Raw genomic sequence first — 281,989 nt, forward strand, 5'->3', positions numbered from 1 at the left:
CCAAAAGACCACTAGGATGGCTGGGTAGTAGATAGGAGAGCTTTACTAGTGGTATCAGTTTGCAAACCAGGAAGAGATAGTTTCGCACATGGACCAAAGGTGCTGTCTCTTCTCTTCAAAGAGGGAAATGGCAGGTTGAGTCTTATGCCTCACAGGGTCTAATATTACACAAGAGTCATACATATTTGGCAGGTTTGGAGAAAAAAACATATGGATTTATGAGAGGAGCCAAATACATGCACAATGGGCAAACATATATAAAAAATGCATCCCATGTTCACTTTGGGGCAGGTTTTAGCATTAAAATGAGGTGGAATTTGGCTCTTTACATCAAAGGTGAACTACAGAACACAAAGATAGTTTGTATGTAGCCTCTATAAACTGGCTGAAACTGGTTTAAGGTCTACAGTTGCTTATCAGAAAAGAATGGTTCATGCCTGTAATCCCAGCGCTTTGGGAGGCCAAGGTGTGTGGATCACTTGAGCTCAGGAGTTTGAGACAATCCTGGGCAACATGGGGCGCTCCCATCTCAATTATAAAAAATAAAATAAGTTTTAAAAAGTAAGAAAAGAGGCCAGGCACAGTGGCTCACACCTGTAATCCCAGCACTTTGGGAGGCCGAGGCAGGTGGATCACGAGGTCAAGAGATCGAGACCATCCTGGTCAACATGGTGAAACCCCATCTGTACTAAAAATACAAAAAATTAGCTGGGCATGGTAGCGTGTGCCTGTAGTCCCAGCTACTCAGGAGGCTGAGGCAGGAGAATTGCCTGAATCCAGGAGGCGGAGGTTGTGGTGAGCCAAGATTGCGCCATTGCACTCCAGCCTGGGTGCCAAGAGCAAAACTCCATCTCAAAAAATAAATAAATAAATAAAGTCAGAAAAGAATGTTTGTAAGGCCAGTCCTCTGTCCAGTCGGAGTTGTAGTTGTCTGGCTTGTAAATTAGTTAGGAGAGGTCTGATCATTTGCCTGATACCTCCTGTTGTTAGAGAGTTTAACCAGAACGCGGTTTTTCTTGTAGCCATAGGAATTTAGGGAGTTGCCACGCCAGCTGCATTGAACCCTGTAATTAACGTTTGTTTCCTTAATCTTAAGCTTTGTCTTAGTGATAAAGGGTATGTATTTTGGTCTCTCAGACCATATTAGCAACTCTGTTTAAACATTACTTTTAATGGCTGCATAATATTCCAGAAGGAGGATACAGCATAATTTACCTAAGCATTTCTCTGTTGTTGGACAATTATCTTCAGTTATTTGTTGGTTTAAATAACACTGCAAGGCCAAGTGTGGTGGCTCACACCTGTAATCCCAGGACTTTGGGAGGCTTAGGTGGGCAAATCACGAGGTCAGGAGTTTGAGACCAGATTGGCCCACATAGTGAAAACCCATCTCTACTAAAAATGCAAAAAATTAGCTGGGTGTAGAGGCGGGCGCCTGTAATCCCAGCTACTCAGGAGGCTGAGGCAGGAGAATCGCTTGAACCCTGGAGGCGGAGGTTGCAGTGAGCTGAGATGGTGCCATTGCACTCCAGCCTGGTGGACAGAGTGAAACTCTTTCTCAAAAAACAAAAAATAATAATAATAATAAAATAAAAATAAATAAAAAATACTGCAATGAGCATTTTTGTGTACAAAGTCTTTTCTGTATTTAGGATTCTTCAAGACAGACTATCCAAAGTAGAATTCTGGGTTCTAAATAATAAATATAGAGATAGATATTTATCAGCTACATTATATTAAATTCCATATGTTCTTAATATAAAAATGAAATGAGGTGAAAAATAGAATAACTTATAACTTAAAAATTACAGGTGCGGTGACTCATGCCTGTAATCCCAGCACTTTGGGAGATGGAGGTGGGTGGATCACTTGAGGTCAGGAGTTTGAGACCAGCCTTGTCAACATGACAAAACTCCATCTCTATTAAATATACAAAAATTAGCCAGGCATGGTGGCAGGCGCCCATAATCTCAGCTTCTTGGGAGGCTGAGGCGGAAGAATTGCTTGAACCCGGGAGGTAGAGGTTGCAATGAGCCAAGGTTGCACCACTGTACTCCAACCTGAGTGAGAGAGCAAGGCTCTGTCTCAAAAAAAAAATAAATAAATAATTTTTAAAAATTACAATTTATACATTTAGAAAGGAGAATTTCTCATTAAGGGTTGCAGCCTGCAAGATGCCAATTTTGACAGGCTGGGAGCATAGCCTCCAGCTGAAGCCACTAGCAGGTACTTGAAAGGAGAAGGGCCTGGGACAGGAGCTTTATGCTGAACAAGTTGGCTAAACATACATATTCAACAGGTTATAGGAGGATCTATGAATATTCATGAAGGGGATACTAACATTTGCATACTGAATAAGCATGGATGTTACATATGACCCATGCTCACCTTGGGGCAGAGACAACATTTAAATGTTGGCTAGGCATGATGGCTCAGGCCTGTAACCCCAGGACTTTCGGAGGCCAAAGTGGGCAAAAGCCTGGGCTCAGGAGTTTGAGACCAGCCTGGGCAACATAGTGAGACCCTATCTCTAAAAAACAAAAAAACAAAAAACAAAAAATTAAATGTATTACAATTAGGCCCTATAAGTCAAAAGGTGAAGCAGGGGCAGGAAGGCATTCAAGTGCTCAGCCTCTGTAAACAGAATCAATGGTCCATGGTCAGTGGTCTTCTTCTCAGGAAAAAGTTAATGAAATCAGACTCTTGCCTAGTCAAAGCTGTAGTTATGGCTTGTGGAATGGGGATCAATTAGTCAGTGTCTGGCGGTGGATGGGCTGTAGTTGTTTTTAATATTACTTATCTCCAGCCCAGTGCTTGTTTATCTGTTAGAGAAAAAGAAAAACTTTGTGGCAGTTAGAACATAGTTCTTTTCTTTTCATATATATATATATATATATTTTTTTTTTTTAGAGACAGTTTCACCATGTTGCCCAGGATGATCTCGAACTCCTGAGCTCAGGCAATCTGCTGGCCTCAGCCTCCCAAAGTGCTGGGATAACGGGCATGAGCCACCTCGCCCAGGCTTTCTTTTCTTTCCTTTTCTTTTTTTTTAAGAGACAGGGTCTCACTATGTTGCGCAGGCTGGTCTCCAACTCCTGCACTCAAGCAATCTGCCTGCCTTGGCCTCTGAAAGTGTTGGGATTATGGGCATGAGCCACCATGCCTGCAGAAAACATACTTTATATTGTTTAAGTGTAGGAGTGTGTGACAACCCTTCCCTGCCACGACCGTAGGTCCTGATTATAATTTGGTATCTTATTGCCACAAAGAGTGCATTCTGTTAGTCTTTTTTTTCTTTGAGACAGAGTCTTGCTCTTGTTGCCCAGGCTGGAGTGCAATGGCACGATCTCGGCTCACTGCAACCTCCGCCTCCTGGGTTCAAGCGATTCTCCTGTCTCAGACTCCCGAGTAGCTAGGATTACAGGCATGTGCCACCTCACCCAGCTAATTTTGTATTTTTAGCAGAGTCAGAGTTTCTCCATGTTGGTTAGGTTGTCTTGAACTCCCGACCTCAGGTGTGATCCACCCACCTGGGCCACCCAAAGTGCTAGGATTCCCTGTGTGAGCCACCGTGCCTGGCCTATGATCTCTATTTTAACATTAATGCTGGTCAGATGCTGTGTCTATACTGCAAAAGGGAGGGAGTATAACCAGGCTTGTCTGACCTCCTGAACTGTCATGTCTGGAAACTCAATTATGAAGTTTTTTCTGGAGTCCCCTTGGCCAAGACGGGTCCGTTTAGTTAGGGGGCTTAGGATTTTGATTTTAGTTTACAAGAGACATAAGCCTGTTAGGGGCAGACAGGTTTTCAAAGCATGAGTGTTGACAGGAACTTAAGCAACAAAGAGATAAGTTTAAAGTGTCTCTTTCTCTTTCTGCCTGGAAAGCCAGAGGAATTTGTGTTTCCTCCAGTGAGGGTGGGACAGAGGAGAGAATGGTGGGCGGGAAGGAGAGGTGGTGATTCTGGAGGAGGCTAACCGGTGCAGGGCCAGTTAGAAAACCTCAGCTAGGGGTGTGAAAAGGACTTTTAAAAACTTCTGACCAGGAGCAGTGGCTCACGCCTATAATCCCAGCACTCTGAGAGGCAGATCACCTGAGATTTGCAGTTCACCTGAGACATGGAGAAACCCTGTCTCTACTAAAAATACAAAATTAGCTGGGTGTGGTGTCGGGTGCCTGTAATCCCAGCTACTTGGGAGGCTGAGTCAGGAGAATCGCTTGAACCCGGGAGGCGAAGGTTGCAGTGAGCCGAGATTGCGCCATTGCACTCCAGCCTGGGCAACAAGAGCAAAACTCTGTCTCAAAAAATAAAAAAGGGAAGAAAAACTTCTGATGGGTAAGTTTAAACTGTTTGCTATCTATCATATAACCTGCCCCAGGGCCCAGAGGACCCTAATGTCTTTGTACTCATGAATATTTTGTGTGGGAAGAGGTGCAGGCAGTCCTCAGGGAGAGCTGAGTTTCCTTTCCAGGCTTGTGAACCGTGGTACAGCAACAGCCTGGCAAAAGCAGAAACAGAGACAGAAATAATTAAGAGAATATAAACCCCCAGATAGTTGCAAAAATGTTAAGAGAGGGTCTTTGATTTCCACAGTCCATTTTGACCTCAATCTCAGAAGGCAAGGAGGTTGACATCTAAGTTAGAACTATAATGCACAATCATTTCAAAAAGTAGGGGAAAAAAAGAAAAAGAGAGAAGCAGACAGAATGAAAAAAAAAAATCATTCATCCCTCCGAGGCATGGTGGCTCACATCTGTAATCCCAGCACTTTGGGAGGCTAAGGTGGGAGGATAACTTGAGTTCAGGAGTTAAGACCAGCCTGGGCAACATGGCGAAAACCAGTCTCTACTAAAAATACAAAAAATTAGCCGGTTGTCGTGGTGCACCCCTGTAGTCCCAGCTACTCAAGAGGTTGAGGTGGGAGGATCACTCGAGGGAGGTAGAGGCTACAGTGATCGTGCCAGTGCACGCCAGCCTGGGCAACAGAGAGCCAACCGGTCTCAACAACAACAACAACAACAATTCACATCCAGACTGGGTGAGGTGGCTCACTTTGGGAGGCTGAGGCCGGCGGTTCACGTGAGGTCAGGAGTTCAAGACCAGCCTGGCTGACAGGGCGAAACTCTGTCTCTACTAAAAATACAAAAATTAGCTGGGTGTATGGTGGCGGGTGCCTGTAATCCCAGCTACTTGGAAAGCTGAGGCAGGAGAATCGCTTGAATCCCGGAGACGGAGGTTGCAGTGAGCTGATTGCACAATTGCAGGCAGGCAGGGGCAACAGAGTGAAATTGTGTCTCAAGAAAAAAATCACACATCCAGATAGCTAGGGTGTGGCCTGAGGAGCTTGTGGCCTACAGAAGGTGTCCCCAAAGGGGAGGGGCGGGGTAAGCTTTAATGATGATGGAAAGGAGGCATTGGTCATATACCTGAGTCAAGTTTTGTTCATCGCCAGATGAAAGCCAACTTCTTCCACCAGATTGCCTCCCAGCTGCTAGGTAGCATTTTGTGGTACATCTCAAGCGCCAGGTTGGGATAATAGGTCCCTTTCAGGTCTTGAAGACCTGGGTTAAGAAGTGAGGACAGAATTGTCTACAACAATAGAGAAGATGTTACCTATTTTAGGTGAATAAGCGTATTACGTAAGCACATGGGAAGAAAGGTTAAGAAGTCTAAGACCGTTAAGTTTCCAGTTGTAAAAGCCTCTTGAAAGCGGAAAGCCCTTTTTTGAAAAGTACAGGCGGTATGATCTCCTCTAGTGGACCTAGCACTGGGTTAAGAGTCCCTCCAGACTCGTCACCGCAAGTCACGTATCTTTTCTAGGACTGTTTCTTCAATGGGAGATGAGGAGGTTGCACTAGATGACCTCGAAATTCCCTTCCAGCTTTCAATTTCGTCTTGTGACACTTGCTGGACTCGTTTTACTGGCCCTGGCGCTCCTCGGCTCCTCCCTTCCCTGCTGTGCCCGCATCCCGCACCAGAGGGCGCCGCAGGAGGGCCCGGGACAGGGTGAGGTGGGCGGAGAGGCAGAATCAGAGGAGCCTCCAGGAGGCGCGGTGATTGGCCGCCGCCGGGCGGAAGGGGGCGTGGGGAGGGAAGGGCCGAGCTGCCCGGTGACGTCGCGCCGGCGGGGGCGGGGCCGGGCCGCAGAGCTTGTGACCCTGCGGCCGCCGCTGAGCTGGGGATTAATGGGAAAAGTTTTGGCAGGAGCGGGAGGATTCTGCGGAGCCTGCGAGACGGCGGCAGTGGCGCCTTAGGCAGCCGGGACAGGTCAGTCCGAGTCGGGGGAAGCGGGTAGGCAAGCGGTGGCGGGAAGCGGCGGGCCCGGACCGAGGCAGCCCCCAGGACTGGGGCGCAAGGCCCGGCGGCGGGGAGCGGGGTGCGGGGTGCGGGGAGCGGCCGGGGTCCGCGAGCAGCGTCGCGGCGGCTTCCAGATGCTCCGGCGCGGTCCGATCAGCGGTCGTGCGTTGCAGTGCAGGCGCCCCGCCGCCTCTGTGCCCCCTGCCCTTGGACCCCCATAGCTGCTTGAGTGAGTACGAAACACTGGCCTCCGTCCACTCGACTCTGTGCCCCCTCTTGGACCTCGTGGCCCCGTCTCCTCCTACTTATGAGAACCCCGTCAGGCCCGGGGGGGCCACTCCCATTTTTCTCCCCTGTCTCTGACCTCTTTCTTCACCCCTTTCTGGTGTTCCCTAATCTGTTGCCCTATCTAGGGTCTTCTCGGGGATCTTTTCCTCTGTACCCCTTGTCTCTTGCCTTCATCCTCCCATCCTTGCTCTCCTTCCGCATCCCTGTCCCCTTCTTATTCTGTGTCCTAGTCCCTCCAATATTATGGATCCCCATCCTCTTCCCCAGGGTGTTACTAGACTTTTTCCAACTCCGTGCCTGCAGTCCCTGTCTCCCTAAGCCTCTCTTACCTTGGCTCCCTGAGAGGGCCTGTTTTTGCTCCTCTTTCCGATTTCCTTCCTAACAGCCCTGCCCCCTGCATTTCTGTCGTCCACCTTCTTTTCCCTCCCTGTTCCTTTCCCCTGCTTCTGGGAGAAGCGTTAGCTTTCACTTGACTCTGCTTTCACTTGACCTGAGGTTGACATACCCATGGGGTGGGGTGGAGGTGTTCAGACCTTGATCGAATTAAGAGGCTGACTGACTCAAGGAAATAACAGATATATCTGTGTGGGAGAATTGACTTGGGTATTGCGTCAGAGATGATGTCCAGTTTGTGGGCCATTCTTCTCATCTCAGCTTTAATACTTCCCCTTTATGGGCCTGTTGACTTCCAGGGACCCTTGGGGAGAGACGGCGCTGAGTTGGATGTGTGCCACGGGAAGCTGGAGGCTTTGTCCAGTTCTTCTCCCCTTCCAGGAATCAGGGTTTTGTGTCTTTCCACTCTGGATGTATGGAATACGTTTATACCACGATACCCCAGCCTCTCTCTGCCCTCACTCCCACCCTCCACCCTGAGCTCCATCCCAAAGGGCTAAGAGCATTCTTCATAGCTGTGCTCCAGAAAATGTTTGTAGTCCTCAACCTTTTTCCTCTGTGCTGGCTCCAGAACTTTTTTTTCCCTGTTTGAGTTTTGAAATAGATTGCCGGCCTGATAGCCCTGGGGCTGGCGGGCATCTGTCCCTTTTATTATTGGTGGCTTGAAACGGCTGCTGATTTTCTCTCCTATCTCTTTGACAATCTTTGACCAACTGAATGTGCCTCTGACGTTGGTCACTGAACATGTTTTCTCGGAGTCTCTTCTCCCTCTTTTTCTTTATTCTTTTCTGAATCTAGGGAATCCAAATTCTCCCTATTTTTTTCCCCTGGGAGCTTAATTTCCTCTGCATGCAAGAGGAAGGGCAACCCCAAAGTTCTGTTCCCTTTGTCCAGGCATAGTGTGAGGTATCAAATTGAGAACTACTTGGGAAGGATGTGGGACTGCAGTAGTTAGACCTTGTCAGGAACCTGACCAGGCATATCTGCTTCCGGTCATGTAGATCATCTTCTCTGAGGCTCGAGAGCCCACCACCTTCCTGGTGTGTCTGGACGTTAAACTTACCAAGCAGAAAATTCTCTTCATATCCTTCAGTTTGAGCTCCTTTATTTGGTGTTGGTTCTCTAAAGAAATCTCTGAGAAATAATATATCCTTTGTTAAGTCTTCAAGAAATAACATATCCTTTGTTTCACTGGGTAACCTATCTTCTGGAGAGATTCCCCCTATCCTATAGGAAGGTGATTAAGGAGGCACCAGTCAGCCAGCCAGCCTTTTCTTCTGTTGCAGTGTGGAGATCAAGGGGGAGGTGATCCTAGATGCCCGAGTCTCCTTCCTCACCACAGCTGCTGCGATTTTCCTAGCTGGTTTCAGCATGATTACATTGACCTCTCTCTTCCTCGGTCTCCTTACCACCTCCTCAGTGTTCAACTTCTATATTCCTTTCCAACTGCAGCCTCAGCACTCACCTGGTCATAGCCATAATTGTGATTTTCTTTGTGTGAAATAAAGTCAGTCCTAAAATGAGATAAGTAAAAAAAAAGATTTTATAGAAAAAGAATTTTTAACATTTTTATTGGTTGTCTAAGCTATAGTAGTTAGGAATTGTATTTAACCTGACATAACAGTGGTTTAAACAAGACCTTTATTAAGTAAAATAAACCAGTAGTAGGCCAGTCTAGTGCTAGTGGAAAGAGTCCTTAGTCATCAGTGACCCAGACTCATTCTGTCTTGGATCACCGTATTACTCTGTATGACTTCTTCCCTCATGTCACCTCATAGCCAAGATAGCTGCAGTTATTCTGACTCCACCTGTCATTTGTAATCCCAGCACCAGACCTGGGGAGAGAGTAGAGGATAAAAAGGCCCCTTTCCAGGTTAGCAAATACCCTTTTCCCACACAGCTTTCCCCAATCCCATTCTAATATTTCTATTTAGATCTTCTTAGCCAGATTGGCCACCTGGCCACGTCTTGCTTCAAGGGAGAAGCTAGGAAATGCAGTCTTTTAGCTTGAGCCTATTGCTGGCCCAAGTGAAATCAGAATTGTTATAATGGAAGAAAATAAATCAATATTGTGTGGCACCTAACAGTATCTGCCACAGCTGCTAATCAATAAAATCTCCCTTGAAGACATGGGGAGATTCACTCCGGATAAACTCCACTGTATCACCAATGCCAGTTGCCTTGCCTTGTGTATGCCATCACCTCTCAGCTTTCTGTGGGTTCTACATCCCTGGATTCAACCAATGATGGATTGAAAATACTTGGGAGGCTGGGCACGGTGGCTCACATCTGTTATCCCAGCACTTTGGGAGGCCAAGGCGATCATGTCACCTCAGGTCAGAAGTTTGAGACCCGCCTGGTCAACATGGTGAAACCCCATCTCAACTAAAAAGCCAGGGGTGGCAGTTGCCTGTAATCCCAGTTACTAGGGAGGATGAGGCAGGAGGATCATTTGTACCTGGAGGGCAGAGGTTGCAGTGAGACAAGATCACGCCACTGCACTGAGGCCTGGGCAACATGGTGAAATCCCATGTTTACTAAAAATACAGAAATCAGCCAGGTGTAGTGGTGGGTGACTAATTCCAGCTACTGGGGAGGCTGAGGCAGGATAATCACTTGAACCTGGGAGGCAGAGGTTGTAGTGAGCCAAGATCACAGCACTGTGCTCCAGCCTGGGTGACAGAGGGAGCCTCCATCTTAAAAACAAAAACTCCAAAAAGTAAAACTTGAATTTGCCGCATGCCGGATACTACTGTTGAACCCACATGAAGTAATGTGTAGCCATTGTATTAAGTATTGTAAGTAATCTAGACAGAATTTAAGGTTTATGGGAGGATGTGTGTAGCTTCTTTGCAAATACTACACCATTTTATATTGGGCATCGAAGGATTTTGGTATCTGAGGGGGATCCTGTAAACAATCTCCCATGGATACTAAGGGATGACTGTCGTAATGGCTCCATAAATAACTGGTGAATGATTGAATGATCAGAATGTTTTGAATTCATCATGTCTGCTATTTTTCACATTACAGGTAAATAGAAAATACATTAGCACTTAGTTATTAGCCAGCAGCAGGGAAATGGCCACACCCCAAGCACCCCATATGGACTCAAAAGTTATCTTGAATTTTGACACTGTGTATCCTTGCTGCTTAAAGTGGCAGGAGCTAGCTATAAAGGCAGAATTTGAGGCTCCACTCCAGATCTGTCAAGTTAAAGAATCTTTTTTTTTTTTTTTAATATGGAGTCTCACCTTGTTGCCAGGCTGGAGTGCAGTGGCGTGATCTCAGCTCACTGCAACCTCCGCGTCCTGGTTTCAAGCTGTTCTCCTGCCTTGGCCTCCTGAGTAGTTGAGACTACAAGTGTGGGCCACCACGCCTGGCTAATTTTTTTATTTTATTTTATTTTATTTTTTAGTGGAGATGGGGTTTCACCATGTTAGCCAGGATAGTCTCGATCTCACTTCATGATCTGTCCGCCTCAGCTTCCCAAAGTGTTGGGATTACTGATGTGAGCCACTGTGCCAGCCTAAAGAACCTACATTTTAAACAAGTCTAGGTCATTTGTATGCACGTTAAATTTTGGGAAGCTTTATCATGCGTTTTTAAAACATACTGAACCAGAGAAATATTTCTTTAAAATTGTATCCTGTACTCTCATTAATGTAGGGTGTAAGAGAGAGAAAAGGAAGAGAGACAGGAGGGAAGGGAGCAAAGGAAGGCTTTCTTCGCTGCCTCTTAATTTTTCAGCTAGTTTGGATTATGCTTTCAATAATTATGCTTTTAATCCCTGCATGGGATTAAAAAAAATAAAAAAGCATAGTTAGTTCCAATAGTTATTCTCAGAATGATAACTGAGGAGAGAAATGTATTTGTCTTAAGGTTTTGTTATTAAAGATTTCTCTCTTGTTATGATAAGGGATGCAGTGGAGACTGTCTTTCATTGTCCACGGACACATCTTCCCCTTCTGTCCCTCCTTGGGGTTCTGCTGGCTCCCCCAGGCCTGACAGTTGGGAGAGAGGGCCGGAAGGTGGAAGCCAGAGGAACAGGTGGCAGAATTTTTCCCAGGTGCCTTAGTGCACCCCCCCCACACACACACCTTTGCCCTGTTGTCAGGAAAGTCAAGCAATTAATTGCCTAGCAGGAATTGCCACTAAATGTAATTATCTCAGGTAGTTGCGAGACTTACCTGTCGGGGTTGAGAGGTTTTAGCCCACAGGCCAGAATTTTTGATGCAGGAATAAAAACCGGATTCTGCTCTCTTTTTGTAAGGTTTCTGGATAAATGGCAGAACAGGAGAATTTTGCAGGTTTTGGCATAGCTCAACACAATAACTATTACAGCTACTGGCAAAGGTGAGCAGTTTTCTCCTTTGAAGGAAAAAGAAAGCTGTTACTGTTCTATTTGCTACATAACTGTTGGTAACTTACAAACAATGGCTTTGAACATAGGTGTTCAACTTACTGCAAACTTCCTGGAAAGAAGTCGGGGGGTTTGTGAATGATTCTGTGTTGGTTGGTGATGGTTGTCATTGCTGTGCTCTCCCCTCTGCTATTAGAGTGAAGCAGGAGTTCCAGCCCATCCAGGGTTACCACTGTGGCAACTGGTACGTGCAACAGCCCAGCTCTTACCTTCTTTCTGGCTACAGCTACAGCTGTGCAGTGGATGGAAATGGACAGAACTGTTTTTCTGCATGTGAGACCCCTCAACACACAGCTGGAACTTTGGTTATGCCTAAGGTATCCCTTGCTTGAATGAATCGTGTTTCATTCATGTGCCTGATAATAGTAAACATCACTTTCCTATCTTCACACATTATTATCCTCTCATCCAAATTCCCACAGCCACGGCTTTTGCTGCCTGTTTTAAAACTAGAGAGTAAAGCTGATGATAGCCTCAGACAAACGTTTGTTCAGCTTTACTGCGGTGTACACTTGATACCCAGAAAGTCTCCTGTACACGTTTAATTTTTATGATTTGCTGAGTTTGGACATGTATAACCTGTAAGTTCTCACTTGCAGATAATTTCTCATTCTCTTCCAGAAACAAAAGGCTGATGAAGTCTTTGTCTAAATTCTTGCTACTAAATTTTAGATGATCATAATTCAATAAATTTTACTCTTTAATACTTAATATAGGACAAAAAGTAGTTTTGGGGTTTGTTTTATAGCAATTAGATATAAACACACTTTAAAAAGATGTTGTAATACTTTGAATTACTAAAGCGACATATTTCTCAAATCACACAAAGATGTATTGAAGTCAGGGAAAAGCTCCCCCCACACCCCTCCTCCTTCCCCACTCCCTTTCCACTTAGAAGAAAGTACTGTTGGAGCGGATGTCTTCTAGATCTTTCCCCTGTATTCTTGCTAAAACAGCACGGTTTGTCTTTCTGTTTTGGTGGTTAGGGGATGATTTAGGCAAGAGTGAACTATGTAGTACATACTGTTTTGCTCTTTGCTTGCTTCTGCATAAGGAGACCTTTCTTTAAAAGTTGCCCATTTATGGTCTGGGCAAAATGGCTCACACATATAGTCCCAGCTACTTGGGAGACTGAGGCGGGATGATCACTTGAGCCCGGGAGTTTGAGGCTGCAGTGAGCCATGATTGTGCCGTTGTACTCAAGCGTGAGCAACAGAGTGAGCTCATTTAGATACATTGTGATTTTTAGCTCATCCCTTATCTGACATTTTAAATATTTTCCAGACTTTAACAAACTTACTTATCTTCAAGCATTTTTCTGAGTGTTGATTTTTTCCCCAAGAATTTATTTCTGGATGTGGAAGGGCTGGATTAAAGGATGTAACATAAAAATGTTTAAATAGCAAATTACTTAAAGTCTGCAAGAATTTGTACTTTTCATTACTGTGGTGGGTGTTCTTGCTACTCTACATTCCTCTCTGTATATGATTGGCCAATCTGATAGGCCAGGGAGGCATTTATCTATTACCGAGGGCAAATACCTCTTGAAGTGTTTATTGGTATCTGTGTTCTGTGACTTTGATACCATCTTTCTAGTTTTTCTGTTGAGTTGTGTCCCTCTTGCTTGACTGCATAAGATATTCACAGGTTAGAGAAATTAACAATTTTTGCTCTAAATGTTATGGACATCCCCCACCCTAGCTTTTCTCCTAATATGCATAGTGACACCGTTTGTGTGATGATCTTTGCCTTAAAACCAAAGTTGAATTTCACATCTAGACCCTTGACTTTTAAAACTTACATTTGCGAGATTGAATGATCCAAGATGGCCGATCGCTAACATCCCGGGATTGTAGCTCTCAGGGAAGGCGCAGAGAACTAGAGGACGCCACACTTTCAGACAAAGTCTGGTCACTCACGGAGCAGAAGATCCCCCAGTGGTGGAAACACACGAGTCGCCAGTGCGACTCTCGTGGTGGGCGCAGCGGTTCCGCCGGCACCTCGAGGCGGCAGCGCTGGGCGCAGAGTAAACTACTACGGAAACAAGAAGGAAGCCAGACAGGAGAATCCTGGGCAGAAAAGCACCATCAGTTTTAACGCCGCTGCTCTGGCCCTGGGAACTAACAACCTGGACGTCCACTCAAGAGACCTAATCTGAAAGTTGGTAATTTCAAAGACGACAGGAGGATAAATTTACAATGACGGGAAGAAACCAGCGTAAAAAAGCTGAGAATACTCAAAGTCAGAACGCCTCTCCCTCTAAAGATGATCACAGTTCCACATCAACAATGGAACAAGGCTTGATGGAGAACGAGCGCCTCCTGATGACAGAATCACTCTTCAAGGAATGGATAATAACAAACTTCGGTGAGTTAAAAGAACATGTTGTAGCCCAACGTAAAGAAACTAGGAACTTTGAAAAAAGGTGTGATGAAATCCTATTGAGAATAGACAACTTAGAGAGGAGTATGAGTGAATTAATGGAACTGAAGAATACAATACAGGAACTCCGAGAAGTATGCACAGGTTTAAACACTCGAATTGTTCAAGCAGAAGAAGGGATATCAGAGGTCAAAGTCCAACTTAATGAAATAAAACGTGAAGAAAAGATTAGAGAAAAAAGGATAAAAAGGAATGAGCAAAGTCTCCAAGAAATGTGGGACTATGTGAAAAGACCAAATTTACGTTTGATAGGTGTACCTGAATGCGACGGAGAGAATGAATCCAAGCTGGAAAATACCCTTCAGGATATTATTCAGGAAAATTTTCCTAAACTAGCAAAGCAGGTCAATATTCAACCCCAGGTAATACAGAGAACACCACAAAGATATCCCTCAAGAAGAGCAACCCCAAGGCACATAATCGTTAGATTCACCAGGGTTGAAACGAAGGAGAGGATACTAAGGGCAGCCAGAGAGAAAGGTCGGATAACCCACAAAGGCAAGCCTATCAGACTTACAGCAGATCTCTCGGCAGAAACTCTACAGGCCAGAAGAGAGTAGGGGCCAATCAATATTCAACATCCTCAAAGAACAGAACCTTCAGCCCAGAATTTCATATCCAGCCAAACTAAGCTTCACAACTGAAGGAAAAATAAAATCTTTTATGAACAAGCAAGAACTCAGAGATTTTATTACCACCAGGCCTGCTTTACAAGAGCTTCTGAAAGAAGCATTACACACAGAAAGAAACAACCAGTATTAGCCTTTCTAAAAATATACCAAAAAGTAAAGAGCACCAACATAAAGAAGAATTTACGCCAACAAATGGATAAAACAGCCAGTCAACATCAAATGGCAGTAACCCTAAATTTAAATTGACGGAATTCCCAATCAAAAGACACAGCCAAAACCCAACGGCATGTTACATCCAGACCTGTTTCACATGCAAGGATACACAAAGACTCAAAACAAAGGGATGGAAAAAGATTTACCAACCAAATGGAGAGCAAAAATAAATAATAAATAAATAAAAAGCAGGAGTTGCAATTCTTGTATCGGATAAAATAGATTTTAAAGCAACAAAGATATAGTGGTAAAAGGATCAATGCAACAACAAGAGATAACGATCCTAACACCCAGATAGGAGACTTAGATTCAATGAGACAGAAAATTAATAAGGATATCAAGGACTCGAACTCAGATCCAGAACAAGTAAACTTAATAAATATTTATAGAGCTCTCCACTTCAAATACACAAAATATACATTCTTGTCAATACCACATCACACCTACTCATAGGTTTAAATGAAACACTGATTGGCCATTATTAATACCCAATTTTTTTCAAAATAAAGCAATATTTCCATTTACTCTCCCTCTTTCTCTTCCTCTTTCTTCCTCTCCTTTACTTATTATTATTTTTTTTTTTTCTTTTTCTTTCCTTCTCTCAAAAAAAAAAAGAAATCAACTTGTAAACCTCTAGATCCAGGTCGGCAATGTCTCTTTCATTGCTTGATTTCCTTTCTTCCCTTCCCTCCCTCCCTCCCTCCCTCCCTCCCCCCCCCCCGCTTCCTCCCTTCCTTCCTTCCTTCATCCCTTCCTTCCTCCCTACCATCCTTCTTCCCTTCCTTCCTGCCTTCCTCCCCCCCCCAAAAAAAAAACAAAAAACTTACATTTGCTATATATTATGGTATTTTACTGCCCAAACTTTCATTTTCAATTTTTCTCAGGTCTGTTCTAGGTGTGCCTCTTGTATAAAATATGTTAGATTTCTTGTCATTTATTCCCCCCTTTTGGCCCAATACGGGTTTTTCCCTTTTAACAGATGTTTGATATTGAAGCACTTAAAAAAATATATTTCACCACATTGCCTGAGGTTTTGTCACTCTTTTTTTTTTCTTTTGCCTCTTCCCTTTTTGTTCTTTTTTGGGAGATGTTCTGTTTTTGGTGGTTATCCTTCTGTCTTTAAATGGAGAAGTATAAGAATGAGTATATTACCAACTTCAGAAGTGAAAGTATTTGTTGATTTTTTATCACTCATGAGAAAAGAACATCCTTTTTTTCTCACCTGGCTACTCCTTCTCTCCATTCCTCTGTCCATTTTTGTGGGCACATCCTGAGATTTTTATCTCACCCTCCAGCGAAATTATTACTGTAACATGCATTTTTTTGTACAAGAATTATATAAATATATTTTGTGGTTGTGGTGACCCCACTGTGCCTTCTGCCTGCCATCCTGCTGGGTGTTCCCTGTTGGGAAGCTGCTGAGCAAAACTAAAGATGGGAAGGCTCTGTGGTAGCGCTCTTTCACTCATCCATCCCCATTTTGTTCTCTAATAAAACGTGTATTGCTGAGATGTCCTAGCTTTATTCCCTGCTTCCCCCAATGTGCTATGCCTCTTTCCATAACCTTTATCTCCCCAAGTTAACGGGTTACCCCTCTGCAGCCCTCTTCTTTACATTTTGGCATTGTGGAGGTGGGTGTCCAACATGATTCTCAGGTCTTTGTGGCCCATCAGCACACTTTCCTAGACTATCTCTAGCTGAGGAAAGACTTATAAACGTGCTTTTCTTCTTTTTTTTCTTGAGATGGAGTTTCGCTCTTGTTACCTAGGCTGGAGTGCAATGGCGCAATCTCGGCTCACCGCAACCTCCGCGTCCTGGGTTCAGGCAATTCTCCTGCCTCAGCCTCCTGAGTAACTGGGATTACAGGCACGCACCACCGTGCCCAGCTAATTTTTTATATTTTTAGTAGAGATGGGGTTTCACCATGTTGACCAGGATGGTCTCGATCTCTTGACCTCGTTATTCACCCACCTCGGCCTCCCAAAGTGCTGGGATTACAGGCTTGAGCCACCTCACCCAGCCTATAAACGTGCTTCTTTTTAAAGGCAGTCAGCTGCATACACAGTGCCAGTGACCCTCAGACTAGAAAGATTTGGAGACTATCTGTCTCCAAATAGTTGCTGCTTCCCTCACCCTGGTTATTTAGCATCCACATTTGCCAGAACGCATATTGAAAGGAGGAAAATGTGAGGTTACTTAGTCTTGTATTATTGGAAAGGACTTGTGGAGGCATGGATTCTGGGTGTCTTAGCCATTTCTTTCTTCCCTTATATAGAATTAGTTTTTAGAGATGATGTCTTGCTCTTTTGTCCAGGCTGGAATGCAGTGGTACTATCATAACTCACTGCAGCCTTATCTCCTGGGTCTCCTGCCCCAGCCTTCCAAGTAGCTGAGACTATGGGCTGCATGCCACCACGGCTGGTGTCTTAGCCATATCTAAATACAAAAATGACACAGATTGTCTTTTGAAATTTATGGTAACCTATTTTCCAAACCTGTACATATTTCAGAGTGAAGGGGAGACATACTTTCAGATAGACCGAAAAGGAAAGATAGTGGATCTTTGACTCTCAGTACCTTCTCATTCTTATTAGCAAGGGAAGCTTAATTAAGTGCCAGGAGCTAGATCAGCCCTTCCTTGATAGAGTGATTCCTTGGAAGAGCTAGCCATACTTAAAAAGACAGGTTCCCAGCAAGTCTATAGCGGAATCGTAAAAATGTATGCTGCCCCCGTAGATCCAACAGAGTCTGGGTTAACCAACCAAGAGTTACTTTGCGAGTGCCTCTGCAGTTCACTTTTCTCATTATGTAAGAATATGATTGGTTTGCTTTGCTGTAGCCTCTCATTTTCTTGAGCACCTCATATCCTGGTTCTTAGCTGAGCCATGGGTTTTGGGGATATGATTAGAGGGCCATGAGGAAAATGTGCTTATGGAGACTTTATAGATTGTATTCTGGAAGGAGGAGCAGAACTCCAGGTAGAGTCAGGCATGAGTACAGGAAATAAGGAGCCTGATACCAGGGACCCTGGTGTCTGGTTCCTAGCTCAGGCTCTAGTTAGGTCCCAAAAAATCCAAAGGCCAGAGGCCCCTGTTAGGCTTGCTGCTCTTTTGTAACAATTCTTCTGTGACTCGGTTTACCTCTTTCATAATTGTACCATGTCACCTAAAGATTCTTTCCATCAAATTCAGAATCTGATTTTAAGGGATTAATTTTCAATATTATTTTTATTTTAGATAGTATTTTTAGAAGCTAGAGTTTTTCCCAATAAAGTATGTATTGATATTTAACCTTTAAGTAAAATTATTTTCTCATGAGATCCTTTTTTGCAGGAAACCACAGCTCTAGCTGAAAACCAAGATGAAGACCCACTAGAAGGTAACATAAACCTTGTGCTCAAGTGGTTGAAAACAAAACCCCATTTCCTGGTTTCTCATTCCCTCTGCTTGCTGGAAACCGGGAGGTTCAACTGGAAAATTCCCATGTAGGTTGCCTAAGCCATATTCTTCAGTAATTTCTCCTGTTTTTGGAAACTGGTTCTATGGGAACAACTTTAGCCAAACTACTTCTTTGGGCCCTTCAGAAGGACTGAGAAAGGGGGATGTTCCCAAACAGGAAGAAGATAATACGTTGCTTTTAAGCACAATTTCCTCTGTAAGTTTAGACTTTGAGGTAAATTATGCTTTAATTCTGATTTTCAAGGGAGAAGAGCACCGAGAGGATTGCTGTGGCCTCAGGGTTATTGGTTCCTGGGGTGCTTGTCAGGACAGCTCCTTAGTATCAGGCTGGTGGTGCTTCCTGTAGTTCTGAATCTGTTCTGAAAAGAACAAAGTTTGTCTGCCTGGAGACAAACACTCTGAATGTGTCTTATTTGAGGAAGGGAAGAAAATGTTTTGCCACTTTTAAGTAATAAGAAAGAAAAATAGAGGAGAAATTCGGAGAACGCTATTGTCTTTTTCTTATCACATGCCTGTCTTATCACATGTTCTTTTTATCTCTCTCTTGATCAAACCCCTTCCCCTACCAGACAAACCCACCCACTGTCTTTGTGACTTTATCAAGAAGGGAGCATGTTGTTATTAGCCTTTGTAGCCCCTGTGACTAATTCAGAGTTCACATATTGGTAGGTGCTCAGTGTTTAAATTAAATCAAATTGATGTTGAAATCTTTAGATACTGGTGAGCAGTTCTAGTTTTTAGTACTTTGATTTGAGTATGACTAAAGGGTGCTTATTTCAGCTTTCTGGGATTTTTTTCAGGTTAAGTGTGAATCTCTCTTCCTGTCTTTATCAGTTATGCAGTTTATTTATTATTATTATTATTATTATTTTTTGAGACGGAGTTTCGCTCTTGTTACCCAGGCTGGAGTGCAATGGCGCGATCTCGGCTCACTGCCACCTCCGCCTGCTGGGTTCAGGCAATTCTCTTCCCTCAGCCTCCTGAGTATCTGGGACTACAGGCATGCGCCACCATGCCCAGCTAATTGTTTGTATTTTTAGTAGAGACGGGGTTTCACCGTGTTGACCAGGATGATCTCGATCTCTTGACCTCGCGATCCAGCGGCCTCGGCCTCCCAAAGTGCTGGGATTACAGGCGTGAGCCACTGCGCCCGGCCACAATTTATTAAAATTGATGCAGGATTTCTTGCTCCTTAGTTCAGCTAAATCTCTAGGTTCTTGTCTTATGACCAGGAAAAATTAGGCATGCGGACACATTGAAGGGTGAGGAGGAGGGAATTTATTAAGTGAAAGGAAAGCTCTCAAGAAAAAGAGGGATCCTGAATGCAGGTTTCTACCTCACAAATTGAATACCCGGCCACTACACACAAGTTGAAAAGGCCAGGCTCCTCCCCTGCATAAGGCATGAATTCCTGGTGGTTCCACCCCATTCTTCCAGTGTGCATGTGGGCCCTTAGTCTGAGCCACTCCACATTGATTTATTTCCCTTACTGTGCATGTGTTAAGCGACGGAATTTTTCACCATGGGCATGTTTAGGCAAATCCCCTGTGCACAATGACTTGGGCAGGTTGGAGGTTCTCCATGGACCCTTCCCTATTTGCCTAGGCATTTGGGTCTTTTCTGCCTCTATCAGAATAATGGAGGTAAAAGTTTTCTTTTAGGATGCAGACTGCCAGGGGATTCAGATCCCACCTACTAGCTCTGTAGTTCTAGACAAATTAATCTCTAGTGTGTCTGCTTCACTTTCTGTAAAGTGGGGACGTTGATACCTATCTCATAGGAAGTGTGGGCATGCCAGGTCTAAAGTACTTTTAGGTGGTTTAACAGTTTCTGCCATATGATAACCACTCACGTGTTGGCTGGTCATAAATCGGGCACAGTACTGGTCAGTATAAATGTGAACTTCTTAATTAGGTCTTGGTAAATCTGTTTAAATCTGTTGGCATTTCTCAACGTGACATACGTTCTTGGTGGCAGGATATAGCTCAGAAGCTTGAGGCAGGAGGGAGACATGTTACCGCAGATAATCCTTCGTGGATCAATGAGTGGTGTTAATAATAGCAGTGTGGGAATTTACTTATGTTCTTTTCCTGGGTTTTTATGTAATTGATAGGAGATGGCTCCTAAATTCTTTCTAGGGGCAAGAATAATTTTATAACACATTATTATCTGAACAAATGAAATCAACTTATGGCAAATACTTTTTTCATAATTAAAAAATAAAGTGTAAGTTCTTTTAGGCTAACTGATGGAGCCATGGTGCACACGTACACCTCTGGAGGGCCTTCTGGAATTAGAAAAGATGAGGGAATTTGGAGACCATGAAAAGTGGAAGGCAATCAACCCTTTTGGTGCCTAACTAACCTTAGACATTCTTCTATTGTTTCTTATTCCGGCCTTAATTGACAAGGTCATTGGACTTTGTAACCAATCTTGGTCAACTTTGTAACCAACTTTGGTCAACTTTGTGACTCCAGACCCTAAGACCCCCTCCCAGCTTGCAAAAGACCACTCTAAACTGTAACTTCTGTAACTTTCCACTGCCTACTGCAAACATATAAAACTAGCTTCTATCCCACTGCCCTCCACTGACTCAGCCTGCCCGCACCCGGGTCAATAAACAGCCATGTTGCTCACGCGAAGCCTATTTGGGTGGTCTTTTCATTCAGAGCGTGCGTTTTAACATAAAGTAAGTATGTTTTAAATAAGGCATCCTGATCAGGATGTAAAATAGGTACAGTGCTCCTGAGCATGTGTTTGAACTTTGTGGATCCATTTATTTGCAGATTTTTTCCAGGAAATATATTGGAAATGTTTTTTGAGATTTGCAATCATTTGAAAAAACTCAGCAAACACAGCCTAGAAATATTGGAAACATTAAGAAATTGTAAGGTATGTCACGAATTCAGAAAATATATGTAGATACTAGTCTGTTTTGTAATTTACCACCATAAAATATACACAAATTTATTATAAAAAGTTAAAATTCATCAAAACTTGTGCATACACTTATAGGCTGTATATGATGCCATTTGTAGTCGATAGAAATATATAAACAAATGTAGAAATGCAGTATTGAATTATAACTGCATAAAATTAACTGTAGTAACGCCATACTACTGCAATAATTTCTTAGCCATTTCCTGTTGCTATCGCCGTGAGCTTAAGTGTTGCAAGTATTCTCTTAAAATGCTGCATGCAGCATTTTGGGAGGCCAAGGTTTGTGTACCGCTTGAGGCCAGGAGTTCGAAAGCAGCGTGGCCAAAATGGCGAAACCCCATCTCCTCTAAAAATACAAAAATTACCTGAGCATCGTGGTGCATACCTGTAATCCCAGCTACTTGGGAGGCATAGCTTAAACCCAGGAGGCAGCGGTTGCAGTGATGGAGATAAAGCCACTGCACTCTAGCCTGGGTGACAGAGCGAGACTTCATCTAAAAATAATAGTAATAATAAAATATGAAGTGTGATGCTAATCATTTCCCTGTGAGCAGTTTCTCTCCCTGGTCAATTTTCTATCACACTAAAAGGTGATCTCTTGAAGTTCTTGTGTATTTTCATCATGTTTGGTGCAATACCGTAAACCCTTCCTAACCCAATGGAATGCATATGAAATATCACTAGTGATGCTGGATGTGCTCCCAAAAAGCAGAGGGAAGTCATGTCATTACAAGAAAAAGTTGAATTGCTTGATCTGTACCATAGACTGAGGTCTGAACTGCAGTCATCGCCCTTTCAACAGATGATTCATCTTGTAAACAGACCACAACAAACTTGTATTACTGATAAATACAGCATAGTACTGTAAATGTATCTTCTCTTCCTTATGAGTTTCTTAATAACATTTTCTCTTCTCTGGCTTACTTTGTTGTAAGAATACAGTATACAACGCATGTAACATACAAGTACTTGTCAATTGACTGTTTATGTCATCAGTAAGGCTTCCAGTCAACAGTAGGCTACTAGTAGTTACGTTTTTGAGTTGCTGGAGGGAGGCCAGGGAGGCAGCTGACGCTTCGATAGCCACACAAAGCTTGTCCTCTAGTTGAGTGGCTGAGGTGACACTGTAGCCTAGGGCGCCGTTACCCAGCTCGGCTGCCACCAGAGAGGATGCTAGAGAGAGACCAACGACCTGTGGGAGGAAGACTGCTCATCTGTCTTGGTGATTAGGGGAGGGTGGAAGGAGGGATAGAAGTTCGGCCTGTCCATATACCTCTAACTGCAGGACCAAGGTGACAGGCACGCAAGGGAAAGGGAAGGAGGCATTAATAATTTTAGATAAGGTTCCATTACACCAGAAATATCCTCTTGGTGGTGCGTAGAGGGAGGATTTTACCTTTACTTTGGTGTTATAGCTGGGACTGGAGCTGCTGGCTGTCTCATGGCAGAGAGAAATTTTGAGGGTGTACTTGGAACAAGGGGATATCTGTTAAGATGGTGCCGGGTCCCATAGGTGATTGTGACAGATTGAACCCGGACCTGAGGGGAACTGCAGCTAAGGGGGGGTTGCTGAGAGAGGCACATAAAAAGCAGTTGGTGAAATTCATATCTTTAGTTAAATTTAACATGTTGGCTCCCTGCTGTACGAGAGTCAACCAAGAGAAAGACTGAGAGGTGTTATCTGAGGGTTTGAATTGGTTAGTTAGGATGGCTTCATTTTACAGGATTGTATGGCTTACAGAACTGAGCTGTTCTATTGCTTCAGAGACAATGCGGGTATAGGACCGAAATATTAGCCATGTTCCCTGAGGGTGGCTCGAGGTATAATCTTCACAGACTTTACCAGACACTCCTGTATCCTAACGGATGTGCCAGGGTCACAGATGTTGAGGGCTAAGGAACCATTGCTGAAGTGAGCGAGCTTGTGGTTGGGACAGCTTGGAGGCTGTGGCTTGTGAATAACACAAGAGCTGTATGGGCATCCCCCCATAGGTGGTGTGTCCCACCAATGACAGTAGTCCTTGGTTTGGTCATATAGAAAACACAGCTGAAAGTGAAACCCATGATTGCGACCGAGTATGATGCTTTTACCATGTGGGATGAGGATGGAGACAGTAGACTGACAGCTGCCTGTTTGGCAGTTTGCCTGTGCAAGATTATGAGTCCTGGTCGTGGGGCCCTCAGTCCAGGATACCTGGGTTGCAAGGATCCTGGTTTGAGCTCTTGGAGGAGAACGCTGTCACCCGGCTGGAGAGGTGCTGCTGGGTGGAGGTCCTCTGGTCCTGGAATGACAGGGAGAGTGCAATTGGCGTGCTCCCTGAGTGCTTGGCGGAGGAGAGAGAGAAACGAAAGGTAGGAGGCCAGTGGTGGTGGTCGCGCAGGGAGATTATAGGAAACCAGGAAAGGCCGGCCGTACAGCAATTCGAAGGGGCTCAGGCCCGTTGGCCCCCATGGGGTGGTCCGGATATGGGCCAGGGCAAGAGGTAGGAGTGTGGGCCAAGAGAGTTTTACCTCAATAGCAAGTTTGGCCAAATGGTCTTTGAGGATGCCGTTGGCCTGTTCAACTTTACCCGATGACTGAGGATGGTAAGGGATGTGTAGTATCTAGATGTTGAGGGACTCGGCAACGAGCTGGACTACTTGGGCAGTAAATGCTGGACCATTGTCCAACTGGATGGTGGCAGGTAGGCCGAAGCGAGGGATGATTTCTTGTGTAAGAAATATCCCTAGCAAATAATTGCCACTGTGAAGGCTAATACCATATTCTTTGGTTACTTAAAACCTAAAGTCTTGTTATCTTTAGGCTTAAAAGAAATTTGTACTTGTAGTTTTTGGAGCAGATTTCTCCCCAACAAAGGAACAGGGCAGCTGGGAAGATATAAGAACTTGTGCCACACCTCTTGCCTTCCAGTGACATATTTTGATTGGCAAAAGGATTTGTTTTTGTTCATTTTTACCTGATACTCCTATAGCCACAATAGTAGTAGTGTAAGACAGTGACCCACCAGTTTGGATCATATGCCACCACTAGGTATTGCATGGGGGTAAACCGCATGATCTTTATAGACCGTTCTCCAGTCTGGGCCAGGTTTTAGACTCTGGTTTAGCTCTATCTTTTTCTTGCTCTCTTGCACGTCCTCCTCCATCCTTTCATTATCCCCGCTTTTCTTTCAACTAAGGCAGGTGCTAGTAAATCTGCCTTTTCCTTTGCCTCACGCCTTGCCTTCTCTTAGCCCCGGTCCTGTGCAGGGAGGGCACAAAGCAGCAGAGTGTCTGCAACCCACGTGCCACCTTTCCAGTGCTACTACAAAATTTGCAAGAAGCAAGAAATGGTCATTTATCAGAATGATACATTTATTTTTATATTTTTTTAATATAAAGTGCTGCAGGCTCCAACGTTGCTCCTGGGCGTCTCAGGTTTCGGGCCTTCGTCCTCTCCAATCTAAATGCAGAGACGTTTGACATGAACATGTTTTGCAAAATGCGATACGTTCTTATTGACTCTGGTCACCCTGCTGTGCACTAGAGTCAAAACCTCTTCCTCCTGTCTAGACTTTGGTCCTTTGACCAATACCCCCCCATTCCCTCCCTCTGCCACTCTCCGGCCCCGGAGATTTGCCAATTAAAACAATACTAATCAAGACAGAATAAATATAGTAAAATGCAAGAAGTGCGGCTTCACCGCCCACCTACTTACTTTTTCTCTTGGGTGGGCCCTCTTACTCTGCCTCTTGGGTGGACAGAGGCAGCAACAGCATCTCCTTATTATGGCAATGCACCTTCGGGCAGCCCTGCGGCAGCTCCAGCCTCTTGTTGGCTGGGTCAACACAGCCTCGGGCTGCCCAGCTTGGAGGACGCTGCCTTCGTGTCCTGGTTGTTGAGCCACGGTGCTCTGGGTGGTGATCTGGGTGGAGGCGGCCGTGAGGTTATGCGGGAGGGCTGGTTGAGCCAAAGTTTCTAAATTTTCACTGCCGGTGGAGCACTTGGTGGAGGCTGCAGACACGAGGTCACGCTGGGGGGCTTGCTCTGCCAAGGTTTCTAAAGCACCACCACCGCCTATGGCGCTTACAGTGGAGGAGGCCACATGGTCACACTGGAGGGCTTGCCGTGCCAAGTTTTCTACATCTCCACAATTGCGCTCGATGGTCAGGGAGGCCGTGGGGGCATGCTGGGGGTCTGACTTCCTGTGAAGGCCGGCAGGTGAACTGGAAATCTCAGTGACTAAATATGTAGGATCCCCAGGAGCAAGAGACTGTGGAGTAGTAATGGATGGCTTTTTTTCTCCATCTAAAATACGGTAGGTGGCCATGGGATAATTAAAGACGTTGTCTTCGATTGCCTTTACGATGTTTTCTGGCTTCAATCCCATGGCCACCGAGAGCCTTATGGTCTCACAGTTCGGGTGGTCTTCAATCGGCTCTTCATACGTCGCTGGAGGCAAGTCCTGGCCGTTGTTCACCCACGGGTCCCTCAAGACTTTGTCTACTGTCGGCCGCTCATTGGGATTAGATATTAAAAGGTTTTTAATTAGGCTTTTTAGGCCTTCTGAAAAATAGTGCCGAATAACATACTGGCCAGATAGAATGAGGGATATCAGTTGGAAACGACTCACTGCGAAGAAGGGCAGACTGTTGGACACCATCTGGTATAACGTGACGCCTAGGCTCCATATGTCCATGGCGGGACATTCATAGCCCTGGGCCCCAAAGAGTTCTGGGGCCATGTAGGGGAGGGTCCCATGACCTGCTCTCAGCCTCTGCCCCTCATGGTAAATCGTGGCTGATCCAAAATCGGAAATTTTGATATGTCCTTTACTGTCTAACAGCATGTTGTCAGGTTTTAGATCTCGGTGAGCGATTTTTCTTTTGTGGAGGTACCTCACGGCAGACAGCATTTGTTGGAACATGCCTCGGGCCTCCTCCTCCTCCATGATGTTTTTTTCGAGCCAGTCGGCCAGGCTTCCTCCTTCTGCGTATTCTAATACCAGCTGGCACGCCTCTCTGGTATTAATGATCTGGTAAAGCCGAATGATGTTACTGTGGCTCACCGACTTTAAAATAGTCGTCTCTCTGTGGCTAGAGAGGAAGCCGGTTTTGTTGATTGTTTTCACCGCCACCCGGGTGCCAGTTATTAAATGCCGGGCCAGCGTGACCTCGCCAAAGGCACCACGGCCTATGAATTTCAGTATTTGATAGTAAGGTGGCCGCAGGGCAGGTGAGGTGGAGGCCACTCCCTGCTTCATGGTATCTCTAGACACACTATCCAAATAACTACTCTAACTCTACAGTAAACAACACTACTTACTATCCCAAATACACTAAAACACTAAGCAATACTAACTATATTAACTATGCTAACAACGCTACCCAGAAAAAACAACGCCCCTCCCACAAAAACTCCCCCCACCACCCCAAACAACTCGTAATCGCTAAGCTGGTCTGAGTCCACAGGTCACCAAAAAAGCTTCCAGGGATTTCTCAGACCAAAAACCATGACCCAGCCAGGGCCTTATATAGGCCTGTCTGTTATGACATCACAAAGGCTTTTCATGAGCTCAGAGCAAAGCAGGGGCCAATCATGGCTGGGGATCTTTCACAGAGGTGTTCTCTCTTTTGGTCCCCAAAACATCTTCCTCTTTTAAAAAGTAAGTGCTTTTGTCTAGATGGATTATAGAGATTGATATTTCGTTTCCCAGCTATTTAAACTGGTACAACGCTTCAACAGCATTTTCATTTGTAGTTTCTTTTTCTATATTTATTGTACTCTTAAGTTCTGGGGTACATGTGTAGATTGTGCAGGTTTGTTACATAGGTTTAACGTGCCATGGTGGTTTTCAATCATTTGTAATTTCAAAATCTGAAATAGCTTTTGGATTTTGAAGATCTCCTAATGTCTACATGCAAAATATTCAATTCCTTTTCTTTCATCTCTCAATGGTTGATGTCAACCATTGAGAAGGGAGAGAATATTTTCCTTTCCTTGTAGGGTTTTTCCTTCCTCATGTGGTTGAGATTATGTAATGGACACAGAGGAAACAGACATACCTTACCCTCCATGAGCCCATAGCCTCTTCAGGAAGGCCCCCCAGCCATGAAGCTCCTTCAGCGTGAGAAGCATCAGGTGAAGTGGGGCCAGAGAACAGTGGCCTGGGCCTCAGGTCAGCGCTGGTGAGGGAAGAAGTGGGGCTTTCTGGAGGCCAGTGTGCTGAGCCCTGCGGTGTGAGGAGGGGTCGCCTAAGTGAGTAGGGACAAGGGCAGGAGGGTAGCCTCTGTGAAGGCCCAGGATGATCGAGGGTGGCTCTCTGGAGGGATGCACTAGTCTGAACGAGTGACAGGGGCCAGGTTGGGAGGGATTGAGTCCCGCTGCTCACAGCACCCCCCAACCAGTCTACATCTCTGCAGCTCTCTCACCACCCTCCCTACTTCATTGATCTCCATTGCACTTAGCAACATCTGACATTTGCATATTTCACTTGCATATTTCTTTGTCAGACTCTTGCATATAAACTTCAGAAAGCAAGTGTTTTACATGTTTTATTTACAGTGGTATCCACAGTACCTAGACAATGGATAGATACATAGAGGACACTCGACTAATATTTCTAATATTTCAATGAATAAATGAATGTTTGAATGAGAAGAAAACTCAGTATCAGAGTGAAACAAACAAGAAATTACTAAAGTGAATTGATGAGAGCTTTTTGGGGGAAATTTCCTCGTTCCTGGGACGTGGCGTGTGCACGTACACACAGCCAAGTAAATGCTATGGTGAAATTAGACTTACTTTCTTACATCTTCAGGCTGTCTCATAAAGTATTTGAGACTCTAGGTTTTTAGCAATAAACTTGCTGATGCAGCTGAGTTATAATATGGCAGAATGGATTTGGGCACTAGTGTTATGCTTGAAATGTAACAATGCGGTTGGTTTCTAAAGGAGTAGTTGGTGACATGGTGAAATCACTGGTTGCCCCGATAGGATAAGGCCACCAGCCCCTGTGATCTAGCCATGTTGATAAGGATAAGGATTCCACCCAGCTGTTTTCTTTAGGGAAAACCTGGCTATCTCCCTATAAGAGCCTAAAGAAACAGTACAAGCAGCCACCATTGCACCAGCCAGGACTGCTCCTGGAAATGCCATCTCCCACTGGGCAATAAAGGACTCCACTTTTCTCAGGATCTGCCTGTGCCCAACCCTTATCTAGAACAGAAAGAAACCATAACCCATAATTTCCCCCGAGGATTCCAACACCTCCCCACTCACTCCCCTATGAGTCTCAGGAAGACAGGTTTGTTTTCCTGTGAGAATCCGTGTCTCTTTGCAAAAGGTCTGTTTTCCCAAAAGAAAAGGAATTTGCTTCAGTTCTGCTTCTGGAACTAGAAAGCCAGGTCTTCACCAAACTAATGTACAAAGGGATAAAGTCACAGTTGCCATGACCTCAAACTGACATCAACAGATACTTACTGGGTATAGGACGTTGTGCTAGCTGCCGTGAGGGAAGAAGAATGGATATCTTTCCAAAGATCTTAAAAGATACACACTCATTTTCCATTAAAAACTAATTACTTGGCCAAGCATGGTGGTTCATGCCTGTAATCCCAGCACTTTGAGAGGCCGAGACAGGAAGATCCCTTGAGCCCAGTTCAAGACCAGCCTGGGCAACATGGTGAAACCCCATCTTTACAAAAAATACAAAATTTAGCCAGACTTGGTGACTTGTGCCTGTGGTCCCAGCTACTTCAGATGCTGGGATGGATGGATCACTTGATCCAGGGAGCTAGAGGTTGTAGTGAGCTGAGATTGTGCCACTGCACTCTATCCTGGATGACAGAACAAGGCCCTATCTCAAAAAACAAAATATACTAAGCACTGAGCTCTGTGAGGTTGTCAGTATCATCAAGAGGCTTAGCTTTGTATGAGCTCCATTCTGAGAACCTGGGAGGGTTGAGTCTGTGCCAATATCCTGCTGTGCCGCGGGATGGAGCCAAGCCTTGACCTTTTGGGTTGCCACCAGAATAAAGCTGCAGATAGAAAATGGGGGGAAGGGGGGAGTGGAAGAAGGAATCTCAGAGGGGAAGAAAGGACCTCCAGCTTCAAATTGAGACAATTTTACAAGAAACGTAATGAAGGCTATGCACCACATTCAGGTGTATTCCAGATCAGGGGTTGGCAAACCGTGACCCACCCCAGCTTTTGTATGTACCGTTTGATGGGAAGGCAGCCACAATTCATTTTTTTCTTGTTATCTATGATGCTTTTGTGCTTCAGAAGTAGAGCTGAGCAGTTATGATACATACTGTATGGCCCAAAAGTTAAAACTATTTACCATCTGGTCCTTCACAGAAAACGTTTACCAACCTTTGGTTTCGAACATGAACAAGAGTTCTGCCAGTCTGACGTGTACTTTTGATCAGACGAGTAAGGTTACTCCTGGGATTTCCAGCTGTTTCCTTCCTACCTATTCCCCCTCATTGAAATTGCCTGTAATTCCCCCAGCTCCACTGTCCTGTAACATTAGGCCGAGAGATGGAAGGCTGTGTGCACTTGGAGCTACACACATCTGTGCAGTGGGTTACATGAAGGGGAGATTAATACCAGCTTCCTCTTTTTAAGACAGGGTCTTGCTCTGTCACCCAGGCTGGAGTGCAACGGCATAATCATGGCTCATTATAGCCTCAAACTCCTGGGCTCAAGCAATCCTCCCACCTCAATCTCCCGAGTAGCTAGGACTACAGGCATGCACCACCATACTGGGATAATTTTTAAATTTTTTTCTAGAGACAAGGTCTCACTGTGTTGCTCAGGCTGGTCTGGAACTCCTGAGCTCAAACAATCCTTCTGCCTTGGCCTCCCAAAGTGCAGGTATACAGGTATGGGCCACCGTGCCTGGCCAACACCAGCTTCTTTAGAAATGAAAGACCATGTGAATACATGTTAAGAAAAGCAGTTTCCTGTATTCTTCTGTAAACATTGAGAATTTATTTTATTTTTCCTCCAATGGCCTATGTGTTTGATCAATAATCACAGTAATTTTCATAACATTGTATGGTTTGGCATGACATAAGTAAAAATAAACCCAGAAGCCATCATTCTCAGCAAATTAACACAGGCACAGAAAACCAAACACCGTATGTTCTCACTTAGAAGTGGAAGTTGAACGAAGAGAACAGATGGACACAGAGAGGGGACCAACACACACCGGGGCCTGTCGGAGGTAGGGGGCGAGGGGAGGGAGAGCATTGGGACAAATAGTATTGTAACCGAGGTTTAAAACCTAGATGATGGGTTGACAGGTACACCACACCACCACGGCACACATGTATCTATGTAACAAACCTACACATTCTGCACTTGTATTCCAGAACTTAAAATAAAAATAGCTAACATGTATTGAGCTCTTACTAAATGTCAGTCCCCATTCTAAGAGTTTTATGTGAGCTGTCCTATTGAATCCTCATTATTGCCGCAAGAGATAAGGACTCTCATCACCGTCATTTTACAGATGAGCAAACTGGGGAGGAGAGGGGTTAAGTAATTTGCCCATGGTCAGACACACAGTAAGTAGAGAAGCAGGGTTTCAAACCGCTCCTGCGCCATGACCTTGGCCACTACATTCTGTACCGCTTGCCTCAAGAAATGTGAAAATAAACAACTAAAAAATCTAATTGGGAAGTAAATTCTCATCAGACATTCAACATTTAAGTATTTGTCAAGTGCTAATACCAAATGCTAATATGGAAGGACAATGTTAATTTTTATCTACATTGATCTATGATTTTTCAGATAAATATCTTGAAACTACATTTTTAAAACCTGTAACTTTTAGTAATTTCTATTCTCTTCTGGGTCTTTATTGGACTTTGATTTCTTTCTTTTTTATTGGGAAGCGTTTCTACGTCATTCTTATCAAACTCAACTATATAAGATTATCATAAACTAGTGATTTTCTTCTCATTACATCTGAAACGCAGACAGTGAGAAGAAGCAAGACAACTACAATCTTTGTTTTTATATTTTATTTAACTATATTTGCCAAGATACTTGCAAAGCCTGTGGAGGTCTAGGAACAGCATCTCCAGTCAACAATGTTTCTTTTCTTGCGCTTCAATCTCTAGTGATTGATCAGGGGCCTCCAAGTAGCAAGTTCTTCTTTGTTTGGGGAAGGGATCAGTGAACAATGTAACTCATTCCTGACATTTCAGTTAACAACTTTGAAAGAAAAGGTTTTTAAAATCCAATGAAACTCCTAAAAAATAATTGACTTTGCTTCTGCCCCCATGTTCTCCTCCAAAGAATCACACCTGAAAGTTTCCAATGATTCCACCAGCGAATTTCCCTCCTGTTTTAATTAACATTGTAGGGTGGAGGTCCTATATGCTGGAGACTTTTATATCTGTGTTTGATGTTACAACAAATAGAATTTGAAAATATATATATATTTTTTTTGAGACGGAGTCTTGCTCTGTTACCAGGCTGGAGCACAGTGGCACAGTCTTGGCTCACTGCAACCTCCGCTTCCTGGGTTCAAGCAATTCTTCTGCCTCAGCCTCTCAAATAGCGGGGACTACAGGCGGGTGCCAAATGCCTGGCTAATTTTTGTATTTTTAGTAGAGCTAGGGCTTCTCCATGTTGACCAGGCTGGTCTTGAACTCCTGACCTCAGGTGATCCATCTGCTTTGGCCTCCCAAAGTGCTGGGATTACAGGCATGAGCCACTTTGCCCAGCCAGATTCAATGCACTCTCTATTAACATACCATTGGCATTCTTCATGCAAATAGCAAAAAATGACCGGGTGCATGGTGGCTCATGTCTGTAATCCCAGCACTTTGGGAGGCCGAGGTGGATGGATCACTTGAGGTCAGGAGTTCAAGAGCAGCCTGGCCAACATGGTGAAACCCTGTCTCTACTAAAAATACAGAAATTAGCCAGGCATGATGGCGTGCCTGCTTGTAGTCCCAGCTACTTGGGAAGCTGAGGTGGGAGAATCACTTGAACCCAGGAGGTGGAGGTTGCAGTGAGCTGAGATTGTGCCACTGCACTCCAGCCTGGGCAACAGGGTGAGACTCCAGTTGCCCCCCCCACCAACCCCCCGTCAAAGAAAAAAGAGAAAGATATATTGTTCAGCATGGTGACTATAATTAATGAAGAAATATATTGAAAAATACAGACTAGTTCGAAGGTAGTGAGTTATCGCAACTGGTTGTTGAGTCAATTGTGAATTGAATTTTTTGTTCTACTCTTTCCCTGCTTCTTACTGCTGCATTTGACTAGTCTTAAAGAGAAGGAAAAAGGAAAAATAAAGAAAAATACATAGAGGACATTCAGTGTTTCCACTACAAAAATGAAAAATAACTGTGAAGTAGTGCTTTTGATGATTCACCAATGAATGTATACTTGAAATGTTATGTTTCAAAAAGCAAAAACACAAAAAAGAAATGTTGTACATGATAAATACATATAGTTTTTTTCTGTCAGTTTGAAACATTTAGAAATTAAAGAATAGATAATGTGAAACACAAAGCTATTTATTTAGGTAGTTTAAAATTTTTTAGTAGCCAAATTAAAGAACCAACTCAAGAGACTGGTGAAATTAATAATCTATCTTTCTTTCTTTCTTTCTTTCTTTCTTTCTTTCTTTCTTTCTTTCGAGTTTCTTTCTTTCTTTCGGAGTTTCTTTCTTGTTACCCAGGTTGGAGTGCAATGGCATGATCTCGGCTCACCGCAACCTCCACCTCCTGGATTCAGGCAATTCTCCTGCCTCATCCTCCTGAGTAGCTGGTATTACAGGCACACACCACCATGCCCAGCTAATTTTTTGTATTTTTAGTAGAGACAGGGTTTCACCATGTTGACCAGGATGGTCTTGATCTCTTGACCTAGTGATCTACCCGCCTCGGCCTCCCAAAGTGCTGGGATTACAGGCATGAGCCACCGTGCCTGGCCCAATAATGTTTCTTACTTAACCTAATATCTGTGATGGACTGAATTTGCATTCTTTTCCCTTGCCAAATTCATATGTTGAAACCCTCACACCCAATGCGATAGTTTTAGGATGTGGGTCTTTAGAGAGGTGATTAGGATTAGGTGAGGTCATCAGGGTAGAGTCCTTATGAATGGAATTGGTAACCTTACAAGAGTCACAAGGGAGCTTGATTCCTCTCTCTGCCCTCTCCCATGTGAAGATATGACTTCTGGGCAGTGTGCAGCCCAGAAGAGGGTCCTCACCAGAACCCAACCATGCTGACATCTTGATCTTGGACTTCTGGCTTCTAAAACTGTGAGAAATAACTGTGTGTTGTTATAAACTACTCAGTCTCTGATATGTTGTTAGCAGCCCAATCTAAGACAATATCCAAGGCATTATTCCAACATGTAATCAATATAAAAATTAATCACTTTCATTTTACATCAAGTCTTTGAAATACAGTGTGTATTTTTTCTATTTTTTTTTTCTTTTATGGCTGCCCCCTCACCTGCAGATTGTGGGGGATCCTTATTTTGAGGGCTATTCAGATTGTACCTTAAAGCAGATTTAAAATTTTTTTTAATTGTGGTGAAATATGCATAACATAAAATTTATCATCTTGACTTGTCAATGTATCACATTTGGTCTTAGCCAAAAGGCTGAGAAGCAATAGACTTTTAAATGTATCAGTGGTATTAAGTTCATTCATAGTTTTGTGTAACCATCATTATTCATCTCCAGAACTCTTCATTTTATAACCTCAAACTCCGTACCCATTAAATAACAGTAACTCCTCACTCTCCCTTCCCTCAGGCAACCACCATTCTGCTTTCAATGTGGTGTGTATTTTATCCTTACATCACATCTTAGTCAAGGCTAGCAATGCTCACTCAATAGCCGCATGTGGCTAGTGTTGGACAGCGTTGGTCTAAAAGATGCACAGGTTTAGGGAAGACATAATTAGTTTGTCCTGTATAGGCTTCTTCTATTATAGTTTTGGTCAACGTCACTGGAAGGGCAGAAATCATATCATCCAGGGTTTGGACCTAACCACACCTTATCTGTTCTCTTGGCTGCAGGTTAAGTAGAGAGCATGCTCATAAGCACATGATTCTGACACCTCTCTCCCCACTAGGGGCATTCGGTCAGGGACCCTTTAGCAAACAACTGCCTGTAACAATGGTGAAGGAAAGGAACTGGGGGCAGAAGTGTATTAAGAAAATTTCAGAATGTTCAAACGGGGGAAAAACGGGAAACTTCTACTTTTATGATCAGAAATCCTCAAGGGAAAGATGGTTCAGAAAGGTTGGGAAGCTCTAAAGTGTAAGAATCAGACAACACAGTCACCAGTGATTCCAGTGAAGAAAATGAGAAGTAGCTCATGAAATTTATATGATGCCTAAGGCTGATTTGACCATTTTGGTTCCAAAATGATAAATATAGAAGGGTACTGCATTAGTCTTCTGGGGCTACTGTAGCAAAATACCACAGAATGTGTGGTTTAAACAGAAATTTATTTTCTTGCAGTTCTGGAGGATGGAAATCCAATATCCAGGCTAGTTTGATTTCTGGTGAGGGCTCTCTTCTTGGCTTGCAGACAGCAGCCTTCTTCCTGTTTCCACATTTGACCTCTTTTTGCATGCCTTGTAGAAGAGAATGTGAGCACGTTCTCTGCTTTATCTTCTTTTAAAATTTATTTTTATATTTTGTGATGATGGGGTCTCAGTATGTTGCCCAGGCTGATCTCAAACTCCAAGACATAAGTGATCCGCTGGCCTTAGCTTCCCAAAGTGTTGGGGTTACAGGTGTGAACTGCTGTGCTCAGCCTGCTGTCTCTTTTTATAGGGGCACTACTTTTATCATACCAGCAACGAACCCATATGACCTCATCTGACCTCCCGGTCCTCATCTCCAAATGCCTTCACATTGTGGGGTTTAGGCTTTTAACAGAAGAATTTTGTGGGGCCAAGATTTAGTCCCATTGCACTACAGATGAATAGCGTGAACCCATATGAGTGTTAGGAAGCAAATTATGATCCTCAAGGAACTGAGGCTTGGAAAAATTACAAAGGAAAACACAAAAGGCTTCTTCCTTTACATTCAGTACAAGGAGAGGACAAAAACAGGTTGCATTAAAAAAATTAATGACCTTGAAAGCCTTGGCAAGCTCTGGAAGCCTGGCAACTTGGGCTGAAAATCCAGGTCTAATACCTTTGCTATAACATAATACCACCTCCTCATAGGGTTCCATGTTTCAGAGATAGAAGGCTAAGTCATCCTGTGTTTCTGAATTAGTTGCTATGTAAAATTTATTCACTAACATGAGTCTGTTAACTGAGAAGTTAAAGTAGCATGTTTATTTTTATAAACTCCTGTCCTCGGGGCCCTTGGCTTGGCTCACTGTTTAGCATTGTATCTACCTGGCTCATGCCAGGAACATGGCAGTGGTTCTTGATTTTCCTTTTCTTCTTTCCTCCTAAGTTGAATCCATCTCTGAAGCATCTCAAATCTGTCCATTATTTTTTCACCATCTCTTCTGTCGAGGTCAGATGCTCGTTAAGTCTGTTGATTCTACTACTTTTTTAAATTTTTTTTTTTTTTTTTTTGATACAGAGTCTCACTTTGTCTCCAGGCTGGAGTGCAGTGGTGCAATCTCAGCTCACTGCAACATTTGACTCCCTGGTTCAATCTGTTCTCCTGCCTCAGCCTCCTGAGTAGCTGGGATTACAGCCATCTGCCACCATGCCCAGCTAATTTTTGTATTTTTAGTAGAGACCATGTTGGCCAGGCTGATCTTGAACTCCTGACTTCCAGTGATCCACCCACCTCTGCCTCCCAAAGTGCTGGGATTACATGTGAGCCACCATGCCTGGCCAACACTACTACTTTTATAGCTTAAATTTCTATTTTCAAGTCTTATTGAAAGGAAATATGCAATTTAAGAATTTTAACATCTACTATCTGCAGTACTTCCTGCAAATGCTTTCTAAAACCTTTCTAATATGTGTTCTGTAAAACTCTTTCTTTCATATCCATTATTGACTTCTGCAGATCCACATCTTCATTTGAATATTGAGGAATCAAACCAAGAGTTTATGGTGAAAAGTGAAGAACTCTGCGACTCCCTCATGAATTGCCACTGGCAGCCGCTGGATACAGTTGACTCAGAAATTCCAGATGACACCCCAAAGTGAAGCAAGATGTTCATTAAGCTCCCCAGTTATCATATTAATTGTGTCTTCTTTTGTTTAGGGAAAAAAGTAGTTCTCCCAGGAAGGTACTGGATTCTGTATATGAAAACTAGCATCCAGGGCTTCCGTGTGATTGACATAAGAGAACATTAATGTAAATAAACTTCACCAGCACATCTGTTCCTGGAAGTGTGTTATATTAGTTAAGTTTCAGAAGAGCTCATGTGGTGATCATGGTAGAACAAGCTGTGCTACAAAACCCTCGGAAAATAGGTTTAATATGAGGTGGGTTTGAGCTAAACTGATTATGGCATTGCCTACTATGATATGATTTGCTGCTTTCTGTAACTTCAAACTCTCTTAGAAATTATATCCATAGGCAATGTAAGGTTCCTTGCTTCTGTCTTGTCTAGAAAATGTTAGTTAGAACTGGATGCTTGATCTCCATTTCCTGGCCCCATGAGAGAGAGCTAGAGGTGGTGGTAAAGACTCAATTGAACAGAAAGATTCCTAAGCATCAGGCTGGGCGTGGTGGCTCACACCTGTAATTCCAGCACTTTGGGAGGCTGAGGTGGGAGGATCAGCTGAGGTTGGGAGATCGATATCAGCCTGACCGACATGGAAAAACCCTGTCTTTACTAAAAATACAAAAATTAGCTGGGTATGGTGGCACATGCCTATAATCCCAACTACTCAGGGGGCTGGGGCAGGAGAATCGCTTGAACCCAGGAGGTAGAGGTTGAAATGAGCTGAGATTGTACCATGGCACACCAGCTTGGGCAACAAAGTGAAATTCTGTCTCAAAAACAACAAAAACAAATCAACAACAAAAAAGCATGGAAAAGGTTTGCTTGATCCAAACAACCTGTCAACTTTTTAAGATAGAGGAATTAGGCCCTCACAAAAGCCAGCCAATGTGTATATTGACTGTGTTCCTTATAAGATTTTTTTTTTTTTTTTGTCCTGAAATAATCATTGTGTCCTGATACTTAAGTGACCCCAGGGACTGATCTGACTGAGTTGACCACTAGAAGGCTGATTGCTTAGAAGGAAGTTGATCAGACTGTGGGCAAAGGCAATCTGACATCTCTTCTGCTCTGAAGGTGCTTGACAGATGCTAATCCTTGCGTTAACCAGGTTCAAAGACCTGAAACCTGGGTGGAGAGCCAGGTGGGCTGAAGCCACTGTAAAGAAGCTTCTTCTGCCCCGTGGTTTCTCAACCTTGGCACTATTGCCATTTGGGGCTGGACGCATCTTTGCTGTGGGAGACTGTCTTGCACGTTGTCCTGACCTCTACTGCTAGATGCCAGAGGCACCCTGCCCTCCAGTGGTGACAACCAAAATGTCTCTAGACATTGCCAAATGTTCCCTAGGGACAAAATTGTCCCCCCCCCCCCCACACACACACACACAATTGAAAACCACTGGAATAGGGCAATGTTTTCAAACTAGGGTGTATCAGAATCTCCTAGAAGGCTTGTTGAAACACAGATTCTTGTGCACCATCCTGAGTTTGATTCAATAAGTTTTGGGTGGAACCTGACGATTTTCAACTCTCTAAAAAGTTTCTGGATAACAACACTCTGAAAACCACTGGCACAGGGATATTCTCAACTAGTTCAGCTTACTTCTACCTAGAACAGAGGGTGAAGTTCTGCTTTCACTCTTCCCTCCTTAATACAAGCTGTGCAAGTCCCTACTTTCCTGCAAGGCCTGGCTTCATCAGCCTTCCTCCTCTAGCCATATGTTTTGGGGACCAGCACTATATTCGGCTCCAGGGAATGGCTCTCATAGCATCTGAGTCATGTGTAGTAATCCCATTCTTGTTGCCAGTGATCAGTGAAGACATCTGATAAAATTCTGGCTAACAAGATGTGAGGTGATGTTTTATCTCATTTTTAAAAGGAGGAACAAAAAAAGAGACAGCTGCGGTCTCGTACGGAGCATTAGTTTTAGATGTGATGCCTGGTACTGTGGCAGACATATTGTGACTATCAGGAAAACAATCTTAGGGTAGTGCTGATGCACCTGGGATGGCAGTGAAGCATGATGGAAAGACCCTGGGTCCATGATAATGGCTTTGAAGCTGTTGAATTAGCCAACCCTGGATTCTCTCTTATCTGGACTTAGGTGTAATCCACTCTGAATTTTTGTTATTTCTAGCAAAGTATCCTGACTATAGCATGGATAGATACAGATAGCATGTGTGTAGAGCTGTGCTGTCTGATATCACAGCCACTAGCCACATATGGCTATTGAATTTCTATTTAAGCAAAATTAAAACTTTGCTTTTCCTTTTGCACTAGGTAAGTTGCAAGCGTTCAGTAGCCACACGTTGCTAGGGGCTACCGTATTGCGTAGCACTGGTCTTACCTATAAGACCTGTAAGACCAGTGCTACGCAATACGGTAGCCCCTAGCAACATGGTAGCCCTGAGATTAGGTTAGGTGGATTCTCAATTTTTCTTCACACTCTTTTTTTAATTGTTCCCCCTCTATAAGATTTTAATTCCATATTTATTATATATGCTCTATGCCTGTTCCTTACACATTGGAAAAAGTAAGACTTATCCCCTCTCTATTCCTCCAGAACCAATTTTCACCTCCTTGGAGGTTGATACTGTTTCCTGTTGCAAATACATGGCTAGTGTGGTAGTCATAAGTAAGTTTAGGCAGGGATTTTAGGTCACTGTAAAGAATTTGGATTTTATTAAAATTAGGAGACAATGAAAGAATTTTAAGCATAGGATTGGCATGGTCAGTTTTGCCTTTAGAAAGTTACTTGAAAGGCAGAGGGGCCAAGATAGCTGATTAGAAGCAGCTGCAGTGCTCATGGAGAGGAATGAAAGTGGCGAGTGAATTTAGCACCTTCAACTTAAATATCCAGGTTCTTGCATTGGGACTGATTAGGAAAACAACTTGACCCACAGAGAACAAAGAAAAGGGTGGGGTGATGACCCAATTGGGAACATCTGCTCCCAGCCAAGGGAAGTGGTGAGTGTGAGTGGTGCAACCCCACTCATGAAACCACACTTCCCCCATGGATCTTTGCAACCTGCAGATCAGGAGATCCCCTTGTGAGCTCATACCACCAGGAGCCTTTTAAACATATGAATGTATGCTGATGCTTTCATTTTGTCCTGAGCTCCCTCATCACACCCTAAATCCAGATCTTCTTAATCAAGCTTCATCAAGTTCTGCATGCCATGTTATATGCTGCCCTACCAAACTGAGTTTAACAATGCTGCCCCAAACCTTAGAATCATTATCTAACTGCTAACTTCTATTCATTCTCGTCAAGCCTTATTGTGTGATGCTATGCCCCTTACGGACATACACACTGTATGTCATTCATTCTAAAATTCTACTAAATGTAAGTTCCATAATTTCTTGTACCACTAAGAAATATAAAACCTTGCCAATTAAACTATGACAATACTTTGTTTAACCACTTATAATTTTTATTTTAAAAATTTATAGGGGCCCTTTTAGACCAGGGATTTGCAAACTATAGCTCATGGTCCAAATCCAACCACCTTGGATTTAAATAATGCTTAATGAGAGGTAGCCAAGCTCACTGGTTTCCCTTTTGGCTGCTTTTGCACTACAATGGGAGAGGCGAATTGCTGGGACAAAGATAGGATGGCCTTCAGAGGCAGAACTATTTATCTGGCCAACCCCTGCTCTTGCTTCATTTAGACACTTTTTAAAAAAAATCACACTGACCAGGCCAAATGGTTCACACCTGTCATCCCAGCACTTTGGGTGGCCAAGGTAGGCAGACTGCCTGAGCTCAGGAGTTCAAAACCAGCCTGGGCAACATGGCAAAACCCTGTCTTTGCTAAAAATACAAAAAATTAGCTGGGTGTGGTGGCAGTGCCTGTAGTCCCAGCTACTCGGGAGGAGAGGCAGGAGAATCACTTGAACCCAGGAGGCGGAGGTTGCAGTGAGCCGAGATTACACCACTGCACTCCAGCCTGGGTGACAGAGCAAGACTCTGTCTCAAAAATAATAAATGAAAATTAAAAATCAAATTTATTTTATTTACACACAAGATTGTTATAAATGAAATAAACTGGTCATTTCTTTACAATGAATATGCAAGAAAATACGGATTTGTGGTCATTTCTCTAAAAACAAATATGGGCTCCACTAAACTCAAATTTTGGCTCTGCTGATTTGTTTTCTGTACCCTTTTCACTGCCAAATCATCATGTCATCTTTTTGAAAATATTTTAAATAGGATCAGCAATAAAGACTGGGCTTCTCATTTGGGATCACTGCTAGGGCTGAATCCTCTGACAGTTCTGTAGGTTAGAAAAAAACATTTTTTCCTATACCCTTCGGAGTTTTTAGTGCCCTCCCCCACCATAATGGAAAACATTAACGAGAGAAAAGCTGACATTTATTAACATGTGTACATACCCAGACCCAGAAGATACCCAGGGAAAAATGAGTGACTCTCATAGAGGTGGCTTAGAACTCAGGCTTTAACACCTGTGACCTTCATCTCAAAGGAGATTGAGGGAGGCAAGTTATGGAGAGGTGACTAGGAAAAGCACAGTAAACACGGGTAAGGTTTATCACGCAAATTTAAAAATCAGTCCCTTCTCTATTGATGAGCATCTTTATTGATTTAATGGACAGTTCAGTGGCATTAAGTATATTCATGTTGTTGGCTACCATCACCACCATCCATCTCCAGAACTTTTCATCTTTCCAAACTGAAACTTTGTACCCATTGAATAATAACTCCCCATTCCCCTTCTCCTCCCATCTTCTCGCAGCCACCATTCTGTCTCTATAGATTTGTTTATTCTGGACATTTCATATAAATGGAACCATATAATATGTGATCTTTAATGTCTGGCTTATTGCACGTAACAATGTTTTCAAGGTTCATCCATGTCGTGGCATGTGTCAGAATTCTTTTTCAGGATGGATCATATTCTATCGAATGTATGTGCACCACCTTCTGTTTATCCATTTGTCCGTTTGGGTTGCTTCCACCTTTTGGCTATTGTGAATAATGCTGCTATAAATACATTAGGTTTTCAAAGCAAGTTAGGTTTTTAAGGCAAAGTAATGGCTGAGGGTTACATTCTGTTAGCAGATCATCTTTTATAAACAGGCTCAAGCCCCAGGAAGACAGTGTTCCACTGGCTGCTTCTTGGAGGCCAATTCTTCCATTAAGAGGTGAGACTAATTTTCACAAAGCTCTCAAAATTCAAAGAGCTTGGTTAAACCTTTTCCCCAGAATACTAAGGCTCGTGGCTCTATACTTACATAAGTGTTCAATCATTTAGTGGTTCTTGGCACAGCAAGAAAGAACTATTCTGCTTTAAGGTGACTTTCTGTTCTTACTTACATATCAAACAGCTGACAGCCTAGCTAGGCAACATGGCGAGACCCCATCTCTACAAAAAAGTACAAAAAAAATTAGCAGGGCATGATGGCATGCACCTGTAGTTCCAGCTACTTGGGGACTGAGGTGGGAGGATGGCTTGAGCCCAGGAGGTCAAGGTTGCAGTGAGCTGAGGTCATGCCACTGCACTGTAGCCTGGGTGACAAAGTGAGCCCCTGCCTTAAAAACAAACAAACAAAAAAGCTGGATCCCTCTTTCAATAAGGAAGACTGGGAAAACCACTAATTTCTGAAGGAACACTCCTTAATTAGGGCATTTTACAATACACATAACGTAATATTTAAGACTGATTAGAATGGGTTAGAGTAGGAGTTACATGAGGAGTTAAGAAACAGCCACTCATGGCTAAGGTGCCAACTGCAGTCAGTTGAACTTTCACGCCTTCCATGTTCACAGTGACCTGGGATGTTCTTCCCGCAGGCTCACAGGTGGTCCCCAGGTCTGCCACGTGTCCCAGGCAAGACCCCTGAGGAAAGTAGGACACATATTCCAAAATAAGAGTTATTAGTTTTTTTTATTGTTGATATTTTATATTTTCTTTGAAGTAGCTTTTACTCTTGAAGCAAATACCAGTCTGGTTCCACAGGGACTTCACTCTGGTTCAGAGTTTTCTCTCAAATCCTCAGTTCTAGGCATTCCACAGTAAGTGGGTAGGTCTCCAACTTTAACTTGTTAGCGAACATGCTAGAAGATTTATACAGCCACTTTAAATCCCCAGGGCCATAGACGCACATATCTCGCCAATAGTGGCCTGTAAGTCAACAAGAAGACAAAGTAAAACAATCACCAAAACTAAGACATCTTGCATCCTGAAGAGAGAGAGCATTCTGGATTCGTTCACCTCTGAGATAAGTGTTTATTGTGTAAGATACGCTGCTTCATTTGCAAATGATTCTGTCAGCTGCATTTATTTGCAAAAGCAGCAAGGATGAGTCTGAAATAGGATTTTGTGGGTGAATGCAAGTTTCAAGCTGAAAAGTTGTAGGAATATGTAGCACTAATTCATTCAATAAATAAGACAATGGCTATTCCTACTACCAGGTGACACTTCCTGGTGTCATCTTGATTTGCAAGGTCACTCAGGCATCTGATCACATCTGGAGAGGCATATGTAAGGAGGAGAATTTCCCTAAATACTAAAGTACAGAATAAAACATGTTATACGCCCCAGAAACCCGTGGAGTACTGTGGAAGTTAGGTCAAGAAGTAGAAATAAAGGCCTACATGAGGTAGTACGTTCTTTTTTTTGAGACGGAGTCTTGCTCTGTCACCTAGGCTGGATTGCAGTGGTGTGATCTCTGCTCACCACAACCTCTGCCTCCTAGGTTCAAGCAATTCTCCTGTCTCAGCCACCAGAGTAGCTGGAGTTACAGGCGCACACTACCATGCCTGACTAGTTTTTTTGTATTTTTAGTAGAGATGGGGTTTCACCACCTTGGCCGGGCTGGTCTTGAACTCCTGACCTCATGATGCACCCGCTTCAGTCTCCCAAAGTGCTGGGATTACAGGTGTCAGCCACCACGCCCTGCCATATTTATTTTTTATTAAGCTATACTTAGATATGATAAAATGCACAGCTTTTAGATATACAGTTCTCTGTGTTTTGAGGAATTTATACACCAAGTAACTACCATCCTAATCAACACCTAATTAACACATGAAACATTTCCATCACCTTGATAAAATATTTTTGTGCCACTTTAAGTTTTTTACATGGGCAGCCACTAATCTTTTTGTCATGACAGATTAGTTTTTCCTGCTCCAGGAATTCATGTAATGAAATTACATAGTATGTAGCCTTTTGTGTCTTTTTTCTTTTGTGCCACACAATGTTTTTGAAATTCATCCATGTTGTACATACAACATGTATGTCTGTGTATCTCGTTTGTTCCTTATTGCTGAAAAGTGTTCCCTTGTAGGAAATCATTACACACATTACAATATGTGACCTTCTGTGTCTAGTACCTCTCCCTACTGTGTAGAGGTGAACAGTCAAAAGAATTAGAATGGAAGCATGGAGAATAAACTCAGGATTCCAAAAATGGAATAGAAGAAGAAGCAGTATATTCTAGGACCTTGGCAGCAGCCAAAATGAACTATTTTGTGGACAACAAAGTCATCTGTAGGGACCTTAACACTGGGATATAAGCTGAGTCACAACCTGAGTGCCCAGTGATCTGTATAAACTAGAGCTATAGGATAGGCATCATTAGGAGATTTGGCTGGTGTATCTGTTTCCCTGGGAAGGACGGAACTTAAGCAACAAAGAGATAGGTTAAAGTGTCTCTCTTTCTGCCTGAAAAGCCAGAGGAATTTGTGTTTCCTCCAGTGAGGGTGGGACAGAGGACAGAATGGTGGGCGGGAAGGAGAAGTGGTGATTCTGGAGGAGGCCAGCGGGTCCAGGGCCAGTTAGAAAACCTCAGCTAGGGGTGTGAAAAGGACTTTTAAAAACTTCTGACCAGGAGCAGTGGCTCACGCCTATAATCCCAGCACTCTGAGAGGCAGATCACCTGAGATTTGCAGTTCACCTGAGACATGGAGAAACCCTGTCTCTACTAAAAATACAAAATTAGCTGGGTGTGGTGTCGGGTGCCTGTAATCCCAGCTACTTGGGAGGCTGAGTCAGGAGAATCGCTTGAACCCGGGAGGCGGAGGTTGCAGTGAGCCGAGATTGCGCCATTGCACTCCAGCCTGGGCAACAAGAACAAAACTCTGTCTCAAAAAATAAAAAAGGGAAGAAAAACTTCTGACGGGTAAGTTTAAACTGTTTGCTATCTATCATATGACCTGCCCCAGGGCCCAGAGGACCCTAATGTCTTTGTACTCATGAGTATTTTGTGTGGGAAGAGGTGCAGGCAGTCCTCAGGGAGAGCTGAGTTTCCTTTCCAGGCTTGTGAACCGTGGTACAGCAACAGCCTGGCAAAAGCAGAAACAGAGACAGAAATAATTAAGAGAATATAAACCCCCAGATAGTTGCAAAAATGTTAAGAGAGGGTCTTTGATTTCCACAGTCCATTTTGACCTCAATCTCAGAAGGCAAGGAGGTTGACATCTAAGTTAGAACTATAATGCACAATCATTTCAAAAAGTAGGGGAAAAAAAGAAAAAGAGAGAAGCAGACAGAATGAAAAAAAAAAATCATTCATCCCTCCGAGGCATGGTGGCTCACATCTGTAATCCCAGCACTTTGGGAGGCTAAGGTGGGAGGATAACTTGAGTTCAGGAGTTAAGACCAGCCTGGGCAACATGGCGAAAACCAGTCTCTACTAAAAATACAAAAAATTAGCCGGTTGTCGTGGTGCACCCCTGTAGTCCCAGCTACTCAAGAGGTTGAGGTGGGAGGATCACTCGAGGGAGGTAGAGGCTACAGTGATCGTGCCAGTGCACGCCAGCCGGGGCAACAGAGAGCCAACCGGTCTCAACAACAACAACAACAACAACAATTCACATCCAGACTGGGTGAGGTGGCTCACTTTGGGAGGCTGAGGCCGGCGATTCACGTGAGGTCAGGAGTTCAAGACCAGCCTGGCTGATATGGCGAAACTCTGTCTCTACTAAAAATACAAAAATTAGCTGGGTATGGTGGCGGGTGCCTGTAATCCCAGCTACTTGGAAAGCTGAGGCAGGAGAATCGCTTGAATCCCGGAGACGGAGGTTGCAGTGAGCTGATTGCACAATTGCAGGCAGGCAGGGGCAACAGAGTGAAATTGTGTCTCAAGAAAAAAATCACACATCCAAATAGCTAGGGTGTGGCCTGAGGAGCTTGTGGCCTACAGAAGGTGTCCCCAAAGGGGAGGGGCGGGGTAAGTTTTAATGATGATGGAGAGGAGGCATTGATCATATGCCTGAGTCAAGTTTTGTTCATCGCCAGATGAAAGCCAACTTCTTCCACCAGATTGCCTCCCAGCTGCTAGGTAGCATTTTGTGGTACATCTCAAGCGCCAGGTTGGGATAATAGGTCCCTTTCAGGTCTTAAAGACCTGGGTTAACAAGTGAGGACAGAATTGTCTACAACAATAGAGAAGATGTTACCTATTTTAGGTGAATAAGCGTATTACGTAAGCACATGGGAAGAAAGGTTAAGAAGTCTAAGACCGTTAAGTTTCCAGTTGTAGAAGCCTCTTGAAAGCGGAATACCCTTTTTTGAAAAGTACAGGCGGTATGATCTCCTCTAGTGGACCTAGCACTGGGTTAAGAGTCCCTCCAGACTCGTCACCGCAAGTCACGTATCTTTTCTAGGACTAAGTTTCTTCAATGGGAGATGAGGAGGTTGCACTAGATGACCTCGAAATTCCCTTCCAGCTTTAAATTCCGTCTTGTGACACTTGCTGGACTCGTTTTACTGGCCCTGGCGCTCCCCGGCTCCTCCCTTCCCTGCTGTGCCCGCATCCCGCACCAGAGGGCGCCGCAGGAGGGCCCGGGACAGCGTGCGGTGGGCGGAGAGGCAGAATCAGAGGAGCCTCCAGGAGGCGCGGTGATTGGCCGCCGCCGGGCGGAAGGGGGCGTGGGGAGGGAAGGGCCGAGCTGCGCGGTGACGTCGCGCCGGCGGGGGCGGGGCCGGGCCGCAGAGCGTGTGACGCTGCAGCCGCCGCGGAGCTGGGGATTAATGGGAAAAGTTTTGGCAGGAGCGGGAGGATTCTGCGGAGCCTGCGAGACGGCGGCAGTGGCGCCTTAGGCAGCCGGGACAGGTCAGTCCGAGTCGGGGGAAGCGGGTAGGCAAGCGGTGGCGGGAAGCGGCGGGCCCGGACCGAGGCAGCCCCCAGGACTGGGGCGCAAGGCCCGGCGGCGGGGAGCGGGGTGCGGGGTGCGGGGAGCGGCCGGGGTCCGCGAGCAGCGTCGCGGCGGCTTCCAGATGCTCCGGCGCGGTCCGATCAGCGGTCGTGCGTTGCAGTGCAGGCGCCCCGCCGCCTCTGTGCCCCCTGCCCTTGGACCCCCATAGCTGCTTGAGTGAGTACGAAACACTGGCCTCCGTCCACTCGACTCTGTGCCCCCTCTTGGACCTCGTGGCCCCGTCTCCTCCTACTTATGAGAACCCCGTCAGGCCCGGGGGGGCCACTCCCATTTTTCTCCCCTGTCTCTGACCTCTTTCTTCACCCCTTTCTGGTGTTCCCTAATCTGTTGCCCTATCTAGGGTCTTCTCGGGGATCTTTTCCTCTGTACCCCTTGTCTCTTGCCTTCATCCTCCCATCCTTGCTCTCCTTCCGCATCCCTGTCCCCTTCTTATTCTGTGTCCTAGTCCCTCCAATATTATGGATCCCCATCCTCTTCCCCAGGGTGTTACTAGACTTTTTCCAACTCCGTGCCTGCAGTCCCTGTCTCCCTAAGCCTCTCTTACCTTGGCTCCCTGAGAGGGCCTGTTTTTGCTCCTCTTTCCGATTTCCTTCCTAACAGCCCTGTCCCCTGCATTTCTGTCGTCCACCTTCTTTTCCCTCTCTGTTCCTTTCCTCTACTTCTGGGAGAAGCGTTAGCTTTCACTTGACTCTGCTTTCACTTGACCTGAGGTTGACATACCCATGGGGTGGGGTGGAGGTGTTCAGACCTTGATCGAATTAAGAGGCTGACTGACTCAAGGAAATAACAGATATATCTGTGTGGGAGAATTGACTTGGGTATTGCGTCAGAGATGATGTCCAGTTTGTGGGCCATTCTTCTCATCTCAGTTTTAATACTTCCCCTTTATGGGCCTGTTGACTTCCAGGAACCCTTGGGAAGAGACGGCGCTGAGTTGGATGTGTGCCACGGGAAGCTGGAGGCTTTGTCCAGTTCTTCTCCCCTTCCAGGAATCAGGGTTTTGTGTCTTTCCACTCTGGATGTATGGAATACGTTTATACCACGATACCCCAGCCTCTCTCTGCCCTCACTCCCACCCTCCACCCTGAGCTCCATCCCAAAGGGCTAAGAGCATTCTTCATAGCTGTGCTCCAGAAAATGTTTGTATTCCTCAACCTTTTTCCTCTGTGCTGGCTCCAGAACTTTTTTTTCCCTGTTTGAGTTTTGAAATAGATTGCCGGCCTGATAGCCCTGGGGCTGGCGGGCATCTGTCCCTTTTATTATTGGTGGCTTGAAACGGCTGCTGATTTTCTCTCCTATCTCTTTGACAATCTTTGACCAACTGAATGTGCCTCTGACGTTGGTCACTGAACATGTTCTCTCGGAGTCTCTTCTCCCTCTTTTTCTTTATTCTTTTCTGAATCTAGGGAATCCAAATTCTCCCTATTTTTTTCCCCTGGGAGCTTAATTTCCTCTGCATGCAAGAGGAAGGGCAACCCCAAAGTTCTGTTCCCTTTGCCCAGGCATAGTGTGAGGTATCAAATTGAGAACTACTTGGGAAGGATGTGGGACTGCAGTAGTTAGACCTTGTCAGGAACCTGACCAGGCATATCTGCTTCCGGTCATGTAGATCATCTTCTCTGAGGCTCGAGAGCCCACCACCTTCCTGGTGTGTCTGGACGTTTAAACTTACCAAGCAGAAAATTCTCTTCATATCCTTCAGTTTGAGCTCCTTTATTTGGTGTTGGTTCTCTAAAGAAATCTTTGAGAAATAATATATCCTTTGTTAAGTCTTCAAGAAATAACATATCCTTTGTTTCACTGGGCAACATACCCAATCTGATCTTGGAGGATTCTGAAAGTGTGACCCAGTCTCAAGTTTAGAAATGAAGGCTTGTCGTTTCACCTGGCTCCAGGTTTCTAGGACTTCCCTTTTGAGGATTGTGCTGTCTATCTTTGAGCCCAGATTGGACACAGGAGTTGACAACCTTCAGGAGCTGTGATGGAGAGCCAAAGGAACCAGCCTGACCAGACTTTAACGTTTTGTAATCCTCTTGTGCGCTGTTTTCTGTGAAAGCAATAGGATTGTGGATGGCCTGTCGTTGAGCCAGTCGCCTCTTCACTGATCCCTTTGCAGCACTTGCAGGGATTTGGGCAGACTGGACAGGAAGGTTTCCTTGTTCCTGTGAATAGCATCTCTCCGGGGTTTTAGTGGATCATTCTAAAGAGGTTGAGGTAAAGTGTTGGGGGCAGATTTTTAGTCTAGTCTCTGGCTCCCAAGAAGGACCCTTTCTTACTCTTCTGAGAAGTTTGTTACTCCTGTCTGCACTTACCCCTTAGTAGGGCTCTCTGCTGTGGTGGCAGGTGAGAGGTTTGAGATCAGGTCAAGGCCAGTCCTTGTGGAGCAGCTTGGGCACCAGCAGCCTAGCTGGAAAGCTTCTTGCAGTTTGTTCACTCTGTCGTTTTCTGAGAAGGTAGTCGTGATTGTCAGTTACCAAATTCCTTCCAGTCAGTGATTTTTGCAGAGCCTGGGTCTGGATTGTTTTTCTTTATTTTCTGACACAACGTTTTGTTCTGTTGCCCAGGCTGGAGTGCAGTGGCAGTATCATAGCACACTGTAACCTCGAACTCCTGGACTCAAGGGATCTTCTTACCTCAGCCTCCAGAGAAGCTGGGACTACAGGTGCATACCACCACACTCACTAAATTAAAAGAAGCTTTTTTTTGTAAAGACAGGCTCTCACAATATCTGGAACTCCTAGCTTCCAGCAGTCCTCCCCACCTTGGCGTCGCAGAGCACTGAGATGACACTGATTGCCAGTTTGGCTGCCTTTCTCCTTGCCTCTTTGCCACTGCCTGCTTGTATAACATGCCTCAACACATTCAGGAAGAATTGTTCCTACTTAGTCTTTCAACCCCACCTGTGGTCCCTTCAACCCCTTCCCTTAAGGCCTGGTAAGAGGATAGCCAGTGTAGGGCAGTGGCCTGGAAGCCATTAGGCCTCTGCTTTGGGCCTACAGCTGTCCTGACCAGCTGTGCAAGCTGTCTTCAGGGCCTGCGGATCCTGGCACATCCTGGGGTAGTGCAGCTTCTCTCTCTCAGGAGTTGGACCTGTCACGTCTAAGGGCTTCAGCTGTATTCTGTCTCTGAGGCCCACCTCTCTGGGTGCCCCCTACAGGCTGGGAAGCTGAACAGTGGTGCCTTCCTCCCGTGCCTCTGGAGGGCCTGGAAATTGCGGGACCCAGCTCCACTGCCCAGCTTGGAAACATCCTCTTCTTCCTCCCTACCCAGGTCTCTGCGGGCTTTGTCCGTTCTGCCAGGCCCTTGCCTAAATGATGTCAGAAGCCCTGTGCCTGATGCCATTGTCTATGCCATGTGGTCCCAGATTACCTAATGGCTGCTTCTTGGAGACAGTTTGACATCCCTGAGCATTTTTCTCTGCCTTTGGAGCCAGGGGGAGGAGCTGCTTGCAACAGCTGAATTCCAGGGTGTCAGAGGAGAGCTTGGAGCTTACCTTGAGCCCGGCAGGGAGAACATGGCACCTTGTATCCGGTTTCAGACATGTGGGTCTTCTTCCTTGACACATGGCTCCTAGCCTTCATAACTCAGCAGGCTGGTGACTAGGATGTGACTCCAGTTCAGTCTCCAGCGGCTTTGGTGAAGGAATCAACCATGACTCAGGACATCTTCATTTATGAGCTGCTACCCATGGGGGGTATTGGGCACCAGCTCCTTTCTTACCTTGCCTGCTCCTTCTGCCTAACCTGACAAAATCAGCAAAGCCAGTGTCTGCTTACTTGGGAGTGAGCAGACTCCTTCCAGGATTGGGGAAATATTTGCTGACTCAGGCTCAGAATCATCTCAGGGTGGTGTGTAAGGGACAGACAAGGAGCCAGATTACCTTGGGAGCACTCTGTGAGTTACAGTGTTTATAACTTATTAGAGTTGCTTTTAGGGCCCCTGGCACCTCTCAGCTAAAGCCGATTTTTTTTTTCTGTCTTGCAGTGTTGTACAGTGTTTTGGGCATGCACATGATGCTCACACAGTGGCTTCTGCTCACCAACAGATGAAGACAGATGCACCGATGAGGTAATCCCATTTTCTTTACTCAGGGGTCTCTGACCATCCACTAACACGTGGTACAGATTTAAGATCCTGACCTTGTAGATGAAATAATTTCACTAGGGCTAAGTCCCAGATTGCAGGTTCCTATCACAGCATCTGGTACCAGTTGCTTATGCATAGTCTAGGAGTTGATTAAGTAATTATCAAATGTCTATGGCTTACATAGTTTTTTCAGGAGCATGGAGATTCCCACCTTTGTGCCCATTAAAAGATAAACTCCACAGGGCAGGGACTTATTCTGCTGCCTTTGTGTCTAGGGTAGTGCCTGGCACAGAGGAGATACTGAATAAATATTTGTTGAATGAGTAAATGAACGGCCTTTTGTCTTTGCCTATATGTGTACCTAGGGTGCCAAGCCACTAAGATGGTGTCCATCATTCTCTCTTATTTAGGGAACAAATACATATACATACATGTGTGTGTGTGTGTGTAAGGATGGTTTAAATTAGATGTCTTTTTTTTTTTTTTTGAGATGGAGTTTTGCTCTTATCCAGGCTGGAGTGCAGTGGCACAATCTTGGCTCACTGCAACCTCTGCCTTCCAGTTCAAGTGATTCTCCTGCCTCAGCCTCCCGAGTAGCTGGATTACAGGCATGCGCCACCACACCCGGCTAATTTTTGTATTTTTAGTAGAGATGGGATTTCACCACGTTAGCCAGACTGGTCTCAAACTCCTGATATCAGGTAATCCATCGGCCTCTGCCTCCCAGAGTGCTGGGATTATACTGTGAGCCACTGCACACGGCGGGAACAAATATTTTTGAGTACCAATTATGTGCCAGGCACTTTGGGAAATGATAATAGTAAAAAACAGATCCAGTCTCTGTTCTGCCTTATGGGTCTGTGGTTTGCTGGTATATATGAGAGCTGGCCATAGTACACAGAATTGTTTCTTCCATCTCTGCAGGAGTAGGGAGTTCTCACCAAGAGTCTGAACAATGCTCTGAGTTTCCCATTGCTGTTTCCATGTTCTCAGGATGCCTGGCAGATTTATAAACTCTCGGAAGTGGAGCTCCAGGGAATACAATGTTCATTGTTCTATTTGGAAGGCAGAGTTGTTGTGGGTCCCTGCTGGGGGCCGGGGGAAATGTGGGCCTTCTGTCTGATTTGTTCAGTGGTTCCAGTAGCTGTCCGTGGGCTTCACTTCCCCTTTTCTGCCTTTAACACCCTGCATGTTTTCCTGTTGTCAAACAGGGTGGTGAGTCCCCGTGTCTCTCTGTCCGTGTGGGTCAGGTTGTTTGTGGATCTTTCAGGAAGATCCTGGGGTTGCAGGGGGGCCCTCCTGCTCTCAAACCCATACCAAGTGCTTTCCTCTGAAGGGAATGTGAGGGAGGAAGAAGGGAGAAGTTTCAGAGGCTTCTGAGGTTCCCCAAAAGGGAAGAGGTTGAATTACCCCCTGAGTAGGGAGAGCTACTGAGTTGAACTGATTTGCTTTGTCATTTGATTTAGCAGTAGCTAGGCCCAGTGGCAGCAATTGTATATGCGTTTCTGGGGGTCATTTGTCCAGTTCATCCCTGAGCCTTGATCTCCCAGGTGCAGGTAGGAGCATCTTGTCTCCCCTCCCCGCCCTTCCCTCCGCTTTTCTCTTCTTTTCTGTTCTCTTCTCTTTATTTTCTTTCTTTCTTTCTTGATGGGGTATTGCTATTATATTCTTGCCGTTTCTGGGCCACATTGGAAGAAGAATTATTGTCTCGGGCTACACATAAAATACGCTAACAATAGCTGATGAGCTAAAAATAAAAATCACAAAATAATCTCATGTTTTAAGAAAGTTTACATATTTGTGTTGGGCTGCATTCAAAGCTGTCCTGGGCTGCATGTGGTCCATGGGTTGTGGGTTGGATAAGCTTGGCCTAGGCAGTCCTCTCACCACAGCCTCCTAGGTAGCTGGGACTGCAGGTGAACACCACCATGCCTGGCTATTTGTTTGTTTTTTTTTATTTAATGGGTACATAGTAGTACCCATTATATATTTATGAGGTACATGAGATGGTTTTGTTCTTTGTTGTTTTTTGTTTGTTTTTTTTTTGACACAGATTCACTCTGTTACCCAGGCTGGAGTGCAGTGGCATGATCTCAGCTCACTGCAACCTCCGCCTCCTGGGTTCAAGTGATTGTCATGCCTTAGCCTCCGGAGTAGCTGGGATTACAGGTGCGTGCCACTACGCCTGGCTAATTTTTGTATTATTTAGAGATGGGGTTTCACCATGTTGTCCAGACTGGTCTCGAACTCCTGATCTTAGGTGATCCATCCACCTTGGCCTCCCAGAGTGCTGGGATTACAGGCGTGAGCCACTGTGCCCAGTCAAGATGTTTTGATATAGGCATGCAGTGTGAAATAAGCACATTCTAAAGAATGGTGTCTCCATCCCCTCAAGCATTTATCCATTGACTTGCAAACAATCCACTTATAGTCTTTAGGTTATTTAAAAATATATAGTTGTTACTGACTCTAGTCATCCTGTTGTGCTATCAAATAGTAGGTCTTATTCTTTCTATATATTTTTTGTACCCATTAACCATTTGTACCTCACCCTGAAATTCCTCACTACCCTTCCCAGCCTTTGGTAACCATCCTTCTACCGTCTATGTCCATGAGTTCTATTGTTTTGATTTTCATATCCCATAAATAAGTGAGAACATGCGATTTGTCTTTCTGTTCCTGCCTTATTTCATTTAGCATAATGACCTTCAGTTTCATCCATGTTGTTGCAGATGACTGGATCTCATCCTTTTTTATGGCTGAATAGTACTCCATTGTGTATATGTACTATATATTCATCTGTTGACTCAGGTCACTTCCAAATCTTAGCTATTGTAAACAGTGCTGCAACAAACATAGGAGTGCAGATATCTCTACAGTACACCGATTCCCTTTCTTCTGAGTATGTTCTCAGCAATGGGATTGCTGGATCATATGGTAGCTCAATTTTTAGTTATTTTGTGGAACCTCCAAACTGTTCTCCATAGTGGTTGTACTAATTTATATTCCCATCAACAGTGTGCAAAGGGTTCCCTTTTCTCCACATTGTTACTAGAATTTATTGCCTGTGTTTTGCATATAAGCCATTTAAAATGTATTTCTTTAGAGATAGCATCTTGCTCTGTCACCCAGGTTGGAGTGCAGTGGCGCGATCTTGGCTCACTGCAACCTCTGCCTCCTGGGTTCAAGTGATTCTTGTGCCCCAGCCTCCCGAGTAGCTGGGATTATAGGCATGTGCCCCCACACCCAGCTAATTTTTGTATTTTTAGTAGAGCTGGGGTTTCACCATGTTAGCCAGGCTGGCCTCAAACTCATGATCTGCCTGCCTTGGCCTTCCAAAGTGCTGGGATTACAGGTATGAGCCACTGCACCGTGCCTGGCTTATTTATTTATTTATTTATTTTATAATGGAACTCTGTTTTTTCTAATGTTGCAGATGAGTTACAACAAACAGAATGACAAACATCAAGGAAAACTGTCACTCGGCTCCTTTTTCACCATAGCAGCTATGTGGAAGCTGCTGCAGCTTCAATAAGGGCCACTGATATAAGCTATTTTAACTGGGGTGAGATGATATCTCATTGTAGTGTTTTTTTGAGCTGGAGTCTTGCTTTGTTGTGCAGGCTGGAGTGCAGTGGCATGATCTCGGCTCACTGGAACCTCTGCCTACCAGATTCAAGCAATTCTCCTGCCTCAGCCTCCCAAGTAGCTGGGACTACAGGTGCCTGCCACCATGCCTGGCTAATTTTTGCATTTTTAGTAGAGACAGGGTTTTCCCATGTTGGCCAGGCTGGTCTCGAACTCCTGACCTCATGATCCACCTACCTCGGCCTCCCAAAGTGCTGAGATTACAGGCATGAGCTGCAGCACCTGCCCTGTATGTCTTCTTTTGAGAAATGTCTTATTACAATCTTTTGCCCATCCTTTGATCAGATTATTAGATTTTTTTTTCCTATAGAGTTGTTTGAACTCCTTGTATATTCTTGTTATTAATATCTTGTCATATGGGTAGTTTGCAAATATTTTCTCCCATCCTGTGGGTTGTCTCTTCACTATACGTTGATTGTTTCCTTTGCTGTGCAGAAGCTGTTTAACATGATGTGATCGCATTTGGCCATTTTTGCTTTGGTTGCCTGTGTTTGTGGGGTATTGCTCAAGAAATTTTTGCCCAGACGAGTGTCCTGGAGATTTTCTCCTATGTTTTCTTATAGTAGTTTCACAGTTTAAAGCCTTAGATTTAAGTCTTTAGTTTATTTTGATTTGGTTTTTGTATATGGCAAGAGATAAGGGTCTAGTTTCATTCTTCTTCCTATGAATATCCAGTTTTCCGAGCACCATTTATTGAAGAGACCGTCTTTTCCTCAGTGTATATTCTTGGCACCTTTGTCAAAAGTGAGTTCACTGTAGGCATGTGGATTTGTTTCTGGGTTCTCTATTCCATCGGTCTATGCGTCTGTTTTTTGTTTTTCTGTTTTGAGATAGAGTTTCACTCTTGTTGCCCAGGCTGGAGTGAAATGGTGCAATCTCGACTCACCGAAACCTCCACCTCCTGGGTTCAAGCAGTTCTCCTGCCTCAGCCTCCCAAGTAGCTGGGATTATAGGCACTTGCCACCATGCCCAGCTAATTTTTTTGTATTTTTAGTAGAGATAGGGTTTCACCATGTTGGTTAGGCTGGTCTCAAACTCCTGAGCTCAGGTGATCCACCCACCTCAACCTCCCAAAGTGCTGGGATTACAGGCATGAGCCACCACACCCAGCCTATGTGTCTTGTTTTCATGCCTGTATGATTCTCTTTTGGTTACTGTAGCTTTGTAGTATAATTTGAAGTCAAGTAATGTGATTCCTCCAGTTTTGTTCTTTTTGCTTAGGATAGCTTTAGCTATTGGCCTTTTGTGGTTCCATATAAATTTTAGGATTTTTTTTTCTATTTCTACGAAGAATTTCATTGGTATTTTGATAGGGACTTCATCCAATTTTTAGATTGCTTTGGGTAGTATGTACATTTTAAAAATATTGATTCTTCTAGTGCATGAACATGGAATATCTTTCCATTTTTTGATGTCCTCTTTAATTTTTTTCATCAGTGTTTTATAGTTTTCATTACAGAGATCTTTCACTTCTGTGGTTAATTTCTTTCTTTTTTTTTTTGTTCTTTGCTGCATCTATACCACGTTAAGTTAATTTCTAGGTAATCAATTTTGTGTGGCTATTGTAAATGGGATTAATTTAAAAATTTTCACATTGTTCACTGTTGGCATGTAAAAATGCTACTGATTTTATTATTGTTGTTGAGACAGAGATGTTAGATGGTATCTGGTTCTATCTCCCAGGCTGGAGTACAGTGGCGCAATCATAGCTTGGCAACCTCTGCCTCCTCGGTTCAGGCGATTCTCATGCCTCAGCCTCCCCAGGAGCTGGCACTACAGGTGTGCACCACCATGCCTGGCTAGTTTCTTTTTAGTTTTTAGTAGAGGAGTTTTGCCATGTTGGCCAGGCTGTTCTTGAACTCCTGGCCTCAAGCAGTCTGCCTGCTTCGGCCTCCCAAAGTGCTGGGGTTATAGGCATGAGGCACTACGCCCAGCCTTGCTACTAATGTTTGTATGTTGATTTTGTATCCTGCAACTTTACTGATTCTGTTTATTAGTTCTAATAGTTTTCTTGTGGAGTCTTTAGTTTATTCTTTTTTTAAGACGGAGTATCACAGTGTCACCCAGGCTGGAGTACGGTGGCGCGATCTCTGTTCACTGCAGCCTCTGCCTCTCAGGGTCAAGCATTTGTCCTGCCTCAGCCTCCTGAGTAGCTGGGATTACAGACGCCAGCCACCATGCCTGACTAATTTTTTGTATTTTTAGTAGAGACGGAGTTTCACTGTATTGGCCAGGCTGGTCTTGAACTCCTGACCTCCTGATCCACCCACCTCAGCCTCCCAAAGTGCTGGGATTACAGGTGTGAGCCACCACACCCAGCCAGCTTTTTCCAAATATAATGTATTATCTGCAAACAAGGATAATTTGACTTCTTCCTTTCCAATTTGGGTGCCCTTAATGTCTTTCTCTTATCTGATTCCTCTAGCTAGGACTTCCTGCCTGGCTCATTAAAATAATTTTTTATTTCTTTTTTAGAGATAAGACCTTGCTCTGTTGCCCAGGCTGGTCTCCAACTCCAGCCTCAAGCCATCTTCCTGCCTCAGCCTCCTGAGTAGCTGGAGAAGTTTTCTTTCTTAGTTTCTGGCAAAGGTGAGCTTGTAACTTTATCATATTTTTTAGTGTTAATCTCAAAAAACTATGGTTGTTGACATTTTAGTCTTTCTCACCTGAGGCACTTAACTTTATTTTATTTTGTTTTTTTTGAGACAGAGTCTCACTCTGTCGCCCAGGCTGGAGTGCAGTGGCATGATCTCAGCTCACTGCAACCTCCACCTCCCGGGTTCAAGTGATTCTCCTTCCTCAGCCTCCTGTGTAGCTGGGATTATAAGCATCTGCCTTGGCTAATTTTTTGTATTTTTAGTAGAGACAGGGTTTCCCCATGTTAGCTAGGATGGTTTCGATCTCCTGATCTTGTGATCTGCCTGTCTCAGCCTCCCAAGGTGCTGGGATTACAGGCATGAGCCACCGAGTCCAGCCCTCCTGAGGCGCTTCTATGGACCACATCTTGTTATAGGTGTTTCAGACATTCAGGCGTGATCCTTGGCTGCCCCCACCCCCAGGGGTGGGGAACCTAACTGAAAAAGGAATATGCACAAAAAATATTTTTTAAATGTTAGAGAACTGGCGAATACTAAGCACATGGTGCTGTATAAGGACACACATTTAGAGGAGTAAGTCATCACTGAAGGCTGGCTTTGTCCCTGAAAAAACTGGGTCTGAGGTTGGGCTTGGAAAGAAAGGTGGCTTAATTTGAAGTCAACTTTAGAATATTGTAAAACAGCATTCTCAAACTTTTTGGCCTCAAGATCCCTTTAGATTCTTAAAAGTTATTGGAGACCCCAAGGGCCTATGTTTACCATGTTAGAAATTAAAACAGGCTGGGCGTGGTGGCTCACACCTATAATCCCAGCACTTTGGGAGACCGAGGCTGGTGGATCACTTGAGTTCAGGAGTTCGAGATCAGCCTGGGCAACATGGTGAGATCCGCCTGTACAAAAAATGCACAAATTTGCTTGATGTGGTGGCACACACCTGTAATCCCAGCTACTCAGGAACCTGAAGTGGGAGGATTGCTGGAACCTAGGAGGCAGAGGCTGCATTGAGCCAAGATCGCACCACTGCACTTAGCCTGGGCAACAGAGTGAGACCCTGTCTCAAAAAGGAAAAAAAGGAAGAAATTAAAAAAGAGGAATTTTTTAAAGTTACTAATTTTTTCTTTTCTGTTGAAATCAGTGTCATAAGTAAAAAGGTTACTGATTTTTAAGAATTATTTAATATAATAAATGCACTACATGCCATCATAAATGACTTTTTAATGAAAAAGAACTGTTTTTCAAAACAAAACAATTATTGAGGGGAGTGATGTTGTTTTACATTTTTGCCAGTCTTTTTTTTTTTTTGTGCCTGGTTTAATAAAAGACAGCTGAATTCTTACATCTGCTTCTAGATTCAATCTCTTGTGGTATGTTGTTTTGTTTGAAAGATATGACAAAAAATCTGGCCTCACATAGATATGTGGTTGAGGAAGGGAGGAGTATTTTAATAGCCTTTGCAGATCATGTGGGTATTCTTCTGTTCTTCTTTGATTACTATACTATACTATGCTATACTCAACAAAGGTTAGTTGCAATATGGAGTTTGAAACTTTACTAACAGACTTTTCATACTTTCTGCCATTAAAATCCATTGGTCTGTCTTGCACTTTGAATGGATCTTTTACTTTGAATTGGTTATTGGGAAATATTGTTTCATTGAGTTATGTAGATCTTCCGAATGTTGACACATTTTATTTTACATTATCAAAAAACCATATTCATTAGTATCACCACTGATCTCATTTTAAAAAGTCTTTAAGTATTGAGAAGCTGTTAGGCTCGCAGTGGCCAATGCATGTTTTCTAAATTTGAGTTTTCTCTTGAAAGCTTGATTTTTACCATTGGTAACATACTGTTGCTTCTTTTGTTCTATTTTATTTGAGATAGGGTCTCCCTTAGTCACCCAGGCTGGAGTACAGTGGTGCAATCATAGCTCACTTGCATCCTTCAACTTCTGGGCTCAAGCAGTCCTCCTTCCTCAGCCTCCAGAGTAGCTGAGACCACAGGTATGTGCCAGCATGCCCAGCTTTTTAAAAAATTTTTTGTAAAGTTGGGGTCTTGTGATCTTGCTACATTGACCAGGCTGATCTTGAATTCCTGGCCTCAAGTGATCCATCTGCCTCAGCTTCCCAAAGGCTGAAATTACAGGCATGAGCTGCCACACCCAGCCTTTCTTCCACGCCCCCTAGACTGGGTCTCACTCTGCTGCCCAGACTGGAATGCAGTGGTGAATTCTTGGCTCACTGTAGCCTTGACTTCTGGGCTCAAGTGATCCTCCCACCTCAGCCTTCCAAGTAGGTAGGACTACATGCATGCACCATCATGCCCACCTCATTTTTTAACTTTTTGTAGAGATCAGATCTCCCTGTGTTGCCCAGGCTGGTCTCAAACTCCTGAGCTCGAGCCATTCTCCTGCCTTGTCCTCCCAAAGTGCTGGGATTAAAGGCATGAGCCACTGTGCCTGGCCAGTTCTTTTTTTTTTTTTTCAAGACAGAGTCTCACTCTGTTGCCCAGGCTGGAGTGCAGTGGTGTGATCTCAGCTCACTGCAACCTCCACCTCCCAGGTTCAAGCAAATCTCCTGCCTCGGCCTCCTGAATAGCTAGGATTATAGGTGTGTACCACCACACCTAGATAATTTTGTATTTTTTAAATTAGAGATGAGGTTTCATCACGTTGGCTAGGCTGATCTTGAACTCCTGACCTCAAGTGATCTGCTCACTTTGGCTTCCCAAAGTGCTGGGATTACAGATGTGAGCCACTGTGCCTGCCAACTAGTTTTTTTTGAATTAACAATCTCACTTCATCCATTTTCAAGAACAGGTCTGTCAGATAGTAAAGTCTAAATAATTATCATTTGCCTGTTAATCTTTCTAGTAAAAATGGTGTTTCATGAAACAAGTGTCTAGTTTAGCTTGCAACTCATTCACACAGTGCTTTTGCTATTTATTTATTTTATTTAAAAACATTTTTATTTTTTTTAGACAGTGACTCACACTGTAACCTGGGCTAGAATGCAGTGGTGCAATCTCACCTCACTACAACCTCTGCCTCCCAGGTTCAAGCAATTCTCCTGCCTCAGCCTCCCAAGTAGCTGAGATTACAGGTGCCCACCATCACTCCTGACATTCTTTGTATTTTTAGTAGAGACAGGGTTTCACTATGTTGGCCAGGCTGGTCTCGAACGCCTGACCTCATGATCCACCTGCCTCGGCCTCCCGAAGCTGGGATTATAGGTGTGAGCCACCACGCCCAGCTATTTACTTTTTTTTTTTTTAAGAGACAGGGTCTCATTCTGTCACCCAGGCTGGAGTGCAGTGGGGCAATCTCGGTGCACTGCAGGCTCAAACTCTTGGGCTCAAGGGATCCTCCTACTTCTCCCAAGTAGCAGGGACTACAGATGCACACCACCAGGCCGGCTAATTTTTAAAATTTTTGTAGAGATGGGCCTTACGATGTTGAGGCTGGTCTCAAATTCCTGACCTCAAGTGATCTTGAGGAGAATCACTCATGCCCAGGAGGTTGAGGCCGCAGTGAGCCATGTTTGCACCACTGTACTCCAGCCTGGGTGACAGAGTAAGACCCTGTCTCTAAAAGAAAAAGAAAAAAAGAAAAAAAAGTCCTGTCTTTCTTTTTTTTTCTTATATAATTTTATTTTAATCGGGCAGCCCTCAGAATCATAGCAGATTCAGAGACTCCCCCAAAAAGTTCTGTCTTTCACGCCTAACTTCTGCTCAGCCTCATCGTCACCTCAGCTACTCCCCTGAGAACATTACTAAGTTCTCCACAGCTAATGGCAACTGAGCTTGGAAAGAGTTCTCTTCTAGGAGGATGCTGAAGGGAGGTGCTCCAAGTAGTGTGGGAAAACCGCTTCATGCTTAAGTTCACTTCCATATCATGATACTAAAAGATACCTAACAGCTGATTTTTTTTTTTTTTGAGATGGAGTCTTACTCTGTCTCCCAGGCTGGAGTGCAGTGGCGCGATCTTGGCTCACTACAGCTTCCGCCTCCCGAGTTGAAGCGATTCTCCTGCTTCAGCCTCCTGAGTGGCTGGGTTAACAAGGCATGTGCCACTATGCCCAGCTAGTTTTTGTATTTTTAGTCCCGGACTTCTGACCTTGTGATCCGCCTGCCTTGGCCTCCCAAAGTGCTGGGGTTATAGGCGTGAGCCACCTCGCAGAGTTCCTTGCCACCACTCCAGTGGAAGTACAAGCCAACTTTGCTCTCCAACCGGCAGCACTAGCCAAGCAGGCCACCCTGTACTGTCTCCTCACAAACACATTGTTCTAGAGTTTGTCAGAACCCAGAGCTCTACTCATTACCTCCTTTTCCAGACAATTAAGGAAGGCATGCTCTTTGTTTCCCTTAATTGCCTAAAACATCTTCATGTTTGTAGAGGTTGACTTTCTTTGCCTCCTAGTTCCTGTTTCTCTAGTATAGGACTTCTCAGGCCTAGCACTGTAAACATACTGGACTGGATAATCATCTCTTGTGTGGGCTGTTTGTGCATTTTAGGATGTTGAGCAGCATCCCTAGCTTCTACACACCAAGTGCCAGTGGCACTCTCCCCTCCCCTACCGTAAAACTCAAGAATGTCTGCAAACATTGCCAAATGTCCTCTAGGGGGCAAAATCTCCCCTGACTGTCACTGCTGTATCATTTCTTCACTAAATCCTGCTGTTCAGCTGGGTCCACTGGTGAACCTCACATCAATAAACCTGGTAAGAGAAGTGTATTATTCTTACATTAGAAGTTTACCCCCCTCAGTTACATCACTGGCCCTTGAGGGCTTTGGGGAGAAGTGATGGGAAATGGTTCAGAATTAGCAGCATATTCCAAAGAAGTAAGAAAGCATCTGATGTTCACACAACAGAGGAGAGTGTCCACGGTGTACAGTTATCTTCTGGAGCGGTTTCTCTTCATGTTTCTCAGGGTGTGCTTCTCCAAGTCACTTTTGGTCTGGATAGAAGCCACCTTCCTATAGCATCGAAAGGTGCCATGTAGACCAGGTCACAGCGTGCAGATTGCCATTGACCTGCCCATTCCTAGTGTTTGATGTGGTGCTCATGGCACTCTGACCACATCAGCTTTCCTCTCCAAGCCCAGATGGATTCAGAATCCTCCACCCCAAGCAGCACTCATGAGAGGCAGAACTTATCTGCCATCCTGGGGCTTGTTCTGGGGCTTGTTCATATGGTTCAGACCATTTCTTTGCAGCCCGCTCTCCTGTGTGAAAGCCTTTAGGAAAGTTCGGAGGTCCTGATGGATTCCCCTCAACCCTCAGCACACACATCCTGGAATATACACCTCAGCCGTCCGTTGGGGGCTTTAGGCTGGAGAAGAGAAAACTGCTTTTCCCTTTCAAGGTGGTCCTCCAAGGACCAGAATGCTCAGTTCCATAAAATGAACTCTCCTTTGCCTACTTTTTTTTAAATTTTGAGACGTAGTCTCATTCTGTCCCCCAGGCTGGAGTGTAGTGGTGCAATCTCGGCTCACTGCAACCTCCACCTCCCAGATTCAAGCGATTCTCCTGCCTCAGCCTTCTGAGTAGCTGGGATTACAGGTGCGTGCCACTTCACCTGGCTGATTTTTGTGTTTTTAATAGAGATGAGGTTTCACTATGTTGGCCAGGCTGGTCTCTAACTCCTGACCTCCGGTGATCCACTCGCCTTGGCCTCCCACAGTGCTAGGATTACAGGTGTGAGCCACTGTACCTGGCCTGCTGCCTACTTAAATACAAATAGTTACAGTGAAAGAAAGACCCTGGCCTGGGATGCTGCCAAGGCTCCCAATCTGACACTTATTTTATGTGGACCAGGGATCTGAACTGTGTTTCTTCCAGACTTTTGGAGCTTGCTTCCTTGGTGGTAAGCTAAATAGTGGCCCCCAAAATAAACCCCTTTATAACTTCTGCAACATGTGAATATCAGGTGACAAAATGGACTTTGCACATGTGATTAAGTTAAGGATCTTGAGACGAGGGGATTATCCTGAATTATCTGCGTGGACCCCTAAATGCAATCTCAAATGTCTTTATAAGGGGGAACCAGAGAGAGAGATTGGACACAGGAGAAGGAGGCAATGTAACTACCTCAGCAAGATACTACACTGCTGGCTTTGGAGGTTGAAGAGAAGGCCAAAAACGCAACGAATATAGCTTTGGAAGCTGGAAAAGGCAAGGAAACTGTTTTCCCCTAGAACCTCTGGAGGAAATGTGGCCTTACCAACACATTCATTTTAGCCCAGTGAAACTAATTTTGGATTTCTGACCTCCAGAACTGTAAGAGAATAAATGTTTTGTTCTAAGTCACTAAGTTTGTGGTAATTTGTTACAGTATAATAGGAAACTAATACAGTGCTCATCTGCCTCCAGGTACAGGTGGTGGCTTGGCTGATCCCCGTGTTCTTATTTTAAGGCATCCCTCTCATGGCACAAGGAGAGCATAGGCCCAGCCTTTTTCTGAACCAAATATTTGAAACAATCTGCACTTTGGGGGAATCTGTTGAGGAGTTCTTGGGCGCAAGAGAGGAAGCCTCAGATGGTATCTGATCCTTGCTTTGGAACTCTCCCAGCACCTTCAGTGATGTCAGTAACAGTTGTTTCAGACCAGTGAGGATCTAGGATTATTAAAATGTGATTCTAATTCCATCTTCCCCTTTCCTACTCCATTTATTCAACAGATGTTTTTTGGGTACCTCTTATGTGCTTGGCACTAAGGATGAAGGGATAAATAAAGCAGATAAAAAATCTTCTGCTCTTGCTGGGTGCAGTGGCTCATGCCTGTAATCCTAGCACTTTGGGAGGCCGAGGCGGGTGGATCACAAGGTCAAGAGATCGAGACCATCCTGGTCAACAAGGTGAAACTCCGTCCCTACTGAAAATACAAAAATTAGTGGGCATGATGGTGCGCACCTGTAGTCCCAGCTACTCGGGAGGCTGAGGCAGGAGAATTGCTTGAACCCAGGAGGCGGAGGTTGCGGTGAGCCGAGATCGCGCCATTGAACTCCAGTCTGGGTAACAACAGTGAAACTCCATCTCAAAAAAAAAAAAAAAATTCTTCTGCTCTTATGGTAACTGAGGTGGGGGAAAGGGAAGGAGCCAGAGTTGACTAACAGCACGTGAGATGGCTTTAGATGCACTGTAGAAAACTAAGCAGAAAGGGGGTAGTGGCAGTTTCACATGGACGGCCAGGGAAGGCCTGACCACGAAGGTGACATTTTAGCGGAAGGAGGGAGGGTGAGCCATTGTGGGAAGAATCCCACAGGCAGAGGGAAAGCAAGTTCCAAGGCCCTGCGGTAGAACACAGCTGAGGTGTTCAAGGCATAGAGAGGGGCCAGTGTGGCTGGACAGAGGGAGAGAGGAGACTAGTAGATGAAGTCAGAGATGCGATTGGTGGCGCCGAAGCACCATCACATCTTTTACTGTGCTTGGCCCTTTGCCCCTTCCCTCTCCTCTCCTCCCCCTCACACCACCTCACGGGTTTTAGGCCCGTGTTCCTTGGTTCCTTTCCATGGGATATTTATCACGTCATACTTAGGGACTATCAGCAGGCAAACACAGTCATTTAAAAGTGTTAGAAGAGGGGAAAAGCAATCTCCTCTTTCTGATTGAAGGAAGCAGTTCCACATCAGTGTTGGCATGGCACTGTGTACCTAGTAGTGCAGGCTGGCCACTCACCACACAGTTCTTGGTGGTTTCTGGCATGCTCCCCTCCATGGCCTTCCTCAGCCCACGAGGAAGTCCAGGCTTCTGGGCCCCCTGTTTCTTTCCATTCCACCCTTCTTGATCTCCCTAGTGCGGCTCCCACAGCTGACTTCTGTCCCCATCTGTGTCTAATACCCTTTCCATGGCAGAGCCGGTAGATAACCCAGTAACATGCTGAGTAGACTATGGCTCCCACACATTGAATGCAATGTGCCAGTCACTCCGTATATCACTTTGTTTTATGCACACAGTAACCCTAAGAGGTAGGAATCATTGTACCCCTTTTAGAGATGAGGATACTGAGGCTCAGACTGGTTAGGAAAATTGCCTAAGTTGCACAGCTAATGAATGGGAGAGCTGGGATTTGAACCCAAGTGATTAAAGCCCATGTCTTTGATCACTACATAGCAGGGCTTTCTAGAAAGGATGGCTGGCTGGATCTAATTGTTCCAGTTTGGAAAGTACCTGCTTGACTGGCCAGACTGATGTTGGCTTCAGAGAATAGCAGTCTCTTGCTGGTCCCTGAGTGGAAGCAAAATTTTGGCAGGCCTTGGGGCCTCCTGCAGAGTCTCATTCTAGGTCAGTGGACAGAGCAGGCCCTGAGAATGGTGGTGCATACTGGCTCCCTGGATCTGCTCCAAGATAGTGAGCAGCCCCTAGAACCACAAGACACTGACCAGCCAAGCTGTGGGCCTGGCATGTAGGGTGGGAGGAACTCTTAGGAGAAAAAAACAATCTCTGCTGTAAGTGATTGATTAATCAGCGGCTTCAGTCTGGCAAAGTAAAAAGGGAAAGAGATTTTGGCCCAGACGTGCACATAGGGAGAGAAATAAGGGAGGGAAATTGCCTTTATTCAGGTTCTTCCTTAGGCCAGTTGTTACCCACAGATAAACTCCCCTTCTTCCACATCAGCCTGCAAGAGGTGGGTATTGATGTTCCCATTTTACAGACACAGCGTACCATCAGAGAGGTTAAACAACTCGCCCAAGTTACACAGCCAACAAGTGGTGGAATTGGAATTTGAGCCCTGTTCTTCTCAGTTCAGTAGCTCTGCTGTTCTTGCTGATGTCACCTCAGCCCGGGCTCTCCAGGTATGTGCAAGTAGTTATGCAAGTGTGCATCCACAGGCTTGTGAGCAGAGGCTGAAAAAAAATCAGGGCTCTTGGTACTTGCCTTCTCAACATGGGCACTGCCCAAGCTAGCAGGACTCACTATGCCCGAACCAGCAGTGGCATCATCTTTTTCTCTTTCTTGCACCTTGCCATCCCTGATTTATTCTTAGAGAGCCTTTTCTATTTCTGTTCCCATTTCTTGGCTTGGATGCAGAGACTGGGGTGCAGGGATGGCATTGGGAATCAGAAGAGGCAGGCATAGAAGGCATCTCACTGGTGGCTTTGGCTGGTCTCTGAGAACTGTGCCCATCTGCCTGCCCTGCTGGCTCCTCCTCAGGCCAGCTGTAGGCCCCAGGGATCTTAGAGCTCAGGTAGCTAGAGGCTGTGAGGGCAGCCGAGACAGAAACAGCCACACTTCTCATTTCTTTGGCTTCTCAGAGGGGAATGAGCTTCCTCCTGGAACAGAGCAGGGAGTAGCATGTGGCACTCTTTATGACTCTAGCTCACTGCCTGTTTTCTCAGGCTTACAAACTTCTAGGGAATATGGGGTAGTGCTTAAGAGCCAGACTCTGTGGGGCATGGGGGTGATAACTGTAGACCATCCACCCCAGGGATTAAATGAGCTCATACATGTAAAGGCACAGAGGAGGTACTCACTGAATGTTGATTGTTTTATTAATGTCATTAGACTCTCGGCACCGAGCACCATAGGTGGATGCTAGTCGTTATTGGTTGGACCAAACAGAACTTCAAGGCAGCTGAGCATGGTGCCTCATACCTGTAACACTGGCACTTTGGGAGGCCAAGGTAGGAAGGTCATTTGAGGCCAGGCATTTGAGATCAGCCTGGGCAACATAGTGAGACCCTGTGTCTATTTATTTAAAAAATTAAAATAATATTTAAAAAAGAAAAAGAACTTCAGTGTTATTTGTCTTTCTCTTTACATCTGAACATTGGCTTGAGTAGGTATTAACCTGAGTCCAGTGATTATCTGTGGAGCCCCACAGGGTACTTCTGAGTGTCAGCAGCCTAGAGTATGCTCCTGCCAACCCCTGCCTGGGCCCTGGAAAAGGCAGGGAGATGCAGCGAGCACTCTTCTGGCCTGAGGATATCTGTAACCCCCAGACCTTATGTTTAGTTTTACACCTTGCTGAGGTTCTGGCTTTTGGATATGAACTCTGGAGTGGTAGGGGTCTGTGTCCCATGGCGGCAGGTGGTTCTGGGTGTTGGGCGTGAGATGATGGAGGAAGGGCTTGCTGCTTGCAAGCTGTTTATCTAACTAGTGACAAACAGTAGATGACATCTTTAGAAAACTGTGTTTGGGAGTTTTGAAATTAATCAGATGCCACCAATGGCTAGGATCATAGGAATTGGGGAACTGTCTTTTTTTGGGATGTGGGAGCATAAGTTTTTATGCACGTGGTTTATAATTTAGTTAAAAATATTTTAGTTATATAAATAATGCTCATTTGTTACAGATTATTAGAAAATACAAGTAAGCACTGAGAAGAAAAAATATATAACCACACATAAGTGGCTGCTTTGATCTATGGGTTTTTTTTTTTTTTGGACCTATGTTATTTTCAAATTGTGTATACCTAGTTACTTTAACATTTAGTTTTGTGACTTGTCTTTCCCATTTTTCAGGTGGTTTCCTGGTGTCTGCTTGTCTTCCAGCCTCCCCTCATGCTTGTGGGAAAGGCATTTGGCCTAGAAGGAGGCACTTGGAAAGAGCTGTCTGGTTATTCCTTGATGTTATTGCCAAATGGGCAGAGGGTCGAGAGGTGCACAAAGTCTTACTCGGCCTCTCCCCATCTGTGTCTCTCCCTGTCTCTGTCCAGTGCCCCATCTGCTCTGCCTGCTCACCACTCCTGCCTTTTTTTTTCCTTCTGTACAAATCCAGAAACGGATACCACCTCCAGTCTGAAGGTTTCCTTCTATGGCTTTTACGGATGACTCTCTGAGGAGCTCAGAAAAAAAAGGTGCACAGAGAGTAGATGGGAAGGATAATGCCAGGGCTGGGGGTGGGGGTCTTGGGAAGAACAACTCAGAGGAGGGCCTGGGTCCCTGGCTCTGTCTTAAGTCAGTGCAAAGAAGCTTCATGGGTGATGGGTTGGGGCAGGGCAGGCAGCAAGTGGCTGCAAGGACTTCTCTCTGAAACAGCAACCAAGCTGGCCAGGAAGAGGCCTGGAGAATAATGGTCCCAGATAGGGGCCAGACGTAGGGGAGAAAAAAATGTGTCTCAATAGCACCCACTCCTCCACCCTGTCCCCACTCTTTCTATGATCTTTCCGGAGATTCTCTCTTTCTACCTGATCTGCTTCCCTCACCTGACAGTGTCCAGGTACAGTAGTTTGACAATCTGGTTTATCTGGCTACTGTGCTCTACTGACAACTGTGTGGCAGCAGCTGCACAGCTTCTTGGCACCTCCCTGGGCAGTAGGCAGGGATATAGCATAGAGAAAGATGTTCCATGCCTCAGGAGCTCAGATTCTGTTCCAGAAAAACATCTCAAAGCCAGGGAGAAAACTGAAGAAGAGGTATTTTGTGGAGAACAAGCTATGCCTCCCTGTCACTTCTTAAAGAATAAAATGGGGTCTCTGGCAGTAGGCAAGGAGAAGACCTCTCTGAGCTCTGAGGGTGAGTGGGAGTTGCCTTCTCAGGTCTTTTCAGGCGAGCTACTTTGGCCTGCACACAGGTTGGGCCAGGAATTCATGCTTAAGTGCAGGCTGATTTCCATAAATAAGCTTTGTGTTCCTGTGGGCTTGCCTGGATTGTGCCTGTTCTCCTGTGATCCCAGGCCTGGTGAGACCCGCTAGCAGGGCAGGATAGCTTCCTGTACGTCCCCTCAAAGCCTGCACCACCCCCTCTCCCTTCACCACTCCAGAGCTATAATTAAGTTCCCATGTGAAACCGTATCCCTCAGCTGACACATGCTTGTAACCACAGCCCTGGCCATTGGACAGCTCATCTGGGGTGACTGATGGGGCTGGTGCCGGGGCCTCTAGACGCTCTCCAGTAGGTCTGAGTAGGTGGTGTGGACCCACCAGGAAAGGGTGGATCCAGTGAGGGGAGGGGTAGGCCTTGCCCAAGAGTCAGAAAGTAGGAAGTCGTGGGGGAGATGAAAGGCCTGCGAGCAGCTAGAAAGTGCCAGGGAACACAAAGATAAGGGAGACAGACAGGCAGCCTTTCATGGCTGGAGGGCATGGACAGGGGGAAACTTTCAAATCACTGAGCCACAGACAGAATGTGAGCAGTTTATTTCATATTCTATGTATTTTTATAGCATAAAATTAAGATATATTTTAAATAACTAAATTCACCATTTTAAAGTATGCATTTTGATGGTTTTTATATATTATATTAACTGTGTTATACAGCCTTCACCACTAATTCCAGGACACTCCGTCACCTAAAAACTCGGTACCTATCAGCAGTTGCTCCATCCCTTATCCATCCCCTGGTTACTAATCTACTTCCCCTCTCTATGGCTTTCCCTATCCTGGACATTTCATATGAATGGAATCATATCATATGTACCCTTTTGTGTCCGAATCATTTCACTTAGCATGTTTTCGAGGTTCATCCATGTTGCAGCATGTAATAGTACTTTATTCCCTTCTGTGGCTGAGTATTCCATTGTGTATATATATTTTGTTTATTTAGAAGTTGATGGACATCAGGGTTGTTTCCATTTTTTGACTGCTATGAACATTCATGTACAAGCTCTTGTGGGACATATGCTTTAAGTTCTCTTGGGAATATACCTAGTGAAATTGCTGGGTCATGTGGTAATTCCGTGTTTAACTTTTTTTTTTTGAGACGGACTCTTGCTCTGTCTCCCAGGCTGGAGTGCAGTGGCACGATCTCAGCTCACTGCAACCTCCACCTCCTGGATTCAAGTGATTCTCCTGCTTCAGCCTCCTAAGTGGCTGGGATTACAGGAGCCCACCACCACACCTGGCTAATTTTTGTATTTTTAATAGAGACAGGGGCTCTTTGAGGAAGATGAGGTCATAGCTATGGTGGATTGTTAGTCCGCACGCTCCTGCTCCTGACTCACCGCTGTTCGGTCTTGCCTAGGAGCAAGTTGGTCAGGAAGCCGTGCATCAGCCATGGCTTTTAAGGATACCAGAAAAACACCCGTGGAGCTGGAGGTGGCAATTCACCGAATTCGAATTACTCTATCTAACAAGCTGCAATGTAAAATCTCGCTGGAGAAGGTGTGTGCTGACTTGATCACAGGAGCAAAGGAAAAGAATCTGAAAGTGAAAGGACCAGTTCGAATGCCTACAAAGACTTTGAGAATCACCACAAGAAAAACACCTTGTGGTGAAAGTTCTAAAACATGGGATCGTTTCCAGATGAGAATCCACAAGCGACTCATTGACTTGCAGAGTCCTTCTGAGATTGTTAAGCAGATTACTTTCATCAATATTGAGCCAGGAGTTAAGGTGGAAGGCACCATTGCAGATGCTTAAGTCAGTTATTTTAATAAATTGATTACCAGTTGTTTAAATTAAAAAAAAAAAGAGGCTGAGCATGGTGGCTCACGCCTATAATCCCAGCACTTTGGGAGGCCGAGGTGGGTGGATCATGAGGTCAAGAGATCGAGACCATCCTGGTCAACAAGGTGAAACCCCATCTCTACTAAAAATACAAAAAAAAAAAAAAAAAATACAAAATTTAGCTGGGCATGGTGGTGCGTACCTGTAGTCCCAGCTACTCGGGAGGCTGAGGCAGGAGAATTGCCTGAACCCAGGAGGCAGAGGTTGTGGTGAGCCGAGATCGCGACATTGCACTTCAGCCTGGGTAACGAGCGAAACTCTGTCTCAAAAAAAAAAAAAAAAAAAGACAGGGTCTCATTCTGTCATCTCGGCTGGAATGCAGTGGAATGATCCTAGCCCACTGCAGCCTTGAACTCCTGGGCCCAAGCAATCCTTACACCTCAGCCTTCCAAATAGCTAAGACTACAATCCTCCTGCCTCAGCCTCCCAAAGTGTTGAGGTTACAAACGTGAGCCATGGCACCCAGCCAATAATTTTTGAAAATCCAGAAGGTATTCCCACTTTCCCTCCTCAGGCTCTCAACTATCCAGTTTCTTCCTCTTAGTGCCCTGTTAACCAGGTTGGTTTGTGAGTGTGCATCTATGCATTCTCTATTATTACATTGTTACTCTTCAGGCAGATGCCTGATGCTATACTCACTGGTCTGCGCCTTGCTTCACTTATTTTATATTGGCTATCTTTGCATACCAGACATGTAGAGCTTCCTCATTCTTTTTTTACAGTTGCCTCATCCATTGTATGGATGTGCCATTCTCTTTTCCTCTTTTTCTTTTTAAGACAGATTCTTACTCTTTCACCCAGGCTGGAGTACAGTGGCATGATCTCAGCTCACTACAACCTCCGCCTCCAGGGTTCAAGTGATTTTCTTTCCTCAGCCTCCTGAATAGCTGGGATTACATGTGCATGCCACCATGTCTGGCTGATTTTTGTATTTTCGATAGAGATAGGGTTTCACTTTGTTGGCCAGGCTGGTCTTGAACTCCTGACCTCAAATGATTCCCCTATCTTGGCCTCCCAAAGTGCTGGGATTACAAGCATGAGTCACCATGCCCAGCTTGGATGTACCATTCTCCTATTCATTGATGAATGTGCAGGTGGTTTCCAGTCTTTTTTTTTTCCCCGTGATTTCAGAGGTGTTTTTATTTTTTTTATATATATATTTTTAATTGCATTTTAGGTTTTGGGGTACATGTGAAGAACATGCAAGATAGTTGCATAGGTACACACATGGCAGTGTGATTTGCTGCCTTCCTCCCCTTCACCTATATCTGGCATTTCTCCCCATGCTATCTCTCCCCAACTCCCCACCCACCGCTGTCCCTCCCCTATTCCCCCCAACAAACCCCAGTGTGTAGTGCACCCCTCCCTGTGTCCATGTGTTCTCATTGTTCAGCACCCACCTATGAGTGAGAACATGCGGTATTTCATTTTCTGTTCTTGTGTCAGTTTGCTGAAAATGATGTTCTCCAGGTTCATCCATTTCCCTACAAAGGATACAAACTCATCATTTTTTATTGCTGCATAATATTCCATGGTGTATATGTGCCACATTTTCCCAGTCCAGTCTATCATCAATGGGCATTTGGGTTGGTTCCAGGTCTTTGCTATTGTAAACAGTGCTGCAGTGAACATTCATGTGCATGTGTCCTTATAGTAGAACGATTTATAGTCCTTTGGATATATACCCAGTAATGGGATTGCTGGGTCAAATGGAATTTCTATTTCTAAGGCCTTGAGGAATCGCCACACTGTCTTCCACAATGGTTGAACTAATTTACACTCCCACCAGCAGTGTAAAAGTGTTCCTATTTCTGCACATCCTCTCCAGCATCTGTTGTCTCCAGATTTTTTAATGATCGCCATTCTAACTGGCGTGAGATGGTATCTCAATGTGGTTTTGATTTGCATTTCTCTAATGACCAGTGATGATGAGCATTTTTTCATATGTTTGTTGGCCTCATGTATGTCTTCTTTTGTAAAGTGTCTGTTCATATCCTTTGCCCATTTTTTAATGGGCTTGTTTGTTTTTTTCTTGTAAATCTGTTTGAGTTCTTTGTACATTCTGGATATCAGCCCTTTGTCAGATGGGTAAACTGCAAAAATTTTTTCTCATTCTTTTGGTTGCCGATTCACTCTACTGACTGTTTCTTTTGCCGTGCAGAAGCTGTGGAGTTTGATTAGGTCCCATTTGTCCATTTTGGCTTTTGTTGCCAATGCTTTTGGTGTTCTGTTCATGAAGTCCTTGCCTACTCCTTTGTCCTGGATGGTTTTGCCTAGATTTTCTTTTGGGGTTTTTATGGTGTTAGGTCTTATGTTTAAGTCTTTAATCCATCTGGAGTTAATTTTAGTGTAAGGTGTCAGGAAGGGGTCCAGTTTCTGCTTTCTGCACATGGCTAGCCAGTTTTCCCAACACCATTTATTAAACAGGGAATCCTTTCCTCACTGCTTGTTTTTGACAGGTTTATCAAAGATTGTATGGTTGTAGATATGTTGTGTTGCCTCCGATGCCTCTGTTCTGTTCCATTGGTCTATATCTCTGTTTTGGTACCAGTACCATGCTGTTTTGGTTACTGTAGCCTTGTAGTATAGTTTGAAGTCTGGTAGTGTGATGCCTCCCGCTGTGTTCTTTTTGCTTAGAATTGACTTGGCTATGTGGGCTCTCTTTTGGTTCCATATGAAGTTCATGGTGGTTTTTTCCAGTTCTGTGAAGAAGGTCATTGGTAGCTTGATGGGGATAGCGTTGATTCTGTAAATTACTTTGGGCAGTATAGCCATTTTCACAATATTGATTCTTCCTAACCATGAACATGGAATGTTTCTCCATCTGTTTGTGTCCTCTCTTATTTCATTGAGCAGTGGTTTGTAGTTTTCCTTGAAGAAGTTCCTTACATTGCTTGTAAGTTGTATTCCTAGGTATTTTATTCTTTTTGTAGCAATTGTGAATGGCAGTTTGTCCTTGATTTGGCTCTCTTTAAGTCTTTTATTGGTGTATAGGAATGCTTGTGATTTTTGCACATTGATTTTATATCCTGAGACTTTGCTGATGTTGCTTATCAGTTTCAGGAGTTTTTGGGCTGAGATGATGAGGTCTTCTAGGTATACTATCATGTCGTCTGCAAATAGAGACAATTTGGCTTCCACCTTTCCTATTTGAATACCCTTTATTTCTTTTTCTTGCCTGATTGCTCTGGCTAGAACTTCCAGCACTATATTGAATAGGAGTGGTAAAAGAGGGCATTCTTGTCTAGTGCCAGATTTCAAAGGGAATGCTTTCAGTTTTTGCCCATTCAGTATGATATTGGCTGTTGGTTTGTCGTAAATAGCTTTTATTACTTTGAGATACGTTCCATCAATACCGAGTTTATTGAGGGTTTTTAGCATAAAGGGCTGTTGAATTTTGTCAAATGCCTTCTCTGCATCAATTGAGATAATCATGTGGTTTTTGTTTTTGGTTCTGTTTATGTGGTGAATTACGTTTATAGACTTGCGTATGTTGAACCATCCTTGCATCCCCGGGATGAATCCTACTTGATCGTGATGGATAAGTTTTTTGATGTGCTGTTGCAGTCAGTTTGTCAGTATTTTATTGAAGATTTTCGCATCTATGTTCATCGTGGATATTGACCTGAAGTTTTCTTTTCTTGTTGAGTCTCTGCCGGGTTTTGGTATCAGGATGATGTTGGTCTCATAAAATGATTTGGGAAGGATTCCCTCTTTTTGGATTATTTGGAATAGTTTCAGAAGGAATGGTACCAGCTCCTCTTTGTGTGTCTGGTAGAATTCGGCTGTGAACCCATCTGGACCTGTGCTTTTTTTGAGTGGTAGGCTCTTAATTGCTTTCTCAACTTCAGACCTTGTTATTGGTCTATTCATAGTTTCTGCTTCCTCCTGGTTTAGGCTTGGGAGGACACAGGTGTCCAGGAATTTATCCATTTCTTCCAGGTTTACTAGTTTATGTGCATAGCGTTGTTTGTAATATTCTCCAATGATGGTTTGAATTTCTGTGGAATCTGTGGTGATTTCCCCTTTATCGTTTATTATTGCATCTATTTGGTTGTTCTCTCTTTTCTTTTTTATCAGTCTGGCTAGTGGTCTATTTTGTTGATCTTTTCAAAAAACCAGCTCTTGGATTTATTGATTTGTTTGAAGGGTTTTTTGTGTCTCTATCTCCTTCAGTTCTGCTCTGATCTTAGTTATTTCTTGTCTTCTGCTAGGTTTTGAGTTTTTTTTATCTTGCTCCTCTAGCTCTTTCAATTTTGACAATAGGGTGTCAATTTTGGATCTCTCCACTCTTCTCATATGGGCACTTATTGCTATATATTTTCCTCTAGAGACTGGTTTAAATGTGTCCCAGAGATTCTGGTACGTTGTGTCTTTGTTCTCGTTGTTTTCGAAGAACTTCTTTATTTCCGCCTTCATTTCATTGTTTATCCAGTCAACATTCAAGAGCCAGTTGTTCAGTTTCCATGAAGCTGTGTGGTTCTGAGTTAGTTTCTGAATTCTGAGTTCTAGTTTGATTGCATTATGGTCTGCGAGACTGTTTGTTATGATTTCAGTTGTTTTGCATTTGCTGAGGAGTGTTTTACTTCCAATTATGTGGTCAGTTTTAAAGTCGGGGTGATGTGGCACTGAGAATTATGTCTATTCTGTGGATTTGGGGTGGAGAGCTCTGTAAATGTCTATCAGGTTTGCTTGTTCCAGGTCTGAGTTCAAGCCCTGGTTATCCTTGTTGATTTTCTGTCTGGTTGATCTGTCTAATATTGACAGTGGAGTGTTAAAGTCTCCCACTATTATTGTGTGGGAGTCTAAGTCTTTTTGTAAGTCGTTAAGAACTTGCCTTATATATCTGGGTGCTCCTGTATTGGGTCCATATATTTTTAGGATAGTTAGCTCTTCTTGTTGTATCAATCCTTTTACCATTATGTAATGACCTTCTTTGTCTCTTTTGATCTTTGTTGCTTTAAAGTCTATTTTATCAGAGATGAGAATTGCAACTCCTGCTTTTTTTTGCTGTCCATTTGCTTGGTAAATCTTCCTCCATCCCTTTATTTTGAGCCTTTGTGTATCCTTGCCTGTGAGATGGGTTTCCTGGATACAGCACACCGATGGGTTTTGGTTTTTTATCCAATTTGCCAGTCTGTGTCTTTTGATTGGTGCATTTAGTCCATTTACATTTAGGGTTAATATTGTTATGTGTGAATTTGATACTGCCATTTTGATGCTAGCTGGCTGTTTTGCCCATTAGTTGATGCAGATTCTTCATTTTGTTGATGCTCTTTAGCATTTGGTATGCTTTTGGAATGGCTGGTACTGGTTGTTCCTTTGTATGTGTAGTGCCTCTTTCAGGAGCTCTTGTAAGGCAGGCCTGGTGGTGACAAAATCTCTGAGTACTTGCTTGTTCACAAAGGATTTTATTTTTCCTTCACTTATGAAGCTCAGTTTGGCTGGATATGAAATTCTGGGTTGAAAGTTCTTTTCTTTAAGGATGTTGAATATTGGCCCCCACTCTCTTCTGGCTTGTAGCGTTTCTGTCGAGAGATCTGCTGTGAGTCTGATGGGCTTCCCTTTGTGGGTGACCCAACCTTTCTCTCTGGCTGCCCTTAGTATTTTCTCCTTCATTTCAACCCTGGTGAATCTGACAATTATGGGCCTTAGGGTTGCTCTTCTTGTGGAATATCTTTGTGGTGTTCTCTGTATTTCCTGGACTTGACTATTGGCCTGCCTTGCTAGGTTGGGGAAATTTTCCTGAATAATATCCTGAAGAGTATTTTCCAGCTTGGATTCATTCTCTTCGTCACATTCTGGTACACCTATCAAATGTAGGTTAGGTCTCTTCATATAGTCCCACATTTCTTGGAGACTTTGTTCATTCCTTTTTGTGCTTTTTTCTCTAATCTTGGTTTCTCGTTTTATTTCATTGAGTGTATCTTCGACTTCTGATATTCTTTCTTCTGCTTCGTCGATTCGGCTGTTGAAACTTGTGCATGCTTCGCGACAAAAAACATGTTGTGTTTTTCAGCCCCTTCAATTCATTCATATTCCTCTCTAAGTTATCCATTCTTGTTATCATTTCCTCAAATCTTTTTTCAAGGTTCTTAGTTTCTTTGCATTGATTTAGAACATGTTCTTTTAGCTCACGGAAGTTTCTCATTACCCACCTTCTGAAGTCTGATTCTGTCATTTCATCACACTCATTCTCTGTCCAGTTTTGTTCCCTTGCTGGTGAGGAGTTTTGGTCCTTTGTAGGAGGCGAGGTGTTTTGGTTTCGGGTATTTTCCTCCTTTTTGCGCTGGTTTCTTCCCATCTTTGCGGGTTTATCCACCTGTCGTCTGAGTAGTTGCTGACTTTTCGATTGGGTCTCCGAGTGGGTGCCCAGATTGTTGATGATGAAGTATTTCTGTTACTTAGTTTTCCTTCTAACAGTCTAGCCCCTCTGCTGTAGGACTGCTGAGGTCCACTCCAGGCCCTGCTTGTCTGGGGTACACCTGTAGCAGCTGCAGAACAGTGAGGGGTGCTTCCGGTTTCTTCTTCTGCTATCTTTGTCCCAGAATGATGCCCACCAAATGGCAGTCTGATTAGTCCTTTTTGAGGTGACTATTTGGATATACAGGGGTCAGGGAGCTGCTTGAGGAGGCAGTCTGTACTTTATAGGAGCTCAAGTGCTGAGCTATGAGCTCCGTTGATCATTCAGGGCGGTTAGGCCAGTACGTTTAAGTCTGCTGCAGCAGAACTCATAAAACCCCTTTTTTTCCTCAGATGCTCTGTCTCGGGGAGTTAAGGCTTTCTTTGTGAGTATCCGTTGCACCTTCCTGCCCAGCTAGGAGGTGCCATCTAGTCACTATTTGCCTGTCGAGGCTCCACCCTGCTGCCACGGGCTCCGCCTTGTTGGCGGAGTCTCTCTGTTATGGCTGGTTGCCTCGGCAACGGCAGGCTGTGTCAGCAATGGGAGTGTACCTCAGTAGGGGCTGTATGCCTCGGTAATGGCGGACGCCCCTCCCCCACCGAGCTGCACCGTCCCGAGCTGCACCGTCCTGGGTTCAGCTGTGCCCGCAGTGAAACTGTCAACCCCGAGCATTTTGAATCACCGTTTTGTTTGTCCCTGTGGGGGTGGGACCCACCGAGCCTAATCACCTGGCTCCCTGCCTCAGAGCCCTTTTTTTTTTTTAAGTAGAACTGTTGACTCTCTCCCAGGTGTTTCAGTCGGCTGCTGATACAGCACTGGGATCTGTGTGATTTCCCATGCAGCGACCCACCCAGCCGGCTCAAACGTCTCTTCCCGGTAATCTCCTGGTCTGGCTCGCTGTCCAAGTCCCGTTTAATCAGATGGATATGCTAATCTGCCCTCCCACATCTCAGATTGCTGGTTTAACAGGGCATCCAGACCAGTGCCTTCTGTGCGGAGTGCCACTGTGCTGCAGCGCCGGCCAAAGCGGCCGCACGAGCCTTAGTAGCTGCGCTGGCGTCCCGTGTCTCTTCTACACCTGGGAATTTCCCCGTTCTGTGGGCAATAAAGATCCGTCTGGAAATGCGGATTGAACTCACCCTCAGCGTCTTCACTGAGAGCTGCAATCCTGATATGCTCCTACCATGCCATCTTGGCAGTCCCCTCTATGGTGTTAGGTCTTATGTTTACGTCTTTAATCCATCTGGAGTTAATTTTAGTGTAAGGTGTCAGGAAGGGGTCCAGTTTCTGCTATCTGCACATAGCTAACCAGTTTTCCCAACACCATTTATTAAACAGGGAATCCTTTCCCCATTGCTTGTTTTTGTCAGGTTTATCAAAGATTGTATGGTTGTAGATATGTTGTGTTGCCTCCGATGCCTCTGTTCTGTTCCATTGGTCTATATCTCTGTTTTGGTACCAGCACTATGCTGTTTTGATTACTGTAGCCTTGTAGTATAGTTTGAAGTCTGGTAGTGTGATGCCTCCCACTGTGTACTTTTTACTTAGGATTGACTTGGCTCTGCGGGCTCTCTTTTGGTTCCATATGAAGTTTAAGGTGGTTTTTTCCAGTTCTGTGAAGAAGGTCATTGGTAGCTTGATGGGGATAGCATTGAATCTGTAAATTACTTTGGGCAGTATGGCCATTTTCACGATATTGATTCTTCCTAACCATGAACATGGAATGTTTCTCCATCTGTTTGTGTCCTCTTTTATTTCGTTGAGCAGTGGTTTGTAGTTCTCCTTGAAGGGGTCCTTTACGTTCCTTGTTAGTTGTATTCCTAGGTATTTTATTCTCTTTGTAGCAATTGTGAATGGCAGTTCATTCTTGATTTGGCTTTCTTTAAGTCTGTTATTGGTGTATAGGAATGCTTGTGATTTTTGCACATTGATTTTGTATCCTGAGACTTTGCTTAAGTTGCTTATCAGTTTCAGGAGTTCTTGGGCTGAGACGATTGGGTCTTCTAGATATACTATCATGTTGTCTGCAAATAGAGACAATTGGGCTTCCTCCTTTCCTATTTGAATACCCTTTATTTCTTTTTCTTGCCTGATTGCTCTGGCTAGAACTTCCAGCACTATATTGAATAGGAGTGGTAAAAGAGGGCATCCTTGTCTAGTGCCAGATTTCAAAGGGAATGCTTCCAGTTTTTGCCCATTCAGTATGATATTGGCTGTTTATTGAGGGTTTTTAGCATAAAGCGCTGTTGAATTTTGTCAAATGCCTTCTCTGCATCAATTGAGATAATCATGTGGTTTTTGTTTTTGGTTCTGTTTATGTGGTGAATTACGTTTGGTTTCCAGTCTTTTTTGGCAATGAATAACCTTGCCATTTTGCACAGAGATAAACAGATTGGTGCAGTGATGGTGACAGACACTGGGGAAATAGGAAAGGCTTCCAGAGGATGCTTATGAAAGACTCAGGGTAAGTGAGCACTGGTATCTGAGTGGGCCTTGCAGGCCTGGCAGAATTTTAGCAGGCTGAGATGTTGTAGGAAGGGCAAATATTACTAAAGAAAAGAACAACAGCTCAGGTGTGACTCGGGAAATGAGTATTAGTTATCTATTCCTACTTAACAAATTACCCCAATATTTAGTGGCTTAAAACTATACTTACTATCTTGCAGTTTCTATGGGTTAGGAGAGATTTACAAAAGGATGTGAATACCCGAAGGTGAGGATTGTTGTCAGTCATTTTAGAAGGCTGACTCTAATAGCAAGTTGCTGTAAGGATAGGATTGGCCAAGGCAGCAGGTGGAGCCATGATTATAGACAGTCTTACATGCTTAGCTGAGAGGTTCTCAGAGATTGATCTGAGAACAGTGGGAGCCATGAAAGGTCTTTGATCAGGAGAATAATGTGATAGCTGCCATCCAGGACAATTAATCTGTTAGCATATATACTACAGAGTTCAAAATGGAGAGAGATACACAGGCAGAGGCCTAGATTAGGAGATGGCTATAGTAATGTAGGTGAGAAATTCCTGGCCTGTAGCACTAAATGCTTTTTCCTTTTTTTAAGACAGTCTCGCTCTGTCACCCAGGCTGGGGTGCAGTCACATGATCATGGCACGCTGCAACCTCCTCCTCCCAGGTTCAAGCAATTCTAGTGCCTCAGCCTCCTGAGTGGCTGAGATTACATGCGTGCACCACCACGCTGGGCCAATTTTTGTATTTTTAGTAGAGATGGGGTTTTTCCATGGTGGCCAGGCTGGTCTTAAACTCCTGACCTCAAGTGATCCACCCACCTTGTCTTCCCAAAGTGTTGGGATTATGGGTGTGAGCCACTGTGCCCAGCCTCTGTGCTAAATACTTTAGCTGCATATTCTCTCTGTCTTTGAAATGACCACAGAAAGAAAGTATTACTGATTTATAATATGCATATGGTCTTGCGTATGGTCACATTTATGACTCGTATATGGTCATACAGGTATAGGTTGCAGAGCAGCACTCAGGCCTTTCTGGCTTTGATGACCGTGCCTTTGGTGGCACTGGAAGTGGAAAGGTGGGGGTAACTTTGTCCATTCCCTCGATGCTAAAAGGAAATGGAGGAGTCTAAGAAGTTGACATTTTGAACCTGGGTGGCTGGGACAAAGATGACGCTGTGACGGGAAGAGAGGCCAGAGGAAACACTGGTGTGGTGGGAGAAGGTGAGTTATTCTGGAACGTGGGGTGTTTGTTGGCAGGGTCCTTCCCAATGATAAGGGGTGTGTAAATAGTTCCTGTACTTTGTATATGAAGTTATACCCTCGGCCCAAAAAGACTCTAAATGTAGAGAAAGGATATGGTGCTGTGGTGGCGGTTTGAATATTGGGTTTGTGCAGATAGTGAGTAACTAACTGGTGCTGGGTTGTGCTTTAGATTTTCACAACCCATTTACTTCTTTCGAGACTCACACAACCTAACTGAGGTTATCATCATTCCCTATCTGATGGATGAGGAAACCAAGGCTCAGAAAAATCGATTTGCTCAAGGAGAGAAGTGTTTCAATTACTTACTGCTGTGGTAGCAAATCACCTAGGAAACTCAGTAGTTTAAAACAACAGCCATGTATCCTTTCTCTTGATTGTGTGAGTTGGGCCCAGCAGCATGGTTCTGCCCCACATGATGTTGGCCGGCCTTGCCCATTTTTCTGTGTTTAGCTGCACTGTAATGTCTAACGGGGCGTCTCTGTGCATGACTTCTAATCCTTCATGAGTCTATCCTGGACTTCTTGCAGTATGGCATCTGAGGGCCAAGACGGTGGAAGCCAGTCCTACTGAGGCCTGGGTTCACATCCCAGAACATCACCTCAGTCCCATTCTGTCGGTCAGAGCTGTCACTGGGGCAGCCCAGATTCTAGGATGCTAACTAGACTCCTCTACTTCTTGATGGAAAGAGTGGCAAAAGGTTTGTAGCCATCTTTAAAACACAAACAGTCAATAGTGGATACCTGGATATGAACCCAGGTCTGTGTGATTCAGACTCAGGGTTCTTTCTGCCACACCACATTGTATCCCTTTCTGCTTCTGGCTCCTTGGGAGTTTCAAAGCTTGCTGGATCTTTCCTGTGATTGGAGAGGGCTAATTTTTCTTGCGGTATCCCAAAGTGGAAGTTGCACCAGTCATCCACCTTTTCATAGATTAGTATCCAAGATCACTGTGTCTTAGGGAACCTTCCAAAATAGACTTGCTCTAGGGATTTGCTAGCTTCTCCCAGGCTTCAGCAGTGATAGCCAGACATGCATGGAATTTCCCTTTGGGGTTTCCCTTTTTGCACTTAGTAGCCTTTTGATCCATAGTGCTTGCTGGGTGGGATTCCTGCTACATTGTAGCCAGATGTGGAGGCTAGCTCTGTTTTGAATTATCCCAGAAAGTATCCAAGTCCAGTGTGTCCCATACTTGGCTCAACTGGCATATTCACCGGGGAGTTTTGGGGAAAAGGTAGATTCCTGGGCCTTCCTCATGCCTATTGAATTAGAAGTCCCAGGGATGGTGTCCAGGAACCTGCATTTAAAGCTCCCTGTTGATTTGGGGGTGCAGCTTGGTTGGGAAACCACTTACTTCCAGTTGCTGGCACTCTCCCTCAACCCAGTCATTTCAGAAAGATGCCTCTGAAGTCACTGATCAGAGGAGGCCACATGGGAGAGAATGATTTGTCCAGAGGGCCTCATACTTCATAACCAGGAAGTGACTCCTGAAAGTGTCCAGGAAGTTTCTGTCTGAATCTGCTCAAATCTTTGATGTTGTTTTGCAGGCTTTGGTAGTAGCTGAGCTTTATGGTGGCTGCTGGGTTTTTTCTTTTAAAGTGTTTGCAGAGAGGAGCAAGCTCTTCTCTTTGTGACTTTTTAGCAGTTTTGTTGAGATGTAAGTCATAAGCAGTCAGCAGATGCTCCCTAACCAGGAGCTCCTTGGTCTGATTTATTTGGAATAGGAAATTCCTTTGCTTGGCTGTCTGGTTGGTATCTTTGGTATGAAGACTATGACAACCCTAGAGATATCTAAATTAGCACAATGGTTGGACCTTTCTATTGGATGTACTTAAGGTACACTTGGAAAGGTAGATTTTAAAACCCTGGATAATTTGGTTTGCCAGTTAAATAAACTTCTATATTTTAGAATATTTGGAAAATAAAGATAGATATAAAGAAGACCATAAAAATTACCTAGAACCTTCCTCTCAGAGAATTTCCATGGTTAATGTTTTGATGGCTATTCACCCTTGGCCCCCCCCCATGACCCTTCACAGCCCCTCTTTTTGAAAACCACATTGAAGTCATATTGAATGTGACTTTTTTTTTTTTTTTTTGAAAAAGAGAAAAAGAAGGGGAAAAAAAGAAAAAGAGGGAAAAAGGAATATTACTTCATTCCTAAAATGGGTTTCAATAATGGCCGATCAATATTTTGAGTGTTTAAAGTGGCTAATGCATATTTTATGTGTTTAAAATGGGGACCTCTATTGTGTTTATTTGTTCTGGCTCTGAGTTCAAGTCCTGGATATCGTTATCAATTTGTTGTCGCGTTGAATCTAAATCTCATTATGTGTCTTATGTATCTGGGTGTTAAGATCTCTTATTATTACATTAATCCTTTTACCCTTGCATCCTTGTAGCTTTGAAATCTATTTTATTAAGTGTGAGAATTGCAACTCCTGCTTTTTATTTATTTATTTTTGCTCTCCATTTGGTTGGTGAGTTTTTTTCCATCCCCTTGTTTTGAGTCTTTGTATATCTTCAGATATATCGTTAGATTTTGTGGATAATATATATTTTGTGTGTTTAACATGGAGAGCTCTATTGAGTTTATGTGTTCTGGATCTTAGTTCCAGTCCCGGGTATCGTTATCAATTTGTTGTCTCATTGAATCTAAATCTCATTATGGGTCTTATGTATCTGGGTGTTAAGATCTCTTATTATTACATTAATCCTTTTACCCTTGTATCCTTGTAGCTTTGAAATCTATTTTGTCAAATGTGAAAATTGCAACTCCTGCTTCTTAATTTATTTTTGCTCTCCATTTGGTTGGTACGTTTTTGTTTTTTTTTTTCCAACCCTTTATTTTCAGTCTATGTATATCTTTGGATTGAATGTGACTTTTTAGCAGTTTTGTTGAGATAGGTCATAAAGTCCAACTGTTTCCAGTGTAAAATTTGGTGATTTTTAGTATTTACAAAGTTGTGCAACCATCACCACAATCTAGTTTTAGAACATTTTCTTAGTCCCAAAAATACATCTTTTTTTTTGTGATGGAGTCTGGGTCTGTTGCCTAGGCTGGAGTGCAGTGGCGTGGTCTCGGCTCACCACAATCTTCTCCTGCCTCAGCCTGCCCAGTAACTGGGACTACAGGCACGTGCCACCATGCCCAGCTAATTTTTTTTTTTTTAAGCCAGTCAAATTTAGCAGTGGGGGGTTGTATATCAACTTTAGTGACACTAATGTTAGTAAGTTCTGATAACCCACTACCATTGGACCAGCCTTTTTTTTTTTTTTTGTATTTTTAGTAGAGACAGGATTTCACTGTGTTAGCCAGGATGGTCTTGATCTTCTGACCTCATGATCCCCCTACTTTGGCCTCCCAAAGTGCTGGGATTACAGGCATGGGTCACTGCACGCAGCCCCAAAAAGACATCTTGCAGTCCATTTGCATGTACTCCCCCTTCAAAGCCCCCGGCCACACTCCAGCCCAAGATTTCACTCATCTGCTTTACCTACAGATTTGCCTATTCTGGATGTGTCACATAAATGGGAATATGTGGTCTTTTGTGATTGGCTTCTGTCACTGGACATTATCATGGTACTGTTTTGAAACCTGCTTTAAACATTTATATCACTAGCAATTTGAATACAGTTTTCAAGAATGTGTTTTTAATAGCAGAGCAATATTCGTTCTTATGAGAATATCTGATCTTATTTAATCAGTCCTGCTGACAGACATTTAGGTTATTTCTCGTCTTTTGCCATTATAACCAATGTTCCCTGCACACAGAAATTATTTTGTTGATTTATTGGTTAATTATCTGAATCTGTGACTACATCAAAAGCCCTTTGAGGGCAGTCACCTTGTCTGTCTCCCCTACTACTTGGCATGGTTCCTGTCACTTGGTAGATATTCAGTTTTTAAAGTGTGTGTGTGTGTGTGTATGTGCGTGTGTGTGTGTGTGTGTGTGTGTGTGAGAGAGAGAGAGAGGGAACACGAGCACTCGTGAATTTTGAATGAATCAAAATGTAATATTGATAAATGTTGCCATATTGCCAAGTTATAGAAAGTTACACTAATTTACCCTCTCACTGCGGTATAAGAGTACCTGATTCCCTGTTCCTTTGAATCTGGGTTAATTTATACAGAAAGTCCTGTGATCTTTTGAATGATGATATTCTCCAACCTGTCCACCAGTTAGTTTGGGAACTCATGCGTATCCCTGTCTGTGTGCCAGGAAGGGTCTGGCTGTTGGGAAAGATGGTGGCGTATGGGAGCTCTGGCCTCCCAGTCCTCACTGTGGCTCTGTGGTATTGTATCGTTTCCTGTTGCCCTTAGAAAGTCTGTATCGTGTTCTCTGGCTACTTCCTCTGTTATGTGTAGGCATGTTGGGGAGTGAGTGGAGTTGGGTGGGTAGAGTATGTATAAGAAGATACTGGTTCTGGCTGCTGATTGGAGTGCCTTTTGAAGTCGTCAGGAGAAATGTCACTCTGGAAGTTCAGTGTCTTCAAAAATAGAAATGAAGAAATGCTTCCAGGAAATCTGATGCAACTGGCCCAGTCTGCCCCCTCTGAGGGTGGTGGGCACCCACATGGCTGGTAAACGCGTCATGAGTCACCTCACCCACTGGCCACAGTCCCTGCTCCTCTCTACATACTTCCTGTCTGGAAAAGCCTGCTACCCGCCCATGATGAAGAGTCACCCCAGAGAGCTTGCCAGGCATGTGGGGCAGGTCTTTCCAGGTCACAGCAGCCTCCTGCTCATGGGTTTCACAGCAGTTCTTCTCCCCAAAGATGAATCATGGCAACTATTTTTTAGATAAATATGTGAAATGTATGGTTGAGATTGAAAAAAAAAAAGAGCAGCTGGATGGCAAGGTAGCTCTTGTGTATAGAAGGAAGCTCACACGGACTCCATGGTGGGACAGTTAAGGCCTCAGAAGCTATCTTCTCCAAGAGCTGGCTGTTCATTCTTTTCTTCTTCTCATGGTTTTCCTGTCATATTTCCCTTGAGGTTTCCTCCAGGCCTTCCCCTGCTCACCCCACACCCTCTCAGAAGATGCTGCCTCATGTAACTTTGACAAGCTCTCAAGCATTATAGGTGCCTTAACCTTCTTTTTTTTTTTTGCATCTTAGAAATCACTCATATGTTGTTCTCTCTCACATAATTGTTCTTTATTATTACTTCAGTGTTGCCAAGTACCTACTATATGCCTAGTAGCTTGTTAGACTCCTGGTTCCTCTTCCTCTTTCCACTGCCTGAGTGTGAACATTCTTCAGGCTTCTGCCCTCTCTTCTCTTCTCTTACCTTCTCCCTCCACACACTTGTCCCTTCCTGTGGCTGTGACCATCTGCTCTTATAGCTACCAAATACTAAGCTTCTTTTCTGCTGAACACCCAGGTCCCCGTGTCCACCTGCCTACTGGAGTACGCAGCCTTAAAGGCAGAGCCCACCTTTGTCTCTGCTCTTTGCAGATCCCCTTTCTGTTAATAATCCGTCATTCTCTCAGTTTCCGGGAGCCTTACTGACAGCTTTAAATTTCGTTCCTTTACCATGCATAATTCATTCCTCCTGTTCTTTTGAGTGTTTCTCCCCATTGATTTTACTTCCTGTGGTGAGTTGGATGGTTACCCCTTTAAAAGATACATCCAGGTCCTAACCCCTAGAACCTGTGGACATGACCACCGTGTTTAGAACAAGACTCACTGCAGAGATTCTTCCCTGTGCTGCAGGTCTACATGAACTGTGCTCACTGGATTCCTCTCTCGGCCTGGCCTGAAATAGTGACCGTATTTCCAGTACACACAGTGATTACATATTTATTACTCTGTTTGAGCTCCCCAAGTTTAAAGGCAAGGTTCACTGCCTGCCCTCTCCACTAACTCTGAGGTCAGGAGACATGCTAGGTTGTGTGCACAGCAGCTACAAGTGTGGTTTTTGAAGTGGGTCTTGGTTTTGAATCCTGGTTTTGTCATTTATTAGCCAAGGGTCTTTGACAGATTGTAACCTTTCTCGGCTTCAATTTCTTCTGTAAAACGGGGCTAATGGATTGTTGTGAGGATTAGATTGCATAGTATCTAGCACCGTGCCTGACACTCTGAGCTTTACGACCAGAGAGATTCAGTGGCTAGCCTAATCACTCAGCCTACACTTGGAGAATCCCAAGCTTGGATGAGTGTAGGAGCTCTGACTTAAATCTGGCCTACTTGTATGTCATTCTGCCACAGTTGTCTTCGTCTCTCCACAGTTTGTCCTGGAGCTGGGCATGGTGGGGGCTAAGAAAATGGATTACAGAGCTACAGGTCTAGGGGGACATGTAGAATATGTGCCTATATGAGGTGGATGACAAAGAGGGTAAGAGCATGAGCTCTGGATTTAGACCTGGGTTCAGATTCAGGCTCTCTGACCCTATCTCAGTGACTTTGGGATACTTTTCTTTGCCTCTCTGAGCCTCAGTTTCCTTGCCTCTCTGAGCCTCAGTTTCCTCATCTGTAAATTGGGAATAACAATGGTACATAGGCTGGGTGCGGTGGTTCATGCCTGTACTCTCCCAGCACTTTGGGAGGCTGAGACGGGTGGATCATGAGGTCAGGCGTTTACCAGCCTGACCTACCAGCCTGACCAAGATTTTGATGGTGAAACTGTCTCTGCTAAAAATACAAAAATTATCTGGGTGTGGTGGTGCATACCTGTAATCCCAGCTACTCAGGAGGCTGAGACAGAAGAAGCATTTGAATCTGGGAGGCAGAGGTTGCAGTGAGCTGAGATTGCACCACTGCACTTCAGCCTGGGTGACAGAGTGAGACTGTCTCAAAAAACAAACAAACAATGGTACATACCTGTCTTAGTCTGTGTTGCTGTAACAAAATACCTGAGATGGTAATTTATAAACAAGAGAAATTGATTTCTCACAGTTCTGGAGGCTGGGAAGTTCAAGATCAAGGCATTAGCAGGTGTGGTATCTGGTGAAGGCTGATGTTTACTTCCAAGATGGCACCTTGTTGCTGTGTCCTCCAGAGGGGATGAATGCTGTTTCTTACATGGCAGAAGGATGAAAGTGGCCCAGCTAGTTCCCTAAGAGCACTAATCCATTCATGAGGGCAGAGCCCTCATCATCTCACCACCTCCCAAAGGCCACACCTCTTAAATTGTTGCACTGGGGATTCAGTTTCTTTTCTTTTTTCTTTTTTTTTTGAGATGGAGTTTGGCTCTTGTTGCCCAGGCTAGACTGTGATGGTGCTATCTTGGCTAACCACAACCTCTGCCTCCTGGGTTCAAGCGATTTTCCTGCCTCAGCCTCCCAAGTCACTGGGATTACAGGCATGCGCCACCACGCCTGGCTAATTTTGTATTTTTAGTAGAGATGGGGTTTCTCCATGTTTGTCAGGCTGGTCTCGAACTCCCAACCTCAGGTGATCTGTCCACCTTGGCCTCCTAAAGTGTTGGGATTACAGGTGTAAGCTGCCGGGCCCAGCTGGGGATTAAGTTTCAACATAAATTTTATAGGGGATGTAACAGCCAAACCATAGCAATACCTTATAGAGTAATCAGGATAATTAAATGAAAGAATCCTCATAAAACAATGAACACATGCCTGACTCTTTGTGAACAATAAACATTAGGTATCACTATTATAGAGACCAGCTTCTGCTGTAGAGAGTAGTAAGTGCCTTGATGCCACAAGCCACTTACAAACAATGGTACATACCTGTCTTAGTCTGTGTTGCTGTAACAAAATACCTGAGATGGTAATTTATAAACAAGAGAAATTGATTTCTCACAGTTCTGGAGGCTGGGAAGTTCAAGGATCATGGTACCCCTGTAATTATGTAACAAGAGGACATGGAGGGAAAAAAAAACATTTTCAATGTTGCCTCCTCTATGACTTGATTCTACCCCTAAGCTGCACAGAGGAGCCTTCTCTGTGCTGGTTAGGGGTAGAATCAAGTCATAGAGGAGAATCAACTCCATAGCTGCTGGTACTTCTCTTGTGGGGGTTTGTCATAGTCTTTCTTGTATTATGACTATTCTTTAGTCCTTTCATCCCTCCCCTGCTCCCCCCTCCCCACCCCATCTTGTGTCGCCCATGCTGGAGTGTGGTAGTGTAATCTCGACCCACTGCAGCCCTGACCTACTGGACTCAAGCGATCCTCCCACCTCAGCTTCCCAAGTAGCTGGGACTGCTGGTGTGTGCCACCACACCTGGCTAATTCTTTTGTACTTTTTGTAGAGATGGGATTTCACCATGTTTCCCAGGCTTGTCTCGAACTCCTGACCTCGTGATTCGCCCACCTCAGCCTCCCAAAGTGCTGGGATTACAGACATGAGCCACCATGCCCGGCCTAAACTGAAATTTATTAACATTCCACTCTCACATTTCTTATTGACAAACAGAAATATATGCTTTTGTTTAGAATCATTTGAAATTAAGCGTGGATTTGTTTTCAGTTTTCTTACTCAGAATTTGGTGTGCTGCTTCTATCTGAGGAATCATTTGTAAAAGAAAAAACAAAAGAAAGAAAAAGCCTTTTTACTTTAGAATGATTGTAGATAAACTTAGATTTACAAAGAGTTTCTATCTTCCTTCACCCAGCTTCCCCTACTGTTAATCTCTTACATTTAATTGTTTCTTAAATTCTGGAAAATTTTAGCCGTTGCCTCTTTGGTTCTTACTTTCTCTACAGCGGCCTCTGGAATGCCTCTTACACATATTGTTGATCATCTACCACCAGAGTCTCTATATTTGTTCTTTCTGTGCTCTTTTATCTGTTTAATCATCTAAGTTTTCTTACTGTGTAGTTTCTTTGGGACTGTCTTATTTCTGATTCTTGGGATGCTACTTCTCTTTTTGTGTCTCATGCTCGTGCCACTTAGTGGTTTATTTCCTTGTGTGGTTTGTAACTTTGGATTGTGAGTTCATCTCCAGGAGGGATTCTCTTTCCTGGGTGACACTTGTGTCCTGAATTATGAAAGTATACCTCAGAGCAGCTTGTTTGCTTCTGCAGGGGCCATGAGTGTTTCATTGGTCCTGGCTGAGTTTTTAGGTTCATTGCTTAGTGTGACACACCTTCACCACTCTAGTAGTGTAAATTCCATTTTATTTTATATCCATGGGCAGGACTAGCTTAGTGATTTAAGAAAGGGTGACGTCCCACCCATACCTAACCCACAGAGCCTTGGAGAAATGGTCAGCTTCTTGTTGCTTTCCCATATTGGGCAGCCCTTTGAGGCTCTCTTGATACTGGGGCTCAAAGCCACAGGCAGGCTTTAAACCACTTCATAGGTGGTTGCCGAAGTCCACAGGCCATTGTGATGTCAGTTCCACTCACTGTTTATGTTTCATTTCTTCTCATCACTTCTTATACATAGGGCATTTTTCTTTCTTTCCAGTTTGGCTGCACGTCTAAGGAGGTCATTTGTTTTATTTTATCTGGTATTTCTCTGTGTTAGTGGTGGAAAGGGGAGGCTCTTTCACATTAACTTAGTCCAGTATCCATGTCATATGCAGCCTTCTGTGATCTAGCCCATTCTGCTTCTCCTGCATAAACTTAGTTCTTAACTTTTACACCTCAGCGAATTGAACTATTTGCATACCATGCACTGTAATGTTTAAAAGTGCAGGTTTGGACCGGGCGCGATGGTTCACGCCTGTAATCCCAGCACTTTGGGAGGCCGAGGCGGGTGGATAACGAGGTCAAGAGATCGAGACCATCCTGGTCAACATGGCGAAACCCCGTCTCTACTAAAAAGACAAAAAATTAGCTGGGCATGGTGGCATGTGCCTGTAATCCCAGCTACTCAGGAGGCTGAGGCAGGAGAATTGTCTGAACCCAGGTTGCGGTGAGCCGAGATCGCGCCATTGCACTCCAGCCTGGGTAACAAGAGCGAAACTCCGTCTCAAAATAAATAAATAACTAAAAGTGCAGGTTTTAGAGTCCAGCTGTTTGGCTTGGAACCTGTCCTTTCACAACATATAATTTTGGACAAATTACTTATCCTTCCGTAACTCAGCTTTCTCATCTGTAAAATGGAGCCCTGATCCCTGTCGGCTCCTTCCGTGGTTGCTGCTTCAGCAGTTCATGCTGCCAGGCCGCCAGGCAATTGCACTGCTTCTTCCTTCCCTGGAAGTGCCTGTCTCTCCTCCTCTCCTTGATCCCTCCCAGGAGAGCAACCTTTACTCCTTCAGGGCTTGGGGTCATGTTTCTAGTAATTATCACGCTCATGCCCCTGGGTTGCTGCTTGTTTACCTATCTCTCTCTCTCTTTTTTTTTTTTTTTTTTTTTTGAGACAAAGTCTCACTCTGTCGCCAGGCTGGAGTGTAGTGGTAAGATCTCTGCTCACTGCAACCTCTGCCTTCATGGTTCGAGCGATTCTCTTGCCTCAGCCTCCCGAGTAGCTGGGATTACAGGTGCCCACCACTATGCCCAGCTAATTTTGTATTTTTAGTAGAGGTGGGGTTTCACCATGTTGGCCAGGATGGTCTTGATCTCTTGACCTTGTGATCTGCCTGCCTCGGCCTCCCAAAGTGCTGGGATTACAGGCGTGAGCCGCTGCGCCGGGCTACATAGCTCCTTTTTTTTTTTTTTTAAAGCCGATTCTGACCCCCTTGAGAGCAGGGTCTTGTTTCTCTTGGTATTTGAAACTCCTCGCATTCTACCTGACATTTGGTGGGCATTGAGTGTTGCTAGTTGAATTGAATTGCACTGAATTTCTCTGGCTGAGTAGAGGCAAGTGCTGGGAGTGGTATGAGATGCAGATGCAGGGAGTGACAGCAGGAAAGCTTGTTTCTTTGGCACATTTTGTGCCAAGTTGATGGAAATGTGAATCATTATGGCTGGGACACAAGATAACAATTCTTAGTCTAGCTGAGGGTGCCAGAAGCTTAAAACAAAACAGTGGCCAGAAAAAGCCACTAAATCTTGCAAATTAAAGTGGTTTCCAGCCTTCAGAATGCATGCCCCACATTCCCTCCCCAAACTCGGCTTCTCTGAGTGCCAGGTGGTGGAATACAAACTAATTATATTCCCAGTGGGCCCTGAGAATCTTTAATTTTAGAATAAGGCTGCACTTCTGAAAGTCACAGTTGCCCAGGGGCCTCCAAGGAGACCAGGATGTGAAAACACAGTACATGGCATTTAGTGCTGTGTCACCCATCACTTCTGACCTCGTTAAGCTTTCTATCCCACTGAGTCTTAACAACTAAAAAGGGCAGATTAGATAGGTCTGGGGCAGAGCTTAGTGGCCTGTGTTATCCTCCTTGGCTTTGCCCGGGTTCTCTAGACTCTTGGGACTCTATCATAGGAATAATCTCAGAAGAAAAGGCAATTGAACCTTTAAAGATCCCCAGGTTGTCCATAAGATAACAGTCTCATGAGAGTGATGAACAGTGACAGCAACTCTCAGTTCCCTTGCTGGAATTTCAGGAATCAGCTTGAACTCAGAGGTGGGCACAGGGTTAGGGCTGGAGTCGGCATCTTTGCCCAACACCCATGAACTCCATTAGTTTTTTCCTGACAGCTCTCAGTCTGTGGTCATGTATTAAGCAACTATGTGTTCAGTACTATACTGGGTGCTATTGCTTAAGGTACTGAAATAGTAATGCCACAGTCCCTCTTCTCAGAGAGGAGAGCTTGCAGTCTAGTTGGAGAGAGTTCCTACCACACAGAAAGCTGCAACCAACAGAGCCCAATGGTAATGCTGTCTGATGTCACTAGGTGCAAGTGTGTCCCTTTGACAGCTTGATGCTTTTGCTCAAAAGGAGCTGTTCTTTTTCTGAGACTTGGACAATTGGTTTGTTTTTTCTCAAATGACTTGCTAGCATTGTTACAGACTGGTCTGAATGAACTAAGACTACCTTTTATCTGTTTCTGAGGAGTAGCCCCAAATGTACTCTCTCGGTCTTTATAAACTTTTCCTTTCTTTCATTTCACCCAATAATGATAGATTAACTTTACAGTGTCATCTGCTGATCTCCAAGTTCTTCTAGGGGCCCGTCATCAGCCGTTGCTGCTTTTGTGGTATTAAGGTTTGTTCTGTGGACTCTCAGATAATTTCCTTACCTGTTCAGTGAATCTGACTTTCCATTTTTCTAGAAGAGAGTATCTCAAAGTGATTGCTGAATCAGAATGTCTGGGAGTGTGACTTGGAATCTATTACTGAAGATTAGAGGAAAATGTGGCAACTTATGATCTGAAGCAGTTATGGATGGATTTGTGGATGGAGATTCCAACTGAGTTAGGTAGTCTGTAGTCTCAAGCAGTTGTGGAAGCTCCATTAGTCATGAGCAACTCAGCCTCCTTCCAGTTCCCTGCTCTGCCATTGTTAGAGTGTGGCTGCTGTCCTCATGGTCCAAAATAGTTGCCATGGCTCCACATCTCATACCACATTCCAGACAGTGAGAGAAAAAGACAGAAGAATAATGTCTCACCTCTCTTCAAAGGAGACTTCAACAAAGCCTGCCTCGACCAGTTTCTGTGAATGAGGGAGTTATTTCATATCTTAGAGCCAGTTACCTCTTTTTTCTTTTCTTTTTTTTTTTTTTTTTGAGACAAGGTCTTGGTTTGTCACCCAGGCTGGAGTGCAGTAGCAGCACGATCGTGGCTCACTGCAGCCTCAACCTTTCAGGCTCAAGCAGTTCTCCCTGCTCAGCCTCCCAAGTAGCTGGGACTATTACTGGAAGAAAATCTAGGCACATGCACCACACCTGGCTAATTTTTTAATTTTTTCGTAGAGACGGGGGTTCTTGTTATCTTGCCCAGTTGGTCTCGAACTCCTGGGCTCAAATGATCCTCCTGCCTTGGCCTCCCAAAGTGCTGGAATTATAGGAGTGAGCCACTGCACCTGACCAGTTACCTCATTTGTAAAACAGGCTTGGTAATGCTTAGTGCAGGAGCGAGATGATCAGGGAGTGCACATACGGCATGCTTGGTGTTTATTGCCCAGCCTGCAGCATGTCTTCTCTAAATCACAGCAGCAGTTGCTTCTGCAGCACACTGTTCTCTTTCTCCTCTCTCTGCCACTCCATCTCTCCAGGGTCTCTGCCCTGCCTGTGAGGCTCCCCTTTCCTTTACTCTAGCCCTTTGCATCTGTTCCTCTCTACATTCTCCCCTCATCTCCTCTCTTCCTTGAGCCTCATTTTCCTGCTCTCCTCTTGCCTCTGTCCCTCATCTTGTTTTCAGTTTCTCCTCTTCCTTGAACTACCTCTTCTTTCTAGTGCTTCTGTCCTTCCCTCCTCCTGACCTCTAGTGAACAGTAGTTCTTTGTAACGTAATAAAAAATTATCCTTACATTACAAAGACCAGAAGTTAGGCATGGTGATTGGCCTTGCGAACTATAGGTCAGCAATGAGTAATTTAAGCTAAATTTAATTGGTTTATTCATGAATCAGTTAGGAATTCTGTTAAGCAGCTGGAAGAGAAATAGCCATGGCTTAAACCAGTAGAAATTTTTTACTATTATGAAAAGAAATCTAGAGGGGACAGTCTAGGGCTGATCTTTCTGCTCTGCCATCCTTAGTGCAGGGCTTCCAACCCCAAGGTTGTATCATGGCCTGAGATGACTGTGGGAGCCCCAGCCATCATGTCAGGTTCTGGGAAGAGAGCAGGAAGGGAGAGGAAAGGCAAAAAAACCACATGCTCCATCTTGAACTTTCCTGCAAGTCCCACCAGATAGCTTGAGCTTCTCCTCATTGGCCTACCTTAGTTGCAAGGGAGGCTGAGACATCTTTTAGCTGGGCACATTGCCACCTGAAGTAGAACTGGAATTCTGTCGCCGAGAAAGAAGGGGAGAATGGATGTTGTGTAAACAATTAGCAAGGTCTACCACCATTCATTCAGCATTAGTTTAGTACCTACAGTCAAGTAGTTATGAGGCACAGTCAAGGTGTCCCGTTTCAGAGGGAAGACATAGATAAGTAAGCAAGTACAGTACAGAGGAAGGGTGAGGAAGAGGGGAGAGTGGAGAAAGGCACAAAGTGGGTATACCCTCCAGGGCGCATTCTGGAGTTCGTCACGCAGACATTCTTGTCTGTGGTTTACTTCCTCTATGTCCCCTCCTCTGCTTTCTCCCTTTTGTCATTGTCACCATTGTTGTTGTTGGGGTTTGTTTTTGCCGGTCCATCCTGATGTCAGCAGTAGTCCCTAGAACCTTAGGAAGCAGAAACAGTTGGTGGCTTAGTGGGCAGCTCTGGGATGTGAGCCATGTGTGTGAAGAACCAAGTCCCAGGCCCATACGGCAATTAGAGGCCAGTGGCAGGAGAGCATTTGTTCCTGGACATGCCGTGGCACTGCCAGGAGACTTTACTCCAGGAACAGGGTCGTCATCAGGAGGCGTGTTCTAACTAGGCACCTGGCATCACCCCTGCTGTGCTTGCCATAAAATGAAATTTTGGAGCAGTAAAATTCTTCTCCAGTTCCTGTGAAATGGGTATAGTTGTTTCATCCACATTAATTTAACCAGAGATTTTCATATGCTATAGTGTTAATTATGTGTAAAAGTACTTCTACTTACTAGAAAATTTATAGACAATGAGACATTGATATTCCTTCTTAGAACTCAAAAATCTAGGAATAATTTGGGAGACCTGCATTATCTTTCATTTTGCTCTCAAGAACATCCATTGCTGTTTCCTTTGGGAAATTAGAGAGGCAGTGGGAAGCCTGCCGCAGAGATTTTCTAAGCAGGCATTTCCCAGTCCCTAAGGAGTTTGAAGGTTTCAGGGAAGACTAAAGGATTAAAAGACCGTTCGTTCTGGCACAGTGCAGTCCTTATGAGGTTGGACTGTGACCCTGGTCAAGTTACCCTCCTGTCCTCAGTTTCCTCATCTGTCAAATTTTGATCCTGTGGCCCCTCCCCACCAGGGCTGTGATGGAGATGAAGAGACACATGGGAATCATTCAGTATGTGTTATTATCATTATTATTATTAGTGCTGCTGGTAGTGCTAACCCACTAGCCCACTGGGTCGTGATTGCACCCATATGTTGGGGCCACAGTGTAGAAAGCATTGGATACCACATTAAGGGGTTGGATTTTGTGGGCAAGGATGTGACAGAACATGGCTGGGCTTAGAAATGTCACTGACAGGAGTGGAGAGGTAGATCTAGGTGAGGAGAGGCTAAGGCTTGAACCTGGCCAGTCAAGGAAAGAGGAGAATGGATAAGTTAGTGGTGAGGGGAGGACCCAGTGGTGCTGGAGTTCAGCCTGTGTGCCTGAGGGATGGTGTCCCATTGACTTGGGTGGGAAGCACTAGAGGTGGAGCAGTTGGAGTGGCATGAGGAGAAAGAAGCATATGGTGATCAGTTCAGCAAACAAACAGAGCACCTGCTGCCTGTCAGGCACTTGGCACGAGAGTCAGGGACACCTGTGGCCCAGCATGAAGATAATTGATTGTGTTTTGAACACATTATGAGGCCCCTGTGAGGCCTCCATGTGGTATTTAGGCATTCAGCAGGAGAGAGGCCCAGGACAGTGGTATGGGATACAGTCACAGTGTGTGAAATTGCCAGTGGATGGATTGAGCAGGGAAGCCAGCCAAGAACAGAATGGGGAGGGGAGGGCATTGGGGGTAGGAAAGGAAGGATCATATCTCAAGAGCGGGTGAAGGAAGAGCAAGCAGCAGTGCAGAGCCCCCAGAGGAGAGGGCTTCAGGGAAGTGCTTGACAGAACCATTGCAGCAGTGAGACGGAAGCAGGACCAGGGCAGCAGCAGCAAAGGGCCTCTTAGATGGAAGGGCAAGAGGAGGTCATCTGGGACCTCCGAGAGAGCTGTTTCAAATGGGAGGAGAAAGCAGTGTTCTCCTGGTGGTGGTTCTAATCTTTTGTATTTGTAGTTCTTAGTCGTTGTCAAGGCCCTTCGCACTTTTTTGGGACAGTCTTGCTCTGTCACCAGGTGCCAGGCTGGAGTGCAGTGGTGCTATCTTGGCTCACTGCAACATCTGCTTCCCGGGTTCAAGCAATTCTCCTGCTTCAGCCTCCCGAACTGGGACTACAGGCATGCGCCACCACACCCAGTTAATTTTTGTATTTTAGTAGAGATGAGGTTTCATCATGTTGGCCAGGTTGGTCTCGATCTCCTGACCTTGTGATCCGCCCGCCTCAGCCTCCCAAAGTGCTGGGATTACAGGCATAAGCCATCGCGCCCCACTGGTCCTTCACACCCTGCATCATGCTCTCTCACCAGCCTGTTAGGCAGTGGGGGTGGCCCCATCATACAGCTGGGAAACTGAGGCAGAGCCTAGACAGCCTACCTAACCCATGCAGGGCAGGGAAGACTTGCTTCCTAAAGGAGAGTCTTCCTCAAGGGCAGAACAGACCTAGCCAGGTGAGGAAGGAGGCCAGCTGGAAGGGAATGGCCAAGACTTGGGGCACATGTTGAGAGCAAAGTACCTTTGACCTGGGGGAGCGGTGGGAGAGCAAGCTAGAGAGGGAAGCAAGCCTGGATCAAGATGACCTTGTACCAACAGGAGTTGGGACTTTTTCCAACAGTAGCAGGGAGTTTTAAAGATTTCTAACCATGGGATTAGGTATCAGGTTTGTAATCTAGAAAGATCAGTCTTGCTACAGACAGGGAAGGGGGCAAAGAGTGAAGCAAGGGACGCTCTTTAGAGACTGTTGCAATAATTCAGATGAGAAATGATGAGAGTTGCCAGGCTTGGTGGCTCACACCTGTAATCCTAGCACTTTGGAAGCCAAAATGGGAGGATCGCTTGAGGCCAGAAGTTTGAGACCAGCCTGGTCAACATAGCAAGATTCCCATCTCTTAAAAAAAAAGAGAGAGAGAGAGAGAATTGATGATAATGAATTAGGGAGATACTTAGGACTCAGATGGACAATACTTGCTTGCCAAACATGGTGGCTCAGACCTGTAATCCCAAAACTTTGAGAGGCTGAGGCAGAAGGATTGCTTGAGACAAGCCTAGGCAACATGGTGAGACCCCAGCTCTACAAAATTTTTTTTTTAGTGAGCCAGGTGTGGCGGTACACACCTCTAATCCCAGCTGCTTGGGAAGCTGATGTGGAAGGGTCACTTGAGCACAGGAGGTCGGGCTGCAGTGAGCTGTGATCATGCCACCGTATGCTGACCTGGGTGACAGAGCAAGACCCCATCTTAAAAACAAACAAATAAAAAAATACTTGGTTCATTTTGTACTTGGCTTATTTGGATCTTGGGGAATATTGAAGATGAAGGGATAACATCGGTGAGACTTAACTTCAAGGTCAAGACTCCTGTCCAGAGTCCACCCAGCCATAAGACAGGAAAGTGATAATAGAATCTGCCTCACTGTTGGCCTGGCAATGGGAGTTTGTTGATTAACCCTGAAGATGAACTCCTCCAGGTCAAGATCAAGGTTTCGGAATGAGCTGCTCTATAGATGTGAGAAACAGAGACAGACCTGGCCTTGCAGAAAGATTGCTGCAGCCTTTCTCCTACCATCTCCAGCACAAAGTGGTTTCTGGTTGCAGGAAGCCCTGGCTTGGCCTGTGTGGGACCCTTAGTGCTGTGAAGACTAGCAGCACCCTGGAGGTCTTTGTTCCTTCCACCCTTTCCTTAGTTTGCATCTCCCCACCTTGGGGAAAGCCTCCTGACAAATATATAAAATTGATCCAGTCCTGGATCAGTTTGGGTCATACAAGAGGGTGGTCAGTGTTGGCCCACGAGGACCCTGGGCCCTTTACTCGCCCTTTCGTCTTAGGCTCTGAGCTCCCAGGTTTTGGCTGCCAAGCAAAAGGTGTAGTGCATCAGTTGTTGCTCTTCACCAGGGACCCAGAGCTTGCTCGGGGTGAGCTCACGGGCTATTTTCTTCTCTCTGCTTTGACTTGTGCTGATTTCTGCCCCCAGACCTGTTGCAGCATCTGCTTGGCTTCTGGGGCCAGAGCCTAGGTTTCAGCAGGCTGCTCATGGTTTACCCTCAGGATGAATGCTAGGAAGTTGGGGAGCACTGTGGTGGTGGTACAAGGTCAGCCCCTCATTTTAGTTTATTTTTATGTTAAAATGTTTGCTAATATAAAATAACACGTAGATCAGCGTTGTATGACAGAAAGGGACTGACTGGACTCAGGATCTTCTGTCCCAGCCCCAGGGGTGAAGGTGAAGGTGATTGTTTCCTGGATATCCTTCCTTCCACAGTTTTTCCTTGCACACTCTCATGTGCATGTGCTTTTTATCCTCTTCTCTTACCCGTGGCAGTGGGGAGCACGCTAAATCACTAAATTGCTTTGACACCTAGCTTTCTTTACTCTAGCATATCTTGGGAATCTTTCCACGTCAGCATATACAGATACATTGCATTCTGCTTTTTTTTAATTTTTGTTTTTTTGAGATGGAGTCTTGCTCTGTCTCCTAGGCTGGAGTGGAGTGGCATGATTTCTGCTCACTGCAACCTCCGCCTCCCAGGTTCAAGCGATTCTCCTGCCTCAGCCTCCTGAGCAGCTGGAATTACAGGTACCCACTACCACGCCTGGCTCATTTTTGTACTTTTGGTAGAGACAGGATTTCACCATGTTGGCCAGGCTAGTTTCAAACTCCTGACCTCAAATGATCCACCCACCTCAGCCTCCCAGAATGCTGAGATTACAGGCATGAGTCACTGTGCCCAGCTATTCTTTTTTTTTTTTTTTTTTTTTTTTGAGATGGAGTTTTGCTGTCGTTATCCAGGCTGGAGTGCAATGGTGTGATCTCAGCTCACCTCAACCTCTGCCTCCTGGGTTCAGGCAATTCTCCTGCCTCAGCCTCCTGAGTAGCTGGGATTACAGGCACGCGCCACCATGCCCAGCTAATTTTTTGTATTTTTAGTAGAGACGGGGTTTCACCATGTTGACCAAGATGGTCTCGATCTCTTGACCTCGTGATCCACCCGCCTTGGCCTCCCAAAGTGCTGGGATTACAGGCGTGAGCCACTTTTTGTTATATATATGATATATGTTAAGTGGACTGTGGCTTACAAAACTTCTTCACAGCTGTTTTCCAGTGTGATCCTTCTAGCCATGTGAAGAAGACAGACCAGAAGAAATTTTTTGCAGCTCAGGATACTCTGCAAACAAGGAATAAGTGAGAGGAGTTGGGGCTCGTTTAATGCAGACTAAAACAGGATCTTTCCTTTGAGAGACTGAGACAGAACTGGGAGCAGGCTGTAGATGTGCACACATATCTACCCAGAGGGAACATGCGAGGCAGCATCTGCAGAGGAGTGTGGTGGGCAGCACATGCCACAGGGGTGGGAATGGGAGAGCTTCCGGGAAGGGATGGAACTTGAGCCAAACCTTTTTTTTAGAAAAGAGGGGAGGCCGGGTGCAGTGGCTCACACCTGTAATCCCAGCACTTTGGAAGGCCAAGGTGTGCAGATCACTTGAGGTCCGGAGTTCAAGACCAACCTGGGCAACATAGCAAAACCCTGTCTCTATTAAAATTACAAAAATTAGCTGGGCGTGATGGCACACACTTGTAATCCTAGCTACTCAGGAAGCTGAGGTGGGACAATCACTTGAACCTGGGATGTGGAGGTTGCAGGGAGCCAAGATCGCACCACTGCATTCCAGCCTGGGTGACTCTGTCTCAAAAAAAATAAGACTCCATCTCAAAATAAATAAATAAATAAAAGAGGAGAAGGTAGGAATGAGACGAAGGAAAAGGAGAGGAAGGCATTTCAGGCAGGAGAGGAACATGGGCAGAAGGTGTAAACACAGGGCAGGGGTCGGTGTCCTTGGACATGCTTCTACCACCCTGGCCTAAATTGACTTAGCAGACATCTAAATGCCTGCTCCGTGTCCAGCACTGTACAGGGCCACAAGGCAGCAGGAGCCTCTCTCCTGCCCTCTGTGGGCTCTTGATTCCAACCAGGAGAAACTAGATGGACAACAGCAGGCAAAACTAGTTGATGGTGATAGAGTTCAGAAGAGTGGTACAGCCTGGCACAGTGGCTCACACCTGTAATCCCAGCACTTGGGGAGGCTGAGGTGGGAGGATAGCTTGAGCCCAGGAGGCTGAGGCTGCAGTGAGTGGTAATCGGGCCACCACTTCATTCCAGCCTGGCCTGGGCAATAGAACATGACTCTGTCTCAAAACAAAACAAAACAAAACAAAATGCAGAATAGTTACTTATTGTGGGGATTGGCTGGGCAGGGGCACAAGGAACTTTCTGGGGTTCTGGAAATGTTTGCTGTCTTGACCTGGGTGATTGTTTTATTTTGGTTTTGGTTTTGGTTTTGGTTTTTTTTGAGATGGAGTTATCCCCCCAGCTAGATTGCAATGGAGTGATCTCAGCTCACTGCAACCTCCACCTCCCTGCTTCAAGCGATTCTCCTGCCTCAGTCTCCTGAGTAGCTGGGACTACATACAAGTGCCCGCTACCACACCCAGCTAACTTTTGTATTTTTAGTAGAGCTGGGGTTTCACCAGTTGGCCAGGCTGGTCTCAAACCCGTGACCCCAGGTGATCTGCCCGCCTTGGCCTCCCAAAGTGCTGGATTACAGTTATGAGCCACTGCACCTGGCTTGGTTGATGGTTTTATTTACTGTGAATATGTTTTTTATTAGTCATTTGGTTTACAATTGAAACTCTGGGAATTCAAAATTAACATCCTTGCCCATGAGCTTCTTATAGACACCAGAAAAAGTTTCAACCTTGTGTTCCACATTGTTCTGCTGTGCTTTGTCTAAATGAACCTTTATGAGCCGGCTGCCATCCAGTTTCATGCGGATTCTCTTGCTCACAATTTCACTTGGGAAGACCAGGTTCTCAAGGATTGCATCATGCACAGCTGTCAGTGTACAGCTCCTGGGATGCTTTTGTTTATTTTTTGTATGGCTTTTTCGAGTTGGCTTAAGCAGAATTCTCCTCTGAGGGATAAAGACAACATGCTTCCCACTGAACTTTTTCTCCAATTCGTGTACTAGCTGGACTTGGATTTTCTGGAAAGATTTCAGTTGAGGAACAGGAACAAAGATTATGATAGCTTTCTGGCCACCACCAACTTCAGTTTCCTTGGCTGCCGTAATATTCAGCTCCCTGAGCTGAGCCTTGAGGTCCGAGTTCATCTCCAGCTCCAGAAGAGCCTGGGAGATGCCGGACTCGAACTCGTCTGGCTTCTCGCCTTTGGGCTTCACGATCTTGGCACTCGAACTGAAAATGGCTTTCTCCTTGGTGAGCACCGACTTAGGAAAAGACCCAAATCTCGCGAGAGCATGTCAAAATCCCGGTTGATGGTTTTATGGTGGTATATAAATGTAAGAATTCATGGAGCTTATTATACTTAAGATAAATGCAGACTGCATACTCTAATCATGAGTATGTTATGCCCCACTTATAAATCCAGCAGGCAAATAATTAGCACATCCCCAAAATGAAGAAGTAAAATGCAATAGCAAGAAAATGTCCAAAGAGCTATGCCTGGGAAATAAAGAGACTCTAGGAGCACATTATAGGGAGGCTTATCTGAGACAGTGATTCTTTTTTTTTTTTTGAGATGAAGTCTCACTCTGTTGCCCAAGCTGGAGTGCAGTGGCACAATCTCTGCTCATGGCAACCTCCACCTCCCGGGTTCAAGTGATTCTCCTGACTCAGCCTCCTGAGCAGCTGGGACTACAAGCACGTGCCACCATGCCCAGCTAATTTTTGTATTTTTGGTAGAGACGGGGTTTCACTATGATGGCCAGGCTGGTCTTAAACTCCTGTCCACCCACCTCAGCCTCCCAAAGTGCTGAAATTATAGGCATGAGCCACCGTGCCTGGCCTGAGGCAGTGATATTTAAGCTGAGATTTGAAGGATGAGATAGGTGAAGTCAGGTTAAGAAGAGGGTGAGGTGTCCCAGTTGGAAGGAATGTCTTATGCTGAGACCCAAAGGTGGAGAGTGCCTGGTGTACTGGAAATGTCAGGGTGCGCAGAGCATGGAGTTTTAAAGGAGTGAGAGATGAGATTTCAGATCCTCACCCTCTTGCTGTGTTGTTTCTGAAGGCCCCTGGTGCCTTTCTTTGCTCTTCTCCACCCTTATAGTCATTTGAACCAGAGGGCAGAATCCTGGGCTTCAGAATTAAGTCCACGCACCTTAGTAACTAGGAATTCAAGGCTAGCCAGGTCCTGGCCCTTTATCTGTCCATCAGAGAGTGGGGTGCCCCAGCCAAGGGAGACAGCTCACCATTCCTAGATGTACCTTGCGTTCTCGGCTGCCTTGCCTGACTCACCTTGGCCTTCCCTGGGAGTGTCTTTTCTAGTTTTTGGCCCAGCTAGAAGAAGGGCCATAACACCTACTCTAGAATCATCCCCGCTGCTCCCAAGTTGGAATATTTCTTCCTCCACAGTGGCCACTCTTATGTGGCCTCCAACACGCAGTTTGTATACTGACCTCTTCAAGGGCAGGCTGTGTTTTACTCCTTTTGTCATTTCTCCCCATAGGGGTCTAGGTCAGTGCTTTTGTACATGGTGCCTAAAACAGTTCCATAAATGGTATTTTATTTGAGTGAGGGCTCTCTGGCCAGAGCTAGGTGGAAGGTTGCCATGTGGGGGCAGGGGTCATAACAAAGGCTGACCATCAAGATGCTGCTGCTTCCAAATTCCCAACAGTTATTAACTTGCAGGATTCAGGAACAATGAATAGAAATTCCCTGGAATTCCCAAAATCATAAGTTATTCTATGTCTTTCCTAACACTCTATGAGGTTTGTTTTGTCATGTTTTTATTTTGGGATGGAGTCTTGCTCTGTCACCCAGGAGTGCTATGGTGGGATCTCAGCTCACTGCCACCTCTGCCTCCCAGGTTCAAGCGATTCTCCTGCCTCAGCCTCCAAAGTACCTGGGATTATAGGCATACGTCACTATGCCCAGCTGATTTTTGTATTTTTATTAGAGGCGGGGTTTTACCATGTTGTCCAGGCTGGTCTCGAACTCCTGACCTCAGGTAATCCACTTGCCTCGGCCTTCCAAAATGCTGGGATTACAGACATGAGCCACTATACCTGGCCCACTTTATGAGGTGTTTTTTGTTTGGTTGGTTTGGTTTTTTTTAAGACAGAGTCTTGCTTTGTGGCCCAGGCTAGAGTGCAATTGCGCAGTCTCGGCACGCTGCAACTTCTGCGTCCCAGGTTCAAGTGTTTCTCCTGCCTCAGACTACCAAGTAGCTGGGATTACAGGTGCCCTCCACCAGGCCTGGCTAATTTTTGTATTTTTAGTAGAGACGGGGTTTCACCATGTTGGCCAGGCTGGTCTCAAACTCCTGACCTCATGATCTGCCCACCTCGACCTTCCAAAGTGCTGGGATTACAGGCAAGAGCCACTGCGCCTAGTCCTTTATGAGTTTTTAAATAAGGAGTGGTCATAATAATAAATGGAATTACTTTTTTGTGATAAAATTTCAGAGGTGTTTCTGTTAAAAAAAAAAAAAGATATAACATTAAATGTGTGGTTTGGTGGTTTGGTTGGGCACAGTGGCACACACCTGTAATCCCAGCACTTTGGGAGGCCAAGGCAAGAGGATGGCTTGAGCCCAGGAGTTTGAGACCACCCTGATAACAGAGAAAGATTTTGTCTCTACTACAAATCAAAAAAATTGGCCAGCATGGTGGCATGTGCCTGCAGTCCCAGTTACTCAGGAGGCTGAGGCAGGAGGATCCCTAGAGCCCAGTAGTTCCAGGCTGCAGTGAGCTATGATAGCACCATTGCATTCCAGTCTGGGTGACAAAGCAAGACCCCCATCTCAAAAATTAAAATAATAAAAATAAAATAAATGCCTAGTTTATTGTTATTATGGACAAATGTATTGTGATAAGATTGTATATCTTTTGTTAGAATGTAAAAATGATCTCTACCTGATACAGACATTTGATAATAGAAAATGTGGAAGAGGAAGAAGCAGCTTCTCCGCTCCTTCTGGAATCTCTCCCTAGTTCAGCTCGCCTGCTTCCACTCCTGCCTCCACCATGTCCACCAGGGTGACCCATAAGTCCTACAAGGTGTCCACCTCTGGCCCCGGGGCCTTCAGCAGCCGCTCCTTAACGAGTGGGCCTAGTGCCCGCTTGAGCTTCTCCCGAGTGAGCAGTAGTGGCTTCCGGGGTGGCCTGGGTGCAGGCTATTTTGGGGCCAGCGGCATAGGCATGGGAGGCATCACCGCCATCACCATCAACCAGAGCCTGCTGAACCCCATTAAGGTGGATGTGGACCCCAACATCCAGGCCATGCGTACCCAGGAGAAGGAGCAGATCAAGACTCTCAACAACAAGTTTGCTTCCTTCATCGACAAGGTGCGGTTCCTGGAGCAGCAGAACAAGATGCTGGAGACCAAGTGGAGCCTCCTGCAGCAGCAGAAAACGGCTAGGAGCAACATGGACAACATGTTTGAGAACTACATCAACAACCTGAGGCGGCAGCTGGAGACTCTGGGCCAGGAGAAGCTGAAGCTGGAGGCGGAGCTTGGCAACATGCAGGGGCTGGTGGAGGACTTCAAGAACAAGTATGAGGAAGAGATCAATAAGCGTACAGAGATGGAGAATGAATTTGTCCTCATCAAGAAGGATGTGGATGAAGCTTACATGAACAAGGTAGAGCTGGAGTCTCGCCTGGAAGGACTGACTGACGAGATCAACTTCCTCAGGCAGCTGTATGAAGAGGAGATCCGGGAGCTGCAGTCCCAGATCTCCGACACGTCTGTGGTGCTGTCCATGGACAACAGCCGCTCTCTGGACATGGATGGCATCATTGCCGAGGTCAAGGCGCAGTACGAGGAGATCGCCAACCGCAGCCGGGCTGAGGCGGAGAGCATATACCAGATCAAGTATGAGGAGTTGCAGATGCTGGCTGGGAAGCACGGGGATGACCTGCGGCGTACGAAGACTGAGATCTCCGAGATGAACCGGAACATCAGCCGGCTCCAGGCTGAGATCGAGGGCCTCAAAGGCCAGAGGGCTTCCCTGGAGGCTGCCATTAGAGATGCTGAGGATCGCGGGGAGCGGGCACTCAAGGATGCTCATGACAAGCAGAAGGAGCCGGAGGCCGCCCTGCAGCGGGCCAAGCAGGACATGGCAAAGCAGCTGCGTGAGTACCAGGAGCTGATGAATGTCAAACTGGCCCTGGACATCGAGATCGCCACCTACCGCAAGCTACTGGAGGGCGAGGAGAGCCGGCTGGAGTCCGGGATGCAGAACATGAGTATCCACACGAAGACCACCAGCGGCTATGCAGGTGGTCTGAGCTCTGCCTATGGGGGCCTCACAAGCCCCGGCCTCAGCTATGGCCTGGGCTCCAGCTTTGGCTCTGTCGCGGGCTCCAGCTCCATCAGCCGCACCAGCTCCACCAAGGCTGTGGTTGTGAAGAAGATTGAGACCCGCGATGGGAGGCTGGTGTCTGAGTCCTCTGACATCCTACCCAAGTGAACAGCTGCAACAGCCCCTCCCAGCCTGCCCCTCCTGAGGCTGCCCCAGAGCCCAGGAGGGAGGTTGCTGTGCAGGGGAGCGCAGGGAACAGGAGACCCACCTGACGCTCAGCCCGAGCCCTCAGCCCACCGGCGCTCAGCCCTAGCCCTCAGCCCACCGGCGGGGAGTTTACTGCCTGGGGACCCCCCTTACTCATGCCTCCAGTTGCAAAACAATTCAATTGCTTTTTTTTTTTTTGGTCCAAAATAAAATCTCAGCTAGCTCGGAAAAAAAAAAAAAAAAAGAAAATGTGGAAGAGGCTGGCCGCAGTAGCTCACACTGTAATCCCAACACTTTGATTTGCCAATTTCAAGGTCAGGCGTTCAAGACCATCCAGTCTGATCGACATGGTGAAACCCCGTCTCTACTAAAATTACAAAAATTAGCCAGATGTGGTGGCTCATGCCTGTAATCCCAGCTACTTCAGAGGCTGAGGCAAGAGAATTTGTTTGAACCCAGGAGGTGGAGGTTAGCCGAGATTGCATCATTGCACTCCAGCCTGGGCAATAAGAGCATAACTCTATCTTTAAAAAAAAAAATCATTGTCTTCAGGATGGGATTTGAAAAAGAAAATGTGGAAGAGAACATTAACACAAAATAAATGCCAAATAAAAATCACTTAATGATTTAAGAGTAATATTAACACATAGTTAATATTTAAGTTACTCTTGGCCTGGCGCAATGGCTCATGCCTGTAATCCCAGCACTTTGGGAGACTGTGGCAGGCAAATCACCTGAGGTCAGGAGTTTTGAGACCAGCTTGGGCAACATGGTAAAACCCCATTTCTACTAAAAATACAAAATTAGCCAGGTGTGGTGGCACACGCCTGTGATCCCAGCTACTCAGGAGGCTGAGGCAGGAGAATCACTTGAACCCAGGAGGTGGAGGTTGCGGTGAGCCAAAATCGTGCCATTGCACTCCAGCCTAGGCAACAAGAGCAAAACTCCTTCTCAAAAAAAAAAAAAAGTTACTCTTAAAGATTAAAACTAGAGAAAAGTTAATAATACAATGAAATTCTGTACTTCCTTCACCAAGATTCGCCAGTTGCTAACGGTTTGGTACATTTGCTTAATGTCATGTCATAGATTATCCGCATTCCATATTTGTTGGATCGTTTCCTTGTGATTAGACTTGGGTTTATGTTGTTGGCGGGAACCCACATAGATGATGTGTGCTTCCTGTTGTGTACATCAGGAGGCACAGTGTTGCCAGTTGGCCCTAGTAAAGGTGATGCTAACTTGAGTCACCTGGTTAAGTTGGCATCTGTGAAGGCTACTTTTGTATTAAAGCAGTGAATTTCGGAAGGAACTTTTCACTGACTTTGGGAATTGCTGACAGCCATTTAGGAAAAGAGACCACTGTTTCTCTGTCACACGTACGTAGCTGCGGTTAAGAAACATCCTAGTACAGTCAGACGAGCTCTGGAGGCTGGTATGCCAGGGCCTGGGACCAAGCTCTATAGCCATCTCTCCCTGTGACCATAGCCAAGTTATCTCTGAGCTACGTGAGACTGTACATATAAGGAAATAGACACTCAGAGAAGGGAAGCAGTTTGCCCAAAGCTACTCAGCTAATGCATGGCAGGGCTAGGATTCAAACCCAAGCAAAAATGGGTTTGAATCCTAGCTCTGCCCTTGTCCTTATGCCAAGCCACCTCCTTTGTGAGGTGGCTGGTCGTTATTACTGTGGCACCGAGTACTCGGAAGTAGTGCTCAGAACAAAGCAGAAGAGCACCAAGCCTTATAGGCCCTGACCGGTGAGAGGGAAAAGAGAGGTGCCTTCCTTCATCCATCTGGGCTGCGCTTGGAATTCCTGGGCCAATTTGGGGATCCCAGGTATCAACCCTAACATGGGCTAGTGCCAGTGCCAGGTACATGTAGCCCGTGCTTCCGGGTCTGGGCAGGCGGAGGCTGGAATGGTGCCAGCAGCTCACCTCTGTAACACAGCATGGAAGCATTTATTTCAAGGGTGGCTCAGAGAAGTGAAGCAGTTTGCCCAAAGCAAACTGGTTCCTCCCCTGCATGTGGCAGGCTGTCCTGCAAGCTGGGAGGCGGGCTGTTGCACGTTCCCCAGCCACCCTTTAAATAAATGCTTCCATGCTGTGTTACAGAGGTGAGCTGCTGGCACTGTTACAGCCTCCGCCTGCCCAGACCGGGAAGTACAAGCTGCACATACCTGGCACTAGCCCATTTTAGGGTTGGTGCCTGGGATCCCCAGATTGGCACAGGAATTCTAAGGGCAGTCCAGACAGATGAACGAAAGTATTGCCTCAGCCTGCCTGGGTTCCTGGGGGGAGAGAGGGAGGCAGGAAGCATTAATGGGGGAAAGGTGTGCCAAGCCTTGCCAAGCAGGTCATTGTGGGTGGGGAGACACCGCCTACTTGCTCGGGACGCCCTAGGATTTGGGTGGAGGTTCTTGAGGAGGCACGAGAAAGGAGGGCTGTGACAGAGATTCTGGAGCACCCTAGTGGACTTCCGCTCTGGTGACCCACCAGCAGCCCACCTACCTCTCATCTTCCCAGTTAGCAGCCATCCCCAGGGCCAGTAGCACCTGAGCACTTGGTAAGTAGAAAGACCCAGTGTCTGTTGCCTGGTGTCCTTCCCCAGAGCAGCCGTTTTGGGAGAAACAATGGCTCTGGGTGAAGCAGGAAATGGTATTCCTTGTCAAGATTGTGTTGTCCTGTTGCTGGAGAACTGAGAGACCCTGAGGATCAGCCCTCTTAAGTTCTAGTTGTTGCTTCTCCTTGCATTATTCATCCTCATAGGCCTCCAGGAAGGGGACCAAATTCAGGGCCAGGGCCAGTGGCTTGGTGAGGCATAGGCTGTGCTGTATGGGCCCTGGGGGGAGCTCTGGGGAGTTCTTATTCACCTAGCTTATGGCCACCTTCAACCCTGCATCTTGGAGAGACCCCCGGGGCTCTGGCAGCCAAGTGGGCAGGAGCAGAGGGAGAGGCACCTTGGGAGGGAGAGCCCCAGAAGGAAACAAGGTTTATAGACAGACTCCTGATCACTGCTTGTAATGCTCGCTCAGTGAACAGTGGAAGTGCTTTACCTGATTCTTTCAAGAGAGCCCCTTCTCTCTCCTGCTGAATGAGGCTGAGATCCAGACTGGTTAGAAGCCTGACATGATCTGACATGTGAGACCTTACGCACCCTATATGAATTCCCCAAGTGTCATCAATAAATCACTCCAATTCTGGCATTTCCCCATCTTATCCCGCACACCCCTCCTTCTAGACTGAATCCTGAGGAGTGAGATTGCAGTTTTGACCCATGTTCTTTCTGAGAGGGAGCTGTAAAGCAGGTATAAAATCCAGAAGCTGCTGTCAGAATTATGTGAGAATTGGGAGGTGACATGGATCTTGAGGTAGGCTTCTTCAGCTTTTTCTGCTTCATCTTATTCTCTACAATCATTTGTATCATGCTTGTGAAACCTTTTTTTAAAAAAACTTGCTTACTAACACAGCACATGTTCATTTTAGAAAATGTAGAAAAATCAGATAAGCAGCCGGGTATGGTGGCTTATGCCTGTAATCTCAGCACTTTGGGAGGCTGAGGAGGGCAGATCACCTGAGGTCAGGAGTTCGAGACCAAACTGGCCAACATGGCAAAACCCCATCTCTACTAAAAATACAAAAGTTAGCAGGCGTGCTGGTGCGTACCTGTAGTCCCAGCTACCTGGGAGGCTGAGGTGAGAGAATATCTTGAACCCAGGAGGCAGTAGTTCCAGTGAGCCGAGATCTTGCCACTGCACTCAACCTGGGTGACAGAGCGAGACCCTGTCCCAGAAAAAAGAAAAAAAATCAGATAAGCAATAAAAAAAGAAATAGAAATGACCCCTAAGAGGTAACATTTTGGTATAATACAAGTCTTTTACATTTGCTCCCTCATCTGAGCATTTTCACTGCCATTAAGGAAGGCACATGGTTATTAGTCCCATCTCACAGATAGAAAGCCTGAGCCACAGAGACAGTAGCAGGTTGCCCAGGGGAACACAGCATAGCAAAGACAGAGCTGGGGCATACCTATCATATAATTTAGTACTAATGCTCTCTCCACTATAGCCCAGTCACTATCTTTGCACTCCCAAATTGGATTTCAGATTTTTTCTGCTTCATCTTATTCATTTGTATTATGCTTGTAAAACCTTTTTTTAAAAACTTGCTTACTAAAGTAAGCTGCCTTATCCAAAGGTTTAATAGACAGTTGGAAAGCTCCTGACTGACTTAGGAAAAGAGGTAGAAAACACACTCTTCAGGTTTACAGATGATATAAGGAATTGTTTGCACTTTAGAGTACAGGATAGGGCTTAGAAAACTGTCCAAGAGCTCCAACGACAGGTCAGGAACAACAGGATAACCTTTGGAAGGGGTGGGTGTGAAGGGGCCCCCTCCTATTTCCAGAGCACAGGAAGGCCTGATTCGATGTTTGAGCAGTGGCGACTGGTCTGCCTGGGAATCCTAGTGGACTATAAGCAGTAGGACATGTCGTTTTAACACTTGGGCTTCATCTTACTTCCTGGGAGTGTTAGGAGCTATACATCAAGAGGACGTGATGAACTAAGGAAGAGGGTTTGGGATCCTGTCAATTGCCAAATGCGGTGACTGAGAGATTTCACCTAGAGAAGATAGGTTTGGGGAGGAAAAGGTGCAGACCGAGACTTGGTGACCAGGGGCCAGGCAGGACGGGACCAGGAATGGCAGTTAGTTGAAGGGAGAGTCTAATTGGTCAGGATGCAGAACAGCTTTTTGGCATTAGAGTTCAGGAATGGCAGTGAGAGGCAGTACAGTGGAGTGGTGGAGAGCTCTTCCTCTCATGGCTCACTGGCTCCTGACTCCTGGCTCCTAGAGTCTTGAAGTTAGCTCACTCTTCCACACTCCAATTTTCTCATCTGTAAATGGGGATGATAATGATACCTGCCTTATAGTCCACTTGTAAAACCTAAAGGAGTGATCCATGAAATCAGCTTAGAACAATGCCTGGCACATGGAGGTGCTATGCCCTGTTTGATTCACACAGAAGCTGGGTACGCTCCATGTAAGAAGAGTTGTAGCAGGTCTTCTGCATGCATTTGGTGTGGCCTGCTTCCCCAGCATTTGCCATTCCCTGCCTCCCTGTCTCCTTGTTTCTTTCTCTATCTTCCTCTCCTGGGCCTATGATCCTATATTTCCCCTACCTAGAATACCCTACCCCTCAATCTTTATTTTCTTCTTTGAAACTCTTAAGTGTTTTATTTCTTTTTCTTTAAATTTGTTTTTTTACTGAAAAATGAGACGGGGTCTTGCTGTGTTGCCCAGGCTGGTCTGGAACTACTGGGCTCAAGCAGTCCTCCCATCTCAACCTCCCTGCCCAGCTGCTATGCCCAGCAGTATTTTCTGTAATTAGCATAGTGTACTTTTCAGATTATTTTGGTGACTTAACTCTTGACCTTGAACCTTCCCTGAGGCCTCCAGAGGCAATTTCCTCCTTCTTAGGACTCAGCTGCCCTTCACTCTTCCCTCAGTATAGGCAGTTTTAAAGGCACCCAGGGATTTGTCATCATCTCCCCACCCCACCCTGGGTCTGACCTAGGACTCTGAATCAGGGAGACCTCTCTCCATTGAGTAATAATAGTAGCCTTGGGGTCTTCTCAGTGAGAAGATTGTAGAGTTTAAGGGAGGAAGAAGCACCAGTGCTGCCTCCTCATGGGAAAAATGAAGCCCCCACACCACCACCACAGGACCACCAACCCCAAGGTCACTTGGCAGATTAGCAAAAGGACTAGCCAGACCACAGCCAGGCACCTCAGCCAGCTGCTTCTACATTCGCCCTCTACCACATTTCTACCAATTTATGCTCATCTGATGAGCTCCTCCTTTGAAGGGTCTGGAATGATCTGGAGGGGTCTGGAAAGCGGGGTCAGATGCCCCTGGAAAACTGAAGCCCGTGGGCAATTATCTCTACAGGACTGCCTCAAGTTGCATGGTGAACAGACATCTGTTTTCCAATTATGCCAGTTGTTCCTCTAATACTTGATTATGTGAATCTAACAACAGTCAAAATCTCTGCCTCTTAGGGCTATATTCTTTGGGAAGAGACAAGCACTAAACAAACGAGAAAATATGCGTATACTCTGCCAGAGAACAGTAAGACGAATGGAGAAAGTTGAAGCAGGGAAGGGAGATGGAAGTACCTGAGGGAGGACTGTGCTGGTTTGACATAGGGAAGCCAGGGAGGGCCTCACTGAGATGGCCCATTTGAGAAAAGACCTGAAGGAGGTGAAGCAGTGAGCTGTGGAGATGGGTAACTGGGGAAAGAACTTCAGCTAGGGAGAATAGCAGCCGCAAAGGCCCATCCAAGGCAGGATATGCCCCCTGTGTTTAGACCAGAAGGAGGCCTTGTGCCTGGTGCTTAATGTACCAGAAGGAGTGGAGCAGGCAGGGGTACCAGTTCCAGAAGACCTGCTGGCAGGTATCAAGATGGGCTTTTTCTCTGAGGTAGGAAGCTCCAGGAAGGATTTGATAGACCCAGATGGTATTGTCTGGAACCAGGGTCATAGCAGTAGAGGTGGTGAGAAGTGATGAGATTCTATATATTTATTAAAGGCAAATGGGAGGCTGAGGTGGGTAGATCACGAGGTCAAGAGATCAAGTCCTGGCCAACATGGTGAAACCCCATCTCTACTAAAAATACAAAAATTAGCTGGGCGTGGTGGCATGCACCTGTGGTCCCAGCTACTCGGGAGGCTGAGGCGGAAGAGTCACTTGAACCCAGGAGGTAGAGATTGCAGTGAGCCAAGATTGCGCCACTGTACTCCAGCCTGGTGACAGAGCAAGACTCTGTCTTTTTTTTTTTTTTGAGACGGAGTTTTGCTCTTGTTACCCAGGCTGAAGTGCAATGGCGTGATCTTGGCTCACCGCAACCTCTGTCTCCTGGATTCAGGCAATTCTCCCTCAGCCTCCTGAGTAGCTGGGACTACTATGACCTACAAATTTTTAGCTATTTTACAAATAGCCCAGCTAATTTTTTGTATTTTTAGTAGAGATGGGGTTTCATCATGTTGACCAGGATGGTCTCGATCTCTTGACCTCATGATCCACCTGCCTTGGCCTCCCAAAGTGCTGGGATTACAGGCTTGAGCCACCACGCCCGGTGACTCTGTCTTTAAAAAAAAAAAAAAAAAAAAAAAAAAAAGGCAAAGCCATCAAGATTCATTGACTCTAACTGGAAGGTTGGAGTTTTCATTAACTGAGTTGAGAGAGACCATGCTGGGAAGGTCCAGGGCTCAGTTTGGGATGTGTTAGGCTTGTGCCGCCTTTGGACATCCATGTGGAGATGTCAGAGAAGCTGGCCTAGAGAAATAAATTTGGGAATCATCAGCATACAGAAGGCATTGGAAGGCACAAGCTGACATAAGATCATAAAGAGAGGAAGCGTAGATGGAGAATGAAACAGACCTTTAGAGATTAGGAAGAAAATTGCTAACAGGGACCAACAAAGGAGATTGATAAGACTAGCCAGTGATAACAGGAAAACCTGGGAGGGAGCCAAGTGAAGAGAAGGTGTGGAGGAGGAGTAATCGAGCAGTCATATCACATGCTGTCCTGGGTCAAGTAAAATAAATATCATAAGTGTTTGCTACCAAAAGTTTAAAAGTACAGTGACATTAGCCGGGCATGGTGGCCCACCCTGTAATCCCAGTACGTTGGGAGGCCAAGGTGGGCAAATCACTTGAGGTCATGAGTTGAAAATCAGCCTGGCCAACATGGTGAAACCCTGACTATACCAAAAATACAAAAATTAGCCAGGCGTGGTGACACATGTTTGTAGTCCCAGCTATGGGAGTCTGAGGTGGGAGAATTGCTCAAATCCGGGAGGCAGAGGTTGCAGTGAGCCAGTATCGAGCCATTGCACTCCAACCTGGACAACAAAGTGAGACCCAGTCTCAAAAAAAAAAAAAAGCCCAGGCATGATGGCTCACACCTGTAATTCTGACACTTTGGAAAGCCAAGGTAAGTGGATCACTTGAGGTGAGGTGTTCAAGACTGTCCTGGGGCTAAGATGGTGAAACCCATCTCTACTAAAAATACAAAAATTAGCTGGGTGTGGTGGCAGGTGCCTGTAATCCCAGCTACTTGGGAGGCTGAGGCAGAAGAATCACCTGAACCCAGGGGACAGAGGTTGCAGTGAGCTGAAATCGCACCTCTATACCTAGCCTGGGTGACAGAGTGAAACTGTCTCAAAAAAAAAAGCCAGGCACAGTGGCTCATGCCTGTAATTCCAGCACTTTAAGATGCCAAGGAGGGAGGATCATTTGAGGAGTTCAGTTCAAGACCAGCCTGGCCAACGTGATGAAAACCCATCTCTACTAAAAATAACAAAATTACCTGGGCATGGTGGCATGGATCTGTAGTCCCAGCTACTCTGGAGGCTGTGGTTGGAGGATGGCTTGAGCCTAGTAAGCAGAGGCTGCAGTGAACCAAGGTCATACCACTGCACTCCAGCCTAATGACAGAGCAAGACTTCGTCTCAAAAAAAAAAAAAAAAGTACAATGACATTTAAAAAAAAACCCAAATCACCTCTACCCTATTCATACAGGGGAACGTTCTTCTAGTCTTCTTCCAGTTATTTTCATGGGACTCATGATCTTTATGTAAATAACATTGCAGTAAACAACCCAGTATGTTTTCCTGTGAGGGGAATTTTAGGGTCAAAGAACATGAATGTTTTTAGGTGAGACTCGAACTTGAGATCCATGGGTTCTCCTGACCAATCACGGCTTAGCCATGGGATTTTTCTGTGTCTCCTCTCTCCCTGGGAAGGTTCAGAATCACTCAGCCCTGCAGATCCCTATTCCTGCCTCCCTGCTGTAATTGTACATCCCATTTCTCCTGGGCCAGTCAGAGTTTCATTGTCTCTCATGGGGCCTGCTGGCCACTCACTCAGTGGCTGCCCTTCTTACCACCAGCCTTGGTCCCCTTATCTAAAGCATTCACAGGCCAGCAAGAGCCAGCCAGAGCTTCCCTCAGAGTGGGTGGTGTAGTGATAAATGAAATGGCCCTGCCTTCCCTCATCTCACTGGGTCGATTAAATGAGCGGTGATGTACCTGAAAGCACTTCAGGAACTTGAGTGTCATGCTCTACCAACCGAGCTAGCCAGGTGCTCTTAAAGGCTGTCCTAGTTTTCATTGTTTGAAAAGAAAACAGTAGCTGGGTACGGTGGCTCACACCTGTAATCCCAGCATTTTGGGAGGCCAAGGCGGGCAGATCACTTGAGCCCAGGAGTTCAAGACTAGCCTGGGCAACATGGTGAAAACCCAGATAAAATTTGTAAAACTTAGATAAAAGTTGTATTTTATCTACAAAAATACAGAAGTTAGTCGGGCGTGGTGGTGCGCACCTGTGGTCCCAGCTGCTCTGAGATGGGAGAATCACCTGAGCCCAGGAAATTGAGGCTGCGGTGAGCTATGATTGTGCCATGCACTCTAGCCTGGGTGATAGGGAGATCTTGTCTCAAAAAAAAAAAAAAAGGTATAAATGGTGGTGTCTGTTGTGTCCACACTCTGTAACCACAGATGCCATAGAGCAGGAGAGCAGGGCTGTTGACCTGTAGTTGGCATTCTGGTCACAAGAGCTCTGTGTCAGAGGTGTGAGGGGCTTGGGTGGAGTTGTCAAGCCTGGGAGTGTGGTTGTTAGTGTCAATTGCCCTCATGCTAAGCAGTGACAAGTGCCACATCTGCTCCCCAGATACCTGTGTGTGTCATAGTCGGGAATCACTGAGACAAGGACCTATGGGAGGCTGGAGCCCGGGAGGGCAGAGCGGGAATGAGCCTTGGAGATGATCTAATATGACATTTTACTCAGTGAGGACACAGGTGGGGCAGCCAGAGAGGTACTCAGCTATGAGTCAGGGCCGCATCCCTCAACTCCTCAGCCTGGGTCTTCCCGGGAACAGAACAGACAGCTGCTTCCCAGACCTTGCAGGGCTCTGGGAGGTGGCCTTCCCCTCCCGCTGACTCCCTTGCCAAGTTTGCTGTAACTCTTGCTCCTCCGAGCCTGGCTGAAATTGTCTCCAGTCTGCCCTTTACAGCAGCCTGAAAGATCTTTGTAAAAATGCAGCTCTGTTCCTTCCCATCCTCTCATAACCCTCCTAGGCTCTCTGTTGCCCCTAGAATAAACACCCACATCCTCAGCTTACCCCTTAAAGACCCTGAGTGACCTCTGGCCACGGCCAGCCCAGTTTCTCCTTCCTTGGGCCTCTTGATATCTCTGTTTCTATCACCTTGGGATCCCACTCAGCCCACCTGGGTCAAAGGCTATGTAAGGTCCTCAGGAAAGCTTCTCTTGACCACCGCACCAGACTCACGTGCTCTGAGTGCTGTGCGGTGCTTGGCATTTGTCCTTCAGAGCCCTGGTTACTGCTGGCTAATGTAGCCTGGCACATGGTGGTAGGTACTTGACAAATATTTGTTGAACGAGTGAATGAAAGCAGCTGGCAGGGACCAGAAGAAGGGCAAAGGGGCAGGGACAATGTCCAACCATAGCCCCTGTCATCTTAGCTGTGAAGGGCTCTGGATTGGTCCCCGGCGTGTCTCTCTGCCTACTGGCAGAACCACCCTACTCGGAAGCCCTGTCCAAGCAGCGTGGGGAGCCTCAGGCCCATTAAAGCTTCAGGAGGAGAGAGCTAGTCTCTTCTGGGACCTAGGCAGGCCTTTCCTTTACCTCATTGTCATCTCTCAGCATTTTATTTGGTTTTTAAAATGTCTCTCCCTTCCCTCAACCAACCCCGGATTATGAAACTATCCCACACTACTGTGAAGAAACTGGATAAGATAGGAAAATATAATTAAGAAAATTAAAATCACCTACAGCTTCACCCCTCAGAGAAGAGTACCGTTAACATTTCTGGCCACGTCTTTTCAGTTTTGTTTCTATGCATGTGTATGTGCTTTGACATTGCTGAGCTTCTCTTATTTGTGAAAACCACAGATTTTTAGCATTTTTGCAGTCTTCAGTGGCTACAGTCGGAGGCAGTCAGCACATTGTGTTCCCAGCGGTGAGCTGATGCAGGGATCTGGGTGCCTCTCTCTCCCTACTGTGGGTGGGCGGGTGGCCACATCCAAGGCCCCCTTCTGTGGCAACATTCCTATCCCTGGTGAAGAGTACCCTCTTGTCTCTGGTCTCTTCTCCAGGACATTCTCCAGCCCTGGAGGCTGGGTTGTTCCTAGGGGCTGCATCTTGGGGCAATGGGAAGAACTGTAGCATGGGTGGGTGGCCTTTTCTCTTGTTCCAGCACTCTCCGAACAAAACCAGCCCCAGGCCACTCCTGGGGTTTGGCCTCAGGTGACTCTCTGGGGTGACTCTGGCCAGCTAGAAGGCCACATGGCCTTCTCCTATGTCCTTAAGAGGGTGGAGTGACCTGAATTGGCAAATAGTAAGCAGAGAACATGGCAAGTTGCTGCCCTAGAAAACCAGGGCACTAGGTCAGCACTTAGATTAATGATTGATAGGAAAGGTTGGGAGATAATCAGCCAGACCCATTCTCCCATGGTGTCCCTCACTTCTGTTCCCAAAAGCACCTGCCACAGAGATGGAGCAACCTCTGTCCTGCATCCAGAGGGTGCCCTGTATTACCCTGCAGTGTGGGAGGAAGAAGATGACAGCAACTGGGTCACACACGTGTGTGGCAAGAGGTGGAGGAAGGTTTAGGCCCTTCTCCCTGAAAAAAGAAGCATTTGCTCAAGAGTAGGGAGCTCCCTGCCAGTTCTCTCACCACAGTTGACGGTGAGGCAGGGTCTAAGAAGTTCTGTCTGTGGTGGTCCCTTGGGGTTCAGCAGGCTAGCACATTTCTAGAGCTGGAATATCACCATACAATCCCTTAACACAAGCCACAGATGATGATCATAGCAGCAGCCACTGCGGTCCTTATTTGTAGGGCCCTCACTGTGTACCTCGCACTGTTAGGCAGTTACTGCATCGTTACTTATTCCACATAGCAGCCTCTCAGGTTAGGTGGTAGTATCCCAGTTTTAGTATCTTTCCCAAGTCGTAGAGTGGGAGGGATGAGCCAGAGTTTGAACCGGGGCCTCACTGAAGCTGACGGAATTAAGTTCTTTGGAGTATTGCATCTCCATGGCAGTAATATATGAAAACTGATACAGTGGCAAGTGCTACAACTCAAAAGAGTGTGACTAAGGCTCTTGTTTTTAGTATATTTATTCATTCAGCAAGGGTATGTTGAGCACCCACTAAATGCCAGGCATTGTGCCAGGTGCTGGGACCTACCTCAGTAAGATACAGGGCATTCTCTGGGAACCTGATAAGATGGTGAGGCCAGAGCAGTTAGCAGACATTGCAGTTTGGTATAGTGATTGCAGATCTGGAGGGCCTGGGCCAGGGTTGTGGTGAGAAGGAACAGAATATTGCTAATTCAGGAGAGGTTCCTGGAAGAGGTGCTGGCAGGTCTTGAAGGAGAGAAGGTATTAGCTAGTGGAGAGGGGGGGCATTCCAGGTAGATGACAGTGCAAGCCTCTATGCTCAAGGAGTGATGCTGGATCATGGGGCAAGTAGGGGGCAGGGCAAGCAGACAGGGCTGGAGAGGGAGGCAAGGACCAGAGCCTGTGGCTGTCTTCAGCACACAGGGGTCATTTTCTGGCAGTAATGTCCAGAAGGGCTTTGACCAAAGTGTTCTTGACAGAAACAGCTGGGGACTGGCATTCAGACAGGATTCAGAGGTGATAGCTCCAGACTGAGGCTGAGGGGCCCCACCTGGGCAAGGACATGCCAGCCTCTGGTCCAGTCTTAACCAGCACCATGTATGAGGCACACAGTAGAGTGGCTAAGACTTGAGCCAACCTGCCTTGACTCAAATCCTGTTTCTCTAGTTACTGTGTGACCTTGAGCCAATTACTTTCCCTCTCTGTGCCATAATTTCCACATCAGTTAAATGGGGATAATAATAGTACCTTCCTCTTAGGGTTGTAAGGATTATATTTGTCAACATACAGAGAGCATAGTTGTAGTAAGTCCTTGGAGAAGGGAAGCTGATACCATTGTGATGGAGGTGGTGACTCAACTTAGGCTCTGGTACAGGAAGAGGGCCCATCAGGCTGTACCATGTGGCAGATGGAGCCCATGGAGGCCCCTGGCACACTGACCATCCCCACTCATCCTCTGGATAGGGCAGAAATGTTCCCACACCATGCAGTCTGCCAGTGGACATCAGGGAAACTCCTGAGTCACCGCAAGGAGTACAAGGCACTTGGGGGTTGCCCAGTTGACCAGGAGCACAGAGGGCTGCCCTGAAAGCGAGCCCCTCCCTACTCCTAGCAGAGAGGGGGAAGGGGGACAACTGGACTTGGTGGGAAAGACTGGACCCCAGGTGGCTTAGTTGCTCTGGCCCCAGACCAGGTCTCTCTCGAGCTCTGGGTCATTTGGGTTAAGCTCCTAACTACCACTGCCCATGAAATTCACCTGCCAATGGGCAATGAATGAAGTTGTGCCCCTCCCTGCACCTAAGCTCTCCACAGTTTCTTCTTGGGGCCAGACAGTGGATATTGGAATGGGAGCATGGGGCTACATGTGCACTACAGGGTGTGTGTGTGTGTGTGTGTGTGTGTGTGTGTACTTGCATGTATGCCAGAATTGGAGTAGTCCAGTGGTTTTTTTTTTGCAAGAAATTCTTTTATTTTTATTTTTTGAGATGGAGTCTTGTTTTATTGCCTGGGCTGGAGTGCAGTGGCACGATTGTGGCTCACTGCAACCTCCATCTCCCAGGTTCAAATGATTCTCTTGCCTTAGCCTCTTGAGTACCTGGGATTACAGGTGCATGCCACCACACCCAGCTAATTTTTGTGTTTTTTTTTTAGTAGAGATGGGGTTTCGCCATGATGGCCAGGCTAGTCTTGAACTCCTGACCTCAGGTGATCTACCTGCCTCAGCCTCCCAAAATGCAGGGATTACAGGCGTGAGCCCCCCACCCTTCCCCCAAGCCCTGCCACAAGAAATTCTTTTGCTAGAGACTACTTTTTGGTAAGGGGCTATGTTGCTGCATTTGTGCCCCCTCATTCTGGCTGCAGGGCCCTTGTCTTGTCTGAGGGTCTCAAGCTCCAGCCTCTTTTTTTTTGAGACGGAGTTTTGCTCTTGTTACCCAGGCTGGAGTGCAATGGCACGATCTCGGCTCACCGCATCCTCCGCCTCCTGGGTTCAGGCAATTCTCCTGCCTCAGCCTCCTGAGTAGCTGGGATTACAGGCACGCGCCACCATGCCCAGCTAATTTTTTGTATTTTTTAGTAGAGACTGGGTTTCACCATGTTGACCAGGATGGTCTCGATCTGTTGACCTCGTGATCCACCCGCCTCGGCCTCCCGAAGTGCTGGGATTACAGGCTTGAGCCACCACGCCCGGCCCAGCTCCAGCCTCTTAAGTGGGGCAAAGCTGTGATATGATCAGAGGGCTTCTGGCTCTGGCACAGTTCTGGGGGGTGGAGAGGGGGAATAGCCAACACTGGGACCCAGGCCAAAAAAAAGCCAGGGTTTTTTGCTGGCATACAAATTAAACAGTGTCTGGCTGTGTTGTGGTTGTCATTGTTTTGAGACAGTCTCCTCTGTCACCCAGGCTGGAGTGCAGTGGCACAATCTCAGCTCACTGCAACCTCTGCCTTCTGGGTTCAAGTGATTCTTGTGCCTCAGCCACCCAAGTATCTGGGTTTATGCCACCACGCCCGGCTAATTTTTGTATTTTTAGTAGAGTTGGGTTTCACCATGTTGTCCAGGCTGGTCTTGAACACCCGACCTCAAGTGATCCACCCACCTTGGCCTCCCGAAGTGCTGGGATTATAGGCATGAGCCACCGTGCACAGACTTTCTTTGTTTTTAAGACAGGATCTCAATCTGTCCTCAGGCTGGAGTGCAGTGGTACGATCTTGGCTCACTGAAACCTCTGCCTCCCAGGTTTAAGTGGTTCTCGTGCCTTAGCTTCCCAAGTAGCTGGGATTACAAACGTACACCATCACATCTAGCTAATTTTTATATTTTTTTGTATAGGCGGGGTTTCACCATGTTGCTCAGGCTGGTCTCAAGCTCCTAGCCTCATGTGATCTGCCCACCTCAGCCTCCCAAAGTACTGGGATTACAGGTGTGAGACACCATGCCCAGCCCAGGCTGTGCTATCTTTAGTGCCAGGGCTGATTAAAGGAAGAGGAGAATAGGATTCATTGCAGGAATAGTGGTGGGTGAGATAGCAGCTACCTGAGAAAATCCAGACAGTGGGCCTAGGTCCAGTGGGTCAGGAGAGAGAGTGCAGGGGTCAAGTTTGCTCCTGGCCGGGCAAGCTAAGAACAGTGTGTAGGCAACAGCCTTGGCTTGGGGTAGATGGCAGACCTCAGCTGTAGATGGAGCAGTGAGGCCATGTGAAAATGGCAGGCTTCTGGCAAAATGCAGAGATAGGCTGCAGCACAGTGGTTGAATCTAAATAGGAGCAGCCCAAGGGATGTGTGTAGGTTTTAGAACAGCCAGGCTATATAGCTCCCCTCCCTCTTTGCTGGTGTTCTTGAGAGGTCACACCAGAAGAGACAATTCCAGGCTAGGGAGAGATGTCAGCATGGGAACAATAGACCCTGGTCCCAAATCCAAAATTCTAGCCATATTCTAGAACTGCATCTGAACCTAAGAGGCAGCCACTTGCACCTCCTGAAACTGAGAACAGTTTTCCCGGTTCTAGAGGAAAAACCCACTCATAGCTACATGTGGGAGTGGGAGCTGAGGCTTAGCCGAGTACCACAGCACGGTACACACAGCTGTTAGGGCCTGGCTGGGCTTGAGTGCCTCTGTGTCTGAAGCTCTGCTGTTTTCTGCTTTGTCCTCCAGCATGTTTTCTGAAACACCTTGTTGGGATCTGCAGGCCTGTCACCTGCAAGGGGTGCCTATAAGGCCTTATGGGGCATCTTGAGGCTTGAGTGAGAACCTGAAGTATAGTGGGAGCTCAGTCAGCCTACCTCCCCTCCCTCCAGGATTTGGACCTGACAGAGAGCTTAGTCAGGTCCTCCCCAGGGTCACCAGAGCCTCAGAGGCTGTGTTGTCAATTATATATACTAGGCAGTATTGTAGCTTTTCCTCCTCTGTTACTGCCTGCTAAGGGGAAACCCCACATCTTCATGTTCCCCTCTTCCTGGCTTTCATCACCACAGCCTGCCATGTGCGCTGACACCCCTGCCACGTGGGTCCAGAAAGAGTGTGTTCTCATTGCCTCATCCCACTCACCCTGGCCTCCACTGCCACTGCGCCGTGGTTCTCAGGAGTCCCACCGTCTGACCCTTGTCACTAGCACTGCTCATTCTCTTTTTTTTTGAGATGGAGTTTCACTCTTGTTATCCAGGCTGGAGTGCAATGGCGCAATCTCGGCTCACCACAACCTCCGTCTCCTGGGTTCAGGCAATTCTCCTGCCTCAGCCTCCTGAGTAGCTGGGACTACAGGCACGCACCACCGTGCCCAGCTAATTTTTTGTATTTTTAGTAGAGACGGGGTTTCACCATGTTGACCAGGATGGTCTCGATTTCTTGACCTCGTGATCCACCCACCTCGGCCTCCCAAAGTGCTGGGATTACAGGCATGAGCCACCGCGCCCGGCCTGCACTCCTCATTCTCTTGGGACTCACCCCTTCTGAAGCCTCCCGTGGCCCCTTCTCACCTTCCCCTTCTTCCTCCGTCTCCAGGCTTTCAATCTTGTGGCGCATGAAGAATTGGTTTCTGGTACTTACTATTTGGATAATGGCTAGATTTTTTTTGAAAGCTGACTAATGCCACTGCAGTCACAAACTGCTCTTGGTGATTGCCGAGTCCTTTTTCCAGTATTGTGACCAACCTCCACCCCAGAATTGTACTCTCCTCTTTAGCTAGTGTCTCTTATTTTCAATTAGGATAGTGTTCAGTTGCATGCAACAGAAATCCGGTAATCAATGCGTAGTAAAATGAGTTTGATACTTTTCACCTAACAAGCATTCTGGAGGTCGCCATTGCAGCGTGCGTCCAGCAGCTTCTGGAGGCCACAGTGGCCGGATGCTTTTAGACTCTCCACCCACCTCCTACCCTGCTTTCCGCTGCTCCAAAGGCAGCTGCTACACCTCTAGGCATAGTATTCCTGTTCCAGGCAGGAAGACGGGAAGAGCAGAAGTTTGTTTCTATTAGGAAATAATAGCTTTTTCAGAAACTTCTCGTGGTAGATTTCTGTTCATATATTGTTGGTCAGAATTATGCCAATGAACTCTGTAGCTGCAAGAGAGCTTGGGAAATTGAGTGTTTAGGTAGGCACATCACTGATCCAGAGAAGACTGAGACTCATAAGGAGAATGGAGCTGGGGAGAGGTGGGAGTGGCTGTCCCAGCTGCCACTTAGAAAAAGCCACAGGGCCAGCAGGACAGCACCTGTGAACATTTCCTGTGCTCTGGTTCTGGTGCTTCCCAAGTTTAACACCCAGGGGCAAGTGGTCAGGGACTGATCCTTGAGGAACTGACGTATATTAAACAAACTCTTAGGTCCCTACAATGCAGTTTAAATGAGTAGAGTCTGCAGGGGAGAAACTGCCACTAGTGGAGGCGAGACGAGTGGGCAGCCATTGCTCAGCTCTGGGGGTGGGTGCCAGAGGCATGCAGGTGCCTAGTGGCCAGGTCTGCCCAATTTTCAAGAGAAGCCAGAAAACCAAATTTTTTAAAGTTTTTTTAATTCTAACTCTATTTTGAAAAAAGTCTGGTGTTACAGAAAAGTTGCAGAGATTGTACAGAGTCCCCACCTGTCCTTTACCCAGCTAAGATTAAATCTTACATTAAGGAACACTGGTATAATACTATTAACCAAACTCAGTGTGCTGTTCAGACCTTACCAGTTTTTCCGCTAATGCCCTTTTTCTGCTGCGGGATCTGGTCCAGGATCCCACATTCATTTAGTTGTGTCTCTGTGTTCTGCTCCTGTCTGAGAGGCTTTCTCAGTCACAAAGCTAGAGGTTTACATGACCCTTTACAAGTTTTTCCACCCTACTGTAATAATTTGGAAATTCTACATCAGCATCTTGAGACTTTTTTTTTTTTTTTTTTTTTTTTTTTAAGACGGAGTTTTGCTCTTGTCATCCAGGCTGGAGTGCAATGGCGTGATCTCGGCTCACCGCAACCTCCGCCTCCTGGGTTCAGGCAATTCTCCTGCCTCAGTCTCCTGAGTAGCTGGGATTACAGGCAGGCACCACCATGCCCAGCTAATTTTTTGTATTTTTAGTAGAGACGGGGTTTCACCATGTTAACCAGGATGGTCTCGATCTCTTGACCTCGTGATGCACCCGCCTTGGCCTCCCAAGGTGCTGGGATTACAGGCATGAGCCACCGTGCCCGGCCTGAGACATCTTTTGAAAAATAAAGGGACTTGAGCTGATTGAATGTTGATCGCTCCCTCTCATCTTCCACATTATTGTTTTTAAGTTTTGCCTTCTCATTTTATTATAAATTCAAATTATTTTTAAGCCAGGCACAGTGGCTCATGCCTGTAATTCCAACACCTTGATAGGCCAAGGTGGGCAGATTGCTTGAGCCCAGGACTTCAAAACCAGCCTGGGCAACATGGGGAAACCCCATCTCTACAAAAAATACATAAACGAGCTGGGTTTGGTGGTGTACACCTGTAGTCCCAGCTACTCAGGTGGCTGAGGTGGGAAAATCGATTGAGCACAGGAGATAAAGGCTGCAGTGAGCCATGATTGCACCACTGCACTCCAGCCTAGGCGGCAGAGTGAGACACTCTCAAACAACAACAAAAACACTGGAAATAGTGAGAGGGTTTTTTTCTTGTTTTATTTTAGGTTCAGGCTACACATGCAGATTTGTTATATAGGTGAACTTGTGTCACAGGATTTGTTATACAGATTATTTCATCACCCAGGTACTAAGCCTAGTACCCAATAGTTATTTTTTCTGCTCCTCTCCTCCTCCCAGCCTCCACCCTCAAGTAGGCCCCACGGTTATTGTTAAGTCCAAGCAAGAGAAGGCCTGGGGGAAATGACTGGGTACCATTAAGATGTTTTGAGAGGGAATGATTTACTACCAGTTGGAAGTTGCTTTGCTGTGAAGAAGTGAGTTGTTCTCAATTTTGGCTACACATTACAATCACCAGGAGAATTAAAAAAGAACCTCACTGTCAAAGCTTCTCCCCAAACCAATCAAAGGAAAATCTCTGGAGATGTTACCAGACATCTGTCTTTTTAAATATTCCCCAATGATTCCAGTGTACAGCCAAGTTGGCAGGCCTAGAGCAGGGAGAGAGGGCAGAAGGAGTCTCAGATCACTCCAGATTCTGGCTCAGATGAGTGGGTAGACAGGCAGGTGGGTCACTGAAGTAAGGATTACTAGAGGATCAACGGGTTTGGGAAAAATGATGGGTTCTATCTGGATAAGTTAAGTTTGAGCTGTCAGTAAGATATCTAAGAGGCGAGGTTCCACTGATGCTTAACATCTTCCTAAAGCAGATCTTCTGATCCTTCCACAAAGTCAGGTGCAGATATTTCTGTGCTGGGAGACTGTCCACAGTACCTCTCTTATCATCTTTGACTGTGGCATTTGTGGACAATGTTTTACTTGCTAAGGGTTGGAACTGTCTCCTCCTGGGTGATGTGGCCATGGTGTCACCACCCAGTAAGGTGTCACCTTGGAAAGACTCCAGGACGGGGCACATCTTCCTTTGTTTGATGTCTCTGCTATTGAAGGTCTAGTTGCAGATCCACTGTCAACATGATCCGAGAACAGCAGTGCTTTGTGGTTTTTTTCCACACCCAACTGCTGAAAAGATGGGGCTCATTCCTTCAGGAACAGTCGCTCAGGACAGCTGTGATTCTTGGGCCTGAGTGCGGGTGGGGACAGGGTGGGGGCTTCAAGGTGTGATGCATATCTGGATCTCCAGGTGGGCTGGAGAGTTGGGAAAAGCCCCTCAAGTCATTCCAGTGTGCTTCCTGGAGATTCAGAACAAGAGGCAGGGAAGGGTGGCACAGTGGTATGTCACCTCTCTGATTTATGAAGCCTGCTCCAAACCCCACAAACCTACCACAAGAGCCAGGTGGGAAGGGTGGGAGGGCAAGTGACTTGTGATACAAGGAGCAGACACCATGGGATAGCACTACAGGGACTGGGAAGGAGCAGAACAACCCCTTCCATGACAGCAGCCCCCAAGTGTGCCCTACACCCACCATCCTTTCCCTTGTCACTGCCTCCCCTGACCTCTTCCTGTCTTCTCCTCTGCCCAGGCTGATGGGAACCACCCTGTAGAGGTCCATCTGCGTTCAGACCCAGACGATGCCAGAGCTATGACCGGGCCTGCAGGCGTGGCGCCGAGGGGAGATCAGCCATGGAGCAGCCACAGGAGGAAACCCCTGAGGTCCGGGAAGAGGAGGAGAAAGAGGAAGTGGCAGAGGCAGAAGGAGCCCCAGAACTTAATGGGGGACCACAGCATCCACTTCCTTCCAGCAGCTACACAGGTGAGGAGAGGACTAGCAGGGGACACAGGGCAGAGGAGGCACAGCCCGGTGCAGTGGGGGATCTTGGCCCTCTGCGAACGCCATCATGTGGGGTGCAGAGTAGCAGAGTGCTGAAGAACTGGAGCCGGAAACCTGGGTTCACGCCCAGAGCTGTGGGGATCTGCTCTGCCACTCACCAGCATTGGGGCCTGGAGCAGGCTGCACCACTTCCTTCTGTAAAACAGGCCAAGGGATGGTAGGTGATGTGGATATGGGCTCTTGTGAGAATTAAATGAGTGGGCATTTGTAGCACATGTCATCATCATTGTTAGTATTCTCACCACTATTACTACAAGGCATCTGGGACCAATCTCCACTAACAGTGCACTAGAACAATCAGCTGTACCTGGGATTGTTATGATCAGTCAACACACAGTTCAATTGGTCCGACACTGATTACACATCTCATTATTGAGCTGCATTGTAATTACATAACAACACTAAGCAGTTAATATGAATAGCTCAATTAATATTACTTTTATGCAGCCAAACAGTTGTAGCTTCTCCTGTCTCACTTTATTTATTTAACCATTGGTTACCCTTTACTTATCAGCAGTGTAGACAGTTTTCTCTGGTACCCTGTACTGTTCTGTCCTCTTCATCATCATCATGTTATATTCACCTTCAAAAGCACCCAGAATTCATGCAGCCCCTGGCTCTCCCTGCTGCTGTTCCCCTTGCCTTTTATTTATTTGTTTGTTTGTTTATTATTTATTTATATAAGAGACGGGGATTCACCATGTTGGCCAAGGTGGTCTCGAACTCCTAGCCTCAAGTGATCCACCCACCCTGGCCTCCCAAAGTGCTGGGATTACAGGCGTGAGCCACTGAGCCTGGCCCCCCCTGCTTTTTAGTTTTCGTTTTTGGGTTTTTTTTTTTTTTGAGACAAACTTTCCTTCTGTTGCCCAGACTAGAGTGCAGTGGTGCAATCTCAGTGCCAGGAGTAGACGGCCTACACTTGCTGCTGCTTTTGGCTGCAGGAGATCCTAGCCACAGGTGGCGACTCAGGCAGAGGAGCAAGCCAACCCCACAGGGATGGTCTGTGGACCCCGGTGACTGCATGGAACGGGAGGAGGCAGTTGGTGTTCAAGCTAAGGCAGGGTGGAGGCTGTGGAGTTAGTGCACGCTCTTGTTTGGGTTTGCAGCTAAGATGGGTCTGAATCCTTGAGCCACACCTCTTTGAACCTGCAAAACAAATCTCAGAATTTTGCAGAAGTTCTTCCTCTTCAGTGTAATAAGGTTGGGTAGAAGGAGTGTAGAGCCATCATTCAATCCTTCTGCTCCCACCCAGGATCACCTGGGAGTGACCAAAGTAGGCTTAATGTGATTGTAGGGCCAAAGTGAAGGTGTCCCCGCTTCCTCGAGTGACCAACTTTCTGTCTATTGGCTGGTAACTGGGATGGCTTTGGAGACAGCCTGTCTCAGAAGAGGGGAATGGCTAACCAGGAGTGATAATTCACTCAGTGCTAGTAGCACATACTGTTCTAAATCTGAGGAAGGTGGAGAGGGTTAGAAAGCAAAGAGAAGACAGTGGGGACTAAGAATGAGTGTGGGGTGTCATGAGGATGCGAGGGATAATTCGAAGAGAAGAGGCGGCCCAGGGTTTGTGGTTACACTGCCCCACAACCCCACATCTGAGCCCAGGCAGATGGAAGTTCCCTGCGGAGCAGTGTTTTCTGTCCTGGAGTTTCCTACACACCCTTTGTTGGGACCAGGGCTGTTTCCCAAGTAGCATCACTGTTCCCATGCAGTCCAGGCGAGGTGCCTGGGAGCATGGGCAGGGTGAGAAAGGCAGGGCAGTGACCTCTCAGGCAGCTTTGTTGTGGAATTTAGGGCACAGCAGGGAAATGTCCAGAGCAGTTTGCCTCACCAGTCACATAGTACTATGTATGAGGTGGTGTTTAATAGATTCTGTTTATCAATAAGTGGATGAAGTGGAGGTAGAAAGACTTCCTTGTTCAGTCATGGAAACAGAAGAGAGGGCTACTTAATATAATCACCATGTATTAAAGCTGTAGGGTACGAAAAGTTCCCAAAATTCTACAAGACATCTGGGTGTACCCAAGTTTGAAAAAAAAATTCTACAGATAAGCAAGCTAGCAGGAAAATCAAAACAGGTAACAATAGCACAAATACAAATGGCCTGAAAATCCAGCAGGTTTTTCAGTCTAACCACCTCAAACAAAGCACCTTAAGTCGTGAAGCGGTTTCACTTGTCAGATGGGTAAGGAGGACTTGGCCCTCCCACTGCCAGGGGTGAAAGGGTAGTGTAGGCCAACACTTCTTAGTGTGCGTTTCTTTTCTCTTTTTTTTGAGACAAAGTCTGGCTCTGTCGCCCAGACTGGAGTGCAGTGGCACACGATCTCAGCTCACTGCAACCTTTGCCTCCTGGGTTCAAGCAATTCTCCTGACTCAGCCTCTCAAGTAGCTGGGATTACAGGCGTGTACCACTGCGCCCGGCTAATTTTTGTACTTTCAATAGAAACGGGATTTCACTGTGTTGGCCAGGCTAGTCACGAACTCCTGACCTCAGGTGATCCGCCCGCCTCAGTCTCCCAAAGTGCTGGGATTACAGGTGTTAGCCTTATTGTGTGTTGTGGGCAGAAGGGCTTTGAGATCACAGAGACCAGAGCAGGAATTCCAGGTCTGTCACTGCAAGCTGTAGGCCTCACCAGTGCCATCACTTCTCCAAGTCGCATTCTCTTCGCCTTTACAGACTGTGTCCTACCGACCTAAGGGCCAATCAGGTGAGAGTCATTGGGGGTATCTGACACATTGCAGGTCTCAGCACCTGCTGGTTCTCTGCCCCACCTCTATGAGTTATTACTTCGACTTCAGGAGTCCCCCGAGGGACCCATAAGGACAGGGCACAGCTTCGAGCCCTCAAACAGCAGGAAGGCTCCACAGTCACCCCTGACCTCCTCAGCAGTTCAGCACTGACTGTGCAGATACTGAGCTCAACACCTGCCAGGTACCTCCTTCTCACTCTTCCCCCAACCAGACAGGACAGGCCTCCTCATCAACAAGGAAACTGAGGTAGCCAGAAACCCACTTGCCAGGGTCCCCTGGATATGTAGGAATAGAGATAGCCAGAGCCAGGGCTCACACCCGATTCCCATTCTCATCACTCCTAATTCAGTGACATCCATCCCAGTCACACTTGAGAAATCCTGGCCTCAGCACCTCCTCACTTGGCAAGCACTTGGTGGGCATCAGGCTGGGCCCAGCACTGTGTCCAGGGCTGCCCATACAGTGATGGACAAGGCTGAGTGCCTGTCCCAAGAAGCCCACAGTTTAGGCAAACAGGTCAACAGAAGTAAAGAGGCTGCTCAGTAATCCAGCCCCAAATCCCTGCAGAGTTTGGCCTGACTTCAGAAGCTGCTGGGTGCCTGTTTGCCTGTGAGCTCTGCCAGCAAAGTAAACAGACCAGTCGGGCGCCTTCTGGCTGTCTTCACTGCCATGACAACAGCAATCTTCCAGCAATGGAGACTAGATATGCAGGAGATCTCTCAGCTACAAATGATGTGAATAAAGTCAATAGTGTCTATTTGCTGAACTTGTAATCAAAGATGGTGAAACTGATACTTTACTCTCTAGGTGAGAGGGCTAGTGTTTACACTGAATCCAAACATTTGGATAATGACATAGTGCTTCCTCAGCAGTGACTGTATTGTTGTTTATCATAACAATGTTATTGGTTAGTGGTCATGAACATATAGATATGCATAGTAGTGGAATGCTAAGATTAAGAGCCTAGCTACATGGTTCTAGGTTATAATTCTTGCTCTGCCACTGTATTAGTGAGGGTTCTCCAGAGAAGTAGAACGTGTGTGTGTGTGTGTGTGTGTTTTGAAAAAGAGAGATGTTTTTAGGAATTGGCTCGCACAGTTGTGGGGGTGGCAAGTCCAGATTTTGCAAGGCAGGCAAGCTGGAGAACTGGGGAAGCTGATGTGGCAGCCCAAGTCTGGAGGCAGAGTTTCCGCTTCCACCGTCAGGCCACGGTAGGCACTCAGTCTTTTTTTCTCAAGGCCTTCAGTTGTTGGATGAGGCCCACTCACATTATGGAGAGTAATCTGCTTTATTCAAAGTCTTCTGATTTAAATGTTAATCGCATCTTAAAAAATACCTTCTGGTTGGGCACGGTGGCTCATGCCTATAATCTCAGCACTTTGGGAGGCAGAGGCAGGCAGATCGCCTGAGGTTGGGAGTTTGAGACCAGCCTGACCGACTAGGAGAATCCCCATCTCTACTAAAAATGAAAAATAAGCCAAGCAACATGGCACATGCTTCTAATCCCAGCTACTCAGGAGGGAGAGGCAGGAGAATCTCTTGAACCCAGGAGCCAGAGGTTGCGGTGAGCCGAGGATCGTGCCATTGCTCTCCAGCCGGGGCAACAAGAGTGAAACTACACCTTCTTAGCAACACTGTTTGGTCAAACAGCTGGGCACCATGGACTAATCTCAAGTTGATACATAAAACCAACATAGCCACTATTAGCAAGCTTCAGAGACTCTCGTCTATAAAGTGGGAGTAAGAAGACCAGCTTGAAGGGTTCTTTTGAGGTTTTACATGAGATTAAATGGGTGTAAAGTGCCCAGTGGACTGCCTTTAGCAGGACACCTGCTTGCCCCCACCTCTACCCAGGACATTATGGTGTGGGGGAAGTGGTGGAAACTTAAGAACAACCTGGTCCCTAGTATGGGAAGAATTCTGCCATCACCTTTCTTTGAGCAGTGAGGGAAGCAGTCCCCTTCCATAACAGTCACATGCATGGGTCACATGCATGGCTCCTTCCAAAATCCTGCACCTCTTACCACCCTTTACCTGGCGTTGCCCCACTCTATCTCATGTTGTCATTTTCTTGTCTCTTTTTTTATTTTTTTCCTGTAGGCACAGGTAAGTTACAGTAAGTTAAGTTACATATTACCTTTCCTTGTTTTTCTGGGTTATTTTTGTTTGTTTTTGAAACAAGGTCTTGCTCTGTCACCACAAGCTGGAGTGCAGTGATGCATCACAGCTCACTGCAGCTTCAACCTCCAAGGCTCAACCCATCTTCCCACACTCAAGCAGTCCTCCCACCTCAGCCTCCCAAGTAGCTGGGACCACAGGCATGTGCCACCACACCCAGCTAGTTTTATTTTATTTTATTTTTTTGTAGAGACTGGTCTTGAACTCCTGGGCTCAAGTGATCCTCCCACCTCAGCCTCCTAAAGTGTTGGGATTACAGGTGTAAGCCACTGCACCTGGCCTTTTTTTTTTTTTTTTTTTTTGAGTAGAGACCATCTTGCTTTGTCACCCAGGCTGGTGTACAGTGGTACATTCTTAGCTCTCTTGGGCTCAAGGATCTTCCTACCTCAGCCTCCTCAGTAGCTGGCACTATAGACAGGTGCCATGACCCCCAACTATTTTTTTTTTAACTTTGTGTAGAGACAGGGTCTCACTATGTTGCTCCTGGCCTCAGGTGATCCTCCTACCTTGGCCTTTTAAAGTACTGGGATTACAGGCATGAGCCACCACACGCAGCCATTACCTCTTTCTTACCTCAGCTATTTGAGGGCAGGGTCTAAGTCCTGCCCTACATACAGAAGGTGCTTATCTTGTGTCTTTTGAGTGAACACAGAGGGTGGCATTGTCATGTGCAATGCCAACAGCAACCAAATGACTAGACATCTACTGACCTTCCACGGCCACAGGGAGGATGAGAAAGGCACCTCTAGGAGGTGTGAATAATCTGAGGGTATTGGCCACTGTGGACAAGACTCGGTGGTGGAAATGAGCTCTGAGATCCAAAGGGAACGTGAGTAGAGACATGCAGAATCTAGCAGAGGAAGCAGACGTTAAGGCCACAAAAAATTATAAGAAGTACCACAACGTGAGCATATGCTCACAGACTGTACAGACTCAAGGAGGAAGTGCCAGAATCTTCCCCGCCCGCCCCAGCGTGTGTACAGGCGTCCACAAAGGGTTTCTGTCACGTTATCTCCTTTTCTCCCAACAACCAGTGCTGTGAGTTTTATTATTCCTGTCATAATGCCTCCAGGAGTGGCAGATTCTGCCCAACCACACCAGCCAGTTGGTGCTGTGGTCAGGACACGCCAGCAGCCTGAGGACTGCCAGTTGAGCAGAGAACTACTACGTGCCTGCTGTGTGCCCAGCACCCCACAGAGCTCTTGGTGCCAGACCACGCTGGTGCCCTGGTGGACAAAGTTCCTGCCCTGTGGCCCTTATGTCTAATGGGTGGCTTCCAACAATGAACACACATAGGATGCCAGGCAGTGACAAAGGCTACTGAGAAGACCAAAGCGGCTTTAGCCTCCCAGAGCACAGTTTTTCCCTCCTAGGCCCAAGAGATGGAGGGAGCCCACTTTCCCTGTCTGGGCCAAGAGGAGCAGTTACACACCCTGGAGTAACTGAAGTTGGGAGCTAAGGTGCCAGGACAAGACAAGACTGACTTAGGAACCAATGACTTGTGTCACCCCTAAACCTCACCAGACAGGAGGGGAGCAGCCCACTGGGTCCTCTCTGCCACAATTGGGTGCTTCTTGTGCTCCCCCTCCTGTGGCCAGGATAGAGGAAGGCTTTCCTGCTGCTACTCCTAGGACCCATGGGGGAGTGGGGAGACGGTGTGGGAAGAATGGAGTGCACTTTGGTTGGTAGCAGTGGAGAGTACTCCCATGGTGGGGAAATCAAGGTTGCTTGGCCTATGTAGAAGAGAGGTATTCTACATACTAATATTTTCCAGGTATGCAGGCCTGGAAAATATTAGTCCGGGTTTATCTCCGTGGCTTGGGTCCCTCTAATCTCTGTGACTTGGGTCCCCCTAATGTGCCCTCCTACTCAGTCTGACTCACTGCTTTGGAGGTTTAGCACCTGCTTTTGAGCAGGTTGCTCAGTTGTCAAGAGTGCAGAGGTCGGACGGTCATCACAGTAGAGGCCGGACAGCTGGGATGTGGGGCCAAGAGACCAGCTCTGGGCTAGGAGTCAGGAATGTGAGGCTCACTCAGTTCAGTTCCCCTTTCCAAGGCAAAGAGATCATTTCTGAGTGTCCATAGGGCACTGGAAAGAGATTCCTGGCAGTTCTTATGAAGTCATCTGACAGTAGGTATATCCTGAAGTCACAGCCTTAGCCAACTGCTTTCCTCACTGACACACTCAACACCTGAAGGTTCAAACATCTATATACATTTGATAGAAAAACTTGGAGAAATTCAGTGTGTTGCTTAATCAATGTGACTGATACCTCAGCTATTCTAGTCAAGCAAGAAGTTTCATGAGACTTAATTTGAACTTCTTGAGAGATTGTTTACAGCATCCCTGGAGTCTATGCCAGAATAGAACTTCCTGTGGGGGATAGCTGGGGGGCTGGCTCTGCAGAGGTCTATAGTCCTGCAGTTCCTGAGAAACACACTGCACACAGCTCCACCTGGGCCATGCAGTGGCAACCTCTAAATCAGGAGAGCTGCTTCCTAAGAGCTGTCTAAATACTCTCCGTCTGTTTTCTCCCTCTTGCTTTCCTCTGGCCCAGCCCGGATGGCAATAGCTGCATGTACTGGACATCTTCTGTATGTTAGGCTCTGGGGGAAATGCTGTGGAGACTTTTGCCCATCCTCCCAGAGAAGCTGTCAATACCCACCTATTCTAGGTGAAGAAACTGGCCCTCAGAAAGGTTGACTTCCTGAGGCCACACAGCTGTTAAGTGGCTGAGCCGAGGGCTGTGGGGCTGTTCCCATGCCCTGGCTTCCAGGCCTGGCAGCGTTTGGAGCTGCTCCTCCATCATGTGTCCGCAGACCTCTCCCGGAGCTCCTCTCCACCCTCACTGCTGGACCAGCTGCAGATGGGCTGTGACGGGGCCTCGTGTGGCAGCCTCAACATGGAGTGCCGGGTGTGTGGGGACAAGGCATCGGGCTTCCACTATGGCGTTCATGCATGTGAGGGATGCAAGGTACGGACTGGGGGAACGGTGGCTGGCCACTGAGGCTCTGGTCACATGGTGAAGTGACCTTCCATAAAGCTTTCCCTGTCTCTGGGTGGGGCCCTAACTGTATCCACTGCAGAATTCTTGCCAGGAGGCAGCCAGGCCCTTGGGCTATAGACCTCAGCTCTGGGCGCTGCAGGAGAGAAGGGGGTTCCCTTGTCAAGCCTGACCTGCTGGGTACCTGTGCCAACCCACCTCTGTGGGTGATTGTGTCCCCCTGGGGACCAGGCAGGCAGGACAGAATGAGAGTCTTGGGTTGAGCTGTCATCTTACCTGAGGTCTGGGTTTCCTGTTTCTCAAGGCTCAAAAGGGGCTCCTTGAGAAAAAAGGACAGACATTTGTTTTTCCAGGGATCTTTGTGGGTCTTTCCTAACTTCACACCCATCAAAACTCAGATGATTTTATTAAAACCACCACCTCAAAAATACACAGAACCAGATACATTTATGAAGAAATCAAGTTAGCCACGAGACCATCTTATGTTACCAAATTAACAAAGAAGCTTTTTTTTTTTGAGATGGAATTTCACTGTGTCACCCAGGCTGGAGTGCCGTGGTACGATCTCAGCTCATGGCAACCTCTGCCACCTGGGTTCAAGCAATTCTCTTGCCTCTGCCTCCGTAGTAGCTAGAATTACAGGCATATGCCACCACGCCCAGCTAATTTTTGTATTTTTAGTAGAGATGGGGTTTCACCATGCTGGCCATGCTGGTCTCAAACTCCTGACCTCAGGTCATCCACCTGCCTCGGCCTCCCCAAGTGCTGGGACTACAGGCGTGAGCCACTGTGCCTGTTCTCAACAAAGAGGCTTTACTTAAGAACTTCTTTAGGCATGTAAAACAGTTGTGGGTTTTTATGTGTTTTGTTTTATTTTTGTTTTTATTTGAGACAGTCTCGCTCTTATTGCCCAGGCTGGAATGCAGTGGCCTGATCTCAGCTCACTGCAATCTCCACCTCCCGGGTTCAAGCGATTCTCCTTCCTCAGCCTCCAAAGTATCTGGGATTACAGGGGTGTGCCACCACACCCGGCCTAAAATAGTTTTAATTAGAACTTTAGAATTACTTCTTTTCTTCTCCATTTCCCCTCGAAAAAAAATATCCCCTCATTACTTCCAAATTTCAAGAGTATTCATACCTTATGCATAATCGGGCCCCTTGGCACAGCCTCCCTCCCCCTCCTGGTGGCCTCTCCTCACCTGTTCTTGGTGCCTCAGGGCTTCTTCCGTCGGACGATCCGCATGAAGCTGGAGTACGAGAAGTGTGAGCGCAGCTGCAAGATCCAGAAGAAGAACCGCAACAAGTGCCAGTACTGTCGCTTCCAGAAATGCCTGGCACTGGGCATGTCACACAACGGTGAGAGCCGACCGGGGCAACACAGGGCTGAAACCAGGGTCCAGGAAGCCCTCGGGGCAACCCAGAGGGGGCAACCTGTAGAGCAGTGCCTGGCACACAGGAAGCACCATGGCTGTTGGCTTCTGGTTGGCTTTGCTGATCTGGACCTTAGGTCTTAGAGCCGAAGACCTGCTACTTCCCCCAGACTGCCAGCATCTACCAAGGGTCCCAGGCCTCGGGTAGTCTCTTCCTCCCTGTACCTGAGGTTTGCCCATTCTGGCCCAGAAAGGAACTGAGAACTGATGCCAGTTTGAACAATTTGGGGAATACTAATCTCAGAACTTCCAGCCTGTCTCAGATGACCTGACACAGCATGAAAGCTACTGCCAAGGCCAAGGATCCCCTCAGCAATTTTTGGTTATAGAAGGCAGGCAGTAACCAGTAAGTGACCACATTTGTCAACTGCCAGGAACCAGGTAGAAGTTTCTTGGAGGTCAGCTACTCCCAGGAGACAGAGCCTTCTCTGCCCCATGCTCCAGGCCTCCTGCAGAGCCTTGTCTTCAGACTCCTAGGGTAGGATATGCAAAGCCCACCTGTCCCCTCAGGATCCCTCTGGGTCAGACCCTCAGAGGACAGGGGAGAGCCTCTTATCATCTCCATGGGCAGGTTAGCTGCTTGGCCAGTTTTAGCCAGGGATGCCCTAACTGCCTTGCATCTTAGAGGGTAGTAGGACCTCAGCCCTCCATCTGCGACTCTCTTGGGTATTGGGTTCTGGCAGGTCTAGGATTGACCCCTTTCCTAGGAAATCTCAGAACTGATTGAATACCTCTCCTGACTCTAACTCTGAGAGAAGCTGCATTCATATCCTACTCAATTACTAATGACAATTTTTGAGTGCTTACTGTGTGAGGACTCTTATTTAATTGATCCAATAACTCAGTAAGTTTTAAAAAGCATTAGCCTCATTTTTCTGATTAAAAAAGTGGCCAGGTGCGATAGCTCACACCTATAATCCCATCACTTTGGGAGGCCAAGGCAGGAGGATAGCTTGAGCCCAGGAGTTTAAGACCAGCCTGAGCAACATAGTGAGACCTCATTGCTATGAAAAAAAAAAAAGTTAGCCAGGCTTGGTGGCATGCACCTGTAGTCCTAGCTACTCCTGAGGCTGAGGCAGGAGAATTGCTTGAACCTCGGAGGCGGAGGTTGCAGTGAGCCAAGATTGCGCCAATGCACTCCAGCCTGGGTGACAGAGCAAGACTGCATCTCAAAAAAAAAGAAAAGTGAAAGAGTGTGCCCCAAGTCACACAATAGTAAACTGCCAAGCTGGAACTCAAGCCCAGGCCTTTGTCACCAAAGTCTGTCTTCCTAATTTCCACACTCTGTTGCCACCAACCTCAGCCACAGTAGCTCAGTCACTGGCTCAGTAAGTTAGAGCCGTTGTGTGCTGGGCACTGTGAACAAAACAGACAAAATCACCGCTCTTGCAAAATTTACCAGAAAAAAAAAAAAAAAAAAATCACTCTTGTGGCACTTGCGATCTGGAAGGGCTACCCCCAACATTCCCACCTTGCTGGCTCTAGAGCTTCTGGGGGCCCTGGGCTCAAAAAGGATTTTGCTCATGCACCTGTAAAGGATTAGGGAGGTCAGAGGTGCTGGGGCCTTCCTGGGCTCCTTGCTGACTGCCCCCTTCCCTGTACAGCTATCCGTTTTGGCCGGATGCCAGAGGCTGAGAAGAGGAAGCTGGTGGCGGGGCTGACGGCAAATGAGGGGAGGCAGTACAACTCACAGGTGGCCGACCTGAAGGCCTTCTCCCAGCACATCTACAATGCCTACCTGAAAAACTTCAACATGACCAAAAAGAAGGCCCGCAGCATCCTCACCGGCAAAGCCAGCCATACGCCGGTGAGTGCTGCTGCTTGGCCTGGCAGCATCTTGGGCTCTGGGTCCCACTGCTGCCTGCCTGACTCCCAGGAGAGCCAGGCCTTCTCCTTCCCTCAGCTTCATGGTGCAGGCAGGGAATATGGGGAGCACAGGGCGGGGGTCCTCCGAGGCCTGGTCTCTAACGGGGCCTGGTTTTCAGCCCTTTGTGATCCACGACATCGAGACATTGTGGCAGGCGGAGAAGGGGCTGGTGTGGAAGCAGCTGGTGAACGGCCTGCCACCCTACAAGGAAATCAGCGTGCACGTCTTCTACCGCTGCCAGTGCACCACAGTGGAGACCGTGCGGGAGCTCACTGAGTTCGCCAAGAGCATCCCCAGCTTCAGCAGCCTCTTCCTCAATGACCAGGTGACCCTTCTCAAGTATGGCGTGCACGAGGCCATCTTCGCCATGCTGGCCTCCATTGTCAACAAGGATGGGCTGCTGGTAGCCAATGGCAGTGGCTTTGTCACCCGGGAGTTCCTGCGCAGCCTCCGCAAGCCCTTCAGTGACATCATTGAGCCCAAGTTCGAATTTGCTGTCAAGTTCAATGCCCTGGAGCTTGACGACAGTGACCTGGCCCTGTTCATTGCGGCCATCATTCTGTGTGGAGGTGAGTGAGAGTGGGGCAGGTGGGCTGGCCTGGCACACCCAGTCCCCCTGGGGATTGGCCCTCACTGCAGGGCACTGTGCCTGAGCTCTGACAACGTGGGGGAGTGTCGGTCTGACCTTGGCAGTGTAACATGCCAGGTACTAACCGAGCATGCCGGGTCAGCTCCATCTCATTACATATGTACATGGAGGTGGTGATAGAAAAAGACTAAGCCAGACCTGGTGGCTTACACCTGTAATCTCAGTACTCTGGGAGGCCAAGACAGACAGATCACTTGAGGTCAGGAATTCAAAACCAGCCTGGCCAACATGGTGAAACCCCGTCTCAACTAAAAATACAAAAAATTAGCCAGATGTGGTGGCGCGTGCCTGTAATCCCAGCTAGTTGGGAGTCTGAGGCAGGAGAATTGCTTGAACCTGAGAGGTGAAGGTTGCAGTAAGCCAAGATCACACCACTGCACTCCAGCCTGGGTGACAGAGCAAGACCCTATCTCAAAACAAAGGAAAAGGACTAACAGGCAGTATGCTGTCATATTAATGTGGAGGTGGAGAAATTGTCTGCATTTTCTCTGCATTTTTTAAATTCCAACAGAATAAATACAATAATAACTATGCTAACTAACATGGCCTAGAGTCTACTTCATGCCAGGCACTGTTCTGGTTCCTTTTTGTTGAGTATGACTCACTTGATCCTCAGAACAACCCCATGCAAGAAGCATGTTTTCTCCATTTTACACATGGAGAAATTGAAGCCCAGAGAGGCCCAGTGACCTTCCCACAGCCTCATCAATAGGCTGTGGCAGACACAGGATTGAATTAAGCATTGAGTCTCTTAACCATGATACTGCGCTGCCTAATCAGGGGGAAAAAAATAACATTGGCAAAAAAACAAAAAAGAAGTAGATCAAGACCAGGAGTAGGGAGACTAGAACACCCAGTGGAGCATCGCTGGCAGGACAGGGCTTGGTCTGTCACGGCCAAGGAGGCCCCCTGTCCCCTGGGCAAGTCACCTCCTGGGGTGGGGGTAGGGGAGCTCCACTGCCTTTTTGAGCTCCCTGGTATGTCCTATGTCCCCACAGACCGACCTGGCCTCATGAACGTGCCACAGGTGGAGGCCATCCAGGACACCATCCTGCGTGCCCTCGAATTCCACCTGCAGACCAACCACCCCGATGCCCAGTACCTCTTCCCCAAGCTGCTGCAGAAGATGGCTGACCTGCGGCAGCTGGTCACCGAGCATGCCCAAATGATGCAGCGGATCAAGAAGACCGAGACCGAGACCTCACTGCACCCCCTGCTGCAGGAAATCTACAAGGACATGTACTAAGTGTAGTGCCCAGGCCTCCCTGCAGGCTCCAGTGGGGCCAGCACTGGAGGGGCCCACCCACATGACTTTCCTGTTGACCAGCCCTTGCACACCCGGCCTGGAGCAGTGGAGTCCCACGCTCGCACTCAGACACATGACACCCATGATCTCTGACTCCCGCACCCTCTCTCCCACTTCCTCCAGCCAGCTGTCTTCCTGACTTTGTTGTCTCCCTCTTTCTCAGTTCCTCTTTCTTTTCTAACTTCTCTTGCTCTGTTTTTCCTTTCTGTAGGTTTCTCTCTTCCCTCCTCCCTTGCCCTCCCTTTCTCTATCCACCCCATGTCCTTTCTTGTTCTGTGAGATGGTTTGTATTATTTCACCAGCAGCGTAGAACAGAACCTCTGCTTTTGCACACCCTTTCCCCAGGAGCAGAGGGGAGTGGGGCCTGCCCTCTGCCTCATCATTGCACCTTCAGGCTTAGGGTCCTCACTTCTGTCTCCTGTCTTCAGAGCAAAAGACTTGAGCCATCCAAAGAAACACTAAGCTCTCTGGGCCTGGGTTCCAGGGGAAGCTGAGCATGGCCTGGACTGACTGCAGCAGCCTGTAGTCATGGGGTCCCTGCTGTCAAGGAAAGTGGGCAAGAGGCCCAGGCTGAGAGCCAGACGCCTCCCCAAGACTGTCATTGCCCCTCCAAGGCTGAGGCCACCCCTGAGCCAACAGCAGCACATCTCAGCCCCACTGACACCCAGCGTCATTCCATCTTCTTCACACTGGTTTGTCAGGCTAATGTTGCTGACGGCCTCCTGCACTGGCCGCTGGACGGCACTCTCCTAGCTTGGAAGTAGGCAGGGTTCCCTCCAGGTGGGCCCCCCTCATTGAAGAGGAGCAAATCTCAAGGGAAGGAGTTGGGGTTGGTGGTTGGAGGGAACAGCACACCCAGTTCTGCCCCGAGGACTCAGGGTCTGAGTCCTGGGGTCAAGTCAGGGAGAGCTGAGACAGGCCTTCTGCCAGCACCCCCACTGCCCCCTTGCGCAGTAGCAGCCACCCACATTGTGTCGGCACCCAGGACCAGGGCCTGGCCTTGCACCCAACTGCTCCTTTCTCTAACCAGCTCCAGAGGAGCTCAGGCCCCACTCTCCCTGGAGCTGCCCCTCCAGCCACACAAAAGCACTGAAATCACTTTACCTGCAGGCTCCATGTGTCTTCCTTCCCTCCCTGAGGCAGGTGAGAGCCCAGAGAGAGTGGCCTGCATGTGGGTAGGCAGGGCTGGGCCAGGTCTCCAGAGGGGCAGGGGTCCTGCAGGTCCTGCTGGGTCAGCCCAGCACCTGCTCCTAGCGGGAGCTTCCCGGGATAAACTGAGCCTGTTCATTCTGATATCCATTTGTCCAAGCAGCTCTGCTGCCTTCCCCTTCCCATGTACTTACTCAGCCTAGCTGGCCACCTAGAAGTCTCCCTGCACAGCCTCTGTGACCTCGGACCTTGTGGGACCAGTCCCACACCGCTGTCCCTGCCCGCCCCTGCTCCCAGGTTGAAGCATGTTCACCTCAGAACAAGGCCAGAGCACAGCTGGGCCTGCCATGTCTGAGCAGGGCAGAGCCCCCCAGGCCTGCAGGGGCAAGGGGTTGGCTGGAGTCGCCGAGCACAGAGGTAGGAAAGCTGGGGTTCAAGCCCAGGATTCCTGGGTCCTGCCTGGTCCTCCCTCCAAAGGGGCCATTCTGTTTTTGACTCTAGGTAGAAGTGCCCTGCTCCTGCCCCTGCAGGCATCACGGCCTCCCTTCTGTGCCCCAGGATGACTCTGCTGGCAAGATTCTTCCCACTCCCTGCCCACCCAGCTGATGGGGATTGGGGTGCTTCCTTCAGGCCAAGGCTATGAAGGGATGGCTGCTGGGACCCACCTCCCAGTCCCTGCCACGTGCCGCATCCCTGCCCCGACCCGGGTCTGGTGCTGAGGAAACAGCTCTTCTCAGTGTCTGAACAATCTCCAAATTTGAAATGTATATTTTTGCTAGGAGCCCCAGCTTCCTGTGTTTTTAATATAAATAGTGTACACAGACTGACAAAACTTTAAATAAATGGGAATTAAATATTTAAGAGCTGACTGGAAGCTGACTCAGTTACTTTTGTGGTTTTCCTGGGGCTGACGGGGGCTCCACGCTGCCTCCACATCCAGCGCTGGAGGGCAAAGGAGGCTTTGGGTGCCCAGGCCCTTCCCCGTCTCCACCTCGCTTTGCTTACCACTTGTCAGCAGGAGTTTGGACGACTGTGCCATCTCCACTCTGCAGAGAGAATTTGGGGTGTGAGGGGACAAAGGATCTGTGGTGTCCTGGCCTCACCAGGTGGAGCACTCAGGGTCCGGGGGATGAGAAGACCCCTGGAGAAGGCAGATGCTGGACTAATGGATAAAGCCAGTTTATCACCACAGGAGATCACGGCTCTCCTCTCCTTTGCTGCCACCCACTTCTCTCCTGTCTTTCCTGAGGTGCCATCTCCCCAGGGGTCCAGTTGAGCCCAGTCCCCAACAGCCATGGGTTTGTCTGCAGTGTGAGGCCAGGTCAGGGTATGTAACAGAGTGTGTTTATCTAGTCATGAAAAAACTACAGCTAAATATTTCCAAATGGAGGATGTACTACAGGGAGTCGTTACAAAAGTATTGGAAGTGCTGAAAGAACAATGGGGTGTGGGGGGGTGGAATAATAGAGGTCATCAGAGATGAGTAACTGCAGGAAACCATTCTCACCTCCAGGGCTGAATGGGAAAATGGTATCATTCAGGGGCCACCATTGCTAGATCACAGGCTGACGCTGCAGCGACGCAAGAACCTGAAGTCACCAGCTGATTTGATGGTAGAACCAGACTGCTGGAGCCTAAGTTCACATACAACATGTATGGGGCCGCCAGAGTGCCCAAGGCCACCACCACTGCTGTCCCTGAACCTCACTGCTTGGGTGCTGTAGCCCCATAACTCATTTCTCTTCCTCTATTTCTTCCTTTCTCTAGCTCTCCTACCTCTGTGCTCTGAGTCTTCAGCTAGCCCCTTGCCCGTGCAGGCCTGTGGGCTCTGCTCTGCTCAGACATGGCACGCCCAGCTGTGCTCTGGCCCTGCTCTGAGGTGAGCACGCCTCAACCTGGGCGCAGGGGAGGGCAGGGACCACCCTGGTCTCAGCTGCTCCTGCCAGAAGTGTTGAGTTTGGGGTTGGGGAAGCAAAGGATTCTTTCTTCTTCCTGTCTTCCAGTCTGTTGCTTTTACCTCCTATTGGGGGGAAAAATGCACAGTAGTCTAGGAAGTGCAGCTTGTAGACTTCCAGCCCTTGCAGTATAGAGGAGTATATGGGGAAAGGTGGGAACTGAACCAAGTGTCTGCAGGCAAACAACTAGCACAGCATACAGGCACCAGCCCCAGCGAGAGGGATCCCACGTGCCCACAGCTGAGAGATGGTCATTACAGCTCTTGCCTCTGTTTTCTCTGCTGGTCATCTCGGCAGAGCAGTCTGAATTCTATCAGGTCCAATATGGTTTATCTCAGTCCAGAGAGTGACAGCCCCAGGGGAGAAGGATGAAAAAAGGAGTGCTTGGAGTTGGTGGCCTTTTCTATGATAGAATCTTCTGGTTTACTTTTCTCACCTCCCTATCCTTTCCCACACTATCAAGTGGGGGGGAAAAACAGTCAAAGACAGTGTGTGCTTCAGTTGTTAAAGGCTAGTCCTCTTCCCAGCACTGAAGAGGTAAGAATCCAGTATACTAAATAACCAGTTCTCACTCAGTTCAGAGAGTTGAAGCTGTCTCGAACTCTTTGCCTGGCTTGAAGAGCATATCACTCTGCCCCCTTTTGTTACTATCACTAATTGCTATTCCTTATGAAGCAGCTGTTCTGTGCCATGTATGTATAATACATCACCCCTAATCCTCACCACAACCCTACAAGGTAAACATTATCACTCGCCATTTTACAAAGCAGGAAGCACAATGAGAGATTAAGGGTGTGCCTGTGGTCACAGCTAGGAAAAGTCATGGCCTGAGAATCTCTGCTTTTCACTCAGGATCAAAACTTTGGGGACAACAGTTGGTCACCTGGTCTCTTTTTAATAATGCTCAGGACAAATGAATCAAGATTTAAACTAAAAGAGAAGAAAGCAAACTTAGGAGACTTAGAAGATTCTCTTCGCAAGATTGAGACCATCCTGGCCAACATGGCAAAACCCCATCTCTACTAAAAATACAAAAATTAGCTGGGCATGGTGGCGTGTGCTGTAGTCCCAGCTACTCGGGAGGCTGAGGCAGGATAATTGCTTGAACCTGGGAGGCGGCGGTTGCAGTGAGCCGAGATCGCGCCGCTGTCCTCCAGCCTGGCGCCTGGCGACAAACCAAGACTCTGTCTCCAAAAAAAAAAAAAAAAAAAAAAAAGATTCTCTTGGAAATAATTCTATAAACCTAAAACTATTTTGAAATTAAAATTTTATTGGAAAGATGTCCGGGCACAGTGGCTCATGCCTATAATCCCATAATCCCAGCACTTTGAGAGGCCAAGGTGGGCAGATCACCTGGGGTCATCAGTTCGAGACCAGCCTGGCCAACATGGTGAAACCCAGTCTCCACTAAAAATACAAAAAAAAAAAATTAGCTGGGTATGGTGGCGCACAACAGTAATCCCAGCTACTCAGGAGGCTGAGGCAGAAGAATCACTTGAACCCAGGAGATGGAGGTTTCAGTAAGCTGAGATCACACCACTGCACTCCAGCCTGGGCAACAGAGACTCTGTCTCAAAAAAAAAAAAGTTTATTGTAAAGAAAGAAAGAAACAGGGTCCTGAGCTGGTAGTATCCCTGGGGAGCCTGGCAGAAGCAGATGTAAAACCTTTCTGGAGGATGGATACAGGCAATAGAGAATTCCCAAAAAATCATAGATGCAAAAAAAAGCCTGTATAAAAATAAATAGACATAACAACCAGTGAAATGAGATGCCCTGGCATCTCAAAAAAATGTAACTATTGGCTATTATACAGGAAATAACTGTTTTATATTATTAAAACTATAAAAAAGATAAAAGGTTAAGTGCAAGGGCTCAGGCCTGTAATCCCAGCACTTTGGGAGGCCAACACAAGAGGATTGCTTGAGGCCAGGAGTTCGATACCAGCCTGGGCAACAGGACAAGGCCCCATCTCTACAAAAAAGAAGTTAGCTGGGTGATATGGTTTGGCTCATCTTGAATTGTAGCTCCCAAATCTCACCTTGAATTGTAGCTCCCATAATTCCCACGTGTTGTGGGAGGGACCCAGTGGGAGACAATTGAATTATGGGAGTGGTTTCCCCCATACTGTTCTCGTGGTAGTGAATAAGTCTCATGAGATCTGATTTTTTTTTTTTTTTAAGACAGAGTCTCGCTCTGTTGCCCAGGCTAGAGTGCATTGAGACAATCTTGGCTCACTGAAACCTCTGCCTGCCAGGTTCAAGCAATTATTCCTCAGCCTCCCAAGTAGCTGGGGATTACAGATGCCCACCACCACGCCTGACTATTTTTTGTATTTTTAGTAGAGACAGGGTTTCATCATCTTGGCCAGGCTGGTCTTAAACTCCTGACCTCAGGTGATCCACCTGCCTCGGCCTCCCAAAGTGCTGGGATTACAGGCATGAGCCACCACACCTGGCCAAGATCTGATAGTTTTATAAGGGGAAACCATCAATTCTTCTCTCTTGCCTGCCACCATATAAGATGTGCCTTTTGCCTTCCACCATGACTGTGAGACCTTTCCAGCCATGCAGAACTGTGAGTCCATTTAACCTCTTTTACTTTATAAATTACCTAGTCTCAGGTATATCTTTCAGCAGTGTGAAAACAGACTAATACACTGGGCATGGTGATATATGCCTGTAATCCTAACTACTTGGGAGGCTGAGGCAAGAGAATCACTTGAGCCCAGGTGTTTGAGGTTGCAGTGAGCTCTGATTGCATCACTGCACACTAGCCTTGGTGACAGAGTGAGACCCTGTCTCAAAAAAATATAAAAGACATTTAAAAAAAAATCAAAGCATAAGAATGGAATTAATTTGCTTTTTTTTGTTTTTTGGTTTTTTTTGTTTTGAGACACAGTCTCGCTCTGTCACACAGGCTGGAGTGCAGTGGCATGATCATGGCTCACTGCAATCTCTGCCTCCTGGGTTCAAGCAATTCTCCTGCCTCAGCCTCCCAAGTAGCTGAGATTACAGGCATGTGCCACTATGCCAGGATAATTTTTGTACTTTTTAGTAGAGATGGAGTTTTACCATGTTGGTTGGGCTGGTCTTGAACTTCTGACCTCAGGTAATCTACCCACTTCAGCCTCCCAAAGTGTTGGGATACAGGCATGATGAGCCACTACACCTGGCCAATTTGCTTAAGAAAAAAAAATGTTTAAGAAATGCCTGGAGCTTCTAGGAGAAAGAAAAAAACCCTGAATGAGTTAAGAATTAGACACAGCCAGAGATCATTTTTTGCCCCTCAGGAAAGATCTGTAGAAATTTTCCAGAAAATAACACAGGGAAGTCAGGATATTGAAAATACGGAAAGAATATCAATAAAAATTCACAGGCATTGCAGAAGGGAAAAGTTGGTGCCGTACAATTAGTTTGAAAAACAATTTGGTAAAATCTAGTCAAACTGAAGATGCACACACTCTGTTAACCTGCATTTTCCTATTAAAATGTGTCTGTGAATGCTATGGGGCACCAGCCAGATACCACCCCTCAGGACCCAGCTGCTGGCGGTATCGGCTGCTGAATTCACAGCTGATTTCCTCTCAGTGAATTGCCCTTACCAAAGGAAGCTGCCTCACCCAAGGACATGTACATGCCCTGCTCAGGGAAGCCTGTGTCCAATGTGGGAGTACAAAGGCCAAGCCTTCTTACTCGTTTTGGGACAACTGGAAGGATCGGCCCAGCACCAGAGCTGAGGCATCTCTTATAACTACATTGCAGCTTAACTTCAATGGTTAACTTAATTGGTTAGGGAGAACCCTCTAACCAATCCTGCTTCCTTCAGTTCCTTACAGGTGTTGTTCCAAAGAGCATTCCCCAGAAAGCAGCGTGCAAGTAAACTTCCAAATCTATTTCCAAGAGAAGCCATCCTGAGACAATATCCTAGAGTGAAACCCATCGAATCACACCAAGACTCGTACAAACGTTTATAGGAACAATAATAAACATTTGGAAACAACAAAAATGTTCATCAGGCTGGTGCGGTGGTTCACACCTGTAATCCCAGCACTTTGGGAGGCCAAGGCAGGAGGATCACTTGAGGCCAGGAGTTCAAAACCAGCCTGGGCAACACAGTGAGACCCCATCTCTCCAAAAAGTTTTTAAAAATTAGCCAGTTGGTGCATGCCTGTAGTCCCAGCTACTCAGGGGGCTGAGGAAGGAGAATGGCTTGAACCCAGAAGTTTGAAGCTGCAGTGAGCTAAGATGGCACCACTGCACTCCAGCCTGGTCATAGAGGGAGACACTGTCCCCCCAAAATGTAAAATTTTAAAAACTTTTGCTACATACATTTTAAAATTTTCTGCCTAAAAAAACAACATAAGGAAATAATGTTAAACCAACTATGTAAAAATGTTTGTGGCAAAACCATTGGGCTAATTTCTTTATTATATAAAGAACAGTTATAAATCAATAAATAAAAGGTCAACCCAATAGAAAAATGAGCAAAGGATATGAACATAAAGGGAAATGCCTCTTAATATGCAAAGATGCTTAACCCCACTCATAATAAGAGAAATGTAAATTAAGACTACAATGAGGTACTGCTTTGCGTTTTTTTGTTTGTTTTGAGACAGGGTTTTGCTGTCACTCAGGCTGAGTGCAGTGGCGCCATCACAGCTCACTGCAGCTTTGACCTCTCAGGCTCAAGTGATCCTGCTGCCTCAGCCACCTGAGAAGCCGGGACTACAGGCGTGCACCACCATGCCCGGCTTATTCTTGATTTTTTGTAGAGACAGGGTTTTCCTATGTTGCCCAGACTGATCTCAAACTCCTGGGCTGAAGCAATCCTCCCATCTTGACCTCCCAAAGTGTTGCGATGACAGGTGTAAACTGTGGCACCCAGCTGAGATACTGTTGTTTTACTTACCAAATTGAATACTGAAAAGTTTGATAACATTGTGTTGGCAAGGGTGTGCAGAAACAGGCACTCCATACTGTTGGTAGGATTGTAAACTGGCACAGCTTCCGGTGAAGGTCATATTGGTAAAACCTACAAAAATTAAAAAAAGTTTTTTGATCCAGCAAAAGTGAAATATATAACAAAAATTCCCAGGATGATTGGTTTTCCAATTTAGTGTTTCAACTTACTGATAGACACAGGAGGTTATAAAATTCAGTTATAAAATCTCTCCTTTAACTTTTAGGGTAATTCCTCTTATTTGGTCTTTTTAAACTTTCCCATCTTGTCTCCCACACAGGGCAGTGTGGTTTGGAAGAGAGAGAATGGGCTTTGGAGGCATAAGAGGGAATTCAGGGGGTCTTAGAAACAGAACTGGAAGTGCTCTTCAAGGTCATGGTCCCCCTTATCTAAGGTCCCCATCTCCTCAGACACGTAGTACGCAGCAGCGACTGGGGCCAATGCCTGGGAGGCACCTTGTCCAGGGTCACGTCAGGTCTCCTGGCTCCCCGCCCGTTGCTCCTTCCCTGCTGTAAACCCTCACTAAGCTGCATGTCAGGCCCAGTGCCAAGCAGTCTTCATGTATGGCCTCATGTCATTTTCACAACTCTATCAGATAATCTTCGCTACAAACAACTTCAGACAACAGATTGTTTACCTGGAAAAGGGAGTTATGAAAGTGTAGTACCAGCTCACAGAATCTCCTGGCAGCCCAACTGCCAAGCCTGGAGGCTCCTCGGCCGGGAACAATGTTCTTGTGCTCCACTGGTCTGCTCAGCACCTCCATCGCAGGGAGAAGGGGAGAAAGCCCCCGACCAACACTCCATCAGGGTCCAACCCCCATGGCCGGGCTGCTGTCAGGACCAGGTGCTGGGGACAGACTCACTGAGACAGGGAGTCAGTTCATCACCCAGCTCAAGCTTGCCATGGGGGCAGGGGTATTCTGGGGAGGGTGAATCTACTCTCCTCTGCTCTCTTCAGCCTGGTTCTTAGGGCCAGTGGATTTCCAGGAGAGCTGGCGAGCCCTGGCATCACTCAGGCCCCAGGGGGTTGCAGGGAAGAGGCATGCAGCATCTATCTGAGGAACTTGATTGAGAACTTATGGATGGGAAGATGTGCTTGGGGATAGTCCCTACCAAACAGGTGTTTCCACAGGCTTCCCGGGGACAAGGACATAGGCTCAGGGTCACTCAGGGTTAGCCCCAAGCCAGGTGAACCACCTACTCTCAATATACCCAAAAAGAAGGCTCTGATGGGCTGACTTGCTCCCATCCAATGTGGGGTGTCCTCACCACACACAGCTTTGAGCAGCCCCCTCCTGGCTACCTCTTACTCTGGCCTTTGCTATTATTCTAATTTTTAGTGACTGGGTTAGCAAGCTGATTTCATTGGCAAATACAGGCCAGGCAACAGGGACTTTTTGTGGCAAGATTTCTGGCCTGGAGGCAGGACCCCAGAGCTGTACTGAATCTGTCCAGTACAGGCCAGTTTGGATCAGCCTCCCTGTGCCCCCATCCTGCTCACGCCATCTCCCAGCCTGCTCTCTGATCTCTCCACCCGACCTTAGCTCCACAGGTGGGCTCATGTAGCTCTGGAGGTGTGAGGAGGCTCCCAAGTGGCTTCCTCAGTCATAAATACCTTCAGACAACACGTTTCTTCTCAAGCCCCAGGACTCCCAGCCTCCCAGGTCCTTAGTCCTGGGTCCTAAGTCCTCATGGCCCACTCCCAAGTCACCCAGCCTTCCCAGACAGGGAAAGTCCTTAAACTATCCCCCAAATCCCTCCACTAATTACCTAAACATCCTTAAGGGCCTTTATACCCACCCACAGCCCTGGAGCCTGGATTGGACACCCTGAGCCCCCAGCTCCCCAATCACATTGTCTAGGCCCTCCATCCCTCCCACCAGCAGGGCTGGGGCCATGGGAAGGGGCGGGCCTGGCTGTAAATCGCCTCCTCCCTTTGGCCATGCCCCCAGAGGGTGGGATAAAGGAGCACTGGGGTGGCCCGTCTCACTAAGGGCTGTAGCTGGGATGGACCCTGCAGGGCCTGATGGCAGTGGTCATGGTGGGGAGCTCAGCCGTCACTCCCAGAGGTCATGCAGGTAGGGGGCCGAGCCTCAGGGAACACAGGGGAGGTGGGGAAAAATTCGTTGGAGTTTGGTCTGGCCTCTGGACCCCAGCCTCTGAGAATTTGGGGTGCATCTGGGAAGAAGCGGCTTCCTTGCCTCCTGCCCCAAAGTTGGAAGGGTCTAGAGATTATCTTTCACCCTCTTAGAGTCTAGAGGAGGAGACTGAGACCAGAGAGTGGGGAAAAACGTACCAAGGATGCCCAGCTGTATCAGAGCCGGCTCAGGGTCTGACCATGTAGGGCAGGAATTCCCAGCTGTCCTTTTTCTATCCAACAAAGGTTTCTCTTTCCTAGAAACACCACACAGCTCCATGCGGTTAGGATTTGGCCTTCTGGTCACCTTTGTAGCTCTAGCATGTAGCATGGTGCCAGGTATTCATAAATGTTTGGACGAAACATGCCGGGTTGAACGTTGCACCGCTAGAGAGATGCCTTTGGCGCGCAGGGCGTGTCCCGCCGCCGCTGGGACCGGGGTCCGGTGCAGAGTGCCCCTCGTCCTGGGAAACAGGGTGCGGCCGGAAAGGCGGCCGCCCCCTCGCCTGTCAATTTTGCAAACAGCTGAAAGAGATCAGTTCTCCAAAGAAAACTGACTTTGGGTAAAGGAGAGGTAATGTGGGGCTTGGGTCTCACTGTGTCACGGTTTTCCCAGGCTAGAAAGGAAGCCATATAGTAAGGAGGGGAAGTTGTGGGGGGAGGAGGTTTTTTGTTGTTATTGTTTTTGAGACGGAGTCTTGCTCCGTCGCCCAGGTAGTGGTACAATATCGGCTCACTGCAGCCTTCTCCTCCCAGGTTCAAGGGATTCTCCAGCCTCAGCCTCCCGAGTGGCGGGGACTACAGGCATGCACCACCACACGCAGCTAATTTTTGTATTTTTAGTTGATACAAGGTTTCACCATGTTGGCCAGGCTGGTCTGGAATTCCCAACCTCAAGTGATCCAGCTGCCTCAACCTCCTGAACGGCTGGGATTACAGGTGTGAGCCACCGCACCCAGCCCCTAAAGGAGATTTTCAATTGTTCCTTCCTGAGGGGGACAGGAGGGTGTCAGCCTAGGCTAAATTTGGGCTCTCACTTTGTAAAAACCCTGGTCGAGGGCTCATTTGGCAGCTCCACCTGGCCCCTCCCTCCACGAACCATCCCCTTTTCCCAAACCCTCCCTTCACCTGTGTGCAATCCAATCCCTACTCCTCAGGCTCACTGTTGAGGGACCACAGCTCTTGGGTGAGCCCACCCCCTCCCTGGCTTCCCCAGTCACCGAGCCCCTTTGGCTGCCTCCCCAGGCCTGCATGACTTGTCACCTCTGGCTGCTCTATCCCTACCTCTTGGCCTGAGAACTTGGCCTGAGAGATTCTCCAAATCCAGCAGCCCTCACCCTTGACAAGTCAATCTTGGTTAATGAGAGAATTATTGGGCTGAGTGAGGACACCTGGGTGATATAGTCTTCACTCTTGTTTGGAGTCTCAGGCCAGTTACTTACCCATCTAAGGGGGTTTAAGAATGGGAAGAATGACTCCTTACTTTTAAGGCGTTGAGGATCAAATGCACTAATTTGACATTCTCCCAAACAAAATGTGTTTTATTGGTATGTTAAGAGGCATTTGGCTGGAGGACCTAATCAAGTAACAAAAAGGACAAATTTAAGGAATACTGGATTAAATCAAATTAAACCAGTTCCTTTGCAGGACTTATCAGAGCCTTTAATATGTTTACATACAATGAACACTATGCAATATGCCCCTAAGAAAATACAGAAAGAGGCCAGGCATGGTGACTCACTCCTGTAATCTCAGCACTTTGGGGACCTGAGGTGGGGGGGATCACTTGAGCTCAGGAGTTCAAGACCAGCCTGGGCACCACAGTTAGACCCTAGCTCTGCAAAACATAAAGATAAAAAAATTAGCCAGGTGTGGTAGCATGGGCCTGTAGTCCCAGCTACTTGAGAGGCTGAGGAGGGAGGATTGCTTGAGTCCCAAGAGGTCAAGGCTGGGTGTTGGAGTGAGACCCTCTCTCAAAAACGAAACAAAAAACAGAACAGTACCTGGATTATAGAAGGTGTTTGCATTTGGCCTCGGATCTCTCAGGCCACCTGCTTGGCCCTCTTCCAAGTGTACTTTGCTTCCTAAAAAAACCCCATATATATGTACACATACACACACACACACACACACACACACACACAGAGAGAGAGAGAGAGAGAGAGAGAGAGAGAGAGAGAGAAAGAGAGATGGAAGAGTTTTTCTTTTTTTATTTTTTTTTGAGACAGAGTTTCACTCTTGTTGCCCAGGCTGGAGTGCAATGGCATGATCTTGGCTCACTACAACCTCTGCCTCCTGGGTTCAAGCAATTTCCCCGCATTCACCAGCCCAGGCTTCAGCCTCCCAAGTAGCTGGGACTACAGGCACATGCTACCATGCCCAGCTAATTTTGTATTTTTAGTAGAGACGGGGTTTCTCCATGTTGATCAGGCTGGTTTTGAACTCCCAACTTCAGGTGATCTGTCTGCCTCGGCCTCCAAAAATGCTGAGATTCCAGGCATGAGCCACCTCTCCCTGCCTGAAGAGTTTTTCAATTTGATTTAATCATAAAGCCCCTACCCTCTGTTTCTGTGGCTCATCAAATGGGCAGAGAGTCCCTCTGGATGTGCTGGGAGAGCTCTCACTGGACTTTTTGGGCTAATGAAGGAGCTAGGGCGGTGGCCTTTAACAGTCCTCGAGGTCAGCCTCATTAGTGGCCTTTAGAAAAAGGCAAAGCTTTTCCAGCACATCCCCCATTGGTGGACAGTAGACATGAAGCCTGCAAGTCCCTTGCTCTGAGGGTTACTGGCTCCTTCCCTGTGAGATGAGAGGCTCCTCCTTTCAGGCTCACCCCTTTCACAGTGACTGTCACCTCCACCCACCCCTGAACCCCCACCCCCAAGCCCTCCCTAGCTTTGGCTACCACCCACTAATATAATCCCTACTGCAACCCAGCCTCCTCCTGTCTGTTTCCCCCGCATTCACCAGCCCAGGCATCTTCCAACATTTTTACTTGGAAACATCCTAAAAGAGATTTGGAAAATTCTGTATCCCCTCAACACTCTAAGTTATCTGATGGTTTTCATCATAAACATAAATGCTTGCAAAAGTTCTACTATTTTCTTTTTTTGAGACAGAGTTTCCCTCTGTCACCCAGGCTGGAGTGAAGTGGTGCAATCTCGGCTCACTGCAATCTCCACCTCCCTGATTCAAGCAATTCTCCTGCCTCAGCCTCCCGAGTAGCTGGGATCACATGCATGCACCACCATGCCTGATGATTTTTTTAATTTTTAGTAGAGACAGGGTTTCACCATATTGGCCAAGCTGGTCTTGAACTCCTGACCTCAGGTGATCCACTCACCTTAGCCTCCCGAAGTGCTGGGATTACAGGCGTGAGCCACCGCACCCAGCCTATAACCTGATTTTTTTTTTTTTGAGATGGAGTCTCCCTCTGTTGCCAGGCTGGAGTGCAGTGGCATCATCTTAGCTCACTGCAACCTCTGCCACCAGGTTCAAGCGATTCTCCTGCCTCAGCCTCTTGAGTAGCTAGGACCACAAGTATGCACCACCAGGCCTGGTGAATTTTTTTGTATTTTTAGTAGAGACAGGGTTTCATGTTGGCCAGGTTGGTCTCAAACTCCTGACCTCAAGGGATCCGCCTGCCTCAGCCTCCCAAAATACTGAGATTACAGGTGTGAGCCACCGTGCCTGTTGGCCTATGTTTAGTGATACATGAAAGCACTTGGAAATCTTGATCACATAATAAGCGGATGGGAATGAAAGATGCTTTGCTGTAGCAGTGACACTCAGTTCTTTGAATTTCCTCTGATAAATGCCAAAAATTACATACTGCTGTGTTATCACAAATTACTGTTTAATGCTTACACCCCTGGCTCTCAGCAGCTCTTGTAAAAATAACAATTATTATTTTATTGTAAGTATATGATTATGTAATGATATAATAATTGTACTAGTGATTATTATTTTTTTTTTTGAGAAGGAGTCTCGCTTTGTCGCCCAGGCTGGCGTGCAGTGGTGTGATCTTGGCTCACTGCTACCTTCGCCTCCCAGGTTCAAGTGATTCTCTTGCCTCAGCCTCCTCAGTAGCTGGGATTACAGGCACATGCCACCATGCCCCGCTAATTTTTGTATTTTTAGTAGAGACAGGCTTTCACCATGCGGGTCAGGCTGGTCTTGAACTCTAGACCTCGTGATCTGCCCGCCTCAGCTTTCCCAAAGTGCTGGAATTACAGATGTGAGCCACTGTGCCCGCCCACTAGTGATGATTATTACTAGTACCTCCTTAAAGGCCTTTCCTGACCTCCCACCCTGCCATCCACTCTATCACTATTGACTGTTTCCGTCGGAAATGTGCTACAATCTGCATTAGTCTTGGTTATTTATGTGTGTGTTGTAGGGCCTGGACTGGGGAAGGCAAATGAGATAAATTGCATAGGGTTGGATCCTGTCTTTATTCAAGAATTTGATTTTTTTTTTTTTTTTTTTGAGACGGAGTTTTGCTCTTGTTACCCAGGCTGGAGTGCAATGGCACGATCTTGGCTCACCGCAGCCTCCCAGGTTCAAGCAATTCTCCTGCTTCAGCCTCCCGAGTAGCTGGGACTCCAGGTACGCACTACCATGCCCAGCTAATTTTTTTGTATTTTTAGTAGAAACGGGGTTTCACCTTGTTGACCAGGATGGTCTCGATCTCTTGACCTTGTGATCCACCCGCCTCAGCCTCCCAAAGTGTTGGGATTATAGGCCTGAGCCACCATGCCCGGCCTTGATTTTTTCTTTTTTTTTCTTTTTGAGATAGGATCTTGCTCTGTCACCCAGGCTGGAGTGCAGTGGCACCACCTCAGCTCACTGCAGCCTTAACCTTTTGGACTCAAGCAATCCTCCCACCTCAGCTTACTGAGTAGCTGGGACCACAGGTGCACACCACCACGCCTGGCTAATATTTTGTATTTTTAGTATAGATAGGGTCTCGCCATGTTGGCCAGGCTGGTCTTGAACTCCTGAGCTTAAGCAATCCCGAGGTACTGGGATTACAGATGTGAGCCACTGTGCCTGGCCTGAAAGTTTCATATTTTGTTCATGGATATTTCTGCATTGATTTTGATCTTTTAAAATACTGTTCTAGGCCGGGTGTGGTGGCTCATGCCTGTAATCCCAGCACTTTGGGAGGCCGAAGCAGGTGTTTCACAAGGCCAGGAGTTTGAGACCAGCCTGACCAACATGGTGAAACTCTGTCTCGATAAAAATATAAAAATTAGCTGATCATGGTGGCTTGTGCCTATAATCCTAGCTACTCAGGAGGCTTAGGCAGGAAAATCACTTGAACTGGGTAGGCGGAGGTTGCAGTGAGCTAAGATCACACCACTGCACTCCAGCCTGGGTGACAAGAGTGAAACTCCATCTCAAAATAAAATAAAATAAAATATTGCTCTATACTATTATTATCCCACATGAAGTGCCCAGGGCAGGGACAAGGACAGAGGCTGCATTCTAGTCCATTGAGAGCAGGCTGGCCCAGCCCAAGCTGAGGGTCTGCCAGAGTGAGAGAAATAAAATACTGTTTCTTGAGCCAGGCACAGTGGCTCATGCCTATAATCCCAGCACACCTGTAATCCCACCCACTCAGGTTGGTGGATCACCTGAGATTGGGAGTTCGAGACCAGCCTGACCAACATGGAGAAATACCATCTCTACTAAAAATACAAAATTAGCTGGGCATGGTGGTGCATGCCTGTAATTTCAGCTACTCAGGAGGCCGAGACAGGAGAATCGCTTGAACCTGGGAGGCGGAGCCAAGATGGCATCATTGCCCTCCAGCCTGGGCAACAAGAATGAAACCTCGTCTCAAAAAAAAAAAAAAAATTATTTCTCTTGGTTACTTAGTTCTTTTGGCAGCCCCTGGAATTTCGTGTCCAAGGCGAGTGCGTCTCTCACTTGCCCTAGTCCTGGCTCTGGTTTCTTGGTTCTTGGCTGGAGTCATAGAGTTATCATGCAGAGGCTCCACACACTGTTATAAACGAAGGACCATGTGACTGACAATCTGGCATCCTCACCAACAAGAGCGGGCCCTGTCACCGTATCTCCTTTCCTGTGCCTGCTTCTCTGCTAGCACCTTGCACTTGGACACCTTGGAGAAGAGGCGTGAACCACACTATGGCAGAGCCTTGGCTTGGGCTGGGCCAGCCTGCTTTCATGGGACTAGAATGCAGCATGACAGCACTGAGTTCCTCTCTACCTTGTACCTGTCCCAGACCCCCGGCCTAGGGCTGGACACTGAGAAGATTCTTACTAAACAAAGTCTTGCCCAGCTCATCCTCCCCTCACTCTTCTCTACCTCTCACCTGGCTTGCTATGGGCCAGGGACTTTACAGACAGCATCTTGTCTAAGTTTGACATCACCCCATGAAGTGGATCTTACTATTATCCCCATTTAACAAATGAGAACTCTGAGGCATGGGAAAGTTCAGTGACTTGTCCAAGCTCACATAACCAAGTAGTGGTACCAGGCAGAACTGGCTATATAACTTGTGGGACCCAGTGCAAAATGAAAACGTGGGCCTCTGTTAAACTATTAATCATTTCAAGACCAGGACAGAAGAGCATTAATGCAAGAGTAGGGCCCCTGCGTGATTGGATAGGTCCACACTGGTGAAGCTAGGCCTGGTGGTAGAATGTGAACCCAGAATTCTGACTCCAGAACTCACGATTCTATGTTTGGGGAGCATAATGGTAATCACTGTGATCACTGAGCACCTGCTATGTGGATTGTGAAAATCTTAAAAACTGTTGCAACAACTCAGCAGGGGCTAGGCATTGTTATCCTTTTTTTTTTGAAACGGAGCTTCACTCTTATTGCCCAGACTGGAGTGCAGTGGTGTGATCTTGGCTCACTGCAACCTCCACTTCCCAGGTTCAAGTGATTCTCCTGCCTTACTCTCCCAAGTAGCTGGGATTACAGGCATGTGCTACCATGCCAGGCTATTTTTGTGTTTTTAGTAGGGACAGAGTTTTGCTATGTTGGTCAGACTGGTCTCGAACTCCTGACCTCAGGTGATCCACCTGCCTCAGCTTCCCAAAGTACTGGAATTACAAGTGTGAGCCACCATGCCCAGCCTATTACCCCCCTTTTAAGAGTGAGGAAACAAAGCTTTAGAGAAGGTGAGTTATTTGCCTAGTGTTCCCCAGTGTGGTCAAGATTTAAACACCAGATGAATTCCAGAGCCTGTGTTCCTCTCCCTGAGGCAGACAGCCTCTGTCTATAAGGATCACAAAGGCAGGAACTAAAACAGGGCTGGGCATGACTCAGATACTCCCTTAGGAACTTTGTTTTCCCGGCCCATCACTGGGGGCCGAGGCATCGCTTTGCTCATGATGGAAAAGTGTCCCAGGTCTGCAAGTACTTCGAGGAAGTCTTCTGCTTCCATGGACATCGTGGAGATGGATGCAGGTAAGCCCATCTTCTTCCCCTCTGGGAGTGGTGTTAGGGTGTGAAAAGATCATCCCTTCACAAATCATGTATCTTCCCAGAACTGCTTCTCCCAACTCAGCTCCAACTTCTAGGCTGAGCTGGCTCTGAGCCCTGGAGGACTGTCCCTGTCTCCTCACTCTCTTCTTCCCCACTACAGCTGTCAGTACCCAAAGCTCCCCGGCCCCCTGGAATGGGATCGTCGCCATTCAGAGCCACACGTCACTCTGCCAGACCCCCACCTAGGACTGGCCCGCAGAGGATCCGAGCCCACCTACTTGCCCTCTGTGGCTGTGGCTGTGGGCTGGGGCTGGGCCAGGGCCTCGTGGAGTGCAGAGCCTGGCCTGGAGGGGCTGGCCAGAAAGGATGAGGACATTGGTGGCAGCTCCTGGAAGTCCCTGCCTTCATCATGTGAGTTATCAGGGGCACCACAGGTGGGCACAAGTGGGAACTGAGACTAGGGACCCTGCTCTGCCTCTGAGCAGGGTTTATGTTTTCATCCTTTTCCCCTTCCTCTTCAAGATTCCCAGCTGGAGGGAAAGTTTCCTCTAGTTCTGTTGCTCTCTGTGTTCTAAAAGCAGAATCCATGGTGCCTAAGCAGTCAAAGCCCCTAGTTCCAAATGTGGGCCCTTCCGTCTAGTAGCTGTGTGATCTTGGCCAAGTCACTTAACCTCTCTAGCCTCGGTTTCCTCATCTACAAAACAGCATTGATAATAGTACTTAACTCACAGGGTCATTTTGAGAGTTAATATGCTTAGCACAGTACCTGGTACAGAGTTAACTTACCTTAGCACTTAATGTTAGTGGCTATATATTTATTTATTTGAGATAGGGTCTCCCTCTGTCACCCAGGCTGGAGTACAGTGATGTGATCTCAGCTTACTGCAACCTCTGCCTCCTGGGTTCAAGTGATTCTTCTGCCTCAGCCTCCTGAGCAGCTGGGAGTACAGGCACATACCACCACAGGTCAGCTAATTTTTGTAGTTTTAGTAGAGATGGGGTTTTACCATATTGGTCAGGCTCGTCTCAAACTCCTGACCTCAGGTGATCCACCCACCACTACCTCCCAAAGTGCTGGGATTACAGGAGTGAGCCACGAAGCCCAGCCTGGTTACTTTAAAAATTATTGCTCTCTGCCAGGCACGATGGCTCACGCCTATAATCCCAGCACTTTGGGAGGCCTAGGCGGGTGGATCACGAGGTCATGAAATCGAGACCATCCTGGTCAACAAGGTGAAACCCCGTCTCTACTAAAAATACAAAAATTAGCTGGGCATGGTGGTGCATGCCTGTAGTTCCAGCTACCCGGGAGGCTGAGGTAGGAGAATTGCCTGAACCCAGAAGGCGGAGGTTTCGGTGAGCCGAGATCGTGCCATTGCACTCCAGTCTGGGTAACAACAGTGAAACTCCATCTCAAAAAAAAAAAAATTATTGCTCTAAGTCAGTGTTATTCAGAATATATAGAAATATAGTCACATGTAATTTTTATAACAGGTTTATTGAAATATAATTCACAAACCAAAAAATCAACAATTTGAAGTATATAATTCAGTATGTTAATTCACACAGTTATGCAAACATTACCACTATCTAATTTTAGAACATTTTAATTATCTCATTAGCAGTCAGTTTCATCTACCCCCTCCCAGCCCCTGGTAATCACGAGTCCACATTCTGTCTCTGTGGTTTGCCTGTTCTGAACTTTTCACATGAATGGAATCTTACAATATGTGGCCTATTGTGTCTGGCTGCTTTCACTGAGTGTGATGTTTTCTAGGTTCATCCATGTTGTAGCATGTATCAATACTTCATCCATTTTTATGGCCAAGTAATATTCCATTGTATATATATACCGCATTTCGTTCATCCATTCATTTGTTGATGGACATTTGGGTTTTTGCTTCTTTTTTTTTTTAATCCATTCATTTATTGATGGACATTTGAGTTTTTCCTTCTTCTTTTAAATTAATTTTTTTTATAAAGATGGGATCTCTGGCTGGGCGTGGTGGCTCACGCCTGTAATCCAAGCACTTTGGAGGCCAAGGCGGGCGGATCACCTAAGGTCGGGCATTCAAGACCAGCCTGACCAACATGGTGAAACCCTGTCTTTAAAAAAATAAAAAATAAATAAAGATGGGATGTCGCTATGCTGCCCACACTGTTTCTGAACTCCTGGGCTCAAGAGCACCTCCTGCCTCAGTCTCCCCAATTTTTTTCTGCTTTTTGGCTGTTGTGAGCAATGCTCCTTTGAGCATTCATCTATGAGCTTTTGTGACAAATATTTTCACTTCTTTTATGTATATATCTAGGGTGGAATTGCTGGATTACGTGTCAATGCTTTAATATTTCAAGGAACTGCCAAATTGTTTTGCAAGGAACTGCACTCTAGCCTTGGCAACAGAATTAGACCCTGTCTCAAAAAAAATTATTAATAAAATATTTTAGAGTCTTTTTTTTTTTTTTTTTTTTTTTTTGAGACTAAATCTCACTCTGTCACCAGGATGGAGTGCACTGGTGCAATCTCGGCTTGCTGCAACCTCCACCATCCAGGTTCAACTGATTCTCCTGCCTCAGCCTCCTGAGTTGCTGGTACTACAAGCATGTGCCACCACGCCCAGCTATTTTTTTTTTTTTCTTTTGAGACGGAGTTTCGCTTTTGTTACCCAGGCTGGAGGGCAATGGTGCGATCTCAGCTCACTGCAACCTCTGCCTCCTGGGTTCAGGCAATTCTCCTGCCTCAGCCTCCTGAGTAGCTGGGATTACAGGCACGCGCCACCATGCCCAGCTAATTTTTTGTATTTTTAGCAGAGATGGGGTTTCACCATGTTGGCCAGAATGGTCTCGATCTGTTGACCTCATGATCTGCCTGCCTCGGCCTCCCAAAGTGCTCGGTTTACAGTGTGAGGCCCACACACGGCCCTAGAGTCCTTCTTTGTATTAAGTTTTAAAACTTAATACAAAGATCAAGATGGCAGGCAAGGGCATGAGCTATTTTCATAGTTCTTGTGTATTTTTTACTTATTTTGTATTTATTTTTAAATTTTAAATTTTTCTTTTTTTTTTTTTTGGAGACGGAGTTTCACTCTTGTTGCCCACGCTGGAGTGCAACGGTGTGATCTTGGCTCACTATAACCTTTGCCTCCCAGGTTCAAGCAATTCTCCAACCTCAGCTTCCTGAGTAGCTAGGATTACAGGCATGTGCCACCATGCCCAGCTAATTTTGTATTTTTTTTGAGATGGAGTCTTGCTCTGTTGCCAGGCTGGAGTGCAGTGGCGCAGTCTCAGCTCACTGCAATCTCTGCCTCCTGGGTTCAAGCAATTCTTCTGCCTCAGTCTTCCGAGTAGCTGGGACCAGAGGTGCGTGCCATCATGCCCGGCGAATTTTTTATTTTTAGTAGAGACTGGGTTTCACCATGTTGGCCAGGATGGTCTCAATCTCTTGACCTTGTGATCCACTCACCTCGGCCTCCCAAAGTACTGGGATCACAGGCATGAGACACCGCACCCTGCCTAATTTTGTATTTTTAGTAGAGATGGGGTTTTTCCAGGTTGGTCAGGCTGGTCTCAAACTCTCGACCTTAGGTGATTCGCCTTCCTCAGCCTCTCAAAGTGCTGGGATTATAAGCGTGAGCCACTGGACCTGGCCTACTTTTTATTTTTGGTAGAGACAGAGTTTCACCATGTTGTCCAGACTGGTCTCCAACTCCTGAGCTCAAGTGATCTACCCATCTTGGCCTCCCAAAGTTCTGGGATTACAGGCAGGAGCCACCATGCCTAGCCCTGTTTTCTACTTATAGTAGGTGTCAACTCAGACTTGCTCCATTTCAGTTGCTCAAGAGCCACATGTGGCTCATGGTTACTGTATTGGACAGGGCAGTTCTAAATGGCTATATGAGAGGCTTGTTTTTTTTTTGAGATGGACTCTCACTTTGTTGACACACTGGAGGGCACTGGCATGATCTCGGCTCACTGCAATCTCTGCCTCCTGGATTCAAGCAATTCTCCTGCCTCAGCCTCCCGAGTAGCTGGGATTACAGGCACACACCACCACACCTGGGTAATTTTTGTATTTTTACTAGAGACAGGGTTTCGCCATGTTGGCCAGGCTGCTCTCCAACTCCTGACCTCAGGTGAGCCACCCACCTCTGTCTCCCAAAGTGCTGAGATTACAGGTGTGAGCCACTGAGCCTGGCCTACTTCTGAGTGGACTCTAAGCCACTTGGGGGCAGGACTTGGGTTACCACAGAGCCGTGCATGCAGGAAGCACTCAGTGGTTGCCACAGGAGTGAGTGGATACCGTTTTCCCAACAGCTGCTGACGGGGATCATGGCTACTCCCAGGAGTCTCTGCCAAAGTTCCACCTTGTACAAGAGCTCACGGCACCACTTCAGAGCCTGGACCTTGAGGTGCAGCAGATAGTGGGTGAGGGGTGGTGACAGATGGCTTTCTGAGCCTCTAGGACACCCAGACCTGCTGGGGGAGAAGGGGCTGGTGGCCCTGGGGCTGAATGTGGGGGTGTGGGTGGAGTGTCTGACCCTGGCTCTGGCTGCCCTGGATGCAGGACAGTCAGAATGTGGTGTGTGGCATCTGCATGGACAAAGTGTGGGACAAGCCGGAGGCCCAGCGGATCTTTGGCATCCTGCCCAACTGTAGCCACGCCCACTGCCTGGGCTGCCTGCGTACCTGGCGGAAGAACCGGCAGGATTTCCCATTGGATGTCATCAAGTCAGTGTCGTGGAGGGGCCGGCAGGGAGGGAGGGAAACGCCCAGGGAGGAGGCTGGGGCCTGTGACTATTCTCCCACCTTCCACCCCACCCTACCCCTCAGGGCCTGTCCCCAGTGCCGTGTCCATTCCAGCTACATCATCCCCCACAAGTTCTGGGTGAGCAAGGGGGCTCAGAAGGAGCAACTCATCAGGAACTTCAAGGCTCGGACCAGGTGAGGCTGCAGAGGGAACAAGACTCAGGGTTAGGGAAGAGGAAAAGGTAGCCCCTGATTCATTCTGGTTCAGCCATGGTTCCCAGCCAGTGAAACCCCCAAACCCTGAAGTTTAGAGTGACCAAGATGGCAGGCAAGGCCATGAACTATTTTCATGATTTTAGAAAGCCCAGTTAATAAGGCCAGGCATGGTGGCTCATACCTATAATCCCAGCACTTTGGGAGGCCAAGGCGAGTAGATCGCCTGAGGTCAGGAATTTGAGACCAGCCTGGCCAGCATGGTGAAACCCCATCTCTACTTAAAATGCAAAAATTAGCCGGGCATGGTGGCACGTACCTGTAATCCCAGCTACTTGGGAGGCTGAGACAGGAGAAGCACTTGAATCCTGGAGGCGGAGGTTGCAGTGAGCCGAGATTGTGCCATTGTACTCCAGCCTGGACAACAAGAGCAAAACTCTGTCCCCCGCGCCCCACAAAAGAAAGCCCAGTTAGTAAATGGGAAGTGGGCCAGGCTCAGTGGCTCATACCTGTAATCTCAGCACTTTGGGAGGCCGAGGTGGGCAGATCAACTGAGGTTTGGGAGTTCGAGACCAGCCTAACCAACATGGTGAAACCCCATCTCTACTAAAAATACAAAAAGTAGCCAAGTGTGGTGGTGGGTGCCTGTAATCCCAGCTACTTGGGAGGCTGAGGCAGGAGAATTGCTTGAACCTGGGAGGCAGAAGCTGCAATGAACTGAGATCATGCTACTGCACTACAGCCTGGGGGACAAAGTGAGACTCCATCTCAAAAAATAAAAATAAACAGAGAGTAGTTGAGGTAGCAGAAGGAACACCAGCGCTAATTTTCTTTTCTAACTTGGCTCAGAATCAACTCAGAGCAGCTCTGGTTCTCTGTACCATGAGGAGCCCTGCTTGGCTTTTATTTCCAATTTGTCATAAGGACAGGAAAATAAACTGGTATGAATCCATGTTATTTGCTTAGCTGCTCTTTGAAAACATGAGGGGGCTGAAAGGCCACCTTTGGAGATGGAGAAATGTTGGATAGGTCTGAATCTCTTGTGGAGGGTAAGCACTTACCCAAAATCTGGAATTAGCTGCAATTCCAAGTTCCTAATTCAACCTTCCCACAGGGTTTACTACACTTGATCTATGCAAAGTGTATTTGGGTAAAGGGAGGGATAAAGAAGGTCTTATCTTCACCCAGGAGATAGTTGGCCCTGTTCTGGAGACACCTTTGAGTGTTAATAGCTGCACTGACAAAATTACTGAAGGAAAAACTAACTCGAGTAAATCTTACAGAAGGGAAAGTATTTGAGCTACACATGGGAAGAAGAACAGGGCTTCTCAGGAGGAGAAAAATGAGGACGCCCCAGGCAGAGAGAGGTAGAAGTGAGGAAATACAGTTAATCTTTGAAAGTCACAGAGATTAGGGGCACTGAGCCCCATGCAGTAGAAAATCTATGTATAACTTCTTTTTATTGTTGTTGAGACAGAGCCTCATTCTGTCGCCCAGGCTGGATTGCAGTGGTGCAATCTAGGCTCACTGCAACCTCAGCCTCCTGCACTTAAGCAATCCTCCCCGGTAGCTGGCACTATAGGCATGCCTGGCTAATTTTCGTATTTTTTGTACAGACATAGCCACCATGCCTGGCTAAATTTTGTATTTTTTGTAAAGACATAGTTTTCCCATATTTCCCAGGCTGGTCTCGAACTGCTGAGGTCAAGCAATCTGCCCACGTCTGTAGGGCTGATGGCCCCACAGGGTCGTGGGGTGAGCCTTATGCTGTGCCGAGGCACAGGATCCGAGAAATAAAGAGACAGGACACAGAAGTACAAGAAAAACGCAGCTGGGCTCGGGGGCCCACACCACCTATAAGCAGAGTCAGGCGAGGCCCCAATGTCCAGAAGTATGAATATTTATTGTGTATAGGTTAGGGGGCAGGGCAGTGAGTGAAATCATCTTTAAGGATAGTGATAGGGTTGTGAGCAATAAAACATGGGGTCCACCCCCATTGGGTCACCTAGGCCAGGAGATGGACAGTGCACAGCAAGGGGACCATTCCCACGAAGGCAAGGGCCGTGCGCAGTAAGGGGTCCACCCCCATTAGGTCACCGAGGTTTGAAGGTGGGCCGTGCATAGTGTGCAATACTTCTATCTATGGTCAAACTACTTCTAAGAAGATTTATAGGAGGATGCTTTAAGTCACATAGCAGTGACAGAGCTGTCAGGGTTACTGCCACCGTCTGGCAGCTTCCAATAGGTTCTATGGGAAGATGCTTTTCAAGCAGCACTGTAGCAAGAGCTGATAAAGTTCAGTCACCGAGGTGGATTGCTGTTCTGAGGGCAGCCTTCCACAAGAACTGGAGCAAGGTCCTACAACTCCTTTATCAGGAGGAGTGGCTCTCGCCCCAAGCCTGCCATACAGCGGGTATCTTTACAATACTGAACGCTGGCGCCTGGGCCATGGATTCTTGTCCTGGCATAACTGTTTTTCCCTTAAATCATGCTCTGCACTGTGTCTGCTCTAGATATTTCTCCGATTCTTATTCCTTAATTCATGCTCTGTACTGTGTCCACTCTAGGCATTCCTCCGATATGAACTAAGATATAATTATAGGTATATATGTAGGGAAACATTCTTTAGGCACTCATACTATTAACTATTATATGATTATATAGAGAGGATTATATAAAGGGATTCGTCAAGCCCTATTTCTATAAACTAATATATGATTATATAAGGATTATATAAAAGGAAATAGCTGAGTAGTAACACTATAAAGTGAGATATTCCTCAAGCCCTAACTGTGCTAGGGTTCTACTTAGCTCTCATTCCTCGGTGTCTATATGGGGGGTTACCCACACATGTCAGCCTCCCAAAGTGCTGGAATGACAGGCATGAGTCACCACACCTGGCCATGTATAACTTCTGACTCCCCCAAAACTTTACTACAACGTACTGCTGACCAGAACCCTTTCAGACAACATGAAGTCAATACGGACTTTGTATGTTATGTGCGTTATATAACATATGTATTCTTATGATAAAGTGAGCTAGAGAAAAGAAACATTAAAATCATAAGGAAGAGAAAATACATTTACTATTCATTAAGTGGAAGTGGATTATCATAAAAGACTTCATTCTCATTGTCTTCGAATTGAGTAGGAGGAGGAAGAGGAAGAGGAGGGAATTGGTTTTGCTGTGTCCAGGATCTTGTCTGCATATAGGCTGCCCCAGGTGGTTCAAGCCTGTGTGGTTCAACAGCAACTGTACTGGTGCTGGGCCACCATTTGGAAGTTTCCCAAGGGGAACACTCAGGCCCGGATGTGATAGGAGGTGACATAGATGGAGGTTTATTGTGTGACAGGCTTTGTACATCGTAAACTGCAAGAAGCAGGTACTCTTACTATCTTCATACTGTAGAAGAAGAAACTGCGGGGCCGGGCATGGTGGCTCAAGCCTGTAATCCCAGCACTTTGGGAGCCTAAGGGAGAGGAACTCTTGAGCCCAGGAGTTGAGACCAGCCTGGGCAATATGGTGAAACTCCATCTTTACAAAAAATATAAAAATTAGCCAGGCATGGTGGTGCATGCCTAGTCTCAGCTACTCAGGAGGCTGAGGGAAGGAGGATCACCTGAGCCCCAGGAGGTCAAGGCTGCAGGGAGCTGTGACCATGCCACTGCACTCCAGCCTAGGTGACAGAGCAAGAACCCTGTCTCAAAAAAAAAAAGCCAGGTGAGGTGGCTCACGTCTGTAATCCCAGCACTTTGGGAGGCCAAGGCAGATGGATCACTTGAGATCAGGAGTTTGAGACCAGCCTGGCCAATATGGTGAAACCCGTCTCTACTAAAAATACAAAAATTAGCCCAGTGTGGTGGTGTGCACTTGTAGTCCCAGCTTAGGAGGCTGAGACAGGAGAACTGCTTGAACCTGGGCAGCCACAGGCAGGGTCAGACACTCCACCCACACTCCCACATTCAGCCCCAGGGGATGCAGAGGTTGCAGTGAGCTGAGATTACGTCACTGCACTCCAGCCTGGGTAACAGAACAAGACTGTATTAAAACAAACAAACAAAAAACCTAAAAGAGGTTCCCAGGGCCACTCTACTCCTGACCCAAAGGGAGACTGAGCATTACAGAAAGGCGCCCCTTAAGATACTTTACTGCCATCTGCTGGAAGATAGAATAAATGTAAAATCTACACTATGACGTTAATGGTGTCCACTTAGATGCGGGGCTTTGGTGCTGTGTACAACCTGCCCAACCTTATGTGTCAGTGTTGAGTGCCCCTAGTTCTTGGGGTAACAGGGCTTGAAGGCAATGGTCATCTTCTTCCCTCTCATAGCCAGATACTATGTCGGTTCTTCGTGCGAGGGAATGGCCGCTGCCCCTTCAAATCTGAGTGTATCTACCTGCACCAGCTCCCAGCTAAGGCCCTGACCTCCAGTTCTCGTTGGCCTAAGAGAGTGCACCTGGCCTCTGGGAGTGAGGTGGTAACTGCAGGGGTATGGGGCAGGGGAGGCTGCTGGTCATGGCTTCTAATAAATGTTTGTGATAAATGTAAAACGTATGGATGGTGTCTATGATGTAATATGGTGCCTACTTAGATGTGGCACATTTGTGCTGTGTACAGCTTGCTTGACCTTATATGTGAGTCTTGAGTTCCTTCATTCCTGGGGCAACTGGTGTTAAAGTTGATGGGTTTTCACTCATTTTTCTTTCTATTCCCAGGTGCCAGGCCCAGCGTCGTTCCTAAGGGGTGCTGAGCCACAGTACAATGCGTTCTTCACAAACAGTGCCCTGGCTGTGACTTTCTGGGGTTCTGAACTCCTGCAGGACCCCAGCAGTTCTTGCTATGGTCTTCTGTAATCAGGATCAGCTTGAGGGAGATTGGAGTGGGGGAAGGCGTTTCTAGGTGGTAGATCTTTCCCTTTTTGGGTTTGGTGGGGGGCAAAAATAGCAAGCCCTCCACCCCCATGAACTGTAGCAGTGACACAGATGGGGACATGGGCGAGTTGCGGGGGAGGCTCCTAGCATGAGGAAGGCTCAAAACCTCTCACCAGGGCCTTGGTTTTTAACTTTGCTCTTTTGTAGAATGACTCTGAAAGAAAACTAATAAAATGTACTAAGTTATCATTGCTGGTGTGTGAAGAGTGCTCTGCCCATGGCCCAGCCCTACTGCCAAGGGCAATAAGTCTGCTTCTGCATTCAATCTGTTGCAATATTACCTGTTACTTAGCTTCTGGAAAACTTCATGGTGCATTCATAAGAGAGTAAGAGTGGAAATGGCAAATAACATCTTTGTATTATGAAAATAGTAGTAACCTCATGAAACTTGTGAAAGGGACTCGGGGATCCACAAGGGTTCTTGAGCCGTGTTTAGAACTTTTCCTCCCTGTTCCCTTTCAAATGGCTAGAAGCCACAGCCCCTCAGAGTAAAGCTGTAGGTGAGAATGCGCTGGGCACTGCAGGCTGTTTAGCATTCTTGGCCCTGCCTACTATTCATCAGGTCCCATCCCTCTAAGGCTTGTCATCAAAGACCCAAAACACCCCCTGTAAAGTTAGAGCTGCTTACCTGAAACAAGGTGTCTGGAAGAAACTTCTTTCTTGTTATTTTGGTCTTTGCAAAGCAGCCATTGTCTAAGAAATATCACTAGTCTTTCCTTACTGCTCCCTTGAAATCATTTTGGAAAAAATGAAAAGTTTGGCTCAAATAGAGATCAGTTCAAGCTCCAAATACTCCCATGGCTTTCCATATTATTCAGAGTGAAAGCCCAAGTCCTCTCTGTGACCTCAGGGCTCACAAGATTTGACCTGGTTCCTACTCTGACCTCAACTCCTATTACCCTCCAGCAAGTACCCTCTGCTCTAATCATGCTTTCTCCCTGAGCCTTTGCACTTGCTGCCCCCCACCCCCACCCACCCAGGGAGGACTGAATTGGTTATCTCCCAGACTTCTATCTGGCTTGCCAACCTCATCTTCACATTCATCTTGCCTGACCATCCTATTTAAAAGCACCTCGTGCTATCTCCTGCTGGTGCTATATTCTTTTTGAACACTTACCGCAAACATTGTTTAATTTGCTTTCTGTTTCTCACCAGTTGTGTGACAATGAGGGCCAGGATCTTCGTTTTGTTCCCAGTATCCCCAGTCCCTAGGTGCTCAGTAAACATTTCCTGAATGAATGGATGTGTGTGGCAGCAAAAGCTGAGACAGGAAATACAAGCTGGCCCCCAAAGCAAGGTTTAGGAGGCACTGTGGGGCTCCTCTCCCTTACTTCCTACCCTCTGCAGTGATCCCACCCTTGGCTGGAAGCCTGCCTTCTCCAGTGGACTTCCTTAAACAACCCTAGGAAGTGGAACCACACCTGTCCCCCTATAAACAACCAGAGCAACGCTACTTCTTGGTCTTTGGGAGGAAGTTCAGAAGAAAGTCTTTGAACATATTGATGGTGTTAGGTTTTACTGCGACCTCATTCCCAGGGATGTTTGTATATCAAATACTATTTCTGGAGAGGACTGAAACTCAAGTGATGGCAGTTTTTGGCCTATGGAAGAGGTAAAGCTAACTGGGGTGGTAAATTGTGGTCAAATCCTATGGTGAAGTCCATGATCTACAAGCAACATGCCGTCAGCTTAAATACAGCGCGGGTCCTCCAGTACAACAGGACCCCTGACATCCACTCCACTACTTTAGGGCGTGATGAGACAGGGAAAGGGCTGGGGCCGGCAGCGGCGGATCCGCCCATCCATCAAGCCCCACCCCACCCCGTTCCAGGCTCTCTAGCCGGACTCGGCTTACAAACTAACCCCTTGTTTTGGCCACGCCCTCCCGTGACCACGCCCTATGAATTGGCCACACCCCTAATTGGGCGGGGTCGTATATGGCCCCGCCCCTTCCCTAGCGCCCGCCTCCTGTTCAGGTTCCGCTGCGGGCCGCGCCTCTCTTCTTCCCTTTCAGACTGCGCGCCAACTGTTGCAGCTCCAGACTGCCACAGGCTCCTCCGGTCTCCCATCGCTGAGGCGAGTTCGTGAGCGGGCGCTGAAGCTGGCCCGCCGCCGCGGCCGCTGCGTCGGGGACGGCGCTGGAGTCCTCTGTTCCCCTCAACCTCTGAGCTGAGGCCCCAAACCAGAGTGGGGGGCGGCGCGGCACCGTGCTCCGTCATGGCCACCCCGGACGCGGGACTCCCTGGGGCTGAGGGCGCGGAGTCGGCGCCCTGGGCACAGCTGGAGGCCCCTGCCCGCCTCCTGCTGCAGGCGCTGCAGGCGGGTCCCGACGGGGCGCGGCGCGGCCTGGGAGTGCTGCGGACATTGAGCAGCCGCGGCGGGGAGCCCTTTGACTGGGGCCGCTTGCTCGAGGCCCTGTGCCAGGAGGAGCCGGTCGTACAGGGGCCTGACGGCCGCCTGGAGCTGTAAGTCCTCGCCCTCGGCCTCTCAGCGGGCACGGGAGGCGGGGGCTGTCGGGGGACTGACGCACAGAGAGGTGAAATAAGCCCCTCAGCACTCAGCTTCACTGAGCACCTGCTGCGTGCGGGACACAGAGGATCTGGGGCCTCTGCTGTGAAGTACAGCAGTGATGATAAGTGGAGGCAAATCGCTTTGATTGCATACTTCCATTTCTTTCTTTCTGTTTTTTTCTTTGAGACGGAGTTTCGCTCTTGTTAGCCAGGCTGGAGTGCAATGGCGCAATCTCGGCTCACCGCAACCTCCACCTCCCGGGTTCAAGCAGTTCTCCTGCCTCAGCAATCCCTAGTAGCTGGGATTACAGGTGTGCACCACCATGCCCAGCTAATTTTTGTATTTTTGGTAGAGACGGGGTTTCACCACGTTGACCAGAATGGTCTCAGTCTCTTGACTTCGTGATCCACCTGCCTCGGCCTTCCGCATACTTCCATTTCTAAAAATTGGACACGTACGTCCAGTATAAGTTTACTCATGTATAAAGTGTACACGTGTGATAAAATACGTACTTTTTTTTTTTTTTTGAGACGGAGTCTTCGCTCTGTCACTCAGGAGTGCAGTGGCGTGATCTCAGCTCACTGCAACCTCCACCTCTCGGGTTCAAGCGAATTCTCCTGCCTCAGCCTCCCGAGTAGTTGAGATTACAAGAGCATGCCATCACGCCCGACAAGTTTTTTTGTATTTTTAGTGGAGACGAGATTTCACTGTGTTAGCCAGGATGGTTTTGATCTTCTTGGCCTCCCACAGTGGCGTGAACCGCTGTGCCTGGCTAGATGCTAAATATTTGTAATGTTTAATTTCTTATGTTTTAGATAAATAGTGGGAAATGGAAGTTCTCATATTTTCTTCCTACACTCCACTTTGAATTTCTTTTTTTTTTTTTCTTTTGAGATGGAGTTTTGCTGTTGTTACCCAGACTGGAATGCAATGGCACGATCTCGGCTCACCACAACCTCCGCCTTCTGAGTTCAAGTAATTCTCCTGCCTCAGCCTCCCGAGTAGCTGTAACTACAGGTGCACACCACCATGCCCAGCTAATTTTTGTATATTTAGTAGAGACGGGGTTTCACCTTTTGGCCAGGATGGTCTTGATTTCTTGACCTCGTGATCCACCTGCCTCGGCCTCCCAAAGTGCTGGGATTACAGGCGTGAGCCACCGTGCCCGGCCCCCCCCCTTTTTTTTTTTTAAAACGGGGTTTTGTTGTGTTGGTCAGGCTGATCTTGAACTCCTGACCTCAGGTGATCCGCCTGCCTTGGCCTCCAAAGTGCTTGGATTATATGCATGAGCCACCACGCCTGGCCTTCCACTTTGAATTTCTTTCAGGAGATAGGTCAGGAGAACTTGTCTGAATCCCCAAAATGGAAGCTATAGAAATGTTTGCCCAGCTATCTGGTTTATTCTGGATAGAGTAAGGAGAGGGCAGGGGCCTTAACCTGGGGCCCCTGGATAGAAGAGTATTTCAGTACAATTGATTTCTTTTGTAATCTCAGTTATTTTATGGAATGCAGTTAATACTCTTATTCTGATCACAGATCTGTGGCACTAAAAAGGTTAAAATCTCCTGGAGTAGGATCTTCCCTACCTCTACCCCAAAATATACTGCCAAAAATACCCGGACACAAATTAACCATCTTTTATTTATTTTTCATTTTTTGAGACAGTCTCACTCTGTCACCCAGGTTGGAGTGCAGTGGCGCGATAGCTCACTGCAGCTTCCTCCCAGGTTCAAATTCTCCTGCCTCAGCCTCCAGAGTAGCTGGGACTATAGGCACACGCCACCACACCCGGCTAATTTTTTGTATTTTTAGTAGAGACGGGGTTTCACCGTGTTAGCCAGGATGGTCTCGATCTCCTGACCTCATGATCTGCCTACCTTGGCCTACCAAAGTGCTGCACCCAGCCACATTAACCATCTTTTAAACTTTTGACTCATTTTTCTCTCTCACACAGTGTTTGTATTCCACAAAGAAACAGTTGTCTTTTTTTTGGTATTCCACAAACAGTTGTCTATTTTTTTCTCCCTTATGTCCTAAGTGCCTCTGTGTAGACAAACAGTCCTGCAAAATTATGCATAAGGAGGAGTAGAGACATGATGGGTGGTGGGCTAGATGCAGCCATGACTTGCCATGCCAAGCTTCAGGTCATGTTGGATCTGGGTTTGTGCCTCAGCAGAATTACAGATGGCTACATTGCATCCTGGGCCTTTGGAGCTCTGGGGAATAGTAGTGTTACATCTATCTTAAGAGAAGTTGGATGCTTGCCAAGGAGAGCATTGGTTTTGCTTATACCCCTGGGGCTCCAAAACAAAAGATCCTCATCCCCTCTGTCTTCCCCTTTAGCTCTGTGAATACGGTTTGGAATCTGTAAAGTAATTGCTTCTGTTTCAAGTTTCATCTCTGGGAAGATTTCTCTGTCCACAGCAGCTCTTGCTGATCTTTGCACACTTATTCTCAGAGAGTTAATTCATTCAATAAATGGGCAAGTGCCTGCTCTGGGCTGGTGCTATGATGAGTCCTACGATACAGAGGAAGGAAACACTATCTTCACCTTTTAGGAACTCATAGTTTGGTGAAAGGAGCACAAGAGCTGGACAGATGAGTGACCCTGAGAGTTCCAGGGGATTGCCGAGGGCAGCCATAGGGCTGCGAGACTAAATATTGCACAGCATCCTGGAGTATTATTTTTACCTAAAATTTGGGAAATAACTTTTTTCTTCTTTTGTGTAAAACGAGCATGAATCTATTGTAGAGTAGGTTCCAATATGAATTTTGAGCTGAAACAGATGACAGAGGCCAAAGAATAGGGCCTGGCATATAATAGATACTCAATGAACACTTGTTGAACAGTTCTCATGTTGTCCCTGTCTCCATCCACTGACTTTTTTCTTCCTGTTGTTTTTTTGAGATGGAATTTCACTCTTGTTACCCAGGCTGGAGTGCAATGGTGCGATCTCGGCTCACCGCAACCTCCACCTCCTGGGTTCAAGCAATTCTCCTGCCTCAGCCTCCTGAGTAGATGGGATTACAGGCACGCGCCACCATGCCCAGCTAATTTTTTGTATTTTTAGTAGAGACGGGGTTTCACAAATGTTGACCAGGATGGTCTCGATCTCTTGACCTCATGATCCACCTGCCTCGGCCTCCCAAAGTGCTGGGATTACAGGCTTGAGCCACCGCGCCAGGCCTTTTCTTCCTGTTTGAGATGGAGTTGCCCAGGCTGGAGTGCAGTGATGCGATCTCAGCTCACTGCCACTTCTGCCTCCCAGGTTCAAGCAATTCTCCTGCCTCAGCCTCCCCAGTAGTCGGGACTACTGGCACATACCACCATGCCTGGCTAATTTGCGTATTTTTTTTAGTAGAGATGGAGTTTTACCATGTTGGCCAGGCTGGTCTCGAACTCCTAACCTCAAGTGATCCACCTATCTCAGCCTCCCAAAATGCTGTGATTACAGGCGTGTGTCACCACACCCAGCCAACATCCCCTGACTCTTGCAGATATTGTCTGCCAGCTGCTGTCTGTCCACCACCATCTAGCCTCCACCTCTGCCCAGTCTGCCCTGTGCTCCCTTCAGTTAGACACTCTAACTGCTTGCTCTCTCTCTGCTACCCAGGAAACCACTGTTGCTGCGATTGCCCTGGATATGCCAGAGGAACCTGATGTCCCTACTAATGGCTGTGCAGCCGTCGCTTCCTCAAAGTGGGCTCCTGTCTGTGCTGCAGATTGCCCAGCAGGACCTAGCCCCTGATCCTGATGCCTGGCTCCGTGCCCTGGGGAAATTGCTGCAAAGGGATTTGGGGGTGGGGACCTCCATAGAAGGAGTTTCTCCACTGTCCAAAAAATGCCAGACACAGCTTCAAGGTCTGTGTAGAGGGCTGGGCCAAGGGGGCAGGAGGTTGAAATCGTCCCAGGCTCCAGACCCTGAAGAAGAGAAAAACAGAGACTTCGAGCAGCCTGGTAAACGCAGAAAGGAGTCAGAGGAAGAGCCTGCCAGTCCTGAGAACAGGGCCCCCAAAAGGTTACGGTGTTGGGAAGAGGAAGAGGATCATGAGGAGGAGAGACCTGAACATAAGTCACTGGAATCCCTGGCAGATGGAGAAGGTACATCTCCTATTAAGGACCAGCCTGTCATGGGAGCTAAGACTGGCAAGGACGGTTCAAGTCTGGAGGATGCTAAGGGTCTACCTGAGAGTTTGGAGTTGCCCAAAGCTATCCAGGTACTATGGTAGGAAGACTGGGTGTAGCATGATCTTTTCATGAGTGATGGGTTTATCTGTGGGGAAGGCTGGTTGGGACACTTTTCCCCAGTGGAGCTGACTATAGTTCCTGGAAGAAGAGGGAGGAAGGTAAGTTGAGGAAATGTAGCCTCCACTCCACAGACTCTTAAGGAAGGGTAGGGAAGGGAGTTACTGGAGATAGGAAACATGTGTCCTAATGATCTATAATGTTAAAGGGCACCAGGGAAGGGAGAGGCTCTGGAGCCACCCCTGCTACTTCATCATACGGGGATGGGGAGAATCATGATAGCATCCAGCCTGCCCCTCTCTCCTAGTCCAGGGCCTGGGTCTACCCCCATTTAAGTTGTATGTAGAAGACAATTCTAGACAGCTGGGTTTCACATGGGCCTTGTCTAATTTGGGTTCTTAGGCCCTTTTCAAGATAGAGACTTCATGTTCTTGATTTTTTTTTTCTTTTTTCCCTCAAGACAGGCTCTCTTTCTTGTCCCCTGAGCTGGAATGAAGGGGCATGAACATAACTCACTGCAGTCTTGACCCTCTGGGGTCAAGTGATCCTCCTGCCTCAGCCTCCCAAGTAGCTGAGACTACAGGCATTCACCACCATGCCTGGCAAATTTTTTATTTTTATTTTTGTAGAGATGGGGTCTCAGCTAGTTTTGCAGGCTAGTCTTGAACTCCTGGGCTCAAGTGATCCTCCCGCCTCAGCCTCTCAAAGTACTGAGGTGAGCCAATGCGCCTGACCTCTTGACTTTCTTGAATCATCTTTGCTGGCTACCTCCCACTGACCTGGGGCCTTTCAGTAGCAGGAGCCGGAACCAGGTTCGGGGTCATGCTGCAGGGGGAGGGACGTGGCAGTGACTGGGCTCTCCTCCACAGGACCAGCTTCCCAGGCTGCAGCAGCTGCTGAAGACCTTGGAGGAGGTGACTGGCCCTACCCTGCTCACCATAGCTCTTCTTCCACCTTCTACCCAGACCCCAACTAGGGGAAGACCCAGTGCAGTGACATACAAGCTGGTTGGGGGAGGGAGGCTGGAGTAAAGGTCTGAGGATAGTCGCTGAAGGAGCTTTTCTTGAACCAAGTGTAGACTTACTGTTTAACCCCAGGTAAGTTCCTCTCCTCTAGTAGCACCTTCCAAGATCTCAGGCACTCCTTCTGCCAACTGAAGGTGTGGCTTCAGTGACTTGTCACTGAGGGCTCTGCCAGCCCTAACATGAGATTTGTCTCCCCAGAGGTTAGAGGGGTTGGAGGATGCCCCCCCAGTTGAGCTACAGCTTCTCCATGAATGTAGTTCCAGCCAGGTGAGTCCACATAGACTACCTGGCCCTGAAGTTACATCCTCTCTCCTCTACCTTTTTCTATTTAAGTTTATGTTGTCCTACCTCATGTGGGAAACACTGGGAGGGGATTTTGTTGTTTTCTCTCTCAGCGATAGGGGTCACCCTGTGTGATTTATTCAAGCCCTTGATTCCTTCCCCTGGGGCAGCTCTCCCAGCCTTTCCTTGCCCTGGACTGTCTTTGCCCTGCTTCATCTGCTGCCCAGTTTTCTTGAGACAGCCTGTCAGAGGCAGAGTGCATGTCCTGGTGTCCTCTCCCCTCCCATGTGCCGCTCTGTCAGCAGATAGACTTGCTGTGTGCCCAACTGCAGCTCCCCCAGCTCTCAGACCTGGGTCTCCTGCAGCTCTGCACCTGGCTACTGGCCCTTTCACCTGATCTCAGCCTCAGCAATGCTACTGTGCTGACCAGAAGCCTCTTTCTCAGACGGGTAAGTGTATTGGGAGGTACTCAGAGTGCCAAGGACAATGGGGAAGAGCATCTGGGCCCTCAAGGGTGGTACTTGAGAGAGGGGATTCCCAGCCTTGCAGACATCTGGGCTGTTTGGGCAGCCTGGGGCAAGGAAGGGACGCCTGCTTAACTAGCAGGGTATGGACCCCCTCAGGCCATCTACCCACATAGCATCTAACTTCTTTTTTTTTTTTTTTGAGGCAGGGTCACTGTGGCCTTGGCTGGAATGCAGTGGCGCAATCTCCTGCCTCAGCCTCCTAAGTATCTGGGATTACAGGTGCCCTCCAGCATGCCTGTAATTTTTGCATTTTATTTATTTATTTAGAGACAGAGTCTCGCTCTGTCACCCAGGCTGGAGGGCAGTGGTGCAGTCTTTGCTCATTGCGACCTCTGCCTATGGGGTTCAAGTGATTCTCCTGCCTCAGCCTCCTGAGTAGCTGGGACTACAGGCACCCACCACCACCGTGGCTAATTTTTGTGTTTTTAGTAGAGATTGGGTTTTGCCATGTTGCCCAGGTTGGTCTCAAATTCCTGGCCTCAAGCAATCCAACTGCCTTGGTCTCCCAAAGTGCTGGGATTACAGGCGTGAGCCACTGTGTCCAGCTGGCATCTAACTTCTCTTTGAGCACCAGAACCCTTCTAGAAGCCCATCAAGGAACTTTCAGGGATTTGGGAACTGAGCAAGAGAGTTATGTTATCTTTCCCTATGGGTGGGTCCATGTGAGTTCTAAATAAAAGAACTTGTTTTTTTTTTCCTTTGTAACATGTATCACCACCTGAAATGTGTGTTTGTTAAACACTGTTGAAAGGAAGAAGAAAAGAATTAATTTTTTCCTCCCTGTTGGCTGTAGATCCTCTCCTTGACTTCCTCCGCCTCCCGCCTACTTAAAACTGCCCTGACCTCCTTCTGTGCCAAATATACCTATCCTGTCTGCAGAGCCCTCCTTGACCCCCTGCTCCAGGCCCCAGGCACAGGTAATTCTGGAGCCAGCCCCAGATACACTGGCTCTACCCTCAGTGTTCTCAGCACCCTTCACCCCAGAGTGGCCCTGGCAGGAGTTGGGTGTTCAGTGATTAAAGATGACTGTTGCTTCCCTGACAATGTCCCTATTACAGGCTGGGCATTCTGTTACTGCTCCCCCACTTTCCCCCGCCTTCTGCCGTTTCTCCCTAGACTTGTCTCTCTGCTTTCCTCTACCCAGGTCCTGCTCAAACAGAGTTACTGTGTTGCCTTGTGAAGGCGGAGTCCCTAGAGCCAGAAGCACAGGTTCTAATGCTGGGGTGAGTGTAGAGGCCTCTATGCTGTCCCCACTGCACCTGTTCCCCCAGGCTAGAGTGGCATCACATGTGTTGGGCGCAACAGGGCAGGCTCACCTTCTCTGAGAAGAACTCATGTGTATCATCTCACTCCATTATCTTCCTCTTCTATGAGTCTCCTTTGCCTTTTGTTCTCAGGACGCACTTTCTAGTTATTTTTTAGGGGACCTTTGTATCTCACTACCAAATACTTTGTTGTCAGCCCTTCAGGCTCTTGGGATAATGACCTTCCTGGCAGTTGTATGAGCTCTGCAACAGTGGCTGCTGGGGCTGATGAGCTCGTACCAGCATCAAGAGGGCTCCGACTTCCCTTTTTTTTTTGACATGGAGTCTCACTTTGTCGCCCAGGCTGGAGTGCAATCACACGATCTCGGCTCACAACAACCTCCGCCTCCTGGGTTCACACAGTTCTCCTGTCTCGGCCTCCTGAGTAGCTGAGATTACAGGGGCCTGCTACCACGCCTGGCTAATTTTTTGTATTTTTAGTAGAGACTGAGCAGTTTTCACCATTTTGGCTAGGCTGGTCTTGAACTCCTGACCTCAGGTGATCCACTGACTTGGCCTCCCAAAGTGCTGGGATTACAGTTGTGAGCCACTGCACCCTGCCCCTGACTACCCCTTTGTTGGCTGGGGATCTTCGCTGTCCCAGGTCTTTGCCCTGCTGTGGGGAGTTGGAGCAGCAAATGGATAATCAGGCTTGGGTGGAAGGCCAGGCATTTCTCACTAGGGCCTCTGGTTTGCAGACAGATCTTGGAGCTGCCCTGGAAGGAGGAAACTTTCTTGGTGTTGCAGTCACTCCTAGAGCGGCAGGTGAGCAGGATGCCCTGAGGAAGAATGGACAAAGAAGTGCTGCAGTCCTTGGAAGGACATGGGTTTCTTGGGTTTCGGAGTTCTTCAGTGATGGAGGGTCAAGCAGGATAGCTGCTCTACAGCAGCTCCCTGAGACAGTGGGAGAGTCCTGGGGCATGCAAAGCTGGGAACAGAGAGCAGGGCATGTGGTCACTCCAGCTCCACCTCTTACTAGCTGGGGGGCCTTGGGATGGGATTTGTGATGTGTGTGTAAATTTAATTATATTTTTGAATAGGTAATAGATTCATATGTTCACAATTTTTTTTTTTTTTTTTTTTGAGAGGGAGTCTGGCTTTGTCATCCAGGCTGGAGTACAGTGGCACAATCTTGGCTCACTGCAACTTCTGCCTCCTGGGTTCAAGCAATTCTTGTGCCTCAGCCACCCAAGTAACTGGGATTACAGGCCTGTGCCACCATGCCAGATAATTTTTGTATTTTTAGTGGAGACAGTGTTTTGCCATGACTTGAGGCCAGAACTTCTGGGTTCAAGTGATCTGCCCTCCTTGGCCTCCCAAAGTGCTAGGATTACAGGCAGGAGCCACTGTGCTTAGCCTAAATTATTATTATGAAGAGCCAGGTGATTAAGGTGGTAGTGTCTCTTGGGCCCTCTGATTCCTTTGTATCTTTAACCACTGAGCCAGATGAGGGATCCTGGGCTTCCCCTTGATCCTAATCTGAGCCTTTGCAATGGTAGCCACCATTTTCTGAGACCTGTGTGTCTTATGTGCATTATCTCATTTAATCCTTTTCACAGTCTTCAATTAGATATTATAAGCCTCATTTTACAGATGTGGAAATGGAGGTTTAGGTTGGTTAAGTGACCTGCCCAGGGTCACCCAGCTAGGAAGTGGTGGAGTTGGGAATTGAATCCAGGACTGGCTGAATGAAGAGCTCAAGCTTTTCTTGTGATTATGCTCCATCTCCCAATATGTGCAGGTGGAAATGACCCCTGAGAAGTTCAATGTCTTGATGGAGAAGCTCTGTAAAAGGGGGCTGGCAGCCACCACCTCCATGGCCTATGCCAAGCTCATGCTGACAGTGATGACCAAGTACGAGGCTAATGTGAGTATTGATAGGGCTGTGGGGCTGATCCTGCTGGCAGGGCTGCCCTGGGCTTGCCACAAGGATGTATGAATTTGTGTGTCAAGGATAAAACCCTGAGTGCTGGCTGGGCGTGGTAGCTCATGCCTGTAATCCCAACACTTTGGGTAATCCCAGCACTTTGGGAGGCCAAGGCAGGCAGATCACGCAGTCAGGAGTTGGAGACCAGCCTGGCCAACATATGGTGAAACCTCATCTCTACTAAAAATGCAAAAATTAGCCAGGTATGGTGGCGCACGCCTGTAATCCTAGCTACTCAGGAGCCTGAGGCAGGAGAATTGCTTGAAGCTGGGAGGTGGAGGTTACATTGAGATCGAACTATTGCATTCCAGCCTGGGCAACAGAGAGTGAAACTCCATCTCAAAAAACAAACAAACAAAATCCTGAGTGCTAGCCAGGGAAACCACAAGTTCAAGCCCAGGCCTGGGGAATGAGATAGTTTAGGAGTTCATTCATCTTCTTTATGCCAGATGCTGTGTGGGGCACTAGGAAATCAACAGGGACCACACTGCAGTTCCTGCTCTTTAGTTGACCCCATCCCCTAATCCCAGGCTAGTGAGAGGGGAGAAATAAAATAAACATAACAGATATTAGAAGTACTATCTATCTGGTAGGAGCCAGGTGAGAGGTGCGCAAAGGGCATTTATTTGGTGGCAAAGGAAGAGGAGCAAGTGAGCTTTGTTTGTGGTTGGGAATTGGGACAGGCTTCCTGTTTTTTTTGAGTTGGAGTCTCTCACTGCTGCCTGGGGTAGAGTGCAGTGGCACCATCTCAGCTCACTGTAACCTCTGCCTCCTGGGTTCAAGTGATTCTTCTGACTCAGCCTCCTGAGTAGCTGGGATTACAGGCACCCGCCACCACGTCTGGCTAATTTTTTGTATTTTTAGTAGAGATAGGGTTTCACCATGTTGGGCAGGCTGGTCTTGAACTCCTGACTTCATGATCTGCCCGCCTCGGCCTCCCCAAGTGTTGGGATAACAGGCATGGGCCACTGTGCCCAGCCTTCCTGACTCTTAAAGGATGAATGGTAGTCAAGAGCCAGTGATGAGAGGAAGGGCATTTCAGGCAAAAGATACAGTGTGAGCAGTGAGTGTTCGAGGGAATCTGCAAGTAGTTCATTGTGTCTGGAGCCTAAAAATGTGAGAATGGATGGTGGTGGGGGGTAAGATTAGAGAGCTAACGTACTAAGAGCTAATATTTACATAGTCCCGCCATGTCTCAGTCATGGCTCTTTTTTTAAATTTAATTGAATTTTTCAAAAATAGAGACAGGGTCTTGCTGTGTTGACCAGGCTGGTTTCAAACCCCTAGGCTCAAGTGATCCTCCCATCTTGGCTTCTCAAAGTGCTGGGATTACAGCCTTGAGCCACGACACCCAGCCTCAGGCACAGCTCTAAGCCCTTCACATATATGAACTTGCTAGTTTATTCCATGTGTTAGCCCTGTGAGAGATATTCTTAGTAGTCTGTTTCATAGATGAGAAAATTGAGAGTCACAAAGGTTAAAGTAACTTGCCCAAGGTCACATTGCCAGGACTAGTAGCATTTTATGGAGGGCCCTGTAGGTCATGGTGAGGAGCTTTATTGGTTGATTGATTGATTGAGAGAGGGAGTCTTGCTCTGTTGCCCAGGCCGGAGTGCAGTGGTGCAGTCTTGGCTCACTGCAAACTCTGCCTCCTGGGTTCAAGTGATTCCCCTGCTTCAGCTTCCCAAGTAGCTGGGACTACAGGTGTGTGCCACCATGCTCAGCTAATTTTTATATTTTTTAGTAGAGATGGGGTTTCACAATTGTTGGCCAGGCTGGTCTTGAACTCCTGACATAATGTGATACACCTGCCTCGGCCTTCCAAAGTGCTGGGATTATAGGCGTGAGCCACGGTGCCTGCCCAGGAGCTTTATTTTTAATTTTATCTTGGACTTTATCTTGAAGGCCAGATATGCTGGACTATTGCCTTTGTATCCTTATGTGGGGCGTGTTATAGGCCCATTTGATGATTTGATGTAGAACCTCCTAGAAAGATGGAGGTATGGACATACCTCTGTTGTACAATTTCAGGGAGCTCCTGAATCTTCTGGAGCTCCGGGCAGAAGGACCTCCAATGTGAGGCATCAGGAGTCATCAAAGGGCCTTCAACTTGGGAGTAACTTGGTCAGATCGATACTATTAAGAAGCATGTGGCTTCTGTGAGGAGTGGGATTACAGGGTGAAGATACAGGTCCTGAGACCTGTTGGAGGTTGTAGCAACAGGGCAGAAAGAGAAAGTGTGGACCAAAAGGAAGGTAGCTGTCATAGTAGAGTGTCTGTGAATCTCAGTATTCTCATCTGTAAAATGGGAAGTTTTTGAGGATTATATACAGCAATGCATATATACGACGTATATGTATATTTGTATATGGATTGGTGCATATAAAGTGCTGCCGCATAGTAAACATAAAATAATCGTCAACTATTAGTAATGTGGCCAGCTTAGTAAGTTGTGCAGCTAGTATTTGGCTCCAGGTCCACCTGGTTAACCATGAGGAAATAATGAGATTAGATTGCTCTGGAGTCTCCTCCTTACATCCTCCTGGCTTCCTCTCTACTTCCTCAGTAGAGCCCCTGGGGTAGGGGAGAGGGGAGGGATCAGCTGCTGAAGTCCTGACATGATGTTTCCTTCTCCTTAGATCACTGAGACTCAGAGGCTGGGCCTGGCTATGGCCCTAGAACCTAACACGACCTTCCTGAGGAAATCCCTGCAGGCCGCCTTGAAACATCTGGGTCCCTGACCATCTACCAAGGGACCACCCTCTTGGAGCTCCATCAGCAGCTTCCTGAAGGGCATTTCTGCCTTTACCGCCTTGTCTTGAGCCCTAGCCTGACAGTAAAGGCTGAGCCTGGCCAGTCCAGGTTCCAACTGTCTCCCTCTTCAGGCTGCAGAGGGACCATATTGGCTTCTCAGCCAGAAGGGAGGCTCCTGGGCTAAGGGCGCTCAACTATATTTTCTCTTTGTTTTGTTTTGTTTTGAGAGAAGGATGACCCAGGCCGAAGTGCAGTGGTGCGATCGATCATGGCTCACTGCAACCTCTGCCTCCCAGGTGTAATCCTCCCATCTCAGCCTCCCAAGTAGCTGGGACTACATGCACGTGCACTGTGCCCAGCTAATTTTTTTTATTTTGTAGATAATAAACTGGTCAGAGCTGGTCTTCAGTTCCTGAGCTCAAATGATCTTCCCGCCTTGGCCTCCCAAAGTGTTGAGATTACAGGCATGAGCCACCACACCAGGCCGCAGCTATATTTTCAAAGGCTGCTGGCCCCAGGCCCACTCCTCATCAATTCTCAGGCTGCAGGGACAGAAACTTTCTGATAGGGCTCATTAGGGTCAAGCTGACCCAGAGTAGACATGAGATGCTCTAGGAGGTCTTGGGTACCAGTGTGCTCAGATGAAGCTCTTGTGCTTGTGTAAGTTATGACCTTCTGTGTTTTTGTTTCTGACTTGAATAGTTTATCAATGGTATTGAATAAAAAGTAAGTTCAATATATATATATGTATATTTTGAGACAGAGTCTCACTCTGTCACTCAGGTTGGAGTGCAATGGTGTGATCTTGGCTCACTGCAACCTCTGCTTCCCTGGTTCAAGCAATTCTCCTGCCTCAGTCTCCTGAGTAGCTAGGATTCCAGGCGTACGCCACCACGCCCAGCTCATTTTTGTATTTTTAGTAGAGACAGAGTTTCACTACATTTGGCCAGACTGGTCTCGAACTCCTGACCTCAGTTGATCTGCCCACCTCCTGAAGTGCCAGAATTACAGGCATGAGCCACTGCAGGCCAATGTCTTACTAGAATCAGTACCTGCTTTCCCATGAATTCTGGGTATTGAACCTATTCCCACCCCTTCCACCTCCCTGCTCAATGACAAGGAACATCCTTTTTACCTGGTGAGGGGAAAAGTGTAGAGTATCATTTATTCACCTTCTGTGGGCCAAATGTATACTACTACCCACCCCATCCTATTTATTGGAGCTACCTCCACCGGGCAGGGTAGGTGCAAACGGAGCTTAAAGGTGGGAGTGATTCGGTCTGGAGTTGGGGAAGGATTTTGAGCAGATGACATCTGAGGAGAGATCTGAAGGGCTATTGGAATTACTGTGGGCTGAGGATGGAACCCATTGGACAGAGGAAAGGGCAGAAAAGACACTTTGTGGGTGTGCAGTGCTTTGTGCCTGTTTCACATCTTTGTATTCCTGTAGCACTTAGCTAGGTGCCTCATTCACAGCAATCACACTTAAAACGTAGATGTCATTGAATTCACTATCAAGTGAAAATTCACTTTAGGACCTTCCCAGCTCTTCTCTGCAGGTGTTGTGAGAGTCCAGGAACAGAACTTTTCTGACACTTCCTTACCACGAGAGTCCACGTTAAAGCAAGTGCTGAGGAAGGGAGGCCTGGCCGAGGAACAAGGCTTGCTTTTGAGAACATAAGCTGGTGCGGAGGGCACGAGGGGAGAAGGGCTTGAGGGACAAGCAAGCCGGAATCCACGCTGTCAGTGAACATCACGGGGCTGTACCCAGCACGTGTGACTACCGAAGCTGGAGCCCTTGAACCCAGCTGGTTCCTTAGGGGCCCAGCAGCGGGCGCGAACCGGGGCGACCAGGAGTGCGGCAACTCGGTTTCCGCGCCGGCTTAGCGGCGCAGCGACGGCCCCCAGCGGCCAAAGAAGGCCGCGCTCCTCCGAGCTGGTCAATCCAATCTAAGACTAGGACCGAGAACAAGGTATTCTCGCGAGATCAGGGCCACTACTTGAGCGCTTGCGCAAAGCATTCTAGCCTCTTTTCCGGTTAGCGCGGTAGGAGAAGCTATGAGGTGAGTGGTGCTGAAAGCCCTATCCGCGTTCATCTGTGTTTCCAGGTGCCGGGGCAAGGATGTGGACCCAGCAGGCCGAACTGCGGACCCTTGCGCCAACTTCTCCGAGGGGCACTTCTTAGGGCGGGTCGGCCTTCGGGTCGCCCTTCCTACTACCAGCTTCAGTCACCGAGAGCCTCCCGCTTGGGCCTGGGCCTGGGTCTGGGCCTTGGCTCCCATTGCTCAACATGGTATCCGGAATCCACGGGGGAGTCCGCCGTGGGCCGCCTGCCCGTCTCGAAGCCTGGAGCCTCGGAGTCTCCCGAGCAGGCCGAGCGTGTGGACTCCGCATCCCTGAGTGCGCTATCGTTTCTCTTCCGCAGCAGCAAAGTCTCTCGCGACACCCTGTACGAGGCGGTGCGGGAAGTCCTGCACGGGAACCAGCGCAAGCGCCGCAAGTAAGTGACGGCTTTGGGGCAGGGCGCGGGTGGCGAGGGCCGGCGGCTGCTTACTTGACCCCTTTCCTCTCTCGAAGGTTCCTGGAGACGGTGGAGTTGCAGATCAGTTTGAAGAACTATGACCCCCAGAAGGACAAGCGTTTCTCGGGCACCGTCAGGTTGGCACCGTTGTGACCCCACCCAGCGCTCAGTACTCCCGTGCCTGCCCCTCCCTTGCAGCTTCCGCTGAGTCGGAGGCGGGCACGTCGGTATTGATGTGCTAGGGTAGTTCAGACCCCCTGCTCCAGGCAGGCGCGGCTGGACGGACCCTCACCCTGGGTCTTAAAACATGAGGGGAGGCGTGGGGAGGCCTTGGCCGAGCCCGCCGGCCAGCCTGAGAAGCCAGGCTGGCTGCTGGTGAGTGTGGACGCTCTGGGTAAGGCTTGGTGGCTGCTGCGGTCCCAGACCCTTCACCGGACCTCAGGACTCAGGGCTAGGCATAACCTGTTGGTTCTCCCAAACGCAGGCTTAAGTCCACTCCTCGCCCCAAGTTCTCCGTATGTGTCCTGGGGGACCAGCAGCACTGTGACGAGGCCAAGGCCGTGGATATCCCCCACATGGACATCGAGGCGCTGAAAAAACTCAACAAGAATAAAAAACTGGTCAAGAAGCTGGGTGAGTCCGGCCGCTGTGGTTTTGCATGCGAGATGTGGGTTGGGAGCAGACGGTCATGGGAGTGGTAGAAAGGCGGCTTTTCTGCCACTTCGATTTTTAAATGATGAGGGGGCTAGAATAGCGAAGGATTGGCAGTGGTTGCTTAGTTGGCCTGTCTGCTGTTTTAGCTTTGTGGTGGTTTGATGTTTGTATTTGTTATGAGGATTCCAGTTGATGAGGGAGGCCAGGCATTGTAAATTGACGGGCCGGGTGCTGGTGAGCTATGCTTTGGGAATCTTTATGCGTTGTTTAGGCAGTGGCATTTAGGCTGCTTTTAAAGGTAGGAAGCAGACGTTCCTAGTTGTCACATGTCCAGGGTCTACAGTTATGAAATAGGAAGGCAGAATTCGAGCCCAGGCAGTGTTGACCGGAGCATCTGTTGTACAGTGGTTATGTCATGGCTTGTGGGTCATCCTGATCTTCTGAGACCATGTTTTGGGGCCAGTGAATGTCCAGAGAACTTTCAGGAAACCACTTGGGCTGGGGAAAAGACTGAGGTGGAGTCCGAGGTGCTGCTTTGGAGGTCACTTACATGGTTGATTCACGTGCACTTCTGGCCTGCCACATTTGAGGTGTGACTTGGTGACCAGGTGACCTAAGCAATGCCAATGGCTTCCTCTCTTTACCAGCCAAGAAGTATGATGCATTTTTGGCCTCAGAGTCTCTGATCAAGCAGATTCCACGAATCCTCGGCCCAGGCCTAAATAAGGCAGGAAAGTTCCCCTCCCTGCTCACACACAATGAAAACATGGTGGCCAAAGTGGATGAGGTGAAGTCCACGATCAAGTTCCAAATGAAGAAGGTGAGGGGGTCTGGTGGGTTGCGATGGGTGAAAGTGCTGGCAGGGTCCAGATCTTACCCAAGTCTCTAAATGTGCCAGTAGGAGTCCAACCAGGATTGAAACTTTCACCCTAGTCTTCCTTGGCCTGGGTCCAAGTATCTGCTCACTAGGTCACTGGGAGGAGGGATGGGCTATTTGCCATCCTTCCACCAACCTGACTTGATCGTCTCTCCTCAGGTGTTATGTCTGGCTGTGGCTGTTGGTCACGTGAAGATGACAGATGATGAGCTTGTGTATAACATTCACCTGGCTGTCAATTTCTTGGTGTCATTGCTCAAGAAAAACTGGCAGAATGTCCGGGCCTTATATATCAAGAGCACCATGGGCAAGCCCCAGCGCCTATATTAAGGCACATTTGAATAAATTCTATTACCAATCTCCTCTGTCTGTGAATGAGAGTGGGTGGTGGTTTGTCAATTGACAAGTGAGTGCCTTGGCACTGCTGATGGCTAGCTGTTGTAGTTTGTGACCTTGATGATGGATAGTTGGGTACTACAGGGAAGAGGATGTTTTTATGCCATCAAAATCAGGCAGTCTTGGGAGGCTTGCTAAACAGGACTGAAGCTTTGATAGGATTGGTCTGTGTAAACTTAAGAGGATTTTAGTCAGCATTTCCGTGTTAACAGGCGCCATGTTGAGTATACTGTGCTTTGGGTCAGTAATGAGTAAATGGTAAGGAAAACAAGGAACGGCAACAGTACAAAATTGTAATCTTTTTTTTTTGAGCTTAAGTGCAGTCCAACCCAGGCTGGAGTACAGTGGAGCAATCTTGGCTCACTGCAATCTCTGCCTCCTAAGTTCAAGCAATTCCCCTGCCTCAGCCTCCTGAGTAGCTGGGATTACGTTTGTCCTCCACTATGCCCAGCTAATTTTTTTTATTTTCAGTAGAGACAGGTTTTCACCATCTTGGCCAGGCTGGTCTTGAACTCCTGACCTTGTGATCTGCCTGCTTCCCAAAGTGCTGGGACTATAGGCATGAGCCACTATGCCCAGCCAGGGTCCTGTTAATTCTAGGGGAATCAGCAGTAGGTGGAGTCAGGCCATGGAAACTTCCAGGTTCTTGCCCCAGGTGTGCTTAGCCCCCCTCCCTTGGCATTTCCCTGCAGCAGTCTTGTCTCCAGCACCTAGTACTGGAAAGGTGGTTTTTGGTGTGGTGGGAAATACCTTTTTTTTTTTTTTTTTTTTGAGACAGTTTCGCTGTTGTTACCCAGGCTGGAGTGCAATGGCACAATCTCTGCTCACCGCAACCTCCGCCCTCTGGGTTCAAGCAATTCTCCTGCCTCAGCCTCCCGAGTAGCTGGGATTCCAGGCGTGCACCACCATGCCCAACTAATTTTTTTGTATTTTAAGTAGAGACGGGGTTTCACCTTGTTGACCAGGATGGTCTTGATCTCTTGACCTCGTGATCCACCCGCCTTGGCCTCCCAAAGTGCTGGGATTAGAGGTGTGAGCCACCGTGCCCGGTCTAATACCTGCTTTTTAACCTTTGACTTAAATAAGCTTCGTTTGACTGGCAAATAGGGGACCCAGTTCATCCCTGTTTTTTAATAGAAGGTTACTTTATTTTTTGAGATGTTTCACTCTTGTTGCCTAGACTGGAATGCAGTGGCGTGATCTCTGCTCACTGCAACCTTTGCCTCTTGGATTCTCCTGCCTCAGCCTCCTGAGTAAGTAGCTGGGATTACAGATACACACCACCATGCCCAGCCAATTTGAAAAATTTTAGTAGAGATAAGTTTCACCATGTTGGCCAGGCTGGTCTTGAACTCCTGACTTCGTGATCCACCTACCTCAGCCTCCCAAAGTGCTGATATTACAGGCATAAGGCACCGAGTCCTGCTGAGAAGGGTTATTTTAAAGCATAAGTGATACTTAAAAACAGTGCATTTTGGCCAGGTGCAGTGGCTCATGCCTGTAATCCCAGCTAGTAGGCAAGACTGTTGGTGAGGAGCGAGGAATGCAGCATTTTTTTTTAAGATGGAGTTTCAATCTTGTTACCCAGGCTGGAGTGCAATGGCACAATCTTGGCTCACCACAACCTCTGCTTCCTGGGTTCAAGCAGTTCTGCCTCAGCCTCCCGAGTAGCTGGGATTACAGGCACGCACCACCATGCCCAGCTAATTTTTGTATTTTTAGTAGAGACGGGGTTTCACCATGTTGACCAGGATGGTCTCGATCTCTTGACCTCGTGATACACCCACCTTGGCCTCCCTCACAAAGTGCTGGGATTATAGGTGTGAGCCACCACTCCTGGCCAGGAATGCTGCATTAAAACAAGCTTTACCTGTCCCTGAACTGTGAAGAACATAGGGTTTTCACTCAGCAAGTTGTGCTTTTAGTTTTTTCTTTGTATTTTTAGTAGAGACAGGTTTCTCCATGTTGGTCAGGCTGGTCTTGAACTCCTGATGTGAGGTAATGGATTACAGGTGTGAGCTGCCATGCCTGGCCAATTTTTTTTAGCTTTTAAGTTACAGCAGTATTTTGGTAAGGCAGGTACAAAACCTAATGAGGATGAGCAGTGAATTTTGGTTCTCAAGACAGGTCCAGCCAGCTACTTCCTCTCGTCTAAGTTATTTTTCTTTGGTCTTTTATTTTCCAAACCTCCTGTGATCTTTGTAATTGGAAGGAAAGGGAAACTTTAGGTTTAAGCAAATAAAGCAAAAGCGGTTATCTGAAGGCTCTTGTGTGCTAATTGCCCATAGATGTAATCGGTGTCCAGTGGATCCAACAAATGAATTTCTGCCTCCTGGGCCCCTCTTACCTACTGGGGCTCTGGGCACCCACCCGTCCATCCAGCAGGTGAAAGTTTGGGGATCCCTAGTGGGATACCAGGCGCACATCATGGAGTCAGGCAGATCAGATTAGCATCCTTAGGAGTACATTATGCATGTCTCAAGTTTTCCCCATCTGTTAAGATGATTTTAGAGGATTGCCAGATTTAGCAAATAAAAATACAGGCTGTCCTTAGTAATGCATGGAACATGCTTAAAACATCCGTTTATCTGAAATTAAAATTTAACTGGGTGACCCCTAGCCTGCCACTGAGCAAAATACTCAGTCTCATCCTTTGACGGAGTGAGTCCAATCAGTTCATCCATATTTAACTGTAGGAGAAAAGGCTGGAACAGCCTCTTTGGGCAAATGTCCACTGAAAGTCTTGAACTATCTCTGCCTCAGCCCTATAATGACTGGTCCCTACTGCAGACAGGTGGCTTTCCAGACAGACATGGGTAGGTCAGCAGCTGTCACCTGGGGAGAGTGCTTACCCTCCTTCAGTCACTTAGAGTCAATGGATAACCTCCAGGCCTTGATCTTTGTTGTGCTGGCTTAGCTGAGGCCTGGAGTTTCCATCTCAGTCAATGTACGAACCTGAGCAAATCACTTCCCTTTTAGGGCCTCAGGTACAAGTGCTCAGCTCGAAGCAGGAGGGAGTGAGGGAAATGCTGAGTGTGGGTAGGGCTTGGGGTCCCCCAAGTGATGGCTTTGCAGGGGTTGGGGGTGATGACACACTAGGACCTGGGAGGAGCTCACCTGAAGCTGTTCCAATCCAAAGGTCTGGCACACAAGGGATTGTATGACTGACCCACAAACATAACTTTAATTTTGTTTTTTTTTGAGCAGGAACTGGGCCTTGATGGCCCCTGCCCCAACCCCAAGCCGCATTTATGATACAACCCATCACAGCTGGATTTTAAAAATACACAAAAATATATATAATATACATTATAAAACCTAGGTGGGGTTTGGAGGTGGCCTGAGCAATATGCAAACGGTGAGGACCTTCAGGAAGCTCGGGCAGGGGCAGGATGAGGAAGGGAAGGGGCACAGTACTTCATATGAAACTCATAAATACCCACAGGTGGCTGCTGGTCAGGCCCGGCTGGCTCTGGGGGCCTGGGTGTTGAGAAGGGGCAGCAGGAGAAGGGTTAACCTTCAGTCCCAGCACTGGGTCTGGGAGCTGCTGCTCCGGGCAGGTAGACTGAGGTGGAGAACCTAAGGGAGCAGTGCCCACCAAGGGTTTGTCAGATCCCAGCCCTGGGCAAGAGAAAAACCAAAAGCCTTCTGCTAGCCCTCCCTTCAGGCTTCTGGTCTGCCCAGAGGCTGGGACTCCTTCCTCTACCTTGCCCTCAATCTGGAGGGTGGTGGGGGTGCCCCATCTTCCTGGAGCCCCCCCTGGCTGGCTTGTGGGCTGATGGGGTGCCTAACAGGGTCTACTGCTGTAGAAACAGGTGTTCCCCTAACCCAGTTGTCCTCAAGGAGTTTGAGGAGGCTCTACTCTCCCCCACCCTGTGGCCATCCCCCGCCCCAGGGAGGTAGTGTAAACCTGGGCTCTGGGGACAGGCAGCCCTGGATGAGAACTCCAGCTCTGCCCACCTCTCCTGTGGGTCCCTCAACTTCCTGGAGCCTCGGCACTTCATCTGAAACCTGGAGACCCACACTTGCTGTGCAGAGTCTAGCACCGCACAAGCCAGGCAAGGAGTCTGGGCACCAAGCCTGACACACGGGGCAAAGAAGTGTGGCCCCCTCTGCCCTCAGAGCCCAACCCCGACCTGACACTCTCCTTTCCCAGGGCCTCCACTTGCTGATTCCCCCGGTCTCCATCCTGCCCTCACCTGCCCATGACACTCCCCTATGGTGGGGCAGTGGCCACACATGCCAGAGGCTGAAGGTGTTCCCCCTCCCCACCTCTCTGAGGTCACACGAGGCTGGGCAGAGCGGAGTGATGGTGGGTTAGCGCTGCGGGCAGGCTGCCCCACTGCTGAGCCCTCCTCTCCTCAATTAAAGCGCAGAACAGTGGCAGGGAGTGTGTGTGCTGGGGTAGGTGGGGAGGCCTCCTGGGTCCTGGTCCTGAGGCCTGGCAGGTAGATGAGTCCTCAATCCTGGACCCCCCCAGGGGTGCCAGGCAGGTGTGGAGAGGAGATGCTCACCCTGCATCCTTACGGAGGTGCAGAGAGCCCCCTAGTCTTTGACGAGCTTGTAGACATGGTGCTGGGCCCCATGCTCACTGGTGGAGACTTCGAAGACAAAAGCAATGACAAGCAGGGTCTCCTGGGAGTCCCGGCTCGTGACCACCTGGGGGGCGAGCAGGTAAGAGATTCAGGAGGTCAGGGGGAACAGGGCCATGGGGCGGGGAGCCGAACAGACCCTTCTTTCCAGATCTGTGCCTCTCATCCAAGTGATGTCTGGCTACCCAACTTTGAGGCCCCTGGCCTGTGAGACTCACCATGACCCCTGCTGCCCCCCATACCTGCAGGATGGTGAAGTTCTCCAGCACGCTGTTCATCATGTACTTCTCAGGCAGGTGCTTCAGCTTGTGGATGAAGTTGATCATGTACTCGCACATGGGCGAGCGGTGGATACGGTACACAAAGCGCCCGTTCTCCAGCCTGGCGTACTCAGTCTGCATAGAGCATGGAGAAGGCGTCACTTAGCTGGCCTGCTCCCAGCCCCACCAAGCCACCCTGAGCCCCCACTCACCTCCACCTTCTCCACCACCTGTTTGCCAAAGGAGCACACCTTGGTGGAGACGCTGATGGTCATGCTATCAGTGGAGCTGTACTGAGAGCTGACCCCATAGAAGGCTCCTGGGCCCTCCTGGATGGTGCTGTTGAGGTCGGCCTGGGCATGGGGGTGGGGTGTTAGGTGCTGGCAGAGACCAGAAGGATTCCCGCCACACCACATCAGAGTCCTGCCCAAGGACCCATCTGTGGCACTCTGCCCACAAGCCATGAGGAGATGGAACAGGGCCAGAGGTCAATGCAGTGGGCCTGGATGTTGCACCTCTGGGGTGGGGAAGGGCGCTCGGAGCAGAGAGGGCCGGGCGACTCACCCAGAACTTGACGAGGAAGAAGGCATTAGGGGGCCCCTTCTCATAGAGCTCCTTCAGTCCCCCCTTTTTCTCGGGGAACTTGTCATAGATCTGGCGAACATCTACTGCCTCCAGGGGTGGGTCTGAGAAGGCGGGGTTTGTCTGGCCGATGTGCACAAACAGGTGTTTGCTGTACTGTGGGGAGGGCCCAGACAGGGTCAGGAGAGCACTCAGACATGCAGACCCGAAGGCAGGGAAGGGGGCACTGCACAGGCACAGAATTGCCTGGAGCTTCCTGAACAGGCCACACCCCCAACCCAGGACCCTGAGTTTCAGTCGTGGATCACCTGGCCGGCCTCTCCACAACTGTGCAAAGCCTCACCCTCGCCCCCAAACATGTTACCGTGTCAGGGTCTCGCTGCACCTCCATGAAGGCTGAATACTCGAGGAGCCGCAGCCGGGAGGAGGCAATGGTGCGGTCCTGCCACACGGGCACAGAGGCAGCAGCTGGGGGCAGCGGGGCCAGGGGCTCATAACCTGGGAGGTGAGATGGATTCTCATCCGCATGGGCGAATGCAGGTGCTTACTGACAAAGCCACCCCAGCCTGCAAAGGTGCCCCTTTTGGCAAGGAACATGGGTTGGATTTTGACTCCCCTACTAGGTGTCCTTGTATAGTGTACAACCTGCACAACCATATGTGGTGGCCCCAGTAGTAAACATCACAAACATTAACTCTGTGTGACTATTAATCTGTGTTTAAACAGAAAACAGAGAAGTAAAAAAGGGAAAGAACACTTACCCAGAATCCCACCATCTAGAGAGAGAAAGCCTTAAGATTTCAGTGCATTTCCTTACAGGGATGTGTATAAATGTAGGTTTTGGAGGTATGTACTTGAGGCTGTGTACTGGCTATTTTTTTTTTTTTTTCTTGAGACAGAGTTTCACTCTTGTTGCCCAGGCTGGAGTGCAATGGCACAATCTTGGCTTACTGCAACCTCCACCTCCTAGGTTCAAATAATTCTGCCTCAGGCTCCCAAGTAGCTGGGATTACAGCCCTGTGCCACCACGAGCTAATTTTTTGTATGTAGTAAGAGACGGGGTTTCACCATGTTGGCCAGGCTGGTCTCGAACTCCTGACCTCAGGTCATCCACCTGCCTCAGCCTCCCAAAGTGCTGGGATTACAGGCGGGAGCCACCACACCCAGCTTGGCTATGGTTTTGTGCCAGAGATCTGGAAGCAACATTGTACAAGGTAAGGGGGCTATTCCTGGCCTGTCCCAATCTCCTACAGATGTCACCACCCTCTCCCTCCCAAAGCAAACACACATAGGCCCCACCTCTGAGCAGAGGTGCAGGTGCCAAGGGAGAGCGCCTCATGGGGGGAACTTACTGCTGAGCGTTGGCGGCAGGGGCGGCTGGATGGGGTAGGCTGGCTGTGCAAATGGCTTGATGCTGCGGACAAGAGCACAGTCTGGTGAGAGGGTTCCCTCTTCCCCACCTTCCACCTGGCCCAGACCCTCTTCCAGGACCCTATAGGAAGTCACCCAGCCTTTCTGCTGAGGCCTAGAAAAGCAGGCTGAAAAGCGAACTCACAAGCTTTAACTTTAGTGAAATCCTACCAGCTGATCTGAGCGTTTAACGTAGCATTTCAAACCCCCCAACCCTGAAAAGCTGGTCCTTATGCTGAGGGTGTGTCTTTTGATGAAAGTTGTTTTAAGAGTTGAAGAACCAACACACTTGACCACCTGACTGATTAATTGCCAGACTGCCTCAGAAAGTGAGTGAAAAGTAAATGAAGGGACAGGTGACAAGTGAATGCATGCTAATGAGAGAACGCACAGGTGAGCAGCCAGCACATCAGCTCTCCTGCTGCACTCTCCAGCCCTCTATTTTGTTTGTTTTTTAGAGACAGGTTCTCCCTCTGTTGCCCAGGCTGCAATGGCAATGGTGCAATCAAGGCTCATTGCAGCCTGGAACTCTGGAACTCCTTAGCTCAAGCAATCCTAGCCTGCCTCAGCCTCCCAAGTAGCTAAGACTACACAGGCACGCACCACCACGCCCAGCTAATTTTTTTTTTTTTTTTTTTTTTTTTTTGAGAGAGCAGATCTTGCCATTTTGCCCAGGGTGATCTTGAACTCCTGGCCTCAAGCAATCCTCCCACCTTGGGCTCCCAAAGTGCTAGGATTGATTATAGGTGTAAGCCACCACCCAGCCTGCATCCCTCTATTTGTGAATTAAAACTTTGCTCAGCTGTTGCTGGAGCTCAAATGGGATGGAAATGCCATGTGGCTGCCAGGAGGAAGAGGGCATAGGACGATGAGTCACAATACTCACTCCTGAGAAGGTCCAGGCTGCTGTCCCAGGAGAGGGGGGCTGCTCCAGAACTGCAGGGATGAGACAAGGCCCAGCAGCTCCTCAGCATCCACGAACCCCATGAAAGCCCATCCTTTATGGCACACCCTGACACCAGCCCACCTCCTGTGACCCATGTACCCGCGAGGAAGTGGAGAAGACGGCCTGGGGCAGAGGGGAGGGTGGGCTGAACTTGTTTTGCAGGACACTGGCAGAGACGATCTGGGCAGAGGACATGGATGCCATGCTCTGAAGGGCTTTGTCCTTGGAGACCTGGTCCTGGGGAGAGGGTGCTGCATGAGGCCAGGGCCAGGCCGGATGGGGCCAGGGCTTGCTTTAGGGCCCCCTCACAGAACCTGGGCAGAGTCCAAAGCACTAGGATGACAGGTGTTCCTCAAGGTCCAGGCCTGGATTCCAGCCCCTGCTCTGCTATGTGGTCTTGGGAGAATCTTCAAATCTTCCTGGCCTCAGTCCCCCAAGTGCCCCTCACCTCTGACCACAATCCATGGTAAGAAATTATTTATTTTATTCCAAAGGCTAATATATATCAAGATATTTCCTCTTACTAATGTGTCCAGTACTCTCCTATTTTCTGTGTCATCAGTTCTCAAATATGGTCCCTGGACCAACACACCAGCATCACCTGGAAGCATGTTAGAAATGTACATTTTTATTTTTTAAAAATTTTTATTTATAAAGATGCTACATTGCCCAGGCTGCTCCCAAACTCCTGGGCATGATGGATCTCCCCACCTTGGCCTCCCAAAGTGCTGGGATTACAGGCCTGAGCCACTGTGCCCAACCAGAAATGTACATTTTCCGGCCCCTGCCCAGACCCACTGAATCAGAAACTCTGAGGTGAGGCCCAGAAATTTGCTTTAACAAGCCCTCCAGGTAATTCTGATGTACTCTAAGGTTTTTTGAGAACCACTGTATTTCTTATTTTTTTTTTTGTAACAGAGTTTCACTCTGTCGCCAGGTGCCAGGCTAGCATGCAGTGGCGCGATCTTTGCTCACTGCAACCTCTGCCTCCCAGGCTCAAGCAATTCTCCTGCCTCAGCCTCCCAAGTTGCTGGGACTACAGATGTATGCCACTACGCCCAGCTAACTTTTGTATTTTTAATAGAGACGGGGGTTTCACCATGTTGGCCAGGATGGTCTCGATCTCTTGACCTTGTGATCCGCCCGCCTCAGCCTCCCAAAGTGCTGGGATTACAGGCGTGAGCCACTGCACCTGGCTGTATTTCACTTAAAAAAAAAAAAAAACAAAAACGAGGCTTGTGCAACCTATTAGACTGGTTTCATAATCTATCATTTGAAAATCCTGTGTTAGGTGCTAAGACCCTTTCCCCTCCTCCCACTGGGGAGGGCCATGCTACTTACCAGGTTCATGGCCTGTGAGGGAAAGAGGGAAGATGGATTAGAGGACATGTGCAGCACCAGGGCTGTGGGGTGCCTACCTCCACCCAGTGCCCATGGGTTTTAGCTTCCGAGGAGCCCAGGGAAGCTCAGCGGACCCTCCCTGTCCCCCTAGAGGGAGTGCTTGCCAGCTGGGGCAAGCCCTGGAAAGGGTGGAGTGAGGGAGAACAAGCTGGCACCCGCTGGGTCTGTCCCTGGGTTCTGGGCATGGGGGCCTGGAGTGAGAGGCCCCGTCCATTGCACAGCTGTGGGCAGGGAGAAGAGAACATGGCCAGTATGAGGCCCTGATAAGAGCCTTGGTCATGAACCCCACACTCTGAGATCCGCAGCTGTAGGACAGCCAGATCTGCAAGGAGCTGCCATGCCCACCTCTATAGCCCTCCTGGCCAGTACCCCGGGGCCTCCTCCCTGCCCACTGAAGTCCCCATGCAGTTGGTAAGCAGCAGTCAGGAGGAAGGAGAAGAAGAAAAACAGAGAAGAGGAGAGGTGGGCCTCAGTGGCCCCCAGATGGTCTCCTTCTCCCTCACTATAGGGCTGGGGGCTCTTGTTCAATCTCCAGGGGCTGCAGCCCTGTGCAGCCTGGCAGGGCCTTGGGCTTCCTGCTGCTGCTTGTGTTTCTTTCCGGACCCCCTCACAGCTTCTCAGCCCCCTGCCTGTCCCAGGCTGGAACCACAGAGCAGCAACAGGCCTGAGCCTGGAAGGGTGCTGGGCAGGCCAGGCTGGGTGGCGGGGACCCCATACCTTCAGCTTGGACTGAATCTCCCGAGATTTCCGCCTGGCTAGAACCTGCAAGTGGCTAGAGACCTGTAGAGAGAAAAAGAAAGAAAGAAAAAGAACAGAAAGAGTGGAAGGAGAGGCAGGAACAGAGCTTCAGCCAGAAAAGAGGCACAGTGGGGCTGGAGAGTGGGCCAAGGAGAGGCCTGAGCTATGCAGAGATAGCGCCGCAGGTGAGGGGCCAGGAGGGCTGATGGCCCCCATCAGGCACCCAACATACCTTGATGCCAACCTGGTACTCCCGCACCTTCTTCCGAGCTAGAACCTGTATGTGGCTGGATACCTAGGGGCCGCCCCGCGCCCCGCCAGAGAGGAAAACACAGACAGTGAGGAGGCACAGCCGTGGGGTGGCCGTGGGCAAGGGACATCCCAGCCCCCTCATCTCTAGGGGACTACATGTAAGTGGGGGGAACTGTTTTCTTTTTGAGACAGGGTGTATGTTGACTGGGCTGGTCTCAAATGATCCTCATGCCACAGCCTCCTGAGTAGCTACGACTTTAGGCATGTGCCATTGTGCTCGGTTCAGACACTTCTTGACACTGCCGATTCTGCTCTCTTCTTGGACTTGTCATGATAAGAGCCACGTAGCTCCCAGGGCTGCCATGTACAGGTGCACAGGTTGTTTACTGGCCAAAGGGCACCAGTGAGGGCTGAAATCCAGCCCAGCTATGTGTCCTTGTACAAGGCTGTGCCTGACCCTGTCCTCCCCTCAAAAGGGGTGACTTTTTCTCACTGGTATCCTCAGAGGAGACATCTTTTTCTAATTGGCACCACAAGGGCTAGCAATGGCCATGGTGCTCCTGTTGGCTATTAACTTATACACCAAGGCCACATCCTCCACCAGGGATCTCCCCAGCACCACTTCCTGAGTCCTCCTATCACCCCCAACCACAGCCCCAGTCTATGAAACCAGGCCTGGCCCTCCTACTGCTTTGCTCCCATAACTTTTCCCCCCAATACACCTTCTTTCTGCTTGGGCTAATATATGCCAGTGTGTATATATGTACTCAGTAGGTGCTCTTAATTGCACTTCTCTGGCAATCTCCTCCTTGAAGTCTCTGTGGGCAAACTTGAGCTAATCACGGTCTGGATGTGTGTGCCCTGGGCTGAGTGTCCAGCTGACACAACAGACCCTTGACCTTGTCAAAGATCTGACCCAGAGGCACAGGGAACCCAAATGCCACTGTTTTCCCCAGGAAATGCACAGAGCCTTGAGGCTGCTCCACACTTTGAGCATCGGCAATTGGCTTTCTTTGCAAGTTGTTTTTATCCCCACAAAGAAAGCTCCCTTCTTTTTAATCATAGCCTGACAGTGAGTATATATGTGATGCCGCCTGGTTAGGACCTGGGTGGGTGCTCCTCACACTACCTCACTGAGCCCAGGAATCAGACTCCTATCCAGAAAAATTTCTGATTACTGAGCACAGATACTACTGTCCTCTGCATTTACACACACTGACCCTTGATGTTTACAGCGACACAAAAACAGGTACTAAGGTCGGGCGTGGTGGCTCACGCCTGTAATCCCAGCACTTTGGGAGGCCAAAGCAGGCGGATCACCTGAGGTCAGGAGTTCAAGACCAGCCTGACCAACATGGTGAAACCCTGTCTCTAAAGTACAAAAATTAGCTGGGTATGGTGGTGCGTGCCTGTAATTCCAGTTACTCGGGAGGCTGAGGCAGAAGAATCACTTTAACTGTGGAGGTAGAGGTTGCAGTGAGCTGAGATCATGCTATTGCACTCCAGGCTGGGCAGCAGAGCGAGACTGTTTCAAAAACAACAACAACAACAACAAAAGTATGAATATCCCTGACTTAGGATGACAAAGAGGTTTGTCATCCTAAGAGGTTAAGGTTTGTCAACCTGGAGAGGTTAAGGCACTTATCCAGGGTCACACGGCTCGTGCTACAGCCAGGATTCAAACCCGGGCGGTCTCACTCCAGAGCCTACTTACTCTACCACCAAGCTACACTACCAGGACTCACTTGGACCCTGAGCCCAGAAGATTGCCTCCAAACGGCCAACTCTGTGACAGCTGAAAGTCCTAACTTAATATTTAGCTCTTTTGTCCATATGGAGGCACTGTGCTTGCCATGAATTGCTACATGTATGTATCTATAAAAACCTAAAACTGCATTTCTTTGCCAAAAGTAATTTTTTTTTAAAGACAGAGTCTTGCTCTGTTGCCCAGGCTGGAGTGCAGTGACACGATCTTGGCTCACTGCAACCTCTGCCCGCTGGGTTCTAACAATTCTCCTGCCTCAGCCTCCCAAGTAGCTGGGATTACAAGTGCATGCCACTGTGCCCAACTTTTTGTATTTTTTTGTAGAGATGGGGTTTCACCATGTTGGCCAGGCCGGTCTCGAACTCCTAACCCAAACAACCCACCCACCTCGGCCTCTCAAAGTACTGGGATTACAAGCAAAAAGTAAAAAATTTTTTTCCCCACAAAAAACCTTGAAGAGAACAAAAAGTAAATTTTAAAAGGAAAAAAAAACCTTGTCAGTGGTTGCTCTTTGTAACATGTAAAGACATGGCTTGTCCTCACAACCAGAGGACAGGTCCCCTTACGCTGGGATCTAAAAACCCAGAGTTCTAAGAAAGAGTAAAGATAGGGGGAGTTCCATCCTCGTACCTTATGCCCTTACAATAAAAGCAGCGGTTTCCAAAATTCTGAGCTTGTCAACAGCTGGTTTGTAAAAGCTCATTTTCTGGGCAGCCCTCTCAGGATGCTGGGCAGAAGCAGGTGTGATGGGGGACCCTGAATTCAGAGGCTGGGATGTGCCCCACCTCTGCAGTCCACCCTGGCCTCAGTTCAAAGTGACCCAGCTTGGTTGGGTGCAGTGGTTCCTGCCTATATTCCTAGCACTTAGGGAGGCTGAGGCGGGAGGACTGCTTGAGGCCAAGAGTTCAAGAACAACATGGCCAACACAGCGAGACCCCATCTCTATATTCGTTTAAAAAATTGTTTTAATTAAAAAAAAAGTGGCCTACTTAATGACCCTCAGCCCATTCCCACTCTGACTAACAGCTTCCTATGAACACCCCTTCTGGGTAGAGGAGGACCCACTGAGAGTTTGCTTCTAAGCTCAGAACAGTTTTGTTTATAATAATGACCATAATAATAATAATAGCAAATTCTTCTGCAGCGCTTAAACTGTTCTAAGAGTCTGAATATGTTAACAAATTCAATGGCTGAGGATGCAAGGCTGGGAAGCCCACTGCTCCCCACTCCCAGGAAGAACCAGTATTTGAACCCAAGGGCTCCAGGGAACAGGGCCCTGTGGGCTCCATGTGGTATCCCTGGTGCCTAGAACATAGCAGCAGGTCAGTCATTTGCTAAATGAATAAATTCAGTGCTACATGAGCTGGGCTTAGGGAGGGTGGTTCATAAATGCTTCAATGAATGAAGGATCGTTGCCGCCACTACACTGGGTGGGGAGGCTCAGAACCTTCCTTTGAGAAGGAGGTAGAACAGGGCAGACTTGTCATGGGGGATCTGTGAGTCCATATCCCATCAGGCCAGGAAGCCGGGAGTGCTGGGGGTAGCACTAGCCTCCATTCCTCCAGGTCCTGCCTCCAGCCTGGCCTCTCTCCCCAGCACCCCAAAGGGCAGTGAGTGGTCAGAGAGGACAGTGGGGCCATCACTCCAATCCATTCCCTTCATGTTTCTGTCACCATACTGCCACCTTCCCTGGACCAGAAGCCACAATTGTCTCTTATATCGTTATTTTTCTCCATTTCCACCACTGCTATCCTCAGCCCAGGCCCTGGCACTGTTGATCTAGGCCTTTCCTGGTACCCCTGAGGGCCAGCCTCCCTGTCGCCACCTAGCCCTCTCTAATCCATCGACCAGTCTGCTTGAGGGCCTGTGTTCCTCAGCAGCTGCCACCTGCTACTCCCTACTCTATACCCTCCCGTGCCCTACTGCTGCCCCTTGGGGAACCTGTCACCCATGTCTCTGCTGAGTATCCCCTAGCCCACCCTCCCTCTGTCACACCACACTGCCCAAGGGCATGGCTCTTTCCTGACTGGGGGCCTGTAGGAAGTTACTTAACTTCCCTATGCATCAGTTTCCTCATCGTAAAAAAGAGATAATTACTGTACCTATCTAATATGGTTGCTGAGAGTATTAAATAAATTAACTTAAAGGAAGCACTGTATGGGTTTACGATGATTATTAGTTGTATATCCAACTTCCTCAGCCTGGAAGAAAGGGCCCTCTCCCTTTTCTCTGCCTGTCTAACTCCCACTCCTTCTTAAAAATACATCCCAAGTGTCACCTCCTCCAGGAAGCCTTCCCAGCTCTCTCTCCCCTCCCCCAGCCCTGTCAGGGTTAGCTGCTTATCCCACAGTGCCCTGCACCCACCCTCTGTCAGCCATGCCACCCTGCTCTGTACCCGTCCATCTGACCATCTGGCTGGTCAGTGAGCCACTCAGGGCTGGGACCATGTAGCAGCCACAAAGCCCTGTGGGCTTATCTGTGGTCCCTGAATCAAAGGCCCCAGGCCAGGTAGTGGGTCCATCTCTCCAAGAGAAGTGGGAAGGGTGAATGGACTGCTCAGGGGTGGGAGGGGGTGAAGTCGAGGGGTAAGGGGAGCATAATGAGGCCAGGAGAGTGGCAGGCCAGGCCAGGGGCAGCCTTGAGGAGGTAGGCAGGGTAGGGGCAAGGGGTTGACCAGGACAGCTGAGACAAAATGTGTGGGTGGCCGGCCCAGCATAAACTGTCTTCCTACCTGTTTTCTTGTCCGAGTCTTCCCCGTCCTCAGTTTAATATAGCGTGCAATCAACTCATTTCGACCTAGATTGGAGTGAGAGAAAAAATGAGGAGTGGGCACAGGGTGGAGCCAAAGGCTGGAGATCCTACCCCACTGGGAAGCCACTCCAGGACCTTCCCCCAAACCCTGTTCTGTCCCCCACTCTCTTCACTCCAAGCTGCATGCGCAGGGCAGGCAAAGGTGACTAGGGAGTCTCAGCTTCATCCCACCACCTCCAGGACCTAGAGGGGCTGCTCTTCAGGGAAAGGGTGCGTGAGGGGCTGCAAGGTAGGAGGAAGGAGGGCCGAGCAGTGCTAAGCACCCTGACAGGCTTCCTTGCAGACAGACTGGGTGGCTGTGGTACAGGTCAGCAGGATGGTGGCCGGGTAGGGCCTGTCCTGGCTGGGCATGCCATCCTCCTAGCCCCTGCAGTGCTTTCTGCCTGTGTGACCAGTTCCAATGCTCTTAGTGCATGGATTTGTAGGGGCATGTGAAGGAGCCCGCCCCAGGTGGATGTCCTGCCCTTGCTCTGTCTTTACCCTGGACAAGTTCCTTCCCTTCTCTGGTGAAAGACCAGGAAGGACAGGAAGGCAGTACTCACAGCCTCCAATGTGCTTCCTACACTGGCAGCCTGTGTCAAGATGTATCACTGAGCCATGTCCTTGTGCCTGCCACCCACATGTCACCAGTTCCCAGTGTCTCTCCATCCTGTGAGAGCCTTGGGGTGGGAGGCTCTGTTCTACACCACGGTTACCCCCAAATCCAGACACTCTGCCCCCAGCCCCATGGCCCTCCCAGAACAGCCAAATTCTCCAAATTCCTCTCTAATGACAGAACCAGCCCCATTGCTCTTCCCTTCCCACCAGCCCCTCTCCACCCCTCTCTCCACCCTGTCTAAAAATACCCTGTGGGGCTCCCCAGCCTGGGAGGCAGCAGTAGGGGCAGGCAGTACCCACCCTGTGGAAGGCGCCCTGGACCCTGTGCCTGCCCCCAAGGTGGGGCTCTGGGGCTGGGGTGGGCGTGGCTAATGGGGCGTGGCCAAGGGGCATGGGGCAGCCCAGATCGCTTCCCACAGGCTCGCCCTGGGAAGGGCTGGGCCTGCCTCCCTCAGCCACGGGCTGCAGGGAGGAATGGGGGAGCTGGCTAGAAACCAGGCCCAGAAAGGTCGAGTTATCCCCAAAATGCAACTCTGGGAGAGCCCTCTCAGGGCTGGACAAGAGGGGACACTCCCTTCTGGAAGTGGGCAAGATGGCAGAGAGAAGGGCCAGCAAACACAAGGAATGGGGAAGGGGACTGAGGAGGGAACACGTCCCCACGACCCCAACGCAGGCCTCTGTCCCCGTGCAACCTCCCACAACTCGCACTGGAGGGATCTGTGTTGGGACTGTCACGGGGCCGCCTTTCCACATCCTCCTCCAGGAAGGGACCCCCTTCCGGGCCTCGCCTGGCGCAGACTGGGCTGACCCAGTTTCTCAGGCCCACTGAGTCACCTCGAAACCTCCAGGCTGGTAGCAGGGAGGAGAGGAGGGGTAGGCGGGGGTGCCGAGGTGTGGGCTGTACCCTGGTTGGGGGGCAAGCCCGTCTTGTTTATGAGGAGCAGCGCGGAGGAGGATCCAGACACACAGGCTTGCGCGCCCAGACTCGCCCGGCCAGCGGCAGGCCTCCGGACGTCACCAAACCGGTTGGGTGAGGGGACAGAGAGCAGGGGGAGGGGCCGCAGTCCCGCCCGCGCCCCGTGCACGCACCGTACATCTTGCCCTCGTCCGACAGGATGATCTTGCGCCGGCCGCAGGGCGGGTAGATGGCCAGGGCCTCCTGGAAGCTCTGCTCGATGTCCGGGCTCCACACGCCCTCAGCATCGTTGTCCAACCCCTTGTCCAGGCCCTCGGGCCCATCCTCCCGGGCCTCCCCGGGGCTGCTGCTGGCGTTCCAGCTGTTGGACGCTATTGTGCTGGTTGCTCTGGGCTCTGGGCCTGAGCCCACCGGGCAGCCAAGCCTAGGGGACAGACAGACAGGGGTTGGGGCCAGGGTCCTCCTCGACCACAGCAATCTATCCCACAGCCGCTGGCTCTAGAGCTCCGCCCCCACCCCAAGCCCACCCTAGGGGCAGGTGTTCAGGGTGGGATGGAGGTAACCAGAGGAACAACCACAGCTTGTTCAGAGCCGTGTGACCTGTGATGCACGAGCTACTTCACCTCTCTAGGCCTCAGTCCTGTAAAACAAAAGGGTTTCCTTGAGGTTGTGAGAGTTAAAATTTAAATGAGCTCATGACAAAGTACCAACCACATGCCTGGCTCATAACACTCAAGAAATAGGTAATCGGCCGGGCACGGTGGCTCACACCTGTAATCCCAGCACTTTGGGAGGCAGAGGTGGGAGATCACAAGGTCAGGAGATCAAGACCATACTGGCCAACATGGTGAAACCCTGTCTCTCCTAAAATATAAAAAATTAGCCGGACGTGGTGGTGCATGCCCATAATCCCAGCTTCTCAGGAGGCTGAGGCAGGAGAATCACTTGATCCTGGGAGACACAGGTTGCAGTGAGCTGAGACAGCGCCACTGCACTCCAGCCTGGACAACAGAGCGAGACTCCGTCTCAAAAAAAAAAAAAAAAAAGAAAAGAAAAAAAAAGAAATGGGTAATCAGTAACAACAACAACAACGCCTCACACCAACACAGCACTTTTGTAGGGAAAAGGTATTTTCATATTCATTCAAACCTCACAAAACTAGGCAGGCGCGGTGGCTCATGCCTATAATCCCAGCACTTAGGGAGGATCACTTGAGGCCAGGAGTTCGAGACCAGCCTGGCCAACATGGCAAAACCCTGTCTCTATTAAAAATACAAAAAAATTTGGCTGGGCCAGGTGGATCATTTAAGGTCAGGAGTGCAAGACCAGCCTGACCAACATGGTGAAATCCTGCCTCTACTAAAAATATATTGAAAAGTTAGCTGGTATGCTGGTGTGCATCTGTAGTCCCAGCTACTCGGGAGGCTGAGGCAGGAAAATTGCTTGAACCCAGGAGGCGGAGGTTGCAGTGAGCCAAGATCAAGCCACTGCACTGAAACCTGGGTGACATAGTGAGACTGTCTCAAAAAAAAAATTAGCAGGGCATGGCAGCACACTCCTGCAGTCCGAGATACTCAGGAGGCTGAGACACGATCACTGAACTCTGGAGGCAGAGGTTGCAGTGAGCAGAGATGGCGCCATTGCACTCCAGCCTGGATGACAGAGCAGGCCCTGTCTCAAAAAAACCACTAAAGCAGAGAAGGTAGGTAATGATGCCCGTTATTCAGAGAGGAAAACTGAGGCTCACAAGGTCACACAGCTGCCAAAGGTACCCTGAGGAGCACAGAGAGGAGTAGCAGAGGCGCAGGGCTGTGCTTCTTCAGCTCTCCCTGGCAGATCCTCCTTTCTAGTGTCCAGATCCCCAACCGGGAACCTCCACCCTCACTCTCATCCCAGCATCAATGCCACCCTGCTAAGGATCCCTCAGCGGACAAGGAGAGCCCCTAACCCAGGAAGGGCATCACTTCACCTTCCCCAAATTGATACTAACCAGAACCCTGACAACGGGGCTAATGTGGGGCAGGAACTGCCCCAGGAATTACAAAAAGGGAGCTGTCGAGGAAGCAGCTGAGAAGGTGCCTGGCCAGCAGCCTGGCTCAGCGTCACCCGCCCTTCTATCCCACTTCCTGTTCCAGCACCTCCAGGCCCCACAGCAGCCTGTAAACCACCCACATGCCCGCCCCCGCCCTGGCCCATCCTCCATGTGGGCCAGGGCTCTGTAAACTGTGAGCACCCTGAACCCGCCAGGCCCCCCATCACTCACAACCTCGAGACTCACCCCAAATCCCCTTAAGCCCCAGAACCCACATATCCAATGTATTCAGGAAACCTAAGAGCCTGTGCTGGCTGGATCCTGGGACTTAGCTCTGGGCAGTAGGGAAAGGGGAGGGGTGGAAAGGTAGGGGACCCCATCAGAAGCCAGGGAGAGAAAGATGAATTCCAGGTCCTGCTGCATGGGTGGGGGTGGACTCTGCAGAGCCACCTGTTTACTTAGGGAGGCTTGAGAGGGTCACTAGTAGAATGAGGTGGGGGAGGACTGAGGGGCCTGAATGTCAGCTAGTTATTCGGGGTTATTCTAAACTATTATTCAGCTAGTTAATCAGCTATTCAACTAGTTATTGTAATTATTCTAAACTATTGAGTTTAGATTTAATATTTCTACTAATAACAGTATCTGTTATATGCCACGCACTGTTCTGTGATTTCACACACATTGACTCATTTAATCCTCACAATAACCCTATGGGGCAGTTACTACGCTTATTCCTAGTTTATAGATGAGGGAATCCAAGAAACAGAGAGGTTAAGCAACTTGCCTTAGGGCACACACAAATTAGAGCTAGGGCTGGTTTCTGAACCCAGGTAATCTGGCTTCAGTTTTATAACCAGAAGGGTTACAGGGAGGGTGCAGAGAAACCCCACCACCTGGAGAGAGAAAGAAGGTTCAGCTGTCATAGCAACCGGCCTAAGTCTGCCCAGGGGGTCCTCCTCAGCCCAAACAGCTGCAACAACTTCAAGGACTCCCACATGGCCGGTACAGCCCTTTCTGTGATGCCTCCAGCAGGAATCTCTCTCCCATCGCCAGCCAGAAGGAGCTGTGCCCCTGACCCGTCAGAGGGACAAGATGCCCTCATTCCTAGCCTGTCCCTCACCCCAGGAAACTGGATAGAGAGACCCAGTCCCCTCCTCAACCAGACGGGAATTCTTGGAATAGAAATGTGAGGAGTAAACAAAATAAAAATAAATAAATAAGGCCGGGTGCGGTGGCTCACGCCTGTAATCTCAGCACTTTGGGAGGTGGGCTGACCACTTGAGGTCGGGAGTTCGAGACCAGCCTGACCAACATGGAGAAGCCCCGACTCTCCTAAAAATACAAAATTAGCTGGGATTACAGGTGGTGCATGCCTATAGTCCCAGCTACTTGGGAGGCTGAAGTGGGAGAATTGCTTGAACCCGGGAGGCAACAAGAGTGAAACTTTGTCTCAAAAATAAATACATACATACATACATAAATGGCTGGATGAGGTGGCTCACACCTGTAATCCCAGCACTTTGGTAGGCTAAGGCAGGCAAATCACAAAGTCAGGAGTTCGAGACCAGCCCGGCCAACATGGTAAAACCCTGTCTCTACTAAAAACACAAAAATTAGCTGGGTGTGGTGGAGGGCATCTGTAATCCCAGCTACTTGGGCGGGTGAGGCAGGAGAATCACTTGAACCTGGGAGGCGGAGGTTGCGGTAAGCCAAGATCGCGCCATTGTACTCCAGCCTGGGCAACAGAGCAAAACTGTCTCACAAAAATAAATACATAAAAATAAACAAACAAATAAATAAATAAATAATGAAATGTGGGTGGTGGCGGCTCCCGACTGTAATCCCAGCACTCTGAAAATATCACTTGAGACCAGGAGTTCAAGACCAGCCTGGGCAACATAGTGAAACCCTTGTCTCTATTTTTAAAAATTAAATTAAAAAAAAAAAAGTGAGGGACAGGGGCGTGCTAGCTGGGTGGGGGGGTGGGGCATCTAGTGACTCCCCTGTTGGAATAGTTGGGATGCAGGCTCTGTCCGCAGGTATCAGTCTGACACTGCCACAGAGCTGTCAGAGGGGAGGGAGAAGAAGGGCTACAATGAGCTAAGACCCCTCTCAACCCCTTTCCCCTAGATCCATCCGAAGCCTCCCTCCAAGCAGCAGGGGGCCAGGCAGCCCCAGACTTTTAAAGCAACTTTCCTGCCTCCCCCAAGTCCCTGCCCGCCTCCCCTCAAGCAGGCCATGGCCCCCCCTTCTAAGGGTGATGTCAGCCCTGTCCCGCCCCCCGCGGGAGCACTGTGGCCAAATATGGCGAACACAGCAGCAGGCTTGGGAGCTGGGACAGACTGGGGGGGCGGGGCAGGCGGCCCCTGGCTGGGACCGCTGGCAGCTGGTGAGGGGGAGGGGAGGGGGGACGGCCCAAAGGACTCGTCAAGGAGAGAATAGGACCACCGTCCCTCCCTTTCACTGGCTCCTAGGCACAGGCAAGACTCACTTTCTAGGAACCCTCCTAGGGGCAGAGGTGCCAACATGCCAAGTGGCACCCCCACACAGAGCCATGCACAGGAGCACACTGTGCAGAGGGACCATGTGAGTGCTTGGTGGACAACCATGTGAGAATGTGTACCCCCAAGCTGAGGCACACACGTGGGCAGTTGTGGGCAGGCAGCTGCCCCGGGCTGGGAGCTGGACCAGGGTCTCAGTGGAAGTCCACAGGAGGCGTGAGCACTGGCTGCTCTGTTCTCCTAGAGACCCGAGTGTGCCTGCCTTCCTCTCCCAAGACCCTCTAACTGCTGGGACCCAGGCCAGGCTGAGAGAGGAGGGTATGACCCCCTGGACAGGTGCAGGCTGGGCTGGGACAAATGTGGGACTCTGGCTTCGTGGATGGGTGGGACATCTAGAGAAGGCTGACTGAGGGCAAAAGAGCAGGCCCTGGGCTGCTGGCTGACGCTGCCCAGGTGTCTAGATGCTCTGCCTTGCTGTGCTGTGCCATGAAGAGGGGTGGGAGAGGGAGGAGACCCAAGTGAGGGTCAAGGGGAGAGAGATGGGGGTGGGGCCTGAGACAGACAGGAGGGGCAAGGGAGACAGGCTGGCAGAGAGTCTTGTGCAAAGAGAAGTGGAGGTGGACCCAGAGAGAAGAGACAGGAGTCACTGAGTGAGAAAGAAAGCCCAACCCAGTGGGGGACAGACCAGAGCCCCACAGAGTGAAGGGAGAGACCCCAGGAGTGATGTGGAGGGAGGGTGGGGGGGGGCAGGGGTGCTAGAGAGACCGGCAGACTGACAGACAGAGGGGTGGGGGCGGAGGGAGAAGGGGTGAAGGAGAGGAGGGGAGAAGAAAGATGGGGTACAGACAATGCAACCAACACAGACCCAGAAAGCCAAAGACAGAGACCCAGAGAGACACAGACACACAGCAGAGTAGGGTAGACCAGAAACTCAGATATGACAGGCATCAAGGGAGATCAAGGGAGGGGCAGGCCAGGAGGGGACAGGGAGAAAGAGAAAGACAGGGACAAGAACAGAGACCCCAAGGCCAAGGCAGAACCAGAGGGAGGGAGTGACAAGGAAGGCAACTGCTGGGGGCTGGGGTCAGCCACCATCCAGGACACCCCCACTCCAGTCTCAGGGGCTCCCACCCTCCACCTCCTCCCAGAACCCCTCCCATCTGCCCCTGCAGAGGAGTCCTGTTGTACCTGTCCTGCAAACCCACCAGCAGGCTGCAGACCCCCAGGGGACTTAGTCTGCCTTCACCCTCATCCTGATCAGCCACACCCGCTTCCCCTCTCCCAGGGCCCTCAGCCTTCCAGGCTCAGAAGGCCTCTGGGTGGAGGCAGGGATGGGGGCTAGGAGGCTGGGTGAGCAGGCTTTGGGGCCCTGGGGAAGATAAGGGGCACCTTGCTGTCCACCCCCACCCTGGGGCCAGATCTGCCAGAAGAACTGGCTGGACAGCTCCAGGGATCAGGCCAGAGCTGGGGCCTGAGGCAGAGGCCCTGGCCCCCCACCCCCACAGGCCCTGCAGCCTCCAGACCACCCAGCCTTGTACCTCCCTTTAGAACTCCCCCGGAGCCACTGCCTCAGTAGGAGGCACTGAAAAAGCCAGTCGGGGTGGGTGGGCACCTCCTGTCGTAATCCTCCCCCTGCACCAGCCCTGCTGGGAGGACAAGATGAGCTGTGACCTTCCTGGGTCTAGCAGCCAGGAGTCCACCCCAGCAGGGACCCCAGCCCCCAAAGCATTCTCACAAGGAGTGAGGACATCACTCAAAATGTGGGAAGGTCAGTCAAATCAGCAGTTTCCTCCGGAATCTCTGCCCTCAAACCTGAGCTAGGCTGCAGCCAGGGGATCGGGGATGGGGAGGGCAGCTGAGGAGGGCTAAGGGAGCCTCCCACCCCCTCTACTTTTTCCTCTCTTTCCCTACCCGCCCGACAGTGGGCCAGCTGTTCTCCAGCTGCCATAAGCTCCCACCCTAGAAGTAGCCATGTTCTGGGGCAGCAGAGCTGGTCGGGATGGTATCTCCCCCACCTCCAGCCCAAGGACCCCAGATGGACCCTGCTAAGCAGCCACACCCTGCTAGGCTGGGGAGGGATTCCCTCCTCCCTGGAACAGGGTCTCAATTTTTACAGGAGGAAGCAATTTGCAGAACCCACTAGGAGGGAGGTGGGGGCCCCTCCACTCTCTCCTCGCTTATTAATGTGTTTCCAATTTGGGAATCAAGGCTCTCTGCCCCTCTTCCACATGCTACTTGGGACACGGGCTTTCTCAGGGAGCAGAGGAGGTTGGGATAGTCCCCTCAGGTGTCCTTCTGCAAAGCTCATCCATTGTCACACCCCCTCTCCCTGAAGCAGTATAGGGGGTAGGAGGGTAGAGACTCAGCTCTCAAGTGCCCTGCAGAGAGAAAGCCCAGTTCCCAGACCTACCTTCACCTCCTCCCTGAGACTGACTCGTCTCCTCATCTGGTCCTGGTCCCAGGGCGGGAAGCTCAGGTATCCAGTGGGAGACAGGCTGTGGGGGGGCCCCAGGTTCCTCAGTTACCATGCCAGACTCCTGGTACTCTGGGTCACCCACTGGGCTCCCACCAGCCACGCAGTCAGTGCCTTGGTGTCATCTATAAACACACAGGCTTCCTCTGCGCCCCTCCTCTCGCTTGCACATACACAGTTGCGTCACAGCCACTGTCCTGCACGTTCACTGTTACCTGCATCTCTCTCCTGTCAGGTTTTTAAAAAAATCTGTATTGTGATAAACTATGTGTAACATCAAGTTTACCATTTTAGCCATTTCTAAGTGTACAGTTGAGTGGCATTAAGTGCATTCTTTCTTTCTGTTTTTATCAGTGTCTTTTTCGTGGTCTTCCACATAGATGCCACATGTGTCAGGGACCACAGGCCCCAAATGTATCCCACAGAGCCTCCTATACGCCCTGCCTGGCACAGCCCTAGGGGTATCACCCACACTACCCGAGAGTCCCAAACATGCTGATAGTGACCACCCACCCACAGTGCCAGGATCGGTCACGCCCCAGTTTCTCTCACACATGGCGTTGCTTTCAGGTGCTCAGTGTCACCCACACGCCACACACCATATTCATGCTCGGCACACATGTCGGATGGGGCCCACCTTGCTGGCACATACATCATACTGACACGGAGTTGGTCATGTTGTTTTACTCACATGTAGTATCACATGTCAGTCACACACAGACAAACCTAAGGCCATCTCACATGCAGCATCACAACATACAGGCCACAAGTGGTCACACCACGGCATAACACACCACACAGATCACCACTCATCCAGCTTCTCACGTACACACGCCCGCACGCACACATACACACAGCATCACATGAGCTCGGTGTCCCTTGCACGCAGGTCACTTGAGCATCAGAGCCACACCAGTGTCATCCGCAGGCACACACAGATGGCTAGGCAGCTGGCTTCCTTTATCGGCACGTCCAGGGTGATGCCCTGGCACACACAGAACGTCCCCCATGCAAGTTCTCAGGTACACAGGCAGCGGCACGCCCGGACACATGAAGAGTCACTGGTTTCTCTTATGGGCGTGTATATCTGTCACACACACGAATGTCACAAAGTCACAGTCTCTCTCCTGCAGACACCCAGCCCCACACAAGCCGCTCTGACCAGGATTCGCACCCACACACATCCAGCCCCATGTAAGGCAAGTCTCACCCACACAGAATGTCCCCCTACGGCTTCTCGCACACATCCAGCGTCACACACAGTTGCACTCTCATTTCCCTCTTAACACTTCCTGCCCTTTCAGGCCTGGCAGGGAGCACAGGAAGCAATCGGCACTCTAGGAAACCCCAAGGGCTGAGACTTTGGGGATGTGCAGGGGGATGAACCTCTCTGGCCCTAGCCTCAACCTCCTGTGGGTCGGGGAAGACAGGCAGAGCCCTCTCCCCGGCAGGGTTCTCCGTGGAGGGAAGCAGCCCCTTCCGAAGACAGCCCAGGGCTAGCACAACACCAGGAGTGGAGGGGAGGGGAGGGGAAAGGAGGGAAGGGGAAGGGAGGGGAGGGAAGGCAGGGCAAGGCCACAGGGACAGGGCCGAGTGTGTGATCTGCTGACCTTCCCAGCTCTACCCAGAAGCAGATCCTCAGTGCTACCACTGTGACCCCCCAGCTTCTACAGCCCCCATGTGGGAAGAAGAGGCTGTGACCTCCTAGACCCTCCGTAGAAAGCTGCGGCGTTTAGACCCCTGGGCTCCTCTCCTCATCCTGAATGGGGAGGAGGAAGAGGGCAGGATGAACAATTTCCACACTGCGTCCTGGGGCCCCCAGATGTGTGTGGGAGTGGGGCAGGGGGTTGGGCCACCCAAGTGGCCTCTGAACACCCTTTGTGCCATCCAGCCCTACCAAAACCCACAACCACTTCAGAGGCAAGATCCCCCAATCCACCAAGTCTCCCTGTCCCTTGACACCTGCTGCCTGCCGCCTTTTCAGCCCTGCTCACCTACCTGAGCTACTCCTCAGTCACCCCTTGGTTTCTCTTTGCCTTCTTCCTTGGGCCACTGGATCACTCACCCACCTCTCCAGACCCCACCAGGTTCAGGTTCCATCATGGGAGAAGGAGGGCAAACTGGGAGACAGACTGGGAAGGGCTCAGAGAAAAGTGACCTGAGAAGTCATTCATTCCAAGCAGGGAAACTGAGGCCAAAGGGGCCTGCCAAGATGGCACAACTGGCTAAAGGTCCAGCTAAGACCAGATCCCTATTTCTTGATCTCCTCTCTTGAGACGTCTCCTCTGATTTTGATATTCCTTCAATTGGCAGAATGTGCCAGGGTCTGCAAACCTTAGGGTGAGGGTGGGAGCAGGGCTCAGGACCCATGCAATGCTCCTGTACATACACTTAATACTCGGCTCTGTCCTGGCAACCACTGACCATTCTAATAAGCCATTCCCCAACCCAGATGCACTCATTAGCATTAATGATGACTCCCTCCCTAGCGGGTGGGGGAAGGCCCAAGAGCTTGGGACTCATACTGGCTCCTACCCTCTCCCTGAGGAGGGGCCATCCAGGGCCCCTGAAGTCACCCTTACTGGACAGCCTTGTCCTGGAAGATCAGTGCACTCCTTGCCCACTGGGTGAGTATAGACAGGGACCCAGAAGACCACAGAACCACATCCTTTAGGGCGTGCCCCTAGGAGAGGGGTCTTGAGGGGGAGGCTACAGGAGTCTAGAAGGGAGGGGACATAATTCCCACAAATCTCCAACTTTTAGAGGGAGCCTTCCCTCCTTGTCCCAGGTGGCCCCAGCACTGGGGTGGAACATGTGTACAGAAAACCAGGCCACAAAAGACTGGATACACAGAGCCGCCATGGGCACCAGCCCCTCTGAGCTGTGTCCAGCCCCTACCCCTATGCCCTGTTCTCCTGGACAACAAGTCCAGGCCTGACCTGGTTCTGCCCCTACCTGGAAAGAAGGAAGACACAGAAGGAGACAGTCCCTGAGAAGCCTGCCCCCAAGGCCTCCTTCTCCCTCCCTCACACTGAAAGAATCTCTCAGCCCTGGATCAGGGGCCCTCACCAGGAAAGTTGACAGAGCAGGGTCTCAGTGACACTGCCCCAGGGCCGCGGGCACTGCTAGGCTGGAAAACAGACCCAGACCAGTGCCCGCGGCCCTCCCTCCCCGGCAGGAATAAAGGGCATGACAGACAATGGAGGGGACCTGGGTAAGAAGCAGGGGCCCAGCCACCCTTAAACTCTCTCAAGTTTAAACAAGGGCTCTGAGGAAGTGTGGCAAAGAAAAGGCCCCCAGATCCAGAACCCTCCGAGCCAAGCTCACAGAGCTCAGGGCTGGAACTCTGAACCCCTACCCCGACCAGGCGGCAGAACTGAAGGGAACATGAGTCCCTGCCTCTCAGGGAACACACGCCCAGGGCGCGCGGCTTTGCTCCCAGACACCCTCCACTACCCAGCGCAGCTGCAGGCACCGTGCACAGAAACCGGCCTGGGCGCAGGGAGGCCGGGCCCAAGGCCTGCGTGGAGCTGAGGCCGGGCGGGCTCCGGGAGCGCGCGGGCCGGGAGTCCAAAGGGCGGCGGGGCCCGGGATTGGGCGCCCCGGATATGAGCTCCCTGGTGGCAGGCAGGCCCTCCACATAGTGCGGCCCCCAGATCCCCGCCCGGACCCCCTAAGCGCGGACGGCGGGACAGGCGACGGCACGGGGGACACGGTCTCCCCGGCTTCCCCACCTCACCCCGACCGACTAGTCCCTGTCGCGGGGGGGTGGGGAGGGCGGGGGGCGGGGCTTCCCGGAGAGATTTTCCCCCTTCCCTCTAAACTTCCCGGCACCCCGAACCGGGGCTCCAGCTCCGGCTGGACAATAGCTCGGGGACCCAGTCCCCCTCGAATGTCGCTACCCCAGCCAGACCAGCCGACCAACCAAACCACCTCTCCCGAGCCAGGCCTCCTCCCGGCGTCCGCCCGGCTTACCTGGTCCGAGCTCGCGGGGGCGCTCCGGCCAGGCCGCTCCGCCGGGCCCGAGGGAGCCTCGAGGGGGGCCGGGGAAGGGGGGTCGTGGGGAGGGGGCTGGCCGGAATGTGCGGAATGAGCCGGGCTGGAGCGGGAGGCGCCGGGCGCGGAGGAGGGAGCGAGCGGGACGGAAAGTTTGTGTTGAGGAGCCGGGGCGGGGGTGGGGGCTGCGGGAAGAAGGGGGCGGGGCTCGCAGGGGGCGGTGCTGGCCGAGAAGGGCGGGGCCGTCCAGCCAGGCTCGGGCCGCCCACCCCCGGGCCTCGCGACTCAGCCGCCCCGGCCTGCGCGCCTGGGCGCCTGGCTCCTCGCCCGCCCGTGCGGCGCTGCCTTCCTCCCCCAGCTCACCGGGCCTTGCCCGGCTGCTGGGTACCCGCCGGAATTTGGGGCTCAGGCCTGGGGCGGGGCCGAGGGCGGGGCTCCCGTCTCGTGGGCAGGGCTCCCGTCGGTGCCGGGGCCGTGGGTGCCGCGTCACGAGGAGCCCAGTGGAGCCGGAGCGCACGGGCCCCGGGGCTCCGGGCCCCTCTACCCCAGTCCCGAGCTGCCGAGACGGAGCGCTCCTCCCGCTCGCGGGCCTGCCCCCCACTCCCGAGGCCCCAGACCCGGCTCCGCCCTAGCGGCTGCGTCCGCCCTGCCGGAACCCGGTTTGTCTGGTTCTCCCCGAGTGGCTCGTTTCTCGAATTTCTTCTCCCTTTCTCCCTCTTCCCCGATCTCCGGGGCCCTCCCTCTCGCCCTGGCTCCCCGGGCCCCCACGGGGGGCGTCTCGACGCTGCGCGGCCGCCGAGTTTCGGTAGGACCCGCGACGGGCGCAGGGAGGGGACGCGGGAGCCCCGGGGCCTGGGCGGGGGTTGGGGCTCCCAGCCCGCGCCTCCGACGCCTGCCTCCGCCTTGTTCTCCGCGCGCGCTGAGGAACCATCGCTCCGCTTGGCCAAGGACGCGGCTTTATTGGGGTGCCTGGCCCTCGTCCCCCATCACCTACCCCCTCCTCCTAGCCTGCCCCAGCTCCTCGGAGCCCTAGCGCGGTCCCGGGGAGAGGGGAGGTTAAAACAACACTGACTACTGCTCCCGGACAGGAAGTGACTGGGCGCGGGAGGAGGGGGGCGCCGCAGCGCAGGCGAGCTCCGAGACCAGATGTGCGGCTCCAGCTCCAGATGTTCTTCATCTCCGTCCTACTCGCCGTCCGTCCGGGCTCCTCCGGTCTCGGCCAGTGCCAGGCTGGGGAGCGGACGGAGGTCACTGAGAGGCAGTGACGGGTCAGCCCCGACACAGGAGCAGTCTTCCGTGGGGGCTTCGCTGGAGGGACCCTGCAAGCCTCCACTGAATCCTTTCCCCACGCAGACGGGCTCTGGGGGCGCTGAGGGGCTGCTGGGGTCACTCGCAGGCCAGCTTCCCGTCGAAACTGGAGAGGGCGATGGCGAAGGCCTGCAGGGCGCACAGCGGATACCGGTAGTCTAGGGTGAAGGCGTCCTCCGCCACGCGGCCGAACTGCAGCACGATATAGTCAGCTATGGACACAAGACAGGGGTGGGGGCGGCCCGAGACCTCCTTGGACCCCCATCCTGGCAGACAGTGCCTTCAACCTTGGGGGCAGTTTCTCCCTTGCCTTGGGGCTCCAACCCTCAGCCATCATCTCAGTTACTCAACACCCATCCCGTCTTCCTATCACTCCACACCAGCTCCATATGGCTTCACAGTCACACTGTAAGCTCCTGGGGGCAGGGATCCTGCCTTGTCTGCTGCTGCCAAAGGTCATGCCGAAAGCCTGCACCTAATTAACTATAGGACCCCGTCAAATGTTTCCAAGCCCAGAACTCTTCCTTCCCAACGTCTCTGTTGCTTCTGGGCACATTCTTTCCTCCTATCCCCAGCCCCGAAGTCCCACCCCTTGACTAGCCCCCTGGTCCCCTTCCTCAGCTTTACTGGGCACCTCTCCCCTCTCTGGTCCAGGTTACCAGCTCCAACCTCAGCACCTCTCCCAGCATCCACAGGAAGTTGCTCAAAATACCCCCAAACTCAGGTGGACCAGGGTCCACCAGAAAGGTGATCTGGAGAGCAGTCCTACAGCCACAGGACAGGTGGCACTGGGGACACATCCCTAGGATGCAGTTAGGGGTGGGGGGCTTGCTCAGCATTGGTCCAACCCTGGGAACCCAGAGACCTATGGGAGATAGGCTTCCATCCCCAAACTTCCTCACCTTAGTGGGAAGGAAGCCCTTCCCCAAGGCTTGTTAACAGGGACATCTTGTTTCCCTGACTCTTCCAGGGTAGTCCTTTGACCTCACTTGAGAGAAGACAGAGTAGGCACTCAAAAATGCTTAATATTCCCTGCCCCTGAAAGGCAGCCATCTTGAAGAGGTTAAGAGCATGGCCACTGGAAATCCAGACTGTCAGCTGTACCCGCTACTAGGATGTGACCATGGGCAAGTTGCTTAACCTCTCTGTGCCTGTTTTCTGCCAAATAGGGATAACAATGGCACTCCCTGGACAGGGATGTTGAAGGGATTTAATGATTCAGTATCTGTAAAATCCCAAGAACAGCGCCCTGCACATAGTAAGCACTGTGTTAAGTTTTGTGAAATAAATTTTGAGAGCCAGTGTAACTTCCTGGTGAAGGAGCTGAGAGACTTTGGGCAAAGGGCTGCCCTCTCTGAGCCTCAGCACCCTCTTTGATCACAGTGGGGTTGGGCTGTCAGTGCTTTTCAAACTCTAGGAGCTCAACCCTCCCTTCAACATGATTTTATCCAGAATGTCCCTGGATATTCTGCTCTGCTCTGGTCAATGCTGGAGTGGGAACCTGGAATGACGAGCTCCAAGACACCCACTTAGAATATCTGAGGCTCCTGAGAGCACAGCGTCAGTGCCACAGGAGAGTGTGACCTTGCAGGATGTCCCAGCTCCTGGGATAGAGGCTGGTGTGTGTGTGTGTGTGTGTGTGTGTGTGTGTGTGAGGGGGTGAGGGGAGCTTGAGTGAGGGTCAGCATCCTGTGTTTGGCAGAGGAGAGCCAGACCTGGGCTGGTACTCACGGTCATCAGCGTGGACAATCTGGAAGTTCTTGACTGAGGCCTGGGTGACCCGGCCTTGGAAGTTGAGGGTGTAGGATCCGCTGTCGTCGTTCCAGACAGGTGGCTTGTTGTGCAGTTCGATGAGGCTCTCCAGTGTCTTGTTCTGCCAGCGCACCAGCAGGCCGTCGCTAGCCTGGGGTGCCCCAGGGGAATAGACAGGGAGAGGACAGTTAGAGATGGCTGAGACGGCTCAGGACTGACTGGAGAAGGGGCCTGGCCATTTATGCATGCTCTTTTATGTGTGTGCAGGCGTGCGGCCTGGACATCTCCATCCATCAGGGTATCTGAGAACAGGCTTGACATCTGTGGTGTCCTTGTGGATAGGTGCACGTCCATGAGAATGGGGCTTTGTCTCTGGGATGTCAAAGCGGAGGGCTAGAAAATGGCAAGGGGCATCTATCTGGCACATAGGCATTCCATGCCACTGGTACCCAAGTGGTCTTAGGAGACGGACACATGCTGGTACCTAATGGCAGGAGGAGCCGATCTCAGACCTACAAGGGGCACACAGTTGAGCTGGGGAGATGGACAGGTAAATTACAGTTAAGAGAAAGTGTACTTGGACGAGAGTTTCTGAAAGGAACGAGCAGGGTCTGTACAATGTGCCCTTAAGATCTTGCTTTCCTGAGTTTCCTTGTTACCTGCTCATGTTCATAGATTAGAGTGAGTCCACTCAAGATCACTTCCTCCAAGAAGCCTTCCTGACCACCCCCATCTGATTTAGATGTCTCAGCTCTAAGCTTCCATGACACTTTGCTCTTACCATTCCTCCCACTGCACTGTAATTGGCAGAAGAGAGACCCAAAGCAGCAATGGGCGTTTCTTACTGGGCCCAAATAAAGGCAGGAGGTGCTGCCTCCGGGGGATTTGTGTGTTTATTCCAGACATGGGAGGGGCAACTGTGGGGCCCACAGGCTGAGTGAACCCTCAACACTGAGCCTCCCATGGCTGGTTCCCTGCAGATCAGCCTGGGCTGTGACTTTCCAGCAGGGAAGGATGTGTCAGCTGACAGGGGTATTATCTTTCATTGTAAATGAGTAAAATGACATCAGTCTCCTGTGAGGATGGGGCATGCAAGTCACCCAGAGTCTCTGAAATCCTGGACTCATTGGACCTGCAGTGCTAAAGAGCAGAGCATAGGGCTGACACGTCTCTCCAGAACATTTCTCCATCTTAACCTGTGCCTCTCACACATGCAAAACCACCTTTGCTTTTTAAAATACAAGTCATGCCAAGGGCAGTGGCTCACACCTGTAATCCCAACACTTTGAGAGGATGGGGCGAGAGGATCATGAGCCCAGGAGTTTGAGACCAGCCTGGGCAACAAAATGAGACCCCAGCTCTCCAAAAAACTGGCCAGGTATGGTGGCATGTGGTTAGGGTCTCAGCTACATGAAAGGCTGAGGCTGAGGCAGGAAGGAGCTCTGTTTGAGGCCAGGAGGTCGAGGCTGCAGTGAGCTGTGATCACACCACTGCATTCCAGCCTGGGCTAGAGTGAGACCCAGTCACAAAAAAATAAAAAGCCGGGCACGGTGCCTCACACTTATAATCCCAGCACTTTGGGAGGCTGAGGCAGGCGGATCACTTGAGGTCAGGAGTTCAAGACCAGCCTGGCCATCGTGGTGAAACCCCATCTCTACGTAAAATACAAAAATTAGCTGTGTGTGGTGGTATGCACCTGTAATCCCAGCTACTCAGGAGGCTGAGGCAGGAGAATTTCTTGAACCCAGGAGATAGAGGTTGCAGTGAACTGTGATCACGCCATTGCACTCCAGCCTGAGTGACAGAGGGAGACCATCTCAAAAACAAAAACAGGTCATGTTACTCCTCTGCTCAAAACCCTGTTGTAGCTTCCCATTTCTCTCAGAGCAAAAATCAGTTTTACAGGCCCTGTCTACCCCTTACCCTCACTTCTCTGACTTCCCCTCCCTCTGGCCACCTGGCAGTGCCTCCAACCCACCTCCTGCTGCAGGACCTTTGCACTGGCTCTTCCCTCTGCCTAGGTGCTCTTCCCCCTGATACCTGCAGGCTCACTCCCTCACCCTCTCATTGAGGCCCACTCTGACAACCATATTTAATATTGAGTCTATACACACACTTATCACTTCCCTTCCCCTGTTTGACTTTTTTTCTTTTTAAAAATTCTTTCTTTATTTTTTTTGGAGACAGAGCCTCACTCTGTCGCCAGGCTGGAGTGCAGTTGGTGCGATCTCAGCTCACTGTAACCGCTGCCTCCCGGGTCCAGGTTCAAACAATTCTCCTGCCTCAGCCTTCCGAGTAGCTGGGATTACAGGCATGTGCCACCATGCCAAGCTAATTTTTGTATTTTTAGTAGAGATGGGGTTTTGCCATGGTGGGCAAGCTGGTCTTGAACTCCTGACCTAAGGTGATCTGCCCACCTTGGCCTTCCAAAGTGCTGGGATTACAGCTGGCCTGGAGTGCAGTGGTGTAGTCTTGCCTCCCTGCAACCTCTACCTGCTGGCCTCAAGCAATCCTCCCACCTCAGCCTCCCAAATAGCTGGGAGGTGTGCAGCCCCTGGCTAATTTTTCTATTTTTTAAAATAGAGACGGGGTTTCACCATGTTGGCCAGGCTGGTCTCGAACTCCTGGCCTCAAGTGATCCCCTGCACCGGCCTTTCTTCCCCATAGCACTTACCACCTTCTAGAATGCTCCACAATTTATTTATTTATCACGATTATTGTCTACTCTCTCTCTCCTCCCACTAGAATGCCAGCTTCAAGGGGGCAGATCTGTGTTTTGTCCACTGATGTCTTCCAGGCACCTAGGATAATACCTGGTACTCAATATGTGTGGTTAATGAAGATATGAATGGATGTAATACATGAATTTGATATAAACTCTGAAAATAACCAAAAAGCCTATTGTTTTTCAGTGAATTCAATTACAAAAAGCCCAAATCCGTTCCACGGGTGGCTAGAATGAATTTGTGCTGGAGGGTGATGAATGTGCTCAGGGAATAGGCTATTTCCTAAGCTGAGCCCTGACTGGAGAACAAGGCCCTCAGGCCAGGGACCAGGGAGGCGCAGGGCTCACATTTCGGGGCCGGATGGGGACCCTCTCGTTCTCCGCACTCATGCCAGGAATGATGACTGTCATGCGCCTGGGGCCTCGGAAGCCCAGCACATTGGTTTCCTGGGAAGGAAACAGATGCCTGTGAGGCCGGACCCTGTAAGGGGAGCAGCCTGGCACAGGGGACAGGTGGAGTCCTCACATAGATCACAGCTGCCAGCTCCTGCCGAAGGCTCGCCACGTTAGTGCCGTACCCACGCTGTGGGTTCTGCCCATTGTCAAAGACAGTGAAGCGGTTCCCCAGGAGATTGGACCTGCAAGCAGAGTAGAGCTTGGGGCAGGGATGAGGGGATCCTACATCCCTGCCCCAGGCCCCTTCTATATAGCCAAGCAATTTAGAGAGTTTCCTACAAGGGTGGGGTGTCTTAGGACTGAACAATTTCATGTCCCGTGATCCAGGCCTCCCCCTATGCAGAGGTCTTTTTAAATGCTGGCCCAACCCAGGGCATGGTAGGCCAAGCCTGTAATCCCAGCACTTTGGGAGTCGGAGGAGGGAGGATCACTTGAGACCAGGAGTTTGAAACCAGCCTTGGCAACATGGCAGGCAACCCCATCTCTACAAAAAGTCCCCACCCACCCACCCCTAAATTATCCAGGCATGGTGGCATATGCCTGTAGTCCCAGCTACTCAGGAGGCTAAGGTGAGAGGATCACTTGAGCCCAAGAGGTCGAGACTGCAGTGAGCCGAGGCTGCGATCACATCACTGCACTCCAGTGTGGGCAACAGGGTAAGACCCTGTCTCCAAAAAAAAAGGGCTGAATCTAAAAGGAGACTAGGCAATGTTAAAATCCCAATTCCATCTCTTACTTTTACTAGATGTGAGATCTTAGACAAGATACTTAAACTCTCTGAGCCCCAACTTCCCCATCTATAAAATAGGCTGAGTGATAGCATTTCCCTCCTTTGGACAATAAGGATTGAATGCATGAAGTGACTTAGAATTACACCTGACACGTAAATCGGCCTTATAAAAGTCTTGTTAAATACATAAATTTATTTATTTTTGAGACACAGTCTTGCTCTGTCACCCAGGCTGGAGTGCAGTGGCATGATCTCAGCTCACTGCAACCTCCACCTCTTACGTTCAAGAGATTCACCCCCCTCAGTCTTCCAGGTATCTGGGACTCCAGGCATGTGCCACCACGCCTGGCTAATTTTTGGATTTTTAGTAGAGATGGGGTTTCACCATGTTGGTCATGCTGGCCTCGAACTCCTGACCTCAAGTGACCCACCAGCCTTGGCCTCCCAAAGTGCTGGGATCACAGGCGTGAGCCATCGTGCCTGGCCTAAATACATAAATTTATGAAATAAGGCCTGACGTGGGTATCCACTTCCCCAGCTCTCAGATCTGTGGTGAGGATTAGATGAGGTGTATGGGAAGAAGGCACAGAGTAGTGCTAAATATATGTTCATTCATTTGCTCAGTAAATACTTGTTGAGAAGCTAACACGTGTTCAGCGTTAGGAATTGAGCCATTAACAAGACAGGCCCGGTGCCTGCCCTCGTAGAACTTATGCCCTACTCCAAGTAAGGCCCTGGGCCAGCAGCAGTGTGGGCATCACCTGGGAACTCATTAAAAATGTAGACTTCCAGGCTCACCCCACACACTGAACCATTTTAACAAGCTCCCCAAATGATCTGTGTACCTCCAAGTGAGAGGCCCTGGGCTAGGGGACATTTCCAGGGTGCACAATATGGTGGGTGTTCTGCCAGGCACAGCAGGACAGAGATGACTGGCTATGGCCTTCTTGCTGACCCAAGTCCCTCCAGCCCCAGGAAGCCCAGCCCCACCTCAGCTTCCCGATGAAATTCTCCCCGCCTCTGGACAGGTTGGTAGGGTCGCTGGAGATGAGGTAATTGGCTGTCTTGCTTCGTTTTCGTTTCCTGCCAGCCAAAAGGAACACCTGGGGTAAAGGGGAGACAGGTGAGAGGGTGGGAAGAGAAGGTGGAAAGGGATGGAGGTGAGCTTCTGGGAGAAAGCAGGCCCATTTGTTCCCTGGCCCCCATCCCAGGCCCCTCCACACTCCCTCCTCTGCTGCCGCTCAACACCCACCTTCTTCTCCGTGTCCAGGTGCAGGAAGTAGGAGGGATACATGCCTCGATCCATGCCCTTCTTGTCCCGGGTCAGCCGGCAGCGCACCGTGCGGCCCTGGGGGGCAGGCTGGAGCACAAACTCCTGGGGATCGTCTACTTCCACGGGGGGAGACGGTGCCCTCTCCTCCTTCTGGGTGGGGGCAGAGGGTATATCAGCCCCAGAGCACCAGCTTCCCCGCCCCCAGCAGGTCCCAGTGCTGGGACACCCGCAGCCTGGCAAGACGACTTACCGCTTTCTGTGTGCAGAGAGAACAGAGAGGCTGGCTAGAGCAGGGCTGAATCCCTGGAGGCTGGGATGCCTCTGCCCCTCACACTCCCTGACAGCCCAGCACGGCCAAGTTAGGAGGCTCTGGGGAGCTCTATGACTTATTTTTATTCTGCTTAGCTTGTGGTGAGGAGCACACACTTGGGAGCCAGATTGTCTAGGGTCAAATCCTAGTTTCACCCCGCCTCACATGGTGATCTGACAGTTCACCAGTAACTGTCAGATCACCATGTGACTCCATTTTCTCATCTGAGAAGTGAGTACAGTAGGGGTGGATACCTGGGACAACCTTACCTACGTATTTAACAAATCTTTGCATAAATTCTACCAGGGTGCCATAGTTCTACGTACTTTCCACATATTAACTCATTTCATCCTCATATCACCCCACCATGGTAGTCATCCCCATTGTGCAGATGAAGAAGCTGAGGCTTATAGAAGGTAAGTCACTTCCCAAGTTCATGTAACTAGTCAGAGGTGGAGCCGGGGCGTGAGTCCTGTCCAATCTCCTATGAGATCCAGAGCTTTTAGAAAGAACTTCCCTTGGCTGAGCAGGTGGCTCATGCCTGTAATCCCAGCACTTTGGGAGGTTGAGGCAGGCAGATCATGAGGTTAAGAGATCAAGACCATTCTGGCCAACATGGTGAAACCCTGTCTCAACTAAAAATACAAAATCAACTGGGCGTGGTGTGCATCTGTAATCCCAGTTACTCAGAAGGCTAAAGCTGGAGAATTGCTTGAACCTGAGAGGTGGAGGTTGCAGTGAGCTGAGATGGTGCCACTGCTTTCCAGCCTGGCAACAGACAGTTCCTCCAAGACTTTCATTACTTTCTCTCCATCTCAAAAAAAAACCAAAAAAACCCTTCCATCCTTTACATACTGTCTCAGTTAGTGAAGTGGGGCTGACAGAATGGACTGCTGTGTTCTAAGCACTATGGAAGTGTTAGTTACTACTGCTATTGTTAGCATATAGTAAATAAACACAGTTGAAATGATATTCATTATCATAAGATGGCACCCAGTGATCCTTGTCTCCTGGTATTTGTGCCTTCGTGTAATCTCCTCCCACTGTGTACCAGGGTTGGTCCCTGTGACCAGTAGAATATGGCAGAAGTGATGGTGGGCCACTTCCAAGGTTAGGTCAATTTAGCCACAATAAAATATATTGTGGCTTCTACATGCCTCTCTGTCTCTTGGGCTTTGGGAGAAGTTGGCTGTCATGTCATAAGAACACTCAAGCAGCCCCCAGGAGAGGTCCCTGTAGGAAGGAGCTGAGATCTTCAGCTAACACCTACCACAGGAAGCTATTTTAAAAGTGGATCCTTCATTTCCAGTGAAGCCTTCAGAATGACAGCAGCCCCAGCTGACATTCTGATTGCAGCTTCATCAGAGACCCTGAGCCAGAACTACCCTGTTAAGCCACTCCTAGATTCCTGACTCTCAGAATAAGAATAAGAAAGTAAATGTTGTTTTTAGATACTCAGTTTGGGGTGATTTGTTACACAGCACTGCATAGCTAATATATGAATGAATATGTAGGCTTACTTTGCTCACCGAGAAAATCCTAGGAACGATTTGGTGACATAAAGCCCTAGGGTGGCCTGGTGACCCCACAACAGCCCCTTCTGTTCTCACAAACCTGGTACCATTTGTTCTCATGTTCTATCCCTCACAGAAAGGGAGCCAAGAGTCTAAGCCCAACTTTCCAACAGGAGCAAGCATGGACTGCCAGCCTGGGTGTGTGCATTTGAGGGTCCAGTGCTACTTGGGAGCCAGAAAGAAGGCCTGATGTGCTGTGGTTGGCCGTTTTTTTTTGTTTTTTGTTTTTTTCTGAGATGGAGTCTCACTCTGTCACCCAGGCTGGAGTGCAGTGGCATGATCTTGGCTCACCGCAACCTCCACTGCCTGGGTTCAAGCGATTCTCCTGCCTCATCCTCCCAAGTAGCTGGGACTACAGGTGCACACCACCACACTCTGCTAATTTTTGTATTTTTAGTAGAGATGGAGCATATGAGCCCTCAGCTCAGGGACACGTGACCACCCATTCTCCACTCTAGGCTGTTCCAGAAGAAGCTTGGGAAATAAAAGACTATGTTTGGAACGTGAGGTGGAGAAAGTCAGAGCTTATTCAAACACTTCAGCAGCTGCGAATTTCAAGAGCCTACTGTACTGCAGGCTGCTCTGTAGTTATATTCCCCCTGGGAGACAGTAAACTGGCTTTTCAGATTGTACATCAGCATCTGGTGATCTTGGTTAATATGAATCAGTCCCCCCAGACCTGACCCCTCCTGCATAAACTAATAGACCTACAAAGCTAAAACTCAGGCCCCGTCCTCACGGTGCTCTCCCCAGTGGGGGAAACCTGTTCCTCCAAGACTTCCGTTACTTTCTCTCAGCTGGACCTCCCTCTCCTGCTTACTCCAGCTTTTGTGTGTTGGCACCTGAGTCCTGTTTGTGAGCAGGGGCAATATTCAAAATATGTAACAACCTGTTTGAGATGCCCACTGGTAAGCTTGGAGGAGAACCCAGAGGCCCCTGATGGGCAGTGTTGATTCTTTCATTGCTGGAGTATTTAGTTGCTGGGAAGTTGGGAAGTCCTGGGTAGGGTGGGTGAAAGTGCCTAGGGAGCTCAGGGCAGTAGGGTAGAAACATTTTAACAACTGGTGCAGCTAACAGTCAGTCAGTTCTCATATGCCTCTCTGCCTATGTGCTCCCTAGCACAGAAAACATGGGCGTGGGGGCATCCCTGGCTATCTGATGGTTATGCTGCAGAGGGGAGGCCTCAGAGAGCCCAGATGACAGAAGGCCCTTGCGTGGCCAGTCCTAGCCTAATGATCCCACAAACGCCTCCTCTGTTTGCACAAACCTGGTTCCCTTTGTCCTCATATCCTATCATGAGATGGGGAGCCATGGTTCTAACCTCAAGTGACTCCAAGGCCCCACCCTCTAGGTTCCCAGGTCCAGGCCCCTGCCTCTGCTTCCTGAAGGGACCTCAGCCCCCTGTCCCGCTGGGCCCCAACCTTTTTGCCTTTTCCTTTGGCTTTGCCCTTTTGATTGCTGTTCTTTGTCACGGTAGCTGCCTTGTCCTCCTCTTCTTCCTCCTTTCTCTCGCCTTTGGGAGTGCCTGGGCACGGAGGGGGAAACAAGGCTGTGAATTCCTCACCCTGGTCTGCACCCATGTCTCACTTGGATTCTTCCCACAACCACAAGAGGGTAAACCCCATGTTATTATTAGAACTCAGAAAGGCTAAGACACCTACCTGAGACTACACAGCTATCAAAGTGGGGATTAAGATGCCCCGGACACTGTCTGACTCTAGACCCCACAGCTCCTTACCTGGCACTGTCCCATATGACGTAAGGACCCACCAGCTCCCCTCCCCTAGGACCACCTCAATATGTCACCACAGCAGAATCCCTTGCCATCCACCTTTCTTCTTCAGAGCTTTCTTGGCAGGACTGCCTTCCCCAACCAGAAACAGGGCTGCTGGGCTCTTTCTGGCACTGGCTGGGCTCCCTGAGGGGTCCTTGTCTGCCTCCCCGGACCCTGCATTGTGGATGTGAAAGCATTACAACCCTCACCGCAGCTAGAGTCCCCTGTTCCTCCCTGGGCTGGGCTCACCTTTCTTCTTGGCCTTTCTTATCTTGGTCCCCTCCCCTGCTGGGGCTTCTTTATTCCTGGTGCGCAGAGGTTTCGGTGTGGGGTCAGGGCTTTCCAGGTCTCCTGGAAATGGAAGATGGGGGTCAGGCAGAGACGGTGTCTATTGGGGCTGAAGGCTGCCTTCCAACCCTCTCTCCTCCCTATAGTCCCCAGGGAGGCTGAAGGTTTGACAGGGGCCCACAGCCTGCCTTCTTCTGCTCTTTTTTTTTTTTTTTTTTGAGACAGTCTCGCTGTATTGCTCAGGCTGGAGTGTAGTGGCAGGATCTCCGTTCACTCCAACGTCTGCCTCCTGGGTTCAAGTAATTCTTGTGCCTCAGCCTCCCAAGTAACTGGGACTACAGGTGCTCCCACTACAGCCAGCTAATTTGTATTGACTTCTGCTCGTCTTGGTTTTTCTTTCCCTGAGTCCAGAAAAGCTCTGGGCAAAGACCAGGAGCTTAACAAGCAGTTCCCAAACGAATAAACACCAGGCCTTCTAACCAAGGAACCATTCTCTGGTCACCGCTCCAGAGTGAGCTCTCCCGGCCTCAGAGGCCCAAGGTCCTAGCTCTAGGCCAGGCTGCTGGTATCTATCAGGTAAGTTACCCCGGCCAGGATGCCATCACAGCACTGACTCACTGATTTCTTTTTACTGTAATCACTTTGATACTTTTATAAAAATGATAACAATTTCCATTGAGTTAAAACAAAAACTAAACAAAAAACACAAAGAAAACTAGAATCCTGTTTGGGTGCAGTGGCTAACGCCTGTAATCCCAGCACTTTGGGAGGCTGAGTTGGGTGGATCACCTGAGGCTGAGGTTGGGAGTTCGAGACCAGCCTGCCCAACATGGAGAAACCCTGTCTCTACTAAAAATACAAAATTAGCTGGGCGTGGTGGTATGTGCCTGTAATCCCAGCTACTTGGGAGGCTGAGGCAGGAGAATTGCTTGAACCCAGGAGGTGGAGGTTTGGGTGAGCCAAGATCCTGCCATTGCACTCCAGCCTGGGCAACAAAGGCAACATTTTGTCTCAAAAAGAAAAGAAAAGAAAAAACTAGAATCCTCTGTCCTCCTCTGGCTCACAGAGCACAAGGGACAGGGGCAGTTGGGCATATATTGGTCTATGTTCTTAAGGACCATGGGGGGAAGAAACCATCAGAGGAAAAACTCTCCCGTCACAGCTCTGGGTTTGTTTTGAGGCCTGGACCACTGTGTCTCAGTGAGATGCCAAGCCCCACCCCCCCAGGGACAGGGCTGTTCTGCTTCCCCATGGGCTCCCTCAGCACCCACCCCTTAGGCCCTGGGCCTTGGCCCTCCTCTCCTTCAGGTCTGCGGAGCTCTTCTCTTTCAGAGGCTTCTTGGGAGGCAGAAGGATTTTCTTTTTCTTTTCCTCTGCCTCCTTTTCCTCATCATCCTCATCCTCTTCCTCCTCCTCCTCCTCCTCCTCTGTAGGTAGAAACTCTTTAATGGGGGTTTGAGCGGGGCCCTCCTTATCTGGGGAGCCCAGTCCCTACATCCTGCTGGGAAGTGGTGCATGGGCACCAGGAGGGGAGCCTGCCCTTCTGAAACAGGAACAGGAGACCTGGCACCTTCCCAGAAGAGTGAGGGTGACTGGCAGCCTTCAGGGTCTGCAAGTCAGGGGAGTGGCTGGGGTTGTTGGAATCCTATCTTGGGGAAATGGCCTCCCTCTCCCTCCCTGCCACCCTCCTCCCCTTACACACTCCCCTGGCCCCTTCTCCCTGCACCCACTGCTTCTCCCTGACCTTGTCTGTTTCTCATCTTGAGTCAGACCCATCTGGGCAACTTCTGGCTCCTCACTGCTATTTAAGGCAAAACCCTTAACCCCTCTCTGACTCAGTTTCTCCAACTGTACAATGGGGTTGGGGGGAACAATCACCCTCTTGTAGTTGGTGCTTAGCACAATACCTGGCTCAAAGACAAGGCCAGAGAAGTGGGGGCTGTTTGGCTACAGCTGTTTTCTGCCTCTCGGGGTCGTCCCGCCCAGCCAGCCCCTTCTCTCCTTGGCTCCACTGCCCCCTCACCCGCGTCCCCAGGGCCCTCTCTCACCATCCTCCGCGTCTGGGGCACGGGCTACCAGAAAGGTTTCCCGGGGGTCTCGCTTCTTGGCCTCGGGGTCCCTGAGGAACCTGGCGTAGACCGTCTGCGGCGCCCGGGCTTCGGCTGGGTCTGGGGAAGGCTCCTCCCGCGGCCTCCCCCTTCGCCCAGCTGAGCCGAGATGCGGGGTTCAGACGGGGTTCCATCCGCGGGTCCACGAGGCAGCACCTCTACCAGCTACCCCCAAGCCTGGGCGTGCCCCCTCGGGCTCCTCACCCTAGGGGGTCTCCCCTGGGCCCCTTCCACTTTCAACACTCCTCCCCGGCTTTCATTCAACCTCCCACCCCTTTTACCCCACCAGCTGCCAGCTCCCAACCCCATTCGCCGCCCCCTCATCACCTGGACCCCGCGCGGGCCCTCAGGCCCCTCCCTCCCGCAGCCCACACCCTGGGGGTCCGCCCCGCTCCGCACCCCGCACCCCGCCCACCTCCGGGCTTCCGGGGCTTGGATCCCGTGGGGCAGGGGGATTCGGGGCCCTCTGTCCTCTTCTTCCTTAGCCTCTGTGCCGGGGCGGGTCGCTGCGGAAGGGGGGTCAAGAGGAGGACGAAGAAGGAAAGGGGGGTTCTGAGGCTGCCCATCCCCCTCTAATCCCTTGAGCTGCCAGAAATAACCGCAGATTATCCAGGGGGAACTGCAGCCCCCTTCCTGGAGTGAAGGATGACCCCTTCCGTGCATCGCGGCCCATCCAATGCTCCAAAGTCCCAATACCTCCCCTGGAAACCCTAAGCCCCACACAGCCCTTTCTCCCCGCAAATCTTCAGACATGCAACCTGCAGACCCTGCTGAGGGGGACCTGTCCCACCCCTAGACCCCCTACTCTGCGTGGGTTTACGCACAGTGGGGACATCTTTCTGCTTCCTTTCCAAGTGGTGTGGCATACCTGCTTCGGGCGCCGCTGGGCCTCCGGGCTCAGGCTTTCTTCTTCATGCCCACTGAGGGTAGCAAAGGGATCAGCCTGTCTCCCGTCCCCTCCCTCCCCATCCCACCCATCCCTTCCATCTAAGCCCCCCAGGGTTCAGGTACCCCAAAATGGGGGCCTTCCAGACCTGTCAGAGGCCCACACCTCTCGGAGGGTTTCGTTCTGCAGAGGCATGGTGCCTTCACCTATCCGCGCCCCTTTCTCTGCAGGTCTAGGAGCCTCCCTCCCTACTCTTGCTAATCCCGGCTCAACCTCACCCCTCCTCCCCCTGCTCAAGCAGTGGAGGCCTGGCCGCGCTGTGGGAGGTGCTACATCCCACGACCCCTCCACCCCTGGCCCCCGCTGGGCCCAGGCCACTGGGAAAGAATCTCAGCTCCAGGTCTTCCCAGATCCCCAGCAGCCTGCAGGATGGCCACCAGTTCCACCTGCCCCCAGGAGTACCCAGAAGCTTGGAATGAGAGGGGCCGATTGGTCATTTGTCAGTGGGATGTGGGAAGAAAACATTAGACTGTATCGTATTTATCTTTATTTCTCACAAAAAATAAGGGCCGGGAGCGGTGACTCACACCTGTAATCCAAGCACTTTGGGAGGCTGAGGCAGGTGGATCATTTGAGGTCAGGAGTTCCAGACCAGTCTGGCCAGCACGGTGAAATCCTGTCTCCACTAAAAATTCAAAAATTAGCCAGGCGTCGTGGTGGGCACCTGTAGTCCCACCTACTTGGGAGGCTGAGGCAGGAGAATTGCTTGAACCCAGGAGACAGAGGCTGCAGTGAGCCCAGATCCTACCACTGCACTCCAGCCTGGGTGACAGAGCAAGACTCCAAGTCAAAAAGAAAATAGATAAATAAGAACTAGGATTTACAAATATTTAATATATGGTTGACAGAAATGTATATAATTTATAAAGAATATGTCTGTATTGGAGGTATACACTTAACTCTTTTCCTTTTCTACTGACAGGGGACCTGCTTTTTTATTTATTTATTTTTGAGACAGAATTTTGCTCTTGTCACCCAGGTCGGAGTGCAGTTGTGTGATCCTGGCTCACTTCAATCTCTGCCGCCTGAGTATAAGTAATTCTTGCTCCTCAGCCTCCTGAGTAACTGGGATTACAGGCGCCTGCCACCATGCCTGGACAATTTATGTATTTTTATATTTTATTTTATTTTACTTATTTGTTTTTTTGAGACAGGGTTTCACTCTTTCTCCCAGGCTGGAGTTCAGTGGCACGATCTTGACTCATTACAACCTCTGCCTCCTGGGTTCAAGCGATTCTCCAGCCTCAACCTCCCAAATAGCTGCTTGTGCCATCATGCCTGGTTTTTTTTTTTTTTTTTGGAGACAGAGTCTCGCTCTGTCACCCGACTGGAGTGCAGTGGTGCAATCTCGACTCACTGCAATCTCCGCCTCCCCAGTTCAAGTGATTCTCCTGCCTCAGCCTCCCGAGTAGCTGGGGCTACAGGCATGTGCCCAGCTAATTTTTGTATTGTTTTGTGGAGACGGGGTTTTACCATGTTGGCCAAGACAGTCTCAAACTCCTGACCTCAAGTGATTCTCCTGCCTCAGCCTCCCAAAGTGCTGGGATTACAGTCTTGAGCCACTGCACCTGGCCTGGATATTTTTTTTTAAAGACTTGGAGACCAGGAATAGAGTGCTGGTATGATTAATGTCGTGGGAGAAATTTGGTTAAATGCTGAGAAAGCTCAGAGGAGGGACCCAATCAGAGGTCCCAGAAGCTTCCAGAAACTGATCTAAAACTTGAAAGATGAGTAGAAATTGCACATGCAAAAATTAAAAAAAAGATAGGATGCGGCCAGATGTGGTGGCTCACACCTGTAATCCCAGCACTTTGGGAGGCCGAGGCAGACAGATCACTGAGGTCAGGAGTTCGAGACCAGCCTGGCCAACATGGTGAAACTGCATCTCTATCTACTAAAAATACAAAAATCATCAGGGCATGGTGGCACGTGCCTATAGTCCCAGCTACTCAAGAGGCAGAGGCAGGAGAATCACTTGAACCCCAGGCCACTAGAGGTTGCAGTGAACTGAGATTGTGGCACTGCACTCCAGCCTGGGCCACAGAAAGAGACTCCATCTCAAAAAAGAGAGAGAGAGAAAAAAGAAAAAAAACAGGATAGGCTACCAGGAAAGGGAACAGCAAAACAAAGGTCTGGATGTTGGAAATGGCCTGGTGGGAGGAAGCCATCTCAGCCCTGGGTCATCCCTGGGTCCACGCCCTGAGCCCTGCCACAGAAGAGCTGAACACTGTGGGTGAGTTACTTGGGTGAGACTCTGAAGCTCCTTTTCCTCATTTGTAAAATGGATTTTTTTTTAAAGACAGATTTTTGCTCTTGTTGCCCAGGCTGGAATGCAATGGCACAATCTCAGCTCACCACAACCTCTGCCTCCCGGGTTCAAGCAATTCTCCTGCCTCAGCCTCCCGAGTAACTGGGATTATAGGCACCTGCCACCATGGCTAATTTTTTATATTTTTAGTAGAGACCAGGTTTCACCATGTTGGCCAGGCTGATCTTGAACTCCTGATCTCAGGTGATCCACCTGCCTTGGCCTCCCAAAGTGCTGGGATTACAGGTGTAAGCCACTGCGCCCAGCTATAAAATGGATTAAATAAAACCAAAACCCAGATTTGATAGTAGTACCAATTGGTTAGTAACACTGTGCAGATTTTTACATTTTATTTTTATTTATTTATTTTAGAAATAGGGTCTCATTTTGTTGCCCAGGCTGGAGTACAGTGGTGTGAGCCTCACTGCAGCCTCAAACTCCTGGATTTAAGTGATCCTCCTGTCTCAGCCTCCCAAGTAGCAGAGACAACACATGTGCACAACCCCATGCCCAGCGAATGTGCAGATTAAATGAGACGATAGATGGAAAGCTGCACACAGTGAGCACTCAATAATTGGTCATTGGCAAGGCACAGCAGTTCACGCCTATAATCCCAACACTTCCGGAGGCTGAGACAAGAGGATTGCTTGAGCTCAGGAGTTTGAAGCTGCAATGATTTATGATCCTGCCACTGCACTCCAGGCTGGGCAATAGAGCGAGATCCTATCTGTAAAAAAAAAAAAAGAAAGAAAAAAATAGACCGGGTGCAGTGGCCATGCCTGTAATCCTAGCACTTTGGGAGGCCAAGGTGGGTGGATCACAAGGTCAGGAAATCGAGACCATCCTGGCTAACGTGGTGAAACCCTGTCTCTACTAAAAATACAAAAAATTACCTGGGTACAGTGGTGGGTGCCTATAGTCTCAACTACTTGGGAGGCTGAGGTGAGAGAATTGCTTGAACCCGGGAGGCGGAGGTTGCAGTGAGCCGAGATCACGCCACTGTACTCCAGCCTCGGTAACAAAAGTGAAACTTCATCTCAAAAAAAAAAAAAAAAAAGAGAGAAAAAAATTGGTCATTGTGTGCCTCTTTTTTTTTTTTTTTTTTGAGACAGAGTTTCGCTCCTGTTACCCAGGCTGGAGTGCAATGGCGTGATCTCGGCTCACCGCAACCTCCGCCTCCTAGGTTCAGGCAATTCTCCTGCCTCAGCCTCCTGAGTAGCTGGGATTACAGGCACGTGCCACCATGCCCAGCTAATTTTTTGTATTTTAGTAGAGACGGGGTTTCACCATGTTGACCAGGTTGGTCTCGATCTCTCGACCTCGTGATCCACCCGCCTCGGCCTCCCAAAGTGCTGGGATTACAGGCTTGAGCCACCGCGCCCGGCCATTGTGTGCCTCTTTTTAGAGCAGTTCCACCACACAACTTGACACACGATGGAGGTTGAATTTTTTTTTTTTTTTGAAGACAAGATCAGCCAGGCATGGTGGCTCATGCCTGAAATCCCAGCACTTTGGGAGGCCAAGGCAGGCGGATCATGAGTTCAGGAGTTTGAGAACAGCCTGGCAAACATGGTGAAACCCCATCTCTACTAAAAAAAAAATACAAAATTAGCTGGGTGTGGTGTCACACACCTGTAGTCCCAGCTACTCGGGAGGATGAGGCAGGAGAATTGCTTATACCGGGGAGGCGGTTGCAGTGAGCAGAGATGGTGCCACTGCACTCCAGCCTGGGCGACAGAGTGAGACTCCTTCTCAAAAAAAAAAAAAGAAAAAGAAACATCTTGTGAAGATAGGATCTTGCTGTCCCCCAGGCTGAAGTGCAGCCTCAAACTGCACTTATTGCAGCCTTGAACTCCCAGGCTCAAGTGATCCTCCAGCTTCAGCCTCCTGAGTGGCTGGGACTACAGGCATTCGACACTGTGCCCAGCTATAGAGATGAGGTCTTGTTATGTTGCCCAGGCTGGTCTCCAACTCCTAGCTTCGAGCAATCCTCTCCTCTTGGCCTCCCATAGTGTTGGGATTATAGACATGAGCCACCATGCCCAGCCTGAGGTTCAGTGTTTTAAATGAGTTCATTTTTTTTCATTTGATTCTCATAGGAGTCCAATGAGATAGACGAATAGAGATTAATGTCTCCACTTTACAGGTAGAGAAGCTGGGGCTGAGGGAGGTAAAGTGATTCACCCATCAGCCAGACCATAAAGTTGCTGAGCCAGGGCTGGAATCCAGAGCTGTCTTCTGTCAGGGCTGTTGCTCCTAACCCTGGCATATTTTTTATGGTCACAAGATGGAGTTTGAATGACACAGTCATGCTTTTTGTCTTTCTTCACTTGGTCCATTTAATACGGATTTACCATAATTAACCTTTCTAAAATACGACATCTTCGTTTGCCACCTGTGTTCCGAAACATTCATTGGCTCCCTGCTACCTAAGGATTAAGTTTAAATGTGTTGGGTTCGCATTCAAGGCTCTCCCTGATCTGGCCCCAGTCTCACTTTCTAACCATGGGGTTACCCCAAGCTACACTTTTCATCCAGCCACACAAGTTTCCTACTGCCTTTACACTTCTGTCCTCCATGGCGTTGCTCAGGCTGTTCCCTCCTAGAAGCCCCTTCCTATTCCATGAAACCTACCCAACTCCAAACAGCCCTCAGGTCGCCACTTCGGAGAGTCAGTCCTCACTTGGCTCTGACCGTATAATCGTAACAGCATTTCTTGTCCACCAACTGTGGCTTGCTCCCATTCTTACTCCACCCTCACAATAATATTTATGAGACAGACATTAACACCCTGATATGGGCCGGGTACAGTGGGTCACGCCTGTAATCCCAGCACTTTGGGAGGCCGAGGCGGGCAGACCACAAGGTCAGGAGTTCGAGAACAGCCTGACCAACAGGGTGAAACCCCATCTCTACTAAAAAACAATACAAAAATTAGCTGGGCATGGTGACACACGCCTGTAATTTCAGCTATTTAGGAGGCTGGGGCAGGAGAATTGCTTGAACCTGGAAGGCGGAGGTTGCAGTGAGCTGGGAGCAGTGGCTCATGCCTGTAATCCCAGCACTTTGGGAGGATCACTTGAGCCCAGGAGTTCAAGACCAGCCTGAGCAACATAGTGAGACCTTGTCTCTACAAAAAATTAAAAATTAGCTGAGTAATGTGTTACATGCCTGAGGTCCAGCTACTTAGGACTCTGAGGCAGGAGGATGACGAGCCCAGGAGCAGAGGCTGCAGTGAGCCAACATCACACTACTACACTCCGGCCTGGGCAATGGAGTGAGACCCTGTGTCAAAAACAAAACCAACCAAACAAACAAACAAACAAAACCACCCTGATATTAAAGGGAAGGAAACTGACAGCTGAGAGTCAGTCAACAAATATTTCCTGAGCACCTTCTGTGTGCCAAGTGCTATGCTAAGTAATGGTCATACAGAGATGAACAAAACGATGTGGTTCCTGCCCTCATGGAGCTTACATGCTTGAGAGAGAGACATAGTAGAGACATAAATACCCAAATTAGTGATAATGATCTCATTATTATTAGTCGTGAGAAATGCCAAAGAGGAAAAGAGCTGGGCTCCACGAGAATAGCAGGTAGGATCCAGTCTGGATTAGAGCACAGACAAGGCTACCTGAGAAAGGAAGTTTTTTTTTTTGAGATGGAGTCTTGTTCTGTTGCTCAGGCTGGAGTGCAATGGCACAGTCTTGGCTCACTGCAACCTCGGCCTCTCAGAGTCAAGCAGTTTTCCTCCTAAGTAGCTGGGATTACAGGGGCCCAGCTAATTTTTGTATTGTTAGTAGAGACAGGGCTTCACCATGTTGGCCAGGCTCAGGCTGGTGTTAAACTCTTGACCTCAGGTAATCTGCCTGCCTCAGCCTCCCAAAGTGCTGGGATTACAGGCATGAGCTACCATGCCTGGCCCTGAGGAACAGATTTTTAAACTGAAATCTGAAGGACACACACACACACACACACACACACAGACACACATTGTACTCCAGCCTGGGCAACAAGAGCGAAACTCAGTCTCAACCTCCCCCTCCCAGGTTCAAGTGATTCTCTCCTGCCTCAGCCTCCCAAGTAGCTGGGATTACAAGCATGTGCTACCACGCCTGGCTAATTTTTGTATTTTTAGTAGAGAGGGGTTTCATCACATTGGCCAGGCTGGTCTCGAACTCTTGACCTCAGGTGATCTGCTCTACTTGGCCTCTTAAAGTGCTGGGATTACAGGCATGAGCCACTACACCCAGCCTGATGGATCTTGAAGGCCAGAAAAGAGAATGTTCCAGGCACTCGGCATAGCATGTGCAAACTGTTTCCAGGCAGTATAGAATTTGGCACATTGGAGCAGGACTGCTCCCTGGACTGGACAAGAGTGGCCCTGCCTGCAACCTGCACTTCAGAGGGCTCCTGAGAATTGCAGATGCCAAACAGACACATTGCTAAGAACTGTCTCACGGACAGGCGTAGTGGCTCAACATGGTGAAACCCTGTCTCCACTAAAAATACAAAAATTAGTCAGGTATGGTGGTGGGTGCCTGTAATCCCAGCTATGCAGGAGGCCGACACAGGAGAATCACTTGAACCTGGGAGGCAGAGGTTGCAGTGAGCTGAGATTGCGCCATTGCACTCCAGCCTGTGCGGCAAGAGTGAAACTCTGTCTCAAAAAAAAGAAAACTAAGAACTGTCTCATGAGGGGTCTGGGGCTCAGTGCTGACTCAGTAGGAGTATAAGAACATCCACACTCTGACACAGCTCAGGCTCCAGGGACGCTTCTCCAGTTTCTCGCCTTCTGTCCTCAAAAACCACAGGTAAAGCTGGGTGTGGTGGCGCATGCCTGTAGTCCAGCTAATCAGGAGGCTGAGGCAGGAGGCTGGCTTGGGCCCAAGAGGTTGAGGCTGCAGTGAGCCGTGATTGCGTCACTGTACTCCAGCCTGGGTGACAGAATGCCACATCCTCTCTGAAAAAAAAATAGAAAACACAGGTACCTGCACCCAAACCTGGGAGAGGTATGCGGGTCGAGCTGCAGTGACGTCAGAGGTGGAAACTACTTTGGAGTGAGGGGAGGGTTTGAGCTGCAGAAGCTCTTAGGTGAAAAAAACAAAAAACAAAAAAACAAATTCCCAGACCTTTACTCTCAGGTTGCGTGGTGTGATGGATATTTGCGTAACAAGTGTCCATTTTCTTGCTTCGTTCCATGTTCTGGAGGTCCTCATGTATTCGTGTGCTATTCCTCACAGTTGCACATGTCAGCTGAGGAGCAAATGTACTAAACAATTGTACTAAACAATTCATATCACTGTTACATTTGTATACATGTAAGTCTCAGCATATGTGAAGCATAACAGCACTGCTTCTTTTGTTTTGTTTTCTTTTCTTTTTGAGACAGGGTCTTGCTCTGTCACCTGGGCTGATTATAGTTTCCAGCAGCCGTGACTTCCTGGACTCAAGCCATCCTCCCCACTTTAGCCTCCCAAGAAGCTGGGACTACAGGCATGTGCCACCACACCTGGCTAATTTTGTATTTTTAGTAGAGACAGGGTTTCTCCATGTTGGTCAGGCTGGTATTGAACTCCTGACCTCAGGTGGTCCATCTGCCTCAGCCTCCCAAAGTGCTGGGATTACAGGCATGAGCCACTGCACCCAACTGTACTTTTTTTTTTTAAAGATGGGGTTTTTCCATGTTGCCCAGGTTGGTCTTGAACTCCTGGACTCAGGGGATCTGCCTGCTTCAGCCTCCCAAAGTGCTGGGATTACAGGTGTGAGCCACCGCCCAGGCCTGATAGCAATTCTTTACATTCACAACTAGAGGGACATTGGAGGCTATTTTGCAAACAGTTTTGTCTTTCTAAAAATATTTAATAAGATGGAATTAAAATTTCAAAAAACCTGGCCGGGCACGGTGGCTCACACCTGTAATCCCAGCACTTTGGGAGGCTGAGGGAGCAGATCACCTGAGGTCAGGAGTTCGAGACCAGCCTGACCAATATGGTGAACCCCGTCTCTACTAAAAATACAAAAATTAGCTGGGCGTAGTGTGGGTGCCTGTAAATCCAGCTACTTGGGAGGCTGAAGCAGGAGAATCATTTGAACCCAGGAGGCAGAGGTTGCAGTGAGCCAAGATCACGTCACTGCACTCCAGCCTGGGTGATGGAGCGAGACTCCGTTTCAAAAAACCCATTTGATTACATTTTTGGCATTTATTAATTATAAGCCGTATTTTGCCTTTTAATTGTAATACATCTTGAATATATTAAAAGAAAACTCACTTTTGAATGCATGTAAAAATTTTAATTTAAAAATGTCTCATTTTTGAGGAGGATGTATTCAAATTTTTCACACTTTGAATTCAGTTCCATTTGTTTTCAGCCCTTAAGAACCAGGACAGGTTGAGATCATGATAGAAATAGAAGTGCCAAAGTGAAGCTTGGGAAAGAACAGAAAGAGGCCAGGTACAATGGCTCACGCCTGTAATCTCACCACTTTGGGAGGCCGAGGTGGGTGGATCACCTGAGGTCAGGATTGAGACCAGCCTGACCAAAATGGTGAAACCCCATCTCTACTAAAAAGACAAAAAATTTTCCAGGTGTGGTGGCGTGTGCCTGTAATCCCAGGGATTACAGGATAATCGGGAGGTTGAGGCAGGATAATCCCTTGAACCCAGGAGGCGGAGGTTGCAGTGAGCTGAAGTCGTGTGATTGCATTCCAGCCTGGACAACAAGAGCAAAACTCCATCTCAAAAAGAAAGAATAGAAAGAAACTCCTAGGTTTTGGTGCAGCTATAGGGATGAGCCATGGGCATGTGGAGAGAACTTAGGGGCAGTATAAACATCCAGATTTGGGTCAGGGGTGTGTTTAGGATCAGGAGGGAAGATTTTAGTTAAAATGAGACTTCGGCTTAGGGATAAGATTCAGATCAGGAACAGAGATAGCCTCTAGCACCTTTTGATCTGACAGAGTTACTCCAGGCTTCCAGAAAAACAGGCTTGAGACTCTATAATTATACCTTGTTTGGCCTAAAAATTACATTTCTGGCTGGGCATGGTGGAGCACGCCTGTAATTCCAGCACCTTGGGAGGCAAAGGCAGAAGGATCATCTGAGCCCAGGAATTCCAGGCCAGCCTGGGCAACATAGCAAGCCCCTGTCTCTATTGAAACAAACAAACAAACAAAAAAACAACTCAGCTTGATCACTGGCATTAGTTCCCGGACGTAATTCCATATGAATTTTAGCTGTTTCCTAAAGTTAAACCTTTCAGAAGATAAAGAAAGAAAGAGAGAGAGAGAGGAAGAGAGGGAGGAAGAAAGGAAGGAAGGAAGAAGGAAGGCAAGAAGGCAGGAAGGAAGAAGGAAGGAAGGCAGGCAGGAAGGAAGGAAGGAAGGGAGGAAGAAGGAAGGCAGGCAGGCAGGAAGGAAGGAATAAGGAAGGAAGTCAGGAAGGAAGAAGGAAGGCAGGCAGACAGGAAGGAAGGAAGAAGGAAGGAAGTCAGGAAGGAAGGAAGGAAGAAGGAAGGCAGGCAGACAGGAAGGAAGGAAGAAGGAAGGAAGTCAGGAAGGAAGGAAGAAGGAAGGCAGGCAGGCAGGAAGGAAGGAAGGCAGGAAGGAAGGAAGGAAGGGAGGAAGAAGGAAGGCAGGAAGGAAGGAAGAAGAAAGGCAGGAAGGAAGGAAGGCAGGAAGGAAGGCAGGCAGGCAGGAAGGAAGGAAGGAAGGAAGGAAGGAAGACAGGAAGGAAGGCAGGCAGGCAGGCAGTTTTCCTTACTTCTCTGTGCCTCTGTTTTTCTAGTCCGTAAAGTGGTGATGACACTTTAGTAATCAACTAAAGAAATTGTTGTGAAAATTGAATAGCTTGAAACGTGCAGTGCTTAGCACAGTGCTGGCCACAGAGCAAGTGTCCTATGAATGTTAGCTATGTGCTTGCTATTTTACCTTCATTTTGCCAGTAAGGAAATGGAGGCCCAGGTCCCTAAAGGAACTCCACTTCAGGCCTCCAGCACTTAGCTTACTTAGCATAGAGGTGAAAGGAGGGGACTTTGGGGAAAGTTAAAGGTGAGTGGTTTTGCACAGAAACAGACCGCGTGTTCCGTTTCCCCAGGTTTCTGCAGGGTGCTGTGGGTAAGCCTCCCCTGTTGGGAGGCTCCAGGCTGGGCATCAGTGTCTCAAACTGGCAAATGACATTTGCATCTCAAAAGGATCCATGCAGGTGGGCTCATCAGAAAGGGAACTGCGGTCTGAGAGTCCGTCTGGGCTCTTGTGAAATAGAAAGCAGGGTTGGGCTTCGATCAGGCTCACACAGGCTTAAGCTTTGTCCAGGTTGTGTTGTTACATCACATGGCCCCCGGCCCGCTGTTCTAAAGGGAAGTTTCTCTCGGTAAACCCTAGGAGTCCAGTGCCAGGGTTCTTGTCTTATCCTTGCTTCTTGGAGACTCAGAGTGATTAAGTCACTGTCCAGGTCTCCCAGGTGGGCAGTGAGTGGGTGGGATTCAGGCAGATTCTCTGAGCTCAGAGCCCAGGCACAGCCCCACTTTGGCCCACAGAGGGGCTTCTCAATTGTTGGCTGGACGAAGCCCTGGGTGGCTGCTGGGCACTGGTTGCCGGAGCTGGAAATGCAATGCAAGCCCAGTTTTTGCCCTCATGGGGCTCACAGTCTGGGAGATGAGAGTTGCTTGTCGACCTGTACAGAGAATGAAACAAGGACACTCGCATCTCCTCGAGAAAGTGGAATCTGGCTGGGCGCGGTGGCTCACGCCTGCAATCCCAGCACTTTGAGAAGCCGAGGCAGGCAGATCACTTGAGGTCAGGAGTTTGAGATCAGCGTGGTCAACATGGTGAAACCCCATCTCTACTAAAAATACAAAACTTTTCCAGGAGTGGTGACACATGCCTATAGGAGAGGCAAGAGAACTGCTTGAGCCTGGGAAGCAGAGGTTGCAGTAAGCTGAGAGTGCATTACCGTACTCCAGCCTGGGTGGTAGGAGTGAAGCCCTATCTCAAAAAAAAAAAAAAAAAGAAAGTGGAATCTGAAAAATGATGCTAGCGGGGGCCTCCATGGCTTTTCACCTAATCCATGTGAATCTGAACTGGCTCCAGCAGAGTCAGGAATCCCTGGGTAGCTGGTAACGGCGGCTCACACCTGTAATCCCAGCACTTTGGGAGGCCAAGGCAGGTGAATCATGAGGTCAAGAGACTGAGACCATCCTGGTCAACATGGTGAAACCCGGTCTCTACTAAAAATACAAAAATTAGCTGGGCATGGTGGCGAGCACCTGTAGTCCCAGCTACTTGGGAGGCTGAGGCAGGAGAATTGCTTGAACCTGGGAGGTGGAGGTTGCAGTGAGCTGAGATTGCGCCACTGCACTCGAGCCTGGTGACAGAACGAGACTCCATCCAAAAATAAAAATAAAAAAGGAATCCCTGGGTAGACAGTTCTTTCCTCTGCTCACACATGCCCAGGCACAGGTGCCCACTGCCTGCTGAAGCCACATCAGACCAATTCTGTCTCAGTGCAGCACCCCTCTGTGGTCCACTGGGCCCCCCACAGTGGGACAGTCATAGTCTTAGTTCAGCTGGAGAGGGACCTTCACCCTCCAAGCCCCCAAGGACTCAGGGGTAGAAGCAGCAGCAGTCCCCTGGTCCTCAGTTCTCATAACCAGGGCAAGTGAACAGGGACCAGATCTGTTTCTGTCCAGTCAGGCCCAGACCAACTGAAGAGATGGATGAGGGCTGGAGCCAGAGGATGGACAGTGGACAGGTAGGGCTATTGTGGTACAGAATGAGGTCCATTCAATAGCAGTTCATTGAGCCCCTACTGTGAGCAGGGCACTTCTAGGCACTCCATGCACAGCAGTGAACAGAACGGACCAAAGTCCCTGCCCCTGAAATGCTCAAAAGATGTCCTTGCGCCTCTGTGTCCCATCTCTACTTCCCTCTGTGTTAATCAGAAACGTGCCCCTGCACCTCCTGCATCCGAGTCAGTCCTCCCAAGAGGGGCCTGACTGCCCTGCTTGCCTACCCTGGCTCAGTTGGTTGAGTCCAGTGATGGGAAACTCGGATTAACAGCTGTATCCTGTGCCTAGCCCTGCGCCCGCTCTCTTTGATGGTGAGCTCCTGCCTACGGGACAGGGATCTTTCCAGAACAGAAAAGAGGGGTTCTCTTGATCATTGGCGAGTAGTCCACACGGGGCACGACTGATGGAGCAGCAATGCCACTTTTAGCAGCAGCAATACTTGTATTCATTGAGAGCTTGCTGGGTTCCAGGCACTGCTCTAAGTGCTTTGTCTGCTGTATCAGCTTGTTTAATACTCAAGAATTAGGCCCTGCAGGGTGACTCACTCCCGTAATCCCAGCACTTTGGGAGGCTGAGGCAAGAGGACTGCTTGAGCCCGAGAGTTCAAGGCTGCAGTGAGGTAGGATCACACCACTGCACTCCAGTCTAGGCAATAAAGCAAGACCTCGACTCAAAAGAAAAAAACAAAAACAAAAACCAAACTCATCAATTTTACATGATACTTGCTGCAGTTTTCTTTTCTTCTTTTTCTTTCTTTTTTTTGAGATGAGTTTCGCACTTGTTGCCCAGGGTGAAGTGCAATAGCACGATCTCGGCTCACTGCAACCTCTGCCTCTGGGTTCAAGCGATTCTTCTGCCTCAGCCTCCCAAATAGCTGGGATTACAGACATGCGCCACCATGCCGGCTAATTTTGTATTTTTAGTAGAGATGGGGTTTCTCCAGGTTGACCAGGCTGGTCTCGAACTCGTGACCTCAATGTGATCCGCCCATCTCGCCTCCCAAAGCATTGGGATTGTGAGTGTGACCCCCCCCTCCCCGCGCCTGGCTTGCTACAGTTTTCACACCTGGGGAGGGTGCACTGACTCGGACTCACCACCAGGTGGCGATACAAACATACTCACTGGGGGAGGACAACGCCCGGCCAAAGGCGAGGATAACAGGGAATACGTTTTTGTTTGGTTTGATTTTGTTTTAGTACTAGGTACATACTCGTGGGTTATTTTCTTTCATTTCCATTGTGGCAGCGCCACTGCCCTCCTTTAGTGGGTGAAGAAGCTGAGGTGGTGCTGGGAACTAGGATGTGAATCCACATTCTCCTGACCATGGAGTCACAGAAGTCAGAGCTGCAAGGGAAAGCGTCAGATCCACAGTTCCTAAACCTGTCTGAGGATAAAAATCATCCAAGCCTCTTAAAAAAAAAAATATCCTGGTCCCCAGGCCAGGTATGGAATTAGAATCTCCCGGGAAAAGAGGCCTGGGACTGTGTGTGGTTAAGAGCACATGACTCAGGCCTGTGATTCCAGCACTTTGGGAGGCCAAGGAGGGAGTATCGCTTGAGGCCAGAAATTCAAGATTAGCCTGAGCACATAGTAAGACCCTGTCTCAATTTATCTATCATCTATCTATCTATCTATCTATTTATCTATCTATCTATCTATCTATCATCTATCTATCTATATCTATCATCTATTTATTTATTTATTTTGAGTCGGAGTTTTGCTCTTGTTACCCAGGCTGGAGTGCAATGGCACGATCTCGGCTCACCGCAACCTCCGCCTCCTGGGTTCAAGCAATTCTCTTGCCTCAGCCTCCCGAGTAGCTGGGATTACAGGCACGCACCACCATGCCCAGCTAATTTTTGTATTTTTAGTAGAGACGGGGTTTCACCATGTTGACCAGGATGGTCTCGATCTCTTGACCTCGTGATCCACCCGCCTCGGGCTCCCAAAGTGCTGGGATTACAGACTTGAGCCACCGCGCCCGGCCCGACCCTGTCTCAATTTCAAGAAAAAGTAAAAGGCCGGGCACCGTGGCTCACGCCTGTAATCTCAACAGTTCAAGGCCGAGGCAGGCGGATCACTTGAGATCATGAGTTTGAGCCCAGCTTGGCCAACATGATGAAATCCCATCTCTACTAGAACTACAAAAATTAGCCAGGCGTGGTGGGCGCCTGTAATAGCTATTCAGGAGTCTGAGGAAAGAAGATCGCCTGAACCCAGGAGGTATAGATTGCAGTGAGCCAAGATCGTGCCATGGCATTCCAGCTTGGGCGACAGAGTGAGACTCTGCGTAAAACAAAACAAAACAACAATAATGAAAAAACCCACAAGAGCAGAAACAAGAATCTGCTTCAGAAAGAAGAATCTGTTTCCGGAGAGAAAAGTGACCAGCCCACAGTCACACAGTGAATCCCCTCTAAGCTGCTATGTAAACTCCTAACACCCTCTGGTCCAGAAGCCAGGCCACTCCCCACAGAGACGAGACCTCTACCAAATGACCCAGTAATCTCAATTCTGGGTTTATGCTCAAAAGAATTGAAAGCAGGGTCTTGAATAGATACTTGTACATTCATATTTTTAGCAGCATTATTCGAAGTAGCTAAACTGTGGAAGCAACACTAGTGTCCATCATCTGATGAATGGATAAACAAAATGTGGCGCACGCCTACAGTGGAACATGATTCAGCCTGAAAAAGCAAAGACGTTCTAACACAGCTACACGTGGAGGAAGCTGGAGGGCATTATGCTAAGTGAAATAAGCCAGACACTAAAAGACAAATACTCCACTTATATGAGGTACTCAAAGTAGTCAAATTCATAGAGACAGAACGGTGGGTGCCAGAGGCTGGGGTGGAGGAATGGGAACAGGGAGTTACTGTTTAATGGACACAGTTTCAGTTTTGCAAGATGAAATGAATTCTGGGGATGGATGGTGGCGATGGTTACACAACTATGTGAATGTTACATTGAAAAATGGTTAAAATGGGCTGGGCCCAGTGCTTCATACATGTAATTCCAGCACTTTGGGAGGCCAAGGCAAGAGGATCACTTGAGGCCATGAGTTCAAGACCAGCCTGGCAACATAGTGAAACCCTGTCCCTGAAAAAAAACAATGGTTAAGATGGTAAATTTTATGTCATGCATATTTTACCACATATATATACCCAGAGTAGAGGACAGAGCACCTCCAGAATACACACACACACAGATGAGGCAATCTGTGCCCAGTCTGATTTTTTTTTCCTTTTATTTTATTTTATTTTGAGACAGAGTCTTGCTCTGTTGCCCAGGCTAGAGTGCAGTGGTGCAATCTCTGCTCACTGCCTCCCGGGTTCAAACGATTCTTCTGCCTCAGCCTGCTGAGTAGCTGGTACTACATACAGGTGTGTGCCACCACACCTGGCTAATTTTTGTATTTTTGGTAGAGACGGGTTTCACCATGTTAGCCAGGCTGGTCTCGAAATCCTGACCTCAGGTGATCCAGCCTCCCAAAGTTAGGGGATTACTGGCATGAGCCACCATGCCTGGTCCTTTTCTTTATCTTTATCTTTATCTTTTTTTTTTGAGATGGTCTCACTCTGTTGCCCAGGCTGGAGTGCAGTGGCATGATCGTGGCTCACTGCAGCCTCATGCCACCACTCCTGAATAAATTTATTTGTTTATTACTTAAAAAAATTTTTTTAAGAGACAAGGTCTCACTGAGTTGCCCAGGCTGGTCTTGAACCCCTAGGCTCAAGCAGTCCTCTTGCCTTAGCCTCCCAAAGTGCTGGGGTTATAGGTGTGAACCACCATACCCAGCTGATAGTTCTTTATTTTTGTTTAAATTTATGTGAACATTTATTAGATTGAAAGTAGAATGACCAGAATTTGCTACTGTCCTTGACAGCCTCAGAATGATTTTCCCCAAAATGTTAGTACCCAATTTATAATACTAAAGAAAACAAATTAATGGTTATTGTCAAAATAAATCAATAAAACTGCTAGGTCAGCCAGGGGTGGTGGCTCACACCTGTAATCCCAGTACTTTGGGAGGCTGAGGTGGGCGCATCACCTGAGGCCAGGAGTTTGAGACCAGCCTGGCCAACATGATGAAACCCCATCTCTACTAAAAATACAAAAATTAGCTGGGTATGGTGACAAGTGCCTGTAGTCCCAGCTACTCAGGAGGCTGAGGCAGGAGAATCACTTGAACCCAGGAGGTGGAGGTTGCAGTGAGCTGAGATCTCACACTGCACTCCAGCCTGGGTGACAGAGCGAGATTTCATCTCAAAAACACAAACAAAACAAAACTTCTAGGGCCGTGACTGAAGGGGGAGGCAGCTCCGGCCTTGACTCTTCCTCCTTATCCAGCAGAAGTTCCGGGTTGTCACAGGGAGGCTATTAAGGCAGAGGGATGGTGGTGGGGAGCACTTAAACAAAACTCCTGCTGTTCATTTACACTCAGGGCTGTTTTGCTGCGCCACCTGCTGGTATTAGGTGACTCCTAGGTCACTCCCCTTGTGATAGGACAAAAATGGTCAAGGAGAGGCTGGGCAGACTTCTCCCACCCTGGCCTTCCAAGGCCCAATAATTTCCCCACCATCTCACCTCCTTCCTAAAGAAGACTGATTCAGGGCCAGGCACCATGGTTCACGCCTGAAACCCCAGCACTTTGGGAGGCCAAGGGGGGTGGATCGCTTGAGCTCAGGAGTTCAAGACCAGCCTGGGTAACATGGAGAAAGAAACCCCATCTCTACAAAAAAAAAATACAAAAATTAGCTGGGCGTGGTGGCACGTACCTGTAGTCCCAGCTACTGGGTGGGCAGGTGGGGTGGGGGAGGCTGAGGTGGGAGGATCACTTACACCCAGTGAGCCATGACTGCACCACTTGTCTCAAAAAAAAAAAGACTGATCATCCCATAGAGGGAAAATGGCTAAGTGAGGTGGGTTTGGAAAAGGAGTTTTTTTGGTGGAAGATGGAGATTGAAATGAATGGCACAGAGTTGCTTTAGGAAGAAAGAAAAGAGAAAGGAAAGGGGATTTTTATTAGCATAGCTTTGACTATGTATAGGAATCATTTTAAAGTCCTTTGACTTTGAAGGAAATGACTTTTTAATTACTTTAGGCTACTGAATTTTTTTTTTTTTTTTTGACAAGGTCTCACTGTATCACCAAGGCTGGAGTGCAGTGGCAGGATCTCAGCTCACAGCAGCCTCGACCTCCCTAGCTCAAACAATCCTCCCACCCCAGCTCCCTGAGTAGCTGGATCTGCAGGTGGGCACAGCTACACCTGGCTAATTTTTGTACTTTTTGCAGAGGTGGGTTTTTGCCATGCTGTCCAGGCTGATCTTGAATTCCTGGGTTCCAGCAATCCTCCCACCTTGGCCTCCCAAAGTGCTGGGATTACAGGTGTGAGCCACCACACCCAGCTGACTTGTATGTCTTGAATCAGATACTATTCTGAGACTGAAGTGCGTGGGACTGAGCTTTATTAGGGTGACACCCTTATTAATGAAGACTCCTCGTGGGACTGGAAAACCAACACCTTGGTGTCTTGGCTCCTTGACAGCTGGGTCACCCACTGCCATGGCCATGCCCTGGACCCTGTCATCACCCGAAACTGCTCCACCTCTGAAATTACCATTCAGATGCCCAGTCTCCTCCACCACACCTCTCTCTGACCCCATTGGGACTTCCCCTGTTGGGAGCCCGTAGCTCCCAATTCTTCTGCCCAAGCATCTTTTCCCTTTTTTCTTGGTAATGGCACCCACTGTTTCCTTTGAGGAAAATCCAGTTTCCCCTCATATGGATAATCTGATTCCGCTGAGGCTGACTCCATTCTCCCCAACTCCAGGGGCAGACCGTGACCCACATTTGGCCAACCATCCTAAGTTAGTCCTTTGGCCTCAAGAATTGGTCAAGCGTGGGCATGCGACCCTAGCCAGTGTCAGGTGAACAAGCCCCAGGACTACTGCTAAGACTCCAGAGAAGGGGACATTTTCTTTTCTGTTCAGGTGGCTCTGTTGGAAGGGGACATTTCTTTTCTGTTCAGGTGGCTCTGTTGGAAGAACACAGCCTGGACTTGCTGAGAGCAGTCCTCAGCAGGGAGCCTGCAGGAGACTGAGAAAATCTGAGCAAAGAGATAAAGAGACCAGTTCCTGATAATCTTGTTCGAGTGTCTGGAACTAGCCATTCCTGGAACTACTTTGGATTTTTCCGATTCTGTATGTGAGTCAGTATTTGAGATCTGCGAGTCATAGTCGGTTTCCATCACTCGAAACAGACTTGACTTTTACAGTAGTGCCTCTCCAGCAGGCTCTAGAGCAGGGGTCTCTAAACATGGTTGCCCATCAGAGTCATCTGGGCCCTGGGCAAACTGTCTCATGCCTATAATCCCAGCACTTTGGGACACCGAGGTGGGTAGATCACTTGAGCTCACAAGTTTGAGACCATTCTGGGCAACAGGGTGAAACTCCATCTTTACAAAAAATACAAAACTTAGCCAGTCATGGTGGTGCGGACCTGTAGTCCCAGGTACTCAGGAGACTGAGGTGAGAGGATTGCTTGAGCCTGGGAGGCAGAGGTTGCAGTGAGGTGAGATAACACCATTGCACTCCAGCCTGGGTGACAGAGCCAGACCTTATCTAAAAAAGAAAGATTACTTGGGAAGATTTCTTTCCTTTCTTTTCCTTCTTTCTGACCAAGTTTCACTCTTGTTGACCAGGCTGCAGTGCAATGGTACAATCTCGGCTCACCACAACCTCTGCCTCCTGGGTTCAAGCGATCCTCCTGAATAGCTGGGATTACAGTAATGTGCCACCATGCCCAGCTAACTTTGTACTTTTAGTAGAGATGGAGTTTCACCATGTTGGTCAGGCTGGTCTCGAACTCCCGACTCATGTGATCTGCCTGCCTCGTCCTCCCAAAGTGCTGGGATTACTGGCATGAGCCATGGTGCCTGGCAGGTTTCTTTTTTCTTAAAACCTTTATGTGAAGTAAAACATACTTACAGAAAAGTACATAAAACATAAATGTACAAGTTAATGCATTACTATAAAGCCAACTCCTTTGTAACCTCAACTAGGTCAAGAAATAGTTGTTGTCAGGTGCCAAAAGCCTCATCCTTTTCCTCAACTTCAAAGGGACTACCACCGTGATTTCCATGGGGACGTGGATTAGTTTTGCCTGTTTTGGAGTGTTATATAAATGGAATTATACATTAACCTTTTAAATTTATTTTTTATTTTTATTGTTTTAGTTAACTTTTAAACGTTATTATTATTATTATTATTTTTGAGGCAGAGTTTCACTCTTGTTGCCCAGGCTGGAGTGTAATGGCACAATTTTAGCTCACCGCAACATCTGCCTCCCGGGTTCAAGCGATTCTCCTGTCTCGGGAGCAGCTGGGATTACAGGCACGTGCCACCATATTATTATTATTTTTTAGAGACAGGATCTCACTCTGTTGTCCAGGCTGGATATAGCTCACTGCAGTTCTCAAATTCCTGGACTCAAGCAATCCTCCTGTCTCAGCCTCCCAAGTACCTGCTAACCTCCCGTTAGTCATATAATTTTTTTTGAGACGGAGTCTTGCTCTGTCACCCAGGCTGGAGTGCAGTTGTGCAATCTTGGCTCACAGCAACCTCTGCCTCCCAGGTTCACACAATTCTCCTGCCTCAGCCTCCTGAGTAGGTGGGATTACAGATGCCCACCACCATGCCCAAGTAATTTTTGTATTTTTAGTAGAGACAGGATTTCATTGTGTTGGCCAGGCTGCTATCAAACTCCTGACCTCCTGATCTGCCCGCCTTGGCCTCCCAAAGTGCTAAGATTTTAAGCATGAGCCACTGTACCCAGCCTAATTTTAGCATTTTTTAGTAGAGATGGGGTTTCACCTTGTTGGCCAGGATGGCCTCAATCTCTTGATCTAATCCACCGCCTCAGCCTCCAAAAGTGCTGGCATTACAGGTGTGAGCCACCATGCCTGGCCAATTATTTTTTATGAGCTTTATTCTTCTGCTTTTCATATTGAAAACTACAACCCACCTGGAATTTATCTGTTGATGGTGTGAGGTAAGGGTCAGATTTTATTTTTTCCCCCATCGGAGCACACTCAGTCCATTTATTGAAAAGTTGACTCTTTTCCTGTGTTGCGGGGTGTGTGTGTGTGTGTGTGTGTGTGTGTGTGTGTGTGTGTTTTGAGATAGGCTCTCACTTTGTAACTCAGGCTGGAGTGCAGTGGTGGTGTGACCTAGACTCACTGCAACCTCTGCGTCTCAGGTTCAAGCAATTCTCCTGCCTCAGCCTCCCAAGTAGCTGGAATTATAGGTGTGCACCACCACACCTGGCTAACTTTTGTAGTTTTAGTAGAGATGGGGTTTTGCCATGTTGTCCAGGCTGGTCTTGAACTCCTGACCTCAGGCGATTCATCAACCTTGGCCTTCTTAAGTGCTGGGATTACAGGTGTAAGCCACTGTACCTGGCCTTCTGTAGTGTTCTTTGCACATCTTTTGTTCTTTGCACATTCCTGTGTAATTGATTTATCATTTGATGCTATTCAAGGAGCTTATTTAAAGCCCATGTTCTTGGCCAGGCACAGTGGCTCATGCCTGTAATCCTGGCACTTTGGGAGGCTGAGGTGGGTGGATCACCTGCGCTCAGGATTTCGAGACCAGCCTGGCCAATATGGTGAAACCCCATCTTTACTAAAAATACAAAAATTAACTGGGCGTGGTGGTACGTGCCTGTAATCCCAGCTACCTAGGGGGCTGAGGCAGGAGAATTGCCAGAACCCAGGAGGCAGAGGCTGCAGTGAGCTGAGTGAGGTGGCACCACTGCACTTCAGCCTGGGTGATAGAACAAGACTCCATTTCAAAATAATAATAATAAATAATAAAGCCCAGGTTCTGACAGGACATGGTGGCACACGCCTGTAATCCCAGCATTTTGGGATGTGGAGGCGGGCAGATCACCTGAGGCCAGGAGTTTGAGACCAACCTGGCCAGCATGGTGAAATCTCATCTCTACAAAAATACAAAAATTAGCCAGGTGCCTATAATCCCAGCTATGTGGGAGGCTGACACAGGAGAATCACTTGAACCCAGGGGGTGGAGGCTGCAGTGAGTCGAGATCATGCCACTGCACTCCAGCCTGGGCAACAGAGCAAGACTCTGTCCAAAAATAAACAAATAAATAAAATAAAGCCCAGGTTCTCTGGCTCAACATTTGAAGAGTCTGAGTGAGTAGTTCTGGGGTGAGCCCTGGCGGTTCTGATGTCCCATCCCATCTTGCTGCACTCATCTCTTTTCAATCCTCTTCAGTCCTCCTCCCTCCCAGCTGGCCCATGCCTATAAGCCTGTGAACATGCTAAGTCTCCATGTCTTAGAACAAACCTCCCCAGACACCTCCAGGTGCTGGCATCACCTTTTTCTCCCGTTAATAGCCATACTTTTTGACCACACCTGTGTTTTCATTTTTCTATGCTCATAAAACCTTGCAGACCCTCGCACGGGTTAAAATGGACATCTAATTCAACTCATCCTTACCCACCCCTATTCCCCTCTGGTCTACCAGGCAGTCCCTCTTTTTCGACCACCTTATATTCCTCCAGCCTCTGCAAAACAGTTTGTATATATATGTGTGTGTTTTACTTTGTTTCTGTTTTGTTTTTTTTTTCCCCAGGTGTACTCATGGGATGTTGCTGTTTAAGAGATAAGGTCTTCTTCTGTCGCCCAGGCTGGAGTATAGTGACATATCATAGCTCATTGCAGTCTCAATCTCCTGGGCGCATATGATCCTCCTGCCTCAGCCTCTTGAGTAGCTGGGAATACAGGTGTATGCCATAATGCCTGGATAATTTTAATTTTTTTTAATTTTAGAATTTTTTTTTTTTTTAGAGAAGGGATCTTGCTTGTTGCCCAGGCAGGCCTCAAACTCCTGACCTCAAGCGATCCTCCCACCTCGGCCTTCCAAAGTGCTAGGATTATAGGTGTGAGCACCATTCCTGGCCTGAACTGTCTATTTCCATCCTTGGATTATTTCTTTTTCTTATTGGTGTGTAGGAGCTCTTTGTATAATATAGATATTAACTTATCTGTCACATGGATTTCAAATGCCTTCCCATTTTATTGTTCCCTTTGACTTTGATGAAGCTATCTTTTGCCATATACAATTTTAAATGTTTATGTAATTTTATGTGTGTATCTTTTCTCTTGTAGCTCTGGTTTTCTGGTCTTAGTTTAAAATAGTTTATATACTCTGGCCGGGTGCGGTGGCTCATGCCTGTAATCACAGCATTTTGGGAGGCCAAGGTGGGCAGATCACCTGAGGTCAGGAGTTTGAGACCAGCCTGGCTAACGTGATGAAACCCCGTCTTTACTAAACATACAAAAATTAGCTGGTTGTGGTGGAGGGCACCTTAATCCCAGCTACTCAGGAGACTGAGGCAGGAGAATTGCTTGAACCTGGGAGGTGGAGGTTGCAGTGAGCTACTGCACTCCAGCCTGGTCTATCTCAAAAAACATATATATTTTATATACTTTGAATATTGTTTACATTTATGTGTTTAAAGCACTCGAAATTTATTTTTGTATGATTTTGGTGAGAAGTAGGGATTCGACCTCATTTTCTTCCTAGTGGGATAGCCAGTTGTGTCAGTACCACTTACTAAAGAAAGTATCGGGCTGAGTGGGACTCCAGGTGTGACCACTCAGTAGTCCCATGCAGTCCTACTGAGGACTACTCACGCCTGTAGTCCCATCACTTTAGGAGGCTGAGGCGGACAGACTGCTTGAGCCCAGGAGTCTGAGACCAGCCTGGCAATATAGCGAGACCTCATTTCTACAAAAAAAATACAAGCATTAGCTGGCCATAGTGGCACCCACCTATAGTCCCAGCTACTTGAAAGCTGAGGATCGCTTGAGCTGAGGAGGTCAAGGGTAGAGTGAGCCATGATTGTGCCACTGTGCTCCAGCCTTGGCAACAGAGGATGATGCCCTGTCTCAAAAAAAAAAAATCATGAATAAATGAAGTGTCATCTTTTTCTCACAGAATTAAAATTCAGCCGCTGTTTTGTTGTTGTCGTTTAGATACAGGGTCTTGCTCTGCCACTCACGGCAAACTTGAACTCCTGGCCTCAAGCGATCCACCTGCCTCAGCCTCGCAAAGCACTGGGATTATAGGTGTGAGCCACTGTGCCTGGCCTCCACCATCATTATATATGACCTCAACTCTCTGTTGGGATCTGTTCCTGTATTCTCTTCTGCTTCACTGACGTTTTCATCATTCTCTTGAACATTCTTAGCAAGGTGCTGGCAGGGGTCAAAGTCTGAAAGCTCCATCTCTCCCCATACCCTTGGCTAGACAGGAATCTGTGCTGAAGGTGGGTAGCCCCAATTAGTGTGTGCTCCTGGCAATATGGGGTTGGCATATAGGCTCCTCCTGCCTATATGGGGTTGTTTCTGCATCGCATGATTACATACACGTCTCTGCACTCTGCTTTTCTCCCTCACAGACTTGGCAGCCCTCAGCCCCGCCACCACTCTGCTGCAGACACAGGACTAATCTCATTAGTTTCTTTGTCCCTGTTTACATCACCCAGCACGAGAAGCCCAGATCCCTGCTCGGCCCTCCTCCTGCATCTAATCCCCATCTGGCTCAGCTTCCCTTCTCCCAACCCCCCAGCTACTGAAACTCTCTGCCAAGCTCCTGGAACTCAGACATGGGAGGTCTTCTTTGAACGCTTCCTTCACCTTCTGGCTCTTCTGATGCTGCTTCCCCTACTGTGAACCCAAGTGGTGGCTGTTTTCCATCCATCCCTCCCTTTCCTGCCACTGGGCCAGGAGATGGGGGCCCTTCTTGCTCCATTTGCAGAACATGAGCTTTCCCCTCTTCTCCCAGACCCCTAGCTTTCAATCTCATTATTTAACAATATCATTGCTGCAGACAGTCCACGACCATGGGGTGACTCCTCATTTCTTGAAGGGTTTAGGCCAATCGAGGTGACAAACGCCTGTAATCCCAGCACTTTGGGAAGCTGAGCCAGGAGGTCATGACCTACCTGGGGAAAATAGTGAGATTCTGTCTCTACAGAAAAAAATAAAAATGAAAAAATTAGCCAGGTGTGGTGGCGTGAGCCTGTGGTCCCAGCTACTTGGGAGGCTGAGATGGGAGGATCGCTTGAGCCCAGGAGGTGGAGGTTGCAGTGAGCCATGATTGCACCACTGCACTCCAGCCTGGACGACAGAGTGGATCCCATCTCAAGAAAAAGAAAAGAAAAAGAGTTTAGCAGCAAACTCACTGCCCTCTGTAACACTGCTCTTGAGGTTCAGTTCATTGGGTGTCCCTGTAGGTGACCCTTCCTACCCCAGCCCCTCAGTCCCTCCACACATGGCCTCCCCTTGCCCTGACCTCAGCACCGTCCCTCAAGATCAGACCTGGACAGGCCTCTCGACCCTGGAACTGCGAGGTGCTGCTTCCACCTGAGATCCCAGCCGCAGGTGCCCTGGCTCATGCAATGCCTCATGCCAGTAATCCCAGCACTTTGGGAGGTCGAGGTGGGTCAATCACGAGGTCAGGAGTTCAAGACCAGCCTGGCCAAGGTGGTGAAACCCTGTCTTACTAAAAAATGCAAAAAAATTAGCCTGGCAAGGTGGCACACACCTGTAACCCCAGTTACTTGGGAGGCTGAGGTAGAGAACTGCTTGAACCCAGGAGGTGGAAGTTGCAGTGAGCCGAGATCACGCCACTGTGCTCCAGCCTGGGTGACAGAGTGAGACTCTGTCTCAAAAACAAAAAACAAAAAAACCCTCAGTGGCATAAAACAACCATCATTTTATTTGCTTGTGATTCTGTGGGTCAGCCATTTGGCTTGGTTCCATGGGCAAGTCTTCTGTGGGTCTCCTTTCCAGTCACTCATGTGGTGGCAGTCATCTTGTGGCTTGACTGGGGGCTGGATGCATGACCCAAGATAGGTAGCCTGGTTGTCTCTCCATGAGGCCTTTTGTCCTCCAGGAAGCCAGCCCAGACTCCTTCCCTGGTAGTCTCAGGGAAGAGAGAGGGAACTTGCAAGGCTCTGGGGAGCTGGCTCAGAACACCCACAAAGTGGCCGGGTGTGGTGGCTCACGCCTGTAATCCCAGCACTTTGGGAGGCGGAGACGGGTGGATCATCTCAGGTCAGGAGTTCAAGACCAGCCTGACTGATTGGTAAAGCCCTGTCTCTACTAAAAATACAAAAAAAATTAGCCAGGCATGGTGGTCTATTACAGCTGGGCATGTCTATAATCCCAGCTACTTGGGAGAGGCAGGAGAATTGCTTGAACCCGGGAGGTGGAGATTGCAGTCACTGCTGCCACATTCTGTTGGTCCCAGCTGTCCAGCCGAAGGCCAACCCCAATTTCAGTGGGTGGAGAAGTAGACCCTGCCTCTTGAGGGAAGCTGCAGTCAAATCACATCACACAGGCTCATGTACACACAGAGAAGAGGGCTTTGTGGCCATTTTATTTTACAGTCTACCAGTCTGTTAGCTTGTGCAGTTGAGAGAGGAGCTAAAAGTTTGCTTCGTTGATTGACTATAATTTAAACTTAATAATGGCCTCCCTTCAGTGAACCTGAGGTACTAGCAGTTCCCTGAAATAATGTAGAAAAAGGACTCCAAAAATGCAGGAAGAGAGAAAGATGAAGTGGATTTATGACATGTGACCTGCACGTCCCTCCCCATTGCATCCCCCGGGGCGTCTCAGGGGTGCACCGAACCCTATGGCATTAGAAATATGTGAGTAAGAGGAGTGCTGATATCCTCATGAAGCTCTGTGCTGGTGCGGCCGGCGCGGTGGCTCAAAACTATAATCCCAGCACTTTGGGAGGCCAAGGCAGCCGGATCATCTGAGGCTAGGAGTTCAAGACCAGCCTGGATGACATGGTGAAACCCCGTCTCTACCAAAAACATACAAACATTAGCCAGGTGTGGTGGCAGGAGGCTGCGGTGAGCCGAGATTGAGCCACTGCACTCCAGCCTGGGCAACAGAGTGAGACCCCGTCTCCAAGAAAAGCTTTGTGTTGGCCAGGTGTAATCTGGGGATACCCACCATTGAGATGGGCTCCCACATTTCTATAGGAAAGCTGGAGTTCTGAAGTAGCAAAGGCCAAGTGTCCACAGGTAGTCACCAGAGACATACTGGACATTGGAGGATGGAAGTCAGGATGGTTTGGCCTGTACAGATTTGATGGTGGCTAATTAATCCTGGTGTCCCTAGGAATAAAATAGATAGGCAATCTGCTAAGATACCGCTTGCTCTACAGCACAGAAAAGTCCCAGGTCTGGGGGCTGGCAATCTGACTTCGTTTCAGAATAAGAGTCACAGCCCCTCACCCGGTTTTTGGCCCTAAGGCGGGTCATAGGCCCAGAGCCCCTGAACTGAATCATGGCCAGGGTCCCTTGGAGATAGAATCTTGCAAAACTTCATGTGCATGTGCTATAAATCTTCTCCAAAGCCTTCCTCAACGGACCCCACAGCTACTTACTAGGATAACTGTATCCTGGGGAAAGAAATATTCTCGGACATTTTGGAGATGACAAGATTCCGGCTTTGAGTTGTCATTAATTTCTGGAAACCATACAAACTAGTAGGGTCATATAGAGCTCAGATGATAAATGCAATTTTGGCTAAAGTCAAAAGCACAGGGAGCCAAGTAGGACCACAGACCCTTTCTGTGGTTATTTCCTTAGTTCTCAAATGGGTACTTGGCAAGTGACAATTGGATTATCACATTGGTTTGGGCGCAGTGGCTCACTCCTGTAATCCCACCACTTTGGGAGGCCAAGGGAGGTGGATCACCTGAGGTCAGGAGTTTGAGACCACCCTGGCCAACATGGTGAAACCCTGTCTCTACAGAAAATAAACACACACAAACACACGCACACACAAATTAGCTGGGCATGGTGGTGGGTGCCTGTGATCCCAGCTACTCCGGAGACTGAGGCAGGAGAATCGCTTGAACCCAGGAGGTGGAGGTTGCAGTGCGGCAAGATGGCACCACTGCTCTCTAGCCTGGGTGACAGAGTAAGACTCCACCTCAAAAAACAAACAAGCAAAAAAAGCCAAACCTGAATCCTCATGTTAGCTCTCAGAACTATTGAATAAAGGCTGTTGCAGTATGAAGGATCGCAAGAAAGGAGCCAGGAGCTTTCTCGGTCTCTCTGGATAGTAAATTACTAAAAGTAACTTAGTCAGGAATTCAAGATGAGCCTGACTGATTGGTGAAACCCTGTCTCTACTAAAAATACAAAAAAATAGCCAGGCATGGTCGGCTATTACAGCTGGGCATGCCTATCATCCCAGCTACTCGAGAGGCTGAGGCAGGAGAATGCTGCTTGCTGGGGAAACTTCAGGGATGAGGCTACCTGTCAGACCCTCATTTCTATTTTTCGTTTTTTGAGACAGGGTCTTACCCTGTTGCCCAAGTTGGAATGCAGTGGCATGATCATAGCTCACTGAAGGCTTGAACTTGTAGGCTCAAGCCATCCTCCCACCTCAGCCTCTTGAGTACTGACAGTACAAGTGCATGCCACCATGCTCAGCTAATTTTTATATGTGTGTACAAACAGGGTCTTGCTATGTTGCTCTGTCTGGTCTCGAACTCCTGGACTTAAGATTCTCCCATCCTGGCCTCCCAAAGTGCTTGGATGAAAACTCGCCATACCTGGCCTCACAGCTGGCCTCATGTCCTCATTTATCTCACTTGTTTGGCTTGTGCAGAAGGCAGAAGGCAGAAGGCTTTTAGAGAATTTTGGTAATTTATTGTAAACATAATCAGAGTGACTCCCAACTATAGTTGCTGTACCAGATGTGATATCTTTTTAGAGCAAATCAGCATATTCCCTGGTCCCTGATTTACCACTCTTAATCTGGCAAATGATTTTTTTCTTTATAACAATTTGCAAAAATTAACAAAAGCCATTTAATTTCATCTGATATGCCCAACAGTATACCTTCGCAATCTTGCCCCGAGGTTGATGATCCTCTTGTTTGCCCATAATCTAGTCCGCAGAGGTTTTAATCATTTTACTATTTCACAGAACATCATCGCATGAATGACACTGTTTTCTTTTCTTTTTTTTTTGAGACAGAGTTTCGCTCTTGTTACCCAGGCTGGAGTGCAATGGCGCGATCTCAGCTCACCACAACCTCTGCCTCCTGGGTTCAGGCAATTCTCCTGCCTCAGCCTCCTGAGTAGCTGGGATTACAGGCACGCACCACCATGCCCAGCTAATTTTTTGTATTTTTAGTAGAGATGGGGTTTCACCATGTTGACCAGGATGGTCTCAATCTCTTGACCTCATGATCCACCGGCCTCAGCCTCCCAAAGTGCTGGGATTACAGGCTTGAGCCACCGAGCCCGGCCAGACACTGTTTTCTTTGGACCTGATGAGCAGGTAGGAACAAGGACTTTGGATTCCTTAGTAAGGGCTATGCAAGTCAGAAGGTGGAGATGAAGCTGGCCTGTCCTAATTAATACAACATTCTAGAACTACAGAGTCATCATGATTGGGGATAGAGTGTTCTGCTGATTTCAGTGATGGGCCAAAGGAGCCACTTGGCTTAGAGCAGGGCTCAGCAAACTATAGCCCTGGGGCCAAATTTGGCCTGCTATCTGTTTTTTTCTTCCTTTTAATTTAAATTGTATTTTTTCAATTGGTATTATATGAAAATGGTGCAACATTCAAAAGGCAAAAATGAATATACAATAGAAGGTAACTCTCCCTCTTCCTGACTTCCAGCTGTGCAGTTTCCTTCCTCAGATGCATCTTCTTTTGCCAGATTCCTGTGTTCCGGGAGATGGTGAGATTCTATCCACAGAATTTTGTTTATTGCCTGTTCCAAGGTCATGAAGATTTACTCCTATATTTTCTTCAAATGGATTCATAGTTTTGGTTCTCACATCTAGGTCTTTGACTCATTTTGAGCTAACTTTGGCATGAGGTAGGGGTCTGACTTCATTCTTTCGGCACATGGATATCCAGTTATTCTAGCACTGTTACTAGGAGACTTTTTCCCCATTGAATGGTCTTGGCGCCCTTATCAAAAATCAGTTGACCATAGATATATGGGTTTATTTCTGGATTCAGTTCCATCTGAGCTATATGTTTATCCTTATGTCAGTACCACACAGTTTTGATTATTGGAGCTTTGTAGTAAGTTTTGAAAGCAGAAGTATGATCTAGAGAACTTTGTTTTTCTTCATGAAGATTTTGGCTATTCAGGGTTTCTTGGATTTTCATATGAATTTTATTTTATTCTATTTTAATTTTTTGAGACAGTCTTGCTCTGTTGTCTAGGCTGGAGTGCAGTGGCATGTTCTCAGCTCACTACAACCTATGCCTCCAGGTCTCAAGGGATTCTTGTGCCTCAGCCTCCCGAGTAGCTGAAATTACAGGCATGCACCAACACACCCATCTAATTTTTGTATTTTTAGTAGAGACAGGGTTTCATCATGTTGGCCAGGCTGGTCTCAAACTCCTAACCACAAGTGATCCACCCTCCTTGGCCTCCGAAAGTGCTGGGATTACAGGCATGAGCCACTGTACCTGGCCTCCATATGAATTTTAGAATCGGCTTGTCCATTTTCACACATACAAAAAAGCAGTTGGAATTCTGATAATAATTGTACTGAATTGTAGAGTGATTTGGGGAGTAGTGATGTCTTAACAATATTAAGTCTTCCAATTCATGAACACAAGATTTTTCCACTTACTTAGGTCCTTTCATTTATTTATTTGTCTTTCTATTTTAGATCTTCTGTAATTTTTTGGATAATGCTTTGTAGTTTTCAGTGCACCTGTCTTGCACTTCTTTTGTTAACCTTACTCCTAAGTATTTTATCTTTTTTGATGCTATAGTGAATGAAACTGCTCTTAAAATTTTACTTTCATTTGTATTGTCCATTGCGAACGTATGAACATCAAACTTTTTTTCTTTTGAAGAGACAGAATCTTGCTATGTCACCCAGGCTGGCCTCAAACTCCTGAGCTCAAGCAATTCTCTTGCTTCAGCCTCCCCAGTAGCTGGGACTATTGGCACACACCACCATGCCCAGGTGAAATACAGAGATTTTTGTATAGTTATCTTGTATCCTGCAACTTTGCTGAACTCGTTTATTAGCTTTAATAGTTTTTTTTTGTGTGTGGCAGATGCCTGATTTTTTACAGACACATGGCTCCTCATAGTATAGACCATACTTCCAGTTTCCCTTGCAGCTTGATATGGCCAAAGGGTTAAGTTCTTGCCAATGATTATGAGTGAAAGTAATGTGTGCAACGTTTTTCTTTTCTTGAGACCAAGTCTCACTCTGTCACCCAGGCTGGAGTGCAGTGGCACAATCTTGGCTCACTGCAGTCTCCACCTCCTGGGTTCAAGTGATTCTCCTGCCTCAGCCTCCCAAGTAGCTGGGATTACACGTGCCTGCCACCACACCTGGCTAATTTTTGTATTTTTAGTAGAGACAGCATTTCACCATGTTGACTAGGATAGTCTCGAACTCCTGACCTCAGGTGATCTACTGGACTTGGCATCCCAAAGTGCTGAGATTACAGGCATGAGCCACTGCACCTAGCCTAATGTGTGCAGCTTTAAGTTGTGCTGGCCCATCTCTTCTTTCCTGTCCCTTTTGACTGGAATTCAGTCAGCCATCTTGACCTGTCTTGCAAAAATCTGCCATCTGGTTTTTGTAGATAGAGTTTTCCTGAAATATAAGCACATTCCTTCATTTATGTGTCATCTGTGGCTGCTTTTATGCTACAATGGCAGAGTTGAGTAATTGCAATAGAGACTCTATGGCCTAAAATATTTACCATCTGGCTCTTTACAGGAAAATGCTTGCTGACCCCTTGCTTATAGGACCTCCCTGCAGTCGGATTTCATAATCTTGTCTTTCTGGAATTGGTTTTACAGTTGCTGGTGTTAGAAGCATCACTATCTTTGGTTTTACTTACATTCATCTCTGTCCCAGGCTGGCAGTGTGCTGTTTCTGTCCAACAAGTGTTCTTTTGGTAGCAACAGCAACACGCATGTTGCCACAGACTCAGTGATGACGAATAACAATCAGTTTCATTAGACCTCTCTCTCTCTCTGTCCCTCCTGTAATTTTCCTTCCTGTTCTGGAACACTTCGCTTAGGTTTTTGCTTCCTTTGCACCTGAGAGATTCTGCTTATTCCCCTCTGTCCTCATTCTCTCTTGAGTTGGTGCCTCCTGCAGAGCCCCTCCTCTGCTGATGCTATATTTAAGGGTCTCTGTGGCAAGGTTCTCCACTCCACTGCTTCCGTGGCCGAATGCTTTGTATGTGATGCCTGCTCTTGTCCAGCCCACACCTCACTACTCAGTTGGCATTCAAAATGGTCTCTTTTTCAAGTACAGTATTCTTTATTTCTTTATTATGATTATTTTGAGACAGTGTCCCTCTGGCTCCCAGGCTGGAATGCAGTGGCACGATCTCAGCTCATTGCAACCTCCACCTTTTGGGTTCAAGCAATTCTGCCTCAGCCTTCCAAATAGCTGAGATTCAGGTGCCCACCACCATGCCTGGCTAATTTTTGTATTTTTTTTTTTTTTTTTTTTGAGACAGAGTTCGCTCTTGTTACCCAGGCTGGAGTGCAATGGCGTGATCTCAGCTCACTGCAACCTTAGCCTCCTGGGTTCAGGCAATTCTCCTGTCTCAGCCTCCTGAGTAGCTGGGACTACAGGCGTGCGCCACTATGCTCAGCTAATTTTTTGTATTTTTAACCTCGTGATCCACCCGCCTCGGCCTCCCAAAGTGCTGGGATTACAGGCTTGAGCCACCGTGCCCGGCCTAATTTTTGTATTTTTAGTAGAGACAGGATTTCGCCATGTTGGCCAGGCTGGTCTCAAACTCCTGACCTCAGGTGATCCACCTACCTCAGCCTCTCAAATTGCTGGGATTACAGGCATGAGTCGCAGCGCCTGGCCAGAATCTTTTTTTAAATTGAGCATAATTTACAAACAATAAAACACACTATTAAGTTCCGTTTTGACAATCATGTACACCTGTGTAACCAACAGTCACCACAAGGTGGAGAACGTTTCCATCGTTACTTCTATTCCCGAGAGGCTCCCACTCTTCTGATTTGTCTCCGTGATTAGCTTGTTTGTTCTTGCACCTCACACAATTGTATTTTGTCTGACGGGTTTATCCTCAGCGTAATGTTTTTAAAGATTTATCCTGTTGTATATATTGGAGCATTTTGTATTGCTGAATGGTATCCTACTGGGGGGATATGCCTCAGTTTGGTTATTTATTCTCTTGTTGATGGACATTGGAGTTTTTTTCAGTTCAAGTACATTAATTTATTATTTATTTATTTTTAATTTTTTTTTTTTTTGAGATGGAGTCGCACTCTGTTGCCCAGGCTGGAGTGCAGTGGCATGATCTCAGCTCACTGCAACCTCCGCCTCCCAGGTTCAAGTGATTCTCATGCCTCAGCCTCCCCAGTGGCTGGGATTACGGGCGCCCACCACCAGGCCCCGCTAATTTTTGTATTTTTAGTAGAGACGGGGTTTCACCATGTTGAGGCTGGTCTTGAATTCCTGACATCAAGTGATCCGCCTGCTTTGGTTTCCCAAAGTGCTGGGATTACAGGCGTGAGCCACCCTGCCATGTCTTCTTTACATTCTTTTCTTCCTCAGTTCCCCCAAATAAGGGGCAGATTTTCTCTCATGTTTGCTTCATAGCCTTCTGATTATAGGTAAAACCACTTCTTCCATAAATTCTCCCTCTGTAGATTGACTTCTTCAAAATATATCACAATTTTGCTCCTGTTCATAAAATGACATCTTTTACATAATTTAAAAAAGATTTCTGCAGAGCCTGATGTTGAATCACTTCAGATCTTTTACTTTTTATGGAAAAGAAAGGTCCCCAGAAGAAAATGGCAAATGAACTGATTCTTGTTAGAAGCTCCCAGGGTGCCCCAGGAAAAACCAGGGACCCTGAATCCGAAGCAGCTGCACTCATGTTGGCTGGCAGATGAGTTGTTTCTCTTCTGTGTTATTTCCCGGTTCTGTTCTCAAATACTGACGCCTTTCAGCTGGTGTGCAAACCACAGCCTCTCCTGATGGCTGGAATTTCCTCAGGCCTGTCCTCTGAGGTCTTGTTCTGCCCTCTCTGGTGGCGTCCTGTGATTTCTCTGGGGACCCTGACCCTTGTGCTCTTATTCACGTTTGTTCAGGTCCAATGTCCTCCAGACATTGTTGCTTGCTCCTGTGTGGGTCTCAGGGCCAGCTGGTGACACCCCTTTCTCCCCTGCAGGTGTGTTCATGTCTGTCTGTACCTTCGTGGCTGACATGGTACCAGGCAGAAGCGCTCCCACCTCACCTTTCCACCTGGAGGACCCCATCTGGAGGGGTGAGCTCCAGGGTCAGGGAATGGGATCAGGAGGCTGGGGGAGAACTGAGAGGGGACTCCAGAGGTGGCCTGCAGTGGCCTAGAACAGGAGCCCAGGACCATGTTTAAGAGCTGGGGAGGAGGAGGAGACCTTGCATCTCCAGGATTGGGTGCTGTTATTATCTGGTTCTAGCCATCAGGCAAGTCTTTACCGTGTTACCTACCACCTCAACTATTCCCTTCCTCTTCCTCCACCTGCAGGGTAGGGCAGGGCAGGGCAGGGCAGGGTGGTGGAGCCCCTTCAGGCCTCAGTCCTGTGACTCAGCCACTAAAGCCCAATCTTTAGCCCAAAGGAACCAAAGATATCCTCCTCATCACCCTCCCAGTCCTGTTGCCCTTCACCAGGCTCCAGCCTGGCAAGGCCCTCACCTCCACTTTTGGGATCCTGCCCCAATCCCACTTCATCTCCCTCCCTCGACTTAGGGCCCCTGCTTTCTTCTCATGCTGGAGTTGATTTTCTACCATCTCCACTCAGCCAAGAGATCTCATCAACTAAAAAAGTGATCTGAAGCTTAAGATCACATACGGCATATGGGGATGGAGGTGGGAGGTGGGGGGTGGGGGGCAGCAGGTGGGTCAGCTTCAGGTGCTGGCAATGGGGGCGGGGTGTATGGTCTGCAGAGAACCTAAAAACAATAATGCAACTGATTAGCCCATCTGCTTTCTATCATAAAATGCTGTGCTGGCAATCCTAAGCAATTTCAGTGATAAAATGGTCCTCTCAAAATCTTTGGTTAGGATCTAAGTTTTATATAATTGATTTGGTCATTGTTGAGTTTCTTCTTCTTCTTCTTTTTTTTTTTTTTTTTTTAAGATGGGGTTTCACCATGTTGGTCAGGCTGGTCTTGAACTCCCGACCTCAGGTGATCCACCCACTGTGGCCTCCAATTACAGGCGTGAGCCTCTGTGCCCGGCTGAGTTTCTTCTTCTTCTTTTTTCTTTTCTTTTCTTTTTTTTTTTTTTTAAGACGGAGTCTTGTCGCTCTGTTGCCCAGGCTGGAGTGCAATGAAGCAATCTCGGCTCACTGCAACCTCTACCTCCTGGGTTCAAGCGATTCTCCTGCCTCAGCCTCCCAAACAGCTAGGATTACAGGCATGTGCCACCACACCCACCAAATTTTTGTAGTTTTAGTAGAGATGGACTTTCACCATGTTGGCCATGCTGGTCTTGAACTCCTGCCCTTATGTAGTCTGCCCACCTCAGCTTCCCAAAGTGCTGGGATTATAGGCATGAGCCACCTTGCCTGGCCTTGAGTTTCAATTAAAAAAACAAAACAACCTAAAAAACCTCTCTATCTGTGGGGAGGGAGAGCATCAGGATAAATAGCTAATTTATGCTGGGCTTAATACCTAGGTGATAGGTTAATAGGTACAGCAAACTATCATGCACACATTTACCTACATAACAAACTGTACGTCCTGCACATGTGCCCCAGAACTTAAACTATTAAAAAAACCTCTGTATCCTTCAGAGCACATTTTAATTACTTATTTTTTATATTCTACATGGCTGCTAATTCAGAAAACTACCCCCACCCCACTCTGAGCCACAAACACAGCTACTTCTTATTTGCAGAGTAGCTCCCTAAAGATTTGAAATGCTTTCTGCTCGCTTCCGTGTGGTCTGCGTCTTCAGCCCCTCCGTACTACATACTCCCACATTTAGTGAATATGAAATAAATGATGGTACACAGATTGTACAGTGATTGTATGCTGTGCTTGTAAAAATGATTAAACAACGTGAATCATTTCAATTCAATGATATGATTGCTTAGAGTTTTAATTTGTTTTTAATTCTTTTTTTTTAAGACAGTCTCACATTCTGTCACCAGGCTGGAGTGCAGTGGTGCAATCTCAGCTCACAGCAACCTCCACCTCCTGGGTTCAAGCGATTCTCTGCCTTAGCCTCCCGAGTAGCTGAGGACTATAGATGCACGCCACCATGCCCAGCTAATTTTTGTATTTATAGTAGAGACGTGGTTTCACCATGTTGGCCAGGATGGTCTCGATCTCTTGACCTTGTGATCCACCCACCCCCAACCTCCCAAAATGCTGGGATTACAGACATGAGTCACTGTGCCCGGCCTAATTTTTGTATTTTTAATAGTGACGGGGTTTTACCATGTTAGCTAGGCTGTTCTTGAACTCCTGACCCCAAATGATCTAATCCCCCATGGCCTTCCAAAATGCTGGGATTACAGGTGTGAGCCACCATGCCTGGCCTGCCCTAGCCTCTTGAATAGATGGATTACAGGTGCCTGCTGCCATGCCTGTAAACTCATCCCAAATACGTCGATTTGGTTCGAATTTAAAACAGCAAAATAGAATGTCAGCCTAAGGTGTAACTTTTTTTTAATCAGTATAAATTTTCATTGGTACATGAAATATTTCACAAGATTGAATAACATTTTTAAAATGTGAAGTTAATCTTGTTTTAAAATGAAAGAATGAATAAGATAAGTAATACTGAGAACGTGATTATTAACTAAAAATGATTTTCTTGCATAGAGAAGCCGATATTGGAATGGTCCCCCAGAGTATGAAAGGTGCGAGTTTTGTGCTGAGCCCAGGTGTGGGAGCCTTTGCTCTCCCATCCTGGGAGCTCTGCTGTGCCAGACCTTTGGCTTGGGCTCCCTATCTTGGATGCCTGAGCTTCACCTTTGAGTATTTTCCTCGGGAGGAGCTCACAAAAGCAACATTCCTTGAGTTTTGCCTTTTCAGAAATATTTGGGCTGGGTATAAAGGTCTTGGGTTACATTTCAGAATTTCCAGGCATTGTTTGCTCTGCCGTCCTATAACATTGGGTCACAGTTGCAAAGTTGTGTGAGCCCAGCACGTGCTTTTTTTCTTATATGTGATTCGGTCTGTTAGCCTGTCAGTTCAAAGAATTCTATCCTGATCTTTGAAAGTCAGTTCATTTGGAAGTATTGACTGTTTTTTTTTTTTTTTTTGAGATGGAGTTTCGCTCTTATTACCCAGGCTGGAATGCAATGGCGCGATCTCGGCTCACCGCAACCTCTGCCTCCTGGGTTCAGGCAATTCGCCTGCCTCAGCCTCCTGAGTAGCCGGGATTACAGGTGCACGCCACCACGCCCAGCTAATTTTTGCATTTTTAGTAGAGACAGGGTTTCACCATGTTGACCAGATGGTCTCCTCAGCCTCCCAAAGTGCTGGGATTATAGGTGTGAGCCACCGCGTTCAGCCTGACAGTACTGACTGTTTATATCCACTTTTACTGGGACATGGCCTTGTAAGATGCATAATCCTGTATTCTTAGCACTGGAAACAGTTTCAGGATTCTGTCTTCAAGTTTGTTCTTTTATTTCCTTAGGAACTACAACTGTGTATCTATGAGTTCTCATGCCCATTTGCCATATATTATTTCCTTTTAGCTTTCTAGGAGGAAGAGCGAATAGGGTGAACTTCCCATTTCACTCTCTCCTTTTCATTTGTTCACTCATCTTGTTATGGTGGTCATCTCGGTGGTTTTGGTGGCATCTGCTTTTCCTGTGATACTTTCCACTTTCTCTTCTCCTCTGTGCTGCTTCAATTTTTCTCTTCCACATATCTCCTGGGTTTTGCCAGCTCACTCTCTCTCTCTCTCTCTCTTTTTTTTTTAGACAGTCTCACTCTGTCACCCAGGCTAGAATGCAGTGGCACAATCCTAGCTCACTACGGCCTTGAATTCCTGGACTCAAGAGATTCCCCTGTCTCAGCCTCCAAGTAACCAGGACTACAGGTATGTACTACTATGCCTGGGTTTTTTTTTTAATTAATTTTTCTTTTTTTTTTCCTTGAGACAGAGCCTTGCTCTGTTGCCCAGACTGGAGTGCAGTCACACATTCTCAGATGACTGCAATCTCAGCCTCCTGGGTTCAAGTGATTCTCCTGCCTCAGTCTCCTGAGCAGCTGGGATTACAGGTGCCCACCACCAGTTCCGGCTAATTTTTATATATTTTTTAAGTAGTGACAGGGTTTCACCACATTGGCCAGGCTGGTCTTGATCTCCTGATCTGTTGATCTGCCCACTTCAGCCTCCCAAATTTCTGGGATTACAGGTATGAGCCACTGCACCTGCCCATTAAAAAAATATATATATATATATATTTTTTGGCCGGGCACAGTGGCTCAAGCCTGTAATCCCAGCACTTTGGGAGGCCGAGGCAGGTGGATCATGAGGTCAAGAGATCGAGACCATCCTGGTCAAAATGGTGAAACCCCATCTCTACTAAAGATACAAAAAATTAGCTGGGCATAATGGCGCGTGCCTGTAATCCCAGCTACTCAGGAGGCTGAGGCAGGAGAATTGCCTGAACCCAGGAGGCGGAGGTTGCGGTGGGTGAGTCGAGATCGCGCCATTGCACTCCAGCTTGGGTAACAAAAGTGAAACTCCGTCTCAAAAAAAAAAAAAATTATTTTTTAAAAGAGATGTGGTTCCTCTTTGTCACCCAAGCTGAAGTGGAGTGACATGATCACAGCTCACTCACTGCTGCCTCAAATTCCTAGGCTCAAACAGTCCCCCTCAGCCTTCTGAGTAACTGGGACCACAGGTGCATGCCATCATGCCCAGATAATTTTTACATTTTTTGTAGAGATGGGATCTTGTCATCTTGCCCAGGCTGGTGTGGAACTCCTGGGCTCAAGCAATCTTCCTATCTTAGCCTCCCAAAGTGCTAGGATTACAGGCATGAAACTATTAGGCCAAGCATATTTTTTTATTTTTTGTAGAGATGGGGTCTCACTATGTTGTCCAAGGTGGTCGTGAACACTTGGCCTCAAGTGATCCTCCCCACTCAGACTTCCAAAGCATGGAAATTACAGGCATGAACCACCATGCCTGGCCTTAGTTTCTTTCTTTCTTTCTTTCTTTCTTTCTTTTTTTTTTTTTAAACAGTCTCGCTCTGTTGCCCAGGCTGGAGTGCAGTGTCCCAGTCGGCTCACTACAACCTCTGCCTCCTGGATTCAAGTGATTTTCCTGCCGCAGCCTCCTGAGTAGCTGAGATTACAGGCACTCGCCACCACACCTGGCTAATTTTTGTATATTTAGTAGAAGTGGGGTTTTACCATGTTGGTCAGGCTGGTCTTGAACTCCTGACCTCAAGCAATCCACCTGCCTCAGCCTCCCAAAGCGCTGGAATAACAGGTATGAGCCACCGTGTCCGGCAGCCTTGGTTTCTTATTTGTGTTCTGGCTTTATCCAAGTTTCTTTTTAAAAAAATTTTAAATGAAATACTTATTTGAATTTTCACCTGCTCAGTGGTAAAAATCTTCTAATAAGTATTCTTCAGTTTTCATATATTTATCTTGTTCCTTTCTTCCTTTTTAAAAAAAATTTATTTTTTATTTTGTAGAGACAATGTATTCCTATGTTGCCCAGACTGGTCTCAAATTCCTGGGCTCAAGTGATCCTTCCCTCTTATCCTCCCAAAGTGCTGGAATTATAGGCATGAGCCACAGCACCTGGCCCCTTTTCCTCCTTTTTTCTTCTAGTGTCTTTGCATAGATCGCCTACTGATTCCTCTTTTATTTCAGAGTGAGAGCTTTTCAGGTGGGATATGAGGCAGGGCCTTTTCCAAGGAGTAAATCAATGCTAAAGCAGAGTTGTCAACTGCCAGGCTGACTGTGGAAGGCATGCCCCAACATGCACACAGAGCCCCTGGGCAAAGGAAGTGAGGCTTGCTGTTTCCAGGTGGTGATAGAAATCTGTGTAATTATTAGCTGACCACCAAGCTAACCAAGAAAAGACTTCAGTAGCCATACACAACACAGAATATAGACTTTACGGAATTAAGTCAGAAAAGTCACTAACAACAGTAATTACAACAAACCCTGGGGAGGGAGAAGAATATTTCTAGAGTTGGCACGTCTTGTCATTTAAACTGTCCATTTTTCAACAAAAGTTGAGACATGAAAAGGAATAAGAAAGTATGGCCCACACACGGGAAAAGAAGAAACCAATACAAACTGTTCCTGAGGAAATCCAAATAATGAACCCACTTGAAAAAAATACTTCAAATCAGCTATTTCAAATATTCTTAGCCAGGCATTGTGGTGGGCACCTGTAGTCCCAGCTACTCGGGAGGCTGAGACAGGAGGATTGCTTGAACCCGGGAGGCGGAGGTTGCAATGAGCTGAAATCATGCCACTGCACTCCAGCCTGGGTGACAGAGCAAGACTCTGTCTCAAAAACCAAAGAATAACAACTCTGAAAGTAGCAAAAGAGAAGCTACTCATTGCATACAATGATCTTCAATGAAAGTCACAGGTAATTTCCCATCAGAATCTATGGCAGCCAGAGGGCAGAGGGAAGATGGAGAAATTAAGACATTCCCAGATAAACGTATATCATCACTACAAAAAAAATTTTTTTTAAATTAGCCAGGGATGGTGGTGCACACCTCTAATCCCAGCTACACGGGCGCCTGAGGCAGGAGGACCACTTGATCCAGCAGTTTGAGGCTGCAGGGTCCTATGATTGTGCCACTGTACCTCAGTCCAGGTGACGGAGTGAGAACTTGACTCTAAAAAAATTATTTTTGAAGATCTGGCTGGGCATGGTGGCTCACACCTGTAATCCCAGCACTTTGGGAGGCTGATGCAGGCAGATCACCTGAGGTCAGGAGTTCAAGACCATCCTGGCCAACATGACAAAACCATGTCTCTACTAAAAATACAAAAAAATTAGCCAGGCATGGTGGCATGTACCTGTAATCCCAGCTATTTGGGAGACTGAGGCTGAGGCAGGAGAATCACTTGAATCTGGGAGGTGGAGTTTGCAGTGAGCCAAGATCACGCCACCGCACTCCAGCCTGGGCAACAGGAGCAAAACTCCATCTCAAAAAAAAAAAAAAAAAAAAGATCTGAGCAGGAGTAGTAGTGTACGCCTGTAGTCCCAGCTGCTCAGGAGGCTGAAGCAGGAGGATCACTTGAGCCCCGGAGTCTGAGGCTATGTGTGTTATGATCATGCCTGTGAATAGGCACTGTACTGCAGCCTGGGCAACACAGTGAGACCCTGTCTCTGAAAAAAAAAGAAGTTATTTATTAATCAATAACTTAAGCTTCCATCTAAGAAACTAGAAAAAAAAGATCAAACTAAACCAAAAGCAAATAGGATAAGATCGTAAAAATTAGAGTGGAAATAAATAAAATAGATAATAGAAAAACAATAGCGTAAGTAAATCAAGAAACCAAGAATTGGGTTTTAAAAAGATTAACAAAATTGACAATGTAAAGCTACTCTTCTCCCATCACACAGTCTGATTTCTGAAAATATGGTGTTTCAGTTATTTATCGCTGCATGACAAATCACCCCAAAACATAGTGGCTTAAGACAGCTGCAACCATTTAAATAAGAATTCTGTATTTTAGGCAGGGCTTGGTGGGTATGACTCAACTCTGCCCCCACATGATAGTGGCTGGAACTGCAGCTGCCCAGAAGCTCGACTGGATGGGCTGAAATTTCCAAGATGGTTCATTCGTACAGCTGGTAGTTGGTGCTGACTGTTAGCTGGGGCTGCAGTTCTGGGCTTTTCCTTGTGCCATCGTGGGCTTCCTTACAGCATGGCAACTGAGTTCCAAGAAGGAGTGTTTCAAGTATTGAGAGTGGAAGCTGCCAATGTCCTGGAGACCAACCTTGAAAGTCATACAGCATCACTTCTGACGCCTTCTATTGGTCAAAACCTCATACAGCTTGTCCAGATTCAAGGGGAGGGGAAACAGACTCTACTTCTTCATGGAAGGAATGGCAAAGAAATTGCAGCCATCTTTATTCCAGCCCATATTGCTTGCCTGTGTGATTCCTCAATTGGCTGCTTTTACTTTGTTCCATGGGAGCAAAGCAGACCCAGGGGTGTTCTTGCAGCTGCTGCTGATCTGCTCCCGTTGCTGCAAACGAGATTTGATTCTTGTACACTAGGGTGTGCTCCTCTCCCTCAAGGCATGCACTTTGCTGCTTCTCACATTTGGGGTGTGTGTAGGGGGATGGGAATCCAGGCAGAGAGGTCACGGATGCAGACTCTGGGTCCAGATGGCCTGGGTTTGAATTCTGCCCGTGTCACCTGTTAACTAACTGTGTGACTGTGCACAATCATGTCATCTTTCTGAGCCTCAGTGTCATTGCAAATGCTATTCAGGTATTTGCTACTGCAGCCGCTGCCGCTTTATCTGCAGCCACAGGCACCCTCTGTGGTCTTCTCTCCCTCTCTGGATCCCTGCTGCTTTCAGCACACTCACCTATTTTGGTACTCAGGATCCCTGGGTGGCTCCTAGGTTCACTGAAAATGGACTTTATGTTTCTGTGCTTCATTCTCCACGTCGCTTCTCGTGAGTTTTGAGAGGAGGGGGGAAAATGCTAATTTTGTTCTACTGTATGCAAACCAGAGGTCCAACAAAAAAAAATTTTTTTGAGACAGGGTCTTGCTCTGTCACCCAAGCTGGAGTGCAGTGATGTGATCTTGGCTCACTGCAACCTCTGCCTCCCAAGTTCAAGTGATTCTCCAGCCTCAGCCTCCCAAGTAGCTGAGATTACAAGCACGGTCCACCATGCCGGGCTGTTTTTGTATTTTCAGTAGAGACAGGATTTCACCAGGTTGGCCAGGCTGGTCTCGAACTCCTGACCTCAGGTGATCCACCCACCTCGGCCGCCCAAAGTGCTGGGATTATAAGCATGAGCCACTGCGAGCGGACCCAACAAAAGCAATTTTGAAGAAGAATAAGAATAAACTTGCATCACCACCTATCATGAGTAAAACTATGGTCTTGGCACATGGATATCCGTGTGTCTTTGTCTGTCTCTTTCTGTATCCATCCTAATAGAACAGAATTGGAGCCTAGAAAGTAATCCAACATGTGGAGAGTGTGGCTCTGAGAGAGGTGGCATAACCAACCATTAAGGAAAGAATGGACTAAGCAGTATGTGGTACTGAAAAAGCTAATGTTAGATCCTTACCTTCCACCACACAAAGTACATTCTAGACTAAATGCCTACATGGCGTCTGTTTAAAAATGGAGGGCTGATCCGGGTGCTTGTGGCTTACACCTGTAATCCCAGCATTTTGGGAGGCTGAGGTGGGTGAATCACCTGAGGTCAGGAGTTCAAGACCAGCCTGGCCAACATGGTGAAACTCCCGTCTCTACTAAAAATACAAAAATTAGCCGGGCGTGGTGGCAGGTGCCTGTAATCCCACCTACTCGGGAGGCTGAGGCAGGAGAATTGCTTGAATCCAGGAGGCAGAGGTTGCCATGAGTTGAGATCACACCATTGCACTCCAGCCTGGGTGACAAGAGTAAGACTCCAATTCAAAACAAATAAATAAAAAATAAAAATGGTGGGCCTAATATATACTCTTCTCCCCATGGAAGCCCCTTTCCTCTGAAAAGACAGTAAAGGAATTTAAGAAGTATAAAGCCAGCCGGGCGTGGTGGTTCATGCCTGTAATCCCAGCACTTTAGGAGGCCGAGGTGGGTGAATTACAAGATCAAGAGATGGAGACCATCTTGGCCAACATAGTGAAAACCCATCTCTACTAAAAATACAAAAATTAGCTTGGTGTGGTGGCTTATGCCTGTGGTCCCAGCTAGTCAGGAGGCTGAGGCAGGAGAATTGCTTGAACCTGGGAGTCAGAGGTTGCAGTGAGCCGAGATTGCACCACTGCACTCCAGCCTGGGCAGCAGAGCAAGACTCCATCTCCAAAAAAAAAAAAAGAGAAAAGAAGCATAAAAAAAAAGCCAAAAGGACAGAGAGGACAGAGAACGAATAGGACAAGAGAGAGGAGCACATAACACTGGCAGAATTTCAGATGCTGGAAAGGGGATGGCTGGAGGGTGACAGAGTGAGCAGCAGGGCGAAGGTGGCACCGAGTGTGCAGAGGACCAGGGCCGCCAAAAGAAAGTGGGTTTGTAATGCAGAACGTGGCCAAGGCAGAGGGTGCTTCTGAAGGGGGTGGGGGCTCAGCATAGGGCTTAAAGAGAGGAGTAGCTGAAAGTCTTTCAGAGAGCACTCTGTCACATGCAGCCAGGCAGCTGCCCCTCCCTGCTCCAAGCAGAACACTGGACTCTTCTCTGCAAGGCTGTGCCACATACATGCTCAACTTGGTGACTCTGGCAATCTCGGACTCAGCTGAGGATGGAGGGAGGAAACAGCCTGGAAAGAGCATGGCTGAGTAGACGCTTACTTCCAGGAAAATTCCTCTCTGGGGAAATGGACCAGTTCAAGAGGAAGCAGCCGCAGAGACTTCCATTTGGAGCTTCTCAATAACCTTTCTTTTCTTTATTTTGAGACAGGGTCTCGCTATGTGGCCTAGGCTGGCCTTGAACTCCTGGGCTCAAGTGATCCTCCTGCCTCTGCCTCCTAAAGTGCTGGGATCACAGGTGTGAGGCACCGTGCCTGGTCCCCAAGAACCCTTCATATGACAAGATGCTAAGGCTCACCTATAATCAAGAACATAGAAATCAAAACAACAGTGAGATCTAATATTCCATAAAATTGGAAAAAAATTAATAGACTTGCTTAAACAAAATGGTGGCAAATATGTAGGAAACCTAGACTTATACTCACACTGATGGTTGGGTAAACTAGTACAAGTACTTGGGAGTTTGTCAATACCTAGAGAAGTTGCAGATGCTTAGATCATGCGTAAAGTTTCACACATGGACATGAGGAGACAGGTGTACAAGGATATGTATCATAGCATTGTTCACAACAGTAAAAATATGGAAACCTAACTGTGCCCCAAGAATGAAATGGATATGGTTTATAAATTGTCTCTTAAAAAAAAAAAAAAGACAGGGCCTTGCTCTGTCACTCAGGCTGGAGTGCAGTGGTGCAATTATGGCTCACTGCAGCCTTGAACTCCTGGGCTCAAGTGATCCTCCCACCTCAACCTCCCCAGTATCTGGGACTACACAGATGCATGCCACTGTAACTGGCTAATTTTTAAATTTTTTTTTTTTTTTTTGAGACGGAGTTTCGCTCTTGTTACCCAGGCTGGAGTGCAATGGCGCGATCTCGGCTCACTGCAACCTCCGCCTCCTGGGTTCAGGCAATTCTCCTGCCTCAGCCTCCTGAGTAGCTGGGATTACAGGCACACGCCACCATGCCCAGCTAATTTTTTGTATTTTTAGTAGAGACGGGGTTTCACCATGTTGACCAGGATGGTCTTGATCTCTTGACCTCATGATCCACCCACCTTGGCCTCCCAAAGTGCTGGGATTACAGGCGTGAGCCACCGCGCCTGGCCCAATTTTTAAATTTTTTTGTAGAGATGAAGTTTCACTATGTTTCCCAAGCTGGTCTCAAGCTTCCGGATTCAAGTGAACCTCTCACCTCAGCTCTCCAGTAGCTGGGACTATAGCATATGCCACCACACCTGCTAATTTTTTTTTTTTTTTAGAGATGAGGGTCGCAGTATGTTGCCCAGACTGGTCTTGAATTCCTGGCCTCAAGGAATCCTTCCTTCCACTTCAGCCTCCCAAAGTGTTGGGATTACAGGCATAAGCCGCCATGCCTAGCCAATCCTGTCTCTAAAATAGAACATTAAAGTGAGTTGCAAAAGCATCACCCTTTTCAACCAGATCCTTAACTGTACGCAACAGAAAATCCTTCTGACTTTAAGCAGAAAAAGAATCCTTTTTGAGACGGAGTTTCGCTCAAAAAGGAAGGGTATTGGAAGGGTATTGGGTAGTTTTTTGTTTGTTTTTTTAAGATGGAGTCTCACTCTATTGCCCAGGCTGGAGTGCAGTGGCACAATCTTGGCTCACTGCAACCGCTGCCACCCGGGTTCAAGCAATTCTCCTGCCGCAGCCTCCCAAGTAGCTGAGATTACAGGTGCCTGCCACTGCGCCCAGCTAATTTTTGTATTTTTAGTAGAGATGGGGTTTCACATCTTGGTCTTGAATTCCCAACCTCATGATCCATGCATCTCATGAGGCCTCCCAAAGTGCTGGGATTACAGGTGTGAGCCACCGTGCCCAGCCGGATATTGGGTAGTTCACAGAATCCCTGAAAGCTGAGGAACCAAGATCCAAGACTAAACCATGTCTGCAGTCAAGCCCCAGGCCTTCGGCTGGTACAGCCATTGCCTGCTAGCTCTGGGCAGGGACAGGGGACACTATTGCCTCTGCTATCCTGGAAACTCCACAATTGCTTCTGCCTTGTGCAGCCTCTGCAACTCTAGTGCTACATGCCAAGTTAGGGGAAGTGGGTCTGGCTGGCAGAACCTAGGTCACATGCTTACCCTATTGCAAGGGTGGGCGGGCAGCTGGCCTTTTAGCCTTTATAGTGGAAGTGGTCTCAGCTTCCTACATAGGAGGGGTCTCAAACACTAAGCAGCTAAAAGAATGATCAATGGGACTGGGTGTAGTGGCTCATGCCTGTAATCCCAGCATTTTGGGAGGCTGAGACAGGTAAATCACCTGAGGTCAGGAGTTTGAGACCAGCCTGGCCAACACGGTGAAAACACATCTCTACCAAAAATACAGAAATTAGCTGGGCGTGGTGGTGGGTACTATAATCCCAGTTACTTGGGAGGCTGAGGCAGAAGAATTGCTTGGACCCGGGAGGCGGAGGTTTCAGTGAGCCAAGATTGCGCCATTGCACTCCAGCCTGCGTGACAAGAGTGAAACTCTGTCTCAAATAAATAAATAAACATTTAAAAAAGAATGAGAAACGGACACATTGCTATCATTTATGTAAAACTGACAAACACCCAGAGCAATAGACTAGATTGTACATATGGAGACAGGTAAAGTACAAATCATTAATAGGAATTAATTAACAGGAACAACATACACTAACTCCAGGAGTGCAGGCACCTCTGAGAGGGAAGGGAAAGGAAAAGATGTAGGACTCCAGTTGTATCTGTAACATTTTGTTTCTTAAAAATAAGACCTCGGCCGGGCGCGGTGGCTCACGCCTGTAATCCCAGCACTCTGGGAGGCCAAGGTGGGTGGATCACAAGGTCAAGAGATAGAGACCATCCTGGTCAACATGGTGAAACCCCGTCTAAATTACTAAAATACGAAAATACTAAAATATGAAAATTAGCTGGGCATGGTGGTGCATGCCTGTAATCCCAGCTACTAAGGAGGCTGAGGCAGGAGTATTGCTTGAGGCCAGGAGTTTGAGACTAGCCTGGGCAACATAGTGAAACCCCATTTCTACCAAAAAAAGAAAGTAGCCGGGGATGGTGGCACATACCTGCAGTCCCAGCTACTAGGGAGGCTGAGGTGGCAGGATTACTTGAGCCCAGGGGCGAAGGCTGCAGTGAGCCATGATCATGCCACTGCACTCCAGCCTGGGTGACAGAGCAAGACCCTGTCACAAAAAAATGAAAAATAAAATCTTTCAAGCAAAGATGGAAAAAATGTTTGTATCTGTCTGTGTTTGTTGGTGGGTACGTGGGTATCATTACTTTCTTTTCTTTTTTTTTAATTGAAATGGAGTTTCGCTGTTGTTACCCAGGCTGGAGTGCAATGGCGCGATCTCGGCTCACCGCAACCTCTGCCTCCTGGGTTCAGGCAATTCTCCTGCCTCAGCCTCCTGAGCAGCTGGGATTACAGGCACGCGCCACCATGCCCAGCTAATTTTTTTTGTATTTTTAGTAGAGACGGGGTTTCACCATGTTGACGAGGATGGTCTCGATCTCTTGACCTCGTGATCCACCCGCCTCGGCCTCCCAAAGTGCTGGGATTACAGGCTTGAGCCACCGCGCCCGGCCCTGGTTTCATTATTTTCTATGCTTAACTGTATGTTAGAAAATATTTCCTAATTTAAAATGGAAATAAAAAATCACTTCAACTAATCGGAGGTACGTGCCAAGTGGCTCAGGTCTCTGAGGGTGTTTCCTTATGTAACCGTTTACTTGTGAATTAGCCCTGTGCCCACCAAAGGAAGTAGAAAGCTTTGCTTGCTCGCACCCGCCTGTCTCTCCACTGAAGCAGTAAATCAGAGACTTGGAGAGACCGATGGGGAAGCAGGAGGATTTTATTAAGGTGGCCACCGGCTCACCGGATTAACATCCTAAGGCTGAGCCCCGTATCAAGAAACGGAGGGTCTTTTAGGTGCACCTTTAGCATACAGGATGACGAAGCAGGAAGTAAATTTACAGAACCAAGAACAAAGAACAGTTCATCAGCCTGTGACATGTCTTGTGATGTTACATTTGAAAATAGCATGTTGAGAAACACAGTGTACATTCTTTGGGTGTTATCTGCCCTGTAACTTGCAGTGGGCAGTAAGGAAAACAGGAACTTGTAGATGTCTGGGAACTTGCTGAGCATGTGAGGAGGATAGATAAGGCTGGTCTGCAGGGAGCTGGTTAATTTTAGACAGAGCCGGGGGTTAGGTTTTATATTGAATTGAGCACAACACAGTTAACTGTCTTTACTGTACAGCAATTAGAAATCATCTTCCTCTTCGTCCCCCACTTTGTTGCTTGTTATTAATACTTTAATAGGAAGCAACGCCACTACTTTGAGTATTTATTACTGCTACTTGGAGATAGGCTAATTTTGGCTGTTTCTATGAGCTTATGTGCCATTTTATTTTAAGCATGCTTCTATTTTCATAGATGAATGTTGAAAGGGGAGGCCCAGTTGAGTGTATTGTGGAGCCAATTAGAAAACCTTTCCTGGGAGTGCTTTTATGCTTTTATTGAGTGATGGCAGGCTGGCATGTGTTAGCTAATGGCATGATATGCTTACGGTCCTGAGTTAGGTTCTTAGAAATCTTGTTTTGCCCTATTGGGCCTGAAATGAGCTTTTACCTTTATCTCCCTGTGGCCCCTTTGTGGCTGTGCCTGTCTTAGAGTGTCCCTCCCTTGAGGGCTCTTACCTGTCATCGGCTAACCAGCCATCTGCCTGGGGCCAACCAGGGTATGCATTTGGAAGGCTCTTGGGGGCTGACCCATGGAGCGTTGTGAGTTCAGGAACAGGCTTGTCACTTACCTTTAAGTTGCTTATTTGTTGAGCTGCCTGCTTGGAAAGATGGTGTTAGTAAGGCTTTTCCAGGCTCAGAGCATAACACTTGCATGCTTTACGCTTATTCCATTTGGACATTTGTTAGTAGTAAAGTTTTACCTGATGGCTACTTTTGTATAAGCCCACAGCAAGCACCACCGTTATACATGTCATTTTGGGGCAGTTCTATTTCTTCTTGGGGTACAAGCTGATATTTCGTTAACGCTATTAGTTGGCTAGTGGTTTGCTTGGCTGCAACTGCTTCTGTAGTTGACTGAATACTTCCAGTTAGGAGAGATAAGAGACAGGGAAGTGTGAAACATCCCCTAATATGATTATTACTTCTCCTGTTAGAGTTTTAAACCCTCCAAACCATGAAAACCATCCTCCAAAAAGGGAGTCTAGTGACCATCCTTTCCAAGTTTGTACTGGAACATGAGCTCGCTTTCGCATTCTAGCTGTTATTTTCGTGACCACTTGTCCATTGTCACCAATTTCTAAGCAACAATTTGAGAGGCTAAACTTTCCACATACCCCTCCTTCCTGGGCTAGACGATAATCCAATGCGAGACTCTTTCATAGACGGCATTTCTCATTTGTGTAGCCTGGATTGCCAGCAAATCTAATGCTCTGGCAGTCTCATTGGTTATGATTTCCAGGATGGCTTGTCACCTTATAATGTGGCTTATCATGTCAATAGGTGTGCCGTAACCCCAAGAGCCATCCTGTGCCCATGCGGCTGGTCCCTAAAACGTTGTGATTATTTCAGGGGGCCATCTTTCCAGTCTCCTATCTCTATATATTTTTTAGGTTTACAGTTCCACTCTTTGACTGTTTTCATTGTAGACAGGATATCCTAATGCTTCTCTTTGCTCTAGTGGGATTAAAAAAAGGATGGTCTAATTGTTCCTAATACACAGTCCTCTTTCCACTTGGCCTGTGTTGTTGATATGCATGGGTTCCACAAATCCAGTAGAGGCCACTATGGGTGTTCCATTCATTTGGGGCTTCTAATTGATCCCACACAGAGCTTAAAGTGGGGAATTGAGAAAAAGGATTCAGGTCAGGTGGGGTAAATCACCTCAGCACTTCTCCACACAGTTTCTCCTCTGTACCATTGCCCAAGGGAGGTTGTTTCTCCTACTGGATCAGTAAAATTTCTCCCATGTGAGCTATACAGTATTTTCCAGTTATGGGGGATCTTAACAACCAGACACTAAGGGCCGAACATACAGACCCTGTGTCTGGGCTGGTAAAATTGTCCGTGGCATTGTCTCTTTTGTTTCCCATGGCTATTGGTCCCCTATGTTAGTTCCCCCACACACATAGCAGGATGAAACCTCTAAACTGCCAACTACATTTTCTGCTAGTTGGGCAAATAGCTTCTTGTCTGGTGAAAGAGGTTCAGAGTTTGCTTGACTATTTGTTTATTAAAGGACTTGAAGATTTGGAATTGCTGTTGGGTTGGCTGGACTATAATATGCTTACTAATGTATATGGCTGCCCTGCAGTCCCAGTTTTTGGGTTTATCAAGGTAGAACCATGAAAGGGTATGGTTAGCCTACACTGGAAAATCGGGATTCATGATAGTTATATTAACATAGTTGCATGTATGTGCTTTGCATTGCATTGTGTCGTGGTATTGGTGACTGTGAGTGGTTTGTAATCCGGGATTGAGTTATTGCTTGTCAGGGAGTAGGCAGCTGACATCCTACTGGAGGGTTGGTGGAGCAGATAGTGGACCACATGCTCATGCATGAGCGCTGAGTCCATATCCTAGGGTTTGAAGGAGACTAGTTTCAGGTATGAGCCCGTTAGCAAGCTGACAATTGTCAAAAGTTAGAGATATGGTCCCTAAGTGGCCAAGAGGGTACCTTAGTGAGATTTAAAATTTTTCCTTCAACAGACCCAATGTGGATTTTGAACCAGGCCCCTGGTGGGGACTTGGGATCGTAACACACATAAGGTTGTTCATTTCCAGGATCACATGCTGAGTATGTGATATGTGGTTGTATACACATGCCTCTGGGTGAATGCCGGTACACTCATAATAGAGCTGGTATAAAAGAGTTTTAGGCTGGGCACAGTGCTCATGTCTGTAATCCCAGCACTTTGGGAGGCTGAGGCAGGTGGATCACTTGAAGTCAGGAGTTCGAGACCAGCCTGGCAAACATAGTGAAACGCTATCTCTACTAAAAATACAAAAATTAGCCAGTATGGTGGTGGGCGCCTGTAATCCCAGCTACTTGGGAGACTGAGACAGGAGAAACACTTGAACCTGGGAGGTGGAGGTTGCAGTGAGCTGAGATTCACTGAGATTCACTCTGAGCCCAGCCTGGGCAACAGAGTGAGACTCTGTCTCAAAAAAAGAAATAGTTGGCTGGGCATGGTGGCTCACGCCTGTAATCCCAGCACTTTGGGAGGCCAAGGCGGGTGGATCACGAGGTTGAGAGATCGAGACCATCCTGGTCAACATGGTGAAACCCCATCTCTACTAAAAATACAAAGAATTAGCTGGGCATGGTGGCGCGTGCCTGTAATCCCAACTACTCAGGAGGCTGAGGCAGGAGAATTGCCTGAACCCAGGAGGTGGAGGTTGTGGTGAGCTGAGATCGCACCATTACACTCCAGCCTGGGTAACAAGAGCGAAACTTGGTTTCCAAAAAAAAAAAAAAAAGAAATTTTTTTTTCCGTTTTCATGCTACTAAGACATACCTGAAAAAAAACTTTTTAAAAAAGGTTTTAACTTCAGTATTCCCTACCCATGTCTTATGTAAGCAAGGAGAACAAGTTTCTGCAGAGTCTCCATCTTTTTGCCCCGTTCTAGGGTCTAGGGAAATGAGAGCAAGTCATAGAACGTTATACTAAGCATGGGCAACCTAAATCTTTCCCTGGTAGGAAAGAGCAACAGAAACGGCAGCATAGTAATAAGATAGTCAACAGTGCTAAGATAGCAGTTAAGATTTCAGTCCACATTTACTTTTGACAACTCCTCAAGCTTCAGCCATGCATAGACTAGGCAGCCTCCGGTAGTGCGTCGAGAGCAGGGCTGCTGTTGCTGTTAGCAGCTTGGTCCTTCAGATCAGCTTGGTTGGGTCTCACTCACTAGTCCACTTTTCCTGCCTGGCTGTGGGTTTTGACCGCTATGACGAATCCAGAGCACGATGCCTGCAACTTTAACAGCAGTTGGGCTGGACAAAATTACAATATGGGGCCCGTCCCAAGTTGGTCCTAAGGTAGTTGGGGTCCACTTTTTAACCCAAACTGAGTCTCCTGGTTTGAAAGGGTGAACTGGGTCTATTAGGCTGACGGGTAATTTTTCTCGGACCCAGCCTCGTATGTCTTGCATAGCCACACCTAAGGCTTGCATTTGTTTTCTTAGAGTTATTTCTCCTAGCTCTGTTATGTTCCCCTTAACCTGGGTAATGATTGGTGGTGGACGACTGAACAAGATTTCCTAGGGTGAATGCCGGGTTAGTTTAGTGGGTGTACACCTGATTCGGAGGAGAATGGTAGGTGAGACCTGATCCCATCGCAGGTGTGTTTCCTGACCAAATTTCTTGAGTAGTTGTTTGAGCATTTGATTCATACACCCAGCCTTTCCGGAACTTTGTGGGCGGGAGGCAGTGTGCAATTTCCAGTGTATTTTTAACAACGGTGTTAAGTCCTGAACAATTTCAGCCACAAATGCTGGGCCATTATCTGATCCTATGGCTGAAGGCAGCCCACCTGCAGGGATAATATCCTTTAATAATATTCTAGTCACTTCTCATGCCTTTTCTGTCCTGCTGGGGAAGGCCTCCACCCAGCCTGAGTAAGTGCAAACAGACACCAGCATATAGCCATAACCACCTGCTCGGGGCAACTCTGTGAAATCTACCAACAAGTTTTCACAAGGTACTGCCCCTGTTCCTTGAATTCCCCGGGTTGGCCCCTGCCGGAGGCTGTTTTGATTACAGGTTAGCATTGTTTGCAGATGGCTTGGGCGATGACAGTGAGCCCTGGCACATAAAAGGCGTGCCCCATGAGTGTTTCCAGTGCTGTTTTTCCCATGGGAGTTCCTTGGTGGAACTGCTTTACAAACTTGGGGACTATTACTTCAGGAAGAGCTAATCTTCTGTCTGAGAACCTCCACCAGCCTTTCTTAGTATAGGCTCCATTCTCCTGAGCAAACCAGGCTGTCTCATTTGGGGAGTAATTTGCCTTTTCAGGCAGGGGTTCTGGGAGGAGAGGCATGGTGCAGGCTGCCTTCCTAGCTGCTTGCTGGAAGGCGGGGTATTCATAGCTGCACGCCCAGCTTCTATATCTGCTTTCCTGTTTCCTCTTGCCTCTAGGGTCCCACCTTTTTGATAGCCTCAGCAATGTAAGGAAACAGCTATTTCCTTAGGTTCCCATACTGCATCTAAAAGCTGTAGGATTTCCTCTGGATATTTCACTCTAGTCCCTCGGGCAGTTGGGAGTCCTCTCTCTTTGTGTGCGCTCCCATATACATGCAGTGTAGCAAAAGCATACTTGGAATCAATGTATATGTTGGCTCTTTTCCCTGTAGCTAACAACGGTGCCCTCGTTGAGGCTCTCAGTTCTGCTCTCTGGGCTGACGTTCCCATTGGCAGACTCTGGGCATCCACTACTGAGTCCAGGGTTACAACGGCATCTCCTGCCCATCTGACTCCTTCTGTTACAAAACTGCTGTCATCTGTAAAGTATTCAACATCTGGGTCCTGGAGGGGCCGATCTGTAAGATCCTTTCTGCTTGAAAATACTTCATCTACGGTCTCTATATAGTCATGTAAGGAGCTCCTGGCTCCAGCGAGAGCAGGATAGCAAGCAGGGTTGGGAGTGTTTACAGTTTCTAAGGTTTTGTGGGAGTTTTCACATAAAAGTCCTTGGTACTGGGTCATTCTGGGATTTGGCAGCCAATGTGCCCTCTTTGATCCATTAATGATAAGAGAGAGTGTGCCACCTGTACAGTTAACTGCTGTCCCAGAGTT

The 281,989-nt window shown here is 48.1% G+C and overlaps 8 protein-coding genes, 1 long non-coding RNA gene, 1 other non-coding gene and 2 pseudogenes across 41 annotated transcripts; 6 read left to right on the forward strand and 6 right to left on the reverse strand.

Annotated features, from left to right (window-relative positions):
• The first annotated feature begins 6,178 nt into the window (after positions 1-6,178).
• On the forward strand, positions 6,179-106,292 carry LOC118151061 (keratin, type II cytoskeletal 8). 5 transcript variants are annotated; one of them, XM_078369037.1, is made up of 5 exons: positions 6,179-6,268; positions 11,539-11,586; positions 50,440-50,523; positions 56,665-56,778; positions 104,087-106,292. In XM_078369037.1, exon 5 carries the CDS (start codon positions 104,189-104,191, stop codon positions 105,635-105,637), a length of 1,449 nt encoding a protein of 482 aa, XP_078225163.1. In that variant the 5' UTR covers positions 6,179-6,268; positions 11,539-11,586; positions 50,440-50,523; positions 56,665-56,778; positions 104,087-104,188; the 3' UTR covers positions 105,638-106,292. The 5 variants fall into 5 exon arrangements, with proteins under 5 accessions (XP_078225163.1, XP_078225165.1, XP_078225166.1 ...); XM_078369039.1 differs by lacking the exons at positions 6,179-6,268; positions 11,539-11,586 and adding exons at positions 46,263-46,352; positions 49,020-49,117; XM_078369040.1 differs by lacking the exons at positions 6,179-6,268; positions 11,539-11,586; positions 56,665-56,778 and adding exons at positions 46,263-46,352; positions 49,020-49,117.
• PPARD (peroxisome proliferator activated receptor delta) lies at positions 6,179-141,432 on the forward strand. 14 transcript variants are annotated; one of them, XM_078369041.1, is made up of 11 exons: positions 46,263-46,352; positions 50,440-50,523; positions 56,665-56,778; positions 58,671-58,789; positions 65,438-65,579; positions 125,929-126,159; positions 133,986-134,140; positions 135,388-135,526; positions 137,205-137,407; positions 137,586-138,036; positions 139,115-141,432. In XM_078369041.1, exons 6-11 carry the CDS (start codon positions 126,030-126,032, stop codon positions 139,360-139,362), a joined length of 1,326 nt encoding a protein of 441 aa, XP_078225167.1. In that variant the 5' UTR covers positions 46,263-46,352; positions 50,440-50,523; positions 56,665-56,778; positions 58,671-58,789; positions 65,438-65,579; positions 125,929-126,029; the 3' UTR covers positions 139,363-141,432. The 14 variants fall into 14 exon arrangements, with proteins under 14 accessions (XP_078225169.1, XP_078225167.1, XP_078225168.1 ...); XM_078369042.1 differs by lacking the exon at positions 58,671-58,789 and adding an exon at positions 67,504-67,582; XM_078369046.1 differs by lacking the exons at positions 58,671-58,789; positions 65,438-65,579 and adding an exon at positions 49,020-49,117.
• On the reverse strand, positions 8,739-13,335 carry LOC144582127 (uncharacterized). The gene is made up of 3 exons (XR_013534184.1): positions 13,204-13,335; positions 11,170-11,256; positions 8,739-8,814 (listed from the first exon to the last, which is right to left on the reverse strand). It is a non-coding gene; the product is annotated as an uncharacterized LOC144582127 (long non-coding RNA).
• On the reverse strand, positions 21,289-26,571 carry LOC118151062 (serine/threonine-protein kinase MARK2-like). Its single transcript, XM_035290191.3, has 2 exons — positions 24,785-26,571; positions 21,289-24,529 (listed from the first exon to the last, which is right to left on the reverse strand). The coding sequence occupies exons 1-2, from the start codon at positions 26,327-26,329 to the stop codon at positions 24,458-24,460; spliced, it is 1,617 nt and encodes a 538-aa protein (XP_035146082.1). The 5' UTR covers positions 26,330-26,571; the 3' UTR covers positions 21,289-24,457.
• LOC144582416 (small nucleolar RNA SNORA16B/SNORA16A family) lies at positions 53,955-54,084 on the reverse strand. The gene has a single exon (XR_013534999.1). It is a non-coding gene; the product is annotated as a small nucleolar RNA SNORA16B/SNORA16A family (small nucleolar RNA).
• On the forward strand, positions 68,676-85,604 carry LOC118152838 (small ribosomal subunit protein uS10 pseudogene; annotated as a pseudogene). The gene has a single exon (XR_013534183.1). The product of XR_013534183.1 is annotated as a small ribosomal subunit protein uS10 pseudogene (transcript).
• Positions 100,806-101,458, reverse strand: LOC100412225 (small ribosomal subunit protein eS7 pseudogene; annotated as a pseudogene).
• An 8,046-nt stretch (positions 141,433-149,478) lies between the features above and the next one.
• LOC144582128 (uncharacterized) lies at positions 149,479-167,156 on the forward strand. The gene is made up of 8 exons (XM_078369049.1): positions 149,479-149,565; positions 156,940-157,068; positions 157,247-157,497; positions 161,398-161,492; positions 161,648-161,811; positions 161,914-162,024; positions 166,374-166,518; positions 166,760-167,156. Exons 1-8 carry the CDS (start codon positions 149,495-149,497, stop codon positions 166,895-166,897), a joined length of 1,104 nt encoding a protein of 367 aa, XP_078225175.1. The 5' UTR covers positions 149,479-149,494; the 3' UTR covers positions 166,898-167,156.
• A 1,831-nt stretch (positions 167,157-168,987) lies between these two features.
• FANCE (FA complementation group E) lies at positions 168,988-182,291 on the forward strand. Of its 9 annotated transcripts, XM_054253916.2 has the most exons (11): positions 168,988-169,440; positions 170,381-170,503; positions 173,101-173,704; positions 174,602-174,646; positions 174,956-175,024; positions 175,342-175,488; positions 176,360-176,483; positions 176,711-176,789; positions 177,569-177,635; positions 178,612-178,737; positions 181,437-182,291. In XM_054253916.2, the coding sequence occupies exons 3-11, from the start codon at positions 173,147-173,149 to the stop codon at positions 181,536-181,538; spliced, it is 1,317 nt and encodes a 438-aa protein (XP_054109891.1). In that variant the 5' UTR covers positions 168,988-169,440; positions 170,381-170,503; positions 173,101-173,146; the 3' UTR covers positions 181,539-182,291. The 9 variants fall into 9 exon arrangements, 5 of the variants coding, with proteins under 5 accessions (XP_054109891.1, XP_035151316.1, XP_002746509.1 ...); XR_013534185.1 differs by lacking the exon at positions 170,381-170,503 and having other exon boundaries at positions 177,573-177,635; XR_013534186.1 differs by lacking the exon at positions 170,381-170,503 and having other exon boundaries at positions 175,345-175,488; positions 177,573-177,635.
• A 1,287-nt stretch (positions 182,292-183,578) lies between these two features.
• On the forward strand, positions 183,579-188,261 carry RPL10A (ribosomal protein L10a). The gene is made up of 6 exons (XM_008994320.5): positions 183,579-183,614; positions 183,977-184,051; positions 184,129-184,209; positions 184,557-184,705; positions 185,374-185,546; positions 185,763-188,261. Exons 1-6 carry the CDS (start codon positions 183,610-183,612, stop codon positions 185,931-185,933), a joined length of 654 nt encoding a protein of 217 aa, XP_008992568.1. The 5' UTR covers positions 183,579-183,609; the 3' UTR covers positions 185,934-188,261.
• An 894-nt stretch (positions 188,262-189,155) lies between these two features.
• TEAD3 (TEA domain transcription factor 3) lies at positions 189,156-213,432 on the reverse strand. 3 transcript variants are annotated; one of them, XM_035295436.3, is made up of 15 exons: positions 213,251-213,432; positions 202,443-202,693; positions 200,677-200,741; positions 196,161-196,223; positions 195,908-195,970; positions 195,131-195,142; positions 193,889-194,026; positions 193,730-193,779; positions 192,786-192,847; positions 191,798-191,931; positions 191,416-191,589; positions 191,064-191,204; positions 190,834-190,986; positions 190,514-190,658; positions 189,156-189,578 (listed from the first exon to the last, which is right to left on the reverse strand). In XM_035295436.3, the coding sequence occupies exons 2-14, from the start codon at positions 202,447-202,449 to the stop codon at positions 190,545-190,547; spliced, it is 1,176 nt and encodes a 391-aa protein (XP_035151327.2). In that variant the 5' UTR covers positions 202,450-202,693; positions 213,251-213,432; the 3' UTR covers positions 189,156-189,578; positions 190,514-190,544. The 3 variants fall into 3 exon arrangements, with proteins under 3 accessions (XP_035151327.2, XP_035151326.2, XP_035151328.2); XM_035295435.3 differs by having other exon boundaries at positions 189,156-190,658; XM_035295437.3 differs by lacking the exon at positions 196,161-196,223 and having other exon boundaries at positions 189,156-190,658.
• A 778-nt stretch (positions 213,433-214,210) lies between these two features.
• TULP1 (TUB like protein 1) lies at positions 214,211-228,689 on the reverse strand. 4 transcript variants are annotated; one of them, XM_035295432.3, is made up of 14 exons: positions 228,604-228,689; positions 228,438-228,489; positions 227,985-228,075; positions 227,510-227,668; positions 226,733-226,888; positions 225,423-225,524; positions 225,231-225,347; positions 224,821-224,924; positions 221,495-221,665; positions 221,233-221,345; positions 219,583-219,694; positions 219,405-219,503; positions 216,311-216,482; positions 214,211-214,708 (listed from the first exon to the last, which is right to left on the reverse strand). In XM_035295432.3, the coding sequence occupies exons 1-14, from the start codon at positions 228,648-228,650 to the stop codon at positions 214,275-214,277; spliced, it is 1,929 nt and encodes a 642-aa protein (XP_035151323.1). In that variant the 5' UTR covers positions 228,651-228,689; the 3' UTR covers positions 214,211-214,274. The 4 variants fall into 4 exon arrangements, with proteins under 4 accessions (XP_035151323.1, XP_035151321.1, XP_078225177.1 ...); XM_035295430.3 differs by having other exon boundaries at positions 214,211-214,771; XM_035295434.2 differs by having other exon boundaries at positions 214,530-214,791.
• Between the last annotated feature and the right edge of the window lie 53,300 nt (positions 228,690-281,989).

Source organism: Callithrix jacchus, chromosome 4 (assembly GCF_049354715.1).
Source record: "Callithrix jacchus isolate 240 chromosome 4, calJac240_pri, whole genome shotgun sequence".
Lineage (NCBI taxonomy): Eukaryota > Metazoa > Chordata > Mammalia > Primates > Cebidae > Callithrix > Callithrix jacchus.

Coding starts and splice junctions, on each gene's coding strand:
- LOC118151061 (XM_078369037.1), top strand. CDS start 104,189: ATGTCCACCAGGGTGACCCATAAGTCCTACAAGGTGTCCACCTCTGGC.
- TEAD3 (XM_035295436.3), bottom strand. Junction 191,590..191,797: donor TGCAGCGAGACCCTGACACG/GTAACATGTTTG, acceptor CCCTCCCCACAG/TACAGCAAACACCTGTTTGT. Junction 190,659..190,833: donor AGAACTTCACCATCCTGCAG/GTATGGGGGGCA, acceptor CTCGCCCCCCAG/GTGGTCACGAGCCGGGACTC.
- FANCE (XM_035295425.3), top strand. CDS start 169,193: ATGGCCACCCCGGACGCGGGACTCCCTGGGGCTGAGGGCGCGGAGTCG. Junction 175,025..175,341: donor ATGAATGTAGTTCCAGCCAG/GTGAGTCCACAT, acceptor CCGCTCTGTCAG/CAGATAGACTTGCTGTGTGC. Junction 176,790..177,568: donor GCACAGGTTCTAATGCTGGG/GTGAGTGTAGAG, acceptor TCTGGTTTGCAG/ACAGATCTTGGAGCTGCCCT.
- TULP1 (XM_035295430.3), bottom strand. CDS start 228,650: ATGCCTCTGCAGAACGAAACCCTCCGAGAGGTGTGGGCCTCTGACAG. Junction 228,076..228,437: donor CCCAGCGGCGCCCGAAGCAG/GTATGCCACACC, acceptor CCCCTTCCGCAG/CGACCCGCCCCGGCACAGAG. Junction 214,772..216,310: donor GATTGTCCACGCTGATGACC/GTGAGTACCAGC, acceptor ATCGTGCTGCAG/TTCGGCCGCGTGGCGGAGGA.
- PPARD (XM_078369043.1), top strand. CDS start 126,030: ATGGAGCAGCCACAGGAGGAAACCCCTGAGGTCCGGGAAGAGGAGGAG. Junction 135,527..137,204: donor ACTGGGCATGTCACACAACG/GTGAGAGCCGAC, acceptor TTCCCTGTACAG/CTATCCGTTTTGGCCGGATG. Junction 137,408..137,585: donor GCAAAGCCAGCCATACGCCG/GTGAGTGCTGCT, acceptor CCTGGTTTTCAG/CCCTTTGTGATCCACGACAT.
- LOC118151062 (XM_035290191.3), bottom strand. CDS start 26,329: ATGAAGCAGGGAGTGGCCTCCACCTCACCTGCCCTGCGGCCACCTTAC. Junction 24,530..24,784: donor GGGCCCACCCAAGAGAAAAA/GTAAGTAGGTGG, acceptor CTCTGCATTTAG/ATTGGAGAGGACGAAGGCCC.
- LOC144582128 (XM_078369049.1), top strand. CDS start 149,495: ATGGACCCTGCAGGGCCTGATGGCAGTGGTCATGGTGGGGAGCTCAGC. Junction 157,069..157,246: donor CATCGTGGAGATGGATGCAG/GTAAGCCCATCT, acceptor TCCCCACTACAG/CTGTCAGTACCCAAAGCTCC. Junction 166,519..166,759: donor ACCTGGCCTCTGGGAGTGAG/GTGGTAACTGCA, acceptor TTCTATTCCCAG/GTGCCAGGCCCAGCGTCGTT.
- RPL10A (XM_008994320.5), top strand. Junction 184,706..185,373: donor AAAACTGGTCAAGAAGCTGG/GTGAGTCCGGCC, acceptor TCTCTTTACCAG/CCAAGAAGTATGATGCATTT. Junction 185,547..185,762: donor TCAAGTTCCAAATGAAGAAG/GTGAGGGGGTCT, acceptor GTCTCTCCTCAG/GTGTTATGTCTGGCTGTGGC.